Source organism: Denticeps clupeoides, chromosome 8, assembly GCF_900700375.1.
Source record: "Denticeps clupeoides chromosome 8, fDenClu1.1, whole genome shotgun sequence".
Taxonomy (NCBI): Eukaryota; Metazoa; Chordata; class Actinopteri; order Clupeiformes; family Denticipitidae; genus Denticeps; species Denticeps clupeoides.
Window position 1 is genome coordinate 7,317,450 of NC_041714.1, and position 285,868 is coordinate 7,603,317.

The following is a 285,868-nucleotide window of genomic DNA, read 5'->3' on the forward strand; positions in this document are numbered from 1 at the left end:
TATATTCATATATAATGTTCATCTAATTGTAATGTGATGTTATAACAATGCAGAATAACTATGCACTCACTTTCCACTACGGTCATGGTCAGTGGGCACAGAGAATAATTTCTTTCAAAGTTTTGTTGTTTTGCAACAAATCTGTTCATGAATGAACTTTTCTTTTACCAAAGCTGAACAAGAAACCTTATTTCATTTTCTTTATTCTTTTTCTTTTTTTTAGTGACCCTAGGTCTGCCCTCATCAGCTTCAGGTGAATAAGCTGAGAAACATAAAATGTCCCATGCCATCAAACCATGGCCATGTAGCTGATGAATCCTTCAGCTTTGACAAAGACCAGTTTCACTGTGACAAAGGGCTTAAAAATAGGATTCAGTTCAATGGAAATTAAAGATATGAGTCTACTGATATCGAGTCTGCAGTCTGTAATTGTTAATAATATTACTTATTGCTACTGACATATTCCAGCCTCTCCAAAGAACCAGGCAACAGAGATGCAGCCCTCAGAAGCAAAACATTTGGGGGCCCAATCCTCAGTCCCAGTCCTTGCTTTTTTGTAATGAAAGCATTGCAAATCCACATATAAGTGGCTTTTGATGCTAAAGTCTTAAATATCTGATTTGCTATTTCTGTGACAGGTCTGTCCAATATTATTTATGAAATAACTGCATATTGATATGCACCACAAATTGTTTAGGGGGGGTTCAACACAGAATCACAAATGTTCCTGCTTACAGCCATGTGCTTGGTGGCTGAAATAACCTGTACCCGAGTAAGGATTTTTTGGTTTCTTTTCTTTTTTTATTTTCTTTATGTTATTTATATAATTTCTGATACTGTTTTTTTGCTACCAAACACTTTTTGGGATTTGCCATCCTCTTTCTTTCTTTGTCCTCCAAAGGCCGTGACCCCAGATTTTTTTCTGGGTTTCACCCTACGTTTCATTGCATTCCATCCACATCCAAGACTATTGACACTCTATCCATTTCTACATTTGGTGGCAGCAGTGGGATCCAGTGACCTGCGGAGGTTGGCAGTTGAGGGCAAAAATGTCACGACAAGCCAGATATCAAGGCAGATCCGAGGGGAGCGGACAGAGATTTGGATGTTGTCCTCCTGGTGGATCAAGCACAGAGTGATGCTACGGACAGTCCGCAAACCACACACTCCAAGGATCGCATCTCCCGGCTGGAGTTGGCGATGACGTCCTTCCTGCTGGCCAAGCAGGCCAGAGATCATCGGTGGGAGCGAGAGGTGCAACAGCACGACCAGAGGTGGTGGGCCATGCAACATCAATTCCAAAAGCTACAGGCGTTGGTAGGTTGCCGGTTTGAATCCTGATCTGCCAAGGTGCCACGGAGGTGCCACCAAGCAAAGCACCGTCCCCACACACTGCACACCGTGTGCTGTGCTGTGTATCACAGTGACAATCACTTCACTTGTCTGGTCACCTAGTGCAGCAGAAGACCCTAGATAAGCTTGCCCAACGTTTTTACTGGCTGGGCATGTACTGGGAGCTAATGGCAAGATCTAGACAAGTCACCCACTATTCGCTTTAGGTTTTTTCCCATGTGGGAGTTTCCTGGGAGTTCATTACTGATCAGGGCACCAACTTCACCTCTAAATTTATGAAGCAGGTGTATTGACTGTTAGGTATTAGAGGTATTTGAACCACGCCCTACCACCTGCAGACTGATGGAATGGTTGAGCGCAATACGGAGGAAGTTTGTGAGTGATAAGGGACCGTTGGCTGCCTTACCTCCTTTTTGCCTACCGAGAGGTTCCCCAGTCCTTTACAGGCTTCTCTCCCTTTGAGCTGCTCAAAGGGGTCCCCATGATGTCCTTAGGGAGGCCTGGATGGGAGAAGGGGGGCCATCACCATCTAACATATAACATAAGTTATGTACTGAAGATGCGAGACAAGTTGGAGGAACTGAGCAGCCTAGCTTGGTTTTCATCTGGCTGCGCAGACATACTTGGCCAGTTTATGTGCAGTCGTCTCACATGCCTTTACAGCCAATCAATGCACACATACTACAGATCCCATAATGCAGTGCTTCAGTTACCTTGCTGAACGCAAATCATAAAAAAATTATGAAAAACTGAACAGCGGGCAAGGTTTCAAGATGGCAGCCGGATGTTTATAGTGGAAAGTACCCACAGGGGGGCGGTTTCCACTATATTCTGCTGCAAATATGAAGGTAAGAAGTTCTGTGACATTCTGTGGATTTTTTTTATTACATTTTTTGCCATAAAATGCCATTATGGCTGCTCACCAATAATGTCAGTCAGTCCACGACTTTTAATTAATGAAATACGGCTATATATTTAGCTGCCAAAAAATCGACCAAAGGGATTAAAGGCTTGAAGGTTTCTAACAGAAATGGAACAAGAATATTAAATCTGATGCTGTCACACACGCACAAGAAAACTTTACACTGGGCCAGGCACAAATTCACACATTACAAAAGAGCATTATGAATCATCAATCTAATTACAAGGTAAATAGCGCACAACTAGGCATGTTAGTGCTAATTTGTTAATGTACTGAAGGCAATTAAATGTGCTTCTGAATTTTGCTGATTGAGAGTCAAACCTCCAACACAGAGCAATGTGCCCAAAACAGCTCTGACTTGTTGAGTTGTGAGCTCCATTAGACCTTTGAAGGTGTGCTGTGGTATCTGGAGCCACTCCGTCAGTAGCAGTCCAGTAAATTGTGAATTGGTGCCTCAGTAGATCACCCTCACCTGCTAGATTAAACTGAGATATGGAGAATTGGGTGCCAAATTCAAACCTGTTTTCTTTAACCATTATTTCAGCGTGGAAGAGTGAATTATCCTTTAGAAGGATACAGCGGGAACAGCGTTTCTTGAAGGGGTGTACTCGGTGAGCAACAATGTTTAAGTCTCTGGCATGAATCAAAGTAACATTCACAGGAATTCCGGACCAAGCAGAACAGAAGTCTCACACTGCCTCTACCAGCTTGCTTTCTTCCCAAAATGCTACAGCTCATCAGTGCTACAGCTCATCAGTTGGATACCACAAAAAAGTGAAAAGCAAAGTGAAGTGATTGTAAAACTCTGCAACACAGCACACGGTGCACAGAATGAAATGTGTCCTCTGCATTTAACCATCACCCTTGGTGAGCAGTGTGGGGACCCAGTGGGACCTCAGTCGGGATTCAAACCCTCAACCTTCTGATTACAGGTCTGTTTTCTACCCGCTAGGCCACCACTGCCCACAAGGTGACATTCAGACTGCTGGGAGTGCATAAGCCACTTCATACTAAGCCAATCATTCAGATGCTCAGATCCGTTGTGGTTTAGATTTTGCATGTTTCAACAACAACATCAAAATTTATATTGGGTTAACTGCTAGTGAAGGTCTTTCTAATTGTATTTTTCAAGACTATATCTGAATAATCCTTTGATAAGCGTGTTGAACAGTTGCTCATAGTAGGTAGCCATAGCAACAGTGATTTGCTTTCTTTTGTCTCTTTTGTGGCCTTATAGTAGGTTCAGCACAAGGAATGCATCCAGAGCATATCATAACCATGGACCACTTAATATAATATTCAGGCAGTGCTGAATATCAATTTTAAACCATGTATACCTACAAATAATTGCTGGTTTGATATACTCACTCACTCTCTTTCCATAACTGCTGGTTCAATCAATTTTTATTTGTACAGTTGTAAATTGGCACAAAGAGCCTCACATTAGAATAGTGCTCAAGACCTCTCGTGGAAGAGGCTTGGAAACATTTCCTGAAAATAGAAGAAACCTTGAAAGGAACCAAGGCTCAGCAAGGAGAACCCATCCTCCGCTGGTCAGCACTAGATTACACTGGGTTGTTCATTTAAATAACAATTAATACCAATTTCACTCTTAATTGAGTTCACTGAGTGAATCTGGCGTAAATTCCTTTGGACAGCAGAGGAAACCTGCACCAAGAAGTAGAAATCACAATGAGAAAATTTTTCATCTAACTTTCCATCCATAGTGTATAATTTTGGTTTTCATTTGATGACAATTTCACTTTCTTTCACGAAGCATTCCCACTTCTACTAATATGACAGAAACCAGATAACGATCTGACTCAATCATTTGCTGTAAATAGGCTTGTTTAATGGCTTTCAAATTGGCAAATGAGTCATGAGTTTATTAGTTTATTTTAATCTTCCACCTTCTTTCTTCGTGAGAGACGTGATTAACCCCGGACACACACTTTTCACGTATGTGGGGCTGTTTTGAATTTTTAGAGATGGTAAAATATGATCACGCTGGCCTTCCTCTTCTCATCATGAGGCAGAAGAAGAGAATTCGTCATGGCCGTTCTACCAAGCCTCACAACGCTGACTCCTCACTGCAGACGGAAGAGTTTCCATAGGGCAGATATTTAACAGTGGGTATCCCACATTACGCATAGTGATTAACCAATTAAACATGTAAACAGCATTAAGCCGGATGTGGGTGTAAAGGAACAGATGGGTAGAACCAAAATGAAAAATATTACAGGACACATTAGATAAAAAGAAAAAAGGATGAAGTCCGTGAGCCACATTTAAAATGAATTTTGAAGTGACTCATCGCATGTCCATAGCTGTGATGTTACAAGTGCACCGCCACGTCAAACACACAAGAACAGTCACCGAGCCTGGCCAATTATGTAGAAGAGCTTTAAATGGATCAAGATAAAACATATTAAGATAAAAGGATCAGATTTAAAGTAGCAGATGTTAACTGCAGGTGATTTCACACGTCAACTTCGATTCCTTGCAGCGTGGGCTTCTATAACTGAATACTTTAACCTCAGCAATGGCTTGTCAAGGTGACTGAGCATCAAACTCTATAAGAAGACATCTTTTTTTATGCCGTACAGTTCTGAATCAAGGAACCCACCACCCAGAAGTGTGAAAGCGGTAGCGTCAAGTGGTACAAAGTTAATAACCGCATGCAGGGCAGGGCTATACATTTCCTTTATCACTGACCATGGCAGCATTGTACCTTTTTTTTTTTTTTTTTTTTTTACCTCAGATATAAATATGGAAGCTGTGTGTTGTCTATTGCCTCAATAGTCAATAAGAAAATGCCAATTTTCCATACTGCTCACATTTGATGAGAGACTAGTAACAGTGCACTTTCTGCACTGTTCGCATTTACAGCGATGTGTTTAATTATGACGAGCTCCTCTGCGTCAGTTTACTGAAGGGAAATTATAATTATAAAGGAAGCAGACACTATGGCTGTTCTAGTTCTGTGTTCCCTCTGATTCATCATTCCAGAAGGTTCGAATAATGATGCCCATGCAGCTACAGACGTCACCGTCAAGATGTTCACAAACACCTGTTCTAAGGTGAATTTTACAGACGTGATTGGAAAATGCTCGATCTTGTTATTGTATCCAAAACATGCATATAGAGAGTTGGAAAGTTGAGAAAACGGGAAGTGTGAGACCTGTGTTGTCAGCTGTTACCCTAGAAATGGATTTCACAGTAAACACTGTAGACTGAAACGTGACAGCCTGCCATGCAAAGTAACAGTAACCAATGAGAGGCAGCTCCAGATTCATTCTTTTGACTGTGTGATTGAATTTGCACATGTCAGAATGAAACTGATTACTATAAAACTACATTGAGCTTTGTGTTTTTCCCTTTTAGACCCAAAATTGTCTTCATTGCTAGAGGAGATTGCAAAGAACTAATAAAATCAAGTTTCTACTTGAACATATGCAGTATGAACAAAAATTGTGCATATTTTGCAGAGTAGTTTTAAGATTTACACATACTGTGCCAAAGAAAGTAAATGCCGAAGAAACTAGTACAGAATTAATTTAATGTTCAGTATTTTATGAAGTGAACTGGTTGGCCAATGGAGTGTAATTATTGTAGAAAAAAGATATGCATGTATTACAAATAAAATTGTGTGTATTCACAAAAGACGCATTTTGAGATTGACAGGAAAGTAATTACACACTCATTCAGCTGAGAGAGATGTTTAAACATGTAAGAGAGATGTAGACACATGTAAGCATTTTCAAATGATAAGATACCATAGTGCCTTCAAGCAAAACCATTGTTTTTAGACGCGATCGGGTCTGGGTGTCTTCCTCTTTGATAGTCCATGTTTTTAGAAACCAGAGAACATGTCATGTGAAGGGTGCCTTTGTGATGATGCCTGTAGCTGAGGATCAAAGTTGATCTTAATTACTGTGTGGGGTGCTTTGGGAGTCTTTGATGGCCTGTGCTCTGCTTTAAAGCTCTGGGATCCTGTAACCATATTAGATCATGGTTTGGCAACTGTCAGTGCGGTTTAGAATATAAGCCTTCACAGAGTATTAAAAAGTGAAATGTGTGATCGTTAGTATTGAATAATTACTTGACTCTGATCATCTAACGCAGGATATGTTTCTACAAATGTCAAATTTCATCAATATATGTGAAGTTCTTTAGAGAAATCACAGATCTTGTTCTGTTACACTGACTGCAAAGCCCCATGGAGAAAGCAGCCACAGCATTGTACATTTTTATTATTGGGTGATAGTCTGGCAAAATGACAAAGACAATGCCACTCCTTTATAAACAACCGGGTGCAAAAGAGAGTGTGATGCTGGTCACCAGGTGGCACAAATGGACTGCGGGTCCATTTGACCCACAGGTGCCCCTGTCTTAGTTGGGGTGATTATACCCACTATTTTAAGTTGTGTTTGGCCTCACTTCCCAGTCCTTCATTGAACCACTTTAAGCTGATTAGTTTCTGTTGTTTTTATGTTTGGCCATTGCGGCAGGTTATTTTTGTATTTACCATCACTATATTTCACATGTTCCATTATTGTGCCTCCTGTCTCACCCCATTTGGCATGGTAGACAGCAAAAGGGCACTTAAAAGGACGTGCAGTCATCTCAGCCCACATAAAGCATTCTTCCAGAGAACAGATCAAATACAATTCTCTGACCCAGATACGTCAGAACAATCTGATGTGGCAATCACGTTATCACACTGAAGAACCTGGAATGGAATGGAGGATGGAATGCCAGGTTCATTGGACAGTGAGGGGATTACTATTGGAGGACATGAGAGAGGGACAACGACTGTATGTAGCTGAGCTGAGAAAGATAGAGAGGAGCAAGGTGACAAGCAAAATCTGTTGGACTGGTAACCAATGCAGTTCTGGTATTGCACCTCGAACCGCTGAGTGAAGGGAGACACCGTATGCTCTCATCCCCGGTCTGATTTCTAGTTATAGTTGTGGTAATTGTCGTGGTCAGGGTCGGTATGACTCTGGGTCTTGTCTTGGTGTGTGTGTGTGTTCAAGATTTTGAGTGTTGTGTTGTTTTTGCAAGTGGTGTGAGTGTTTCTCCATTTCCACTTCCCCAGTCCCAAAGGAGAGCCCTATATATTTGTTTGTCCAGTTTAAAGAACAATAAACTGTATAAATGTCGGGCCTGGGTCCTCCCTATTCTAGTGTTACAAGAACCACAAACTGCAGACTGAAGGTCATTAACTACAAAACTACTAAAGTGCAATTGTGTTCTTGAAACAATTTACTGTGTACATTCAATTTTATGTTGGCTGATCAAGAGTGAAAGTGAAGTGAAAGTAACTTTCATAGAATGAAATTGTTGCTTTTTTATAATCAGCAGGAACAAGATATTAGACATTTTGTCATGTGCTGATGGCTATGCATTGTGGTGCTGTTCAGTAGGTGGCTGGAGCAATTTATTCATCAGCAGCACACTGCACTGTTCTTTTAACGGCATATGCCACAGTGATGAGGGACAGGCTTTACTAACCTATAATTTCTTTTGCATTTTTACAGCTGGACCAGCATACTTGCTATTATTTGTGCCTTGAAGTGAGTTTCACATCAATAGTGGTACAAATCCATGGTTAGTGACGTTTAATATATGAGGCTTTACAATGTTGTAGAGATTATTGATTTAGGAAACAATAGTGCTCAAATGCCATTCCGGAAATGGCAAACAATCCGTTCAAGGTCCAATAACTCATTTGCAGTATATCACTCCCATGTTAGTAGTGCCATTAGGGAAAGGAAAAGACTTCCTCAATATGGATGAAATCAGTCAGGTCCACTTTAAATACAGCAGACATTGTCAGGTTGACCTCAGATTCAGCTTTCTTAGCTCAGGAGGGTTGTGAACCTGTGAAAGTAGCTTAGAACCTATTTGCAAATCACATAAAATGTGACAAGCAAATGAAACACAGGGCTTCACAGTGAAAGATCATAACAGGGCAGGAGCTCTAACAGCATCACCATCTCGCTGCTGTCAGAGAGGCCAGCCTATCAACAGCTGCCTTTCACAAACTGGATGGCAAAAAAAAACATCAACAACCCTGGAAGAAGAATCATTCAGATAAATCTACTATGCTCAGCTGCATTTACATCCTCTTTTTAAATTTTACTTATTTTTTTATATATGTATAAACTGCACAATTTAAGAATGGGGTTCAGTCAAGTTGTAGGATTTCTGGCTACATCTGGCTACAAGATGCATTTTAACTAATGCTAAAGTGTATTTATAGAATCAGCATCATCTCATCAATCTGTTCATATTCTGTGACTCCAGAAATAAACATCTGCACCTGCACTTGTTTTTCTTTTTTCTGTCCATCGTTTCTGAGCAGAATGAAGATTCCACAGTAGTTTGTCAGGAAATGGTATGAAAATAGCAGTTCTTGTGGAACTTATCAGCAATCTAATAAAATACTGATTTACTCATTTAGTAAGTAAGAATTAAAGAATTTTAATTACAAAAAAAGCTTTTTATTTCTAAAAGAGCAGAAAAAAGAGCTGGGTCGTAGGGGTTTCAAAATTCCTTCCTTGCTACACTAAGATCCAGAAGGTATGAGACTGATTCTACTTCTAGTATATTTATTAGTGGATTTCCAAATTGTTGTCAAAGTAGCCAGCGGCCAGGTTTGAAATTGGTCCATAATTGTATAAAATGGGATTTATGAGGTCTGTCTTCATTCAAACACTATGGTTGTTCTATTTTCCCCAAAACTTTTTGAATGGCATCAACAAAAATTCTCTTGATGAGATGATAGTTTGAATTTTAACAAATACAAAATATGTCTGAAATTATCAGTCAATGCCTTTTTCCTGTAGACTATGAAAAGAAATAATTGTTTCCAAGCAATAAATTAGTTTATTGATGCTGAACAGGTTTATTTGCATGCAGAGCAGGTAACTGGCAACTTAGTAGTCACTTGAGACACACATGGACATACATTTGCTTGCCACGCCCGATTTGACTCTGGGGAAAAAACTTCAGGGATTTAATAACACGTGGTACATAGCACAAGACAGAAATAATGTGCAGACCAGAAACATACAAGGACATTTATAACATACTACATGTGACCGATAGTCAAGAGTCTACAAAAACAGCATTACACATGTGGGAGGGTGGAAAGACCCCCTAAACCGCTCAGTAGAGCTCAATAATCATCCAGTCAATAGAATGTATGCTGCTGTTATATATAATAATATATAATTATTATATATACAAAGGGTGGCAGTAGCCTAGTGGGTAACACACTTGCCTATGACCCAGAAGACCCAGGTTCAAATCCCGTTTACTACCATTGTGTCCCTGAACAAGACACCTAACCCTGAGTTGCTCCAGGGGGACTGTCCCTGTAACTACTGTAAGTTGCTCTGGATAAGGGCATCTCATAAATGCCATAAGTGTAATTATAAAATACAAATCTATGAAGCATTTGGCAGAAATTGTAATATAATTATAAATGCATCTGTGGCATAGTAGAGTAGATTTTAGGGTTGCATTGTATGTGGGAATGAATTTTCCACAACCCCAGTTAAGAATATCTCAGTGTGATTTAATATGACACAACACACATAAATCTGACTCGTGGCTCAAACCAATTTTTTTTGCAGCCCACTATTTTCTAGCTACTGCAACAGGGGAGAGTACGTTGTAAATGTTTGGCTGTGCCAACCCCATATTTCTGAGGCCAGAGAAAAAAATGATTCAGGGTGTTCCTGCTTTGTGTCAAAAGCTAAGCAGAGCCTCAGCAGAATAAACTACTATCTAAACTACTGAAGCAACACCTTTAAAATAATGGATAAATACTTATATAGTGGATGGGGCTCTTTGGGCTGAAGAAACAGTCGAAGTACCTCGGCTCATAAGACTGCTGGTAGTGAGAAAAACTGATTTATATTGTCAATTACTTCGAAAGTGAGAAATTGCTTCTAGTATAGGCACGATAGAGCAAGACCAACAGAGTAGATAGTTGTGGTCATACAATCAATATTTATCAATGCTGGTGATAATAGACACTTTAAAAACCTTGCTGAAAGCCTCAGATTTGTCCTCCATGCGAAAATATTTAATAATAACAATCTGCCTATTTAAGCCACATACATTTTTTTTGTGTGCAGCCTGTTCACAACACGCTCGTAGGGTTAAAAACAGGCTCACACACACGTTTAAAGGTCATGTTACTTTGCTTGCCTCTGCTTTTGTTGGCAGTTTGTATCCGAGCAGAATAATGCGCTTGAAACCTTATGAAATGTTGCGAGACCAACACACTTTCACTGACACGCACGGGCTGACCGATAATAAACTGCAGCGGACTGTACGGACAGCAGAAAGGATCACCGGTGGCCCCCTGCCCTCCATCCAGGACCTCTCCCTCTCCAGATCCAGGAAAAGGGCAGGGAAAAATCATCTCAGACCCCTCACACCCTGGTCACAGGCTCTTTGACCTGCTGCCCTCTGGCAGACGTTACAGAAGCCTGCAGACCAGGACCAGCCGACACAGGAACAGTTTCTTCCCCCTCGCCATCTCCCTCCTAAACAGCTGATACTGTAAATCACCTTCAACACGGCACACTGCACTTTATGTTCACTTTGTATATAGGATTTCGGGGTTTTTTGCCTATTTATTTCAGTAGATATAGTTATTTCTAAACAGCACAAACAAATTCCACAACAAATTGTACAATAACACTTACACACATCCTTGCCCACTGTTGTTGTTTGTTGTTGTTGTTTTTTCCTAAATTGTACTTGAGAGACACCATCTACCGGAATCAAATTCCTTGTATGTGCTTGCACTTACTTGGCCAATAAACACCATTCTGATTCTGAACATAGTCCAGGACATCACTGCGGTTTCCATACCAACCACAAACCCATGGTTGGGTTGTTTAATCCCTCCGCATTTAGTGAGGCATTTCTGCATTTCATTGACATCTAGATGAAAGAAGAAGAACAGAAACAAGATGTCTGTATAACACTCAGCCCACACACACACACACACACACTCATTAGCTCAATCCGCTGTTATATGCTTGTTTCAGTTCACCTCCGGTTATATTGATGTGATTATTCATGAGCACATTACAGTGATCTCCCTTTTAAATGTTTCTCCTTTTCTTTTCCTTTCTATGGCACTGAAAAATGTGGGGAGGAGGGGGGGCTTCAAAGTGTGACCCCTGGTCCACCCCTGTGTCTCTTGCCCATATCTCACGGTTAATTGGACCAGCTCTTCGCCGAGTCTTAAGATGTGGATCAAAACCACACAGTGCTTTCATGTCTGACAGTTCTTACAGCACATGGCTGTCTTGTAGTTTTGTCATCCTCATATTGTGAGATTATTAATATTATTATTGCTAAATATTAAAATTAGGACATTGTTTTGGCTCTTTTGGACTTTTCTTCAGCAGGAGGATGTGTGTCTACAGCTGCTAAAGACAATGATCAACAGATTGTGACTTTGCTGGTTGGTTGTCAATTTAGCATATTTAAATTATTACTAATAAAAATGTTTTCACGATGTTTCAAATGTTTAAACAGCCATGACATTCGCGCATGTGAAAGGTTTCACAATGATATGATTTCGCCTACAAAGTATTAAACTATGGATTTGCTGCCCCCTTCTGTTCTGCAGAACATAAGAATCAATCCATACAACACCATTTTGTCACAAATAGCATGTGGAGCAGCGTAGCGTTATTTTGTCACATCATAAACCAGTCATTTATTTATGCCTAATTACAACTGAAACTGTGTGTACTACACAATCCCAGTAGACAATTGCACAGCAGAGTATCAAACACGCTACTCAATGCCAGGGTTTATGATGTAAAAAATAAACCACAGTAAATCATTACAAACTTCATTACCTGCTTTTAATGTTATGCCATAACAGTTTGATTACTAGACTATTATTAATTTATTAAAGTAATACTGAATCCCAGACATAAATACAGGTCAGGGGTGACCTGACGAATGCCGTACACACTGTGACAGATTTGGAACGACTTTTCTGAAATTATTAATTTATTTACATAAAAAAAATGCTGTTTCAACAAGGATGTGTTCACTTTTATATCCAATGTAGAGTCAGAGTTCCATCATTCATCCCACTTCTGACACAACATTTGGGGCAGTGGTGGCCTAGCGGTTAAGGAAGCGGCCCCGTAATCAGAAGGTTGCCGGTTCGAATCCCGATCCGCCAAGGTACCACTGAGGTGCCACTGAGCAAAGCACCGTCCTCACACACTGCTCCCCGGGCGCCTGTCATGGCTGCCCACTGCTCACTCAGGGTGATGGGATAAATGCAGAGGACAAATTTCACTGTGTGCACTGTGTGCTGTGCTGCTGTGTAGCACATGTGACAATCACTTCACTTTAAACTTTAAACATTCAAAGTATGGGCGTGGCTGTATTTTCAGCTTTAGTACCTACATTTAACAATTTCTTCATTTAGCTAATATTAATTAGGTCCCTCTAGGCACTATTTACAGGGACAATCCATGTTTCCTGTAGCAGAGGGTTACAGGACTGGCACACAATGCTTGCTTGACAGGTATGTCAGCTTTCCACTATGCAACTTCACGCATTGACTGCACAGTCTTGACCCTGTCTTGAATAGCACCACTTCTTAACTAACTGTAATTGTGTTCGAATAGTAGAATGTCTTCTATTTTTCAAAAAATTATTTGTTAAGACGTGTTTATAGGTGTACATGTATGCCACATATAGGCAATATACAAAATTATTACCATTTGGAAATTACATTTTTTAAACAAAATACTTTATTTTTGTAACGTGCAGATGTCCAACCTGCTATGGAAACAATTCCAGAACATTTTGTCCATGTGACCACATGTGAACAGCTGGAACATGTCTACCTATCCCCATGGTCATAAGTTCAGTGTAAGAGTGTGCTGTACAGAATAAGTCCTGTTCATGGACAGGCCCTCAGAAGTGTGTTCATTTCTCAAGTCCACAGGAAGGCTTTGTCTTGTACCACTTTGGCTAATCTCTGGTTGAAAGGATGGTAAAAGTATTTGAGAAGATCCCTTGTTATGGGCAACATTGGCCCCAGGTTTCGGTCTGCTGGCCTTCTGGTGTTGGATGCCGGGCTTTTAGTGATCTCAGCCTCCTTCTCTACCGATAAGGCTCCTGTAGGTCAAATACAAACACACACACAAACACCACCAGAAATTATAAGTGGAGGTGGTATCATCACAGATGCTAAAACTAGTCAAAATACAGAAGATAAAGAATAACTCAGTCAAAAGGGTAACAAATGGTAATAAGATAAAGTAAGGAGCCAAAAATAAAGGGACTTAACTGACAGTATTACAGAAACAAAACATTCAGTGATCTGAAAGCTGATATGAAGGTGATACGAAGCTGATATGCCATCTAGAGTGTTACACTGCCCTGTTGAGCCTGTTCTGAGGAAGAATATGGGATACGTAAATCTGAGAAGTACGGAAGTATCTTCTGGTTTAATAGTTCCGGATAACAGGGCAAAAATCACTTAGGAGGAAGTAAATAAAAAGAGAAGCGCTTGCCTAATTTGAGAAAGTCGAAGACTTTGTGCATTGTGACCTTGCAGTTGGTGGCATGATCTTCCAGACGAAGCACTAAAATCTGCTCCTTGCTGAAGACAGTCAGCCAGTCCAGTATGTAAATGACGTAAAGGCCAACTTGTAGTCTGACCTGAACAAGAAAGATGGAAAGCATCGGGTGCTCTTAATTTATGCAAAAAAAACAAACACGGCCATTCTTACAAATCCTGCAAGGTATTGTGTATTCAGTCCATCTTACTGTAGTTATTATACATAAACTTTTTCTTTTAAGACATTGAATCTGCTTCACATAGTAATTGACAAATTCACTATCCAGAATTATTTCACTCACACACTCACATCACCTATGAACAATTCAGGGCCACCAGTTGACCTAGTGTACAGGCCTTTGGATGGCAAACTGCACACACAAGGTCCAAGCCAAGAGTCAAACTCCCCAACTTGGAGGTGTGAGGCAACATCACTAACTGCCACGCCACCATAAATATTTAAAAATAAACATAAAGACAATAAGATAAAGCACAGCTTTTTTCAATTTATTAACAGACTTTTTATTTGCAAGCAGAGTGACAGCATTTTTTTTTTTGCCTAACCGTGCTTATAATTACTTACAGTAAGTTGTTTGCATGAACCAAAATATTTCATGACCAAATTCCTCTTCTTGATAGTATTCTTTTTTTATTATTATTATTATTTCCATAGATGCAATTTCACGTTTGTTTGTTTTTTTAATGGAACACTTGCATTCTTTTGGTATGCACACAGGGCGGCGCCTTGCTATGATGGAAAGGTTTTTTTTTTTTTTTTTTTTTTAACAATGCACTTTTGTCCAGCAGATGGCGCCAAAAACACGTTTAGATGTTTGCATTTCTCACTGTATGTACGCATTTCTCAATATATGTTTTGTGACTGTACACTTGCATGTTTCCCCTTGTGTGTGAGGGCGAGCGTTGACACTTCTGGAACTCAGGCCTCAAGACAGCGCAAAAGTAATCTGGAGCCACTACAGAGCCACAGCTGTAAGCACTCCACCGAAAGGCTTTGGACACCGTGGTAATGTAACTCTGAAAATCCTGCTCATCTAATCTACAGCGCCTGGCTGGGCATCTGAAGTCAGCGATGGTTAAAGTAGGGAAAACAATGGAGCATAATTAGGCCTCGTAGTTCCAGATACAGAACAGCTAACATCTGGTCATTAGACGTCTCCTCCCCCATGAAATTCATTTGACATCATCCAGTGAGGCTTAGATAAACCCCCTGTAAGTTCCATTAAAGGACAACACTTTCCCACCGTTCACTGCTGTTTCTTTTTTTTTTTTTAATTAGGTGATATTAATGGACGCGTCACAGGCCGTGATTTCTTGGAAGCGGAGCAACGGTCTTCTGGTCACCGGCCTCAGCCATGTTATTCCGCCGTCCCATTACAGCACTCGCTTCCATTCCTTTAGCGCCGGAGCAGCTATCAGTTCCTCTTAATTGTTTTACATTTTTGTGCGTCTTGAGAGTTAGTGTTGCACTAACAGGAGACATTGTTTCTCCATGATGAAAGTGCGTCTGCTGGCTCTCGGGGCAATTGAAGAATTTGGCTTTAACGTAGCCAGACACAGATGTTGGTGAAGGGTGAAGCAGCTAGACTGTGGCACTCACAGGCATGGCCATGTTGAGCGTGGTGTTGTAGACGCAGGAGCGCATGGAGCTGGCGGACACGCAGGACTCAAACAACTGCAGAGACTCGGACACCCTTTGGTGGAAGTCCTCAGCTGACTTGTTGGCCAAGCCGAAGTACAGGTAGTCTGAGTAGAGTCTGGAGGGAAACAAAACCACAGGCTAGACATGAGCCAGTCTTTTCATATTGACCTTAATCTGGCTGCAGATGTCATTTGTATTTTTATGTCGCTCAGGTACACCATAAAAATAAAAAAAACTGAAAGTCTTTATTATTTGATCTTTTTTTAATCCACGAGAGACATGATTTCACCCAACAAGAACTGAGTGATTCAGACATCAAACTTCGTAGCGAGACGCTGATTCATAGTGAGCAGGAAAAGTCGCAGCCACACAGAGAAGCTGGGTCATTATTTTTGTCCGCATGCATGGGTTGCATGGGTTATTTTTTTTGTGCATGGTCATGTTTGCTGACTTGTTCGTTGTGGCTGTGCTCCTTTTCGTTGGTTTCTTGTGTAATTCTTTTTCTTTAGGAAAGCCTGTTAGGAGCAAGACTACCGAATACTTTTGCAGAGTATGGCGTATCAGAGCTGCACTATCAAATGATGAAAGTGGTAGAAGCAGAAGCAGCTGATGCATTTTGATGTCACTGATGTAACATCGAACAAAGGACAACTTTTTCTAGCATGGATAATAATAAAAAAATAAAGGTTTATCAGTAAGCAATGAATTAAAAGGGCATCAACTAAAAATCCATATATTGCTGTTTTATGATATCCCAACAAAAAAAACAACATCACCTACCTCTCCACAGGGTCTCTGAGCATTACGATAAATTTGGCATGTGGCTGGACAGCGTGGATGAAGTCCTGCACCAGGAAGGGTGGCTCCTCTTGTGTTCCATTGTCATAGAAATAAACCCAGGCATTGTTGTCCCACATGGTGGATGCGCTAGCTTCACCTGACCATAAAATACAAAGACTTCATATTATATATATTATCTAACATATGTGTTACTGTAACCGAATGTATGATCATTATACTTAAGACTTTAGAAGATGGACATTGCATCCATTTCATCATTTTTGAGCAAGCAATGCCCCTAGATAACCAATTAGATGCTCTTTTGATCTAGCCTGTCAAAAACCTACAACTGACCCCAACCTTATGTGTTCTAACATGGATTTTGAGACTGATTGAAGTTAAGGGTTTTTCACAAAGTAGAGCTAACGAACCAAAGTCATTGTTATTTTTTCACTCCAGACGCACATAACAAAACCACAACACAGAATGTAGGACATGCCCAAAGAGCCCATTTTATGTTGGGATTCACATTTTAACACTGCATTAAAAATGTGTGATTTAGCATATATACAAACTCTCTAGATAGGTTAATGGTTCAAAAGCATCAGTTTATTTAAATGACGGTTGTTTACCAATTACAATGTTCCGCTTGCTACGCCCTTTTGATCTGTTGCTGAGGGCGTGGTCCTGAATCTGATAAGCAGCCAGGTCAAGCAGGTCCAGATAATCCTTTACAGGGTAGCGAGCATGAAAGCCTTCACTTAGCCTGATTATACCTGGACCAGTGAGAGAGCATGTGTTAAGAGCACACAACTTTGCATACAGTCCACAATAACCCTCTACCTCATATATCCGCTACCCAATGACATATGAATTTATTGTTCATGTTGAACATTTCTTGCCTTTTTTTTTTTAACTTGCACTTCACTTCATTTTATGTGATTCAAGCAATTGGGCACAGTTAAAGTTGCACAGTGCAATATGAGCAGTTCAGATTACATTTCACTGCATGTTGTATAACTACAGTGGGTGCGGAACGTATTCAGACCCCTTTAAATTTGTCCCTTTTTGTTATATTGTAGCCATTTGCTAAAATTATTTCCCCCCCATGAACACCACCCCATATTGACAGAAAAACACAGAATTGTTGACCTTTTTGCTGATTTATTAACAAAGAAAAAAACTGAAATATCACATGGTCCTAAGAATTCAGACCCTTTGCTCAGTATTTAGTAGAAGCACCCCTTTTGATCTAATACAGCCATGAGTCTTTCACACTTGGATTTGGGGAGCCCCTCCAGTTTTATCAGGTTGGATGGTAAACGTTGGTGGACAGCCATTTTTAGGTCTCTCCAGAGATGTTCAATTGGTATTAAGTCAGGGCCCTGGCTGAGCCATTCAAGAACAGTGACAGAGTTGTTGTGAAGCCACTCCTTCGTTATTTTAGCAGTGTGTTAGGGTCATTGTCTTGTTGGAAGGTAAACCTTCAGCACAGTCTGAGCGTCACAGAAAGGGGTCTGAATATTTAGGACCATGTGATATTTCAGTTTTTCTTTGTTAATAAATCTGCAGAAATGTCAACAATTCTGCTTTTTTTCTGACAATATGGGGTGCTGTGTGTACATTAATAAGGAAAAAAACTACTTAAATGATTTTAGCAAATGGTTGCAACATAACAAAGAGTGAAAAATGTAAGGGGGTCTGAACACTTTCTGTACCCACTGTATGTATGTGAAAAATAAACTGAACTTGAATTTGAACTTGAACCTGCAGGAAATCACTTAAACTACATTCAAAACCAAAACCCAGGTTTAATGGCCTATAAAATGTAAAATTCAGTACAAAATTACAAAATAAATTTTTTACTTGACAGATGTTTGTTTTTCAGTTGAACTGTACAGATTGCATTGTGCTCCCACTTTCCTTTACATTACAACCTGGCATTTTAAAAGCTGTGTGTACGCTTTTAAGAGCCACTGTATGACATTTACATTTACGGCATTTGGCAGACGCCCTTATCCAGAGCGACTTACAACGTGAGAGCATGAGAGCATTTCTTGAATAAAAGTATGCGATTCAACATATTATCTATTCTGACAAGCAAGCACAGTGACGTTTTTCACTTCAGTGTACATCTAATGCAATTTGATGAGCGCCACACCAAACAAAAAGCAATTTGCTTCAATGTTGGAACACATAAAATGTCATTACCCCACTGTCACATTCCACTCATACCAAGTTCAAGAGCATAGCAACAAAGCAATTTTAGGGCAATTTATCCGCACTGAATCAAACTTTCCATGTGTGTCTGAAAAAAAAAAAATCTGAAGAACAGCGCGCCGAAAAGCATTTAGAATACTCTCTGGAATGTAAACAGACCTTGTGTGTTTGAGTGCAGCAGAAATATTAGCACCCCAATGAGGTTCTATTATATAACCGACGAGTTTAGAGCTGCTGGTGTCAATGACCATAAATAGGCGCGAGGTGTGGAGTGTCAGGCTGCACATGTCAATGTGCCTCTAATGGCACAGACCACCAGAAGCTTGCATGTCTATTCATACAGACAGAGAGAAGTGAAACAGCGTGCGTGCTGGAGTCAAGCCCCAAAGACGATTTATCTGATGATTGCATCAATAAGAGAGCACGTTCTATAAATACAAATGGTGTCTCTTATCAATTCAAACAGACAGAGACCTGAATGTGAACAAAAAAGATTCTGGGGCCCAGGCCAGCACAGCTGTGTGTGGACAAAGTCGTCCAGGCTCCCCGCTTAGAAACGTACAGACTTTATTCACAGAAGCCAAGCACAGTGCAGCGCAGCAGTGTTACGCTACTTCAAGTCCCGGGAGGCAACTACACCATCACAGATTTGATCACAGAGCAAAGAGCAAACAGACTATTTGTGCTATTCCTCCATATTTCCCAGAGAGTATGTAATGTGACATGCACGGAAGCGTCCGTGCCAGATAAAGTGACTCAGATCCCATCGCAGGTGGGCAGGAGGATATTAAAACAATGCCTGAGGATTATTACCAGAGGAAAACAATTTCTTCTTGGGTCTTAGGACAAATCAGTACCAAAAGAACTCAATTTGCTCACATGTCCAAGGATGTGTTTTCTTTTTTTTTTTTTTTTTTATAAATTGTTTCTTTTTATTAACAGACTCCTGGAATTCCCCTCAAACTCATTTTATATCATTGTTTTTGATTGTGAAAGATGATCCTTGCATTCTACAATGAACAGGACATATTAAAAAATACAGAGCAAATTAAACAAAATATAAATATGATCTTAATATGAACAATCAACATATTTAAGTCGTTTTTGCCACACATTTACACCAGAATATCAGCAACATGACCCTCACGCCTGAAGTAAATTACATCTTTGGTTCTCACACTGGTGGTACTCAGGCTCCCTCGTGTGGCACGCTAAATGCAAATGGTTAAATGCTGTGAAATTATTATTCTCATTATCCTCAAATACAGTTAATATCCTCTTTTGTCATGTGTGACAGTGGATGGACAGTCAATAGAGGCAAATATTACCAGAGGCGGTACTCATTATGAAAATTTCAGTCTAAATGATGCCAGTGCCATTTCTTACCAAACCTTTTCCTGGTCCACCAGTGAGGCTCCTTCATGGCAGTGAAGCGCACATCTGGATGGTGCCTCAGCCGATCATACAAGTCTGTAGTGCCACATTTTGGCTGGCCCATGATGTAGAAGTAGGGGAGACAGCGCAGCCGGTACCGTTTATCCCCCTGATTGTACAGATGTTCTTGAAAGGTTTTCCTTAGGTACGAATAGACGGCCTGAAAGCGGCGTGAGTACAGGGCATACACATTCGTCCCATACGGGTCAACTGTTGAATTTCCCGAGTGTTCTTCATACCAGCACGGGTTTTTGATGGTGCTGAGGAACTTCCGTGGAATTGCAGAAAAGATCTATAACACATAATTATCATTTTCATGGTTCAATTACAATTGTAAGAACCTTGATACAAAACTGCTTAACTTACATGTGGTTCGTTCCCGAGCAGATCTTTGATATCAGGCACTTTTCGATTATTGAACTCCACTTTGGCCACTATGTTTTTCACAACCTGTTTAAGAGTGGCAAGGTCCTTGGCAAAGGAGAGATTCAATCCAGTGGTCCTTTCACCCGATGGTATGAGCAGGAGGCGCTTCTTATCACCGCTCAGCACGTATGATGCCGTGATAAGGAAGGCAACGGTCAGTCCAAATAACACACCGTAGAGTTTGACCTTTTTGAGACCTCCAGGCCACCATTGTCCCTTCTTTACATCCAACACAGCCAGGCGGCTCATGGACCAGTCTACCAGACTCACCAGACTCTGCCTTCTTTTGTAGTCCTCTGCCTGCACAAAGAGGCTGAGACCATGTTTGTAGTCCATTGGACAAATGTCGGTGGTAGGAGTTATTTATACTTCATTAAGCTTCTTGTACACCCAGATAGCCCCATCGGGGAGAGGATATGAGAGCCCCTGCATCATGGATATTCCAGGTGCGGTCCTGGCAGGAACAAAATCCACGGCACCGGACGCTGTAGTTGCTGGTCCTGCACACTATTTCAGCTTCCTTTTTCCTGCAAAGCAATGACATGTGCAGTGTTGCAGTAAACAGAACCATAAATACAGAAGCAAGCCTTTTAAAGCTGCATTATCAATCAAAGTGGGCCAGAGGGTTCCTGTCAACAACAAGTAGCTTTGTGCGTGCCGCAACTCTGGCCACAATCAAGTGGATGCATTTGTGTTTGCTGAAGGACAGGAGGCTAGACAATAATTTTGCGTGGCCTCATGCAAACTGGACTGGATCAATAAAAGCACCAGAGGAAAGCTGAAAATAAAATGTTTTAAAAATGTTGACTGAGAGTAACTACGCAGAGGTTATTAATTACTGTGCCACAGCCTCAGGATGCGGCTAATTAAGAGCAGACTGCTAAGAACAGCTGCTAAGGCCCTGTTCAACCCCCCCCCCCCCTCTTTCTCTCTCTCTCTCTCTCTCTCTTCATACACACATGTCGCATAATCACTCACTCACCATCCATAACACCTTGCTCCTAAGAATGGTTGAGGCTGCCAGAGCCCATTCCGGGACAAGAATGGTGGGAACAGACTCAGGGCGGGGCACCAGCCCACCACAGGTGGCATAATTACATGGATTTTATTATAGAAAATAACAGAATGGACAGAGAAAACGTGGCTGAGGTTAATGGTCTTATTTTCAATAAGAACATATGTAGGGTTAGTCTGATTATGATATTAAAAATATCACTCAATTACACTCAATATCCGTAAGTGCTTATTCCTATACAGGCCATCACACACACACACACACACACACACACACACACACACACACACACACACAATGCCAGAGCTGGGATTCAAGTACTATTTGCTTTCTTTCAAATTTGGTGCTTTACCAACATTTATGGATAAAATTATAAGACCGTTTCTAGTCTTCCAGGTCCTTACAGCTAATTGTAGCTGCAGCAGAGTGGGTGGCTTGTCCTTCATTCGGTCCTGGTGGTGAGCCTGTGGGCAATTCTAAAACCTTGTACTGTATTACCACACAGTACTATTTCAAAATGTTGCTGGTAACCCACATATCAGGGTTGCTGGGTAGCTGAAACCAAAATGTCTAATCTTCATTTGCAAGTAAATGAAAAAAAAAAAACCTGGTCTGAAAGCAAGTCCTTTGCAGAATGAATACATTTGCTAACAGGTCTTTGGAATCAGAATCAGAAAACTTTATTAATCCTGAAGGAAATTACTTAATTGGAGATACGACATGCACACATCTCCATTTAAAAGGCATTCTTGTGCAAGACAGCAGCATTCGTAACTGCTTCACTCTGATTGAATCGTGCAAATATACTCCGACAGGGCTTCGTTAACATTATTTTAATGATCAATTTAGTCATTGCAGTAATCAGGTTGTTGCTAACAAGCTATTTGCCTGATTATTCACTATTTGCCTCTAGGTTTTTGGTGTTGGAAAGCTTTGCCATTACCCCTGTGTTTATTTCCCTCCATTAAAAGAATGAATGTGTATGACATTCATGTCTGGCTGGGTCAGTTTGAGATGTTGATAGACTTCGGTTTTAATCATTTTTGACCACTGTGTAATTTGGATCATTATCTTTTTGGAAGGCTCAAAGCCAAGATTTTCTGCAGACTTCCAACACGATCTTAATGTAGTCCTCTTTCTCATTTGCTGGCAAATTCCCCAATGCATTATACTCCCCTCAAAAATGCCTGGCTGTGCAGATGGTGTTCTCTGGGTTAAATTTTTGCCTCAATGTAATTGATGGCCCAAAACTTTCTAATTTGCAAAAAAGCAAAACTTTTGCATAAGCAATTGTGTGCCTGCCTGGGAGATACGGCGCTGTCTCCAAGGACATTCTTGTGCAATGTTCACTACAGAGATGTCCTGATCTCCCTGATACCAAAGCAGGGCACTTAAGATTAAGTATGGGAACATACAGAGGATGACCTCAGAAGACTACCAGTGCATTTTTTTCAGTTGAAGCGAAAGTGAAGTGATTGCCACTAGGCTACCACTGCCTCTAAATATTTATGAATATCCTTTTTTTTTTTTTTTAAGAAAACTATTGTTTTGTCCATTACGATAACATCAAATGAATCAGAAATCCTGCCCAGACATGGTAGCTCCAATGGAACGCTGTGACTGTGACAAATGCTGGTCTGTCACTTTAAAAGGTTCATTGATTAATCATGAAAAACTAGGACATTTCAAAATAACCTTTTGAAACTTTTGAACAGGAGTGTGTATTCACCGGATTCTGAGGCAGACACCAAAGATACAATGAGATATAATCTCACACTAGATTATTTCTCATTGCCGAAATGGAAATGCCTGTTCATGTCTCAGGACGCAGCAGAGTCTGTTGCTCGGGGAACGTTTAATTGACATTGTAGTTTTGCTTTTGAAGGCATTGGAGCCAAAGCGTGACAATCCATTCACCTGATTTTATCCATTCACATGATATGAGAGTTTCCCCCCAGAAAAAATAGTTATTATAAATGCAGCTGCTGGGTATCAGGTGACAACTCATCCTGCAATCACAAAATACGACATTGCTTTAGATTTCAAAGCAGATGAGGTCTCTAATCCCATAGTTTGTGCCAGCATTGCAGAATTCAAACCATCAAATGCCTGTTGGCCAGAATCATAATTTAGCTCAATAGATGGTTGCGCTCTTGGTACAGTTTGAGAAATTATTTCAAGACTTGTGCCTATTGAGAAACAGAACAGACCAAATTTGCTACGGCTACGCTACGCATCCGTATAAGGGAGAGGGGAGTATTTAGTCTACTAAAAGCACGTTACACTACGTGGACATCACGGCTTGTGCTCCTTCCACATCTGTGTGCTTTCAACACATCTTTGGTACATGTACACAGCATTCATTAACACACAGAATTTTAACCAAATACTGGCAATGTAAACTGAACTGATTTACATTTACATTTATATTTACGGCATTTATCAGACGCCCTTATCCAGACCGACTTACAATCAGTAGTTACAGGGACAGGGTTAAGTGTCTTGCTCAGGGACACAATGGTAGTAAGTGGGATTTGAACCTGGGTCTTCTGGTTCATAGGCGAGTGTGTTACCCACTAGGCTACTAACACCCCGAATTAAATTGAAATTAATTATCTGAGGCAAAAGAAGCAACTGTGAAAGTGACAGGCACAAGAATACGCCTTTTCCAGACTGAGAAATAAGAATTCTGTGATAAACATGCAAGCCTGCGTTATGATGAGAGCGAGACTTCTCGCTTCTTGTAATCATGGCAAAGAGAAAGAATAACAGAGATAAACCTTAAATGTCACCAGCACTTTGAGGCAACGCCTCTTCTGTTTCAACATGGGCGAATCCACTGCGGGTCTCCTACAGGAATTCCCCTCACTATGAGCTCGGCGAAGCATTCCTGTCACTCGTCACGCTGCAACCATCTTTTTATTTTTGAATTTACAGGAATTCCGAGCAATGACTCACATTAGGTTTGATTTTACACAAACTGAATGCAGGCGGGTACACTTTCTCCCTTCATCTCCCCAAATGTCTTCCTGGAAAGGAAAGCCATTTGTTATTAGAGGCTGATTGACCAAATTTCTGCCCGACCCAAAAAACAAAGAACAAAGGAATCATGTAGCTCTGTATTTGATTGCAAAAGAACATGATGTCCAAAATTATTTTATAGTGTAAAAGCCTTGCTAAAGTGTATCTTTACAACATATCATCTAACAAAATACTACTGTTGCTGTAGGGTAGCATGGTTTCCAATGTCCCAATGTCCCTGTGTCTCTACCCTGTGTCCCCATACCCTGCATCCAATGTACTGTGTTGGGCTGCAGCACCTGTGACCCTAGTGAGCATTATATAAGTTTTTATTGATTTTATAAGTGGTTATTGAAAGTGAGGGAGCCAGTGAGTGAGAGACTTCTATACAGAAACGGGTTCTTGTTGCATGGTTCTTAAAAGTACTGTGAGGACTATTTTTACATTAAGCATTAAACTGGAGTGGGTTGCACATTTGGACTGGTACTATGTACACTCCTGGTGTCTGGTTTAGGTTGGGGGTGGGGAAAAGGCCGGTGGAGCTGGTAGGGGTGGGGGTGGCGCTAGCTGGTCCAAATCTGTGTTAAGAGACTGACTGAGCACAAAACATGTCTCTGTTAGTCCTGAGCCGCACCATGACGAATGGATCAGTGGGCAGTGAAATGGAGATCAGCGGACGAGGATGCCAACAATCCAACAGAGAGGACTGGGCTGTTGCTCACTCCAGAACCCCAGTACCAATTCCGTAAATATGGAATGTATCCATGTTAAAAAAAGGAATACTGTCACAGAGAGGGGCAGGAGAACAAGACAGTGTGGGGGATGGATAGAGTCTTTACAATCATAGCCTATTCACATGAAGGAAAGGCTGTGTGTTTTTGTCTGTGCCATTCATGCATCACAGCATCGGGAGAAAAGCGGGAGAACGGAAAGCTCCACTCTTCTTAAGATACCTCCTATAATCTCAGTCTTGTCATTCAGAGACACTTTTGTTGTTTTCCTCCAAGCCATCAGCACTCCAGTGTTAGACGGCCCTTGATTCCAGCCATCACCGTCAGGCACCCAGTGCATGCAGAGCTGGCAGCCATTAAACGTTTCATCATATTTTAATGAGAAAATAGGAAATATTAATGTGTCTCATCACGATGCATGGGTTTGTTGCATTGGTTTGTAGGTCAAAATTTGCCACAGTACAATTTCTTCCGCTTTTTCTAAATCTGTTGTCCATGCATGCAAGTATGCATGCATAAAAAGGTTGCATGAGGCCGCAGAATCGGCCTAATTATGAAGGGTGATTCATTATTTAGAAACTCTGTACTTTTTTGCATTAACTCCCAATAATGTTCATGGCAGACAATGCATACTTAATGTAAAGCTGGTGAAATGTTGAACTCGATATCACTGTTTCCAGAAGTCTTGTCCAAGGAGAGGTGTTAGAATGTGACACCTGAGGACTGACCGTGATAAAAGACAAGTATTAGCTTTTCTCATATTCCATAACATGTATAACATGCCTTCCTACTAACAATAAGAAACATTGAAAGGGGTTTTAAATAATTTTTTAGAGTCTCCCACAATCTTACATTTCTTTCAAAGAATTACAAGCATCATTGCATATTACAGAAAGTTCTCGAAGGGTTAATTTCAGTCAAATTCTTCCAGTAAATAAAACGGCTTCTTCTAAGAAGTTCAAAGAAGTTAATTATAAGGCAAAACCACATAATGCAAAAACAGCAGACACATGAGAGAAAGCAATTTTTGTGTCAGTAGTCAAGTTTGGTCATCTCAACCACCCACACCCACCCAAGAATACCCAGGATGTCACCCAGGAACTGAATCTAATGCAGTTAGATGAGCAATCGGCTCATCATCTCATCCCTGCCTCTCTGAATTTATCATTCTTTCCATACCCGTTCATACCCGTTTCAGTGAATTTGTTTTTTTTTTTAAAAAGGAAATGTCATTGCAAATCCAGTCAGGAATGTGTATAACGTGATGAAATCGTGTCTAGTGTGGATAACCGTGTGACTTTTTTCTATCTTATTGTGCATTTTTAGTTCACTCCAGGACTTCACAACATCACAATTAACACAAACTCAACCAACATCTGTAAAATTCTGCAGCTAATATCATATGAAAGTATATTTTTGGATATGTTGCTGGCACAGTCAACCAACAAAAATATATACTATTTTCTTGTTTTACTGCAATTTCATGCTTGAAAAGTTGCAGTTAAAACAGGCATTTAAAGGCTGCAGCAATCATCAGAATATATGTTTATATTTTCAGGCCATCTTGTTTCACCGACTATGGTGGTGAATGGTGGGCAGTGGTGGCCTAGCGGGTAAGGAAGCAGACCCATAATCAGAAGGTTGCCGGTTCAAATCCTCGAATCCCCCACACACTGCTCCCCAGGCACCTGTCAAGGCTGCCCACTGCTCACCATGGGTGATTGTTAAAAGCAGAGGACACATTTCATTATGGTCTAAAAAAAAATTAAGTAATTAAGTCACACCTATTATTTTAGCATTGATGTAATGTAAATAATTTGCAGTGACTTTTACTGCATTGACACTGAATGTATTACCAGCCCAAACAATAAAATTCAAGTGGTAAGCCTAGCAACCAAGGAATGACCAGAATGTCCTGGGTTTAAATTCATCAGCCACCAAAGTGCCACTGACATACCCATAAGCAAGGTACAGGTTTCATAGCTGATCACTGCTCCTTGACATAATGGGCTAAAAGCAGAGGAAGCACTTCATTGTGCACATTATGTACTGTACTTGCATTCTCACTGTCAAAAATATGTATGGTGATTAATGAATAACAGTTATTATTATAATAACTGATACATTATTGTTTTTATTTCATGTAAAATTATATTTGCATATAATTGTATATTAGTTTTAAAAAATCTATATTTGGCAAAAAATATACATAAAATGTCTAAAAATTGAGTGAACAGAAACAATTTATTTAGTAGATTTAAAGCAAGAATTGTGTGAAACGTATGCATTCCAGGAAAAAGGAATCTCCTCCCATAGAAAAGCAATGAATAATGTTTTACTCCTCACCAATTAAGTCTCTGTAAGGTGAAACACACGCAAAAGCAGCCGTGTTATCAGCGCCTCCCTCCCTTTCCAAGCACCCCACTACAGACAAAACCAAGCTGGCTAGATCATTTTGCACATTATTTAAAAATCTGAGCCAGCAGCCCTGACTATTGTGCATGATGCGTCCAGCAGGGACGAGTCAAACCTTACTGACGGCTCCACAGTCCACTGTCCATCTGTTCGGGCCTCACCTCAGTTCATATACCACTAACACAGAATGAGATTAAAGCCTTTCCATGCTGCGGAGACAGGAAAAAGTAATTATAGGCAGGGAGGTCCAAAAAAAAATGGAAATGGACATTTAAGGTACGTGACATATTGTTACGAAGTTTGTCGTTGCAATATAGAAAAAAACAGAAAACTCATAGGCGCGTTTTTCAGGTCACACAGAGAGCAACGCTGAGAGATTTCCACGTCCTTGAGAACTACGGCATTATCTTGGGAGAGTGGGTCAGTGGCCTGCTGTGCTTCACACTCTGCCTCCTTTCTTGCGGAGGAGTACAGCGCTGTTTATGAGATCCGGAATGTTTAGAACTCCATCGCAGGCTGGTCTTTTCCTCAGCAGTTCTATTTGAAGTGTTTGCATGGTAGTGACAGAGCTAGAATTCAGTGATTGTCATGGCCTGACTGCACGATTTGGGCCAGAGTTTCGGCGCGTACATTATTAATCTGATTGCCTCTTTTATCACTTCCCCGTCGGGTCCTGTTCTGTCGTGTAATAATCTGAATGTGAACCCTTCATATAGGAGTTTATAGTCATCAAATTAGCTTAGACAGAAGTGCCTCTAAATAGATGTAAGGAAAAGACGTGTCGTTGTAAAAGGTAATAAATGAAGGCTAGTGGGTAACACACTCGACTATGGACCAGAAGACCCAGGTTCAAATCCCACCTACTACCATTGTGTCCCTCTGGATAAGGGCGTCTGATCAATGCTGTAAATGTACAGCCTGTCACATTCAGCAGAGTCACACAAGCCCTGCTCCGCACTTGCATATTCATTCACACCCTAACACTGGTTGATTGATTTAGGTTCACTCAAGAGCAGCTGTCTGACACAGGAGAACAAATAAGCACAAGCATATTTCTTTTGGAGACAAGTTTTTCTTTCTGTAACATGGCCAGTGTGACCGATCCAGCTATTTATTGCTTCCATTTTATATCAGCATGGCTTTCACATCACAACCAGCCATACGTCATGTCATGTAAAAAATGTAATTTATTACTTCATTACAAATTAGCTCCAGTGTGTGTGGGTGATTGTTGTTGAAATTCTGGGAGAAAAAATCACATCCACCACCCTTTTTTCCTAATATCCCAAAAGCAGAAAAGCAGCCATGTTATTTTTCAAGCATGTAAAAAAACCCACCTCTACTATAATCTCTGATCATTACTAGAAAGATTGGGTTAGAATTAATGGAGTGTTTGAGTTTATGTGTGCCCCGCCCTGGGTGAGTCTGTGCCCTGCGCCCCGTGTCCCATGACCCTGCACAGAGACTAATAGTTTCTCCTAAAAGAGGCTATTGTCTCATTGATTCTCTTCATCTCTCACAGATTCAGTTTGCATGTAACCCTTTGATAACCAGGGACACCCTGGTTTATTCACACTGGATAAGCTGTATCAGATCCTGGGGAAAAGGCAGCAGTTGAGGTTGGGGGGGTCCTGGCTTGTCTTGGACACAAGCAGGCGGGCTTCAGGGGAAAAGGTTGGGAAGCATTGACATGGAGGACCTTTTTTTCAGCAGAGGTTAACCAGTCTGTACGGGCAAAAATCTCAAGTGAGAATTTGAGGAGGTCAAGCTTGTAAGAGGGACATCACCAAGACAACGATCTAACCTGGAAGGGGAACAGTCAAAAGTTCCACAAAACTCCTGGATCAGAGAGAATAATAACCTAAAGAAGAAGTCTAATGGCCATTTTTATATTAGAACCCTAATGACATTGATTCATACATTCATATATATTTATCTTTTTTTACTTCCTAACACAAGTTCAGGTAGAAAAGTAAAGTTTGTGTTTATTTTAATTGAGATCAATTTATCAGTCATCAGAACAATGACAGAGACTAATCTGAGAAAGAGGCTCAGACGGGAAGTGACGGAGAGATGATCTCCAGTCTGAAATTCAATGTTTTTTTTTCTCAAAAATATTACATATAAAAAAAACACCCAATCTGACAACAATTATCAATCAAATGAATTTAAATGCGAATAAGTTTTTTTTACTGTACTTATTCCAAGTAGAACAGCCACTACTGTAATGTTATGGTGCAGGATCCAAATCTTAAATATGTAATTGTTGTTGACTACAATTTTCAATATTAATTTGTCCAAAATTTCTTCAGATTTTCAGAAAACTGCAGGAGTCTTCTGTAATTGTGCGTGTGTGTTTGGTTGCTCACAGTAGTAAAGAAGCCTCAGATTTAACAAGGATGTTCTTCAGTCACTTTAAAAGATCATTTGGGGAGCTGCTCTCCAGGACCATGTGTGAGTAGCCCAAGTGGTGTGCGTGTGTGTGCATGTGCATGTGTCTGTGTGTGTGTGTGTGTGTGTGTATGTGTTGAGTGTTGAGCCCAGCCTGGTCTCTGGACGAAGTGGTGTGTTGATTCAGCCTTGAGCTTGGTCCTGTGCAGCTGTTCGTGGAGGGACCCTGGCACCCGAGGCCATGCCACCCTCACCCTGCCCGCACCACTGGCCTGCACCTACTGACTCGTCACCATTAAATTCACACCTACACAACATCCACTTCAGGTCTGTGTCTTGTTGACTTGCACATTGCTGATAAACAGTCTCTCTCTCTCTCTCTCACACACACACACACTCACACACCACAACACCGGCAGGCATGAGCACTGTACATCCTACAGCATGGTCTAAAAAGTTCTCACCCAGAATCTCTATTTTCAGGAGCGCGTTAGCGATTGCTTAAAATAAAACTTCAGAATGTTAAGCTCAAAGAAACAGCTAAACTAACGCATATTCAAGGGAGGGAAACTAAAAGCTTTGGGATGTCATGCGTGTTAGAAAATAATAGTAACATAGCACAAGTTCATCCAAAACAGTATAACCCCGTTACCGGGTGAGAAGGAGGAGAACCTACCCAGCTCGCTTCACTGCTCTTCCAAAGTCTGTCGCGGCCCGGAGACATGCTGGACAAAACACGGGGGGGACACTCCTCCACTGCTCCACTCCTCCACTCATCCCCCGAATTGGTCGTGCGGAGGAAATGCACGCAGAAGTTCAGACCCTCTCTCTCTCTCTCTCGTTCTCTCTCTCCCATCTCTCTCACATTAACTCATTCTCTCCCTCTTTCTCTCATTATCTCCCTCTTCCTCTTTCCCTCTCCCTCTCTCTGTGTGTGTGTGTGTGTGTGTGTGTGTCTGCTGTCGCTCTCTCTCTCCCTCTGTGTGTGTGTCCCTCTGTCGCTCTCTCCCTCTCTGTGTGTGTCCCTGTCGCTCTCTCTCTCTGTCTCCCTCTCTGTGTGCGTGTCCCTGTCACCTCTCTCTCCCTCTCTTTGTGTGTGTCCCTCTGTCACTCTCTCCCTCTCTGTCTCTCTGTGTGTGTCCCTGTCGCTCTCTCTCTCTCTCTCTGTGTGTGTCCCTCTGTCACTCTCTCCCTCTCTGTGTGTGTCCCTGTCGCTCTCTCTCTCCCTCTGTGTGTGTGTCCCTCTGTCTCTCTCTCCCTCTCTGTGTGTGTCCCTGTCGCTCTCTCTCTCTCTCTCTCTCTCTCTCTTTGTGTGTGTCCCTCTGTGTCCCTCTCTCTCTCTGTGAACGCGGATGCACCAGTGCGATCGATTAATCTACTGCCGCGCTTCCGGTTGGTCTTTGTTCGAGTAATTATGCAATACGGCATAACGCACTCATACAGTATGAATGCAGTACAGGGTCATACTGCTACCAAATACTGACACTTTTTTACTTTATTAGTAGGATATCTATTATATTCATATAAAACATGAATGTATGGACAGCAAATATGAACACTAATCATAAACATCAGAGTAAATGGGGGGAAACCCAGTCATGGGTTAATAGTAACTTTCATATGAACTGACAAATGATGTTTTCATTCATGATTTGGGTCTGTGTGTGTGTGGGTGCGTCCCATCTGTTAACCCCACATTAATGCCTCCAGTGGAAGGCGGAAAGGCCTTTAGGAGCAGGGAGAGCCGCCCACTTTGACTAATTGCTCAGAATATAGAAATGAGGCAAAATAACGACTCGTTCCACAGAAGTGAGCAGATCATTCAGATCAGGGTTGAGGGTTTATCCACAGTCAGCTCTATTCAAATGGCATCTATTTGAATATATGAATATCAGTCTATAGACAAATAGCCATGGACTGAGAAAATATAAATGTAAAATCGTTTTTATTCAAAAAAATAGTCCAGAAATCCATAGCTTAAGAAAATATTGTGTTTTTTAAAAGCATGAGTACAGTTTATACTTTCAAGCTGATGTGCTGGTTCTCTGTTCCTAAAAAAAAATGTCTGGTGTGGTCCACCAAAAGAAAACTAATAAAACCCCATGCTGTGTGAAAGGAAGTCCAAATCCTTCCATATTAAGACAAATTGAATCAACCTGCTTTTTTTAGAGAAAAAGAAGATATGAATTCAAATTGCTGCGCAGCAGTTGTAATGCCTTCGGATTTCAATACACAGTGCAATGCCCCCAGGCGGGTTTCATTACCGCACAATAACAGCTGTGTGAACACACTGGGTCCTTAAGGATCAAAATGGCTTTTCGTCCAATCTCACTCAGGAGTCGAAGGTCGTGTACTGTTTGCAGTTGAAGGTTTTCATTGCAGTGGTTAAAGCTGCAACCAGTCACCATATGTGTATATAGCAGTCTAATGGTACATGCACATGAAAAGGAGAAAAAAAAGGTTTGTTTACCATATATCGAATAAATTGAGCCAACGTCAGGACACAACACTGTATACAGTTATATTTAAAATTATATTTTTTCATTGTATCTAATATACCATACATAACAATGTGATAGTGTGTGTGTGTGTGTGTGTGTATATATATATATATATACTATGAATGAAAACTATGAATGAACACATGTGGAGTTATGTGCATAACAAAAAAAAGGTGAAATAACTGAAAACATGTTTTATATTCTAGTTTCTTTGCTCTGATTACTGCTTTGCACACTCTTGGCATTCTCTCGATGAGCTTCAAGAGGTCGTCACCTGAAATGGTCTTGAAGGAGTTCCCAGAGGTGTTTAGCACTTGTTGGCCCCTTTGCCTTCACTCTGCGGTCCAGCTCACCCCAAACCATCTCTATTGGGTTCAGGTCCGGTGACTGTGGAGGTCAGGTCTCCACTCTTTGTTAAGTACATAACTCCACATGTGTTCATTCATAGTTTTGATGCCTTGAGTGAGAATCTACCAACGTAAATGGTCATGAAAATAAAGAAAACACATTGAATGAGAAGGTGTGTCCAAACGTTTGGCCTTTACTGTACACCAGCAATGACCAGAAGTATCCCATTGTTCCACTATGTGAGTCAGAGGGGAGGACAAGGGGTGCGACATATTGCGAAACGCAGGCCCTTGTTTTCAGATCAACTGTATCAAACTGATTGTGAAGCTCCATTCTGTAAGGATGCATGAGACACCACAACTCTGAACCACTCATGATGACCCTTCACTTTAGTTTTTGTCTCCTTTTGTTGGTTGTGTTTACATTTCCAGAAAAAAGGGTCACTTCAAGGTTATGGAAGGAAGCAGTGCTTTGGTGGCTTAGGTTTTGTTTTTAACATTCCTTTTCCCCCCACTGCTTATCTTGCAGGGCCTTTCAGTGAGATTATTCGAGCTCCAGGCTGTCACGCCTGACACTTTGGGTCTCGAGTCAAACACAGTCATTTTTTTCTGTCAGCTGGTGGTGTTGAAACTCATTTTCGTTTAAACACAACGTTTTTGAGTGTGGAGGAAGGGCCTCTGCACAGCTCTATTCCTATTGCCTTTCCTCAGTAAGGGGGACAACACTCTGTGTCCAAAATGATTTGCCAGGAATGACTAAAGTGTGTGACCTCAAAGTGACCAGTCCTCATCCTGTATCTTGAGCAATGAGCACCAATGAGAAGAGGAATACAAATGGTCCTTGTTTAAGATCGCTTTCAGGGAAATAAAAGAAACAAAGACACTGTGTCACCATAAGGAACACCTCTCCAAAAACTATTTCCTGAACATATTTCCTCATGACTGACAATGTTTCATGCCTGATGCCTAGGTAACAGATTTTTCTGTAATATCTGCAAAATCTCTGTAATTGCATGTACAGTGCACGCCTTGACACGGTCTTTGAATTGAGCTGTAGTTTATATTTATCCGTGATATGTTACTATGCTATGTATAAAAAAACTTGTGTGTTGCTCGTGAAGTTATATAACTGCACAGCGGTTTGGCAGGCATGGCATGGCTCGGGTCTCGGGGCACACACGCGGACATGACAGGATGGGACCGGACAGGAGAAGGCTGTGCACATGGCGGGAGAGGGGAGACTTCGGTTGCCGTGGTGAAGGCGTGACGTAATATGGCAGGCTTGCGAATTGTCAGTAGGCCTCGGCCATTCGTGAGGCGTCGGGTGCATCAGAGACAGAGGCAGTCAGATGGTCATGGGTGAAGGTTTGTCGTCATGCGAGTGGTCCAGATGCAGGCAGTCGTATCCAGGCCCGGTCAAAGTAAGGCGAGCAGCAGAGTGAAAGACTTCAACATCATACGGGCAATGTTCAATATGCGCGCCAGGGTTTTATACCATGCCCTCGGGTGTCCCTGCGCCCCCTGTGGGCCCGGCCGTAGCACAGCAGTCGTGTGGCTGGGTTTGTGCAGTTGGAAGGGGGGTATAGCGGTTTACCACAACATTGTGGTTCTTGAGCATGAAGAGCGCCAGGGTTCTAGTTACTGTGCAATCCAGTTGCATTAAGCGCCGTTGCTGAAGCCAAGTTCTGGGGCAAACAGGAACAAAAGCAGCGGAACAGTCCAAGTAGCACATCACCATACAGAGGACGTTGCTGTTTTTATCATTGTTTCTGCGTGCAGGTCCCGCGGGTTTTCTTCTGGAGGTCTCGTGGGAATCATGACAGTGGCATTTGTGACGCATATTTAGACCAACAAAAACACATTGCATTTTAATGTTAAAAAGTCACAATAATCTTCAAATTTATCTTAAACATTCCAACTACGACAAAAATCTACACCAGGAGTTGCCGACCACTGGTGTAGATGGTGACGTAGTCATCCTGGAAGACACCACATCCATCAGTATAGTAATGTTTCATCGAAGGACAAAACTTTTGTAATGATTGGCAAGTGGAGCAAAAAAAAAAACTTTCTCTCGTACTGTATGTATAAGTTGTCTTCCTGTTGATGCTACGCGAAAGCGTATAAAACATTCAGTCTCCAAATTCTCCTTTGTGCCTCGGCTGTACAGGAATAACGGAAGGGTGGGTGCATTGTCCTGAATTGTCATTTTCAGAAGAACATCTTGTTTGCATTCACCTAAAGAACCAAGGAAGCAGATTGTCCGGTTTTGTTTGAAGAAAGTTCACTGCCAGCACCAGGTTGAAACGAGGACAACCTTCCGTCCACCTCGTCCCCGCCCCTCGTATCTCAGCCTGCTTCAGATTAGATCGCGCTTGCTTCCCCCAGCGAGCGTAATGATCATGGATGTTTTTCTGGCGGTTGTGAGGGACACTGGGCCAAACCGGAATCTTAACCGCATCACATTTCCACTGCGTCTGAACTCTGCAGCACACACACCCTGGAACCTGTACACATCACCGTTTTCCCGTCCTCAAGTAGTTAAGTGTCCACAGTCATTGTCTGCAGGTTCACTCGTTCACTTTTTTAAACCTACAGCTGAGAGAATGTATTATACATTTAAATATATTGCCTTGGGGTGGAAATCTGAATATTCGTTTCTTTTGCCACTGCACCACTGCACCTTGGGGACGGCTGCAGGATGTCAGTAAACAGTATTGTGGATGAAAGCAGGTCTATATGCTGGCCCAGGAAAATTCCAACAAGGAGCAGTGGTGGCCCAAACGCTGCTCCCCGGGCGCCCGTCATGGCTGCCCACTGCTCACCAATGTGATGGTTTAAATACCGAAGACACATTTTGTTGTGTGCACTGGGCACCATGCTTAGTTAGTTGAAACACTCGTTTGTAATGACAGAACCGCTCAGTCACGCTTTCACCAGCTGGTGAAGCCTGTGCAGTGTGAACTCTATGCAGTCTTTGTTCAAAAAACCTTCATCTAGACTCTTCTCCGTCTTGGCCCCTCGGTGGTGGAATGAACTTCCCCTCGAGGTCAAAACAGCTCAGTCACTGAGCACCTTCAAACGACAGCTCAAGACCTTCCTCTTTAGAGAATATTTAGATTAAATTGTAACTTTCTTGTTGTCGAACTTTGTGTACAGAATCTACAACAGAGTGAATAAAAAGATGTATTCATAGTTGGGGTCCTAGTGAACCGGAATTGATCTCTTCATCGATGGTAACTTGAAAGCACGTTGTAAGTCGCTCTGGATAAGGGCGTCTGCCAAATGCCATAAATGTAAATGTAAATGTAAAAACCCAAACTACCACCAGGAAGGTCGCAGCTGGACATTGTCCAGCTCCCACACGTGCTGGATCCAATATGTCACTGAAATATTTGTCTTTAACTTTGTTAGACTCTAATCAGGTCACCATCATGACATGACTCACAGCTATTTCCCATCATCCTCTTGCCTTCAGCATAGCTGGTCTCAGAATCTCTCCCAGAAATTTTCCAGGAGCTTCTCCAGCTATCTTTTATTCTTTTTTTTTTTTTTGGAGAATCATATTAGTATAGGGCAATGGCTAAATATTTTGCATAGGTTGTAAAAAACCCACAAGGCGAGGTGCATCATGGTGTTATTTCCTCTGTCGTGTTTACTGCACTCTCAGCCATGAACTTGTTTTAGCTTTCTGGCTCAGAGATGCCTTTATAAAGGACTGAATAAAATGATGATGAATAAAGTTTTTTGCATGAGGGACTGAGATCAGGAAAGTCAAAAAGAGAGAGACACAAATTCAACTGTAACCTGAACCAGGAACAAGCAACAATGAACTGTTAATGACACCGAAGACAAAGACAATTTTGTTTCAGTAAAAGAAACAAGGTGAAAATGGGCCAAGTAAAGACAATCAACGAAGACAGTGAAGGAAAGAAGCTCCCAGATCTATATCTGATCCATTATCAGACACCATCTTACACTCGTTTTGCAATATTTTGGCATAAACATCAATGATATGCACACACAGGGATGCAAATATTCTGAGATGAAAATGACCTAGAGATGGGTTTGTAGCTGTACACAATAGTTTCTATAAAAAAATATATAAGAATTTCATGAAATGACAGAAGAACATCATGAGTCTAGACACAAAATCTGCCACCAGTAGAGAACACATGGTGGAGGTTATGTCATTTTTTACAAATGGCTCCCATGGGGGCTGGAGGCAACTTGTCAAAATAAATGTTTAGGGGCGGTGTGTACCCAAAACGACACAATGGGACTCACTGGCCACAGTCTGGAGACCAATGCATTCACTTCAGGGATGGAAATAGTCTCCGATGAACATAGCCACACGAGGGCATAAAGGTGTCAATTTGTAGCTTCCTTTTAAAATAAATTTTTAAAAGCATTCTAACGTTTATGCTTGTTGATACTGATGATCAGTGGTGGTTGTTCAAATTGTGTACGAATTAATTTACAAATAAACCCTAAACCGATAATATGCCAAATTAAAAATGGTTTACCTTAATTACAAGGTCATAATAAGGACTGTTTCTTTTGAGACTTTAGTACATCTGAATTCAAGCGCTGAAATTTCTAGTTTTACTAGTGTAGCGGTGTAATAAATCTACTTTGGATATAGACTTAAACCCAAATACTTGGTTCATGCGTGTTGTCCATGTTCAAGGCCCAGGCCCAGGAGGATGATGCCTATCACAGCAAGACCGGGAAATCACAGCACCACAACCTGCAGGTCTACAGGTTACAACCAAGCCTTACATATTGATGCAAGATGACATCACGTTATTACATAATTCAGCAGTACTCTGAATATGCACGTCATTCAAAAAACAAGGTCTACTTCATGTATTTTATAACTTCTGGTGGGACTGCCTGTTATGCTGCTGCCCCTCGCCTGACACTTTACTGACAGTTTTAAATGACAACTTAAAACCTAAGCAGAATATTTGGCTCTTAATTTATTCCTCACTTGCTTTCATGTTGTAGCAAAATTCTGGCGAAAATGTAAAATGAGTAATAAACATATTTTATTAAATTAACAACAAAAATAAGAATAAGAAAATAAGTGTATCTGTAGTTACAGTTATAAACAGAAATAAAAATATAATGTCCTGTAAATAACTCTGATGGATCGCCTGATGGATATGCAGCTCTTTATCACATTATATATATATATATATATATATATATATATATACACACACACACACACACACACACACACACACACACACACACACACACACACACACACACACACACACACACACACACACACATATACTTATTTATTTCAGGTTTATTCATCAGCTGCCGCTGTGAAATATAGGTGAGATGGGGGCTCGGCCACCTCTTCCAAAACAGGAAATATCTGCCTTCAAAACAGGAGGCAAACACGCACAGTGATACCGGACTCTAGTGACCTTATCCCAGAGAAGCCTGATGTTCTGTAAACACACTTATCCTCATTCACCCCCCCATTGCCTTTATTTTAGTGAACAGACAAATCTTTACAGTCGCCAATCTTTAAAAGGCAACCATGCTGTAATGGTAATTCATAAGACACATCATTATGAGAAGTAGGATCTAAAGGTAAATGCTTCATATGAATTACAATCATTATAGTTTACTGGTCTGCAACCAGCTTGACTCAGATAGATTCTATTGTTTATTGGCAGTGCTGCGCCATCTAGTGTTGAAAGTTGACATTTGTGCAGTTTTACAAGAAGATTTTTAAATTCTGATTTAAAATGATTCTTCTCAGATCAAGGTTGTACATGTTAATATGCAGCTGAGAGTAATTCTTTTCCTGAATGACTGTAATAAACTTTACAATTCTTATATGCCACAATGTGTCAGTGGAAAATGCCCCGTTCGTAAAGTTTTACAGAAAACAATACAGGGTCATATAATATCAACCCTGAGTTACAGCAATAACCTGTGACTGAAGGTTAAATAGACTGAAGGGAAAAGTAGAAACACAAGGACATGTCAATTAAAAGGAGTACAAGCATTTTCAGTATTGAACAATAAAACATTTTATTCAAACTGCTCTCCCTCAAGCCATTTTATAGTTCATTTAATTGTCAACGGCCTTACGCACAAATAGAAATTCCAATGAATTAGTTTGATTTACATAAAACAATAAAATACATTAAAAAAAACTCAACTTTTTCCTAACAGGATCATTGGCAACAAGGACATTGCAAATCACTATGACTTGTAACCTTGAAACGTGCTTAAATAATACAACAAAGCTAAAGAGGAAAGGTCAGGCTATCCTGTGGACAACAGTCAATATGTAAATAATGCAACAACCGTTGTCATGTAGACAAATGTGTTGGCAAAATCAAAAAAGAAAAAACACAGAACACACACCGAAGGGCCTGTTTCTACATCTGCACCAAAAAGGACGAAAGTGCAGTTCTCTCAGTTCTGATTACCTCGGCCTTTACAACAGGCACTCGGCATCGCCTTCATAACACTCAAAAATACAGGTCAGGTGATGAAGTACGTGAAACGAAAAGTGAACCTAAAACAATGCATCCTTGCATTGCTACTACTGTAAAAATACATAAAATAGTCACAAAAGAAAAGCGGAACATTCTGTTCTATGTTTTCAGTGGTACAGAATGCCCATAGCAAGACTGAAAGTGAACTTCTCATAACTGCCAGTGGCACCATGTGATGAATGGCTTCAAAGTGATGGAAGATAGCATTTTAATGAGCAGACCATTCCTGAAATACCATTTCTGAGGAAGCAGCAGCTGTCTGCAGAATATGCAGAATAACATAATACATCAAACAGTAAGTAAGAAACAGACAACGAAATGATGATTGTTCACAAGTGTGCATATACTCTATAGGCCAATAGTGTTCATATTTCACAGCAATAACCTGACCACAAAAAAAAAATTGGTCACATAACCTTAGTTCAAACAGGTTTGATCAAACATGTCGGACTGAACCGAATCCGACTCAAGCCTGGAAAATAAACCTCATTCAGAATGTCATTCAAGTTCGCTTGCGTAAAGCAATGCGCCGTGCTACAATTTTGGCTCTTTTCGGCCTGACTCCAACATTCCTTCAGGTAAGGTAGGGGCACGGAGGCTGGTGACATGGTGGGACATTCAACAGGACAGAGGAGTTGCTGTGTCAAGTCTCAGGGGGCAAACCAGGCCCTCCACTCTTTCTAGCAAAATCTGGGCGAGGTGGGTTGTACTTTTCCCCCAAACAGATGTCAAGACATTCCCAAGACAACAACAGTGCATTATGGGCCAAAATCCATTAAGCAGCCCATGAGTAAATTTGCCCAATTTTCTTTTGGGAAGTTTAAATGCTTCAAGAAGGCCATTGTTGTAATTATGACATTCGACATACATTTCATACAGCGAAACCTTTTTGGACAAAAACAGTTGCTTAGTTATGACCAAATCTAGTGCGATTAGGCACAGTCTCATTGAAGAGAGAGAGAGACGTCAACAACCATATTGATAAAAGGCACTGAAAGAACATGAAGACATCTAGATTTTCCAGCACTCAGCGCTCCATATGAAAAAATAACAACAAAAAATCCTATTTGGACATTCTTTTTTTCTTTGACTTTTTTGCAAAATAGACCAGTGAAATATTTTGAGGGGACAAAAATGTAGTCCATTGTGTTAAAAAAAAAAATGCACAAAATGTACAAAACTGAACATCTTCCACATCTAATTTAAATATATATATTTATATACACACACACACACACACCACATTTGTACCATTTGTATGCATTTATACTTTATATCTTACCTTTCAATGAAGATACACATTTTTTTTGCCTTGTTTGTGTAAAGATGGGTACAAACATATAGTAAGTTTTGCAGGGAGATTTAGTGTAGGCTGATTTTAATTCACACTATCAATAATATTTCAAATGTCGCAAACGTAGCAGATTTAAATGGGTCCTGCTTTAAAACGTATGCTTCTGCACAGAAAAAATAAAAAGATTTCACGTAATTTCAATACAAAAGGGGACAGAAGGAAAGATATATATATATATATATATATATATATATATATATATATATATATATATATATATATATATATATATATATATATATATATATATATGCAATATATTTTTATGTATATAAATCACAGTGCTAAGCCAGTTCGTAGGTATTGATAGGATGTGTAGTCTTCTTAATGGTTCACCATGGTCGCTCACAGAGTCCTGTCCCACCATGGAATCTGTGTCACTGAGTATCCAGTCTGCTGTACTTTACCCGACTCACTGGTAATACTCGCCACGACAATGGCAGCTGATAGTTCTTAGGGACGATGCCCTGGACATTGTGCTCAAAGTGCTGGAAGAGGCGGTACCACCAGACCCGAGAAAACAGGTTTCCATGGGAGCGTTCTTTCAGAGCCTAGAACAAACACACACACACACACACACACACACACACACACAAGTCATGAGTAACTGACAAGCATAGTCACATTTAGACGTCATGCATGGCAGTTCACTCCCAATTGCCCATTACTCTGGGTACCACGCCTAATGGAGCAGTTAGCATGGGAGGATTGTTCAGGCAAGTCTGGCAGAATATTGAATAAAATTCCACAATAAAGATCCAGCGCTGGTTCACCACTCGTGGAATGGTAATTATAAGGAATTGAATTTTAGTTATGCCAACCAAAGAAAACATGATACGAAAACGGAACGAAGTGGAAAGAAAACTGACCGTGGGTATGATACCCAAAATGTGGTAAGAAAAATACAAAGCTCTCCAAAACCCTGAACCCAAACTAAACTATGACCGAGCAGTGAAAAAGAAATCACAAGTGTCCTCCTCTCAATGTCGAAAATTAGTAATCTGTAATGAGTGATGGTATAAATAATATCCTCACTAGCTGTGTGTGTGACTATTTATTTATTTTTTTTTAACTAAGCCTGCTCTACTGCTTTTTAAAATGTTGGTCATAAATGGCAATACTGTGAAAAGTCAGTGACTCATTAATTCTCTGACATTAAAACATATTTAGCATTTATATGCGTTATACTTGGCAATTCTATACTTATGTGCTACAACATTTAATATAGAGGAATTGAGTGGGACTTCTGGGGTCACTAATCATGTTGCCCAAATGAGTAACTTCTCTAGGGTAATTTTGCCAAAACATATGGAAACATGTTTAAAAAATGACCCAAATGGTCTGCCTGGAGTTTTTTTCCACCGCCTACGAAAATGCCCTCCAGTAACATGACAAAGTCCGATTCAGCAAAGGTGAACTATTCCCGGAGTCCCATCGTTGTTTAAAGACAAAAGTGCACGTCACACATACAAGGACATCAAATGGACCATGTAGGGCATTTACACGTTTAGTTTATGGGATGAGGGGGTTACTATTTTTCATTATAAATAGCATAAACGATTGGATTATAATCATGAAATCATGCACTGCCTGGGAGTACAGTCTCACCTGCTGATTGGCCAGCGTATGGTACCACCAGAAGAGACGTGTTGTGATGTAGTAAGCCACCACGACGTCTACAGTGTAGTGGTCATGAGCCAGCAGAATGCAGAAAATCCCCACTGCACTCAGTGTCCAGCACAGCCAGTGGTATGGCCAAAACCTCTTTGGAGAATCTGTAAGGAACAATGTAAGGAATAAAACAAACTGAAGACATTACTGTAGGTGACGAAAAACCTTGGAATAGTTTCAATAGTGCCTAAAACATGAGGACAGTACTCTGTGTGTGTGTACTTACATTCTTTGATGAAGAGATAGGTTAGTGTTAGCATTACTGTGTGGCCACTGTACAGGTAGTCCCCGCACATACTGTGGGAACCAGTGATGGTCAAGCCTCCGCCAGCAAACATCTTCATCACTCTGCGCATCTGAGCTTCCCAGTGGCCAAAGAGCTGCAACACACACCATGGAGCAGGTTTATATTCATGCACTGATATTGTATTGTGGTTTCCAGTGTCTGAGATGATATTTAGCTACACAAACATTAGACTTGTACAGTAAAATCATTAAATGTGCAAGGTTGAGTTATGGGTCTGTCAGGTTCTCTGCTGACATCAATAACATGGTTAAATACCGATAATGTGCTCCAGGTTATGCATTATTTTATCTGATCTCCCCCACCTCTAAGTTGCACAATCCTAACGATCCACTGTGTCAATTTGCTTCAATGCAACTTCCTGTACAGACGGTTTTTATATAACTGGGATTGAACAGATCATTCATGTTTCAGTTTAACTACTTATTACAGGATTCCTTCTGCAGGCCATCGTGAATTAATCTTGACCAGTTCTCACAACGAGCATTAGCTTAATATCTGGTACACTAAATAATGTGATTAAAATGTACAATGCTTTTGAACCTTTAGGCAAGACGAGCACTTAAAAGTTCAGTTACCTTTGGTGAACACTTGAAATGCATCCCCGGCACAGGTAGGGTGGTAACATACATGGTGACACACCTGTACAGGTAAAGCGTGCCGACAATGAAGAAGAACCGCCGACCAACGATGGACCTAAAGTCGAGTTTTGGCAGAAAAACTAAGATTAAAACACACGCTAAACACTCACCAGTTGTTCTGACAGAAACATGTCGCCATTTGGTAGAGATTCTCCATGCAAAGCAAAATTAGCTTTAATAGAATTATCTAGAAAGGACTATTTCTGACTGCACAACGGCAATGGGTATTTATAGGTGACTGACCACGCTTCACTCAGCTATCACTGAAGGTTGTAAAAATGAATGTTAACCTCCAACCAACATCATAGTACCACTTCAGGGTCACTGATGTGTTGAGAATGTTCTCACACCTAAATACACTGTATAGAGTGTGGCGGACAAATTGTGTGGAGCAGTATAATTTTTTTTAATATGCAAAGGTTTAGGAGGGATGTTGAAAATGGTTCAAATGACAAGAAAAAAAATGAAGAAACAACATTAAAACACTGTTTAAATTTCTCTAGAATTCATATACTCAAAACTGATAATTTGCCTGTGCGCGACTTTGACATCAGTGCAAAACTGTGGCATTCATTTTCCAACAATAATTCATTAACAGTATTAATCAACTACCTTCGCTGTGTTACACCAAAAAATTGCAACAGAGAAATTTAGTAGCACCAGTGCAGCCAGTAGAAAAGTTAGTCTGGAACCCTGTGGTGCAGAACTTGTTAACCTAACATACAGTTTATTATTAAACCTGCGTACTTTCCGAGGCAGCTGGAGAAAGTCAACCTGCACTTCTACTCCTCAAATCACTGAGTTCATCCTGACCTCCTCCATCACTATCTGGTACGCCTGGATAGAGGCCAGATCATAGCCAAGCGCTGGAACCCTCAAGGGAGCTGAAACTGATTGCGGCTGATCTCTTAAACGTTGGTCACCAGCTCTTCTGGAAAGAAGGAAGACCTCACACTATAAAAACAGCTTCTTTCCCTCTTCAACTGGACGTGTGAATAAAACAGAGGACACGACTGCACTTTACTACACTGAATCATGAGTCCCAGTATTTAAAAAGGATTCTTGCCAATACACAGAGAGAGGCTTCAGAATTCTGGAACTGAATGAGTTTGCTGAATGAACACTTCATTTTTTAGATCCCTGCTGCACACCAATTAAATTAAGAAAAAAAAAATTCTAAAAAGATGTTCACATTGTGCAGAGATACAACTTACCTGTGTTTGAGTAATATCCACTGCACCAGCCACAGGGACACTAGCAACATGCCGTTGACCTCACAGATGGAGAAGGCCCACTCCACCCGGTCAAACAGGTCAAAGAATTTGTCGGGCAGCGGCGGAGCTTCCTCTTTGGGTGGCACACGTTCGTGGACTATAGAAATCACCATGGTCGTAATGAAGAAGCAGCAGATGGCATAGAGAAAGGCCAAGCCTGTTTTCCCCCATTCGGATGGGAAATTGGAGCGCTCCATCTCAGGAGGCTGAATGGGGATTTGGACATGGTCCGTACGCAATCCATTCATGGGATGTCCATTTAGGTGGGGTTTCGCTGTGCCATTTCTGAGACCCAAGTCTACGTGGCCATTGACATGATGAGCATTGCTAAAGCTCTTGTTGGATTCTATGTGGTTGGAGATCCTCAGCGCCTCAATGCGGTCCAGCAGCTGCCTCCCGTTGTCCCCGGAAACCAGCGAGTAAGGAAAACGGTGAAAATCTGATTCCGAAAGCTTCAACAGGGTGGGGCCATCCACCTGGCGGAAGACCTCACAGTACTCAGACATCCCTTCCTCCATCAGCCACTCAGAGACCTCCTCTGTCGACCACAGTCCCACCTCCTTCATGGTCATTGACCAAGGGAGGGGGGGCGGGGTCAGAGCAGGAAGTGGCTGTGTACAGCGCTTTGGGTGAGGCTGGCCGCTGGGGTGACAAGTGAAGCTAAAGTTAACAGTCTCTTCCCCAGATCAGGCACATGCTGTCTATGGGACATTGGAGAACAAACAACGGGAGGGGCGTGTGTCCTCTCTGTCCTTCCGAACAAGTCAGAGATGATCTACGACCGCTTTGCTTTTCCAGAGGTGTTTAGCTCTCCATTGAATACACGCTCTCTGCAAAAAGACACACACAAACAAAACACAATATATTAGCAAGAGCAAATGCCCCCCGGTCTTAAGACAATTATATGTAGTAACTTGAATAGCCATGTTGCCAGTCATATAAATGGTTATTGGTATTCTGACTAGACTACTGCAAAAAGTTAACCACTAATGACTAATGGTCTACAGATAAATGATGTTCAAAGTCCCGTGTCATCACAGCGCAACATTGCGTAACGTCCTTTAGACTTAATCACCTACACCAGGGTAGATATTGATTCAATTATTTTATTCCACAGATAACACAACATTTCAACTCTCTGTGATGTTGAGGACTGAGTAAATATTACATAACCTTGAAACAGTGACTAAGTATTGGATGACAAAGATTTTTAGCAAACATTAGCAGATGCAGATATGGCCACTGACAATTCAAAAGCGTCAGTGAGTTGCACATTATGGGGTTTTCAAACCATAAAACTATTCAGAAATGTAAAAGCACTTAGTTTAACTACTAAGACATAAACTATCGCTATATAATCACCTTCAAAATGACCTTAATGTAGCGAATAGAAGAGGGGTCTGAAAAAGAGAACTCTTACTACATTCAGGCCAACACAGTAATGCATTCACAAACCCGCAAATGTTATTTTATGTCTCTATATAACTGTAATATTACTGTTTTTGAAGTAACAAGTATCAAGATCTTCACACTACAATTAGTTTTTAAGAATCATGCACTTAAAAAACATTGTGAATTGTGAATCCCGGCATCTGCTGGCCCCTTTTCATCACTCATGCTGAGATAAATAAAATGAAAATATTTCACCTCAGCCTTAAGTGGTGCTTGTAAAAACAAGGCACCCAGCCGCCATTTATGAAATTCACGCTCATAAAAAAACCAGCACGGACCAAGAAACGGAAACCTTAGTAGCAGCCCAAAATAGATAAAGATGTGGGCAAAGCCACTGCTCTGAAAGCCACGCACACACATAACTGAACACTGAGGCACCGCCGTTGGCTGATGAATGATGCTGGTGCTGAAGTCTGAGACAGAAGGCTGAAGCCGCCCAGGCTGGTCAGGGATGGGTCAAGGCCCAGTTTCAATAAAAACAGACCAGCTGCAGGCCAAAGGGAACATCACAAATGCCAACAATATAACAATGCCAAAAAAACATGTAAAGAGCTGGGTGAAAGGTTCGGACTTTGAGTCAGCAGTGGAAAGCGGACCTTTGCACGTCACATGAGCTTATGAAGCAACGGTGCTGATAAAAAAAAAAAAAAAAAACACACAGTCCATCAGTGTCTGGAGCAAGTCAGCACACTTCAAACTGAGGGTGAGCGATTTAAGTGCAACACGTGGTATTGCTTCACACCCAGAAAAACCAAAAGTACAAATCCGTATGAGTGTGAAATGAGAGCAATAATGACTGTGAAGCATAATGCCTGCAAAAAAAAAAAGACTCATTAACCACCACCGCTGAAAGCCTGGGTGTTTTTGGAGTTCTTAATGCTCTACATTCGTTCGGCATTCGTTTCAGAGGAAAGGTTACTTTTGAATTAATGACGTGGAGACAACCCTCCAACTGAATGCAGGTGACAGAAATTCTCACCACCAAGCATGATCCTGCACGTTATGCAATTTTTCCCCCTTCATTCATCATCGGAAAGATCAGAAGAGTAAAAAGCATGTGCTTTTCAGGAAGGCGTTGTGGCTATAGACCAACAATTGAGCAATAAGAACAGCGTGTTATTTAAAATGTTAGATCTGGAAAGTTCATTTATGGATCATGGTAAGTGTGCTACAATAGTGGCAAGTGTAAGTTTAAGTTAGGAATTCTGACAGAAATCAATTAGAGCTCATGTTAAATGACAAACTGGGGAACTTCATATTGCATATTGGTTGTGGGGTATGTACAAGATCAAATTAGTCAAGATCTCAGTAATCCTTTGAGGCCACGGGGATTAAAAAAAAAACATTGAATTGGTCACTGGACTTTAAACATAGCAGCAAACTGGCAGCAAGACTATAAAAAGTGTGGAACTGAAACCGAGAAAGTGAAATGCGTAAGAAGAACAAACATTCACAATATTCTCTCGCTCATATTCACACCCCTACCTCTGAAGGGTCTTAACGTGGTCTTGAGTTCTGCCCCAAAGAAGAGAACAACGTTGTATATCTAACAGGGGAAAAAAAAAAAAAAAAAAAACTCTCATTCCCTCTTTCCCTCTTGCACTCTAACGTGACCACACCTTCTATTCAGGCCACATCCCTTTCACTTCCCCATAGTCTCAAACTACCAACTGAACGACTGTCTCAGCGACGTGTTTCTGGAAGACAAGCCTGTTCCTAGAGCGGCTTGACGACTGGATGGGATCTTCCGGGAGCAAGAATGAACTGAGCCCAAACCTGCTTGGACAGATTTCAGAGCGTGTGTGGAAACTGCAATCCATGTAATAAATGTGTGTGTGTGTGTAATTGTATTAAGCTTAAAAATGCACCCGCCACGCGGTTAATTAACAGCCCAACATATGCGCTACTGGCCGCGCTGTAAACAGGCCTTTGTTCGGGGTCTGTGCTCCTAGCAGTTTTTGTCAGGTTTGAACAATAGCTCCTCTGAAACGGCAGTTTCCTCTTACAGAGTAAACATCGCCGCCCAACCTCCTGGGTCACTTCACCGTCGGCGTTACCTGCCCAGGACACATTAAATATTTAAACAGGAGTAACACATAGACATTTACAGTATACGCAGCATACAGCCGCAGAAATGGCACCGGCAGACACCCCTAATTTGCTCGCTCTTGTTCATGCGGATAAAAAAAATACATCTAGGAAATTGCCTATTCGCAATTTGTACATTAGAGTACAGTAAAATAATGTGAAGCCTGGGATTTCTACATGCAAATGCTGAGGTCCAGGTCATCAGCTAATTGACTCAGGACTAAGTATTCTGATGAGTCTATGAATAAGGAGTCACCTCACTTTACAGTCATCGACATGACCAGAAGGCCATTAACCAGAGTAAAGAAAAAGCAGCAACAAGTGCTCAACATAGGAAGTCTTTCGTTTTGCTTCTTCATGAGGCTAGATGTAAAGAGGTGCATTGTGGGACAGCAGATGAATACAAAACCACTCCCCTATTCTTTGCTGCATAAAAAAAAAGAGCCTTCAAAGGGTTTTCAAAACCCTTTACAATTTATTAAGAAAGCCTTAACATGTAAAGACAATAGTACAATTGAGATGCTAAATACATCATTAATGTCTGTGAGGTTAGAGGTTAGCTATTACGCTGGAAAAGTAACAGATTAAGGTTTCATCTTTAAACCACGTATACAATCCACACATGCAGTAGGAAAAATTGGGTTGTGAGTTAAAATAAGTATGTGTGCGCCCGCAGTCAGTGTAGTTCAGAGCAGGTAAGTGCACAATCGGGGTATTCATAACGAATGCGCAAAGAGGAAATGTGGCATTGGACGATGTGCAACACACGGCCTCACCACAACTACACGCGGCAATGAGAACATGAAACATTCCCAATCGTGCCTTGTGCAGGACAAGACAAGACGGGGTTGAGCAGATGGACTCGTCATTGCATAACCTGGCAAATTTTCATTGGACCATCTTGTATAACGTGACATTTGATAAAATTACAGCTTGCCAGTCCATGTGAGAAAGACGTGTGTCTTGGTTGATTGTGCGCAGCTCAGCTGATTAAGAAGGTATAAGACGCTGTGAGACAAACCCAGTGGTTAAATCTAATCTGTGTCCACTCTACAGACATGCATCTGCTGAATGACCCCATTTATGCCATTTCAAATTGGCGGAAATTGCCTATCGGCCCCAATTAGGGGCCATCTAGTCCCGGCCCCTGCTTCTACGAATGTAGTGGGATACCTGCGCGAAACCCTGGCGATTTATCCGTCCCGCTGCCCTCAAAGAGCACAGTGATCCAAGCATAATGCCACAGGATCCTCGGCGCCTCATGTGATCCGCTCCTTCCTGCCCCGCTGGCACGGGGCGGAGGGGGAACGCTGACGTGTTCCCAGTCTTGTCAAGTCAGATATTAACTTACGTGTACAATCATCATCAGGTTTCACAATCCTTATCTGGGCTGTACACTCAGAAAGTAACAGCCGTCGTGCTCAGGTGCTTCTGTGCCTCAGTTTACAGTAAACCAGAGACGGCCACGATTTAAAATGTTTGCACTAGTAACAAAGCGGACATTAGCGGGGCTCTGTCATCGGGGATTACATCACATGGAAACCTAAGACAGAAAATGTATCTTTGGAAAGGAGTTGGGCAAGAGCACGTGACCGGGGACGTCACAAGCGGAGTCACTGCGGTCACTGGCGCAGCAACGGTGGAAATCTCGCGAAGACCGGGCGATTCGAGCGGAAACGAGGATCCTTACCTGGCACGCGGGCGAGCCCCAGTAACACAACACCGCGCGGCGGACAAAGAGATAAGCCTCGACACATTCTCCAGCAGCCCATTACCTCAGCAATCCGATTCGATCCCCCTGTACCTTAAACGGGGATTACGCTACGGCGCCGGTTCTCACGCTGCCGCATGCACCCTTTAGCGCTGGGGCTGGACCGATGGAGAGTTTTATAGTAGAAATACATCCTACTGTTGGGGCAGTATACATGCATCCTACTGTTGGGGCAGTTTACACCATCCTACTGTTGGGGCAGTATACAACATCCTACTGTTCGGGCAGTTTACGCCATCCTACTGTTCGGGCAGTATACATACATCCTACTGTTGGGGCAGTATACATACATCCTACTGTTGGGGCAGTATACATACATCCTACTGTTGGGGCAGTATACATACATCCTACTGTTCGGGCAGTATACATACATCCTACTGTTTGGGCAGTATACACCATCCTACTGTTGGGGCAGTTTACACCATCCTACTGTTGGGGCAGTATACATACATCCTACTGTTGGGGCAGTATACGCCATCCTACTGTTCGGGCAGTTTACGCCATCCTACTGTTCGGGCAGTTTACGCCATCCTACTGTTCGGGCAGTTTACGCCATCCTACTGTTCGGGCAGTATACATACATCCTACTGTTCGGGCAGTATACATACATCCTACTGTTCGGGCAGTATACATACATCCTACTGTTCGGGCAGTATACATACATCCTACTGTTTGGGCAGTATACATACATCCTACTGTTTGGGCAGTATACATACATCCTACTGTTTGGGCAGTATACACCATCCTACTGTTGGGGCAGTTTACACCATCCTACTGTTGGGGCAGTATACATACATCCTACTGTTGGGGCAGTATACGCCATCCTACTGTTCGGGCAGTTTACGCCATCCTACTGTTCGGGCAGTTTACGCCATCCTACTGTTCGGGCAGTTTACGCCATCCTACTGTTCGGGCAGTATACATACATCCTACTGTTCGGGCAGTATACATACATCCTACTGTTTGGGCAGTATACATACATCCTACTGTTTGGGCAGTATACACCATCCTACTGTTGGGGCAGTATACATACATCCTACTGTTGGGGCAGTTTACACCATCCTACTGTTGGGGCAGTTTACACCATCCTACCGTTCGGGCAGTTTACGCCATCCTACCGTTCGGGCAGTTTACGCCATCCTACCGTTCGGGCAGTTTACGCCATCCTACCGTTCGGGCAGTTTACGCCATCCTACCGTTCGGGCAGTATACGCCATCCTACCGTTCGGGCAGTATACGCCATCCTACCGTTCGGGCAGTTTACGCCATCCAACCGTTCGGGCAGTTTACACCATCCTACCGTTCGGGCAGTTTACGCCATCCTACCGTTCGGGCAGTTTACGCCATCCTACCGTTCGGGCAGTTTACGCCATCCTACCGTTCGGGCAGTTCGGGCAGTATACGCCATCCTACTGTTCGGGCAGTATACACCACCTTACTGACCCACACAAATATTTTTTTTTTTTTCCCCTGAAATGACTTTTTTTAAATTATCATTATTAGTTACATCATGTACTTCTTCAAGATAACGGCTCGGAGTAAATTGAAGGCTGGTTCGCAAGAGCGTGGGAGTCGCTAGCTGCATTTTCATTTTATTCAGACAGAGAGGAAGACGTGCAGTGAAATCGTCTGCCAATCTTAGCACCATCCAAACCCTAGAAATCACAACGCTTTTTTTGCACTGTTTTTGCTTCGCATGCAAATTTGACGTTACTGATGCTGCGTTCCACTTGCCTAACTGGTTGCTTTGGGAATGTCATTACTGCCACTGACCAAATTCCAGTCGAAAACGGTCAATAGGCATGGTGAAGAATAAAGGTTAATAGGTTGGAAAGTACTAGAATGATTTTGGCTAACATTTTGCGTGTGTGTACACAATAGCAGAATGTAGCTTTAGTTGGTGTTAGCAGAGTTACGGTGAATACCTGGAGGACCTGAAAAAAGATTTTAGACACACATAAAGAAAAGGAATCTTAAAACAAGTGTTAAAACGGGAGGCATGGAACTAAACGTAAATGCACACACACCACTGATGAAGGCTATACTTAGATAAGTGCTGAAGCACTTGGTGGGACATAGATAATAACGGCCCGAGACCACAAACTCACACAACATCTCATTTTAAGTCTTACCATTTTCTGGACACACAAGTGGAGCATGAGTTATCAAGGCTTGATCCCACAAAACACTTGTTCTGTTCTTCTGCTATTTAAAAAGTGCTGAAGCAGTGGACCCAGACGCGGCACAAAGTTGACTGTTCATGAAAGACTGTACCAACTGAGCACATGCAACAGAGAACTGGAGGTGGAGGAGATTACAACCCCATGTTAACGCTAACGCCACGCCGCTATGTCTTCAGAATAGTCTAAATCAAAACTGGCGGATCTGGTCAACACTGGTGGTGCTGGTCAAGGCTGAGGGGACACGCCCCTCCCTCCCAAAAAAGACATTATATGCATATGAGATAGCAAATGAAGCTGTGAACACGCCAATTATGGCAATTAGGATATATTAACATGGTTGATATATGACCATTTTACCGTTTAAAACACAGCAAATGTAATAAAAAGTCAGGGGCTTTTTGCATCATTACTTGCGCCGATGCTGGTGAGCAAGCTCATGTGTACAAAAGTGAATATCAACAGAGCATTTGAATGCATTATGAGACATTTAAAAACCTCCATACATAATTGAGCTCAGAAGAAAGTATACTTTTTACTAGGGGTGTGCATTGGCAAGGATCTCACAATACGATACGCATCATGATATCTTGTACATATTGCGATATTCTACAGTTCACTGAAATGAATTTTGGACTAAATTTGTATAGAAAAAAATAGTTTTTTGATGTCCCTATATCGACACAATATCACGATATATTTCTGTATCGATATTTCCGGACACCCCTACTTGTTACACGGCGTGCTATCCAGATGGCTTAAATGACAATACTTTACTTGTCCTGACAAAGAAGTAAAAAGTAATGCGCTGAACCCGTCTCATGTTATTCACTCAAGCCCAAAATGTCCCATTATTCGGCTTCCCCGCTGACTATCCGTGTTGATTCCCATCTCCCAGAGGGACAGGTCTATTTATCCCGTCTCGAGGAATTGGGTCGGTCCCTCCTGTGCGCTCCTGCTCGCATGGATGCATGGTACACCGAGTGCATGTTTCAGGGAACGACACGGGCCTTTGTGCTGCAGTGCAGTGATACCTAAAACACGGTTTCTTAAAAAACTGTACATTATATATATATAATTATCCTCCCCACGTGATGCCCAGAAGGGATGCGTGTGTGGTGTAACTTGTGAGGCTGAGCGTTGCACAATTTGGCGGCCCATTTACACCGTGTGATGCAACACATTTCAAACACTTCACGCACGCGTCTCGTCAGGCTTGGCATCTTCAGTAACGCGGTCCCACGGAGCTCGGAAACGTCCTCGGCAGGGACACGGCGGCGTGGGGAGAAGGAAGCGACTCGGTGCGCTCGCCATGTAAACAACTCGCTCCTGCCAAGGAGTCTTTCGCCGGTGACGTCACGGCGGCTAGTTCTCGATAGCAACGTTTAGTATGGATTACGGCGTAAAGGTTACCTGTTTACTACAAAAAAAACCACACACAAACACAAACACACACACACACACACACACACACACACACACAGCACCGACAACAGCGAGCGAACGACCGGAGGACGGCTCTCCTCGTTACTCACCGCGCAAAAACGACGACTTGTGGCTGGCAGGAATCTTCCACTGGAATGTAGCGTGGCGAGAAATTACAGTGTTTTTTTGTTTTTTGGTTCGTTTTGTTCACCTTCCGTTGCAAAAAAAAAAAAAAAGATAAAAAGAAAAATGGCTGCAGAGTCCGCGCGTCCCCGCTGCGCGGTTTCCGTGGCGTTTTTCTAACGCGCCACAGCCTCCTCTCGGGCGGCGGGGAAGTGTTTTCAGCGGCCGCGGATTAACGTGGCCCGTCCGACCCGCGTAAGGGAGGCGGAGGGCGGGTTGGGGGGTGGGGGGTTCCCTTCCTTACCCAGGATTCACCGCGCCAAAATTACGCAATCCGCGGACGAGTAAGGACCGCTACTCTGGTGGTTCACATGTGCGCAATGAACGTGTGCAAAGATGTGTTGGCGGAATTGTCTGCTGGGTACCAGTAAAAAACAAACCAAAAATATCAACCAGATTTCTGATCCGTTTTAGGCTTACGAAGAAAAAAGAAGTGCAACTAAAATTAGAGCAAAAAAAAAAAAAAGGAAAATAGAGGTGCAAATCGAAGTTGGAATTAAACATTAAACACACCAGAGAACACAGGGTGGACGCCAGTACTATACAAAACATCTGATTTATATAACAACTATTAATAGCCATTGGGTAATTAACAGTGGTGTGCTTTCTCTGAACCGGATGACCACAAAGTCACGGGTTCAAACGCCAATGTGTGATATGTGAAAGTGAAGTGATTGTGAAGTACAGCACACAACAAAATGTGTCCTCTCCTTTTAAGCCATCACCCGTGGTGAGCACCCTTCGCTTTGCTCGGTGGCACCTCAGCGGTTCAGGATTCAAACAGTTAACCTTCCTTGCCCCATAGGCCAAACCACGGCCCCACTGCTGTTTGTAAGTCGCTCCGGATGAAGATCTCACAACTGTGAATAGTTGTGAGATGTTACTCGGTGTTGATGGAGTTTGATGTTCTAACGGCATATGGGATGCAAGGTCCTCTGCTGATGAAGCGGGAGGTGAGCCATCTTCACTGCCTTCCACTGAGCTTTTCTCCTCATTTCTGGGATAGTTTCAGAACATCATCACATGACGCCTTCTGTCTGTAGCTTTTGCTCCAGTTTATCAGACATGCAGGCAATACTTCAGACAGCATCAGCATTATTGAAATTTGAGCATGAAAAATCCAGATCTAAGTGGCTTAGGGTGCTAGTAACCTAGCGAGTAACACACTGTAACACGCCTGTGAACCAGAAGAACCAGGTTCAAATCCCACTTACTACCATTGTGTCCCTGAGCAAGACACTTAACCCTAAATTGCTCCAGGGGGGACTGTCCCTGTAACTACTGATTGTAAATCGCTCTGGATAAGGGAGTCTGATAAATGCTGTAAATGTAAATTTGCACTCTCCTGGTTTTGCACTCTCCACCATGTGCCCTTATTTGTATATGGTGTTTTTAAGATTGTATATTGTGCCTTTTTTTTTTTTTTATTGTATTTATACTCTGTATTCAATGTTACTGTTACTGTTTTTGTATTTAATGTTACTTGTATGGGTCAGAGAGTAACGTAATTTCAATTCTCTGCATGTCCTGTACATGTGGCAGAATTGACAATAAAGCGGACTTGACTTGACTTGACCTAATGGCGGCGCGTATCGTCACCTAGTGGTCAAACGCCGCATTGCAGTAGTCCTAAACTTGAACACGAACTGGAATACTTACTATTCCGTATTATTTTTTAACAACTAACTAGTTACTAATTAATGACACAATACAACATATGTAACTTTCAGTCCTTTAAATGTTGAATTATTACACGCGTACAAGTTAAGAACAGAACACCCCGAATTTCGACACGTGTAAATATTTGTCCAGGCCGCGACTGTTTGCTGGTCCGAGTCCATTTCCGGCCGTTTTCAACATGTCTCCCCTCGGGCTGCTCGTCTCCTCGCTGTACCTGTTGTGCTGCGTGGCGTCCAGTTTCGGGGACGGGGTCCCCGCCATCGCCCCGTTCTTCGGAACCAAAGGCCGCTACGAAGAGGCGAGCCCGCGCCCGGCCACGGACGTCCCCGCCGCCGACGCGCCCTCGCCGGCCTGCCGCGCCCTCCACCTGACCGCCGTCGTCCGCCACGGGACCCGCTACCCGTCGGCCGCCAGCGCCAGGAAGATGAGGAGGGTCTACAGCTTGGCGCAGGCGGCCGGCGGGAACCGGGACGTGGTGTCTGGGGCGCTGGGGTACAGCGAGGACATGGACGGGCGGCTGGCGGAGAAGGGCCGCGGGGACCACGGGGACCTGGCCGTGCGCCTGGCCAGGTCCTTCCCGTCGCTGCTGACGGAGAGGAACCTGCGCGCCGGACGCGTGCGGTTCGTGAGCAGCTCCAAGCACAGGTGTGTGGACAGCACCGTGGCCTTCCGGCGGGGCCTGGAGCGGCTGTGGGGCGTGGGAGAAGGTACGAGATCCGCAGGCCGAGCAGAAAGAAGCGGGGCAGAACGTGGAAAAGTACATCAGCTACATCAGAACATCGAGTACATCAGTAATATTTATCACATATGGGCATGAAACCGAGATGGGTCCGCAATGTAAAAAAAAAAAAGGAAGAGGACATATTCATATAGTCAAGAAATAATGCAAAGATCCCATCATCCTTTCTTATTTGTATGTATGGTGTGGTATGCAGAACTGATATATGAAATGTGTCAGAAACACGGTTTTTATAGGTTTTAAAAGTGTGAATGTTAAAAGAAAAATCTGTTATATACAGTACAGGCCAAAAGTTTGGACACTTCTCATTCAACGTGTTTCTTTATTTTCATGACCATTTACATTGGTAGATTCTCACTGAAGGCATCAAAACTATAAATGAACACATGTGTAGTTATGTACTTAACAAAAAGTGGAGACCTGGACTCCACAGTCACCGGACCTGAACCCAATCCAGATGGTTTGGGGTGAGCTGGACCACAGAGTGAAGGCAAAGGGGCCAACAAGTGCTAAACACCTCTGGGAACTCCTTCAAGACTGTTGGAAAAGCATTTCAGGTGACGACCTCTTGAAGCTCATCGAGAGAATGTCAAGAGTGTGCAAAGCAGTAATCAGAGCAAAGAAACTAGAATATAAAACATGTTTTCGGTTATTTCACGTATTTTTTGTTAAGTACATAACTCCACATGTGTTCATTCATAGTTTTGATGCCTTCAGTGAGAATCTACCAACATAAATGGTCATGAAAATAAAGAAAACACATTGAATGAGAAGGTGTCCAAACTTTTGGCCTGTACTTTACATGTCATATGTCATAATCGTATCATAAAGAACTGTCCTTCAATATGTTGACTGTCAATGATTCAATGATATTCTGACAACAGATTGGTATCATTCTGCAATTCGGGATCATAGGGTGTAATGTCTGTCCGAAGAAACGTTCGCACATTGATAAAGTAGATGGCCGGAGAAAAGTGACTGTTCCTCCATCGGGTCTGTGATGGAACCGGCTCAGTGGCTCCTGTGGCAGATTTGGCTCTATGTTTTATTGTTGACAGAGTTGCGAGATTTGGTGGGTTGATTGGAAGGTTGCGAAATCTGCTCCGTGGGTAAAAGGGATTTCACTGGCACCCCAACACTGTTTATTTTCACTAGCAATGAACTACTAATGAACAGAGAACAGAGAAAATGAATCAGTCAGGCAAAATGAATTCTAAGAATGAATGATGAATGAACGTACCTGGCAACAAGATCTCTGTAAAGTCTACATTTTAATAACCTCCTTTTGTTTAATGCTATAGATTCCACTTTTTGGAAGGGACCAGTCCTACAGCATGTTTATCTAAATGCAATATTTTTAGGTTAATCTCAATTTACAGGTAGTGTTAGACGTGAGATGCGCATTAATAATTGACAACGTCTTTTTTTTCCCACTTTAAGATGAGAAGATTGGGTATGAAGTGAATGATGCTCTCATGCGCTTCTTTGACCACTGTCCGAGGTTTGTGGAGAGAGTTGAAAAGAATGCGAGCGCACTGCTGGAGGTGGAGCTTTTCAAGGCCGGTTTGGAAATGAACGCCACACGGACGAAACTGGCAGATCGATTGAAGGTGCCGTACGTGAACTTTACTGCAGGTGAAGACCACACTTCAGGGCTATAGAATATGTTCATCTGGCTTCAGTGAATACCCTCTTAACCTCGGGCCAGACCGCTGGCTGCTACTGGTGTCTTTTATGATCCAGGACCTTGCATGGTTGTCCATGTATGACTCAGTTTTTGGTCAAATCCATTAGATTTCTAAATTCACTCATGTTACTGAGAATCATGAAGCGCCATTTGATGATGACAATAGTGAATGAAGCTTATGACTGGTAGTGTATATCTGAATTTCTTATTTAAAAACAATTAATGATGTTTCTATTTTCTGTTTATTCTCATTCATTGTAGCACTTAAGCACAGTGTTGATGGAGCGTTGACAATATAATTGTGCCACTATTGTAGATATGGTGGAAGCTGCATTTTACCTTTGCTCATATGACTTCACCATACATGGACATATCTCACCGTGGTGTCATCTGTTTGATGAAGCAGATGCACAGGTATGGTCATTCAGATGCAAGTTTTTGCAGCGTTGAAATGTTTCAGTGTACTTAATTAAACTTGTTTTTTAATATCAGGTGATGGAATATGCTGGTGACTTGAAACAATACTGGAAGAGGGGCTACGGTCATGACATCAACAGACAATCAAGCTGCATCCTCTTTCATGACCTCTTCAGCCGCTTGGACCGGGCAGATAATGAGAGCAGGTCAGCCGTGAGCGGAGTGAGCATGAGCACAGGGTTAGAATGCGGCATGTTTGGTTGTTTGAATACATTTAACTAGATTCCTGCATAGGCTATGTAGACACTGGGTGTAAATAAAGAAACACAATCTTGTTATCTGACAGAGGGGATTCTTTAGGGCTAAAACAAAGCTTTCTACAGTAAAGAGGGGAGAACAAGGGAAGCATTACAATATAAGGAAATATTATTTCACAGCATAAAAAATTTGTTAAAAAAATACTGTTACTCAAATGATGCCTTATGTAATGTGCAGTGTTGCATAAATTTGTTATTTCATCTTTTCATGTGAGTTCTTACTCTGCAATCTTTTTCATCACGTTTTGTATCGTGATAGGGGATGATTATATGTTACATGACACTTGACAGCCCGTACAGACTGAGTACAACCTGTACTCTAAAGTTCCTTATTGTTGTTCTCCTACAGCTATGGTGAGGTGTCTGAAGCGGTGACGGTGCAGGTTGGCCATGCTGAGACGCTGCTTCCCCTGTTGACCCTGATGGGCCTGTTCAAGGATGATGAGGCTTTGGATTCTACAAACTTTGCCACTCAGGGAAACCGGACATTCCGCAGTGGACGTATGGTGCCCTATGCGGCCAACCTGGTGATGGTGCTATATGACTGCCCAGAGGGCCGAAGGCTCCAAGCTCACCTCAACGAAAAGCCTCTAACCTTACCCAGGTTTCAAGAGCTCTCACCACTGTATGAGGAGGTGAAGCGTACTTACAAGCATCTTCTACAGGGTTGTAATCCAGAGAGTGTCTGCCAGCTGCCAGCAAAGCAATAAACTTAAGCAGTGCTGAGTAAAGGAACAAATATGAGCAAAGAAGAATAAATGATCAGGATAGGCAGATATTACTACATCTAAACATTTACTATGCAAATCTATTAATTTGTGTGGTATACCAGAGATTTAACTGTTTTGTTCACGAAAGTCATATACCTCACAATTAGTATAATTCTGTGTTGCTGCATTCTTCCTGTGAATTGTTTGTTCTGTTCCATCACTGAATAAAGTAAAAGAACGCAAAGGAAATACAGGTTTATGTTTTTCATAACATGATTAAACTGTCCATGGTCGTATGTAACCTTATGCCATTCATTTTACTATCCAGTAATGCAACTTATTTTGCAGATTAAAAAGATCATACGTTTTGTCAGAAAAGAAGTGAAATGAGTAAGCCAGGCTTCCAAAATACATCTAATGTAGAAAATGTTCTAAAAAGGTCTGAAGAAATATATTATGATAGTGTTTGACATGTCAAACTTTTACTATCAACATGTGTTATGTTTCCAAAGTCACCAGGACCATTGGCAAAGTCATGCAAAGTAAAGAAATCTAGACCTTTTTCAGTTGTAGTGGTCAGGATTTTTGAATAGGCATGACTGATTTAGCTGTTTTCATAGGCTCATATTAATGTAAGTTTAAATGGAGTGTAATTTTAACATTTAAAAGTACAGTTCGTATGCGTAGCTGCTCTGTGTTTGCAGCATTGACAGTGCATAAAAGTGAGTCATAAATAATATTCATTTTAGGATTAAAATAGTTGTATGCCACTTTTTAATGTGGGATACAATGGCAGCATTTAATTTAGGTTTAACACCACCCGTGATCATGTCAAAAATGCTCATGGACGAGACACCACATAATTCCTTTGAAGTCATTAATATTTGTATCCTCCTCCATGAACATAGTTACCAAAAAGTACACAATTAGCATACTTGCATTGTTTCACATTGTCATTACTACAGAGAACTAACAGGCTGGGATGGATTACATCAAGACCTTATTCAACAAAGGGTATTTTATTTTATTTTTACATTTTATTTTCATGGGCAGCCAGTTTTGTCAGATGCAGAATAGACGAGCTCTAGTCAGTCCATATCTTTCATTCATAAAATGATCTTATTATACATAGCTTCAAGCTCTGTGTGTTATTACAAACTGCTGCACCTTTTGCCCTTAAAGGATAGACTAACCCCGCCCCCGCGCATCGAGCCCCGCCCACACGAGGCGAGCCCCGCCCACGTGTCTTTTCTCCGACCCCGCGGCGTCTCAACTCGCAGGCGGACAAACTACACCCTCCTTCTGCCTATCGGCTCCATCCCGACCTTTCTACAGTACAGCGTGTGTACAACACGCGTGAAAGGGGGGAAGGAGTTGGAGGAGGAGAAGGAGGAGAAGGAGGAGGAACTGCCACAGAGTTACTTTTTTTTTTTTTTTACATAAAAGCCGAATGTTCATCACTCTCATCAGAGCGCTACCTCATACAGGCAGATCACCGCGTCCAGAGTCCACGGTCCACGGGCACGACTGAAGACACGATGTCCGGAGAGCCCGGCCACCGCGCGGTAAGACCGAGCGACAAACTCTCACAACTTCCCCCAACATTCACAATTTCATCTATCAAAAAATCGTTTTTGTCTTTAAAAACTCTAAAGTCTCTAAACTTTGTGGGCGTCTCGAGTTGTTATGTAACCTTAATACAATATGAAGGAAACCGAATCCCAGGGCTGGAATGCATCAGATCAAGTCTGATTTCAAATCCATCCAGCAAGTCTGCATTCTCTGAATGAAGTCAAAGGTTACAGGGAGCAAGGGGAAGCCATAAAAAAAGGACACACACTATGAATTATGTAATTGTGAACGTTGGTTTCAGAAATAATCGAAATGTTAGAACCTCTGCCGCTGCATGGATTCCTGTAGCAGAGTGTGTTTGGGGAAATCTGCAGATAAACAAATGAGACCTCCAGCTCTCCAAAGGAAGTTCCTGAAGTTGGTTGTGACATCACAATTTTTTCTAGATTCATGGCATCTCTGTTTTTTTTTTTTCACCTGAACTATCCCGTAGCTCTGAATTTTAGACGAATTATCTGACATGGTTCTGTTAAAGGGAAAAGTGAAGTGTCCTTGTGCCAGGCGATTAAAATGACGCCCTTGGTGGGATATGGGTGTGTGCATGCTGGTACACACCTAGGTGGGTTTGGAGAGCCTGGGCATGGATTCTGCCACATCATCACAGCTCAGCTACAGCACACTGACCGCATTGTCGGCCTCGACCACGGGCTGGGACCGCCAGCCGGCGTCATCGTCCGCACACACCACAGAGTCTCCACTCACTTCCCCCTTCCAGGGATACAGCGTGATATTCTGAGATATCGTGGAAAGTGCAAGCAGAAGTGCAGAATATTAATATCCATTCAAACAGAACCTGTTTGGTTTCTTTCTTTTTTTTTTATTTTACCCATTTACATATTATTGGCTATTCACAGTTGCACATTTTAAAATATGTTTTTCATATTGGGTGGCAGGCACATGTAGTTAATGTTCACTGTCATTCAAGTGAACAAAAGATGTGTTATGATGATTTAAGCAGTGGTGGTTCTGTGGGCGGGGCCACAGGGGCATTGGCCCCAGCTGAAATCTGATTGGCCGCCTGTGGTGCCCCTGTCCTGTCACTCATCGCTCCTTTGTCCAGGAGCAATTAAATGGAGAATTTACTGTGTAAGCTTTTTAATTTTTAATTTTTTAAGTATTTCAACATGGTGTGACTATTGAAATGTTTAATCCTTACCAAAACCAGGGATTGTGTGCAAGGATGATGGACAAATAATTGGCCCCCCTGTGACTATTGTGGCCCCTTGATGGCCCCTTACCCAGAAAAATCCTAGATATACCACTGTACATAACGATATACCTTGTTAAGAATTCAAAGAACTTATCGGTAGCCTAGTGGCACAACAAAACAGAATACAGCAAATTTATAGATTCAAACACCACTTACTACCCTTGTGACACTTAACCCTGAGTGTCTTCAGGGGGACTGTAACTACTGTCACTCTCGATAAGTTTGTCTGATAAATGTCATAAAATGTAAATATTCTTGACATGGAACGGTCAAGGTGATTACAAAGGCAAGATGAACAGAACTGTTCTTATTCCGTTTTTGTATTTGTGCTTAGATGAAGAGGTCCACGAATGTTGTGTACCAGGCACACCACGTGAGCCGCAGTAAGAGAGGGTCGGTGGTTGGAATCAGAGGAGGGTTCAGAGGGTGTACGGTCTGGCTCACGGGTGCGTACAGAGGCTGTGCACGTGGCACGGTGGGGAAAGGCTTTTTTTGTGTGTTTAGGACAATGTCTAGGATGTACAATTCGATGAGTCGCGCTCTGCTGTTCTTCAGGTCTTTCTGGTGCTGGAAAGACAACAGTAGGCTTCGCGCTGGAGGAGTACCTCGTGTCCCACAGCATCCCGTGCTATTCCCTGGACGGGGACAACATTCGGCACGGGCTTAACAAAAACCTGGGCTTCAGCGCTGAAGATCGCGAGGAGAACGTCCGGCGCATTGCAGAGGTCGCCAGGTTGTTCGCCGACGCGGGGCTGGTCTGCATCACCAGCTTCATCTCACCTTTTACCAAGGTCAGTGTTCACGGCATGTACCTGGATTCAATGTACACAATTCCCAGCGCTTGCCACCTTTCCCTGCAGGACCGCGCAGAAGCTCGCTTGATCCATGAGAGAGCTGGCCTGCCGTTTTTTGAAGTGTTTGTCAACGCCCCCCTGGAGGTGTGTGAGAGTCGTGATGTCAAAGGGCTATACAAGAAGGCACGAGCCGGAGAGATCAAAGGTACAGTTTTGCATGTACTGCAAAGAATTTTGTGTTTTATAATGGCATGAAATGTAATTATTACCAACGGTAAAGTGAAGTGATTGTGAAACACTGCAGCACAGCAAATGGTGACACAAAGAAATGTGTCCTCTGCTTTTAACCCATCACCATTAGTGAGCAGTGGGCAGCCATGACAGGCGCCGAGGAGCAGTGTGTGGGGACGGTGCTTTGGCAGTGCAGGATTTGAACCTGCAATCTTCCGATTACTGGTCTGCTGGATTCCCTGGAATCGCTTACCAGATTACTTACCAAATGGAATCATTATAATAACAACAACATTTATTTATTATATAGCCCAAAATCACAGTATGTCTCAATGGGCTTTGACAGGCCCTAGAGTTGACACCCCCACATTTGAAAACTCCACACAAAAAATAATAATACCATTTAAAATTTCATGAATTATTAAGTCAATTGGTAAAGAATCTGAACTAAATTAAATTGATTAGTAGTGGGGCCTCTAGTACACACTATTAGTATTGACACACCCCCTCATCATTTATGGCACGTGTGGTGTACCTGTTAAAAGTTCTTCCCCTGACTTTGTTCATCATCTGGTCTTGCACCTCAGAGTAACAGACTCTGCAGCCATTTAGCTTAGGAGTGTTATGTCAAGTCATGTCTGAGTAGTCTTTACTCTGGTTTATATCTAGTGTTGTGTTTGTCTGATTCTTGCAGATTCTATATCGACTTGTCTCTGAGATATTTTTTTCTAATATATTTATTGATCATTATAGATAAATTATGGCATCAGCACAGCGAGAACTAACAGTCTAAATACAGTGTAACCCAACATAATATATATATTTTTTTAATGAAACAAGAGAAACATATATACAATTAAAAAATAACAAAGTAAAATAATAGTTAATATAGTAGTAATAACACTGATTGGGGGGCTCAGTCTGTGGACACAGAGGAAAGAGATTTTATGAAGGATTATGAAGGACTGCCACTTGTTTTTCACAGCGTTACTGCTCATCTAATATGTAACTTTCTGTAGCTTTAGAAAGGACACGGTGTCCTCCAGCCATCTAGTTATAGAAGCAGCTTTTTGTCCCTGATCCTTGTCAGGTTTGTGTTTCCCTGTCTGCCTGTGCTTGTTTTACCCTTCATTGCCCTTCAGGTCTTTCCACCCCTACACTCTTTTGTGATATTTGTGTGTGTCTCCTTCCCATTTCCAAGACTTTTCCTATGTTGTGAGTCCTTCCCTTTTACGTTGTTCTGGTCCCAGTGCCTCTTCCCTTGTTTGCATTTTTTTTATAATAAATCCTTATGGTCCCCCCATCGAGGCCTGGATTCCTCTCTCCTTGTCTGTGTCGTGATAACACCATGATATGAGTGTTCCTAGTGCTGATGTAATCTTTTTGGACATTTTGTACAAAGGGGTGAAGATGGGCTGTCACATTTTGGGCACAAAACAGCAGTTTTTTTTTTCTTTGAAATCTTTTTAAAAATTATAGACTAATTTTTAAATTCCTACTTCCAAAATTCCCAAGCTCCTTTTTATTTCCAGGTTTAACTCGCTTAATGTTAAATGTGATCTCATTTTGGATCCCACTGTAGACCACAAGCACAAACAAAACCTCTTTCTTGCATTTGGTCTAATTCAGGATTTACTGGGATTGACTCGGAGTATGAGAGTCCAGAGGATCCCGAACTGGTGCTGAAAACTGGGGAGCTCACAGTGAGCGACTGCATTCAGCATGTAGTGGAACTGCTCAAAGAGCAGGTACGGAATCCTTTTTTTCTGTATAACATGTGACATTATTAACTATACAATGTTAGCCTAAATATGTAAATATGAATGTCTTCATCCTCCATGAACAGAGGATCGTTCCCAGTGGGGCTGTTGAGGAAATCAACGAACTTTTTGTGCCAGAGAACATGCTGAAACTCGCTCTGGCTGACGCTAGTGCACTACCCACTATCAGCATCAGTGAGGTATGAAGTGTGTCTCCGCCGGCACCTGAGACACCATGAATAGTATGGCTGTGTTAAGCATTGTACCTGTCTACGTCCTGATCGATAATCATCAGTCAGTGTGTGATGGTTCCAGAGCTGTTCGCTAAATGTGCAGAGAGCAATCTAGTGGTTAAATCGATGGGGGCAGAATGCTTTCTAATAAACCTGTTGCCTTATCGCCTTTATGGGTGTGCTGACTGTATTATTTTATGTTGACATTGTTATGCAAGCATCACTGCCCTTTCAATGAATCTGGTCCATAGAGTAAAACCCATTCCCTCAATGTATTTGTATATTGCACTTGGCCTGATTTGCTCCTATAATAATATTAACTCTTAATATTATTAACTGTTGTCTGATATTTGCTTTAAATACAGTAGGTATTACACTTGTTATGACAGGTTTTATTGTATATTAATAAGAGCCTACATGAGCCTGTGGCCACTAATGGTGCCCTTCCTCCTCTGTAGCTAGACCTCCAATGGGTGCAGGTACTAGCAGAAGGCTGGGCGAGTCCCCTAAAGGGCTTCATGAGAGAGAGAGAGTATCTGCAGGTTCTCCACTTTAATAATCTCCTGGATGGTAAAAATACACAAACACACACATTCTTTATGGGGACACATGTGATAAATGTGCAAGGTATGTTTTATCAAATGTGTACCTACCTCAATGTATTAAAACTTTTAGCACTAAATTTAATCCTACACCTAATGATCAGAAATGTAACATTTTGACATGTGGTCTCCACTAAAATATAAATACTAGCAACGCAATGTAATTGAATAATCTGAATACATTTAGTTAAATATGGTATTGTACTATAACACCATAGTTTAGAAAGAGCTAAAATGCTTAATGACTGGCATTATCATACAATAATTATAGTACAGTATGGATTCCCCATACGCTTCATTTCATAAAATGCTGTGTGTTTGTAAGCTGGTAACCATTGATACCCTCTCCCTGGATGTCCTTTCCTCAGGTGGAGCTATCAATTTTTCCATTCCCATTGTATTGCCGGTTTCCACTGAGACAAAGGAGCACCTTAATGGCAGTGCAGCAGTTGCTCTGGAGTTCCGGGGCAACAGGGTCGCAATTCTGCAAAACCCAGAATTCTTTAAGCACCGCAAAGAAGAGCGTTGCGCTCGACAGTGGGGTACCACCTGTCCAAAACACCCATACATAAAGGTACCATAGGAGTAGCCATTTCTATAGCATGTACTTGCATTGGCACCTTAATGCTGTTTTGTGAAGGAATCCAGCTTGTTTGTGACCTTTCACCTCAGAACTCTCAGTGCTTGTACTATATGCACTTTGACAGATGGTAATGGCGAGTGGGGATTGGCTGGTCGGAGGCGACTTGGAAGTGCTACAGCGAATCCGGTGGAACGACGGGCTAGACCAATATCGCCTCACTCCTCGAGAGCTCAAGCAAAGGTTCAAGGATATGAGAGCAGGTGTGGCTCACTTTCATTAAACAGCCATTTGTCCACACGAGTTCACACATGCAGTGAATTACAATGAGTCTAGTGGCTTCTTTCTTCACAGACGCAGTCTTTGCATTCCAGTTGAGAAATCCTGTTCACAATGGACATGCACTGCTAATGCAAGACACGCGGCGTCAGCTGGAGCAGCGAGGCTATCTCAGGCCCGTGCTGCTGCTGCACCCACTCGGTGGCTGGACAAAAGATGACGATGTCCCCCTGGAGTGGAGGATGAAGCAGCATGTTGCAGTGCTGGAGGATGGTGTGCTCGATCCAGCCTCCACAATCGTTGCCATTTTCCCCTCTCCCATGCTGTACGCAGGTCCCACCGAGGTAGGAACCAGCACGATGGAAAATTGGCAAATTAACTGCTGTTTACCTGAACGCTTAGTCCTCTGTTCGCACATCAGGTGCAGTGGCACTGTCGTGCACGGATGGTGGCCGGGGCTAATTTTTACATTGTGGGTCGAGATCCCGCTGGCATGCCCCATCCGGAATCAAAGCAGGACCTGTATGAGCCCACCCATGGAGGAAAAGTGCTGTCCATGGCCCCAGGGTTAACATCAGTAGAGATCATCCCCTTCAGGGTGGCTGCTTACAGCAGGACCAAGAAAGCCATGGACTTCTATGACAAAGAAAGGTAAAACCTGGCACTAAACATATAATCTCGTCTACGTTACACTACACTAACTGTGTTGTGTTTCCCAGACATGCTGAGTTTGAGTTCATCTCTGGTACCCGGATGAGGAAGCTAGCAAGTGGTGGAGAGAATCCCCCAGATGGCTTCATGTCCCCCAAGGCCTGGAAGGTCTTAACTGAGTATTATAGCTCCTTGCCGAAGACCCTTAACTGAAGTTTGACTGCTGTGGCACCAACATAAATGGCACTTGAACCAACACTGTAGAACCACAGGTCAACTGGCAAAACAAATGGAAAATACATTAAGTTTAACCTAAACTCAGCTTTATTTTTATCTTTTACTTAATTGTACAATTTATTAATATATGTAAGCAGCCAATTGAAACAATGGCTTTGTCATTTTACAAATCATTTAATGTATGTATTTTGTATCTATTCAAAGCAATTCATATTGTCTATGCACCCAAAATCTATTTAAATGTTGCCTAAATCTAGACAGATTAAAAGAAAACCAATAAGTGATCTTATATGATATGCAGTTTTTTCTGCATTATTTCTGTGAAACTGTATGATTGTTCATAGTCTCCAATCCACAAAAACAGAGATACATTTGTTACAATAATTTACCTCATAGTACTGCACTAGAATGTCTATTATTTTTATATAGTGTAGTGATTATGTAGTGCATTTTAATCATCAGTATGTCTTTATATATGAATGACTGGTTAAAACTTATCTCATGTCTGAGAGTTTAGAAAAGGGAACAAACCCAGTTGTGTGCCTTTTCAATGTGCAATGAATTGTGAAAGCAACGTGAGAAAGGATTTTACCTCTTATATTTTATAGAAGAACCCATACCTGATTTGAAATATCATCTTAACAGGTGAACTTTTATAGGCTTCAGTACTCTAGGATTCTGAACCTCTTTACTGAAACCTTTTAGTAAATAAACTTTTTTTTGCATCTGAAAGGTTTTGTGTCCCTCTGTGAGCAGATCTCTCGTTACATAACAGCCGCTCTTTGCACTTTGTCCCATGTTTTTGTTAAAGCAGTTTCACAATCAGATGGGCGCATCGTGTGTGAACTGGAGTGATGTGATAACTCTGCTGCCCTCTTCTGGGCCACGTCAGTGTCAAACGTTCTCATTGCAGAGTACTTGTAGAACAGTGAAAAAGAAATGAAATATTCATGGATTTTAATTCATACATAGAATGCTACACCCAACTACTTCTTGCTCTCCTATCATAAAAAAAAAACAGCATCGTGAGCTGAACATGGAAGCAGGATTTTTAAGTGAGACCCAATACTGAAATGTGTTCCCAAAGAAGGCTCTCAGCCAAAATGGAATCCAATTTTATTCCACCAGTTGAGTACTAAATACTGCACAGGGCTTTCAACAAAACGCTGTGTTTTCTCTAGTGGCAGTGGTGGTATAGCGGGTAAGGAAGTGGGCCTGTTGGAAGATTGTGCTCAAATCCCAAACCGCCGAGGTGCCACCGAGCACGGCACCATCCCCACGCACTGCTCCCCTGGCTCCTGTCGTGGCTGCCCACTTCTCACCAAGGGTGATGGTTAAATGCGCAGTTGCAGTCTTTCACAAGGAAAATCACTTCACGTTCACTAAGTGATATTACCTTAACCCAGGGGCGCCCAATCCACATAATTAGGTTGTTAATGATCACATGATACTAATTAAGCAATGGCTCCGGAGCCACCAGCAGGGATTAGGCCATGGTAGAAAAGTCAATGTTTCCTATTAAAGACTGTGCATTCTAGGAAATGTCTAGGACGTTCCCACATTCCCCTGTGTAAATAGCCTGCTTGCTGGGCCATTGTAGCTGCCATATGCTATGAGACGCCAGTCATTCTACTGCAAATTCCGCCGCCGTGACCCATCCGGTTGAACAGGTTTTTTGATGGGCGGACGTCTGACTGCATTCCCCCCCTTTCCATTTTACAGTCTGACTCACTCCATGTGAATTTAAAGATGAAGGCTAAACCACAGAAGGATACCAGAATCAAACAATTAAAATGTGAATTAATTCGACTGACTATGCAACCTTTCAAGGCTGGCATCACATTTAATTCTTGAGAAAAAAAATTCAGTTAATGTACCCTAAATCAATGACATTAATTTGCCATGAAAGGAGCAATTAAGGGAATATCTGATCAAACATCCAGTCAAGATTCTACGCAGATAGCTTCGGAACAAGCGTCTTCTTATTTAAATGCATTGCCCATATTCCTGTGGAGTGGAGCAGCTGCTAAGCTGTATACGTTCTATACAATATATGTTCTAAGTATCGCGGGAGCATCTGCACGCTCGTTTTGCAACATGAAACAACGTCGCTAGAAGCATTGGAAACTTCCCCAATTACTAGAACACGTGACCACTTTGACAGGGCGGAGAGCGCTGCCGTAGAGGAGGTGTATTCCTCCGCGAGAAACAAAAGGGCTTAATGTGCAGAATATTAGGACGTCGCCCGCATATTTGTTCGGTGTATTTCGAAACGGTCAACATCTGTAATTAAACAATGAATTTCGTTTAAAAGGGATCGATTTGAAGCGCAGGCGGAGACTGGAGATCTACTTATTTGCGGCGGTAGGATATTTAGTAAGAAAAAAAACGACTTGGTCTACCTTCTTTTTTCCTCTGTTGGAAGCCATGATGGAAGTTTGAGAGTTCAGCTGGAAGAGAATCGCGAGAAGAAAATAAAAAAAGATGATGATTCCCCTGGATGAATCCGTCAGATATTACAACGCGGAGCAAGTCGCCTCTGTCCGCTCTGTCTGCGTTTGAGGTGGAGCCCACCGATCTTCGGAATTTCCAGTCAAATCTGACGACGACGATGATCCTTCGTTAGGAGGCTTTTTGGATAAGAAAGAGGCAGCTGGCTAGCCATTGTCGCTAGCTCGGAAATGCTAGCTAGCGCCGTCGCGGGCAGCCTGAGTCCGGGGTTTTCCGAATTTTCCGCGCTAGCCGCGATGGAGGGGCCGCTCTCCTCTCTGCGGACCTAATCACGGCGTCCGCGGTGGACTCACAGACTCTGGCCGTGTCTCGTGCGTTCCGGTTCGGCTGCTCGGCTGTCGGATATTCCGTTTCACTTGGCGGCTTGCGCGGCGAGCTGCGGGATTTTTCGGGGGAAGTCGAGGGCCTGCTGTGGTGGAGCCGGGCGAAGGGCCCGTCTTTATGATCCAGAGGCCACACTAATCCCGCTCGACCGCGACAAGCACCGCGCTGCCCCGCCAGCTCGGTCGGCGAGGCGGAGGAAGGAGCTGCAGAAACCCGAGAGGAGCGAGCGGGCGACCGGGGGACGCAGTTCAAGGCGAGGACCCCCCCCCTTAAGCCACTGTACAAATATATATAAATATACATATATAAAGAAGAATTAACAGACGGACTCCGCAATGGCTGCAATAATTAAGGAAATCGTGAGTCGAAATAAAAGACGCTATCAAGAGGATGGATTCGACTTGGACTTGACTTGTATCCTTAACGCTGTTCTTCGCGCACTGGGCTCCGCATCCCGGAGTCGGGTCTCCTCTTCACTTTTTACGTACACACATATATATTTTATATTGGAATATGAGTTGGCGTTTACTATATTCTCGTTTCGACAGGTCGGGCGAAACTCTCCTGGCGGCCTTCTGCCGACCTGCTCGTCGGGAGAGCGTTTTTTTTTTTTTTTTAATTTTTTTTTTTTTTTACTTTTGTTAGCGGCTAGTTGCGGCTAGCATTGATCCGAGCCGACCGCCGCGACACATGCAGCCGCGCTGCGACGCCAGCCTGGCGGGCTTCCTCCGAGCGTGTCCGCCGCCCTCGGGCTGTTGCACCGGAGCTGAGACGGTCGGCGTCCGTCGTGGCGTGTGATAACCGTGCACCGAACGAGGAAACGCAGTCGCCGCCTGATTTAGGTTCCGTTGACGCCAAACAATGGGCACTAACTTTACCGGCGGTTCCTAAAAGCAGAGGGCCGCGTTGGCTCGCTATATCTACGCGCCGCTTGTGTTTCTGGACTGAGGGTCGTTACAATATTTTTTTTTTCCCGTCATTACAGCGATAATTAATGAGGATGAGATGCATGCAATTGCGCTCCATTGTCCCGTTTTTATCTAATGCTGTATAAAACGTATATCTAGACCACCGTGGGGTCGTTTTACAAATCGGGTCACCTGCTAAAATGTGACCTATTATGGGGGTAAGATGCCCCAGTTGTTAAGTTCACCGAGATCATCAGCGCAGCTTTATTTCTCTCTTTTTTTTTATTTTTTTTTTATTATTATTAATATGAAACAAGCAGTAATGATGTATCAGTTGCGTGGTCTAGAAGAGACAGGCATCACGTAACCTTTTCACACTGCAGTCGTTATACCACAAATAAGCTCGCCATGGTATGAAACCGAGTGTTAACAGGTCTTCTGTTTCTCACATGCATCGGTGTCTCATAGAAAGTATACGTTTTTATGATCATGAGCAGAGTAGATGGATGCATGCATACAGCTTTTTTGTGTCCTACCTACCTTTGACGGTGAGAAATATTAATATTGTCATTTTACAGTCCCCTAAACATTTTTTGGATGGTTAAGTGCAATATTTATGCTGCAGTTCCTTCTGGTCTCTGTATAATTGATGCTTATAACGTTACATTTGCTCCATAATTTTTATTGAGACCATCTCATTTATTTTTCTGTTACAAGGTTTTGTAATTTTTCCATCCTCGTGCAGAATAATGTCAAAAGCCTCTGAAAAGTGTAATATAATTTTAGGTAGCATCTCCCAGACTTGCTGTACATGAGCATCAACCCCCTGCTGATGTCTAGCCTACCACAAAGAAACCACTGTCACTTCTTCCTGACACAGCAGTGGTAAATCTCTCCATCATCTGTAAGGTGAGCCGGCTGCTCTGCAAGGCAGGCTGGGGGAGGGTCAAAGGTCGCAAGAGCAGTTACTGCTAAAGATCTGAAATCAGTGGCATCATTGTGCTTATCTGTAGTGCACTTTCTGTTCTTGAATTCAGTTGTAGGCAGCTGCGGTGGCAGAGGTGTTGCTCTGGATTTGTAATCTGTCCCTTTAGCAGGACTTGTGCATCTTATTCTCGAGTGAAGACGCCGCTTTGTCCCTTCAGGGCGTGCAGTCCCTTCCCAGTCCCTTGTGCTGAGGCTTTTGTGACTGAACGTGGTGGTGCCTCAGTGGCCGATTGCATTTTTCTCCTTTCTGGCATGGTATCTAAAACAATATGGCCCTGTGCCCTTATGTAACGCAGTATCTGAGTTCTGGGAATGGGCCTTAAAATAGAGCACTGCTGAGCTGCTATCAGGAGGGAGGGGAGAAGAGAGGCCTGGGTCCACACACACACACACACACACACAGACAGACACTTCTGCATGGGTACTTGTAGAGGAGTGACTGCTGATTTAAAACGCAGCATCCAGCTTCAGCACAGGTAGATATGGGCTTGGCTGTTGGAAAAACGATATTTTTAGATATAACTAGACATACTGTACTTTGCTATACTAGCATTGTACAAATACACACCGGGTCACTCAAGCTGCTGTCATTGGTGAAGTAAAATAAATAACACACTGTTTAGTGAACATTAAAGTATTAAAAATGGATTACAGCAAATAGTATATATTGTTTGGTATAGGTCTGTTCCCTTTCTTTGAAATCATCTGTGTGACTGCGACGACTTTACTAATCGTTTTTCTTCGTTTTTTCCTTGCAAAGTGGAATTAGCACAGTTGTAGCTGACAGCGAGTCAAAGTCAGAGTGGCCCACTTAGCCTGTCTCAATTATCGTCAGATTTTGCTGCAGTCGTTCTTTAGTCCTGACCATCTTTGCACATACCACAGCTCCCACAATGTTTAGGAACTTTAGACAGTACGGGCTGGAGAGCGCCTTTCTTTTGCCCGGTGCAGTATGCAGTGAAGAACGTGTTCCACATCAATTAATTTCAGAACGTGTAGTTCGCAATGGCACTTTTCATGAAATAACAGAAGGAAACAAAGGCTGGCAGTCGGACAGGGCTGACCAGCTCTGAATTTGTGTATAGATATAAATCAGGGCTATAATTACCCAAAATAGAAGCAGAAAATGGAAATAAGGCCATGTGCCGGAGCACACCTCCCACGGTACATCATCTGTGCGCGAGTGTGGTTAGCTGTGAGTGGCACTTATGTGATTGTGTCATTTATTTATTCATTAAAATAAGTAATTTAACTCAAGCTGTTGGAAAATGCTCAAAATATGTGCAATAAAAACTGGATGAGCTCTGAAATGGCCACAGCTTTCTGATATTAGATTTTTTAGTAATTCCTGTAATTCCTTTTGCCTTGTTTTATATTTTATTTTAGCGCACAACTAAAAGCTGCTACATTTTGCTCCACTCTTGAGTGGACTGGTTTATGAAATGACATTTATTACAGTGTGGGCCTCAGAAGTTTCCCCTGCCTGCCCTTCAACAGGTCGTCATGCCACTTGTACAAGTGAAGGATGCTCAGCCCTATGGAAACCACATTGTGGTTTTGTCTAGACGAGTTAACAAGTGGGTGAGAGCAGAGTTGTTCTTTAGTGTTAGTATTAGTCTGTGATCTGGAGAGAGATATCCAATGGTTTTTATTGCTTTTGACTTAGTGTTTACCTGTTTTTTTTTTTTTTTTTTTTGTGTAGTGACATCTGTTCTGGCGTTTGTGACATCGAGGCTCATCTCAGCCACGCAAGTGTCCAAGCAGCCGTGATTGGTCCACTGCAGCCTTGCATTTCTTACAACAGATTTCTGGCTGTAGTTTAAAAGATAGGTATCTGTAAGTCTTGTGCTGTGGAGTATTAGTAGGATCAACTGCATCAACAAAAGACTGATTATTTGACTATAATGTAGGTGGTTGTCATGTGAGAAAATTTGTTAGGCTGCATGTCTTGTCTCTTCTATTCCTTAAATCTTGGTCTTTAGATATATATCCAAACATTATTGCGATGGGCTTTCCTGCAGAAAGGTTGGAAGGGGTCTACAGGAACAATATAGACGATGTAGTCAGGTGAGTCCACAACTGAGAGATTGCCATACCAAAGATATTGTCGATATATTGAATCTACAATAAATAGATTGAATTGCTGCTGTACCGACTATATGAATTTTAATTATTTTATTATGTTCTCTTTTAGGTTTTTGGATTCGAAACACAAAAATCATTACAAAATATATAATCTGTAAGTGTACGTCCAAATCACACTTCTATTTCTAAAATGAACTGGTACTAGACATTTGACTTGCTTATTTATTTGCCTTTCAGATGTGCAGAACGACACTATGATGCTGCCAAATTCAACTGCAGAGGTAAGAGATAAAAGTTCAACCATCTTCAACTCTTGCAACTACAAAAAAATATATATGTTGTGTTCAAGAAAAAACACTAGTATGGAAAGTCACAGTTCGAATTGTATCTAAAACAGAACTGAATTTGTGTTCTCCCAGTTGCACAATATCCATTTGAAGACCACAACCCCCCTCAGTTGGAGCTGATCAAGCCATTTTGCGAGGATCTTGACCAATGGCTGAGCGAGGATGACAATCATGTTGCTGCCATCCACTGCAAAGCAGGCAAAGGTCGCACAGGGGTCATGATTTGTGCCTACCTGTTGCATCGTAGGAAGTTCCTGGAGGCCCAAGACGCTCTGGACTTCTATGGAGAAGTCAGGACCAGGGATAAGAAGGTTGGAGATTATGTAACTGACATGTTTTTGACCGCATTCGTCTGTTAAATATAGAGTTAGTTTTTTATTAAATGAATAGAATTTAATAATCTACTGTAATCAGTTGGGATCATTATGAAACGATTGTGTAACACCTGGGTGGCCCTAAAGCTCACCTGCTTTCACTCTGATTGCTACTTAACTTTTATTCTAAATTACAATCACAGTTTCAACCAACACAATTAAATGGAACAATAAAGTTCAATTAGTTCAGTTCCAACCATTCCCATGTCTATTCAGCCGTTCGTTGAAGTGGGACTAATCAGTGTTCCTTCCTTTTCAAAGAAAAAAATACTTTACCCGTTTCTTCCAAAACTCACACCTTCACTGTGTGATTGAATGAAACAAAAAATGAAACATCCAACTTTATTACTCTAAAGTTTGGTCTTTCGATTTGGGAGGCTTGCCATCACTGGCCAAACAATTGAACTAATTGTAGGTTGCAGTCAACTCCAATGGTTCTCAGGTAAGCAGAGTTGGTCAACTGGAGTCTTTTCCCTGATAAATCGCTTCCAGTAAAGGATTTGATTTTTCAGATGCATTTGTTGCACTTCTTCTTTCAACAAATGGGGTAATCTGGGAACAAAAGTTCCCGCCGAGGGGAGAATCTTCCCGGTCTCAATCTCATTTCATCAATACAGGCATCGGCTAATTGGATATCTCTCACAGAGAGAACTCTTCGCTGTTCCTTTTGTATCTGCATTCCACACCTGACTGTTTCAATGTTGAACTTCCAGTGGAAGCAGAAGTATCACCATCGAGAGTTTGTTTGAAGAGTTTGCCCTCACATAACTCTTCTTCCCTGTGAACGGGATTCCCCGAGTTACTTTCTGCGAATTTCATCAATCATTCCAGTATTTGTCTTTGATACGGGGTCATTTAACAGTTCCCCATGTGGCCGACGTCACAACCAATCAGCATCATTTTTCAGATCTGTACTGAATGCTGAAGTTATGAGATGAAAGAGCAGCCACGTCTTGCTGTAGATAAGACATACTTAAGTGAGTTACTGTCAGTCAACACAGTGAATGAACTGCTGTAAAGATAGTCATGGACCTTTTTTCCAACACTCATTTAATGGCTTGACTTTCTGATAGAAAACTTGGATAAACTTACGTTAAATCCAAGAAAGGACTTTTAACTCTTAATCTTAGGAGCTGGACAAGTCTTGATGGGATACTGCTTCTACTCCAACAGATTTGACTTTTCCACTGCCAGTGAGGCATTCAGATAGTTGAGGCATAAAGCAGGTGGTTTGCACAAAAATTAAATTAGTGCCAAGGTCATGGCCCATCTATTGCTCTTTGATAGGTGTGGTGGTGGATTTTTCCTTGGCCTTTTTGTCAGCTTTGTTTTGGTACCTTGTCAGGTTTTGATCTTGCAGCAGGGTAGATGGTAAGACCAGCTAGTTTTCTTAGTCCGCTGAAAAGTGGCTGTTTTTAGCAGTTTAGTTTTTTTTTCCCCTCTTTCATTCAAACACTATGGGACCGTGCATGATTGAGAAGACCCTATCTTCTGTTTCATGTGTGCAGTTTGGTTTCCTAAACTCTCAGAACCATTAACAACTCTGTAACGGATCATAGGTTCTTCTTTCTCTGCTCGGGATACATCTTTGATCTTGGGGCTGCAACTAAACACCCTTGACAACTGCTTCAGAAATTGTTTGGTAGCATCAGCTGCAGGAATCTCATCCCATTTAACAGTTAAATGAAATAAGCAGTGGGTTTCTCAGCTTTTCTCTGTAAAGTGTTTGTGGTGAATAGCCATCTTCTATTGTAAAAGCTGAGTCAAGCAACTGAATACAGGTGAAGCCATTGGACTCAATGACTTGATGACTTCAGAAGCTGGGGGAAGAACGTCATCACAGGTTTTCTGTAAAAGGCAGCTCAACGGAGAAAGTTCAGCGCCTCGCTGTTTCAGTTCTGAGGTACTAGATCACTGTTTCGAACAATGTGCTCCACAGCTCTCTGAACCTCTGGAAGATTAAGGTCTCTGTGTAGACAATCGTATGTCACCAGTCATGGCATCGGGAGTTGAACTTATTTGCCATGTTCATTGGGGTTCACAAGAATCTGCTACATGAGGAGCAGGGATCAATACAGGTTGAGTGTCTTCGGAGTCTGCATCTGTGCTTGCTTGCTTTACATTCCGTAATGAGTGTCTTTGTTATTTCCCCATAATAAAGGGACAATATAGTAAGTTTCTCCTGTGTGTGTGTGTGTGTGGGGCAGTAGTGGTTGAAGACCCTGTCCAGCACTCTCATGTGTATTCCACTATTAGAGATTGACGTTTGAACTGTACTTTTTGGATTTAATATTATATCTTGGTTCAGTTAGACCACTAACAGTATTAGGGATTTTTACCCCCAGTTCTACTACAGCTTCCATTTTTGACTGGAATTTTAGAAGGAAATTCTGGCTGGCTTACAAAATGCGATTGCGATTTCATTTGGTGAAACATTTTCCATCTATAACTCATTCAGCCGTTCCAAATAATAATGAAGGATAAAAAAAAATATACATTGAAAATAATAAAACCAGTCCTACGAACCAATTTACACAAGTGTATTTCCGTGTTCATTTCTCAAGTGAGAATCTTAGATTCTGGCTTTCATAAGGTAAGTATTTCATTACTGAAATGCTGGTCTCTCTATCTTTTGCTCATCTGATTGATCTTAGCTCTGTTCTGGTTTCTTCTTTTCAGCCCATGTTTTTTCTCTCGCACTCCTACAGTTCTCCTTTTTTGTCCCACCTTATTATTACTTCAGGATTCTACATAAAGTTATTAAATCGGTCCCTGTTTACTCACGCTGTGCTAATTCACTGGTTCTTTGTTTACTTCGTAGGGGGTGACCATCCCAAGCCAACGGCGGTATGTGTATTACTACAGCTACCTGCTCAAACACCAACTTCAGTATAAGGCCATCGCCCTGCTCTTTCACAAGATGGTGTTCGAAACCCTGCCCATGTTCAGTGGAGGAACAAGCAGTAAGTAGCCTTCAAGTGATTTTTATTTGCGGCAAACTTAATAGTATGGACAAAGAGCAAGTTGATTAGTTGACTTACGCATTCTGTTGGTGAGAGAAGCATAAGCAATGACAATGACACTTTGTATTTGGGAAAGCATTTTCAACAGTTAATATGTTGCATGATCATGTTTGGTCGCTGGGTTGTTGAACCTTCGGATGCTAATCTGAGAGAAAAATCTTCATTTCCCACATTCATCCAAAGAGCTGTCCCTAACACCTACTTTTTAGTGTTCCTTCCCTCGTCTCTCTTGATCTTTCACTTCCTTTTCTTGTGTCTTTCTCAGTCTAGTACGAGGGCTCTATTCTGAATTGGACACTAGCATTCTACAAATACAAATCTTAGTTGTCATCCAGATCACTACTGAAATCCTTAGCTCTCCTTCTGGAGCATGTCATGCATTGAACTGTTTATTGATTTGAACAAGTAGTTTGAAAGTGTGTTGATGCTGAAATTTCAAGTATATCTTCAGACATGGGGATGCAGTGGTTCTTTTAAAGAATGTGTTTGGCTCACAGTAGCAGTACGTTTCAGAGAGGCCTATTGCTTGACTGTTCTTATTATGATCATGATCTCTTCTGGTTTGCTCCTAATGAACCATGTGGTTAGGATGTAGTAATAATAATGTGATTGTTTAATCATATATGAACATGCGTATAGCCTAGCCACAGGATGACGCTGGACTAAAACGACTATGCCACTATGCATCAGGTGACCATATCGGTTCCTTCGAATGTGCACACAGGATACTGTTGTGTGTTACTTAGAACATTATCATAATAAGTATTGAGTGTAATGTCTCAAATGGGACTCCACAAATTCTTTAGCACACAGTTTTGTGTGAATTAGGATGTCCGTAAAGCTTTAGCCAGTCTACCAGAACGTGTTGCACTTTGACACGCAATTATAGGCAAACATGTACTCTACGGTCACCCTGTATTTGTCCAAGTAGATCACTTGCGCATTTTCAATGCATGGGAAGAAAAGTAAGAAGTGCACTATGCGCAATTAAAATGACCAGCCCATAACACTTCCTCAAATGTTGTGGGTTTTCCTTCGCTTCCTCTAAATTCCTTTCTTCTCATAAAAAATTGATTTTACGAGAGCTTTACATGTACCCGTGTATCTCACATCCAAAATGTATATTTATGGCATTTATCAGACGCCATTATCCAGAGTGACTTATAATTAGTTACATGGACACTGACCCTGGAGACACTCAGGGTTAAGTGTCCTGCTCAGGAACACAATGGTAGTAAGTGAACCTGTGACATTGTGGTCTTCTGGTGTTGCAAAGTGTAACAAACTACGACCACCTACCTTCATTTTTATGGACTTCTTGCAAGGCAAGAAGGATCCTTCCCAAACATAGGGAAGAAACTAGTATTCAAAATGGCATTCAGTGGGGTGTAAACCAGCAGGAATTTAGGCCGGAGTTGGTGAGTGCAGGGCAGCATTGTGTATTGTGTAGCAGCAACCTGTTCACCCCGACTGAACATAAGCATGAAATTAGTCTGCAGCAGTCTTCTCCAGGAATGGTTTGAGTTAGCGGTGCATGGGATAAAATGTATTACTAAGCAGCTGCTGGTGTATGTTCTCATTTTTGTAGTTTTATAAATAATTAAGTAAAAATAAATTAAAAAAATTAAGGTCACGAAAGTGTTACATTGAGAGGTAGAAGCATGTCAGTTGGTCAAAGAATGTTTCCTACACCAGAGCTCATTTGGTTTGAATAGGAAACCAATTTAACTGTTGACTGAGCTTCATTATAGCAACATATATGTTCAGCATTCAGAATCTTCTTTTTTTTTTTTTTTATGCACAACAGCGCCATTTTTATGATTGGACATTCCAAGCTGTGGCCTTTTGGCTTTTTAGGAAATCGGGAGTTTAACAGATCGACTTTCATTTAAGAGAGTATGCAGTCTATTATTATAATTGGACATTGTAGGAGGAGGTGGTCCAAGGTGGGAAAAGTCACAACTGGAAAGCTGGGCAACACTGTGTGTAATTTGTGGCAAGACTATAGACATGTTTTAATTGTACGGATAGAGTAAATTCAGATTATATGAAGATGATCTTTTTCTGTATAAAAGATACATTTTCTCTCCTCTGCGATCTACATACTGTGAGCCAAAGGAAATGTGGCTTGAGTAAATAGACCACTGCATCCCATGTAAAGTCTTGTGGGGTTTGGGTTAGCGAGGCTCCCCGGGTTGGTGGCAGGGCATGTGTTAACTTCCTTCTCTCTTTCAAAGGGGACAGTACTGTAAAAAACAGGAGTGAACTCAACCCCCAGGGCTTCAAGAAAGGGAACTGGCACTGGGGTAAAGCAGCCTTAATTTATTCCATCATTTCCGAGAGCAAGCAAACGTTAGAGCGTGCAGTGCACATGCATCTTAAACTTTTTTATTTTTTTTTATTTTATATATACATATAACACACAGGATTTACATGAAACACATACCTCAGTGCTTCTCACACAAAAATATATATTATAGTCAATTGGGCATTATTTATTGTATCATGTGAATGTTATGTCTTTTCAAAGTTCGATTCTTATGCCAATGGGCTCAGTGGGCCCAGCGTGGGCCTCAGTGTTTGAACCAATGAGAAGTTGCTTTAATATCAGTGTTTTGCAACACATTTGCAAGGCAGTGTTGACAAATCTCGTGAGGTGAAAGAGGAAAAAAAAACACAATGGCGTAATACCAAAAAAGTCATACCAAAAAAAAAAAAAAAAAAAAGCGAATCACACTTTGATGTTGTCAAACAGATATATCGGAGACCTCAAAATCATTTTATGTATGGATCCCTGTGGGAAATCGATAAGCAATATTGACCTGCAAGTATGTTAGCAAACCAGCATGGAGCGATTTAACCTGCCGTCACACTCACTGCCGCCACTCCCTACCTACACTTAGACACGAAACCTAAAGTCACGGCCCGGTCCTCAAAGCTCTGCTTCCAACACTGGCTGTCCTCAGAATAGGGCCCAGTAGCGGCTCCCTGGTTCTTATTGTGGCTCCGTTTGTGTGTCTGGTGTTGGGCTGGTGTGTGATGGTGCTTTGGCCCTTTCTTCCTCCCCTGTCCTAACTCTGGTTTGATTGTTTTTTTTGTTTTTCTCTCACACAAAAGGAACTATCGTAGATGTGTAAATTTGTAAAAAAGAAATTATTATTGCTTCCCTTGTCTGGTTCACTCACTCGATCTCTTCTTGTGACCTCCCCTCTTCTCCGTTTTCACCTTCTCTCTGTCCTGTCTTGGCTCGCTTCCTCAGACCCACAGTTTGTTGTATACCAGCTGAAAGTCAAGATCCACACCTCCAACCCGGCTCATACCCGGCGGGATGAGAAGCACATGTACTTTGAGTTTCCTCAGCCGCTGCCCGTGTGCGGGGACATAAAAGTGGAGTTCTTCCACAAGCATAGCAAGATGATTAAAAAGGTCAGTGTGCATCGGCCGACCTCCACGTGCTGCTGTATCTTCATTTATGGACCACCATTCACTGGACCTGCCTTCACTGGTGTAACACGGTCTTTTCTTTAACCATTTCTCTCTTGGGGTGCCCCTGTTTTTTTTTTTTTTTTTTTTTTAGGATAAAATGTTCCACTTCTGGGTGAACACATTTTTTATCCCTGGCCCCGAAGAGAGCCCAGAACGTGTGGAGAACGGGTCTGTTGTGAACGACGTGTCCGAACACCAAACGCAGAGCTTGCAGCATGAGAGAGGAGGAGGGGGCGGCGGAGGCGGTAGTGGTGGAGGCAGCGGGGCAGCTGATGGAGACCGGGACTACCTAATTCTGTCCCTAACCAAGAACGACTTGGACAAAGCCAACAAAGATAAAGCCAACAGATACTTCTCACCTAACTTCAAGGTGAATTGTTTTCTTTGTATTTCCTATAGCAATTCTCAGATATATTTCTGTGAATAATTACTATGTGGCGCACTTGCCATGACTAAGTTTTATTTTCTCACCAACCGCAGGTGAAGCTGTATTTCACAAAGACTGTGGAGGAGCCCTCAAACTCAGAGGCCAGCACGTCGGCCTCTGTCACTCCAGACGTGAGCGACAACGAGCCGGATCACTACCGGTATTCTGACACCACTGACTCAGACCCGGAAAATGAGCCTTTCGATGAGGAGCAGCACTCGCAGATCACAAAAGTGTGAACTTTTTTAAACACGAGAAGCAAAACCCACCCCAGAGAAAAAAAAAAAAAGGAGAAAACTTGAAAATGAACTGAAGTACCTTCCCACCCCCACTAAAATGGCAATAGAACATTTGTGTCATTTCAAACGCCATCAGTTATATAAGAAGATGCTGACCAATATATTGTTTTATTATTATTATATTGTTGTTATTCATTCATGCAGATATTGACACAGTTGCCTGGGGGCAAAGGGTCCTGTAGCTATTCTGTGTATATAAATACGAAACCTTTTTTGTGTCAAAGATGAAATAAAATGAAAATCAAGGCAATCAGGAGAGGGGAGGAGAGGAGGGAAGCAAGCTAGACTTTTCCCCCTCTCTCTCTCCTGTCCACACCAAGGCCAGTGCTGCAATCACTCTTTATTTCTCGCTCTCTTTCTCTCTGCCCCCCCCCTCCCCCTTCCCCTTCCTTTCTCTCCAATCTCCTCCTCTCTCCTTCCTGCCCTCCTTACTGTGAAGCTTTTCTTGCTGTGGGCGGACTCTGAGCCTCTAGCTGCAGCGGAAGCTGCGTCGGGGGGGGCTCTTAGGGTCTGTGTTGCAGAGGCTGCGGTGTGTCGCCATCGCCATTCCTTTTTCCCCCCACTGTGTATAATGTTAAATTATGCAGAAAAGAAAAAAAGGCACCCCATGTAGTTGTCTACCTTTTTTCTTTTTCTTTTTTTTTTTTTTTTTTTTTTTAAATCCTAAGATAAAAAAATATAATACACAAAACAGCAGGGAAACAGTGTTTGCAATAATGTTAACACTCAACATTTAAAGGACAAACTGGTGTGCATGTTATTGGAATTAGTGTCCATGTTTAATAAAGGCTATACAATGTGTTTTTATTAAAAAACAAAATGAGGAAAGAAACAAGTTTCAGATGTCATTTAATGCTGCGGTCTGCATTGTGGAAGAAATCAGCATGTGTTCTGCTTTGTGTTCATGGCCTTCACTCCTCAGATGGTGCTAAACAAAAGTCAGTGGCATTTTCTTTTCCTTACCGGCCATTTTGGAAATAAGACACGCCCACAAAGATCCCTGAATCCTAGAATTAGCAGTGGCTATAGCACGTTTGTCTGTAGAGTCTGGAAATGGAAATTGTGCACCAAAAAGCATACATTGGTTTACAGACCGTTGCATCGGCTTGTCTGAAAATTCACCAAATGAAATCTTATGGGAACCCCGTCACCATGTCTAACATTGCATTTGGCCTGAAACCACAAATAGCCTGCAGCCATAAAGCCCTACGATGTGCATTGCTTGATGAAACCATACGATGTGTTTGGTGAGGTGCTCACAGATCTGCTAGAGAGACCTTGTCTACAACAGCCTGTGCTGCCTGGGCCATACACAGCAATGAGATTAGCAAGAGTGTCACGGTAAGGCATGTAATAACCAAATAATAAAGAGAGGAGGCGTGTGTGTGTATATATATATATACACACACACAGTACAGGCCAAAAGTCTGGACACACCTTCTCATTCAATGTGTTTTCTTTATTTTCATGGTAGATTCTCACTGAAGGCATCAAAACTATGAATGAACACATGTGGAGTTATGTACTTAACAAAAAAAGGTGAAATGACTGAAAGCATGTTTTATATTATAGTGTCTTCAAAATAGCCGCCCTTTGATCTGATTACTGCTTTGCACACGCTTGGCATTCTCTCGATGAGCTTCAAGAGGTCATCACCTGAAATGCTTTTCCAACAGTCTTGAAGGAGTTCCCAGAGGTGTTTAGCACTTGTTGGCCACTTTGCCTTCACTCTGCGGTCCAGCTCACCCCAAACCATCTGGATTGGGTTCAGGTCCGGTGACTGTGGAGGTCAGGTCTCCACTTTTTGTTAAGTCCATAACTCCACATGTGTTCATTCATAGTTTTGATAGAATGTACCAATGTAAATGGTCATGAAAATAAAGAAAACACATTGAAAGAGAAGGTGCGTCCAAACTTTTGGCCTGTACTGAATATACACGCATGCACGCCTCAATCGCTCATTTGATCCCTTTCTCGATTGCTCTTCCTGTGTTTTTTAATTTTTGACAGCTTGTCATTTTGTGTTTGTTTTTATGGAAGCTGTTTGGGTCCACTGTTTATTATTACGATATCTAATTATTTAGCTTTTATGTATTCTCCGTTTCTCATTCAGTTCAGACTTGTGGCTGCTTCTCTCAAGTTGATATAGACATCAAAGCCACGCTCGGTTGCTAACGAAAGAGATGGGAACTGTTATGCTGGTCCGTAATTGGTTTCCCGCTGGGAAGTCGTGTAGACGTTGGCTGAATAATCAAATATGGGAGCTTTAGGAAACATAGCAGTAGAAACCCAGCTATAGACCCAACCCGTCAACACAACCCCCTTTGGAGAGCACAGCTGTGCTGTATTTGGATTAGGCCCATAATTAAACAGGAAGTGGAAATTAAACAGAGCAAAAGGGAAGCACAGACACCAGCGCTTCATGAAACGTTTTTACTGCACCCGCACTCATCTTAAACATATATAGAATCAGGTTTGCGTGGTACATAAACATGCTGATAGGTAGAAAAAAAAACTTATTGATACACACCGAGACTCTGGTGTGACCATCAACATACTAGTGGCTGCCAGTTTGGTTGGAAATACACGGGACACGTTTATCTTACCATTTTGGAAGGAGAAGCAGATTAATTAAACAGATTGCAAATAATCACCTTCCCATGTACTGCCAGTAAAAGGCGTGGTCTTGGCTATTTTATGAACCAGTATGTCAGGGATGTACACTGTAAATACATATAAATCACGTATCCATGTATGGAAATGATGTGACATGCCCCCTGATCTGTGATCGCTTGGTCCTGTTCAGGGTGGTGGCTGCTGGAGCCCATCCTGGGACATTGGGTGCAGGGTGGGGTTGCCAACCCACTGTAGGCTGCACACATCACACACTCTCACCAATTGACAATTGAAGGCCTCCAATTCATCCAGAGTGCATGCCTTTGGACGGTGGGAGGCAACTGGAGAACCCGTTATGTTGCTAACAGCCACGCCCCAAACACTTCTTTACCAATTAGAACTTGGTGAATCATGGAAAATATGCCTGCGCCACCCGGAAAGAAATATCCATTCATCATAATGTATGTCCATTCAGAATATCCAGGTAGCTGATTTCATTTTATGGACACAGACCTGAACCCAGACCTGATCAACCAAGGCAACCCCAGGTCTCCACGGGCTTGTACTGTAGAAACTATGCATCACTTTATGTGCTTCTCTTCTTACCCTTACGCACCTAAAACAGGGTCACCTCATCCCATTGGCCTATGTTGTGGTCCTTAGCTTATTTTTTTTAAGTGTCTTATTTGCTCTCACAATTCTTCACTCTTACTGCACACAACATGCATGCAAACTTTTAACATTAACTGTCCGATTTATACTGATGTATGTATGGTAAAATGCAGTGACATTTTCCATGAAAATGTACCTATCAACCTATCAAAGACTCTTGATTATATTTGGTCATAGTGATCCTGGATGTTTGAATGGTTTAGATTTAATCTAAATTTTATAATAATTCACATTTAGAAGCTAGTTTTCACCATCCAAAGAGCACTGCTTGGTTGGCAGGTATGAAAATGATTCAAATCACGTGAATAATATGGCCTTCATTCATCAGATCTTAAGACCTAATGGAGATTTTATTTTATTTTTTTGGAGACTCCATCAGATGAAGGAACAACAGCATACATCCCTCCAGAGGAGGAACGGAGAGCGGCGAATCGATGAGGAGCCGCTCTGGCGGCTCAGCACCTTACTTCGACACTTGACGTAGATTTTCCCCTTTTTTTAACTTGACACTCTTCTGAGGGATGTGAGCTAAGCAGTAGGCTCAGTGCAACATCCCGGGGCTCAGCAGCAGCTACAAGTCAATTATCCCCAAGCTTCTCGGTGAGCGAGAGCACCAGCGCTGTCAAGTGTATGGGCGAGGGCAGACAAAGTTCAGGCGTGTGTGCATATGCTCCGTTAAAGGAAAAAAGTGTGCGGATCCTTACGCTGTGCTGATTGGAGGGGATCCCGTGGGGTGAAAAAGGATTAGGATTACAGAGCGCTTTCCCCCCTCGAGGAGGATCCGCCACACCAGCCTGTGATCCTGTCAGGAGGAAATGAATAGAGGAGCCATCTCAGATAACGCACTCCGCGCTCCCCCTGTCAGCCGCGTTGAGCATGTCCCCTCCATGAACCCGGCTTGCCGTGCAGCCGCACACACGCCAGCCAGCGCGGAAAGGGCTTCAAAATCCTTTTAATCTGAGCGGCGACAAAGCCGCCCCCAGATTACTCCTGCCTCCCAAACCTATTCTCAATCTGAGGGTTCGTCTGACCCACATTAACTCCATCTGACAAACAGAGCTTTAGCAACGCGATAAACATCAATACCACCGCTAAACCCGCACTGACGGGATCCCTGATGCGATGGATGCCAGTCGTATTAAGGACAGGGTTTGCACGGAGAAACTGAGAAGATGGACGGATGGGAACGGCCAAGTTTAGCACCAGGAAACGGCGGAGAAAGGCGCGGCGCGGACGCCGAAGGCTGGGCGGCCCGGCTTTCGAGCACTTATAATGTTCCCAAAAAGAATATTTATCACCGTTCACCGGCACAAAAGCGGCCTGGCATGACAGCGAAGCCCTCCCTCTCCCCCACCTCCCCTCCCCGGCCCACATGTCACTGTCAACATGTAGGAACATCTGCCACCGACACCGAGCGGGAGAGCGGGCCCTCTGCATTCAGCCTGAAGATGCCTGCTTGCGCCAGGCGGCCTGCCGGGTGTGTGTGTGTGTGTGTGTGTAAGACCTGTTTGTGATTGCTGGTCTCGGTTGCCCTAGTGAAGGCTCGGTGTGATTGTGTTATAGGCACAAAAGGAGTAATTGAAACGGTCAACTTCCTTCCTGTTCTGCACAAATAGCGGGGCGCGTGAGCTCCGAGCGACTGAGTGTACGCAGAGCGTTGCGTACGTGTGGAAGTGAGGGGTGTTTCAGACCAGTGATTATGAAAGCTGATGTGTGTGTGTGTGTGTGTGTGTGTACGCATTTAGCCTTCTTGGCAGTATCTCGTACATGTATATGTTGGTGTGTGTGAGAAGCACACTTTTATCTGGCCAACCTCTGGTGCCATCTGGCAGCAACGGTGCAGACATGCAAATCAGACCCATAATGCACAGCAGCAGCTCACCCAATCAGCACCACCAGAGAAACTAGGTCAGACAACTGAGCAGCTGTGTGTGTGTGTGTGTGTGTGTGAGGCTGCACGCTTGCATGGATCCTTTGTGTGGTGGCAGCATCACAACCAAGATAGTGTGTATGTGTGTGTGTTTCTGTGCAGATCAGTACATGACTGTGTGTATGTGTGTGAAGAAGCTTTTATTGTCTGCTGCCATTTTTAAGAATGATCTGAAGTGATAATGCTGGTGGGTCTTTGTCAGCCAGCCTCGGAGAAAGTAAGAGGCGGAGCCTAATGGCCAACAGTTCCACGGTACATAGCGTTGCAGTGTTGTCCCAGGGTGTGTACTGAGTGTATGTTCCGTGTGGACGTGCATCAGCAGAGTCGCGTCTGATGTAACACAGTGGTAATACTCAACGCAACACACTCTTTCACGTGGACGTGCTCCCCCTTTCTCGTGCTGCTCTGTATGCATTACACAAAATAATCACCATCTACATATGCCCATGTGCAGCAATAATATGATTCATATTTAAATAATTATAAATAATAACTAATGTATTTTTGTGGAACATTCGGCGTGTGAAATGTACGGTTTTAAATAAATGATCACAGTCTGACCTACTTGTTAATTGAAAGTCATTAGTTGTCCCATATTGCACATCACAGCAAACATGTCCTCTGCTTTAAACCATCACCCTTGGTGAGCAGTGGGCAGCCATGACAGGCGGGACAGGCCCGGGAGCAGTGTGTGGGGACGGTGCTTTACTCAGTGGCAACATTTGTGGTCCGGATTCGAACCAGCAACCTTCCGATTACAGGTCCGCTTCCTTAGCCACCAGGCCAACCACTGGCCCTGATTCTATAAAATGCATGAAATATAATCATTTTAAGTCACTGAGGCAGGGCAATTCAATTTCTACCCATGAGACTGTGAATATTAACAGAAATAAGTAAGAAAAAGAAAACTGAGCTCCAGGGATGGGTAGCAGCCAGCTTCAGTTGTTACTGTCTGGGCATCTTGGTTAAAAAAAAAAAGAAAAAAAAGAATGTCCTTGATTTTTTTATTCTGTAAAACAGCATAAAGCGAACTTTGTAATCACTTGCATGTAGTAGCCAGGATTTGGGCAATTTTGCGCATAGATGATTATATTTTTTTTGTGAGGGAACCGCTTTGAACTGTGTGGGGGACGTCAGTGAAATAATTCGCCACACTGAATTGATTTTGATTTCTCTGTACGTAAGACCCTACGGGACCCAGCCCACTGACAACAATGCAGGGGGAGACGCAAACTGTTTGATGGGCAGAATGAAATATGCGTGGTGAACAATTTTATTCTCCCCGCTTAAAAGTAGAGCTTCACTGGGAGCCATACAGTTCCTCAAATTAGCCAATTACTTATTTTGGTGACACTCGATCCTGATCCCAGTACTAATCCAATACTAGTATTATATTAACAAACTGTCTTCCTGTGGGGAGGAGACGTCAGAGCTCAACGTCAGACTGAAATACTTCACTTAAATACTTCTTTCGTTACTTGTAATATACTGTGTAATATCTATCTATGCACTGCTTTGAATTATCGAATTATCCTGTTCTCTGACATGATGATTCTGGAGGTGCTTTATTAATTTGGACGTGTTATACTTTGCAGTCCTGCTGCCACGCCTTGAAACATTGGCTCTAAAGGTATCGCAAGTTGTCATGGAACATGTTGTGTAGCAAGCGTGAAATTCCTCCAACCTGACAACATTTTATTGTTGCCATACATACATACATGCCTAGCAAAAAATGCTCTTTATTTCTGTGACTGTGTGCACATAATGTGTTTAAAAAACCTATTTAACTAAATAGATTTTTGGTTTTATGGATCGGCACACTTTTACTGATACCTGATCCAGTTATTTCAGTCATAATTTGACAGCTATTCGATACATGTATTGGACTGGTGCATCCTTAAACTTTGCCTAATCCATGATAGTGCCCTAAATGGTAGTGCATCCTAAGGGCACTTTATCAGACCAATAATTATGCACGGGAAGCATATAGGGCACATTACAATGGCACTATTTTCCATTTGAAGGGCATCCTAGGGGATCTTATAAAGCACCATATTATGTTTACTCTGTTATAAAAGTGCTCATTAAGGCAACATTGACAGCATTTGTTGTGTCTTTAACTCTGTTTAGTGCACTTTAGTCTTGCTATTCAGCTGTGTTACCCTCTGAATGTACACTTTGAGAGATGCCTTGGAGAAAAAAATCTCAAATAAATAACTGTAGTTGTTATTAAATTAGTAGTAATGCTATATAGACCTTGATCATTCAATTTTCAATGCACTTGGAAGTATATATGTATCTAAGATGTTAGGGGAACCAGAACAGGTTCCAGAGTGAATTTCTCTTTTCCACTTAATCGTGTGAACAGCAAAGTGGCTCTTTTGTGAAAATGCAGACGTATTAGCCAAAATTCCAACATGTCATGGCGGTTCTCTGCGTCTCCATGTGGATGATGACGTTTCAGAAAATGCTCCTTTTTTCATTTTTCATTGTTTTTCCTTTAGAAACCAACAACCTCTTTAACACCCTCTTATAAAACTGTTCACGTGTGAATGGAGCAGTGGTGGCCTAGCGGCCTAGTGGTGGCCTTTCTCAGTAAATATAATAATATTAGGGGAAATGTGCTGGAAAGTAAAAGGGAATTTTGTTCATATATTCTACATTTGTTACAGGTAAAAATAATGTTTCATGAATATTATGGCTGATAGCCCCTTAAAACCAGAATTCAGGTTTCTCAAATATATTACCAACTATTGGGTAGAAGGGCTATAGGACCAGAAGGTTTGCCCTTTTGAAATAAATTACTTGGTGGTTTTGTATTGTATCTGTGGTCTAGGCTTGTAAGTGAAATTTTACTGAGCTGTCAAGCTAGCACCCCAACACACTGCTCCCCGGCCTCCTTCATGGCTGCCAACTGCTCACTAGACAGTCTGTCATTCTCATTAAAATCACAAAATTCACCTTCACCTCGTAGGTTTTTAATAAATAATAAAATAATAATAAATAAAATAAAGAATAAGATTCAAGAGACAACATTCCTAACTAATGCTACAGATGAAGTTGCATTTAGGCATTGATTAAGCCTAAATTGGGATCTAAAGTGCCTTTCAATACAAAACATCTGGATTTGGAAGGCTGATTGGAAGTACCATAACTCGTCTGGTGCCCATACATCCATAATACTTTTTAACCAAAAAAACCCTGTTAATTAAAATATGTTGTATATATGTATGTATGTGAGTATGTGTTTATCCATTTATTTTACTTTAATAAAACGCAGCGATTTGGTCGTTTTCATATACTGACACCTGCTGAGCAAAATTTGCTACTGCATTATTTATTTATTTTTTTACACCCCCCCACATTTGAGTACCAGTTCTTTAAAAATGTTCATTATTGCTCTATTAGCATTTATTTATTTTTATTCTCCCCGTTGAGGTTTGAGTGAGGAAAATTAAAATAAATGACCACGACTCCAAAAAAAAAAAAGATGAAAGTGACGTCAGAGCGTGGTCGGTGGGCGTGGCCACCCAGCAGTACAGTAGAGAAGCCTGCCGCGATGGAGAAGCAACTTGTGTTCGTAGTTGTGAGTAGAGTTACTTTGCTACTAATGAAACGGTCCACTCTTAATTGTAAAGGTTGTTTTGTACGTGTGGTATGGGTGGTAGTAGCCTAGTGGTTAACACACTCGCCTATGAACCAGAAGACCAAGGTTCAAGTCCCGCTTACTACCATTGTGTCCCCGAGCAAGACACTTAATCCTAAATTGCTCCAGGGGGACTGTCCCTGTAACTACTGATTGTAAGTCGCTCTGGACAAGGGTTTCTGATAAATGCCGTAAATGTAAATGTAAAGCGCTTTTTAAACATTCGTTCAAGTTTCACTTTCGCTTCGTTGATTTGGGAAAGCCCGTCTCTCTTCAACTAAACTTGTTGTTTGTTCCCTTTTATTCTGCGCCTTCAAGATGTTTGTCGTGCTGCTCGCCGCCGACGTCGCCTCTGGGGCGCGAACCCGCGACGTCCTGTTGCGCAGCAGGAGACAGCAATCGTGCGAATTCGGCATGCATCGGTACCGGGAGTTAATGTGTTGTAACTGCGGCCCAGGTAAGCGTTCCAGTTTTATATCGGTTTTATTTTTAAAATTCGGATTCAACATGAAATCCTGACACCATGGAAATCTCAATGTAAAGACACATTTGAATTTCCGGTAGAGCAGACTGAAAAATACAATATGTCTGTGAAAGTGAAAGTGAAGTGATTGCCATACACTGCAGCACAGCACGCAACAAAACGTGTCCTCTGCTTTTAACCGTCACCCTTGGTGAGCAGTGGGCAGCCATGACAGGCGCCCGGGGAGCAGTGTGTGGGGACGGTGCTTTGCTCAGTGGCACCTCAGTGGTACCTTGGCGAATCAGGATTCGAACAGGCAACCTTCTGATTACGGGGCCGCTTCCTTAACCGCTAGGCCAACACTGGCCCATCTTGTGAGGACCCTGTGCCTGCCTGCTCGGGTGGTCTGAATGCCTTTTGATCTCATTGGGGCAGTGGTGGCCTAGCGGTTAAGTAAGCGGCCCCGTAATCAGAAGGTTGCCGGTTCGAATCCCGATCCGCCAAGGTACCACTGAGGTGCCACTGAGCAAAGCACCGTCCCCACACACTGCTCCCCGGGCACCTGTCATGGCTGCCCACTGCTCACTCAGGGTGATGGGTTAAATGCAGAGGACAAATTTCACTGTGTGCACCGTGTGCTGTGCTGCTGTGTATCACATGTGACAATCACTTCACTTTACTTTACTTTACTTTTACTTTGTAAAACGATGAGAGGTTGAGAAAAGTACAGAGCAATAAAAAGGTCCTCAGTTTCAATGGCAAGCAGCAATGTTTCGTAAAACTGTAATTGCCGTAGATCCGTATACTGATTGTATGCACTTTACATAAAGCATCTAGGTGGAGAATCTGTATATTCACAGGCCAGTCATTATGGCAAAGATAAAGTGGCACTCATGTGATCCAACATTTTCTTGTCCGTTAGCTCCTTAATGTTTTTTTTCCATGTGAAATGTTCTTTTCCAAGGTGAATTTTCAATCCCGTTCTCCAACAGAAAGGCATCAGGATCTTCAAAACATGAAATATCAAATTAATTACCCAGAATTCAACATGCTCGACATCAGCTTTACATCATTATATTAAGTTACTGTGATGAGTTGGGCCGGTTCTAAGAACGGCTGGTCACCAGAGATTGTACATAGTTAAAGTTGTGTAACAAAACTTTTTTTTTTTGTATGTACATACATATACACACCTCAGGTCAGCATCGAGAAGATTACTGCAGCAGTAGCTCGGGAACCAAATGTCTTCCATGTGTGAAGGGCACATATATGACCCATTCTAACTCAAAGGACTCCTGTGAAATTTGCAGTGTATGTGACAAATCCGGTAAGTACCACGATTCATTTCCCGATATGTCTCCACGATCATCACTATTGGTTGCTTGAGCTTCATAAAAATCATTTTCAGCACATGTCGCACACCGAGTCTGCTTTTTGAAATGAGAATAATATTGCTCACTGCCTGGTTGTTAATAGCTCTGTGCGACATGTTCTGTTTTTCAGCGAACCGTGAGATAAAGGAGGACTGCACCGTCACTTCGGATACTGTGTGTAAATGTCTTGAGGGATTTTATTGTGCAGAGGGAGACTGCATAGCATGTCATCCATGCAAAGAGTAAGTACATCTGTGCACAGCTGCAAAGCATTTTTAAGTTCTCTCAACTCAGAGCTTAAAAATGCTTCAACGCTGGTTGCCTTAAATTTAGCCTTAAAGCTTTCCCAACTTAAAAAAAAAAAAGTCCTGAAATTATTCAGTTTCTGGCAGACACTAGTATTACACACTAATTTTATTGATGCATTTTGATGATGTATGCATTTGAATTCACATTTCCACTTCCTTTACGTCTGTTTTAGATGCACGCATGGTACGAAGGAGCCTTGTACTGAAAAAAAGGACGCTGTCTGTAGCGGTAGGTGCTGTAAAGAATATAATAAAGCAATGCAACTGTAATCTCTTCATGATCTCCGTAACGTTTTTCTGTCGTTCCAATGCGCCACGGCCAGAGGTTACTTGGTTAGCAGGGGTTTTGCCACTAGTGCTTCTAGTGCTTCTAGTGCTACTGGCCTGTGTAGTATTTTACCTGAAGAAGAAAAAGAAGTTGTGCGTTGGTAAGTATTTTCTCCCCGACAGAAATTCAGTATCTAAGCATGATTTGCCATCAGTTTGTAAGCTTACTGTTTATATACTGTTCACTGACCTAGATAAGTTTACACATAATTATTATATAACAGTTCTTATATTTATATTTTATTTATTTCCAAAGGGCAAAAACCAGAAAATCCAGAAAGCCCACAGGAAGTGGTAAGCTCTTGTACATTTGTTGCGCTGACTGCCATCATATAAAAAATATTTCATGTGTGTAATATATTTTTAATTGTTTTGTTTATTAGAAAATGCCTTTGAGACCAGGTATGTTTTTGTCCCTAAACATTTATTATTTATTCATTAAAAATATTTGGTTTCTTGTTTCTCTGGAATATGAGTTAATGATTTTGCCATTTGAGGGAAAATTGAACAGATTATTACAATTTTAATGGATATTATAAGGTAGACAGCAACCAAGTAAATGCAATTGGTTATTGTACTTAGGATTTCTATTTGGGGACACAGTTAACTTTAACTCCACTACATTTCAACATCAAATATCCACTACAAATGTCGCAATTGTTTGATACTGTCTTGTCAAATTTAATGTGAGTCAAATTTCATGGTTCGTTTAAAAGAGTGATGTTAAGTTAATGATTAAGCGTGTTTAATAACTGTTCTCATGTTTCTGTTTAAAAGATGTAGACCTCATGCAATATGCAACAGACATTGCTGAAAAGCTGGGCTATAAAAATATGGAGAAGGTGGCTCTAAATACTGGCTTTACCCAGATCCAGTTGGATGGAATCAGAAGTGATTTCCCTTCAGATCATGCAGAGCGGACGCGTAGGCTGCTCATTATGTGGATTGAGCATCAGGACACAGCCAATCGGTGTGAACGTCTCTTAACAACACTCCGCAGACTGAACCTGAAGCACTCTGCTGATGAGATAGAGAAGATGATCAGAGATGGTGTAGCCTCATGAAAAAAAAAGCTTGGACTCATTATGGTATCTGTGAACACAGCTCTCATGAGGCCTTGGTGGTGTGCACTTTAGTTTACTGCTAACAGTGTTTGTGACTGGTCAAGTGCCATAGATGTTTCACAAATGAAAAATCGTTTACAAGCAACTTTGTAAGTAGGTACCATGGTGGCTGAATTGTCTAAGACAGTTTTGGGTGGTTAAAGACATCATATTACTACTACAAAGTTATAGGTTACAGATCAAGCTTTTTCTACAGCACTTTCCAGTCCTAATTGTTGTATAATGTATATAAATGTATGAACTGCTGTAACATTTAATACTGATTTGTTACACTATTTTATGCACAGAAATTCAATTGTTTAAAAGCCTGTGTAGGATTCCTTGTAAATCATAAATGTTTGCTCTTGCTTTACATATCCAACTTTGATGGTCGCACATGTATTACATTGCACTTAATCTTAACTTATTGGTAGATGGTGCTTCTGCATGACTGACTATGGACCCAACTTTGTAATATTTGGGATGTTAAGCATGCTGCAGTTGATACACTGTGCCCCTGTATTTCACAATTATATATATTGTATCCATATTGTAATAAAAAAAAAAGTATTCTAATATTTAATAATATATAATATTTTATAAATAATATTTTAACACACCTAATTTCTGTGGTGGAAAATGTTAAACACTATACATTACAATGTATACATTCCATATTTATATATACAGTATCTCACATAAGTGAGTACACCTGTAATGACATGGTGTGGGGAGAAGGTTGAGACACACTTGCTTGACATTAGTGCAAAAATATTGATTTTAATAAAGTAAAACGGCGTGATGGCCAAACCAAGCAGAAGTCAACTGAAACTAGGCATGTAGCAAACAAAACAAGGGTCATATTAATGCAGCACAACTTAGAAGTCTTGCAGGAGCATTTTCAACAGGACCTGTGAGGGATCAGGACCCGCACTCATGTGAAGCGGGTGCCACCTGGATGAGTCCAGCGTCACCAGGCGTCACAACACCCCTCCCATTTGTAAATTTGGTATTTCATCTTTCTTTGTGACAACACTGAAAATATTACAAGTTTTAATATTATACATGTAATGTAAAGTAGTGAGTGCACAGCTTAAATAAGCGTAATTTTACTGTCCCCTCAAAATAACTAAACACACAGATGTTAATGTCTAAACCACAAGCAACAGAAGTGAGAAAAACCCCAAATTGTGTCCAATTAGTCATATTCATTTCTTGGTGTCATGTGATTTGTTAGTGTTACAAGTCTTCTGGTTGTTGTCACTCTCACATTCTCTCATACTGGTCACTGAAAGTTCAACATGGTGCCTCTATGAAGATCTGAAAAAAGAATAGTTGCTCTACATCAGTGGTTCCCTGGGCTTGCTTGTGCTGTTCCAGTTTGCGAACCCCTGCACTACATAAAGATGGCCTAAGCTATAAGAAGATTGCCAACACCCTGAAACTCAGCATATACCGACTGTAGAGCAGTTTAACAGGACAGGTTCGTGTGGGAGCATGTGGGCGACCAGCTGAAGTTCACTGGACTGTGATGGTGGATGTGGAAAACTACCAGGAAACCAGGGTTTAATAATTTAATTATTACTAACTAAATTGTTAAAAACAAAATTCAATTGTTTAATTGTTAACATCTAAATATTTCATTAAGCGTTCTCAGTTTAAAGCATTTTTTCACACTTCCCAAAACTTTTGTACAGTACTATATACCCCCACCACCTTAAAAAAGCAGTCTCATAATCATATGGTTGTGGGTTCAAATCCCGAACCATTAAAGTGCCACTGAGGTTCCTTTGATCAAAGTACCTTCCCAACTCACTGCTCCCCGGGCGTCTTTAATGGCTGCCATCTGCTCACTAAGGGTGATGGTTAAGTGCAGAGCCATGTTGCAGTGTTTCACAATGACAATCAGTTAATTGTCACTTAATTTACTGCTCGGAGTGATTTTACTTTATTTTTTTTGTGCCACCCTGGTGTGTCCTATCATCAGTCTGACGGACCGACATCAGTGTGCAAGTTAGTACGGGTTTGTATGTACAGATTACTTTTGGTTTCATTACGGCCACTGTGGTGCATTTATTTGACTTCTATTTGAATAAACTATGTCAGAGTCAAGCCCTTCTGCTTTTTTAACAGGACCTAACAGGACCTTAACAGGGATTTTCCTGTGTGCACCGTGTGCTGTGCTGCTCTGTATTACAAGTGACACTTCACTTCAATTTTGCTCAACTGCATTGATTTTATAGGAATTTCTAAAATGTAAAAATAATTTCCCACAAGTTAACATGCAGTCGTATGAGCCAATCAGTGTGTTACTACAAGTTTCCAAAAGTAATGTTATAGTCATGTCCCAGCCATTCAACACCACGTGATTAAACAAAATCAATTAAACTATTGAGAAAAATCTCAAAAGTTACATAGTGCTTTTTATATATATTTGCATGCATCATATGCCTCAAAACATATATCATGTCAGTTAATACAATAATCTTAGAGACAACAGAATCCCGATCCAGACATTATTCTAAAAAATGAAAGTGAAATGAATGTCATTGTGAAACACTGCAGTGCAGCACAGCACATGATGACACAATGAAATGTGTCCTGTGACAGGCGCCCCGGGAGCAGTGTGTGGGGACGGTGCTTTGCTCAGTGGCATCTCAGTGGCACCTTGGCGGATCGGGATTCGAACTGGCAACATTCTGATTAAATTTAGCCTTAATTCTGATTAAATTCAACCCAGTAATAAAATTATTATCAGCTATAGTTCTTAGAGGTGCATTTCCTGAAAATGCTCATGATTCATTAAAATGATGAGTAAATGCTTTTATTTAAAGTATTTATTTGATACCTAGAAGCTGAAAGCTTAAATTTAATGGTCTGAGTCTAAAAACCTGAACAAAATTCAAATTCAGTATATAGTCTCTTACTTATTAAATTAACAGTAAAAGTGATTAAATAAAGTCAATTGCCTTCACAATACAGGCCTCCGGAGGCTACACCGCAGCGCTGCATCAGAACATGACTAAATGGGACACTGCGCTGGCCACACTGGAGCATCAGTCATACGTTCACAGAGAGGATAAGGCAGCTCAAATGCTGTCACCAGTTCCTCAGGGTTTAGAAGACATGAAAATGCCTTTCTTTCAACCTAAAAGGCCTCGAGCAGTAGAAGCTGAATCCTGAGCTCTCCGCACCACCGCGAGGCATTTCTCCCGTTTCAGCAGCTTGTTGTTCTCAAACACGCCCTCATTTCGTGGCATCCCATGGGTTCCATCCGGGAAGGTCATCAGTCCTAAACAAACAGGTAAGCATAAAGAAAAGGTTAAAATATCAAAGTCGGGTGCTTATATGCGTTATCCTTACTGTCTTTTAAGTTAAGAGTTTAAAATGTTTTAACCATTTATCTTAAGTAAGCTCTTAAAGGACTTATTAAGCACAAGAAAACATTTCTCTCTCAGAGCTGTTATTGGGCTCTGCACATTAAAAAAAACTAATTAAACATTGCGTTCAGGGTGACTGAAATAATTACACGTGAGAAAAAAAGAGTAGTTTACTTGTGTTTACTTATGAAGTCGACAATGCAATTAAGTTGCATTATTTTACTAAGTGATCAATATGCACAAATGCAAATTCAAACATTAATTACATTTACATTTACGATATTTATCAGACGCCCCTGATCCAGAGAGGCTTAAAATCAGGAGTAACGGGGACAATCGCCGCAAGACAAATCTGAAACATGCCTTAAATGACGGCCCAGTGTCACCATTTCTTTCACCCTGAAGACAAAATTTGAATAACCTTTTTTTAAAAATCCAAAACAAACGATGAGTTCATGTAAAATGTGTATTCTTTCTGTATGACAGCATTTCAGATGGTCATTACCGTATCCCTCCACCCGTCCATTTTTAAATTCCCCCTCGAACGTCATTCCATCCAATTGGGTAAAGACTCCTGCACCGTGGAACCTTCCCTGCACAAACTCTCCTGCGTACCTGCAAAATGTTTACAGTAAACTGTAAAATGGTGGCGGTGGAGACATTTCTGAATTATGGAACAAGCTCACCTGGATCTGTCAGAAAAGTCAAGAACCCCAGAACCATGAAACAAACCATTTTCAAACTGTCCCTTATAGCAGGTGCCATCAGCGAACTTCAACTGACCTAAACCATGGCGCCTTCCTGAGATTTGCAAGGAGAAATGGTGAGGTCAAACGTGAGAACCGTACCCAAACATTCTAACAAATGAATGATGGTCCCCCCCTAATATTAGTGACACGGTAGTAATAATCTTATGACACTGACACCCGTCATGTCCTCTTATGTTGAGGGCCCATGTGGACAACATCTACATGCCTACAAAACAGACCATTCCGGATAGGTAATTGTACATGTGGTGTGAGCTGCATCAGTGGCCTAGCGGACCCGTAATCGGAAAGCTGCCGGTTGGAATACTGAACTGCCAAGGTGCCGCTGAGCAAAGCACCGTCCCCACACACTGCTCCCCGGGCGCCTGTCATGGCTGCCCACTGCTCACCAAGGGTGATGGTTAAAAGCAGAGGACACATCTCGTTGTGTCACCGTGTGCTGTGCTTCAGTGTTTCACAATGACAATCACTTCACTCTCACTTTTTTTTCACTTTCATCATTTGGCCCAAACAGCTGCCTTTCCCACGTCCCATAATTCTTGTAACCTTTGCCCTAATGAAATTAATGCATTTTATGACCAAGCGACTTTAGAAACAAATGGATCTTTTACAAATACAACACCACTGCAAATGTCAAGAAATGATCCAATAATGACTTATAACAGAGAACCCAGTGTTTGTAGTGTATGTCAGTGATCATTTTAATGATGCAGGGCTGTTGTGCAGATAGTGACATCTTTTCTAATATTTTAGATGTTGCCATTTAACAGACTGTATCTCTAGAAGTCTAAACACACACACACACACACACACATATATATATATATATATACATACATAAACTATACGTAAATTAAGATGTGCAAGTTACAAGCATGACTAAGATTGTGTTAATGAGAGGTTACCACACGTGCCTATGAACCAGAAGATAGCAACGTAACAGGTTCAAGCCCCACTTACTACCATTGTGTCCCTGAGCAAGACACTTAACCCTGAGTGTCTCCAGGGGGGACTGTCCCTTACAACTACTACTGATTGTAAGTCGCTCTGGATAAGGGCATCTGATAAATGCTTAATTGAAGTGTAGAGAATGCTGTGTCCTGTAATTATTTAACAGGAGAATATTCTTGCATAAATTATCACCACGTGGAAAAAGAGGGTTTGCGTAAAATTACTGATTTCACACGATACAGAGATATGTATAAATGACTGCGATTCCCTATAACAGAGAAATACATGTAGAACCATGCCTTCTTTCCACTCCCCGTGGTACTCTTCTCCAGTGGAATAGGTAAAGGACCCCCTTGTCATGGTCATGCTAGCCACCCAGGTGACGCTGGAGCTTCTGAAGTGTAAAATATTTCACATTTACTTTTTTTATTGTAGTGAAAAAGAGGACAGCAGATTATGCAAAGCTGTTTCATAATTACTAGGATAACATTTGATCTTTATACAAAAGAAAGAAAGAAAGAAAGAAAGAAAGACAGAACGGGATAAAAAAGGATACTTTCATAAATTATGGATCCTTCTTCACTAAGCAAGCATGTCACGTGACCAAACATGCAGTTGAATGAATGGCTGACAAACTCATTCTTAGACTTCTGCGCCATCACCTGTGTCTGGGTGACGGGGTGGCAGCAGGACAGGGTCCCCTGTCGCACGTTTACCTGCTCGGGCCTCTGGTGGCTGTCGCGTCGGCGGCATCTCAGGCTCCCAGGTCGGAACCAGGCCGCCCGGAGCCCCGCCTCCTCTCTCCTGAAGGAAGCCCGGTTTTTATTGCGTCCCTGGCGCAGCGCTTCATTGATCCCGTCAGCTGATTGGCGGGCGGGTTTGTTACGTCCCGCTTTTCTTACGGCAAAGGATGGCGTTACCTGCGCGGATTATAACGCTTAATTCAGCCTTACGTAGTACGACAAGGGTTCAATCAATCGCATCTTTGTTTGAGTTCATAGTAGAATCAACTGGATTTTTTATATTTGTACATTATTACCCTTAACTCTAATACAATTGAGGGAACAATGATACGTGACATGTGACAATTACACAAAAACCTGATGCATACGAATTCAGCAGTCGTGCATGCATTATAATAAGATCATATACACGTGTGAAATTTAAAATACGTGATTACCCTTTGCACCATGCATAATTCTGCTATCTGGCACTGCTATAATGCAATGTGTTTTTGCAAAGAATAGAGTCGAAGAAAATAAGGTGCGTTTTCCATTTAAAGGGCTTGACAGAATGCTCTCAGATCTTGTTGCCACGTCCGCACATAATAATCGTTTCAGTCCTTAATTTCGCTCGTTACTGCTAGCAGTTGTTGATTTGCACTGTTTCTAAAAGTAGAGAAAGAAAGCCAATTTTATTTGTTCAATTATATACCTGGCATCCATTAATTAATCACTGTTTATGCTATACGGTTGTTATTTATGTATAGAAACAAATTACAGACCTAAATGATCACAAATTGTCTATTAAAATAACAAATAAATACATGAAATCAGATTGATGTTTTTTAGATCTTCTTTACCTTTTTTGTGCAATAGAGAGTTAGATCGTTTGTTTTTCCCGTTTTTGTTATCTGGCAACTAACCACAGTGCATAAGCTTCAGGAGACGCACGCGCCGCGTGTTGCCAAACTCGCTTAATATTCGCAACACATGTGCTTATTTGTGACGCTTCGCCTGTTATTGTGGAATTTTTTCAAATATATAGAACATTACGTTGGTGTGCCCCTGTTCAACATCCTATAATGAGACAAAGCATTATTGTTAATGTTCTGGATTGTACTAGTTTCTCTATAGCACACACATTCAGAATTACTGTGAAGACGGGACATATTTGAGCATTTGTGGTCGCTTAACAAAACAAACCAACCTATTAAAACCGACCACAAATACAGGCACGCGCAAAGAAAGGGACACCGACACAGCCAAATGGCCATTTCGTTCTGTCTTTTTTTTCTTTGCGACCGTGTGGAAAGTTCGTCTCCCCGGATCTGGCAGCCCTCGCCGCGAGCGCGCGCGCGCTCGTTAGGTGGTCGACCCGACAGAAAATGGCGAGTGTGTACGAGCGGCGACGGCGTACGACTGAGAGGCGCAGCGCTCCGCAGGACTTGGACTCGTGGCGGAATAAACTCATCCACCGCATAGGTGAGGGCGTCCCCACCCCCCGTTGCGCGGCTGCCCGACGGCCGCGCTCTTGCCGCCGCAGCGACAGTTCTGTGCGCTCGTTTTATCGCCTTTAAATCGCTACTTGGTTAGCTAAGCGGCTAAGCTACCCGCGGCTAGTTGTGTATTTGTCGGCGCTCGCTTTGCGCTGCAGCGCCCTGCTGCTTCCGGCCTGCGGCTTTTCGTTTTCCTGACAACTGTTCTCAGCAACGCGGTGCGCGCAGCTGAGCTCGGGGCGGCCGTGCTCCGGCGCTCGAACCGTTTCGCGTCTGGATTGTTGCAGAATATCCGAAGTTCTTGTAGAAGGAAGCGAGCCAGACAGACAAGTCGGAACCGAGCTGTGTTGCCAGATGTCGCGAGAAAACCCGGCGTTTTAAAACGCATTTCAATTCGGACCTTTCTACTTAACCGCGTTTAATTAGCATCCAGCCAGTTGTATATTGTGTACGCGCGTATGCGGAAAGAAGGAACCCGTGGGTTGTTGCGGTAGGGGGGGGGGTCTGGCTGTGCTCTCCACTGAAACTCGGCGTCAGATCGCCGTGGGTTTAGTTTGGAGCTGGACAAACTGGCTCCTCTCCGATCCGCTTTCGGCGACGAGGCGAGGTGCGCCTTGCCGGAGTAAACTTCTGTGTTCGACAGACATTCAGACAGAACCCCTCCACGTTCACGTTCGTGTGTGTGTGTGTGTGTGTGTGTGAACTTTTCAGGTGACGCAGACGCTAAAAATTGTGCAAAATGCGAAATAATACAGCCGCTGGTGTGTGTGTGTGTGGTTTTCCAAGACCTCCTTTTCCTTCTTAACTCATGTTCGTGTTCAAGCTTAAAGTTACTCATTTAATCCTCATGATAAAAATATACGAGAGTACGCAAATCTATATATTTATAGATCAGGCTGCAGCTAGTAAATACATTTTTGTGATTTGCAACTGCTCAGGTGGGGTGTGTTGTGTCCTATTCCCCCCTTCTCTCTTTCTTTTTAAGACTCTGAAGGCTTTTTTGACTGGCTGTGCGGATCAAGACTGGTGAAGGAAATTGTCTTATTTAAAGGTGAGTAATAACTTGTAACACACTAGTAATAACAGAAGAAATCTATTTGGTTCAACCTTTGTTGAGCCTGCTTCATATGGACTCGTTGGAGACACTCTGCTCGGTTTCTGTTCTCTACTGAGGGTGTCGTCTCCTGCACGATGAAGGAAGTTGTGTTGTTATTTGTGTATCTTTACAATTCTTCTGTCCATCCAGTAATTGTTGCTGCATTATTAAAAGCATATATATTTTTAATTATTGGCTTGCTTACGTTTATAGTTGAACTTTACTCAGACTTTTACTAGTACTACTAACTCCATATCATGTCCTTTGATGAACTACACATTTTTATATTTTCATATGTACAGTACAGGCCTGGACACACCTTCTCATTCAATGTGTTTTCTTTATTTTCATGGTAGATTCTCACTGAAGGCATCAAAACTATGAATGAACACATGTGGAGTTTTGTACTTACCAAAAAAAGGTGAAATAACTTAAAACGTTTTATATTCTAGTTTCTTCAGAACAGCCACCCTTTGCTCTGATTACTGCTTTGCACACTCTTGGCATTCTCTCGATGAGCTTCAAGAGGTCGTCACCTGAAATGGTTTTCCAACAGTCTTGAAGGAGTTCCCAGAGGTGTTTAGCACTTGTTGGCCCCTTTGCCTTCGCTCTGCGGTCCAGCTCACCCCAAACCATCTGGATTGGGTTCAGGTCTGGTGACTGTGGAGGCCAGGTCTCCACTCTTTGTTAAGTACATAACTACACACGAGTTCATTCATAGTTTTGATGCCTTCAGTGAGAATCTACCAACGTAAATGGTCATGAAGATAAAGAAAACACATTGAATGAGAAGGTGTGTCCAAACTTTTGGCCTGTACTGTGTATATATAAATTAATTAATATGAGAAATTCCAAAGTACTTGATGAAATGAACCTGACTTGATGACTGTTTAACTTAGTTAAATTTAGTTGAAATTGAAATAAATTAGTTAATAAAATGTTTAAAGTAAAATTACTTACGTCAGTTCAAGTTGAAGTGCAAAAGGTGAGCACGTTCACGTTATAAATAGGCCTGATTGTAAGAAATCCAAGATTAATGATATTGATTTGAATAATTAACTAAAGACAGATGGAGTTCACACCAATTTTAAAATGCCTTTAATGAAATTTTCCTATTTTGAAGTTTCCATAAAAAACAAAAACATTATAATGGAAATGTTAATGATCACGACTTAGACCGTTAACTATTTAGTGAACACATAAGCCGTATTTATAACAAACGTTTTATTTTTTTCTCTGCTCCCAACAACAAGGACCTATGCAAACAGGTTACATTTGAAATTCCTTTTTATAAGACTGCCAGAGAAAACATAATGCTTGTTATAGACAAATTAGAAGCAAACAAGCCTATAAATACTACACGGCTAAATTTACCCCCATTCACTGGGTGGTTCTAATATTACTTTGAAATAATTTCAGTCACTAATGTAATTTGACTTCAGTTGCATGTAGATATCTGATATTGGAGATGCTGCGACAAGTTGGAGGTTTTGGATCCTTTGGTTGTAACTTATATATTTTTTCCTGCACGCTCTTAAATGGGTGCCCTATCATCCTGGATTTCATCTTTTGAGTCTTTTGGGTATCCAAAATCTTCCCACACAGGAGACGTTACGTGTGTCCTAGGCTGATATAGAGCAGTCCCGTTGTTGGTTGTCTCTTGTTCTCCTTCTGCCGTGATCTGCTTGGGGTGTTTTGTGCTTCGCTTTGTATAGTTTTTGTTGATTTGGTTGATTATTTGTTTGGCAGTGTTGAAGTCTTAGATTTTATCTATAAGAAAAAAAAACCATCTCATGGATTTAAACTCTTAAACTCTTTTATTGAGATCTATACAACATTTTGATATTGCAGTTGTTGAACTTTGGAAATTATTCAGCAAATTTAAAGTGCTAAGAGATTTGTTAAAGTGATGTGTTTCGTTTTATTTTTATTTAATTGGTGAGACGTTTTGGCTTTAACGTCTCACATTGTGTCATCCATTGTGTGTACAGCTTTATTGCTGCAGTATTGTGTTTTCCTGCCCGCCATCATAATGGCAGCTGATATACAAAAACAGCTAGAATTAATTCAACATTTGACACATGGAAGATAATTTAGTGTTTGTGTGATATATATGAATAAGAATTGTTAAGAAAACAATACCTATCCAAATTACCATGTGACCAAATTTGGTCATCAAATGGGGTACGGTGCCTATTTGTATTGTTTTCAAATGTGTGCCTTTGTTTTGGATTTACAGATTGTCAGCCTGAAGGTGTGTCAGATTGGTCATTTCATGAAAATTGTGTTTTCTGCTGCTTAAGACGAGAAAAAGTAAAGGTAGTTTTATGTCTCTTCATGTTTTTTTATTTTTTATTTAATGATCACTCGTGTATTATCACCTTGTGAAATGTCTAAATCTATTTTTAATCATTTATGATCATTGTCTTTTCATTGTGTCTGAAATTGTCCATCTCAATCAGAGAGCAGAGTCACAAGGACAAACGAAAGTGCAGTCGAGACTCTTCCTACTGTTTGTTTCGTATGATGCTGCCTTGACGTTTGACTAGATGGGGTTCCTGAAGGCTTAAGAGGGAAATGGTTTCAATTTTTCATATTATTGCCTGTTTCTTTCTACAGGAACACCTACTTGGACTAAACAACCCAGTCTTGGAATTTGTGGGCCGAGCCTTTCCTGTCAATAAAGATCAATATAGAATCAACAGGCTTGAGAAGCAGGCTGAAGAGTTTCTCAATGCTGTCTTTAATAGGAAAGGTAGAGGGAGTATGATTTGACTGTCTATTTCTCTGCATATAATTAACGCATGAGCACAGTTGTGTTTGTGCATGTGTCATTTTAGTTTTTCTGTCTTTCCAGAAATACAAAGTTTCTCCAACCCACTCATCTCTTTAGTGGCTTGTGATATAATGCAGCGAATGATCTGTCAGTTTGCTGCTGAACATACCTCAAAGACCAGATCTTCTCAGGACTCCCATCAGCCCGTCTGCACCCAGGACCAAAGCCTGCGAAAAGCACGCACCCCTGCTGCTACTCCTCCTGTTGCCACTGTACAGAGGCCCATTCTCAACAAGCTTCCCATGGAAGAGCAGGACTCTCCTTTAGATCTTACGGTCAAGAAGCCTGATGTTGTAATCGGTGAACAAGGTAGGCTAGCGTCTGCAGTCAACATGCTCCAAAGTCTCTTAAATTGGCATAAACAATTAAATAGTACATGTTTTAAATTGGTTAATGTAATCGTAGAGGCCTTGGTATTGCCTGCTATCAAAGAAATGAATGAATGCGGTGGGTCAAGAGTGTTGTTACCATGATGGACAGTTTAGCTGGCTGAGATTGGTAGCTGCACTTTGCATGAGCTATGTGAGTTCTGTTTTAAAGGCTGATTTTAAATTGAATTAAAAACCTGTAAGAAATGTCTGTTGTTAGTGGGTAGCTGTCATCAGAATTTGAGATTTGTGCATGAAAAGATGCATACAGACTCTGTGGCATTGCATGACATGCAGCAGGAGGTTCCTCTAACCTTGTGTACAATTTCCCAGATGGAGTTCTTGATCTTTCAACCAAGAAAAATCATGGCAGAGGCAGTAACACTGTCAAGAGTCCACCCATGCCACAGACTGTAGACAAAGGGTACATTTAAAAAAAATTCTTTTTTTTTTTTACTTTTTCCTGAAAGTTTTTAAAATGTATTCCCAAATCACTTTGGATATTAAAATTGTGGAAACAATCATATTGAAAAATTGTAACATTTCATATTTGATATGAAAACAAGCAAGTTGATTTTGACATTTGACAGTCTTAATATTTTTTTCTCTAAATTTTTAAAAGTGGAATTTGTAACAATAAAATAAATATTACTAATTTTTAATCCAATTTATTCTGTTTTCCAGTGGTTTAGGCCTGGAGCCTGCAGGAATACAGTCTTCATCTGCTTTAGAACAGTTCATGGCAAAGCTTTGTTTGCATCACCAACGGCAGATTGTTGATGCCTTAGGCTTCTTGCAAACTGAAGTAGAGGCTTCATCCAGTGCTTCTGCTTCAAAAACAAACCTGAAATGTGAGGCGCGTATTGCATCTTACCAGGAAACTTCAGATATTCCTTCAGAGAGAACACTTGCACTTTCTTCAGCATTGCAGCACAGCAGTAAGAAGATCACATCTAATGCTGATTCACAGCCTGTATCGGTTGGTGTTCCTCCTCTAGACCTACGTAAAATAGATGTCAAGGATCCCTACTCTTCAGATGTGTCTAAAACTGATAGGCCTCAGACCACACCACTACGCAGTATCAGGAAATCTAACTTGAAGAACTGCTCTACCAAGGCAACAGGCAGTCAAAATAAATGCCCTGGTGTGGAAGAAAAGCAGCAGTGCAATTCTGAGAGTTTTCCTGGTACCAGAGAATCAGAGACTGACTTGATATCACATGGAAGGCAAGAATATTCAGATTCACCACAGCACCCCTGTCAGAGAGACTTTCCTGGATACACCAAAGACATTCAAAACAGGCCCACTGCTGTTCTTCAACCCTCTCATTCTGATTCGACGGTCTCCACGAGAACAGCTAGAAAGAGCAGGAGGGGTAATTATCGAACAATAGAGGGATCCGTTAATGACTCCGATAGCCATTATGACATTGTGTATGTGGGAAGGTCAATTACGGAGTGTCAGTATGAACACCTGCATCGTACGCCTTCACGACAGAATGCAAGGAAGAGTATTCGAGGTTACACAAACTGTGATAAGTTCTTTGAGCAAAAAACAGTTCGTACATTGGCTAAACCTAAACCTGTTCATGGTGGAAGTGGTAACTGTCCAACTCCAATGCCAGAGATCACTTTGGTCACACCAAAGCAGGCTCTTACCAAACCTGATGGTGTTCCTCCTTTGGACATGCCTTTTGCTGGAGGTTGTGGGGAATCGGAAGCACAGCAAACACCTCTGGAAAAAACATTGACAATGGAAATGCCTGGTGGTGATGTGGCAGCAGTGATTGTGGAAACTAGTCAATGCGAGGAGATGATACCCTGTTGTCCTCAGCTCCCAGCACAGTGTGATCCACCTAATAAAGTGTCAGAAGAACAAGCTCAAGATTCTGTGTCCGTTACAAAGGAACAGTTTCCTCAGAGTGCAGTAGCATTACCCAACCAGGTTGATCTAAACAAAACTACTGAAAGTCCTTCATTGCCAGCAAATGCTAAAGCCGATTCTCCAACTGAGCAGATCTGTAGTCCTCCAGACTCAAACAATGTTCACCAGAACATTCACCAGAACATTGATTCAAGTACTCTTCCAAGTTCTCCATTGCTGGATACTGTACAAGAGGACCATGATAATATGGAAGATGTGGAAGCAACATTAGCATTGGAAGAGCAGAATGTTACTGTAGTTTCAGAAGAACCAGAAACCACTGAAATGGAGACAGAGACAAACATAAGCACACCTAATAAAAATGAGTTGCTTGTCCCATGTGGCAATGGACCAGACACTGGACCTGTGTGTAACAATACAGAAACTGAAGAAGGAGGAATTTGTGAAAGTAGTCAGTCACTTGAACAGAAGTCTGAAGAAACAACTCTTGAAAAAGAGGAGGAGGTGAAGGAGACCCTGAGCTCCCCTGAGTCTGGAACTGTCAAAAGGAGAAGCAGTAGAACTCCTGTCAGTTCTGATAGATGCCTACGTAGCAGGACATTAGTAAGTTGCCCTGAGATTACCCCAGATTCTGGCACACAGATCTGTCCTGCAGGTCTTCATGTTTCAGATGTTGAGGATGAAAATGTTGTGAGATCTGAGGTGAAACGCTCCCTGCGATCTTCTAAACTGCCAGTGAGAGATGGGATCTCTTCTGAAGATCCGCATAAAACAGGACCAAATAGTGAGCACACTTGTGAAATGGAGAAGGGAGTGACTGTTGTTAAACCAGTTGAGAATGCAGGATCAGACTCCACAATCCAAACAAGACTAAAACAGAAGTCCATGTTGTCCAAACCATTAAACGAGGATGGTCAAGAAAAGCTTGGAATCAAGCAAGGATCAGACATGATTGAGGTAAAGACTGTACCAGCCAAAGAGAAGAAAGAGCCAAGCAGCATTCTGAAAGGAAAAGATGTGCCTTTGAAAAAGAAAGTAGATCTTCCAGCTCCTGCAACTGTGGATGGTTTGGAGACACCTGCCACTTCTTCTCCAGCCAGTCCTAGAATGTCTGGACACATGCCTCTGAGAAGTGGTAACAGTACAAGTGGTGCAAGTAAACAAGGAGATGCATGCAGGACACCAACAGGGAAACCTTTGGAAAACTCTGAACCCCTTCCAGTACCAAATGGTTCCGTGGTTCCTGATCTGCCTACGGAAACCCCAAGTTCATCTTCAAGAAATCTATCTGAAAGTACTAGACACATGCCTTTAAGGAGTCGAAATGCTGGTGTGGCTGGAGATAACCCCTCCGCTGTTAGTCAGACAGAAAATCTTGGACACATGCCATTGAGAAGTAATAGTCTTCTAACTGTGCAGCCCATGAGCCCAGTGTCTCCAGAGAAGAACAAGAAATCTCCTAGACCTCAGAGATCTAAAACAGCAGTTCTTTCCTCAGACACAGAACATGAACAAAACTGTTTGCCACCTAAAGCAAAACCTGAAAAAAGTTTCCAAGTCCACACTAAGAGCCCTACATTTTCTGACAATGTGATCATTCTTCCAAAAACAGAGCCCACACTGCCAAGCACCTCCAAGTTCTTGGAGGCCTTGAGGGGAGAGGAGAACCAACAGCTGATCATGAACCTAAATACCAGGTTTGATAAAATTCAGAAAGGCTGGGTACAGATGGACAAAGAAGGGCACCCAGCACCCAGGCCCAAGAACAAGGCAGACCGACTCAAAGAAATCTGGAAGAGTAAGCGCAGAATTCGAAAACCCAGACCTTTAGACCAACATAAATTCTCACCGGTCCAGATGCTCTTTATGAAGTCATTTGATTTGCCAAGTATCTGCCGATGGTTCCTACAGTCAACTGAAACCAAATCATTAGTTATTGTCAAGAAGGTGAACACAAGGTTGCCATCGGAAACGCAGCTATGCTTTCACAGTTCGTCGGGTGTATCAGGGTCGTCCAACGGGGTCTTTCCGAGTTTGCAGGCTGAGCGCTTGAAAAAGCACCTGAAAAAGTTTGCCATCGCATCACCGGTGAAAAGCAATGCCAAGAGTCGAAAGCTGATTGCTAAAGCCTTGGAACGGGGCATCTCCACCCTCAAGGCTAAAGAATGTAGACAGTTGGCTACCGCTACACGGATATCCACCAAGCCAAACAGCTTTAGTGCAGTCACAAAGCCGCCGCCCTCCGAAAGCCAGAAGGCTTTGGCAGGCGGGAAAAACCCAGCTAGTGCCAGGATTCTGAGGAAGTACTCCAATATACGTGAGAAAATGCAAGGTCAACAGAACTCAAGGAAAGTCAAGGAGAGCACAATAGACCACCGAAAAGGTGCTAATTTGAAACTTGGCATGGCTCAACAGAATAAGTCCAAACAGAAGGTAACATCAGTTCCTGGCCAGAAAAGGACTTTGGCAGGAAGAGGTGGTGGGAAGGTGACGCAGGTGGCAAAAAAAGACAAGGTTACTGTCTCCAGTCCCACTAGAGAAAGGCTCACCAAGAGCAGCAGTAGAGCATTAAGAGACCCAGTTGAAAAAGATGGTGCTTCATTAAAGAAGTCTCCTCAGACACAAATGGCTTCGAAGCCTCCAAGGACCACTACTGTCCATGGCTCCACCCCAAAGCCTAACGTGAACAAAAAAGAAGAGAAGAGCCCAGAGAAGAGTGGATGTGAAAAGTCTCATACTAAAGCCAGTGACGTGAAAGTGGATGTCAGGAAGTCACCTCACACAAAAGCACCCGATAGTTTAGTGTCCACGCCTCAAAATCCTGACCCTAAGCCTCAGGTCTCACAAGACCAGGTATTGACAAGGTCTCAGAGGAAGATGGAATCTACACTGCGACTAAATGAATCTCCGAAGTCTGCCACAAAGAGAGGCCAAGAGCCTGTAGAGACCCCAGTAAAACGTACAAGGACTTCTTTTAAACTGAATGGAAGCGTGCAGAATAGTGGACTGCAGTAGTCATGCAGATTGTTGGAATAGATATTATTTGGCTGTTTCTCAGACTGTGATATATTTTTTCCCCAGGAGGAGGAGAGCTTGAGTTTTAAAAAAAAAAAAAAGCAAAAAAAAAAAAAGCTTGACTTTGCTTTCGCTACGATTTGATATAATATTGAAAGAAAGATATTTAAATTTTGATGCTGAATGTTTTTGCTGTGTTTTTTCAAATGAGGGTCCCACAAAACCAGTGTGGTTGCTGCTGAGGAACGGATTTCCTCTAGTTTGTAAGCTGTACCGTTCTTTGCAAGTAGGGCTGCAAATATTGATTTATGCTTTGTTAGATATGGTGACGAAGGGTGTTGCTTATATCTCTTAATCTGTAAACTGGTTGATTTAAGCTTTAACTTTTACTACTTTATAAATAGTTTGCATCTTATTTTATCAAAGCTGCTTGTTTGTAAGAAAATCTTTTTTTATTTCAACAGTACATAAAGTTAGATCCATCCGCAATGTGCTGTAAATAAGCAATACTTCCTGCAGAGTGTTTGTGTAACACTGAAACCTGCATGTTGAAACCAGAAATCAGTAACAGCATTAACTGTAATTGTCAAATAAGCTTTTCTGATATCTGTAATCAATATTTACAGCCCTGTTAGCAATCAGTGGACAAGTGTGACTTAGATAAGGTGCCTTATTTATCGATGTTATAAAAAAAAAATTCTAAACCTCACTTCTCTACCTATTGCACAGGGAAATGTACTGTAGGGGGAAAGAGGTCATTTTCATGCACATGGTCCATGGACGTGTTCCTGTTTTTGTCTTCCTTTAAGCGACATGTCTTTCCGATCACTTCTCAGTGCTTAAGATGATAGTGAACGAATGAAATGTCTATTGCTGTCTTTTTAAAGTTATTTGAGTTTTATTTGCAGTGTTCTGTAGCCGCAGATTAATTCTGCTCTTTTGTGTTTTTGATTTGTTTGCTTTTATAATTGGCAATAAGTATCTGCAATAGCATCTCTGAGTGATCTATATGTTTGCCATGTTTTCCATTGTTTGGTCCAGGTTGTCAGTCTAGATTCAAATGGAAAGTGTTCCTCACACAGAATGAATTGAAACGAAAGCTGTCAATTGTATGTATCTGCGTGTACATATATTTATGGGTATATACACACACACACACACAGAGCACATGAACGTTACTGAAGTCATGGAGGGTTCGTAGATGTGGATGTTCATGCAGCAGGGAAAAAAGTATTGTAAACAAGTTTTGTTTACTAGTTTATCATTTGTATTGCATCTCTGGTGTAAAATGCTTTATTTAATTGATTGTTAGATTGAGTAAAATAATGTAACGGTTTCCTAACAGTTTTTCCTCCTGCGTCTTCATTTTTTACGACTGAACTACCGAGAATTTTAGGCAGTCGTACTCCATGAGCATGGTTGTATCACAAGGAAAGGTTCATATATAATCAGCTTTAAATTGACAAATTCTATGCATGCACAGTAACGTGCCACTGAAGGTTCATTGTAGAACGATCATCTTTTTAAGACATTGGTAATACATCAATCTTCCATGAGCAAAATTGGTGGTTTTGGACTTGGATTTGCATTAGGAAACCTGCAAAATGATTCCTCTTTATTTGTTTCCCTGCAATTTGCATCAGACTGACCAATTGTAGTTTATTTATTCAGGGGAATTTTTAATTATGAAAAATGTTCAATTTAATAAAATCTTAAACAAATGACTATTCTATTAATTCTAGACTGCTGCTGGCTCCTTATTTGAATTCCAGGATTTTCATGGAAATATTAAGCTTTTAATGTAGAAGTGTTTCATGTAGGTTTTGATAAAGACACTGAAACTGCATTAAATAATGTAACACTATATATTTGAAGATAAATTGGTAATATTTCTCCCTTAGGTCTGCATTGTACTCTCCCGACTATATAATTTGGTAATTAATTTGGACTGTCAGTTAGGGCACTGTTTTAAAAAGCCATTACACCGCTTTAAATTTTTCTGCGTTTTGTTTTTTTTGTTTGTCCATTCTCAATGGTGTCTCTATTTCATTTAGAGTTTAGTATTCATTATTAATCATAAATATGTACACATTGTTTTGCCTTTTGGTTTTAAAATATAAAAGCAAACGTATGAACCTACTTATAATTTATTGTTATTTAATAGAGTCAGTGGTAAATATGCATAGATACAAGTCCAAATACATCACTTGAACATTGTATGTTGTGGATATTTGCAGATTTTCGTGGATTTTTTTTGTGTTTTGTTCTAAAAAAATTTTTCTTAAATGTTTGCCAAGTTTCTGCTGGCTTGGATATAAAAGTGCTATTATGCATTGTGGTTGTGTGTTCTTCTCCATTGTCTAATTGGGCCGTTTTTTTTCTGCGTTGTCATTATGAGAACATTAAGGTCCAAATTTTGTTTGTCATATCTTTCTAATTTGCTATTCTGTACTCATCTTCATTCCTCTCAGAGAAGCACGTAAATGAATAAAATAGCCCTAGTACTAAACTCAACTAACAAACCAGTTAGACAGACTGTATATAAGTAGGGCTTCTAATTGTTGCCTCAGTTGTCTTCTCGCACAAATGATACATTTGTGACCATTTCTGTCCGAAAACAAATATCCAAACATGCGAAGTCAACAGACGAAGAAAACCCTTAAAAGCACAACATTTTAATGAATGAAAAGAGTGGAGTTTCAGTAAACATTTTGTCGGTGGCACTACATACATTCAGAATTACTGCAATTATTAATTATAACCATCAATCCTGGAGACTCACGAAAAGCAACAGAAGCACATCGGTAGGAAACAACGTTTTCTTGCACTGGTTCAATAGACACTGTATCTTTCACAATACATGTTAATGAGTATAGCTTAAAGTGGTTGAGGCTGTGCCACAGAATCGGCTGTTTCTTAGAGCACAACTGGAAGAATGACTGTAAGAGTCCTTTTTTTCTGAATGGAAGCGCCTCAGTAACATGCAACACGATGCATGGACACCACCGGTTCACCTCCATTTAAAAAAAAAAAAAAAAGATAAGGCTTCTATGAGGGCTACGGAACAGCAGCAGAACAAGGAGTAGTGATCACTCAACCCCACAGATTCAGAGCTGGCCTTTTCAAAATCTAATGTACTGTACATTGGAAACAAACAACAACAAAAAAAAAAGAACTCTGGTTCAGGAGTATTTGAATATTTCTTACACTATTGGCACCCAACGTCCTGTCTCCACACTTGATCGTAGCACTTTGCATTGGCACTGTTCTCTTCCGACGAGGACTTAACCATAACCAGTATCAGTTTGGACACAGCCTGGAAACAGTTTTGTCCAGGCTGTGTCACGCATGTTTTAAAATGACAGAAATTCATTTATATCCAAAGAAAAGAAAAAATCCAACAGAAAAAAGAAGAAGCATCATAATTATTTTTACCACAATGGACATTAAAGAGGAACATTTAATACAAAGGTACAATCCCTTCCATGTGTAACCTCCACGCCTTCTGCCTTCTGACCGTCTAGGTAAAGTAGATGGAATGTGTAAGCCAGGATAGATAAACACCATGGTTTCTGGTTTTCAAGTGATGCCATGAATATGGTGCAGCTTTTTCCCACCTAAACCTTTTTTTCTTCTTTTATCTTATTATTAACAGGAAACCAGCAACAAATATGCCTTATATATTCTACACCACGAAAAGCTTTTAGATAAAATAAATAAAAAAACAAAAAAAAAACATTCAAATGAATTAGATGTAATATTCACATGGAAGACAACATATACAATATTAAACATTTCTAAAATCAATACTGCCTCCTAAGGAACAAGGCCAAAGATTTGCTGCCTTTGATTTCGACCAATTATAAACTACCATATTGAGCAATGAAATAAAAAAAATATATAATACACAAATAAACCACAAAGGGAATCTACCAAATTGCCATTTGTCTTTTTTTCCTCAATAGAAGCTTCCAGAAAAAACAGATTTTACTCTTTAACATATAAAAATACTATACCAAAATGAAATACAAATATATATTAGAATCTGTTAGGCATTTCTGTATAAAGAGTGGGCTAAAAGAGTTAGGTTACATCAAGAAAGACAAATTAAAAATTAATAGACAGAACTCAATGCTGCACCTTTTTTTTCTTCCAAAACAACAATTATCATGATAACTTATGAAGAAAACAAAAAAAAGCTTAACATCTGAAAAAATTCTTAAATCTTCCAAACATGCAATTGTTTGCACAAGTAATACTGCAGCCTTAAAAGATCACACCACTTTAGCGCATTGTTTTGCTTAGTTTTTTAAGGGGGACCGGGGGATTTTTATCCCAGTGCTAAGGCAATGCATCCTGGGAAAAATGTTCACTTTTAGACATTACCAGTGAAAAGAGCAATAAAAAAGGCCCTACAAGGGTGAGGAGTGGGGAGACACTTCTAAAATAATCCAAGCCGGAGCAGAGTGTTTTGGTCAAGGTGGCTTTTTACGGGATGACCAGCACACACAGTATTACAATCGCTATGACATGAGGGACATCACATGGCATTGGGCATGCATCTTATGTCACACAGCATGAAACTAAACTAGGAAGAGACAATTTCGGTCAGTCCATCATCCGCTATTCACATGTGAAATTACATTCTGAAAGCTCCCCGTCTGAACAGAACCGCTTTAGTAAATTACAGGCCCGGGAGTGACAAACGTTTGTCACGATTAGTCCAACGTCCTGTCCAAGTGACGTTCCTTTCACCACAACGGTGTGGCACCGGGGACGGTCTGAATGCAAACAGGGAAATGAGTGCGTTTGTGACATCTGGAGCCCCGGCGCCGGGCCACATGCGAAGACCCCTCCCCACCAATTAAGACATCATGAGCAGCCCTCTGTGCTTCCCGTACAATATGTGCCTCTTCACACCCCCGCCTCCGCCGGCTCCCATCCTCGCTGTCGTGTTGAATGTTGAGTATGCGGCCATAGATGATCCACAGGTGATCCGTAATCCTGCAGTGGGGTCGGTCGCGGTGCCACCCCCCCCCCCCCCCCCCCCCCCCCCCCCCCCCCACTGTCCAGGTCTCTGCACCGGGGGGCGCCATGGGAGAAATCGAGGACGATTTCACGTGAGCGCAGGAAAGGAAGGAAACTTCAGGCCGTGCGTGTGACTTGTGGGAAAACTGTTCTGAATACGCCACTTCCGTGACCCCTTTTGAAGAATGGGTGTTAGATACAATGGTTTTTTCTTCTCTCTCTTATGCCACACACCCTTAGCAGGGATGAAATGTTCTTTTTTAAAAACGTTTGTTGTCCATAATATATAGATAGAGGTTTTATATATATTTCTGTATACTCTTTCTGGATCTCTCCCTCCAGTTCTCTCTTGCTCGCTCGCTCCCTCTCTTTCGCTCTGTGGAAGGACCCCTCCCGCGCACCATGCTACATACACCCCACGCATCCGCACTTCACGGTCTTCTCCACCTCCTCGCTGAAGGACGTGCCGTCGCTGCACTCGAAGGTGTATTTCCTGCGCTTCATCCGCTGGCTGGCGCAGCATGTGCCCGTGTCGCAGACCCCGCTGCACTCCACCCAGGACACCATGCGTGTGGTCTGGCAGATGGTGTAGCCGCGCTGCACCTGGTAGAAGTCCTTCACTGGCTCCCCCCGGCACTCTGACTCTGAAGATAATTAGTAAGATGGCAAAATGTTTTTAAATGTATTACAGTACACCATTAATACAACAAAATGAGAGACGACAAATGACCTCACTGTTAAAAATGACAAAATCTGACATTACTGTGATGTCTTTTATGAACATACACACAAGAGAAGATACTTGGCTGCAATGGGCATGTGCCTGTGGTTAGAGGAGAATGTTTTTTATCACTGGCAATTTCATACCACAGAGCTCTATATTCTATAATTTTACTTTAGACCTCTGGCTGTGATTTATATTGTCACAAATTCTAATGTTAATTAACATTTACATTTACGGCTTTTATCAGACGCCCTTATCCAGAGCTACTTACAATCAGTAGTTACAGGGACAGCCCCCCCCCCCTGGAGACACTCAGGGTTAAGAATCTTCCTCAGGGACACAATGGTAGTAAGTGGGGTTTGAACCTGGGTCTTCTGGTTCATAGGTGAGTGTGTTACCCACTAGGCTACTACCAGCCAATTTAATGAAATGACTCCCAACTCACACACTCCTGTTGATCACTAGTCTAAACCAGATAATATTACGTCTTAAGAAGCTGTGAGTGTAGACAGCCTATTTCTCAGGTGTTAGCTGCATTATACTTAATACGTAATACCTTTTCTCTGATTTGTGTCCATGTTGCTAAATCGAGTGGTTTTGAATTGTGCTTTGCGGGTAAAAAAATTCCTTTTCCATACCATTTTTTCAAAAATTTCCCATAACAGAAAAAAGTGACTGGTGACAAGTGAAAATCTCACTGCAGCCGACTGTAGGTGCAGTTGCAACCCTGCTTTCAAATTCAAGTATTATTTGTCACATACACAGTCATACACGGTATGATATGCAGTGAAATGCTTTTAGCGACTGCTGCAGACCACAGTATTGCAAATATTGCAAGTATACAATGAACTAATCTGCAAATATTGCAAGCATAACCAAATATGACTATGTCTTTAACCTAAAACATAAAATATGTGTAACAGGTATGGTGAAGGTGTGCAAATAGGTGGAGTCAAAGTATAAAAAAAAGAAAAAAAAGTGACAAAGTATAACAGGGAGGGGGGAAAAGGTAAATGTGCAAGGAAAAAGAGTTCAAAATTAAATAAAAAGTTTGTGCAAGGATTTCTAGGGGGTTGAGTCCAGAAGTGATTGAGAGTGAAAGTGAAAGTGCTGGAGTGTATTGGAGTTCTAGGTACTGTTGTTGTTGAGAGCTTGAATAGCCTGCGGGAAGAAGCTCCTCCTCATTCTCTCTGTGATGGAACAGTCCATTGTCCACTGCTTTGTAGGGACATTTGGGGCGACTCACTCACCTGTGTCACACAGTTCCCCGGTGTAGCCGCTCTCGCAGTGACAGTAGGCGTCGCCCGTGTCCGAGATCTGGCAGCGACCGTGTTTGCACTGAAGCCTCCTGCAGGGGTTGAAGAGCTCCCCCTGCTGATTGCACAGGGCACCACGGTAGCCCTCCTGGCATTCACATCGGTATGACTGTGTGTCCAGAGGGATGCATTTTCCATGGACACACCTGTGTAAAAAGACAAAAAAAGTTTTTCTTCTATACTAATACAATTCATTCATTGAGCAGAAACTGAATCAGCTGGAGGGAAAATTTATAGCAGAACTTAAAAAAAAAAAAGTAATTGTCACTTGTGATACAGAGCAGCACAGCACAAGGTGCACACAGTGAAATTTGTCCTCTGAATTTAACCCATCACCCTGAGTGAGCAGTGGGCAGCCATGACAGGTGCCCAAGGAACAGTGTGTGGGGACGGTGCTTTTGCTCCAATCAAAAAATTTATTTTGATTGTTTCAAACATTTTTAAATGACATTAATAATGAATATTCTGCCTTGACACTCACTTGCTGCCTTGGCAGGGGTTGGTGACGGGCTGGTCACAGTGAGGACCACTCCAGCCGGTCTGGCAGTGGCACACAGGGCCCATAGCAGCATCCGGCTGGCAGATGCCGTGTAGACAGTAGATTTTTCGACAAGGTTCACAGCCGGGCACCACGCCCGGTTTCATCTGTGTTTTGGTGAAGTCCTGCAGCTCGTTGTTTATGTAAAGGTTCTGGATGCAACCGTGGAAGCTGGAGCCATTTTGGATCTGCCAGAGGCGGAAGGCCGCTGAGTGGACGTCGACAGGCATGCCTGCAGGGACAGTGCAGATGAAATGATGAAGACGATGGGGAGTGAGGAGGAGTGGCACATCAACACAGCAAACAAGGGGCTGGCATGGGAGTGATGAAGACATGAGGAGGAGGAAGAGGAGGATAATTTCAAAGAGCTTTGTGCCCCACCTGATGGTTAAAAGGTCACGAACTGTTATGGAAAGGTTATGAGGTCATATATTCTAGTCTTATGCAGAAATAAAACCCAATCCATCTGGGGCAAAGCATCCTTAAAATTGGAAAAGAAAAGCAAGAAGGAACAATGTGCAAAACAGACAGACACTCCTGCAGATGCAAGAGCAACTGATATGACAGTAAATATAGTAAACATGCCACTGCACACTCACAGAACCATAAAACTACACAGCCGCTAACCGGCAACCATTACTGAAATCATGAAAACACTTCACACTCTACCATCACATGTATCTTGTAAACGAATCATTGATAAGTGTGATAAGTCATCATAAGTAGTAAGAGGAAAATAGATTTTGTTTATGGGGAACCTGATTATTGCCGCCTATTACTATGTTGATCATCAACGTCTCGATGGACCACCATCCACAAAGTTCTCATTCCATCTTACACTGCTTATAACCCTCGAAAAGAAAATACGCCTAATGCGAATAAGGTGATATTTCAGGCGAAAGGAAACATATTTTTCCACATTTACAGGTCACATGGACAATTTCATAATAATATGCGCACCTCTGCTACTGTATTCAATTAAATTGGGGTGAAACTTTTCGGGTAGGAGGTCCATAACTAGGAAACAATGCTCTAGCTGACTGAATAAACTGCTGGTTACAGAATAAGTGTGAATGTCAAGGTGTGAATAATCTGGCGCGATTACAGAAAGAACATCACTGGAAATACTGTCAGAATTTTTTGTTACCCCCTAAATCTCTAATAACGAGCCATAACATGATCTCAGGAATGACCTCACATAAACACCACCTCACCACAACATCACAACACCACAATCACCACAAACACAAAAAAACACCATCATGCACCGGTGTAGACTGTATCTGTTAGGTTGAGTAGGGAGCAGGCAGTCTGAAGCCTGATTGGTCCATGGCGGAATTACTCTAGCAAACACAGTCTGGGATGGGGCATGGTTTGGGAAGGGAGTGGTGGGAGTTGTGGAGTCACAACGTGAGGGGAAGGGGGTGATTAACAGTAGTGTAATTTAGAGTGCCTGCGGTGTTGGGAGGTATCTGCAGAGGGCCCCTACCCCCCACGTAAAGCGGAGCCTCTCCGTTTAGGGGCCGGACTTTCCCAAAACTGTCCATGGTGGTGGGGACCCCACCATCGATGGACAGGTTCACCATCTGATCAAAGGTCACCAGCTCCACAGTGTGGAACTGACCATCATTAATGGTCTCAGTACTGGAGAGACAAAAAGAAGAACAAAAAGTCACCTTTTGAAAGCCATTACACTATAAAATTACATTTTTATGCTATGTCCTACCACCAACCTGTAGATGGCGTGTCCAGGCTGGCTTCCAGGGTCATAGCTGACCTTCACGTGTCCTTGGTAGAGTTCCACAGCAATGTGATCATTGTCTCCATTATAGAGAAGGATACCATTGTCCTCTGCAGTGGACACCTGGGGGTGCAAAAAGTGTGAGGGCAGAGCTGGAAGCACAGCTGAAGCACAGCTGGTCGATGCGTAAAACTCTGTCCAAACACGTCTGGGTATTTCTGAGGTTGAGCAAAATACTTTGAATATTTAGTGAATGCTGAATGCTGAATAAATGGCCATGACCGTATTCAGTAATGTACTCTTGTACAGTACGTAAAAAGTAAGGCATTCAGACACTTTCCATGTGAAAATCACCTCTGCTGGGTCATTATTAATCATTTTTATTTTGCTATAACACTTCTACTTGGTAAATTTGTCAGTGAAGAAAAATATCAGCATGATAATATCTCTGAGCCTCAGAGCCACCACTACAGGCAACTTACAGTCGCCTGTAGTTTTTTTTTTTTTAAACCAATAATAAATTATCATTGTAATGATATTCTTTTATACTGCCGTATGTAATGTGGACTTGTTTTTTTTTTTTGTGGACTTGTGTGGACTTGTTTTTTTTAATACATCCCAATCTTGGGCATTTAAGACCTCTCTCAGGTCTACAGAGTGTTGCATGAAATGTTGGGTTATTATAATTTGATGATACCTGCAGTGTGATGTTAGCTTGAGGCCAGTTCTTCATGTCACTGAGGAGCAGATAGGAGTCTCTGTCCACGAAATTAACACCAACGAGTTTCTCGCAGCGGGAACCACCAAATCCTGGGAGACACTGGCAGAGGGCCCTGCCACCCCTCTCTATGCAGGGTGCATCGTTCTGGCAGTCAGCCAGGTCACAAGGAGACCGAGGCGTCGGTGGCACTTCACACAGCTGCCCGCTGAAGAGATGGGAGACCGACAGACCAGTCTTTAGCACGTGTACTGGTTAAGAAGCCACCAGTACGAACGTGCGTGAGCCTCACCTGTAGCCATCTCTGCAGGAGCAAGAGTAGCCGTTGACCTCGTCCACACACTGAGCGCCATTCTGGCAGCGGTGCTCCTTACAGTCGTCATAGTTCATGCTGCAGTCGTCACCAACGTAGCCAGGAGCACAAACACACCTGCATGGCAAAACAGATACAGTGAACTCACACAATTTGGCTACTAAACAACCATACAACCAAAATAATAATCACGATTATTTTTTATCAATATTGTAATCACAATTATTAATAAAGGTTATTTATTATTATAGGTATAGTTTTTTTCCACACAAACAGCAAGTGAACAAAGCTTTCAGATTTTTGCAGATGAAAAACAGCCGGTCAACATTTTCTGGCGTAAGAGATGACCGAAGGCAGGTCACTATTTAATATTAAAGATGAACATCCATTTACTTGCTTATTTGAAGAAAAAAAAAACATATGCATTGATTCCTCGTTCACTTGTTATTACAGCCGTACCCAGTGCAAAAGTCGCATGTGTGTGTGTGTGTGTGTGTGTGTATATGTATATGTATATGTATATGTATATATGGTGTATAGATATATTAGGGTTGCCAACTTTTCACTTTCTTGCAGGTGTGTGCGCAGCCACGCATGTCTCACTCTGTCACAATTTCAGGTTGCCACTCAGCCTATGCTTTCACCCCATGTGGTTGGTTATTTAAATGTAAATATTGCAGACAATCGTGGCAGCAAAAGTCATGATTGTGATTAAAATTAGATTAATCAGCCCTAATATGATGTACTGTGCTCAAAAGTGCCACGAATGGTTTGCAATATTGATATATTGCTGAGGGTTGAACTGATGGAAATTAAATGTCCCACAATTCAGTGCATAACTACAGAAATACTTCATAACATGAAATACTTCATATACCTGAATTCTCTACAATACACTGTTCTCTGTTCTCTATGTGGCATTTGCTCACAATAACACACACCATGATCAAACAACAAATATTTTCCCCGTAATTAGTAATAAAAATCATGGTCTCTTGTAAATTAACTTCTAATTCCACTGTACATAGAGCATGGGCTGTAACAACATTCCTGCGGTGTCAGAGTGACTTCCTGTCATATTGATTGTAAATTAGTAATTCATTCATTTTTATAGTAAATTCATATTTCATAGTAAATTCCTAAACTAGCAATTAGAAGTAAGAGTAATGAGTTAATATGCTGTGCAGTGTGAACAGTGTAGATTTGGAACAGAGCTGGCAGGGGACTCACTTGGGACCAGTAGCAGTGATGAGACAGGTGGACTGGTGTTGGCAAGGACTTCTTCCTGAGGCACAGACATCCTCCATCTCTTCACACATTTCACCTGCACACAAATTCACACAAGACCCAGTCAGGCACAAAAAAAACAACATACTGGGGCCCAGCGGGTGTGGCATGGACCATGGGTCATCTAACTTACCCGTGTAAAAGGGGGAACACAGGCAGGTGTAGTTGTTCACCCCATCCAAACAGGTGGCCCCGTTTTCACAGTCATTGTCCTCGCAGTCGTCGATGTTGATCTGACAGGTGGTGCCTTCAAAGCCAGTGGGACAGGCACAGCTGAAATGCAGAACAGGAGAAGCAGAGGCTTGTTACTCAGATGTTCTCCAGCCAGTGTTCCATGGTTTCTGGAGCCACCCACCCATGCAAACCCACCTGAAGGTCTCGTGTTCATCTCCACCAAGCTGGCATGTTCCTCCGTTAGCACATGGGTTGCTGACACAAGCGTTCAGTGGTGTCTCACAGTTCTTGCCCTGGTTTGAATTGGAGAAAAAGTGAATTATGTAATAAATGCAACAGCTCTTTGGGTGAAGGTTGAAGGCTGTTGTTGCTCACCTTGAAACCTTCAGCGCAGCTGCACTTATACACTTCCGCTGGATCGTTATGGCAGCTTCCCTTGTGCAGGCATGGACTTGACAGGCAGGGGTTGCATTTAGCTAAGACAACCGCATCAACCTCTCCTGAACACAAAGGAACACAGTTCAGTAAACACATGAGAATGGAAATAAGATATGTTTTACTCCCCCAAATTATTTCACTTGCATTTAATGTGCATTTAAATTTAGTTGCAATTAAATGTACATTGGTTTTTTAAATCATTGGTTTAATTGAATTTCCCAGTCTCTGCCAAATGTCCCACCAGGATTATGGCCATCTTTTATTACGTACTTATCATGCATTGCAAGATATATATGGCTCACAATAGTTGCATATCAAGTAACCTGCAGTGGATCTGCTTGTAACTACCAGTAACATACCTTGGCACTCAAATTTCTTGGCTGGTGTAGTGAGTAGTAATTTGCCTTCCATTTCGGGTGGTCCGGCACACCGGGCGATGCCAGGCTCTTTATAACCAGTCTTCACCCAGTCTGAGAGCCAGCGAAGGCGGCAGTCGCAGTATAGAGGATTGGCTCCGATGGCCCTGAAAACAGCATCAGCATTAAAACGAGCCCTGCTGCATACCCACTAACTAGAACAAAATCTGTGTTTTTTTTCTCATTCTCAGAATGTGTGGACCAGGTAAGCAGATTTCAACCATAATAAGACCTGAAAGAGAACATATAGTCCTCACTATTCCTCTAGTTAGTGCAAGATTAATTTCATGCACATTGTTCTGTGGGCATATATTTTATTCTATGTGGAAAGTGGAGTCTTGCTCCAAATGACAATGACAAGGCTGTAATGCTCCATGTAACCATCAGGGGACGCTAAAGATCTTTGAGGAGCAGAAAAACATGAACTTTTAGATAAATTTCACCACTTTTGGATTGTTTAAACAATCAAAATTAGACAGATGAAATTAAGTGTCACTCATCAAAGTGGGAAATTAAACTGAGAACAATACATTTGTGGAAATGCCATTATATATGAGCAGTCGTGGCGAGGCAGCGAATCCAGCGAATCAATTTTGTTCCATTACTTGAAAAACAAGCCCCAGCTTCAAATCCATCTGATACTTGACACATGCCGCACCAGGCTGTGGATCAATGTGTAAGAAGTCTCAGTCGTGTCAGATGTGCAAACTCAACTGATGCGCGCACAGATACAGAGAACGTGTAGACCCCCCTCGACGCACGGCGGTGTGGTGGTGCATCAGTTATTAGCGCTGCTGCTTGGCAACAAGTTTGTGTAGATTTCTTCTCCTTCAAAGGTAGAAATACGAGCAGATGGGTGGACTTAGTGATGCTGGTGTGTTTTGGCAACCTGCCCTGCCATGTCAAAGTGAAGTGATTGTCATGGTGAAACACTGCAGCTGAAATGAGTCCTCTGCATTTAACCATCACCCTTGGTGAGCAGTGGGCAGCCATGACAGGCCAGGGAGCAGTGTGTGGGGACAGTGCTTTGCTCAGTGGCACCTCAGGGGCACCTTGGCGTCTCGAGATTCGAACCTGCAACCTTCTGATTACAGGGCCCTAGCTAGGCCACCACTGCACTGCCGGTGCGTATTTGTAAGCTGGTAAGGATATTACAAACAGCAGCTGACAAGGCCCACTTTCCCATAAGGACATTGGTCCAAAACCCATGGAAATTGACCCGACGTAACACTGACGTCTTGGGGCACAACTTGAACCTCAGCTCACACACCCACACACCCGCACTGAGCCTGGCCACAGGAGCAGCAACTGTGCAATCTGGGTGTGTTTGGGAGATGGTTTCCTGAAACCAGACTCTGGCTGCCGTTGTGCAGTCAAACCACAGGCGTCTGGCGGACTAAAGGGCGAAGGGAGACCGTGTGAAGCCTCTCGGAGGGCACTGACAGTCGAGCCACTGTACCGAAGCCACCCTGGCACGAGCACCAGCAGCCATGCTGAACCCTTGTGCCTTCTTGGCCACTCTAGACATAACAAACTGGGTGGTAGGAGTGTGCTGGGAACGGAGCGCCGGAGGCCTGGGTTTTATGAGAGCGCTGCTGCAGATGTGGCGAACTTACAGGTGTGACAGCGACGCAACGTCACCGAAGATCCCGTCGGGAAGCTCCGAGATGTCATTTCCATGCAGTGACCTGAGGGACAGAGACAGAAAATAATTAAAACGTGTGGCACTGTCATCGTGTTCGTTTGGGACTAGCACACGGGCCCTAAGGAACGTACTGTGACAGAAACCGAAGAATAAGTGGAACCCTGTAGTTTTCAATTGATTCATCGATTGAACTGTTCCAGCTTTTTTACAGCCACAGGTTAGACATTTTTGAGGGCATTTTGATAAATTATTTTACGTACCAAGTACAGATTCCATTTGAGTTTCATTTTGTCGAGTCACTTCTGTCAAAAAACTGTAATACGTCACTCGAACCTAGAACTCTTTGATCCCAACAAGATCAACTTGAGCTAGACAGATAAAAGGCTTCTTGCCCCAAAAAACGTGATTGTATTTACTTAAAAAATTATTTTCGCTTATATCAACTAAAACATCAAACCAATTTTTTGTTTCTCTCATGATAAATACATTTAAAATAAGATATTAGTTGGTTTTCACTTTTTATAAAGTGTCATTGCGATACGCAGCAAGCACATCACAAAGTGCACAAAAAATGTGTCCTCTGCATTTAACCGTCACCCTTGGTGAGCAGTGGGCAGCCATGACAGGAACCCGGGGAGCAGTGTGTGGGGACGGTGTGTGGGGACGGTGGCACCTTGGCAGTTCGGGATTTGAACCATTTAGGACACCCACTAGGACACCACTGCCCCATAAAACAGGGACGCTGTACAAAACACCTTATACAACTGTTCCAGCCCAACAGGTCGGAGTGGTTAAGTAGGTGTTACTACAACATAAACTATTAGGGAACCTGAGTAATTGGAGACTGACGCTGCTGTTACTGCTGGGCGCTGTTGTTGTAAAGTTGTTGATGTGGTTGTGGTGGGTGTGAAGGTTTAGTCTCTGAAATGCTCGGACTAGTCAGGCTGAGTCACATGCGGGGTGCAAATCCCCTCTGTTTACTTGAAGCCGTCTTTGCACAACCCAGGACATTTGTTCTGTCATCAGTTCGTCTGGAAACACTTCAGCAGGGTTGGAGTGGCCCTGTCTCATTCCTTTATCTCCTGCTTCCATTTTTCCTCAGTACCTTTTCTGCGCCTCTGCCTGGTAGGACTCAGCTGTAGCTTTGTGGGCTGTGCAGGGCTGTCTGAAGGAATTTGGCGCTCTGGAAGAAGGAGCTGTCATTGTCTCTCACGCCACAGCTGCTTCCTTCCATGTCTCTCACCGGGGTTATTAGGTGACAAGACACGGCGGATTAACGTTTGTAAAACAATACAGGGGACTGAACTTGTCAAGTCGTTACCACGCACTGGACTGGGCTACTGACTGGAGACCAGAGGCGAAACTCCAGTCGTACCCGCAGTGGGCCGGCGGGCAGCAGATCACAAACGTCGCAACACAGGAGTTAATGAGTCTGGCGGGTGAAATGCGAACTTTGCCCAGACGGGGCAGTACCCTGCCCCTCCCCCTTCGGCATTCCTTCTTTTTCGTTCACATCTTCCATCCCTTTTCACTTTCAACACCCCCGAACCCCCCTTCCCGGTCCCTCCATGATCAAATACATCTCACTAACCGTGGCAGGCCCTGCTCCTGCCTCCGGAGTAGCAGCTTAAAAAGCACCTCACACTCGACCCAGCAGGCCAATTAGCAGAGTATTAATACCAAATCAAAACCACATCCATTCCAGACACAAGCACCAGACCTGTTTGATGCCGCCTGGCTTCATTTTTTTCTCTCTCTCATTTTTTATGATTCTCGTAAAACGCAAGCCAAAGGTGATGCTTTATTATGGATTTTGCACCTAAGTGTGGTTTTGTGTGAAGGGGCGCTTAAATCTTTTCATCGTTTCAAACCTGGTGGCTTTGAACTTAGACCTCTTTAAGTCGAAAAGTTGACTATTAAACGTGCTTTTTTTTGTGTAAGGCGTCACACATTAGCCACCTCTCTTTTCGAACCTTTCAGAAATGTGGCACCAATTGACATTTTATAGAACGACTTTGATGGATCAGACCAGTAGTAAAGAGATCAAAGTGCATTTTTTGTGTGTGTATAAGTGTCTGCTCTTGTTACTGCTAAATGGCAGCGGAGACAATCGGGTGGTCCAGACGCACCGGAGATCTGCTCTGTAGCACAGGGATATGTTAGAAATCAGCCAGACGTATACAGCCGCGTCGCTGAGCAAGGCCAGAGCGAGACACGCCGCGCTCGCATCGTCGTTCATTAACATCAAAGTCGCGGAGGGTGGGGTGCGGGGGCTTGAAATAATTGTGTGCGCTAGTGATTGTCGGATTTCGCGTAATTCTGACATAAAACGGAAAATTGGATGAACGCTTGGCTGCAGAATATTAAAATGCGCGTCTGGTGGCCAGCGTTGCACGTCTGCAGCGCTTCCTTGGCCGCAGACATGCAGCCGTGAGATAACATCGACCAAACACAAGATGTCCCATCTGTCCTGAGGACTCCCCGTCCAGCTAGGCTTGGTGACAGATGGCTTTTCTCTTCGCCACCCTGTCAGAGGAGGCGCTCGGTGTCACCAGAACACAAGTAGCCGACCCTTCCCCCCCATTTCCTCATCACTAATAACGAAGTGTGTGTGATTTACACACAGCAAGCCACTGCCGGTGGATCCCTGGTGTTTCCTCGTCTCCATAGGCGCTATAAGTGGGACACGGCGTTTCTGCAACGGGGAGGAAAGGGACCGCCAGTCCGGCACGGCGCCCCGCTCTGTCATGTATGTTTCAGGAGCATGCAGTCAACGCTCAGGCTACTCTCCCATTCCAAGCATCTGTCACTCGGCACAGGGAGAGAAAACCGGCGTAGTGCGTGTTGCAGCACGGGGGTCTTACAGCAGTCGCAGTGAGCGCAGGCCACTGAAGGCCATGCCGGGGATGCAGCGCAGGGCGTTGTAGCTCAGGATCCTGAGGGGACAAAAGTGAAGGAGATGAGCGGTAGCGTCTTCAAGAGCTCCGGCGTGAGTCGAGCCGGCGTCAGTACGTACAGTGTGGTGAGCTGGCTCATGTTGGCGAAAGATGAGTTGGTCAGAGAGTTGATCTTGTTGTTGCTCAGGTCCCTGAAATGAACCATAAATTCAGCAACAGTTAAAAAGCCCAAAATGTTAAGCAACAGGATCTACACGGTATCAGCATCGCAAGAAAAGATTAGCAATTCATTTTGTTTTTCAGATTGGGCCACTTTTGGTCCTCAGGTTAGATTTAAAATCTGATAGTTGGTGCCTGAGTTTGTATTTTTCACTGTTGGCTGATGTCTTGCCATTTGGACCATATTTACCTAATGGATGAGACTCACAGACTCATTTATGGTCTTCCACATTGCAGAACAAAACTGAGGAATCAAAACTATGAAATAATCATGTGAGGATATGAAGTCAACAAGGGAAAGTGTTTCATCTTTGAGGCCCTTCAAACCAGTGAACTTCTGCTGTGATGATTGCATTTGACCCTCTTGGCTTCCCTCTACCACTCAACCAAGGAATCCTGAAGGACTCAATGCTGAGAACATGGATGATTTTCCTTCACTCATGTTAATTTCATGAATCTGAATATAATGATGGCAATATAATTACCATTATTCTTTATTTAAAAATTTCTAAGTGAAGTGATTGTCACATGTGATACACAGCAGCACAGCACACGGTGCACACAGTGAAATTTGTCCTCTGCATTTAACCCATCACCCTGAGTGAGCAGTGGGCAGCCATGACAGGCGCCCGGGGAGCAGTGTGTGGGGACGGTGCTTTGCTCAGTGGCACCTCAGTGGCACATTGGCAGATCGGGAATCGAACCGGCGACCTTCTGATTACGGGGCCGCTTCCTTAACCGCTAGGCCACCACTGCCCCTGGCATAGTCTGTATAGATGTGTCTCAACATTTGACTGGTAGAGTGTGAGATTCCTTATATCTTCTTACCAAAGGATCTCATGTCAGATATGCCTTATTCATTAAAGTGAACCTTGATTTCATTTAAAATGCAAAGGTTGGAAAATAAAACTAGACAAGTGAATCACTTTTCTAGTTTATAATGAGAAACTCACACAAGCTGAAGGTTTTTGAAGGTGGACAGCTCTTTGGGCACAACACTGAACTGGTTTCCATCCAGGTACCTGCAGAGAAACATTGCAACGTTAAGAGCCGCTCTGATGTCTTAATTCAGAAGGCCAGATTTCACACCCCTCCCAACACACACACCAACCCTGCTGACCCTCACACCCCGTACAAAAGGCAGCGCTGTCCAACTCCTCCCACTGCCGGGTGGAGGCGGACGGGGGTGGGGCACTGATTCAGCGCTCGCTCCAGACGCGAGGCAGGAGTCGGTGTCTCACAAAAGCCCCGGGGGTCATTTTTTGTGTGCCCTTGACAACCCCCAGTGAAATATCTAGAGAGATCCTCATTCACACTCAGGGGAGCACGGGGTGCATGCGAATGTGTGTTCGGGGGGAACACTGTGTCACTCGGCTGTCTGTTAAGGATCTTTTGGATTACCGTGAGGTCATCCCCTCTCAGCGGGGAGTCGTCAGGAGCTCAAACAAAAATAGATGTTTGATGCGTTTAACAGGACTTACTCCCTCCGTCCCTGGTTTCAGCATTGTTCTGTGTGCTGGCCCTGCTCGCATGCGTTTGTGTGTGTGTGTGTGTGTGTGTGTGTGTGTGTGTGTGTGTGTCTGTGCAGATGTAATGACAGTGAAGCAGTTGCTCCGGATGCTCAGATGAAAGCCCGGGACACACCTGAGGAGAGCAGGGTCACCTGCTGGGGGAATGACAGAGCAGGCAGCAGCACAGCCAGACCAGATCCCAGAACAGAGCCTGGGATCAATGTGTGTGTGTGTGTGTGTGTGTGTGTGTGTGTGTGTGGATAACCCCATGTAATGTTGGCGAACAGAGAGTTCCAGGCCATATGATTAACAGCCACTCATTTAGAGTTTGCTACTGCATGAATCCCATAATTAATTCCAGACTTTTACTGCACAATCCTGGAGTTGCCAGAAACGATTTTAAGAATCAATTCTTAAATACCTTTTTACTAATTTCTTTTAATCAAAAGTATTTGGGGTATTTTGAGTATATGTTAAGTTAAAAAAAAAAAGTGACTTACAGCTCGGTGACATTGCGGGGGACACCCTTGGGCAGGGTGTGCAGATGCTTGTTGCTGCAGCGCACCACTGTCTCTATGCAGGTACACTCACTGGGGCACTGAGGGCGTGGCACACAGCTGGGTTCCTCTGGTCCTGCCCCAGGGACACGGAGGGTGAAAAACAGAGAGAAAGGTGAGGAAAAAACAAAGGCAAAGACACAGAGACAAAGATGTCAGAATGTCTGATGCGCTATTGGTCTAGGGAAGATAATACAAGTCTGCAAGTCTCTGTCCACATCCTGTCCACCCAGTAAATAGATCTATACTACAGATGATCAGAAAGGTAAGCAGCTCTCACCCTCCTCGCAGCGGAAATCTGGGAGAGCCACATCCTGGAGAGGGATCTCCTTCAGGAAGGCGGGGCGCTGGCAGCGAGGGTTGCCCGTGACGATCTTGCGGCTCCGCAGCCAATCGCCCAGCCACGCCAGCCGGCAGTCGCAGTTGAACGCGTTGGCCAGCAGGTTCCTGACATGGAAAAGGAATTAGGAAGCGGCACCGGTGGAGAAGAGATTTCTCATCAGCCTCTCATTAAATCCACAATCATTTCTCTCACATTCAGCGGATTTGAAATAATTGAAATATTTATGTCATCTGAGCCAAGTGTCATTTTTGATCTGTACATCAGTCAGACGTCTCTAATCACCTGCCTCTTCTGACTGGCCCAATAAACACTGACCTACAAATACTCTTAAAAACACAGAAAGAAAGGGAATGGGGAGGGGGAGGTCATCGTACAGGGTGGAGAGGGTCTGCAGGGTGTCGAAGGCACCCGGTGAGATGGTGGTCAGCTGGTTGTCGAAGAGGGACAGCAGGCGCACGTTGTGCAGGCCAGTGAAGCTGTTGTTGTGCACACAGCTGATGCGGTTGTTCCGGAGCATTCTGGATAAAATGAAGGCGCAAGAAAAACACGGGTACATAAAAGAGTCGATACTTTTACAATTTTACAATTTGCGTCATGCATACATGGTACTTTTAATACCAGAACAAGGTTTTCTACATGTTACAGGTTTCCAGTGGCAAGAGTTTTTTGGATTAAAAAAAAGTTTTTGGGGCAAACACTGTGCTGGTTTGAGATCAGTTGAACATTTAAAAAAATACATAGCTGCACGATACAAAGGTAATATGACCCTATAAAGAATAATGACAAGCCCAGAGCCATCTCTATCGGACAGCCCTGGTCCAACCAGCAATAAATCCACAATGAAAGAGAGCCATTCTCTTAAGTGAGGGAAGAGAAAATTTGTCATTTGGCTGTTGTAAAATGACAAGTGACAGTTAATATAAGTTGCCACTAGCCTAGTTGTGAAGTACCCTGTCCGTAGAACGAAGCACACTTTATCTGTAAATAATGTATTTGAATGGCTTTGTGTTGGTTGGGTGTTGCTGCTTGTTGTATCTACAATATTTCTTGGCTGCATTCGTGTTTCAGTGCTTTTTAAACATTCATTGGGCTTGAATGCCACAACTCTATATGGCATCACTGGAGCTGGCTTGAGTCAAATGAAATAATTGTGATGAAGACTCACAGCATACGGAGACCTTCCAGGCCTTTGAACATCCCACTCCGCACAGAGTCCAGCTGATTGGCTGTCAGGTGAAGCTCATTCACAGATGAAGCACCCTCAAACACACCGTCCTCGATCTCTGAGATCTTGTTGTTGCTGAAGTTTCTGTGGAAGATCCAGTACATGTGTTGTTATATACACACTTTCTATTTGTTTTCATGCTTCCCTATTTCTGTTGTGTGACTATTGTCAATGGTCACGTGGTACAATTTTAGCATGTTATTTTTTTCAAAAACGTTCCATGTTCAGAACACATGGAAATGTACCGAAAATCAAGTTCATTTGCTTTCCATAAACCTTTTTTATATCGCATCTTACTACATTGACATTCTTTCTCTTGCAACTTACAACAAAATGTTGTTGTATAATATTAATACACATAATCTGAAACTTCAATGAACTCATGCATCCAGTTGATCATTATCATAAGACGAAAATAGGAAGTTACTGTTAGTTACTGTTAATTACTGCCATCATTAAAGAATTGTTAAGAACGATGAATGACACTCCTACATTTTTTTCAGCTGGTTCAAGGTCTTGAACGTCCCCATGGCCTCAAGGGTGGTGATTTCATTGTTGTTGAGGCGCCTTTTGGCAAAGAAAGAACACAAGTTCAGAGTGGATGAAAAGCATCCTGTCCTACAGTAAACACACCTGAGTTTCACCTTCCTGAGGATAAAATGATTCAAATGAAATCAAAGATGCCTCGGTGTCATTGCTGAAAGCTGATACTTTTCCGCTTTTTTCCCCTCCCCTGTGATGCTCCTGCGGTCGCTGAATGAAGTATAAGGATACCCTACATTCCTGTTATCCAGGGTTGCAGCAATGTCACAAAATAACACGAGCAAATAGGGATAAATTTACTGCCAAATGAAGGCCCCTGGGGTGAGAATAAATTAAAGATGCTCCGTGGGAAGGCTTACAGTTCGACGGTGGACGCTGGTATGTGCTCTGGGATCTTGGTGAGGCGCAGGTTTGAGCAGTCCACCACGTTGGACTCGCAGCGGCACTTGGCCGGGCAGACGGGGTCGTTGTTGCACTCGTTGTTGAGTCGGGAGTCCTCTGTGCCTGTGGCATAACAATGAAGTCCTGTCAAGGGTAGGAAAGAAGCGAACCATTGCAATTTGTTCTGGTCTGTTTTTATGGCCCTGGGGGGGTAAAGAAGGTCATTTAGTGAGCTGACCTGCTCGCTAACCTTCCAAAAAAAAATGAAGTTCCACCCTTGATTGTAATGTTTCTGCTGCTGCCGTGAGTCAGGGGGAATGGGATCTTCATTAAGTACCTCGCTCGTGGTGGTGGATTTCAGACGGGAAACCGAGTGGCGTGAAAAGACTTAAGCAGGTTGCTGAGGAAACTGCCTGTCTGATAAATGTGGGCTTTGGACTCAGAAAACCAGAGAAGGCGGCTTCACAGACCTCAGAGAAGAATAGCAACGCCGCACGTAGGCCAAACGCTGTCCTCATACGCTAAGAATACATATTGAGCACCGAAGGGCGGTTTTATAATATTTGAAGAGTGTACTTGAAGCCACTTGGACAACGTGGGCCAGATTCTCACAGTGCTATAACAGATGCAGAGCATGGGGAGTGTTCTTTACAAAAGACAGACAGCCAGCCCTTTTTGTTTGTGTCTCACTGTCATATTGGTACTATATGACCCTGAATATTAGATGACCCACCCTTTAAACACTTCTGTTTGGACCACGAATGTAAGATAACACCATCGCTTCGGATGTATTTAGAAAATACAAAAACACCCTGACCCTTATATATGGGCCAGTATGGTATTGAACAATATGGTATCACAAACATTCATGATAGTCTTTATACAGTTTAAAATTGGAGGAGCCCATTATGATTGACTTCATTCTGGATGATTTAAATGTCCTTTGAAAATGTACAGTTCCAGACTCCTCCCTTCCTCCTTCACTCGTGTGTTTTCTTTAATTGTAATACACCCTGTCCACGTCACCCTCAGCAAACCTCTAATACATATCCTCTACAGCCAAGACAAACTCTGATGGGGCAGTGGTGGCCTAGCACTTAAGGAAGTGGCCCTGTAATCAGAAGTTTGCTGGTTCGAGTCCCGATCCACTGAGGTGCCACCGAGCAAAGCTCCGTCCCCACACACTGCTCCCCGGGCGCCTGTCATGGCTGCCCACTGCTCACCAAGGGTGATGGTTTAAATGCAGAGGACACATTTCACTCTGTGCACCATGTGCTGTGCTGCTGTGTATCACAATGACTTCACATTAATGTTTAAACTTTAATGCTGATAGACTATACCGGATACTTATTACAGCTGTGAACACTCCCAACGCGCTATTTCTGATATTTTGCCTGTGTACGTGTCGCTGGGTAGTTTATTCAGAGACACACGTCCAGTTCGGCCACTGCCCTGAAGGTAGGATGATGCCACTGTTTCCTGGACACGGTGAGCCGGATGGTGTGTATAAGCCGCTAAGTGGGTTTCTCATTCTTGTGGCATTTCCCATGTGTCGATGAGGATCCCAGTGACGACTGGGTCGGAGGGGGACTTGTTTCCTGGAATCGAGTTTGACACACTTTGTTTTCCTTCCTCGGCGCAGACGTCAGACAGAGACACCGCTCAGATTGGGGAACTTCAAACGGACTAATGATCCTCATTACCGCCTGTTTTGGATGTGACATAGGAAATGGCATTTCCTGGTGTTAAAACGAGGAGTTGCAAAAAAAAAAAAAAAAAAGCAAAGAGGAAACAATAAAGTGGAGGGGCTCTTTGATTTAAAGATGGATGGGAGCAGGTCATTCCTTCACAACATTTCTCATTTGCAGCAGAAAGCCTCGTCTGAGATGCCGCTCCTTCCTTTTAGGCATGAAAGTATCGACTTCAAGCCGGCAGATGCTCTCAGATATGAGCCACATATCTGTACCGCAGGACATTTGGACTGTCCCGAGGCTGTTTATCTTTCAGGATGAGAGGAAAGGGAGGGAAGGAAGAGGGAGAGTGAAAAAACAAGGATTACGTGATTACCGTCTTACCGTGAAAAGGTCTCCAAACAGTCAGTTGTCAAAAGAATGGCAGTCACTCAAAGAATAAAACATCATCTTCTCGTATGCACCTACGGGGGCTTTAGGTTTTCATCATTTCTTCAAGAGGACAGATTACTCATTAATCAAGCTTCTCTCTCATCCTGCCAGAGCTTCGTTTTGTGCACTCGAGCGCTATTTTCTCGGAAGTGCTCTTGCCAAGGGATCTGGAAACATCTCCAGATATAAACTTTCTCCTCTGAGTTGCATTTTTTTTTCACTTCTTCTACCTCAGGACAGAACGGGCCCAAACTCTCCAGGTCTGTCGCCTTAACTGGAAGCTGAGAAGCTGCCCTCAGACATTCTTAAATCCTCAGCGTTTACCTCAAGTAATGTACCGCGATGAAGTGGTTTAAGACGATGAGGGGAACAAAGCTCAGAGCGGAAGCAAAGGAGGAACGTTAAAAAAAGAAGGGAGCTTCTGAAAAGCGACTCACCTGGGATGACGTACTGCTCTTTGGCTGTGATGGAGGGAAAAATACAAGCAATGGCATCAGTTAGGGCAGTCAACAGTCGGCAACATTAGACCCCGACGCCAGTCGGGGGATAATCAGGTTTTTTTTCACTCCAATTTGAAGTGATGAAGAGGAAAGACTCTGTCGAACTGCCATCCCTGAAGACGGTGAAGGATGGGGTGGGAGAGGGACGGGGAGAGACGGATCTCCGTGTCCGGGCAGGATTAGCCCAGTGGCGGTTGTAAACAAGTGGTGGTGAATGCAGCCACAAGCGGTGAGAATGCCAGGCAGCTAAGCTCCGAGCGACAAAGGCGGCGAGGTCCGAGAAACCCGACCTCTGGGCACGGATGCCCACGTCGGCCCAGAACCAGACAGACAAATGTGCTAATGTCCTAATAAAACCTGGGCAGGGGAAGACTGAAATAATGCTAATAATAAAAAAAAAACACCATCTGACAGCCTCTGGCAAACAGCAGCGCTGAAAGCCTACGGCTGTGCCAATCCAATGTTGCCCCTTTGCCAGTGAGACAGTGGGCATCTTGGCTTTCGTGCCTCCGGCTCGAAACAATCCGGAACCGTGGGACGGACGTGCAGAGAGAGGCGAGCAGAGCGTGAAGGAGAAAGAGGAAGAAGAGGGTCTGGCGGGGGGGCGGAGCCCGGGCTCACCGGAGCAGCGGAACTTCTTGCTCTTGATCTGGCCGATGCGCTTGTTGGCGAGGCGGCGGGGGCTGGCGCAGCGCGCTCCGCTCGTCTCGATGGGGTTGGAGCGCAGGTAGTCGGCCAGCCACTTCAGGTTGCAGTCACAGATGAACGGGTTCTGGGCAAGATGTCTGGGACGGAGGGAGGGAAAGTGTCAGAGTTATGAGCTGTGAAAAGCTGCAACTCTGCACGATGGTCTGCAGTCACAGTCAAAGTCAAAGTGAACGTTATTGTTATTCAAACCAAAAAAAAGAAAAAAACGAACGAGTACCTATTCTTCCTACTTTAAAACCACAATTTGACATCTACAGGTTTTGGGACAGCGAGTCCTGATCAAGCACACAACAATAATATCTGGACCATTCAACTTGGCCGATAAAGAGATGCGTTAAACTTCCATCATATTTGAAGTGAAGTGATTGTCACTTGTGATACACAGCAGCACAGCACATGGTACGCACAGTGAAATTTGTCCTCTGCATTTAACCCATCACCCTGAGTGGCGGATCGAGATTCGAACCAGCAACCTTCTGATTATGGGGCCGCTTCCTTAACTGCTAGGCCACCACTGCCTTCTATCAATATTTAGAAGAATATTGTTGTACAGCTACACTGTGAGATATAGGACTGCTGCGTTTTGCCTAGTGCCAAATATGTATGTATGGATAAACATGGGATTATGACCTTAAATAATATAATGAGGTGTACTGTTAATTAAAGAGACTTGTCTGTGAAAAACCCAGGATTCTTCTCAGTCTAAACCCCCAGAACAGATCTGACTGTAGCTACTATGGTGCCATCTTAGCTCAAGGGCCCTACACGGCAGCACCGGATAATTATCAGGCCTTGGATGAGCTCACGTTGGCATGGCTGCAACTCGAAAATAATATTAACCTGTGGAAGGATTTTGCACTCTGGACCTGCACCACATTTGAAGGTGGGGTGGTGGGGTGGTATCTGGGTGTGGCATGTGAGCTATGCTCCAGCACATTGCTACGAGGCTAAGCCGAGCACCCGCTGGTCCCCCGCTGCCAAGTCGCCTCTATATTTACTCTTTTCCCCAGAATTCTGGAAAAAAAACCCTACAATGGCCGGTTGTGCCATCGCCCCTGCCAGCCCGCCCTCCTCTGAGTGCCGGTGCCAGGTGAACTAGGGGACAGCGGAGTCAGCCAGCGGTGACAGGCATCGCGCGCGCGAGCGCATGCAAACCGGATAAAGCACACGTGTCCGCGCGCATCCTCTCTCCGTCGGGGCGGGGGGCCGCGCCCCTCCCTCCGCAGGAGAGCGGCTAATGTAACGCGCGCCGTAACACGAGAGCGATAAAAAGCCGAAGGCTGCGGCTTAAAAATAAAACCGAGTGTGTGGGCTATTTTCACTGCATTGTTTCTCGGGTTACAAGGCCGACGGGGGCCAGCGTTTACTGTTGGAGGAGGGGTGGGGTGCCGGGGCGCGGCACCATTGTTCGCTCTGCCTCCGGGCAGAAATGACTTCACTGGACGATTTATGCCGCCTTACATCTTGATACCATTTGCGATATTTATTAAAGGCAGAGGGACAGGTGTAAACAGCGGGGTGGGGCCCGTTCCGGGTACCGGCTACTCACAGGGTCTGGATGGCCCGCAGCGAGGTGAAGGTGCCCTTCGCCAGGGTCTGGATCTTGTTGTCGTACAGAGACAGCAGAGACAGGTTCTGCAGGTCCTGGAAGGCGTTGGCACGGACGCAGTGGATCTTGTTGGCGTTCAGGAGCCTGCAGATGCAAACCAGGGGACGTAAAGTCGTCAGGGAGACGGGGAAAAAGGCGATCCGGTGGTATTAGGAGATCTCAGTTTAGTATTTATGCCCTTTCTGGCTGGAAGCGGTTCCCTTCCAAAAAACTTACAGCAGCTGCAGGCCGTACAGGCCATCAAACACTCCCTTCGGAAGCTCGGTGATTTTGTTCCCATACAAGACCCTGCGAAAGAAAGAGGCACAAATATTTATAAACCGCATACTTGATCGCAGACAAATACGACAAGTCTGCTTGACGCTTCGCATGTCGGCTCCCTCTGTGTTTATTCTCAGGGACAGACCTGCACCAGAACAATAAAGTGGATCCGTTCCCTGACACTGGCAGGAACAGGAGTCACACTCCGATGTACGTGACCTTTCCCTCTAGTATACAGCCAATGAATCACGGCCCGACAATCCAACCACACGCGCACAAACAGAGAGGCGTTCAAACACACACACACACACACACACACTCGTCTCACAAACACACGCCTCTGACGGGTGGCAGAGACTCACAGGGAGTTGAGCGAGCGCAGGCCCTGGAAGGCGTCTGGGGCGATCTCTGAGATCTGGTTGTTGCTCAGGTCTCTGTGGAGAAAGACAGAAATGACTATTTGCATATAATTATGCAATTATTTACTAATCAATTTGTATGTCAAAGTGATTATCTGTGTTTACAGAATATTTTATATTTCACATATACATGATAATTATGTAAGACATGGATAACCGTAAAGATCGTCATCACCAACTCACATTCAGGTTGTACTGTTGTTGCCAGATGAGTTGACGCTAAATATAACACGTGCGATGTCTCCCTCTTTAAAATGTCTCTAAATTTTCTCTAAATATTTTCTATCCCTCATCACCCTTTTACAGGAATGACCTCTTCATCAAACTGATTAAGGAGGAGAGAATGAACCAAAACAAAATGCTGCGCATCAGAGCACTTTGCTGTGTTGCAATCGGTTGTTTTCGGCCTGGTTCTCCAGTGGAGATCCACAGAGCGCTCTATTCTGCTCATTCGGCTGTTTTTGTTCCCAGGATTCCCTGTGCTTTGGGCATGGCGACCTCGGTGTGGACTCCACCGCCGCAGACAGCAGAACGATGTGGGGCATCGACCTCAAGCGCCTCCCACCAGACACAGGGGGACAGGACAGGATGCTCTCAGCACATTCTCAGCCTGACATCCCATCCGCCTTCGTCCGAAAGGGAGGAGAGGGCCCCCAGTCGGACTGGCACTTCCGACCCCGCCCTCCCGTCTCCAATGGCTGCCCACGCGGTGCCTGGACGGGACATATGGAAAGAGTTTCTTTGCCCTGACGCCTAGGGTCCGGCCCGAAGCCGCTGTGGTGGGGGGCACTGATGCTCCATGTAATAAGATCGGCAGGCCTTCAGGCCAGAGACGGACCCGCCGCACGCTGCGGGCTCACCGAGGCAGCGGCCGGTGTCTGCCGTTCTACCAGGAGGCTCCGGCAAAACGCCGCTTGTCTTCTTTCTGTGGTAAAGTCTGACATGTTGTTTTTAAAAGGAGAAGAAATCAGTGCGGAGCGGCACACAGGGCACAGCCGTCTCACACACCCCTGGCTGTCAGGCACGTGGTTCACCCAGAGGTCCCTCGGAAGCAGTGCTGCTGGAAACCATGGACATCACGCGGGGTCAAGACCACAAGTTACACGCATGGGACGAACAGGTCACCGGTCAGCTATTTATAACGAGCAGAATTGAAAGGGATTTTGGCCTGTGAGGCTGCTGGATGGTAACCGGATGGTAACTGGATGCAGGATGGTAACTGTGACTGAAGATGGGCAGCTGAACAGGGCTGATATTTATGTCTGCAGGTTAAACGGTGTCACCGAGTCGCGGAGCTCGCCTCTGCATCGCCAGGGGCCTAGGGAGGGGTAACCGAAACGCGGACACCTTCTTCCCAGGACCGCTGGGCGCGCGAAGGCTGTGAGCTGTGGTGAAAGGCCGCTTCGTGACTGCGGGTGCCGGGCCGAACGCTGACTCGGGGCCAAGACTGCAGGGCGGAGCCTCTCCGCTGGACCGTAATCATCGTTCCCACAATTTACAGCGTGCTAAATAACCTGCTCATGGGGCTCGGATCACGAGCCGTCAAAAAACCCAGCTATGAATACCACGTTCGAAAAGCGAAAAAAAACAAAAAAACAAACAACCAGCAACACTTGTCCGAGGATCGACGGGAAAACTGGGATTTCAAACCGAAACTGCGACCTTGCAAATGACACCAGTTAATAAAAATGCATCTGGCAGGCCAGCCAGGGCGCACTCACATTCTGCGGAGCTTCTTGTACGGAGAGAACGCTCCAGGGGGGACCGATTTGATGCCGTTCTGTTCCAGGCGGCTGTGGATAGAGAGCAAAAAAAAAAAAAAAAAAAAAAGAGGACAGACAGAGAGACAGAAGTGTAGTTAGGCAACCAGACAACAAAGAGTGCCATGGCAACAAGGCTCATTAATCCCTGATCTCTATGGCTACTCGATTGTGTAATTGGTCAGGTGCTGCTCATTTCCTACACGTTTGGAGCTCATCTGTGCTGCATTAGCACCAGCGACAAGCAGTTATTTATTCTACATGAGCGGCTGTGGAAATCGTGAGCATTCTGCCTTATGCTGCTGGACCATTGTGTCCCGTCCCCTTGTTGTAGATGAACATCTAATTGTTGTCCATTTAAATGACGGGTTGTTATTCAGTTTAACCCCCCCTCCCCTTGCAACCTTCGGGAAAACAGCAATCCAAGCTCAAAAAGGGACACGCAACGGTCTGGGTGAGTAGTATGGAGTGGAGAGCAGTGGGGTGATGCTGGGAGGAACAGATCTGTCAAGCTACTGTCAGCACGGCAGAAGTAGCACCCTGCTAAACTTAGAAAATTTTATCCAGAGCCGCAGCAAAGACAGATCAGCACCAGTCACACACTAAGAATTGTAGGGACCCATAAATCAACCCAATTCATCTGTGGCTCAACACAACAGACCTTCAAACAGACACGCTACACACACTGAGAACATTAAAAACCACAAGTGGTTGAGGGACCACTTTTTATATTGTGTAGGCTGCCATTACGAGGGTTGACATCTGATCCAGAGCCCCCCACCTGAAGCTGTTTTTTACACCTGTCTGCCCCAGAGTCTGTGTCCATCATGTCTGCAAACGTGTACATGTACATAATTGTGTGTGTGTGTCTGAGTGTCTGGCCATGGTCAGGAAATCCAGCCGGACCCCACGGCCGGACATCACAGATCAGCCTTATGAATCACATGTGTGGCTTTGGCGGCCGAAGGACATTCATGCACAGCAGAACCTTCAGGAATCATGACCTCTAATCAGCATCAGATGTGCTGGAAAAATCTCGGGATGCAATAAAGGTTTATTTTTTCGAGCTCTGAAAATCCCATTAGCGGCCGTGTGGGGCTGGCGGGATTTTAAGGGCCTGCGGTTAATGGGCTGCCTCGCCTCGCAGGCAGCTGCCTCTGAGGCTCACGCTCAATCCCCCCTAAGCCTTATTAAAGCAGGAATTTTAAAAGCTGTGAACTGACCTATAAATAAACAGCATTTTGCCTGGGCACGCCGAGGCCGGACAAGCGGCTAATGCTGAGGTAAGCGCAGCGGGCGTGGCGCTTGGCATGTGTGGCGCTTTCAATTCTGCCTACTTGCAGGTGTATTGGAGAGATGCTCGACTGTAAACTGTAAAAATTTGGACAGGGGTCAGGGGAAGCAAGGAGGAAGCATCACTGGCCACCGTCCTCCCCCCTGCTTGAATGACTGAATATGAATTTGAGCACAAAAACCAGCATCAAGAACACTACAGTCTGCAACAACTCACTAAATCATCTAAATCAATTTTGAACATTTCACTGGGGCGTTGAGGAAATATCTCAAGCATTTAATCGCATTTTAAAATAAGTCAATTAAGATTCCAATTGGATAAATGAACGGAGAATTTTATTTTATGAGACTTTTCTGGAAGCAAACAGTTGGTGGCGATGAGGCTTGACTTATGGCATTTTCTATTAAGAACCTCCTACTTCAAAGAAAGAGCATGCATTTATGTAAAAATATAGCAACGCAATTTAAATTCCTAGGATTGCAGCCATTCCAGACCACAGGATATATCTACAAAATTCCTGTGGTGGCCATGTTCTGCAGTGGTCCATCTCAACCATTATTTATAAGCACCATGTCTCACTGAATTTACTGCAGTGACACAGGGACTGTGGCTTCATGTCTTCACCATGCATCGTGATCTGCCAAGTGGCTTTATCTCCTCCTTTCATGAAGCGTCTGGTCTGAGCAGATCCCCGAATGCACGTCTGAAGAGCTGTCTGGAGCACAGCCACACGGTGTGTGCATGTGTGTGTGTGTGTGTGAGAGACACAGTAGCACTCAAGACGAACAAGAAAAAAAAAAAAATCAATACACACAGTGGCTGTGAGCTTCGTCACGACCTAGGATCAGGTGATGAATAAGGACGCTTAGAGGCGGCAGATTGAAATCGATTGGGCTCGGGACAAAAGCCCCCTGAAAAAGCCGAGCTCTGGAGATTGATCCCTCAGTCCGCAGACGAGCGACAGCCAGCTCCAATCAAAACCCTAAAGAAACAATCTCCTAAAGTAGCCCCCGGGTGGATAATCAATGCGCCCCGTCCCATCAATCTGCTGTAAGCACGGGTTTCATTAAACAGGAGCACATAATGCCATTAGCTATTCAAGCACAGCCAGCGATGCGGGAGCTCGCAGTAATCAAAGCTGGAGATGCAGCCACGGCGCTCAGACATAATGACAGGGACGCAGGCACAAAAACGCCACTGTACGGCAAAATAGGAGCTGTCTAAATCTGCAAGACTTCTAAAGACCAAATAAGAACAGCCAAATGAGGAACATTTTAAAAATAAGCTTGACACCCTCACATTTTCAGTTGCCACACACACACACACACACACACAAGAAAATAATAACAAGAAAACAATGGGGGAAAAAGTTCACAAGTCTCTGTGGCTCATTAAGACGGCCGGAGCTGCCGCTGAGTCTCCATGTCGGTGAAACTGGACCCGGTTTGCTAATGAAGTGGAGCCCAGGAAGCAGGACGAGTGATAAAACTTCAAACAAAGCAAATGTAGAGGAGGACGCATGTCTGCGCTTCACTTACCCACGGCACTTAAATCTTTAAATCAAGGTTCCACATGTAAATTTCACCAGTAAAATATACACGCACAAACACATGAAACTTGAATATATGGAATGAATGTCTGAATAAATTGAATGAAATCTGACGTTACCAAGCCACCGGCACCATTTTGTGTTTTTTTGCGAATGTTAGTTCACTAAACAAGTGAATTGTGCTTCACCACGAGTGAGCAATTTTAAGCAATGATGACACTGGCTAATGCTTGCAGTAACGGTGATAATATTTGTACCAACATTCAGCATAGGACCACTGACGAAGAGATTTATCCGATGTTTCACCGTGGAAGACCTAGTGCAGCGACAGCCGCTGCTTATCCGTCAAGCATCCACACTGACCGAAACAGGCCATTCCTACGTACATCCTCCGTCCATCAATACGACGCGGCAAAGGGAAACGGAGGTAAGTAAACAGGGAGAAATTACAGCGGCAAACTAACAAGCAACACCCGGAAAGACATGTCCAACAAGTGTCCGCAGTACAAATGAACTGTGCAATATATGTGACTTGGTTTTTTTTAGCATTTCAAATCGGATATACCAGCGCTGCCCGATCCCAGCGCGCCATGGAATGTTTAGATTCAGGCTGCACACACAAAGATAATTCTATTCTATTTTACACATTCACGTAATCTGCAGAATGTTAGCAGAACATCTCTCCGGTGCCGTTTTGATGCCCAGTAAATTAAGCTCACACTAAACTCTGCTGTAAATTAAATAAAAGCATTTAATTTAAAAATCATATTTTGAAAAGTTATTTCGTAATGTCTATCAAGTTCAATTTTAAAGTGGTATTCGACATCAGACAAATTAGTTGAAATAGAGCAAAGTTTTTTTAATTGGTATACTAATTTGCAACCTTATAAATGAAACTAAATCATATGGACTCAAAGATGGACAGAAAAACCATATGATTCACATGATTGACCCAAAAAAATATCTTCCACTGAAAGTGAACAAGATCTGTGAAACGTGCACACCTACAGTAGGTCTAAAGACATGGAGGGGAGATGCAGCCTTCACTACAGCGTGAAGCTCTAAAGCCCAGACACCCAGAACTCTGCATAAAAGAGTTCTGCGGATCTCCGAGCTCAGGAGGGCTGTCTGAAGCGTCTTTACTGCCTCAGTCCTGAGAGGATCGACTGAAGACGGAGGGCTAGCGGAGCAGATCAAACATGTCCCTGCCGAGACTCCCATGCCACTCTCACTGCTCACCCGCCCGAGTGTCTCACCAAAGCTCTGAAAATAGGTCAGGGTTATTAAGGAACACCCATGCTGTGAGAAGATTTTAAAAGGGCTCTTTTTTTTTCAGAAATTAGTTCAGAATCTGCATTCAACTCTGCATTGATGGAGTCTTTTTTTTTTTTTTTAAGTTCAGAGGTAAGTTTCAAATATCCCTTGAGGATTTGGGTGGCCCATTGTGTATCGCTCAACAATGACATTAACACGTTTACCTTGTATGCCTCAATTACTCAGTATTATGTAGAAATGTCATCCAAGTGTCGTTATTAAAGAAAGAAAAAAAAAAGCAGGTTTAAGTGTCAGGCCTTTGACGCACGACCAGAATGATATTATGCATGGTACCGTAGTTTCAGTTGTCAGCGCAGATACCATCTCACAGCAGGAAAAATGAGACCCATCCTGCACGGTGGCTTCCTTTATAACGGTCCAAGTGTGGAAGGACACATGAGCTTTTAATACGACCACCCAGCCACTCAGTCTGGCTATGCGAGGACAGTGATGAGTGAGTCCTCAGCTCCGCTGTGCTCACGAGCCGAGCAGCTAATGGGGCCGGGCTGCTGCTTTGATAAATTAATCTAGCGTTACATAAAGCCGTCCTCCAGTCTTTAGCTCTGAAACTGATGACGAAGCTGGGAAGAGCGGCTTCTGAGGTGTACTGGTTAATGATAAACTGCACTGGGCTATTGTAAACTTGATTCCCAACGTCAACCGCTTATGAATCAGGGGTTGGAAAAGTTAATACTCAGACAGATGTCTGATAAGTAGAGAGCTTGATGTACATTAAGCACTCACATGTGTTCACAGTTTGGTGAGGGATGAGCTTTATGAAGCTGTACCATCTGTGGGTTAGAGCCATGCAATAAAACGGCATACCATACAAGCTTGTTAAAAGGGAAAAAATACAAAATAAAATAACTCAGCGCCCCCAGGAGGAAAGATCTGCCACGCTACACTTAAGGGAGAAAAATGCAGATGTGGAGAACTCAAGTTGCTTTCAAACATCACATCATGCATCTACTGACAGGTTATAGGAGGCTGGGGGATTAGGACTTATTTCTTGCATGTTGTTCTCTTTTCCAGCTTTGTGAACTCCCACCCCTCCTCTGATTTTGCTCAAAGCCACCTGAGGCCGGGGAAGCGTACTCACATCTCGGCCATGCTGTCGGGCAGGTTGGCGGGGATGGCTGTCAGCCCTTTGCCCCTGCAGTCCACGATGTTGTTGCTGCACGTGCACATGGCAGGGCAGGAGCCCGCGGCGAGGCTACAGGACTGGGGACCAGCATTCTCCGTCTGACCTGGGAACAGCAGAAAAAGAACAAAAGAATATATATACATATATATGGAATATATATGGAATAAAAGTCTGAATATATACGTAGATTTATGTAATAAGTCTTGTGTACAACTTTTATGTTGTTTCTTGGGTTTTTAGTTTAAGAGATTTTACTCTGATACAGAAAAAAACATGAATTTGCATAGTGTGGACTGTAAAAACATTTCTTTCTCGAGGCATCTGAGCTTCAGTGAACAGGTCAAAATGGGTAATTTAAGGCCACAGAACAATGTGAACAATGTCTAATGCGTTACATAATTATTAATCCTCTACATTAATCAGTACCCATATCATTACTCTGCCAAAAGGATGACATTTAGCAGCAGATCAAGGGTTTATAAATTAAAAAGTGCATCCAGGGCATTACTATTCCACAGTGTGGGCATATCAAGGACATGTTAATACAAATGCATTGATCTCTTTATGCAGCAGCAGGCTGCAAATCTGGCAGGAATACTTCCAAATGTGCAAGTTCAGCTGTTTGGTTCTTTTGCTCACGCTTGTTCTTGAAACCGAAGACACCTTCATTAGCATACGGGATACGCATCCCTTGACGTTCTCCCCAGTTACCTTTTTTCAAAAATGACTTAACCCCCAGTCAAAAGTAGCTCATGCGCTATGCAGTATTCACAGTCTAACCCAGAAAGGGAATAAAAGAGATTTTTAAATGTGCTAATTTGCCGCTGCTTTATAAATCTGAAAAAAAAAAAACATGAATATTTGATTGCCACTCCGAGTTCTGGTTTAGCTGGATGCACCAGGGGGGCTGCCTGCGTGGTTATTTATACACGGGGAGAAATTCATCCAGGTCCAGTGGACTGGGAGATGGAGCAGTGGCCTGTGGCCTGAAAGTTGAGAGAGAGAGTGAAAGAGAGAGAGCGAGAGAGAGAGGCTGCTGTTGCATTTTTCTTTTTTTTTTTTTTGCAGGAAGGGGAGGGTGGTGAAGACAGCCGAGTCTGGCGAACTTTTCTCTGGTGGGATTAGGAACTCAAACCATGGGAGCATGAAACTGAATTTCCCGACATGTACCGGAGATTAACCCGGGGGATTAATCGGACGCAAACAAGTGTGCAGTGTTGCTGCGACAATTCCATTTGTAAACAGGGATAAGTCCTGCTGTGCTGCAGCCATTGTCCCCGGTGCCAAACGTGTCTTACAGGCAACTGTTAACATCCTGGCACCAACTCACGGCACACTGACATAATTGTGGCGGGTTATGATTATTGTTGTTGCGCTGGCTGACTCTGTTGAGATAAGAACCCTTGTGATGAAATATAATGGGGGCTGTTGGTTCGAGAAGGGGCGTTAGAGCTCGAGCTACTGTTACGTTCCACATCGGCAACAGCTGTCCAGCTTCTCAGCACATCCCTCTTCCCCTCAGTCCCTCGGAGCGGAAACGAGTCGCGGGCCGAGGGACCAGCGGGCAGCCAGCCGTGAAGTCCAGCACCACGTGTCCCCATCAAGCTCGCCTTCCCAACACACCCAAATCCCAGGCAGGTGTCCCGCCACGGATACGCAATACACCCCTCCTATGTCGAAAGCAGAGAACTAGCGCTTGTGTGCCAGCGAGCCACTCTCTAATGATCCCTTCTGTGAGAGTTCAAGCGCTGGTCACGGTTGCAGCGGCGCTCTGTGTGTCTGCGCTCACATTTAGGGACCAATAAGTACAACACTTTGTGCTTAAGGGTAAACTTGCTTTCATCAGTCACATTATCTGGGGCCAAATTATACATAAACCCGTCCAACTTGCTTTCACAAGTTTATGCTGTGTAGCAGAATCTTGAGGGTTACACCCTCAAAGGTGTGACATAGGTCAGCTCTGGCACTAATGGACAGTATCATACGGCTCAGATTAAAGGACCTCCTCTTCAGACCTTCAGATTTCATAGCTAGACCTGCAGAGTACTTATAAAAAAAAAAACCAAAAACCAGTAGCATATTATATAATACTTTATGTCCAGTTGGGCAATATGAGAGAAGCATCTGTGGTATGTGGTATGGTATGTCTTTAGGAGTGACTCTCAATGGAAGCCTCACAGGAAGAACCAGCTGGGTTTAGATCCTGATACTGTGGGAAACCTTTGCCCCAACAGGCTGTTCACCAGAGCTGAGTCCCATGGAACTGTGCCCAACACAGAGTTCCCAATCCAGCAGGAATGTTTCAGGGCTCAGCTATCAGCCGTAGACATATGGCAGACTCAACCCTCTGCTCCCTGGTTGTGATGCACCCAGGGCATCATGGTCCCACAGCCCGGTCCCTCTGCACCTGCTGTTATGGGGCGATGACCTTGACAGCCAGGGCAGTTTTTCATGTAGCGATAATCCAAACAGGTACGGCACCAGGGTCTCAGAGGAGAAAAGATAGCACACCATCTGGCCCTCCTACTGAATTACGCCAAAAAGAATGGCTGTAAGTCAAACGTTTTCGCTTTTATGTGATCCGCCAGGGATAAAAGCTGCATTCCTGCCAGCTGAGCACAGGACAGGCAAGGAGGGCCGTCAGTGTGGATACATCAGTTTGGGCAGAGCGCTTGATCCGGACCTCACCGGTGCAGCCAACCTCCAATGTCAGGTGTGATTATCTACTGAGGTACTGATGGGACCTTTACAGAGATCGAGTGTGTGTTAGTGTGTGCGGGGTGGATTCGGCTGCATTACCTGAACAGGTGAACTCGTGCTTCTGGATCTCAGCCACGTTGAGGCCACGGAGCGGGAGCGGGGCAGTGCACTGGGTGAAGAGGCCGATGGAGGGCCGCTGGCGTAGCCACTGGGACAGCCAGGCCAGGTGGCAGTCGCAGTTCAGGTTGTTGGAGTGCAGTCGACTGGAGGTAGTATGAAAATACAGTTTCATTTAAATTGTATAACATGCAGACAATTAACAGAATACACTGGATTAAAATTGTGCTTTAATAATGCTTGTAATTATTATGGAATCCCACTGTGCAACTTAATTATGTTCAAAGATTCAGGCGCTATTGCTACTGTATTATTTTTAAAAAATTAAAAATAAAAAAATAAGGGCAAGATCTACAGTGCTTTGTGTGACATGACAACAGCGTCGACAATTTTTTTATTTAAATTTTTTTAAATGTCAAATTCCAAATTATTTACTGCAAAAACACAAAATGTTTTTTTCCCAAACTTCATACGGTCCTAAATAATATTTTTTTGCAAGGACATCCATCTTCATAACCATTACTGCTGAGTAAGAGTAGATGAAATCTGACATGTTTTGTCATTGTCATTCGAGTCCCTTCCAATTTTTAATGAAACTGTTGCAAAAATCTGGATGTAATTTTCACAACAGCACTGCCTATTCTTCCTCAACACCATTATCTGTCCACATCTTTGACAAAACCGTGAAGGTTCATCACAGAAAATAATTTTGGAAACTGCTGCTATTACCCACACATAATTCTTGCACAGGGACAAGAGAGCCTGCAGACCGCGACAAGCTCGAAACCAAGACAAGAATGAAGCTGTGGTGAGCTTTGAGACTCGCAGCCAACATAATTGTTTTAATTCGTACATGCTTGCACATTTTGTAAATACATTTAGACAATAGGCCTGTGGGGGTATTTATTTCTGGGACGGTTCCTCAGTGTGCTCCTCAGATTGACTGAGGAAATGGTTTCTGGCATGGCTACAAACCCAACTGTGGCCTATGGCTGCCCACCAAGACTGCCTGGAATGGCACTCTGTGTGTCTAGTTGGATATAACCAGTGTGTGGACCTCTGCGGTCTCTACTGCTACTCTGCTGCCTGCTGAGTGCACTAAAAAGATGGAGGTCACCGAATATAGAAAATTAAGGGCACTGGAGAAAAGATGTGGTCCGGGTCTTCAGTGGCAGGCCTGCATGTTTTTAATCCCAAAATATTGGTGGTTTTTTTTTTTTTTTTTGCACTGTCTGGAAAACCCCAGTTTTTTCTCGTGCTGGTAAGATGGGTACTCTCATCCAAAATTACACTTCTGCTGTTTATAACTGGTCACAGTTTACAGCTCCCAGTGAGGCTTGGTGCTAAAACGAAGACGAGGTGCACTATGTCGCGAGTGGTGAGAATGTCGATGGGGGTCGTTTCGTGTTACTCACAAGGTCCGTAGCTTGGGCATGTGGTTGAAACTCGAGACGGGAATGCTGCTGATGTTGTTGTTGTTCAGGGTTCTGTAAGGCATTAGGAGGAACAGAGCAATTAAAAGTATGAATCACCCCTCCTAAGGCTGAATCTTCTGCCTTGCAACGTGAGATGTTCCCTCTTGAAACTTCCTGCGGTTGTGTCTCCGCCCGCCACCCACCCTGCACCTCTGTGGCACCTCTTCCTGCCTCTCTGTCACCTGGCAGGAGAAAGTAACGCCTCTTCACACTCACATGCAAACGCTGAGAGCGGAAGAGGAAGTCCCCCCCCGCCACGTAATAAAGCCACTAATGAAGTAAGTCTTCTCCTCAAATTGCCTAGAAGCTTGTCACATGTGACTGAAAAAAAAGGCCATCAGTGGTCGGCTGGTCTGCATTTAGGGAGACCGCCGGGGGAGGACGGGTGGTAGTAGCCTAGTGGGTAACACACTCGCCTATGAACCAGAAGACCCAGTTTCAAACCCCGCTTACTACCATTGTGTCCCTGAGCAAGACACTTAACCCTAAGTTGCTCCAGGGGGGGACTGTCCCTGTAAATACTGATTGTAAGTTGCTCTGGATAAGGGCGTCTGATAAATGCTGCAAATGTAAATGTAAATGTAAGGACGCTCCGGGCCGGTGGTCCTTCAGCTCCCGCACAAGACACTCTGCTTCATACCATCGCAAAGCATCACAGTCACAGTGGGTCTGATACTCACAAAACCTCCAGACCCCTGAGGGCGCGGAAAGCTCCGTCCTCGATGCAGCTGATGTGGTTCTTGTCAAGCTGACTGCAAAGATCGTAAAGAAGACAGATTGTGTTACTCAGAAGGAGCAGGAATCAATAAACATCATCCATTCCAATATACAGGACGAGCTATGGCTGTGGTCTAGATGAATCTGTTTTCTTTTGCATGGCTGTGATTACGGTTGGATGATAATCATTTTACAGAAGCACGGCGTGATTATCGACTGACATGATGTAGTCTTAAAAAAATCAATAAGGATATACAGTGGTCGTTTTTGAACGTATAGCATGGGGAGATGAGTTCATGATAATGAACGACCCCGGTGAGATGGGGTGAAATCTGACGCAGGTTATCCTGTGACAACTGTGTGGCCCTGCATTAAGTCAAAAGAAACGGGTGATGTGTGTTTTGTACCCCGTATTCCCAGAACAGGCTAATCAAAAGTGTCCATCCAATCAGTGTCCATCATTGACTGTTGCGGGAATGGCTGTATTTGATTGGTCTTTTTATATAGAGGCAGTACTCACAGGTTCTTGATGTCTGTGGCACCGCGGAAGGCCTTCCTGGGTATGGCCTGGACGAAGTTTTCACTCAAGTCCCTGTGAACAATGTTTTGCTGCATTAGTGATGAATTTATATATATATATTTTTTAAATTTAGGATGCTTCATGATTGAAGAAAAAGCAACAGCCATTCATACACAATATTGGTGTAAAGAGAAGAGATGGGTGAAGTGCACATTTTGAATACTGATATACATAATAAAGTTTTCTTTAAAAACGGACCCTTGCTATTCTACCAGAAATGCCTACTAATGGAAAAAAGCACCACAATGGCAAAACCAGTATAAAAATACAGTAGGGAGCTTCCATTTTAGACACACGTGGCAGGTAGAAAAAACAAGATTGGGAAATGTGGTCTATGTGGTTCTTTTCTGCAGAGTGCCAGTGATGGCAGTACTATAACGATGGCTGGACATGGCGAGGAAGAAGGACACAGATGCACGACATCACAAAACAGGTTTAATACATGGTGAACAGGACAGGGGAGACATCAAGTAACAATGACCCAACAGACACAAACTGGGCAGCTATATACAATCACACACAGGCGAAAACAACCAGGAAACATATCATGAAAATATGAAACTCCGGTCCGAACTCCGGACCTGGAGTAGCCCCTTCCGTTCCGGATCCTGACAGCATCAGATTTATTAATGCTCAGCAGAATTAAAACCCTGGTGCCAAAATGACTGCATTGTGCAATCTATAAAGTGACTTGGATGGGCCTTGCCTTCATGGTAGAATAGCAATTAAATCGCTGCAGCACGGGCTCCTGCGAACATCCTGTGTGCATGCTGCAATTAAAAGCAACATTTGTGCATCTGGTGTTTGTTTGATTCTGCATCACAGTTCCCTTCCATGCCAACCAATTCACCTGACAAACATGACTTCCAAACGTCTGTTTCAACATGCACGGCACTGATGGACTACCAGAAAGCCACCGTGTCTCCATGTTGTGCTAGTAAACTAGGCAACTTGTTGCATCTTGCTCCATTCTTTTGGCATGATCACCGGGGAAGAAAAGCGTGACTTGGCTTACATGCGGGCAAATGATAACATTGAAGGCAGTCTCCTTAGATAAACTACCGGTGGAGACGTTCAATTATCCTGCCGCGTACTTCCCGTATGGACATCAGAAATAAACAACCCTACACCGTGACATATTAATGAAATTCTTTCTGTGCTGAACCAAAGCTGCTTTTCCACCGCACGTCTGCCGCTTTTTGTTGCTTGTTACTTCAGTACAATGGAAATTATTATTATTTTTTCTATAAGAGGGCCAAGCCAGTGGTCCTGTTTATAATACTGCATTGCGACCAAGAGGCCAGACCGGGGGTCTTAATTGCAAGGAGGCTTTCAGAAGAACCAGGGCCGCTGTCATGCACAGAACCCTAATTAGCATCTGGTAAGCAACAAAACATTTCCCCTGCATCTATCATTTTTTTCCCCTTTTATGACTACGCAACGCACATTTTGTATTTCCATTTTGCCGCTAATTAAATCTGTGGTATTTTCTAGTCTGCTGGAGGTCTCGCTTTTTGGATTGTTGTTAGCTGCCTCCCCACACACCAGCCAGCGAACCCAGAGGACGCGGATGCAAATCGGCACGAAACACTGGCATCTCTGATCCGTGATATGTACTTCTCCTCGCGGCGACTGTGTCAGACAATAGCAAGTCGCACAGATTAAGCAGGAGGGGGAGGAAGAGATATTCATTATTCTAACGGGGACCTGCTGTGTCAAGTTCTTGTCATGTTTAGAAGATGTGATAGGCTTTTCTGCAAGCTGCCTGGCTTGAAGCTCGTCACAGATGATTTTATTGTGAAGCCTCAGACCTACAGAGTAGACGATTGTGTTTGCAGATGCTTGTAGACACGTGCATGGGCAAAATATTTGAAGGAGAAAAAAAGAAGAAAACTGAAACTGAGAAGTCAGGCGGTTCCAGTCGAAGTGCAGTGTCTGCCTAAGTGACAGAAATGGGTGAAATTGGCATCCTAAATCCCTTTAGCACACTCTAAAGCGATTGGCTGGAGCTTTCAAAAGGTTTAAGCATGTTAGTTTGAGTGGATTAAACTCTGGTGTCACTGGGGGGTTAATTGCGTGTCCTGAAAAGGGGCTAATGAGAAGGCTGAGATTTTTGTAAATGATGTGGCATCTTCTTCATCCAGCCTCTGTTTCCCTCTCACACATAACACAATGATTACTGTGGTTTGGGCTTTCGCGTCGTGTTTATGATTTACTCAAAGGGCAAAAAACAGACATTTCTGTGGCATATCGAGATGGGCCGGTCTTTACTCATCACCGAGCGATGCCGTGTGATGCACTGAAGATGAATTCCTGTACACGGAATTTTTGGTGGGAAAAATGGAACTGACAGAAAGAGGCAAACAAACACAGACCTGCAGGAATGTCCACTACAGAGGAAGCTTCTGTGTCTATCTGGTCAAAAAAACACTGCATATCGCTGCCTAATATCTCAACTATCCTTGCACAGTCTAGTCTATTGTTTGCAGTTTATCATTTATCAAATTTCCGGTGTACATGTTCACTGTAATTCTCAGATAATATACTTTAGGGGAGCTGTAAAAACCATCCACTTTTGTCTCATAGGTGATTTTTTATTAAGACTGGGGTTACTGAAAAAAAAAAAAAAACATTTGTCAATGATCAGTTTTTGTTAGATTCCATTTTCCGAACATTTGTCTACAGTATCACGAGAAAAATTCCGTTATTTTTGTTTAATTCTGGTTAGACGACTTCTTGTAATTGTGCCAATTTGAAATGTTATTGATGGTATTAACTGCACACCATGAAACTGTATACTTGTATATGAGACATGGGAAGCCTCCCCTGAAAACCACTATATTAAAACCACTTTTATTGAACAGCAAGTTAACCTCACTCGCCACCTCTGTCTATGCAGTCTGGAAGATCCTGACACCTCCAACACACACATCACACAGACCCACAAACACACACATCTCCCCTGACACCCCCTGTTTAAACAGTTCAGGTTTTATTGCACACTGGTAATAGGACTATAATAGGCTATTATGTGGCATATATAAATATATGTTTATAACACATAACTTTTGATGACTGGCAAAAAAACTTGAATATAGCTTACTTGCTTAGGTAACTTCTAGTTATTTGTTTAACCTGAGAGTTAATCCTCTCATTTCTGGGTGACTGGAGCAAAGCGTGGTAAAGCGTGCGGCGTGATTATGATGAACAGGCCGGTGCCTGTGCTCTAACGCCACATTCCAGCCTGCAGACTCCACGGTCTTCTGCACAAATAAGTGGCCCGTGACCGCTCCCCAAATGACAGAGCCTAAATCGGACAGAACTAATTGGTGCTAGAAGGAGTTTTAGAGCGGCGGGCCCCTGCAGGCTCCGACAAGGCATGGGACCAAAGGTTATCAGATCTCCGTTCTGGAGAGCAGCAGTAGACAGCGATAAGTTATACCAACAACATAAGTGCTGTTGTAGTCACCCTGGTCTTGTAAACGCTTGTTATTTCCACACAGAATGTATTTATGTATTTATTTTAGATAAGTGAAAGGTGAAAACAGGACATATTAATCTTTCTCTTGCTGAAGTTTTCCAATTACTTCACCTCTCCACCATGCACTCACAGTTGGGTCGGAGATCCAGTCAATCCAGCCAAACCCATAATGAGCACTCAGCCACTGACCCTCAACCCACAGGCCTACTCCGTTTCAAGGCACATACCTAATGCCAGGTAATGGGGGCACTAATGGTTATCACAAGTGGTGACAAAAGCTATGATTAAAAACGCTTTCGGCCTTTTGTTTTCACATAAGCCCCCAGCTGCCTGTTTTTCTGCAGACGTGTTTTAGAAAAAGCAAAAGTCAAAACCTGTTCTCCATTTAACACAAACGAAAACAGGGGCATCACACTCCATGATTTACAAAACTGGTTGCGTTGTACGGCTCCAGTTTGGCAATAACCGCCTCTTTCATGCAGCTCACAGCTCATTCCTCCAACGGAGTCAGGGTGAAGTCAACACGGGCTTTTTCGAGGGAGTCATTAGACCTGATCATTACCAATTCAGTGTGGACATTAGCGCACACCCGAAAGGAACTCACTCTGCTTAATCTTGTTCAGGAAATGCTCTCCACAGCTCCACGGTCGGAAATTAGCGTACTGAGACAGGCTAGGCGCTCAGTAACTTTTGTTCACAAACTCACATCAACATAATTGCAAAGCGTCGCGTCTTGAGAGCATTGCTCGAAACCCCCATTAGGAGGTTATAACAGTGTTTATAATAAAGGCTGCTGGGTTATCCAGATCATTAAACTCTAATTGTATCTTATCGCAAACCTTCGGAATATCTCAACATCTCCCTCTTACTGACTCAGACGCCCGGGGCTCCAGTGAGATCAGCTCTTGGTAAGGAGTTTTTACGAATATTCCAGATGGGCTCTGGCAGCCTTCCAGGCCGTACAGTAACCACAGAGCCTGATGGCAGGCATGCACAACACAATAGAGGCCATTTACGTCTTAAGCATTTCACAACGCTCTTCAAACACTGGCGGTCCTGCTTGGGTCGTAAATTTAATAAATTAAAGCGAATGTGCTGATATGTTGGTTAAATTAAATACGTGGGAGTCAAACAGTGAGTTGTTTTTGGTTTATCAGCATAAAAAGTCTGAGCACAAATCAAGAAAAGTTATGGCAGTGGTTCTCGACTTGTCAAGAGGGAAAGGGAAAAGAATGTATTGAGAAAAGGGATCTTCATGCATTGAGAACTTGGGGCTCTGGGAGTTCATGAGGGGAAATGGCATTAACTGTTAGCCTTTTAGAGCCCTGAATTTAAAGTATTTCAAAGCACAATGTGTAGCGCTTGGAATTCGGTGAGATTCACAGAAAACAAGAGATACCAGTACCCTTTCTCCAAGCATTTTACCCCAAACATCACGTTCAAAATGGCCCAATCTGGCGACACTGAGCATACAGTCCTCCCTCTTCCTATGCTTTTACACAATGGCATGATCACAAATGTGGTAGACATCTGTAGACATATCTGGACCACCTCCACTGCAATTTGTGAATTTGCGAACGTCCCCACAATCAAACTGTTTATCCATGTTGATGTTCGTGCATCTCCTGACAGGAACACACGAAAAAGACTCAGCAGCTGGAATACAATTGCCTATTTGGTCAATACATTTGAAACCAAGTCAAACAAGCAAATATATGGCCATGTTGATCTCATTATGGGAACTTTTATTGGACTCCCTTGTCAACATCATGCACATTTATACGTATATGACCTTAGATACATTTCAATAATAGACAGAAAGCTGGTGATTCCAGCAGAAGATTGTGATTGTGATGCACATTCACAATTATAAGACCAACCACACATAATCAGCACCATGTTGTATGTGTACTCAAAATAAGGATTTTTGGTTTCATAGATTTGATATTTTGGAGATTTTCAGAGATGCTGAAAGGTACAGATGTATTTTTTACTATTATTTTTAATACTATTAACCAAGGAGTAGCATGGCATTCCAAGTTACGATGGACCTGGACGCTCCCATGCATTCTTCTTTAAAATTCAACAAACAAACTGCCCCCCTCATTTCACAAGTCTGTCAGCACGTGCCATTAGTTCTGAATAAGAATCCATGAACACCCCCCTTTCAGTTGTTCCTCATCACGCTTGCACACGTTTACTGTTTCGCTTTTCTTCACCCCTCTTCTCTGTGGCACACCTGGCTAGACAGAGTCAGACAAAATAACACAATTATCTGTGGAAAGGCATCAGATTAGCCCTGTTTCAACTGCTTTTCCCTGGTGCTGTCTGCCGTGCATTAAAATGATTGCTTTCACGGCCCCCTCTTATCTCTGATCTTTCATCATTCCGGCATTGAGCAAGACTATAAGGCCATTTGGTGCTTTGGCCATACTGGATGCAACCATGCAGTAGAACATCACATTCTACGGTGTCTGGTAGAACATGAACGATCACATGATTTAATGATTTAATGGTATGAAATCAAGCATCCTGATGATGTGATAATCAGGCCAATCTGATTGGAGTCAGCGGGGCCCTGAGTAGAAGTAGGTCCTGGAAAGGATGGATCTCCACATCTGCTGTAACCATCGGTTTTATATGGTGGCTTGTAATTAGACCATTAGTTACTCATTAAGGGACTCAATGAGGTGTGGAAAGCTGTTCCACCAAGACACCGCAATCACTCGGGTTCCCTCCTTCTGAACAAAAACGGAAACGGACATGGGGCTTCCACCCCTGTCGCACAACAACTAATTCTGCAGAACGTTGGAATTGATGCAGTCATACACCAACCACTCTCTCTCCAAGCATGGATCCGGGTAACATAAGGTAAGGGTGGGGGTGTTGCCCGGGGAGTCTGAAGTAAGATCTGTCTGTCAGGGCTCTCATCAGACACTTCTGTCATGCCCGCAAGGCTGCCAAAGCATTTGGCCACATGGGCCAAGCTGCGCAAGCTGGAACCATCGCTGCACCGAGGTGTTCTGTTGCCCTTGGCCTTCCATCCATTCCCAACAGTTGAGGCATAAGCAGTGATGAAGAGGAGCCTCAATGTGCATGATTGCTCATGCATTCTGGCTCAATAAAGAGTCTTGCTGTTACCATGTGCAGGGCACAATAATCACCTTTTGCCCCCAAAGTCTGCAAACTGTACTAGCAAATCAAAATGGAAAAATATTCCTAATGGAAATCATTTTTTTTTTATTTTGAAATTCCATTTTATGACAAAATTCTTTAATGTTTGTCACTTCCTGGGGCAGTGGTGGCCTAGCAGTTAAGGAAGTGGCCCCGTAATCAGAAGGTTGCCGGTTCGAATCCCAATGCGTCAAGGTGCCACTGAGCAAAACACCGTCCACCACACTGCTCCCCGGGCGCCTGTCATGGCTGCTCATTTCTCACCAAGGGTGATGGTTAAAAGCAGAGTACACATTTCGTTGTGTCACTGTGTGCCGTGCTGTGTATCACAATGACAATCAGTTCACTTTATCACTTAAGATGCTGTGACGCTGAGGCACTCAGATCTGAAATAAGAACTGCAAGAGAGGCTGAAGAGAAACGCTCTTTCCGAGATCAGTAAATACCTGCACTCTGACAGTTCCCCTTCAAACACTTAATAACAGCCGAGTAACTAGTCTGGAAAAGAAGATATAATTCATGTCCCCGATACTCCACCAGTCACTGTCAGATGTCCACCACAAAACGTCACTGGGAAAAACACTAAAGCCAGACAAATGTACACCCCCCCCGCCTGCCGTGAAGTGAGGGGCAGGGATCAGCGAAGTGCTGAAAAGGAGGCTGGGTAGTGACAGAGGAAGATGACAGTCCATTGGAGGCACGGAGAGATAAAAAATGAGCAAGAAGGACTTAAAAAAGTGGAGGAGCCGGGGTTGGATGGGTAAACGAAAGTGTGGATTCCGGCTGCCGGGGCTCCTGGGCGTTTGGGCCTCGGCCAAGAACTCAGTGGGATTTTAGCATAGCGTCTGTTCGCATGCAGTCTGAACACGGTTCTGGTCCGCTCACCTCTGACAAGCGCCCCCCGTCCAGGGGTCTCTGTGCCCAGAGGCTCCTTTGGTTGCCAGACTCCTCCATCAAAGGTGAGACGGGCGCAAGCCAGCCCAGCGCTTTCATTACAGGATCACCGCGGAGTAAACTCCCTCTCGCCGCTACACAATAAATCACAGCCACCCCAGATGGTTCTCGTTGTGTCTTCACACGAGTCGTTGCTGCAGCTCAGCACACAGGAAGTCGGGAGAAGGCTCCGGAATGAGGGCCCTTTGATGAACAGGACATATGAAAGTCAAGCCGGCCGGCGCTCCGAGCGGAGGCCTTTTTTCAGCGCACATCTCTTGATGCTAACCACCTTTTTCACTTGCGTTCCGCGCGACTCAAGAGACTCTCCTTCATTCCCGGAGGCTTAAGTGACTGATAGAGAGTTGTGCCGTCAAATGTGCGGTTTTGGAAAAGGCGCGGCTCTCCTCAAGAGGGATTTTTAGTTTCAGCTACTATTCAAAAAGGTTAGAGTAACACTTTAATAAATGTCCGACTGCTACATGAAGTTCTCACTATGAATAAGGAAAGAGTATTAATAAGGCCTAAATATTATAATAAGAGTTTCTATATTATTATGTAATATCATTAAAACAGTAAATCAGTGATCGTCTTCAGAACCTCGCGAAACAGGGCACTCTGTTATAAAAACCAGTAAGCTGTCAGAGTTGTTCCACACACGACTCTATTAAGCTGCAAGGTCGTTATGTCAAGGCGCCCGGAACGTTAATGATTAAATGTAATTTCTCTGGCTTTTTCATTTCCGCCGAGACGGAGTCTGTTTTGGTATTTATTTAAATATAAGGCCGGTCAGCAGGAAAGAACACATTAAGATGAATTATCTCATTTTCAAACAATCCCCAAGGGATCGATTGTACAAGCTGCACAACGTGGCCCTGAGAGCAAACTCTGGTTTCACTAACTTCCAGGAACACACACACACATACACACACACACACACACACACAAACACATGCAAAACGATACTAAGGGGTTGAGTAATCGTCTACAAATGCTAGTGAAATGTTAGGATCAATAATTCAATGAAAAAAAAAAAGCCTTAAACATATGCATGTATTTATATCCTTTAAACTAAGTCATATACAATACACCTTCGTCTATAAATCAAGCAGGTCACTTGATCCACAACGGCACCCTCATTTAAAACAGGCGCACTGGCAGACGGTTAAAGGCTAATTGATCTGCGCTGGTTGGTGTGTGTGCGCGTGTGAACATCTTATCTGTCTATCACCTCATTGTCTCTGTTGTTCGTGGCCAACAGGATAGTGGGGGGGGTTGGCTCGAAGAGGAGAGGTGTAACTCAGCGGCCGAGACAAATGATCCATTAGGCCACTTTAGCGCTTTGGTGTGTCGGCTTCTATTTGCGGCCGCATTGTGAAGCACAAGGGCACATTCACTCGGAGCAGAAATAAGTCCACTACCTGGCTATTCAGAGCCCGGGCGGAAAAAAAAAAAAATTGCGAGAGCATTTGACAGCCCCTGAAAGAAGCCTGGATGGAATTGATTGCTATAAAAAGGGAAAGAGCAAATCCATCCGTGTACACATTGTACTGGAGTGACAATGGCTTCAACAAATAAACCCAACGCTAGGCCCAGCGCGAAAACACTGGTAATGTTACTGTTATGACATAAGGCCATATTCAACCAACAATACAACTGAATGCTGTCATGCTCTGGTGACATCTCTGGGAGGAATTTACAAAAAAAAGCGGTGTAATGTTCACATGTGTTTCATGTCCATGATATATCGAATCAGAAAACATTATTAATCCCGAAGGAAACTGTTTCAATATACAAGCCATGCACAACCAGAAAGTAACATGGTCTAAAAGAAAAAAAAAGGGACGTCATGAGGGGTGGGAGGAGTACAATAAGGAAATATCAGGATCCCAATGTGTTCTGCCATTGCTGTTTTGTACCAGTTGTGTTTTTTTGACATGTTCTGACATGGTCAGCGCTGGCACCAGTGCAGCGGAAAATAGGTATTTGTTTCTCTAGAAACTTTCTTTATAAGTGACTTTAGCTCTTGTTTCACTTCCTTTTTTGTCAGGAGTTGGTATAATAAAAATAACGGATGCACCATTAGGGAAAACTATTTGCATTGGCACATTTCAGAGCTGACAAGAACAATAATTCATGAGCAACTTGATTCTTTAACAGGACCCTCTCGTTCTTTTTCTCATTTGTACTGTGGAGTACTGCACTCAAGCAACTGCCCCACTTCTGCAGGAAGAGGGATGGTCTGCCGTCAGGTAAGAAATAGTTATGATCCATTAAGCAAATGCCGAGGGAGCTGGGGAAAAAAAGGCGGGAACGGTGGAAACCCAGCACCGCCGCGGGGAAGGTGACTACTACACTGGTTAGGACACTGTTAAATCATCTCCATGGCCCACGCGCCCCACCCTCCCACAGGAATAAAGACACACTACTGAGAACGCCCTCCCACCTCCCCCCCATGAGGAGAGTTTATGTTGCGGGGAAGAAGCGGGGGGATCATGACTATGGCGACGTGGACTTTAAAGAGTGACGGAGGTTGTGAAGTTTAACAGGAGGCAGCGAAGGACAAAGCCTCACATCCAGAGACGCAATAAAGCCGATGTGGTGAGAGCTCAGGTCTGGAGAAAGGTCCTCTCTCATAATTCCAGCATTTGAATGGTTATCTAGTGCTGATCTTGGCTGCTTTATGGTCTGCACTAATCAATACCTGCCCTGAAGGCAGGCCTTGACAGGACAACAAAGGAAGGGAGCATAACAGGATTCACCCCTCAAGGCTCCTCCGCCCCCAACACTTCCTCAATGCAGTGCTCGTCTTATTCTGTCTCATAGAAATGAGTAAAGCACTGGTTCACAATCTCGTTTTTTAATCACCACAACAATTTGTGTCTTTTCTATGCACTGTCTTAGAAACACCTTCTTCTTTAGTGCTATAAGTGCTTTTTCACTTATTATGTCTATAAAAAAAAATACTGTGGGAAATACAAGAGTGCAATTCAAAGTTATGTAGACTCGAAAGCATGCGGGCCAGTTTGACCCATAATATCACCTTTGTATGTCCACTTTCAGAGAGTCCAGACTCAAAATATCATGAAAAATCTAATTTGTTATTCTTATTTAATTAAGAAGGCTAAGCCGTTTTTTTTATTACGACTGATATCTTATGATAAATAATATGTTATGATGTGGGTGGTAATAGTCTAGTTTGTAACACACTCGCCTATGAACCAGAAGACCCAGGTTAAAATTCCACTTACTACCATTGTGTCCCTGAGCAAGACACTTAACCCTGAGTGTCTCCTGGGGGGGACTGTCCCTGTAACTCCTGATTATAAGGCCGTCTGTTAAATGCTGTTAATGTAAATGATATGTCTCTACCACCAACCAAAAAAGCATTCCTGATACAACTTCTGAAAAGTATCTTCATGAAAATAGTCAATAATTGGTTCAAGGAAGTAATATTTACCGTTTTTAATGACATTCTGGAAACCTATGACCTATATCATCATATTCTGTTATTTTACATGTACTATATGTGAACAACCTGATTCAAACCAGAGGATTTAAACATATCCAAACAACTCTCAACATCCTCATAATCACTCAAAAGCTGATGACACCATTTTAATTAAGGAAATTATTTCCTTCTACTGCAGGCTATTTGGCTTAATGAATTCTGTTGGGTTGCAGACCTGCTGTCTGCTGAAACCATAATTTCCTTTAAACCCAAATTACCTTCAGATGGTTTACAAGGGAGCAGTTTGTAAAGATGTCACCGTTGGCACATTTATCTCTATAGTCTCTTTTTGTGCTTCAGTTCTCAGTTCTCCCTCTGCACTCCTTCTCTCACCATCTTCTGCAGTCACCTTCTACTCACTCCGTAGGTATAAATAACTAGGGTGTCACAAGGCCAGGCTGCAGTAGGCTTGAATAGCAGTGAGTGGGAGGCTATGTCACCCCCCGGCACCCATAGGGGAGCATAAAGCAAGGTACAGGGACATAAATAAAAGCCTAAAAAATAAAGATATCAGCCTTGAGGGCCCAAATGCTTCACGCTGCTATTGGCCCAGCAGGTCCCCTCATTCAACCCCCCCAATGCAGGGGCAGAGGGCTGCTACCCCCCCATTAATCAACTCCTCCTCCCCCGTATCAGCCCGGGGGCTCCTATCTCCGCAGCACATGCATAACATCAACTCTGCAACACCCCAGTGCTCCGGTGTCACCTCGGTGAGTGACGACAGACAGAGGTGCCCTGCCATCAGAGCAGCGGCCATTCATCTACCCCCATGGCCCATCCGGCTCCTTATCGCCACTGACCGCTGAATAGGAACACTGTTGGTGTTCAGCCAGGTCATGGGGCACGTGTTCACCTATCCCCGCTAAAAAAATCGGTCCTTTGTGTGGCGTGTGACGAAAAAAAGGGTGGGAGGACGCGAGGAAGGGACACACAGTGAAAGTTTAATGGTGCGTCGTTGCTCTGGGGCTAACAACAGGGGCCTGACGTCAGCAGAGTCGAGTCAGTGGCACTAGCATCACGAGGAAGTTACATAAACAGCTACAGCAAAGCCCCCGACACCTGTAGTGACAAACAGAGGAACCCCGGAAGCGTGGTCACGTGAAGACTAGGAGCTATAAAAGACATGTAGGTGGGGTGCTCGCATGGACCAGTGCCAGTAAACTGGCTGCATGTGTTCACAGAGACGATGCGGGCGTGTCGCATGCGAGCGCCTCTGCACTCCATGTCGCCCGGCCCGCATGCATGCCGGAGGTCAGCCACGCTGTGTACCTGCATGAATAATTAATCGTGTCTTTCAGAGAGAATGTAAATCCTGCATGAATGATGCATGAGGAGTCTAACGGCCGCCCATCGGTGCTGGTGAGGTCCTGTGACCCGACACCGGCGTCTCTTCACTGCCTGGAGCTCCGGCCCTGCGGTCAGTCCTGCCTGGCTTCCTCTTGAAAGGTGCAGATAGTAACTGTTTGTTTCAGATTGGTTTCTGATGGACTTAGCTGTGTGATATTTTAAACAGCAAAAAATGCAAAAGCAAAAAGTAACAAGCAAAAGAGAAATTTTTATAGCTGTCATGTTCAACAACAACAAAGAAAACAGATAAATGATAAAATGAATAGAGCATTTCCGCACTTCATTTCTAACATAACAGAAACGTCTGGGCTGGGAGGGGAGGGTTGAGTCAATAAAGGCTCAACACCAGAAGTGGATCAACAGAAATTGCTGAGGTGGTGGTGGTTGCTAGGATACAAAAGGTACCCAGCTGGAACTGTGACTAAGGCTTGAGGGAGGGCCGTGAACAATGGGTTCGGTCCCAGCTGTGTTTGGGGGGGTCGGCGCAACGTCCAGGGACAAGGGCAACAATGGGCCTGCTGCTAATATTTACTTTGTCTTCCAGAGCTCATAGGTTCCCCTTTCCAATGGGTGATTTTTGGGCTTCAGTGCTCAGCATCCATCCATCCATTTTCAGCTTTATTTATTCTTTCTTTCTTTCTTTCTTTTTTGCAACAGTAGAGGCAGGAGGGCGAGAAAAGCAAACTTCCCCTCCAGACAAACAAAACCCATTTTCATTTTTCCCCTCCCCTCTGCTGAGTTAACAGTAGCCCAGCAGGGCTTATTGTGTTTTTCAAAATCGAGGGAAAATGGCATAAGGTCAGCCTCCACGGTTTCGCTTGCACTTCAGAAGAGTGTTTAGGTTGCGCGGCAGATATAAAAAGCATACCCTGCAGCTTCAAAAACACACATACCGGCTGCGGATATGAAGGAAATCACAGGGTTTTTTTTTTTTTTTTTTTTGAGTCGCATGCATCAGCCTGCCACAGACAGTCAGGCTGAATTAGGCCGTCGGTGGCCAACACCAAACCGCTCTCTCTCTCCGACTCAACCACACACAGCCCCCTGCTCATGTCCAGCGCTCCCAAACCACAGCATCATGGTCACTCTGCAAACAGCATCCAATCCAAGTGTCAGCTTGGCCCAACGGTTCTCTGGAACTGGCTCGTAATCCTGACACAATACCACCGGGGCTAAATAAGTGGGATCCCACAGCCCACATCAGTAGCTCCGACTCACTCTTGGCTTCCAGGCCAGCTACAAATCCACAGCCACAGGCCCACCTAAAAAGAGTGGCTCTGCCAGTGGAAGCCGGATCAGCTTTGAAGCCAGAGCAGTCAGGAGCTTGCCTGAAGCTCTCCTCAACCACTCCCCGAACCCTGGCCTGGGCTGCAATAACGAGAGCATCCTCACCTTCTGGCACATTCCTCAGTCGAAGCAATCTAAAAAAAAAGGGGGCCGATGAAAGCTCGGCGTGGGACTCACTTTCATGCACAATACCAGAATATCAGAGTGCAGCCAAGGTATCACTAATGAGTGCCACAGAGCGCCTTTTTATGTGTGAGGTCTTCTCATGGCCATTTTCTGCTGCCTGGGGGTGAGAGCTAACTGCTTCTGCAGAGGGATGTGATGGCTGCTGTGACAGACTATATTTTACAGAGCGAGAGAAAGCAGAAAGTCGCCTCTGGAAGGTGCAAATATCCATTTATTCCTTCCATTATTTCTTAATTGACTGCTTGACATTTAAAATGACTACCCTCCACTATAATATGGCTATTATATGCGCATTTTGGTATGAGCTGGAAGGCACCAGGGTTTGTCACGGCTAATGAACCCCTGGAGTAGTCCAGCCAGGGGCGATGATTACAGCCCAGCAGCTCCGGGCCCCAGGGCACCTCTCTCACCACTGGGGTCACCCTCACAAAAACACCCCACGTCTGGTCTTCAAAAAGCCACCAGCCTTCCCCAGAAAGCAATGGGAGCCCGAATGTCCCAACAATGTCCCACCATGCTGCACGGTGCATTAAAACACACAAAGTGTCTCAATGCGATCGCTTCATCCATGAGATTAAAACAGTTAGGGCATTACAAAAGGCTGCAAAAAGGTATTAAACAGAAAACTAATGCAATTACGTGTAGGCCAACCCAAACTGGGTAAAGTTGCGGCTCTTCAACACATCCCTAAAGATCTAAAAGATCCATTTAGCAAAAATGTGAATTAATATATAATCTAGATGATAAGATTTTGCGTTAAAGCTTTTTTGTTCCCAGCTTCCCAGATATGTGTATTGAAATAACTAAGTAATCTGCAACAGCGCCTCTGTTTGATGTACGCTCGATGAGTGGGGATCGTGATTGATGTCTTCTGAAGTCCCAACCTCCTGCAACGCCTCCCACATCTTGCTCTGAGATGTTCAAGCCTCACTGCACTTTCCCAAAGCTCCCTCCCTTAATGTCCATTTCGCACATGATGCATTTTCACTGTGTTACACTCTCTCTGACAAAATACAACCGAAAAAAGTACTGCTTTCAAATCAAGTAAAAATAACAAGGAAGCCCCTTTCATATCCTAAAATGCATTTTTACACAAACACAAATCATTTCAGCCGTGTGTACATGCATAGTACAGCACTAAAGTTGCTAAATGTGCAGTTTTGACAGCTTATTTAGAAGACGAAAAAAAATGACATGGGGTAAATACATCAATCACCACTCAGATCCATCAGCATAATGAGCTATTGTTCCACTGCAAAAGCGGTTTCGGGGTATGAATAGTTATCTGAATAGAGCCTGTTGTATGTGTTTTCTCTAATTAAAGCATTCTGACAAATCCAAAACCACAGCGGCACTCGGGCCGCTTATGCACAGATCATCAAGAATGCAAAATTACTGAGGAGCATTCTAAGCTGCTGATTTACGGGGCAACAACGCTTTTTATGTCGAATGCTACGCGTACACCCACTAAATTTAAACTGGAGGAACAATAGCCTCGGGCTGGGTGTTAAACTCTTGTGGCACCAACTGAAATGCTCCTATTTTTTTTTTTTACTAATGATTTAATCTTGCAGTTCGCTCACAATGCACATTTTAAAGTCACTTGTGATTGGCTGTGTCATAGACTGGACATCATCCCACAGAGGCTGTTAGAGAAATGCTCCAGACTCAAGTTAAAAATTCATCTGATAATTAAACTGTTTTAGTTGGTCTCTGGTTGCTGGTTAAAAACATAATTGATTGAGAAACTGGTGTTCTACTGGTGTTGGTATTGAACACGTTTGCCCCACTATAATAATTGCCCAATGGCTGATAATTGCGTTTAACCTGAGCACAGTGAGTTCAGTCTCTAGTAAGTGAAGCTCCACCTCTGATGCCTGCTGTTCATGCTCATCACAGGTCCTTGCTGGGACGCCCCCTTGTTTAGCTCCTCGTCTAGAATATTTAGCTGTAAACAGACCAATCTGCCACAGTGTGTGTGTGTGTGTGTGTGTGTGTGTGTGTGTGTGTGTTTCAGATGGTGCATGAGCGTGTGCGCCACGTCTTGTCTTTGTCTGATACTGCCCTGTCGGGGCAGAGTGGAGGTAAAGCAGCTCATTTTACGCCCGGACGCCCTAATTGGATGCCGACGCAAAGCAACGCGCGCGGCACAGAGCCCTGGGGAGTCGTGTGTCACCGCGCCAGCCTGGCACTCGCCGGAGGACCAACTGCCAGAGCAGGGGGCATGAAATTAAAAGCCCAGCACAGAGGGAGAGTGCCACAGTCACAGAGACAATGACTAATATAGATTCAGGTCACGCTGATGAACACATACTGAAAGACAGACAGACGGGGGGAGGATGGGGTGATGGAGACGCAGAATCGAGTGAAACGTGTTGTTCAGACACGGCGCGTTTGGTGCTGGCTTTTACCACAGTGCAATGTAAATTTACACAACAACAGCCGATGGAGCCATAACTCTATGCTTTATTAAATCATCTAACCTGGAATTGACCCTGATGAACATCAGAGGATGAGCAACAGTGGATGAACATTTGAGATTTGTTTTCTTTACGAAGAAACGTTCAGAGACGTTAATATTTACTAGGACGTCTGTAAATCTTTTACAAGAACAGGTGACTCCGCATGTCCTGCTCATGTCGGCGTGAACTGACCTCTGTTTAAACCTGGAGACACGGGAGAGGTGATAGATCTCCCAGACCCAGAGGACGAAGTAGGAGTCCCTCACTGGGGAGGAGGAAGTCGGCATAAAGGGCAGCCGGAAAAGGTTAGGGGCCGAAAGTCGGAAAAAGTCTGTAATACCAGAAATACCAGACTGATAATAAAGTTGAAACTAATTGAACATCCTTGAGTTTGGGGCTTTTGGGGTTGGGGGGTACGGGACATTTATTTTCCTTTTGCACTTTTATAGCCTCTGGCCCTACTGAGCAAATGTGTTCCTGTCTGAAAGCTCCATGTTGATGTGCGGATGGGAGTGTTTACAGAGAAAATATCAATCCCTCCCAGACACCGAGGGCCGTGAATTACCGGTGGACATCCTTTCTCCCCCCTCCCTCCCTCCTTCACACAGCCTCTGACCCCACAACCCCTGCCTTCTTCATGCAAACAGACGTCCAGCGGTCCCACTGTGACCAATCCATCTGGGATCAGTGACATGGATGAGAATGACATTTAAACCCAGTGCATTCATAACTTTAGAACGGAGGTCAACACCCATCAGTCCTGGTATCTGGAGACCCATTCCTCTCAGGGAATAGCATCATTTCCACAGGAAGAGTTGTCCTCAATGTTGTAAAACAGTCCATGGCTGAACCTGATGCTGATGGATCAGCCCACTTACGACTGCAGGCTGAAGATCCACACCTCTATGGGAGCTATGGGTGGGCATGTACGCAAGGACTTGATATGCAATGATATAAAAAAAAAATGACAAAAATAGGTTTGAGATGGTACGACAATGACAAAAGAATGGCAGCAAAGGTAGTGAATGGAGGCGTACAAGGCAGAAGGAGGGTGTTAGTGAGAGTGACAAGGCCGTCTGGAATTCCTTTGTGTCGCTGGGCTAATATTTGCACACGGATTTTGCTTCTTCCCCTTTTGCATTCACTGTTTGCAAAGAGGAATGAAAAGACAGATAGCCGATGGGTTACCTAGCAGCATAGGGCCGGAGGGGCTCAGGGGGTGGGGTACTGGGGGTTTCGGGAATCTATTTGTTCCTTGCAGGCCAGGACCATCATTTCTTTTTCCAGCACAAAGTATCTCGGGATGCATTCAGCACACTGGGTGCCTTCAAAAGAACCGCCCATCTCGAGGCTACTGACACCCTGACAGAATTGTGGCAACGCTGATGGCAACTTAGCCTTGAACCAAAGAGCTGTCTCTGCTGTAGCGCAACTTCAGACAATTAGCAGAAACTGTAATCCCAGGCGCAAATAATGCAAAATGATATGGGGTGGTCTCTAATTCGCCATAATTAATTTTTTTTTTTTGCTTAAGGCTTTACCACACCACATTTCCTCTCTCTAAAATTCCTATCAGGAGAGGAAGTCATTTCCTTTTGCTTTTTGGCCAAGTACTTCACGAAAAAAGAAAAGAAAACGTTTTTCTCATGCTATGTAGGTGCTCTTTCCGGAGGCAAATACAATATGTTCACAAGGGGGCTGAATAATTGCAAATACAGCTGATCCTGACATCATTTCTGATTTGTGTTATTGGAGTCCTTTCTCTGGGGCTGGTTTCCTTCTGGCTCACTTCAGACAAAGGGAGCAACAGCCTGGCTGGATCTACAGTACACGGCAGGGTGGAAGCAATAGATTTAAGACATTTATACTATGGGCCCTATTTTCATTGCACATTAAAAGTCAAAGTGCATTGTTGCATGCTCGCTAAAGTCACATCAATTCTATCATCAGGATATACAGAAATAAACAGATACAAATTAGAAAGGACTACTGGCCAGTAATAAGCATCTTGTTGGTGTGTAATTGTTTCTGACAGCCAGAAGATCAACTTTAATGATGTTTTTAAGAACAAAGTTTAAAATAAAAGAGGAGCTAATGAAGCTGACTGACATCTCTGGTCTGGAGTACTGGACAATATAAACCGTGTCATGTCAATATGTCACACTCGCAAGTGTGGTCTCTGTTACTGTCGTCTCGGGACCACAGCTGGTACCAAACTAAAGTAAAGTGAAGTGACTGTCACATGTGATACACTGCAGAACACGGTGCACACAGTGAAATTTGTCCTCTGCATTTAACCCATCACCCTGAGTGAGCAGTCGGCAGCCATGACAGGCGCCCGGGGAGCAGTGTGTGGGGACGGTGCTTTGCTCAGTGGCACCTTGGCAGATCGGGATTCGAACCGGCAACCTTTTCTGTGCTTTATTATCTGTGCTTTATTTCAGACATTGCGTTTGGTGAACTAGTGAATGTAGTGCAAAAAATATGCCCTACATGTCTTGCAGGCCAGTTTACTTCAGAATGGGCATCGGGGAACAAGAGAGCAGAGAACTCTACCCAGCTGCCCTCCATCTGCACCAAATGAAGTAAATGTAAATACTTCCACTTCACACCTAAACCAGAAACGCCAGTGAAGCGAATAATTGCAATAAAGGTTATGAGCCACACGTGTGACTTAATAATCCAGTTAACGTGGGCCCTGCGCCGTACCACCACCGCATTCGGGGCCTGCCAGAATAACCCGATCTCACGTGACTTCACCCCAGACTTTGTCTTTTGTCTGAGGAGGCGGCGGTTCCCTATCTGCCTCTCTTTTCCACTCCTTCAACCTGGGCCCAGACACCGAGTGCCAGCTTGGCCAAGGCCGGCCGGAGCGCACAGCAGACTCTCTGTCTCGCAGGGGTCTGTCTTCAGACGCGGCCACGGGGGCTTCCACTGCCAGCGTAACGTAATACACGAGATTGGCTTTCTCCTGCGCTGCTCTCTGGCTTAATTCCACAGCCCCATTACTCCAAAAATACGGCCAATCTCATTTCTAAGTATTTAAAGAGACTATTCCTCTGTCTGTAATTAAAAGCACTGCAGCCATACCAGCGTCCTTTTGAGCTCCCTTCCCAAGGCTAATACTACAAAGTGTTTGGAAAATGTGAATTCGAGGAACAAAAGGCTGTCGGAAACTCTCCCTCTAGTCCTTGCCCTCTGTTTGACACTAAGGAAGGAAAAGGAAAGGGAAAAAGGAGAACAACCCTTACCCAACACATTTCTAAAGGTGACGGCACATTGTTAAATGCTCCGAGCAAACAGCTAGCTGGGCAGTTTTTTGACTAAACTTTTCCCCATGTTGGGGCATGCAGAGGGGCAGGGGCAAATCCTTGCGCTCTCCTTGGTTTCCTCTCGGATAAAAAGCTTGTCCTTATTGCAGTGTTCACTTTGCTGAGCCCCCCGTCTCCACTGTGGCTGGAACGATGGAACAGAAGTAACGCTCTTTGAGCCATGAGCAATCGGTTATCAATCAGGAACGCACGCAAACACTAACCCAGCATCACTTCTCCAGACCCCAGGACTCTCCCGCAGATAGTCACTTGTCACAAGCTGCTGGGGTCTGTGGAGACCTGCTCTGATTTCAATCATCATTAATTCATCTGCTCAGCTTTCCTGCTCCAGAGGTAGAAGCCTTCAAAGTGACAGTCCGTGCGTCTGTGGTCTACCCAACTCCAAGCCCTTCTCCTTTATATCAAAGATCACATTTTGAGGTCTGCGGGACCTCGAATGTGCCTTGTCACCCGACAAACTTGGTAAAGTGACAGAATGCTGATCAGGTTTATGCCAAGCGAACAAGAGAGAACAATTGATTCCTGGTTGCCATTCCTTTGCTCCCCGCAGCATCAGCAGCATTCATTTATTGTAACACAATGAATATTTTTTTATTAATGTCAGCTATTAAGGTGTCTGTTTTCGACAGGCCTAATAATTAACTTTATCTCTTACAGAGCATTTGTTTTTGTTTTTCGGATGCTAAAATGTTATTGGATAACAGGGAAGACTCAAAAGTGGAAAAAAAATCATTTTCATTATGTGAGAAAAACTACAATGAATAAATAACTAGTCACGATCTCATTAGCTTACCAGGGATTTCTTATTTCCTTATAATAAAGGATGCACATCATTTTAAGATCAAAGCTAAAGCTTTGCGGCGTGAGTCATGACGTGACTCAGACATTGGAGCCCAGATCCTAGCGAGTGGGTGAAGGACAGGTATTTTCGATCCAACACCGGCTGCATTGAAGTAAACACTTTATCTGCATAATGCATAAAGCACAGGGACTTTGCACAGGCATGCTGTCGAGCGGCATCCAAAATTAACTACAGCCGCGATGAATGTTTAACATTCCATCGCTCTCCATATCTCATTACGAGAAAGCATCCAGCAATAGTTTATGAGCTAATTTACCTTCGCCGCGAAGATTATTACTGAACGAGCAAACAGTTTTGCCATAGAATGGCTGGTGGTTGCAGAAGATTCTCAGGCTAAATTCCGCCACTGGGCCGCAGGGATGGCATCAGGACAGGGGCTTGAGAAAACAGTGTGGGGAAGACAGCGCGGTCTCTGACTCACCGGCACCTGAGTTCTGTTTGCCGTCTGAGTAATTAAGCCATTGCCACATCCTAATTACGTTCAAGACACAAACTGCAGATGGAGGCTGTGGACTCAAGATGAACCGCCGTGTTTAATCAAATAACGCAAATGCAGGAAATGAGCGAGAGCACCATGTGCTTTGTGTTCTGGATGAAAATCCCACAAGTGCTTTTCCACCCTCGCCTGTAGCACAGAATCACTTCTGCCTGTTGGCAATGCTAGATGACTCTTAATCCGCCCACACATAATCCTATTATGATATTTAATATTCAATGAACGTAAATGACAAGAGCAAATCAGTGCAGTTACAATTGTGCAAGAGAGAAAAGGAAGGAGAGAAAAATAACTCAAGAGTGGAAATAAGCCACATAATTACAGCCTGGTGCGTTTTAAAGGGTATATATAATCAGACACACTTAATAACAGCAAGAACAGTGCAATAATTAACTCAAAGCCTGAAGCTCTCCCCTTCACATACCTACAATTATCAGATAAAGCAGCGTTAAGTTTGCCGGCTCTGCAGCGTAGTCTCTGGAGTGGGGACGAGAGAGCTCTGCACTGAAGCATTTTTCACTTCTGCCAGCGGCGTAATGGGTCGGAGGCAAAGCTTTCAGTGGCGGCATCACACAGTTGGTTTACTGTGCAGCTCGTCTCAATGAGAGCTCGTTGGAGTTTTTCTTTCCCCCCCCCCTCCTCTCCTACTTTCTCCATTTTCACATCTCATTTCAGCACTTGGTCGTCCCCTGAGTGCTTGCGGAGCAACAACAATGACCAGATTTTGAAAACCACTCCAGGACTCTTGAAGTGAAGCTCGGTGGGCCTTACGAATGCGGATTGGAATTCGGCCATGTTCACAAAGAGGCTTTGCCTTCTTGCACTGAACGCAATAAGCTCGCTGCAAGGGGTAGCACAATCTGCGTTGGCTTCCCATGAGCCTCTGATGCATGTTACGGGACACTGTCCAGCTCTGTCCAAGTCAGAGGGCAGGACAGAATACATAAAAGTAAGTTGAGGTATGCGCTGGTGTAGGAGATGATCTCCTATTTCGTCCACCTTGTTTGAGATTGACAGGCCATTACCAGCCTCCTCTGTGGGGTTCCTAAAAGCGGACAAGTGGACCCAGAATAGCCTAATAAATGACAGAGGAGGTTCTGGACACGCCCATTACCATTGTGCCATCTTTATCACGCCTGACCCAAAACGAAATACCCAGGCCCCCCATCTCCTTGGTGACTGAGCGAGGCCCCGCTGTCGCCTAGCGACAGAGAACAATGGGTCCCTGGGAAAGCGCATGCCTTGTGCAAAGGGCAGCCCTTTCACTGCGGCGGAGTGGGAGAGGTGCACAGGCATGGCACTGAGAGAGAGGGGGTTGATGGGAAGGTTATTAGGACATCTTTCGTGGTGCCACAAAGGTCCCAGAAAAACATGCCCCCTGATTTCACTTCTAAGGTCATCTGTCTCTTTAGGGTCAGTCAGCTTCAACTTGGACCAAATACCGCCAGAGCCCCAAACTCAAAACAGATGTGTGAGTCTAAACTTCAAGAATATATGCACATATCATTCAATTACTTAAGACAATAGAACAGAATCATCAAAAGAACAGTCATGATTTCTGATCTCATTATGAGTAAAATTGCATATTTGCTGTTGGCTCCAAAAGAGTTTTGATTATTGCTATAAATATTTTCTACACAGTAAAATCATTATCATTATAAATTTAATGAATAAACTCCTTCAAAAAGTCAAAATCAATCGTGATATTAAGTAATAGATTTTTTCCCCTTTTCACTGTTAATAATTCATAATTTTTTTGCCAAGTCTGCAGCTGATCCATCTAGACATGTTAAATAAAGAGAAATCAGCATGAAGCAGATGAAGGCCAAAACCACAATCCTGCAAGCAGAATTCTGACAAACTGTATTGTCCATAGTTTCCATAGCAACCAGCAGATAAAGACGGGAGGGAAATTTTAAAACACAGAGGCTAAATGTTCATAAGTCAATAATGGCACAACTTGTAACTTGAGAAAGTAAAGTAAAGGAATAAAGTAAATAACATAACCACTGAATAAGTCTATGGGAGTAAGTAAGTACTCCTAATTGCCACTGGTTAAAAATGAACACAAGCAGTCTAAGTGGCTCAGAAGAACTGAGGTGTCTTAGTAAGCAGACACAGACTGTTAGCATTTTCATGTGAAAAGTCTTTATTTGGCTTGAATGGCCGCTTTTCTTTCACAACGACTTTATTGAGTGTAACTGGCTCATATCCCTTGCCCAGAAACCACATCCACCACGCAGTCAGACAGTGAGAAAGCACAGGTCCTGGCGGGACCGGGCCAGGGATTCCACCCCTTACAAGGGATGGAATCGGCCAAGGTGGAGATGTTAGAGCTCGCTGCATATCTCTCTCACATCCTTCGCTGTCTGAAGAGCCTCCTCTGGTTATTCATTACCGGTTGTCCCACACCATGCTTCCGAACAGACACATTGTAAAGTCATCTGTTCAGCCGCTTAGGCCAAACAGGATTCATGCCGGGATACTGGCTGTATTTGCAATACTTGAGGAAGGATCTTATGAAATTTTGCTTAAAAAGCTTCAATTGAAACCGACAGGAGTTAGTTGACACCCAGTTGGAGAGCCCGTCATGGGCATTCACCAAAGCACATTTGCTTTATTAACGGCCTCCACTTTTGGACTAGAATTCCCATGCTGGAAAATGCTCACTGCCATGGCTGTGCACCGGCAGACCTGGCTTGTTAACTCAAGTCAGGCCAAATCTATGCAGTAATCCCTTTCCAACAAGGGTGATTAAGGTATCAAATGGCAGGTTGTGTAATTGTGTATCGCCCGGGGTTAATGGATTAAAAAGCACGCAAATTGGGGTGTAAGGGTTGGGGGGGTTGTAAGCTCGGTAAGCTTCTAATCAAAAAGTCTCTAAGCTCTGCTCGGTTCCATCTTTTGACCTTTGACAGCTTCTTTCATTATGCGACATTATGCTAATGTGCTTCCAAATTTGAGTTTCTCGTGGTTTTCTCAATATTTTGAGTGAATTTCTAAATTCTACTCCAAAGCAATCTCTTGCTTTTAGAAAGCTGTCTCCATGTGACTCCCTGTTCCCTCTTTTTTCCATCTCACACTGCGACCCAGCTCTGAATGCCAGTCGGCCTTGTCTCCTGTTCCGCCCTGGGACTTAGTCAGAGTAACGGCCAGTGCCGTTTGTTTAGGGAGCAGCTTTACGGTTTGTTGACACACTCAGCAAATGGTGGCGAAAGCTAATGACATGTGCGCCGTGGCCTGTGGAACCCTCACACATAATGTTCTGGCCAAGTCGTTTAACTTTCCCTCAACCTTCGGCGCTGGCCCGTTATTCTTATACAACCAAATGGTTATATATGGCACGAGAGAAAGAAGAATAAAATTAAACACATGCATCAAACTCTATGCAAGTCACCACAGGACTGATAAGGAATGACAGGTTTTTGAAATGCTGCAGATGGTCTCGAGCTATCTCTGTGTGCAGGTCTCCTCTGGGGTTAGGATCGATGGTCCCTCCATTTCCACATTAAAGGGAGCCTTAGACATGAGAGATCCAACTTCAATGACCCCTTTAGAGCCCAATTAAAAGCAGGCCGGTTCTGGGCCCTGGCCTCTCGCTAGGTAAGCTAGCAGTGGGGAAGAGGAGTTAAAGGGGGGTGGGGGTGGGCGCAGCCCTTATCATGTCTTCTCTGTTTCATCCTCGCAGGGCCCCCACGTCACACAGGCATCCCACGGACCCGAGCCTTTGAAGTGGAAATCCAGATGCCCCTGTGCTGGCAGATGAAAATGTGCCAATTTCAAAGCCCAGAGACAAGGATCCCTTCTCTATATCTCCTCTCCCTCTCTCTCTCTCGTCCTCCCTCCCTCTCCTCCACCTGCTCAGACTGTCCCTCATGAGAACTGAATCTGCAATGGCGCACTCTCTCACTAAACTCATTCTATCCTACTTTCGAAACTCATTCAATCGAAACTCCCTCTTTCAATCCTTTCCCCCCATGACTCTATTCCATCTTTCTTTAGGCCTTTCTGGAAGCATCAGACTGGTGTCGCCAGGGGACCGATGGCCTCCGTTTATAGTCCGAAGATGCGGTATTGACACATTTCACCAGTCATCAGACAGAGGATCTCGCCTGGACAGGTCACACTTTTTCTGGAAGTGGTATTTATTGACTGCTGCCACACTGGGCAGCATGATGAAAGTTCCTTTTCAGAAGATCGGAATGGCTCACACCACTCTGCCCATGGCGCTCTGGGTAGAGTTTGGTTTTTCCAGTTTCTTTAAATGCTACGACCATGTCCCTGAGGGTGACAAGGTGAAAACTTTACTCTGGATCGTATCCAGGGCTGCATGAACAGGGCGGTGTGAGCCTCACCCCAAACTCCAAACTAAGTTCAGACTGCAGGATTTTAAAAGTTGCCAGATTGCTGTATAGTTCACATTACACAACTTTCCCACTCGTGATTGAGTTATAAAAGATTCCTACTACATGACTGACCCTTTGGTGAAACAGGTTGATTAAAATCTTAGAATTTAGTAATATGAGCCAGACTTGAGGGAGACTTCTCAGTTCCAAGATCACCAGGATTTCAGAGAGTGATACTATTAATTACAGGCAGAGGTTTGCACTGTTTTGTGTGTGTGTGTGTGTGTGTGTGTGTGTCACATTGCCCCCTATAGCTCCCAACACTGGCAAAGCAAACAGCAGGGGAGAGGAAAATCGATTCCTTCCTCCCCATGTTCCTCTCTGTTCTACTCAACAGGGATGAGCGAGAAAAATGCCGCCCGTGTCGCTTGTTGGTGGAACCTGGCCCGTAGCTCTCTCCTGCCTCCTACGGAGAGGATAATGAGATCAGAGCTCCACGCTGCAGCCCTGCAGGTGGGACAGAGCCTGTCAGGTCCAATGCTTTGAGCTGATAAGCTTAGCTAAGAGGGTGAACATGGACCTACGGTTGTCCCAGCGCATCTGTGGCTACAGCTTTGTGAAAGCGTGAGGACAACAGCTTGATGATTTTAGGCATGGCCCAGCAACAGTGCACAGTGGTCACCAAAAAAGACCTAACGCTATCGTAATGTGGGGCTCTGGATCTGTCAGGCTTGGCCGAATTCATTCAAGGAGGGTGGATAGGCTGTTTTCGGCCTCTGTCATACACTGACCATGATGCATTAGGATAAACTGCAGCAAACTGATGTAGTGAGTACCTACTGCTGGATTTCTGTAGAACAACAACAAAATATCTGAGGGGCATAAGCCAGAAAAGCTCCAATGCCAAGCACAAGGACCCCAAATATTAAATACCCTCAAGAGCCTGACTGTCTGCAAAAGAACAAACACATAACTGGGCCAATAAGAAAAAGGCATCACAGTCTTACCGATTCTAACCAGAACAAGGAGGCAGTGATTCAAATGCGGCTGGAAAAAGTCCAGCCTTCACCTGCCCTCAGTGGCAGCCTCCCACATTGCCAGTGAAAAGAGGTCTCTCAGAGGAAATGGGTGGGGGGTGGAACTGCTGTAGACTGGACTCCGCCCGAGCCAGGACCAGAGCCTCGGCAAACATTTCCAGAGGATTTCCCCACTTATCCCTAATACACATCACACAAAAGAGACCAGAAATCTCTCCGTGCCGGGCCACCTTGGAGGTGGACAATGTTGGGTAGCCTTGCCCCCAGATGACAAGCGGGGTGGGCCTGACAAGGAAGTGAGCTCGTTGAGGCAATCCTTACTGCTCCGGCACAGGTAGAGTTCAATCGACGCCTCAGGCGACGGGTAGAGCCGCGCTCTTCCGTATGAACAAAAAGGAGGGACTTTAGGTGTTCAAAGAAGCAACCTGGAACAACACACAACAAAAGGCAAAAGCTTGGAGACAAAACAGCAGCCGGGGGGCAGGAGGGAAGAATGCGGAGAGATTCTTCTCTGCAGGAAGCTACGGCTCTGACTGCAAGACCCCTAATTACAGCAGGAGATTACAGACACGATGGCATCAGCCAGTCACCACCCTACCAACCGCAGGCTTTCCCTCCTGAACTCTCACTACACCTCTGGCACCCAGCCTGCCTTTCTTCAGGAAGGGTGCTGTATTTGTAGACCTGATTTGCACTGTGGTACACAGTCGGAGATGAAATCGCAGCTTATGGGCTGAGCTTTGCTTCCTTGTGCTCAACGATTTGATAGCAAAAGCTCCAGCTTCTATACAACCCTGACCTGTGGACTGAAAGCATGGATGGATGAGTGTCGATTGGGCAGATTTCCCAGGATTTCTCACCTCACTTCTTACCTTCGCCCAGGCTCTGCTGAGGCTCATCCAGCAAGACAAAGACCAGACTCCTGTTCAAGGTCTGTTGTTTGCTTTTACCCCCAAAATATGTTCGAGTATGATGAATGTGCTGAGTCGTCCGTTCTGAAAGGGGCCGTAAGGTGCTCTGTTTGAAGCCTGAGTAACCTTAACACATACATCGCACACAGAGGAAGAAACGCCAGGGGGTTGGGGATGACAGGCTCTTGGTCCTGCAGCCCCGTCTTACATTCTTCAGACAGGCCTGGCACTATGGGGGCTGTTATTACTGGCCGGTTACCCAGCATTCCATCCAAACCCCAGCATCTACAGAGTGAAAGCTCAGGGATCGGCTCTGTCTCCTGCGTGTCACGTCCAATCAGGCGCTGCCGCTGCCCATCAGCGCCCAACCTGCTGCTGCAATCAGGACCGACAAATTCCTCCGCTTGTTTACCCTCGCCAAAGGAAACAGACCCCGGCGTTATAACTAATTCATGCCCTATCAATTCATAATTATGAGCCTAATCCCCAACACACACAAGCACAATAAAGCAGTCATTACATGCGGGAGAGAAAGCTGCTCCATAAAATATATCCCACTGTATGCCGAGTGTAGAACTAATCCAGCATGTGTGAAGTCCTCTGGGATCCGGCGCTTTACGGATTCCTTCATTATGGCCTGAGGAACGCGTTCCTGACACTGGCTGATTGGAAGGCTCGGTGCCGAGGCGCCTTATCGTGAATATTTAACAGCCCGATCCATTCATAAATTATTGACGATGAGCAACGCAGGGATGCTGGTACATACAAACATGGAAAGTCTCTCCTCCGCTGTGTTTGTCTCTCTCTCTCTCTCTCTCTCTCTCTCTGCCTTTGCCCTTTCTTTCCTTTCTCCTTGTGAATATTTCAAATGGAAGAGTGGTTTTTAAATTACCTCCTTTTGGCTTCCGCTTCCTTGAGATTGTTTTATAGCATTTCTGTGTCTGTCACACGCGGCACAGCTCATAAAAAGCCGCGACAACTCGTAAAATCTACTTTTACCACCTGAGAAGGGCAAAGCCAAGGTTAGTGGCAGGAACGATGCTTTACAGGATGAACCACCGCTGACCATGGTGTGTGTCATTCTGTGACTTTATCGCAAAAAACCCTCAACAAATCACAACACACAACATCACCATCTCTGAACTGGGCACCTGGCTAAAGCAACAGAGGCAGAAAGTCAGTTTGCAGCTTCTTCCCCCGCTGATCTCACTCCCACAAGAAGCAAACCAAGCCCAACGGTTGCTGGAGTAACTCCAGCCATCTCCGCGCAGCCTGTCCTTGGCACAGTTTTAGTAGGCATTCATCTAGGTGGACAAAAAGGAGGAAACAACAGGCCCGTCCTGGCCCATTAACAGTCTGCCAGGGATACAGAGTGAGACAGGACAGGGGAACAGGGGCCAGGAGGAGGGAACACAGAAGCCGGGTTTCTCACAATACCGGCACTTACAAAACACCCACCTCAACAAAAGGAGGTGATGTGCACCCTGTTATTATAGGATTTGAACAATGACATCCCTTCTGCTGGAGGTGCTTGTGGAACATCCTGTTGGGAATCACCACTGGAAATGCAAGACATTGTGATAATTGAGCACTTGTGATTAAATGGAAAACTTTAGCTAACCACATCTGACATGTAGACACCTGCAACTGCAGTGCTCAGATGGTCAGAATCGCCAAGGAATGTGATTTGCACAGGGACAAATAAAAAGGGCATGAAGTACTCTGTACATTGCAACCACATTAGTCTATTAGATATAATATTACAGAAAAAAACTGAGGACCTTGAGCTTAATATCAGTTGATGTCATTTTTGATCCTGACCACATTAATTTTACTACGCTTTCATACAAATGTAATCTTTGGCAAGCAAAAGTCTGCAAATATAACATTTACAGTATTTACCAGACGCCCTTATCCAGAGAGACTTATAATCAGTAGTTAGAGGGACAGTCCCCCCTGGAGACACCCAGGGTTAAGTGTCTTGCCCAGGGACACAATGGTAGTAAGTGGGATTTGAACCTGGGTCTTCTGGTTCATAGGAGAGTGTGTTACCCACTAGGCTACTACCACCCTACCACCCTATATAATTTAAAATACAGGCCAGGAGTTTGGTCTCACTACTGATAACTCACTATTCACTACCAGTAATTACAAGAAAGCATTAGGAATTATTAAAATTTTATAGTATAGTAAGTATAGTAAGTATAAGTATTATCTATCCACAAAGGCGGTACTGTATTCTGCTTCTCTAGTACATGCCGGAATGCAGTGTAGATTTTGATACTGTGTCAGCACTTAAAAGAACTGGCTGCATTGAAATCAGTTATTGAGACAGCGATGAAGAGACCATGCTCTGTGCTAATGACGGGCTCACTGTAGAAGTGAAAGTGACTGTCACTGTGATGCAATGCAGCACAGCGCACGGTGACACAACGAAAAGTGTCCTCTGCATTCATGAGCAGCAGGCAGCCACGAAGGGTGCTCGGGGAGCAGTGTGTGGGGACTGTGCTTTGCCCAGTGGCACCTCGGGATTTGAACCGGCAACCTTATGATTACGGTTACATTTACTCACCTGCTAGGACAACCATGGCAGCGGTGCAGTAGGTGATTGTGTGAAGATCCGGACTCAGGGAGCAATGAGAGAGCGAGTGATAATGACAACCACTTCCAAGTCAACTCTCACTCTTACTCTCGCTGCCTCTCAGGTATTTCCCGCCATGGCGCCGCGGTGAAATGCGGTTATAATCAAGTCTTTGAAAGACGCCGCAGCATGATTTTACACCTACGTGTTTAAATCCAGTGTAAGGCCATGTCAACCTAAGTGAACATCAAGTGATCAATCAAAACGCTCCTTTTGTTTCTACAAATCCTTTTTTTTTTTTTTTTTTACAGCATGATCCCTCATGCACTCGACAGAAACATGTAATTACTGTCTTATTCTCTGTATACTCAGCCCTCCCCCTGTTAGTGTTTGTGTATGTGGATCGCTCTGTTGTTAAGCAGCAGCACGGAAGCCGCCTGCCCCTCCCTCCCTCTCTCTCTCGGCCCCCCGCCCCCCAGGGGCGAGCGAGGCTGCCTCGGGTCAGCGCGTTCCTGGCTAAACCCCGCCCGCTCCGAGTACCTGATCTCGCCGTTTGCCTGGATGCGAGAGCAGTGCCCCGGGAGACAGTGATTGACAGAGAGCGCTCCGCCGATCCAGATGCCATTCCCCAGAGGCGGCCATCAAGAGGGACCCGTTCGCAAAAACTCGCAGTGTGAACCGAGCGCTGGCCCTCTAATTACGCATGCCGGAGAACAGATTACAGGGCCGCGCCGCAGAGAGAGAGAGGGGAGACGGAGGAAGAGGCAGTGAGAGAAACAACAGGTCATTAACGATGATGGATGCCACCCCGTACCCGCCGTCACCGTTCCAGCGGGCCGCACACCTCCGCCTTGTTTCCCAAGCTTGCTCGACGCGGGGAGCCCCCCCCCCCCGAATCCATCATCTCCCTCTAATGATCTCTAATCAGCACCGCTCTTCGCGCGGCAGCGTTTTACTACGTTTTCTCTTCCCTCGCTACCCCCCCCCCCACCCCCCAACCAACCACCAGTGCAGAAAGTTACACAAACAGCCCCCCCCCATCCTCCTCCTTCACCCCCACCCGCAGGGTGACCCCTTCTACTCGAGCCAGGGCAGCGCTCCCTTCAAACAGCAGCCATTAATTCCATGCCTTCTGCCACCTCTTTGTATTAAAAGGCAGCTCATTAACGAGTTGGCATAACGACTCCAAGTCGTAGCGTTAATGGGATCCACACAACAGTCATTTGCTCATTTCTGCACAAGCCTTTTTATTAAGTAGACTCTATCTCTGTTTATTAAGTAGACTCTATCTCTGTGGTTTATAGCCGCACGGCACGGAGGTGGCAGAAGGTGAGAGAGGCAGACCTTGCCTGCAGAACTCTCTACCTGCCCACCCGCTTATTATCTCGGGAGGAAGAGGGGGGGGGGGGGGGTACAGGCTGGACCATCCTCACACCAAGAGGTCTGGGAATCGCATGGGCTCCTTTATGACACAGGGCCAGCTTTCATTCCGCAAAAAGAAAGAGAAGCCAATTAATCCCCCGTACTAGAGGAAACATCTGGGTTAGCATCCCACCTAAGGGCAGCAGGCTTTCACATTAGCGTCTCTTGTTAGGGCCTTTAAAGAAAGACCTTATCAAGCCCCAGTGTGCACTTAGGAGCAAGTGCACAAGCTAGGCTTCCGGTGGGGATAAGAACCTTTCAAATGCATTAAGAACTTCAAAAAATATATAAGAAATCTAAAAACAAAAGTGTCTATGTCTTCATCATTACAGACCATTATAAAATACATGACCAACATCTGACAAACACCGACGCTTTGGAGATGAATTCAAGAAGCACCAGAGTCAGGTCTGACCGTGTAGCTTTGTTGGTGAACACGTGAACGACTCCGGGCTTTTCAGCACAAAGATTGTTTTAACAGCTGCTCTTATTGCCAAGTAGCTCCTGGCTTTCCAGACAACTCCCCCCAAAACACACTCTGCAGCTTGGTAAGCACAGTGCGGGTTTGGCCTTGAGGGGGTCTGACCAAGGGACAGCAGCCCAGCGCTATGAAGGGCCTGGGGGAGACGGAATGGCTTTTACGTGTCCCAGCGTTACATTATTCCCACATGCAACCTGAGCCCGAAATGGGGGACAAAAGTCTGTACCAATTATCTGCCTGGAATACCATTCATCTTCTGGGATGGAGTTACACAAATGACTAAGAGTCCGGTCTCGTGTGGGCTGGTGGCGCAGCAGGACGTGGAATTTCAAACATGACTTCCTTCCTTCTTAATACAAAAAAAAAAGGATATCAACGAGTGGCCCTACTGCATTAATAACCTCCCAAGCATATGCGACTCCTCAAACAAAAGCATCGTTCTGCTGGAGATCAAATGCTTTCCGATCTCATAGTGTAACCTGTTCCAGAGAAGTTACTTTAGACTCCCAGAGCACAGGGCTCACACTCACACAAGCGGGCAGAACCAAAAAAAAAAAAGAGCAGGAACACACACATGTACCAATTCCAAAATCTTTTGAGTTTTTTTTCTAGATGCCATAGAAAATCCTACAACTTCAGCAATTTAGATGAACTCAAATACCTGTCTCGAGTTTCTTATAGTTGACATAGTCACAAAGCAGCTTTGCACTCTTAGCATGCCGGAAACCCCCCAAAGGGCAAGCCCAGGACCACCGGATGTCGACAGGATCATAAAGCACACTCAGTAAAGCCAGGAAAATAAGTTTGGAACATGAGAGAGACAGAAAAGTGTGTGTGAGAGAGAGGGAGGGGAGATGGATACTCACAGTCGAGTCAGAGCAGCGTTCTTCTGGAACAGCAGCTCTGGCAGCTGGTGAAGCTGGTTCCTGTTTAGACGTCTACGAGTGGAAAGGCACCGATTCAGAGCAAATATGAATCAACCTTCACATGCTAAAAACCTATCAAGATGCTCTGGGGACTGACAATAAATCATAAAGTGCATGATGAGTGCATGATGAGTTATTTAAAAATACATGAACAGTGCAAAGTGCCAAACCAACGATAAGTTATTCTCAAAATCAGCCCTGTAACTGGCATGGGGTCATTATCACCAGATAATCACCAAAAAAGACATGCTTTAATGTGGTCAGGAAGATGATATGCTGTGCCTAATTGTTACAAGAATCTCTGCATGGCAAACAACTGGCTATAGATTAAAAAGTGAGATCTAGATCTGCGAGATGACAGGCTTTTCAAATTCGTTGTGCGGAATCCATGCCATGTTGCACATTAAAGGCAACAGCTGTATTCCCCGGTCTGTTCCCCATCTTCAGCTCGTACCGCACTACGTGTGATAATCAGTGAGACGCCTCTGATGTGGGATGTTCAGTGGCTGCAGCGCGACCTCACGCCGACCCCTCAGTCTAGAGCTGCTATATCAGCCAGCTTGTGCAAGTGTGTCCAAGCGCGCTGCCGTGTGTTTTAAACAGGTTTTTTTTTTTTTAACGTGGTGAACACAGGATGACGGTAAATCCCACTTTTATTTGGGCTAGAATAAGCTAAAATATGACAAGAGTGCATGTCAGCCTCCACTCACAGCCTCTCCAGCTCCTTCATGTCGTCAAAAGCGCCACGCTCGATGTTTCCAATCTGATTTTCCATTAGTTGTCTGCAGGGTGAAGAAAAAGAGAAACGTGAGACACTGTGGCATTAAAAAAATGGCATTACACCCACAGGAAACACTGTAAAAATGTACATACATGAAAATTGATGGAACCTTTCATTTATCTAACCTCTTAAAAATAGCAACTTGATTTCCAACTACAGGTAATAGGGTTTGTGAAGTGGTGACTTCACAAAAGAAGAGGCTACATACAAAGTGGTGATCAGGAACCATGAAGTAGTCACTGGAAATGGAAAGTGGGCAGGTACTGGTATAATTGAGGCAACACCCCTGCCTGAGGCAACCAATGAGGGTGTGGAATACAGTTACCACCAGCTATCAATTTGGACCCTGTGAAGATGGACGTTGATTGAGATTAGCAGTTAACAGGTTGATAGATAACTGCCATCCATGGACCCATCATCTTTGTCAGACCTATATGGTGATGAATATTGTTTTGGATGGCTATACCATAGCCTAAAATGTCAGCTCTGGTGGCCTTCGGCAGGTGGGCCAAGCCACCGGCCCTCTCAGGGTGCTCTTTAGCATTAGGTTCACATGCCCTGACTGATTCTGTGGTCTGAGGGAGGTGCTTCAGGAATCTTAGCTTAGGGGAACTTCCAAGGGAGAAAAGCCAGAAAAGCGCTGGGTTCAGAATGAATCACTGTGCTTTCAGCGAAGGACTGGTGTGGTCCCGGGGTCACAGAGGACAGGGTCAGGGAGACAGAGACACAGCACTCGGAGGCACCGGGACCTGTTATGAATGGAGTGGTGCACACAGGGGGACTCTGTGGAAAGGTCCTCCAGTTTGGGCCTCATGGCTCCCTGAGTTGGCGGTTAGAGCTGCAGGCCTCAAATGGTGATTCACCACCAAACACAAACAAATCTGTCACAAGGTTTGCCAAGGCCAACGCACGGAAATATGTCTAAAAGGAAAAGACCATAGGCGGTTTTGGAAGTGTTGCAGATGCTCTCCTCTAGGGACAAACATCCAGGCTCTGAACACACAACAGGACGCCTTCATTAAGAATGCAAATTTAGAATGAAAAAATGATCCTTATGAAATCTCAGGTACGTCTGAGGGAATTTTCGAAGCAAACATGAACGTTAATAACAGATTGTGCAATAAATATTTATTTTCATTTGTTCCAGTGAATATTGATGGAGCAAAAATACAAACATGACCAAAGCCAGACTGTCTAGCGCAAAAAAGTTTTTTGTACAAACACAATATGCCTCTCAGATGCCAACGTTTTCGCAGAGCACGAGTGGAGTTGTTGGAAACTCAGACTGTTTCAAAACCGACTAAGAATAATCATAACTGGACTGGCAGAAGGCAGCAGGAGTTGTCCTGCTTTATTCGTTTATTGCTGTAGAAAAAGCCAGAAGGTGAGAGTTCAGGGCGCAGCTTGTAGAAAAACAGCTGAGTCACGGCAGTCTGGAATGGCAGGTTGACCTGCACAGCCCTGCTCTTACCTCAGTGTTAATCATGTTAACAGTCTGACCATAACCTTCGTGGCCAGGGGGGAACCTCGGCGCTCCTCTGGGAATCTGAGGAGGTGGGGTGGGGTTTACAGCCAGGCTGGAAAACCTTGAGTCCCTTCTTTAGTGCCCCTTGTAAGGAGCTGTTTCCGCCTTGCCAGTGACAAGTTGGTGACATAAAGGCATTTGCCTTCCCGAAAAGGCCGAGGGGGAAGGGTGAGGTAGACAAGCTTAACATACGCTGTAGAATGTGGCAGCCACCTGGCTTACGAGATACGGGAGGCTGTTCAGTTACTTTGAGCTAAAGCAACAAATTATGCAGCATTTATTGTACTTAAAGACAAAAATGCATGCTATTCAAATGCAAATCAAATAAAATGAGAAAATTAGGCTGTTCAATGGCTATGTTAGAGATCACAAGTATCACTCTGTACAGAGGCAGAAATATTACTGCACTCCATGAGCCAGTTAAGTGCTTTCATAATAGCCATAATGGTGCTTCAGCTTCACTTTACCAGAACTAATCTGTATGAAAAAAAGTCAACAGTCATAAGACTACAATAACTTTGATGCTTATTTGGAGGTCACTTACAGAACTCTGAGGTACTTCAGGCCAGAGAAGTCATTCTTGGTGATGCGTGTGAAGTTATTCCCATTCAGCTCCCTGTAAGACAGACATGAAATATTAATCAGCCTTCTCCCGCTGGGACTGTTTCTTTGGAACGCATACACTGATATCTGCACTTGTGCAACACTGAAGTATTGGTATATGTTTGGGAGGGGGGCCGCACCAGTACACAAAGGGCTTTTTTCTGTGTAAGGATTAATACATGAAGTGCTAGAACCACTTTTAGTATTGTTTTTCGATACTGCAGAAGAGGCTGAGTCGTGACAATTTCAAATAAATCAGTGCAAAAAAATCTTAATTTAATAAAACCATTAAATAAAAGTCTCGCTACAGAACTTCATGCAAGGTTAGGTTGGAGGAAAGTGGAAAAATAGATTTATACAACTCTTACAATATACTTGGTGTGACAAGTTCCCTCGGGTGCTTACATTAGTTGCAATGATTTTCTAATAATGTTTTCTCTCACATCACACCGTTTCACTATGTCACATTCACAGTGACTTCACAATGTAAATAACATAATGTTCAGTCCTTGCTTAATATGCCTTGTCTGCTAGTGTCAATAGTATGTTGCCAACAGGCTCCATTTACAGACAGACAGAGAGGCTCTGCACTGAAGGGCAAGACCCACACGACACAGGTTTTGACTCGAACAGAAATGTTTCGGATTGTGAGCAAGCCAACATCTCACCACGTCACCATTGTCAAAGCTGAAAGATAATATTGGTTCAGGCTTAAACGTCCAGCGTCCTTCCAGGTATTCAACTCAACACATTAGCTTTTAAAAAGTAGTTCCTAGGTTGTATGTATACCAGAAGATTATTTCAAGGGTATTGTGTTCACTTTGCGAATAATTGTTTCAGATCTTCTAGGAACTTCCTTTAGCCTTTAGAAGATTAATGCCATGCCCAGAACACAATGTTAGGAGCTGAGCTGCTTTAGTTCTCTCTAAGCAAACAGTGACTTTTAATTTTGGGTGTTTGGGTGAGAAGCCACCCAGAAAAATTCAAGTGAAAGGGACTCCAATCTCCCAGTCTGATGCCTCACATGCACACAGGCATTACAGCGTCTGTTAGGGATTTGGGATGAGAGACAGAGGAAAGGGTGAGAAAGCCAGAAGTTGAGTGTGGAGTTAATAATCTGAAAAGCCCTCCTGCTGTGAGCAACCCCCGGTCTCAGAGGGATTCCAAGACAGCTTATGATCGGCCATGTTTGCATCAAGCACATTAGTCTTCAATATCCAAACCGGACTGAACAAAAAAGCTGTTTAAATAAGCGGGGGTGGAGCTAATACACAGCGGACTGAATAGTGTGTCTGCTGAAGGGCCGCAAGTTGGGACTTAAGATATAATAAAGAACAAAAGGGCCAGGCAAGGGTACATCAACAGAGCAATGGAGGACAGAAACGGCATGCCATTATGCCATTCAAAATCAAACCAGGGGTGAGCTGCACAATTCCTTCTTCACCAAACGCTCCCCCTTCAAAAAAGAGGAGAAAAACCTCCCTTTGGATCTAACCGTTTTCCTCGGTGCAGTTCAGACTGGAGTCTAATGACCACTCCTGGGACCACGCGAGAGTGCGGCCATTAAAGACAGATGGTCTGTATACACAGGTGCATCTACTGCGGGAAATAAATAATAGAATGGGATTCATTAGCTGGGCCCTGATATGCACATGTGCTGTTTATTACAGGTGCTTAATCCAGGCATCTCGTGGATTCCCAAGGACAGATCTTCCGGGTGGCCTCGTCTGATCGTGCCCAGAGGTATGTATCGGGACATGGGGAGAGTTCTCGAGTATTGGTGGGGGGATTGGCACTAGGATGAAAAACAAGCAATTGTCGGGAAGCCTTCTGCTTTTAATTAGGCAGGCATCTTCAGGGCAGTCTACTCAGAAACTGTTAAAAAAGCCTTCAGGTCTAATGAAGAAAAAAACCAATAAGTCAGTAACACTATTCATTATGCAGGTTTGTAAAAATGCTAAATATGTTTGGATTAAGTATTTGGCAAAGCGAGAGCAACGGACCTAGGGGAGTAGGTTGCTCCTAATCAGCCATGCCTGGGCGAGCAGTTCGGGAAGGAAGCACTGAGCCATTTGGAAGTTAGAATGCTTAGATTCCAGCTGTGTGGGGTCCAGGACCTCAGGGACTGACATTAGACGTCTCCCATTGGTACGGGACTTTTGGCGTTTGGGCTAGAGAAGACCAGGAACAAGCATTAAAATACAAATCACCCACCTGGACACAATTCCTTCTTCTACGTAGGGCAAGATCTGTTCTCTGAAGCCAATAGAAAGAAAGAAAGAAAGAACGACAGAGGTAATGTTCACTAATGGGACCCCAGCTAATAAGGAGTACTGCTCCCAAACGTAAGGCGCTCTCGGCACGGTGGTCTGTTTGTGTGTTGTAGACAGACTGAGACAGTTTCCTTTATATCCCAGGGGGGACTACGCAGGGGACCAACGTGTCAGGTGTTTCCAATAATCTCTGGTCTCAAGAACTCAAAAGAACATTGTAAAAGACGGAACAGCGCTGTTTATTCCTGCCATCTGTTGGGAGTCCCAGTGCAGGAGACATACTGGCTCTGATGAGGCAAAGTAACACACCCATTCACGCATGGGCTCAAAAGCATACATGAGAAGGCTTCGTTGGTTTGGGAACATGGTGACTCCAGAGCCATTTGTTGGGAACAGCTTTAGGCTGGCAGGGGCAGAGGAAGCAGGATACTTTCAGGTCAGTGAAACTGTGTGCACGGTGCACCTTGCTGGGGGAACAAGCTGCTGGGTGACACACGCTGCGAATTACATCACAGCAAAATGAACAGCGAATCAACGAGGGGCGCACTGGCCAGAAATGTCTGGAAGGTCCGAAAACAGCGTCATTAATTCAATTAACCATTTTGAAGGGACCAGGATCTCCAACCGAGCATGCTGATTCAAATTAAAGTCAAATTAAGCAAACGTGAACAAAGACTCAGAGTGCCAAGCCATGTCAACCGTCACCCGCTGAAAACTACGCCAGTTGCTTGTGTTCAATGACGTCAGAGAACAAAGGGATCCGAAGAAATGAACCCATTTCATCGCAAATTGGTTGTGCAACAGTGTGCTCACGTTCGGGCTCACAAGTCGTCATTAGTCAGCCCTTACAGCAGATGGAGGTGACAGCCTTGATATGTCACAGGCCAAAAGGGACCGTCTGGGCCTGGGAAGAGAGAGGCAGAAGAGCCGTCGAGGCAAGATGGCAAACGCTCGAGAGCGGGGCGAGGTCCCGCCGAGTCTGGGGAGCACCAGCAGAGCCAGAGCGCAGGGCTGGGGAGCTGGTGACCTACATAGCGGTGCGGCCTTCAGCCACACGCCTGCCTTCTGAGAGAGTAAAACGGGAGCAGCGGGACAAAAATAACACAAGCAGACCCATTTGGAACCTTTCAGCGTCGCATCTTATCATCCTAAATGTTCCTCGGCTTGAAAGTTGCCACATTTGAGATTTCAATTTTTTGGGGGGGACTTTTCACCACCATTCTCTGAGATTACATTCAAGTGGACGCTGGCAAGCGAAGGTGAGGAGAGGAAACACAGGAACATTCTGCTCACTCACGGACTATCCGACCCTGCTAAAATAAACCGCACACCAGATTCCAACAGTCGGACCAACACCTGTAATAACATCTCGCAGTATCTTCCCCGAACAGACGCACCATGAGATCACCGCCTCAGACACCCACGAATAAACGCAAGCAAATGAATGGGCACCTCTTCAGATGAACCAGAACTTAAGTCTCACATGTGAGACGGAGGTCAGCTACAAATAGCGAGATAATCCGGACTCGCTGCAGTTTAAATGTAGAACCTCAGCTGAATGGCAGTGAAGAGTTCAATAAGCATTAAAGCAACATCATCCTTGACCATCCCTGAGGAACGCCAGTAAATGTGTTGCAAGGTAATCAGTCCTGTCAGCATTGACCTGCAAATGGTTGCCTCAAATTACCCAAGGTGTAGTGGGAGTGCAAACTCAATTTCTGTCCAGACGGAAAGGAGGGAATGAGACAGTCGTCAGGAAGGTCCAGCCCTCAGACAGGCCAGTGCTCGAACCGGCCAAGGTTGCAGGGAGATGCGTCCATGTGTGAAATGAGGCTGAAGTTGTGGGCGCAGCACATCTGTGATCTGGCCCATTAGAGGAGACCCTGGGATCGAGGTGGGGGGCGGGTTGGGACACACTGACTTGATGGCGACTGGAAGGACAATAAGCTTATGGTGTGATTCTGGTCAGAAATTCGTTAGAGTTTGTGGCGTCTCGGCGGAACAATTAAAGAGGAGCGCGATGTGGAACTTAACAAGTTAACAAATTGATCGCGGCTCCGCCAGCCAGGTGTTCTATCATTTCATCCTACTTATCGAAACGTCCTACCAAAGGCAATTGCGCATGCGCACGCCCATAAACGCCTGCTGCCATCGCACAGTTTTCGAAGTTTAGTTGGGAATATTTAATGGAAAAGACGGTAAGTATAGCACCAAATACTCGTGTTTCTGGGCTATCAGAACATACCTGTGCATTTTTGGACCATAAAGTGTCATAATTAATATTCAAACAGCTAAAACACTGGTGCTAGGACAATCTGGTGGGTGTTTCTGAGCTATTAAAATACTACTTGTGGTTTATGGACAGTATAATAGTAGAATTATTATATAAACAACGTGCACATCGCATTTGTACAGCTAGCAGGATGTGTTGCAAGGGTGGTAGTAGCCTAGTGGGTAACACACTTGCCTGTGAACCAGAAGAACCAGAAGACTACCATTGTGTCCCTGAGCAAGACACTTAACCCCAAGTTGCTCCAGGGGGGGACTGTCCCTGTAACTACTGACTGTAAGTCGCTCTGGATAAGGGCGTCTGATAAATGCAGTAAATATAAATGTAGCAGGAACAGTCGCTATGAAAATATGCTGCGGTAGGAAATTCTGATAAGGTAGGACAATCCGACGGAACACCGGACCAGACGGTGACGCGCCGCTGTTCGCGCGCCGTCTGGCTACGCCGGCCAGACGGAGCCCGCGCGCGGTGACGCGCCGCTGTGCGCGCGCTGTCTGGCTCGCGCGTGGCATTGTGTGCGTGGAGTCCCTCGCATCGTGTCTTACCCGTCCTGTCGTTCATATTCAGTTCCCTCCTGGCCAGAGGGAGGACAATTCGAGCACCGCGTCAGCCGTAATAACGTGTCTCAGCTCATATTAACCTTGGATAGCATTCTTATCATTCTTATTGCCACAACTGCGTGTTTCTTCATTCTTTAGGAACGCGGGATTATTTGATATTACGATGGTAAATCGGATGGTACAGCTAACACTATGTCTCAAATTGCAGCCATGGTAGTATTTTAAAGTTTACTATGTGAAAGTTGAAATTTATTTACATTTCCAGCATTTATCAGACGTCCTTATCCAGAGCGACTTACAATCAGTAGTTACAGGGACAGTCCCCCCCTGGAGCAACTTAGGGTTAAGTGTCTTGCTCAGGGACACAATGGTAGTAAGTGGGATTTGAACCTGGGTCTTCTGGTTCATAGGCGAGTGTGTTACCCACTAGGCTACTATCAACCCATTGCTAATTAAATGACCGTTCAAAAGGAAAGTACAGGATGAATATAAAAATGCTATTTGAGATAAGACATTTCAGTGCAGAGACAGTGCACTGGGATCGGGCGAATGGAAGTGGCCGTAGTCTATAGTCAAAAGTTTGTCGGTTAGTTGTGGGATTTGTCCATGTTCAGGCACCCAGGACAAGGGGCGGCACATGAATCGGTGATGAATCTGAACAGCATTTTAATCTAGGCATGAGCAGTAATTACTCACCCCAGGACACACGGAATTGGACCTGGGCAAGACAGTTTTCACAAATGAGTTTTGCATTTATTCGGACTGCGCTACTGTGCAGGGATACCATTACGATTTTTAAGTGGAGAGATGGAAAACCAATGCAGGCCTCTTTAGAGACAGCGCAGCATGATCGGGGTCTCCAGCGTGGAGAGGTTCATCATCCACAGTCTTTGGTAATTAATATGCACTCGCTGCATGGACTCTTTTAGTGTGTGAATGTCCCAAAGCGAAGGGGGGAAAAAAAGCCAGAACTGTGGGCCCGTGACATGCCTGTTAACATTAAACCACAAAACTGAAGCCATAGGGCAGATCAAAAACCCTGTAATTTACACTGTCCTCAGAGGGGTAAACATTCCTGGGATTATTATCATTCCAAAGATTACAACCTCCATTAAAAAAAAGGAGATTCACATATTATGGAGGTGAAGCCAACACAATCTCAGCGGAGGGAGACGTCACGTCCCCCAACATAACATTTATTCACTCGTTTCCTCGTGACTGCTTTTGTCCAGAAGGGTTAATCCCTTCGTAGCTGATTAGCACCTCTGCCGACTGCCGGGAGTCCCTGTCAGCATCTCATTTCTTTCATTTTGTCGGACTCCCCCACCCACCCCCCTTCCCGGTGGTGTGGGATTTGTCCGGTCCTGTCTGGATTAAATGATGGATCAGGTACATGAAGGCCTGTCAGTTACCCCAACAAAAGGATGCTGCCAAAAGTGCCAGAGGCGTAGCCTCTCACCATCTTGGCCATCAAAGCACTCGGAATCCTCTTGTTTCTGAAGCCCGAGTCTTCCGAGTTTATTTATTAATTCATCAATTCATTCTATAATTTATTTACTCATTGAATGGGTTATGTGCATATGGCATCCAGCCCTCGCTTGGCCTTTCTGAACGGCTTCCAGGCTCCACGCAGCTCACATATCAAGCAACACACCCGTTTGTGTATCTGTGTATGTGTGTGTGTGTGTGAGGGGGGTTTATGCGGCATCCACACATATGTGCAGAGTCAGATTCTGTGAGCCAGGGACACCGGCCATAACAGTGCCTGGACAGCAGGGTTCCAGTCCACGCTGTGGTTTGTTCGGGTTCCTAAAAAACACAATTTGCTGGACAGGCCTGTGGCGTCCAGACACAGAGCGCACCGCTGCATAAAAATGCCCCCATTTAAACAGACCCGATGCAAGCGGGGACTAATGCAGCGCTGTGCCGGCATGACTTTTTAACATTTGAAAAGCAAAACTTTAGCTAAAATGAGCATGACGGCACCGACGCTGCACATAAGAAAGCCCCCCCCCCATCGGCCCCACTCACACGTGACGCAAACCAGATTCAGTTTTATCTCAGTGCTGAGTACCCTTACCACATATAAATAGGTGCATTGACACAGATAAGACGGGAGCACCGCGGGAGGGGAGATCTGGCTGTAGACGTGCGGATATGGAGCCCAGTGCTGTGGCGTAGAAATCACACAGGCCTTCAGAGTCGATGGATGGGATTTAAAGAACCCTGTGGGGCACTCGAGATTCCGAGTGATCGGACAGCAGGGTAATGGGGAGACCTTGGTTTTGGGGAGGGGTGCTTGGGGGTGGGAGATGGAGCTGAAGGTAATTTTTTTTGGGGTGGGGGGCACAGTGCCGGGCACACAGTCATTACAGAATCAGTCCAAGGTGTGGAAAGGTCAGGCCTGATCGAAACACACTTTGACAAGTGCAAATGGGATTCTGCTGTCCCTCGTTGCCATGCTCCACCCAGGCCCGCCCCCAAACCCCCTTCCTCCTTACGTTCGCGAAACCTTGTCTGTTCGGATAAGGATTTTTTTCTTCTTTTTTGTGTGGCTGCCTGTGGAGGGGCCGGGACCGCCCAGCGAATCTCATTCCGGCTGTCTGAAACAATCCCGGGCCGGCGGATCCCCGCTGTCCCGCCTGCTTAAGCCTGAGGGAGTGGACGCCACTCAGCTGCGAGGTGACACAGCTGGGTCTGCGCCCTCAGCCCTCGCTGATCTATCGACACGATTGTGAGCTCTGCTCCACGCGCATCTGACGAAATAATTCCAATTTAAATTTGTAATAAAGGAACACAATGCTCACCAAACAAAGAAATGGAATACTGTAAAAAAAAAAAAAAAATAGGGCGGCCACTTTTATTACTGATCATGTAATGTAGGCTTGGAAAGAAGATACAACTTGTGAGTGCACTGAAAATCACCCATCTGTGAAGTGTTCAGGTTCTCTGACCAAGGTGTTCTTAGAAATAAACAGAAGTGCTGGAGAAATGCAGAAGCTCCCCGCACGGGGAGACGGTTCCGTCACGGCCACCTTCCCTCGGCCCTCAGAGCATTTATAATTCATCCGAAGCATTCTCAACCTGAAATAGAACAATCTGTTTCCTTTTGCGAGCACCCCCGTACCGATTGCTGGATGAATATTTCAAGAAGTGGACAAGCCAGGAGGATAAACTCTGTACTTTCGTCCCCACGCCTCACAAACCACATGCATCTGTTTCCATCGCTTAAGATTCCATTTAACAATTAATGTCAAGAGAGTCTTGATTTTTTAAATTCTAAAAAAAAAAAAAAGGTGACTCCTGAAACTACATCTACATAGTTCAATTTTCTGTAGAAACAGATCTATTGGTATTAGGTGACCCAAGCAATGATAATAATTTTTTGAAGTACTACAAAAGACCAATCGTAGACAAAAAAAAAAAAAAGTCACTGAGATTCAGTGATTGTGAAATCAGGACTGATAAAACGCTCCAGTGATCTATTTAATAGAGCATCATGCACGCACGCACACACACAGAGCTGTGCGCATCATGCACATTACACACAGAGCACATCTTGCTGCACCTCGGACCGCTTCATGCCGGGCAGGAATGGCCACGCCGTGTATTTTGTCTTGTAGGACGGAAGCAGGGCTATTGTTCTCCAGACAGAAATCATGTGCAGGCAGAAAAGAAAGTGTGTGTGTGTGTGTGTGTGTGTGCGCGTGTGTACTCACAGCCGCTCGGTGTTCCTGGGTATATTCCTGGGCATGGTTTTGAGCCCCAGTCCATGGCAGTCCACGGTGGTGCCGCTGCAGGTGCAGAGGGCAGGGCAGGCGCTGGCGGGGCGCGCCAGCAGGGCGACCCCGAGCAGCACGTACAGCCCGGCACCGGCCAGCCTCGTCACAGGCAGGCTCATCGTGACCGATCGCGGCTCCTGCTCAGCCTGCTCTCTCTGAAGAGCCACCGCACAAAGACTCCCCCACCACTGAGGTGAACGTGCAACGGCGGAATTTCAATCTGAATAACAAATCTCTTCTGTTTTAAATATGTGAATAATTACTTATCCACAGGTGAAAAACAGATTCTTCTACTAAAGTGTGTTGAGCGAAGAGCTGGCTCTTTACTTCCTACGAAAAGTCTCCTTCTTCCCCTCTGTCTGTATGAAGTTGCTGTCCGTCTTGCAGTGCGTGGTGCCTACGTCTTTCTCCGCTGCGCTCCAGGCTTCAACTGCTTGTCTGTAGGAGAGGGAACAGGGGAACAGCGAAAAGGAGGAAGAAAAAAAAAAACAGCCGTCTCTCCCTCTTACACACACACACACACACACACACATACACACACAGCAGTCATCCATCACAAGGATCTACAAATAGCAGCTCTCGGACTCCTCCCCCCTCAAACGTGTACCCCCCCTACACACACACACACACCCCCACTCCCCTCCCAGAAACCCTGCCTGAACTCACTCTCATTCTCTCCAGCTCGCTGCAGCCCCCACAGACCAGGAAGTAGCAACCTGCATGTCACCGTGCAGCCATGTCCCCAGGCCCTCCAGCATCACAAAAGAAGCTGATGGGTGTGTGAGTCTCTGCCTCTCGGTGTGTGTGTGTGTGTGTGCGCCTTGTGGGGTTTAATGGGGGTGGCTGGGTGCCTGGGGAGGGGGTCCATTGGGAATGTGCGTCTCTCTTTCAACCTCCCAGGGGTACAGAGTGGCTGTCAGGAAATGATCTTTTCAAAATTTTTAAGGTGGCCATGGAGACACACCATTGCCGGTACAGCAGGTATGATCCGCAACGTCCAAATGTAACGGCGTCATGTGAGGCAGTACTGAGCACTGTTACGGTAAAAGGCAGGCGACCTGCTGCAGTAGTATGGCTGTAAACTACCATGTTTCCTGGGGGGAATCAAACTGAATGCCATGTTTTTTTTTATATTTTGTCTGAATGTTATTATAGTAAGTTATTATAGGCATGTATAAGAATGACAAACTTCTGAAAAAATTAAATGAGTGTATGTGAGCTATCTCCACCAGGCAGGGATGTACGAGTGGCACTAGCCACTGTATAGCGTGGTAGTAGCCTAGTGGGTAACACACTGAACCAGAAGACCCAGGTTCAAATCCCGCTTACTACCATTGTGTCCCTGAGCGAGACACTTAACCCTAAGTTGCTCCAGGGGGGGACTGTCCCTGTAACTACTGATTGTAAGTCGCTCTGGATAAGGGCGTCTGATAAATGCTGGAAATGTAAATGGTCGAGTGAAGGCCTGACACCACAGAATTTGTTCTATTCACAGGGTAAAGATGACAGCGAGGTTCAGAAGTTTAACATGGTAATAACAGTTTTATGAATTTAGCCCTGCGACCGCTTTCAGGCTCCAAACGTAGTGAAATAAACACCTTGCTTTTACACTTGACTCTGGGTTAGCCACGCTTCCTCATGCAGGGCACTCTTGTGTCCGATTGTGAAACTGATTCCCCCTCCTTCTGAAATAAAACTCCAATATAAACACTCTTTAGCAGCAGAGAGGCCGAGCGCTGGCTGAAAATGAGCACTGCGGCGCTCAAAGGCAGCGGAGGAGGAGAGAAAAAAAAAAACGGAAACAGGAGCGAAAGCTCGACTCCTTCCCCTCTGACAGAGAGACATACTCCACACAAAGAGCTCCATCTGGCCCAGTAAAACTGTCACAAACGCATAGATCTTCTCAGAATGAAAGTTTAATTAAAGAGGGGACCACAACATTTCATGGTAATGGGGGTGTCATCCCTGTTCCCTCCAAGAGCGCTGTAAAACGAGAACATAGAATATAGCGCCCATTCATTTTTTAAACATGGGTGGTAGGAAGCAATGAACTGTCAGTTTGTACTACTTAAAACATTAAAAAATATGTACTTTGATGATGAAACAGATAGGGGTGCTGCTTACCCAGTACAAGTCTAAAAACATTTGGTCAGTTGACCTTAGGGTTAATCCCCGTATTGAATTTTAATATGCAGAGAGAAAATGAAAGGTTGCCTGTCAAGCATGAAAAAATGTGCAGAGGTCATTAAAAAATGTAAAGTAATCTGGAAACATGTGCTTTTAAATATAGGACATACAATGGGATCTGGCTGACACCAGTCCTTATTTAGATGATATGAGAAAACACCAGGCATTGCTTGGGTGTCCATAAGTGAGGCACATAAAACATATATTTACAGAACCAAACATGAAAATGGCATAATGATACGCTCAAACATTCCTTCGCTTGTGGTGTTCTGTCACACATGCAGGCAGCTACCAGATCTGCCACTAAATAAACTCTTTCCAAAGAATTCAGTTCGCATCGGTTCTTTTGTACCTCAAGTCAAAAGGGCATACGTTCCTTTACATAACACAGAATAAAACATTGTTGAAAAGAACAAGACATTCTAAAATGTAAGAACGTGTCTTACACTTGAACTCCGAATTCAGAATGGACAGTCCGTTTTCTTTTCTTACTGCTTCCCCTTGTGGATAAATATCAAACTGCATACAGTCCAGCAGTCCCAAACATATTTTATATATTATATTATTGATTTGTTATCCTTCTGATAAAGCACACAACAATCATCGGCATTTTTAAATCACAATAAAATGGCATGGAGGAAGAAAACACAAAGACCACTGAGATGTAAGTGTTGTATTTGGTATGGTAGTAGTCAAGTTTCATTAAAAATAATAGTTTTCTAAAATGAAGAAAGATATTCACTCAAGAAATACTAAAAAAAAAAAAAAATCCCCTCAGATAGTGGTTTTACTGATATATGCAGCATCTGTCACAGTACAGGAAAAGGATGCCCATCATAACATACTGCATATAAACAGAAGACAAAGATTGCATAGTAAGAGAGGAGGGAAGAATAAGTCAAACAAACAATCTTAAAACAGAGATGAATCATGTATATCTGTAACAGACAGCAACCTGCATTAAGAAATAAATAAATGGAAAAAAAAAAATGTTCCTCCAAAAAAAATTCACATAAATCACTGGACTAATGAGACACAAGCAGCACTAGCATTACAATTTCCTCTTTAAGTACATACACCAAGTAAGCTTTAAAACGTGCTTAATGCTGTTAGCCCAAACCCTCAAAACTTACAGATGTAAATTAACCAAAAAATCATTTTAAATTTGCTAACATTTCAGTTTGTGTGCATTAAAACCACCAATAGGCTCCTCTGCTGAAGAAAACATTCTTTGTAAATGCACTATGTACGTCTCAGAAAAAAAAAACAAAAAATCTGCCTATACTAAATATTTTGTTCAGTCCAATTAAATTCCTCATCATTTGTTTCCCATTAAAGTATTACAATAAAAGCATAAAATCTTCTTAAAAGAAATAAATAAATAAAAACAACATATGGAGCATGAGTAGAACTCAACGTAATAATTATAGCTTAAGGACACTTAAGAACTTCATGAAATGTGCAAGAGAGATCACTGCCCATTTTACCTAAAGGCTGATTTGTTTAAATGGAGGAAATTTTGATGTTAATATTGCAGTTTGGTCACAGCAGAGCACTGGGTTGGCGAGAAGCGTTTCCTTGTGAAAGATGAGGAGCTTGTATGTCCGTTCTGGTAAAACCAACATACAGTATTAACAAATAATCAACTTAAGAAATCAACTTAATACCACTGATACTATTTGCTAATAATTAAAAGCAAAAAAAAAACACTTCATACATTTAAAAATAGTTTGGTTGCCCAATTTCTATTTTGACTTTACTTTTTTTGTACTTACCCTCTCCTGTAACATGTGTTTCGCATGGTCCACAACTCCAGGTGATTCAAGAGACATTTGTCTTCTGCTCTTGTCTATTGCAAGTTGGTTACCAGATATTTTCCTCTGCTCCCCCGCAAAAAAAAAAAAAAGGGGCACATATAAAAAGTATTCAAATGTACACACATATCCAGTCACAGAAGATCTTTACAGCATACAGTTTTTGTTTGATGACATGTCCCAGCTGTATTATGAGCAGAAAAATGGAGCAAATGGAGTGTCTTGCTCAGGGACACAATGGTAGTAAGTGGGATTTTAACCTGTGATTTTGAGAGTGTTACTAACTGAGCTACTACACCCCCCCAATTGCTCCCCATTGCCCTATTTTTTTTAAACAGCATAAGCATGAAGATGTGCCAGAAAATCATACACTGGAACCCGTAATGACAAATGCTGAACAAACCTTTATAAAGCCACTAAACGATCGTGAGCGCCGATGCTTCTGGTCTGAAGGTGTTCTACAGTCAGGCAGTGAAGATCCAGGAGGCCCTTGCTTATTCAACTGCAAACCACAAATATCTCTCAGTCTCTCATATCTCTCTCAAAAAAAAAAAAAAAACAGTTTCCACTGTACCTGTCGTATGAAACGCTTTTTTTGGGCAGACTCGGGCATGTTACTGACGTGGTCAAAGAGCTCTTTGAGAGCTTCCTCAGTGTGCTGCCCTCTGCTGCTGGAGCTCCCGTTCTCACAGCCCACGCTCGAAGAAGACAAGCACCTGGCATCTTGTCTAAAATCCACTTCATCCTGCAAGATGGCAAAACGAAAGTCACAGATACTGTCCCCACACACTGCTCCCCGGGCGCATGTCATGGCTGCTCACTGATCTCTAAGGGTGATGGTTAAATGCCGAGGAGACAAGTGCTGTGCTTGCTGTGTATCACAATGACACAATAAATAAATAAATAATCACTTTCACAGAGACAACAATACAGGCACCTGTGTCTGAGAAATCTTTGATGATGAGAAGTGCATCCTTGCGTGTTCTCTGATGTACACCGGTGCCTTCAGAAAGAAAAAAAAAAAACAACAACCAAGATATCAAGTATATTCATCTGGGCTTTTAAATGTAGCTCGTTTTCATGCATTATTGATTCCAGTAAAAACCCTCAGTTAGGGTTAAAAATTATAGAAATAAAATTATTGAGGGGCGAAATGAAAGCCAATTCTACAATGCCTAGTACAATTTGGAGCAAACATGAAATCTCATGTTACCCTGCTGTTTGGGGTGTAATAATGCGGTCCTCTGAACACACAGTACTGGGCTCCATTCATATGCAAATCCAGACAATACTATTTGCACAGTGTAACCATGGAAACAAGCAACCAAACAAATAAAAACATGTAATATCTAATAAATGAAAAATAAATCAGAGAGCACCCTGGGTATCTGAATATAAATTACTAGTCTGGTTCTTAATGTGCCAAATTAGCTCAGCCAGTGATATTTAAAGGGCACAAGCACTAAATGTCTGGCTTCATTAGAGTTGTTTGTGAGGTGGATCTCATTAACATATGATCTTATCAAACAGGAAATTCACAACAAAGAGACAGGCAATGGACATTTATGTTCCAATCTAAATTTAAAAAAAAAATCTAATGACTAACACACACACTCTCAATAAATATGCTTTATATTCCATTTATAAAGTTCATTCTTACCTTGAACAGCTTCTGAGAGTGCTTGATCAGGAAAGCAACGCTGTCGTTCAGCTTACAAATGTTCTCTTGCAGATTGCTTGCGTTAACCTGTTATAGTCAATACAATTAGAATACAGGAGCTGCAGAACTATGGCAGTATTGCTGATTAAAAAAACAGAATTAGAACAAGGTTTTAAACATGATTCATACTGCTCAGTCCTGGCGTTACGTAAGGGTAAAGAATGAAACCTACTTTTTTAGGCCATATTATATGCGGGGCGAACATGAGGGCCAGATTTAGTGCGGACATTTTGTTCTTGTCCTGGTGCTTGGCGGTCCGGTAGAGCAGGTCCAGCAGCAGTTTCAGTAGACTTCGGTTAGGAGGCGGGAGCAGCATTAGAAGAAGTTGGAGAGACTGGATCTGTCGCTCCTTGTCCGGCACAGTCGTCTTATTACCCTCCTCATCAAAACGTGTGAGATCTGCATACAAATCAGGCGATTACAGTTCGATTCATTCACTTCGCACAGTGAGAAATGTCTGTGCCTCAGCTCGCCAGGGCAGCATACCAGCTATTTTGAGATGGGCGTGAAAGTGGCGGTGAGTCAGCAACGGCTCGGGCAGCTCCCCCAGGAACGCCTTCAGCACCGTGGCCACGTCGTTGGGGTGGTAGTCTCCCGTCTCCAGGTCGATGTCGGCGCCGCTGTTGAGCATCTCTCGCAGGGCCTGCTGCCGGATGCTGTTCCCCGGCACTCTGAACAGGCCCTCCACGTGCAGGCCTGGGGAAGGGGGCAGAGCAAAGTGCTTCGCTTTCAATTATTCACCAACTCTTCATCCGCCGCCCACGTTCTAGCAGATGACATCACTTCAGAGGGCAAAGGCAGCCAAAAATAGAGCTGATCAGAATGTGAAATACTCACTTTTAGCGAGGTACTCAATAAGCTGGTATACTTGTGCAATACCTTCTTCAGTGAGCGGGGCTCCGAAAATGACCCCCTTATCTAAAGAAAATTAATTTGAAGCACATTAAGGGAGGACGTCTGCCTTCACACGGCATGCATGACAAATCAAAATCAGAATCATGTTTATTGGCCAAGTATGCACATACAAGGAATTCGATTCCGGTAGATGGTGTTTCTCAAGTACAGAGTAGAAGAAAACAACAACAATGTGTAAGGATGTGTGTGTGTAAGTGTTATTTGTGCAAGTTGTATAATATGTTTTTACTGTTTATGAATATATATACTGAATATAAATGTATGTATGAATGTACATAGGTGTGTATAAATGAACAATGAAAAGGTACAACAAACTGAAGTAATAAGCACCTTTGCGCTTGAGGAAGTTGAAGGACCTGAGGAAGCCCGACGAGGGGGGCACCTCCGGCTCCACCGCCCCCTGCAGCTGGGCGAACTCGGACCCTGGCAGGTCGATGAGCCGTGAGATGTGGCTCAGCACCAGCTCGGCGAACACCTCCGGCTGCTCGTGCCGCAGCTTCTCCACGAAGAAGTCCGGGTTGAAAATGACGGTCTGCTCCTTCGCGGTCGGCTCGCTGCTCGCCACGACACGGCGAGCCGCGCCCTCTCTAGCAGTGATGAAAAAATACGATATAAATACGGACTTCGCTGTTGTAGCAGGTTAGCATCGGAGGCTAATCTTCCAGACAACGTAAAACATTTCTTATATCCGACTCAACGTCGTTGTAGCAAGTTAGCATCGGAGGCTAAACTTCCGGAAAACGTAAACTACGCAACGGATATAAAAAAAAAAAACTACATTTCTTATATCCGACTCGACGTCGCGCGTGTCCGTGTAATACGTCACATTCACACGGCTGTAAAACACGACAGCTTTCGCCAACGCCTGTACCTGCCGCCGCGTTCGTTTTCTCCGCCTGTCGCCATGTTCAGTTCGAACCTCCCGCCGCTGTGCTTTGGCCCCGCCCACCTGCGACGCTATTGGCGGATCTTTTTTATAAGTTGTGGCAAAAAATATATAAACTGCTCGTGCAGACAGGCTGGCCGAGGATTTGACATTTTAAAAAAAAAATACCAGAATTAAATGGTTATGCTCGGTGGGAAATTGTTAGTTGGAACAGAATGAGCAAGCTGCCGGGTTCAACAGGAGCGAAACATGCGAGTTGCCGCGTGGGGGCGCCACAGTTCCAACCAAAATCAAGCCGAAGTGTCCAGTTGTTTTCAGATGTTTATTAGTTTTATTTTGGAGAACAGAATATTACAGTTGTTTTAAAACAGCACACTGCAGATTTTGTTTCATATGACTCTAGAGCCACGGATTCAAACACAACAAAACAAACTGTTGCCAGATACATTATGAATCTGATGAAATCTCTGAGGTTATGGACAATATTCTTTATCACAGTGCAAATGAAAATTGAGATTCAATTATAATTAGTGACCAGGTAATAATTAAATGTTAAAAATGGGAAAATAAATTGGAAAAAGAATAACAACATTTTTACTTGTATCTCTTTTTGGGGTTTACATTTGCATGATGACCCATCCTCCACCCTATTAAATTTGAAATGGTGCAGCTATTTTGCCTTCACTGCATGTTAACACCACGTTGCACATCACAGCTTCATACTGATGCATCAGCTCGGGACCACGGGAGACATTAGACACACAGCATCCAGGAACTGGACACTGTCCTCTACTGCTAACTAAAAAGCATTATGAAAATGCAACATTACCCCACTAATATTTTCTCATTAAAACTGGCAGACATATAAGAAATATAACACCACCACAGAATAATCAGCTTTTTTTTCGTTATTTGTGCCATTATTAAGTTGAGTAACAAATAAGCCAGGGTGAAGTTGATGAAGTCTAATGATCCCGACTCTGAAGACCTATAGTCTGAGGGTCTCCGTCGTTCAGCCGGAGCCTCAGGCACTCGCTGGCCTCTCTCCCCGATAAACTGCCCACTCCAGAGGAGTTCCGGCTCAGCTCCCGGCCCACAGACGGCTGCCCATTCCTTCGGCCCGCCCAGGGGCAAGGAGGCTGAAGGGACCTCATGGTCGTCCAGCAGGCTCGGCGGAAGGTGCTGGAGGAGATGCAGAAAAGCACGGGGTCCAGGGCACTGTTAACGTACCACAGTGGCAGGGAGAGGTACGTCTTGAGCACCGTGTACACTGCGAGTGTTTGTGCAGACCAGACGTCGTGGTAGACTTGCATCAGTGACGAGGCAATGTCAGGGAAATTGCAGAGGAAAAATGCCACCACCACCGCACCTGTAAAAGCACCAATAAAGAATAGCATCAAGATATTGATGGCGTCGAAAGTTTGTATAACGTAACTGTGCGATTCCTCTCACATGCCTTACCCATGAGCCGTAATGCTCTTTTCTCTTGAAGGAGCATTTTTCCACTCTGGTGGCACTGCACGCTGCTACCTGAAGCCACCGAGCGAGTGAGACCCATGGCCCTTCGCTGATGGCTGTTCCTCCGGAGGTGAAAGAGGATGAGGACGTAGAGGGTGAAGATGGACATCAGGGGCACCAGGAAACAGAGGACGGCTTTTAGCAGGATGGCCACCTTGTAGAGCACGTAGGGTTTCGCCTCGGTCATTTCACACATGGTGGAGGCCTGAAAGAGTTTGTCTGGAGATTGGGCGCCATAATCCAAGATGCAAGCACGGTCATGACTGTACACAAGACCAAAGGGTACGGCGGACATCACGGAAAACAACCAAACGAAAGCCAGCAGGCAAGGTAGGCGTGTCTTCTGAAGGCTTGACAGCGACCACAAGGGGTGGCAGATGGCCATGTAGCGCTCCATGGTGAATCCCAGGATGACCCAGCTGGTGGTGGCGCAGTATATCTGGCGCACCATGAAGTAGGCCTTACACAGTGGCCCTCCGAGCCTCCACGGGTAGATCTCCCAGTAGTACCTGTAAAGTGTGACGGGTATGGTGAGGAGCTGGATGACGTCGGTGAGGACTAGGTGGAGGAGATACAACTGGATGGCGCTGGCCTTCATACGTGCGTCGATGAGCAGCGTCAGGATGCTCATGCCGTTGAAGAGGACCCCGAACACGAACAGCAAACCGTAGAACACAGTCATGGGGATGGCAATGTGGTAGGGCTCGCTCTTCATGGCACCAACGAAGACGGGCGGTTCCGAGCCTTGGGTGTAGTTGCAGTAGAACTGGATGATGGTCTCTGTGTCATTCATTTTTAATTTAAGGTCGGAGGTGGCGATGGTGCACCGAACGCTTTGAAAACTGATCAAATTAGTCCTTCAATGATCTAAACAGCAGGCTGAAGGTCCAGAAATACATCCACCTACGGAGCTGATGGAAATAGTGGAATAGAAGACCAAGAAGACCACACACTGAATGTTATTCTTCAGCAAGTGCATTTCAGCTGCACTAGGAAGTATTTTTTTAATATTTTTCCCTCTAAATACTAACAGGAACAACAGGGTTGAGGAAATGCACTCAATATTTTCATTGTAGAGCTCTTTAAGCAGAGCTCTTACAAACACTTGCAAATGGCACAGAATAACGACAGACCAGGCATAATGTGAGGCAACCCTTTGTCTTGCAAAGTTCATACTGTTTTGCTGAATATTTTGTATTGCTATGCAGGTAGCAATATTGATGGGTTAAATTTTTTTTCATGAATGGTAAAGCTACTAACTTATGCAAGTTAAAAAAGGTAACAAAGAATGGGGAATATCCAATTATACCTAATTATAGCTAATGTATTATCAAAATGTATTGATTTTATTAATTATTCTTGGCCACATTACATAAACATATTACATCTCACATTGTATTATTTAATACACATATATGCAGGAAATAGTTTAGAAACACAAAATAAATACTTACAGCATATGTGTGATGGAGAATGTTATCCAGTATCACTGAAATGTGCACCAAGGTTTGATTCCAGCCATAAAATGAATTGTTCACCGAGCTCCTCTATCTACCTACCATCTCTCTCTCTCTCTCTCTCTCTCTCTCTCACACTCTCTCTCCCCCACTCACATTGTGTATCTCCCCACTCTGTCCACGTATATATCATTAAATCATATACTACCAGTTATTTTCTCCAGTATATCCAGTATGTTTTGCTTACATGCATTAAGCTATTCATTCATACACTAATCATTTAATCCATTCATTTACTCATTCTTTCATACAAGCATGCATTCACAGTGTTGTCCTTGCATACGGTCCCTACTTTATTTAATTAAATGCAGCAAATCAATGCAGGAAAGATATTTGTGCTTCTGTGGACACAGAACATATAGAAAATCTACAATACTAGTGACAAAATGCTAGATGCTTCCACAATGCCTTTGTGCATTAATGCTGATGAAATTTGATATAAAATGCATTTAAACATTAATTGATGCTGCCGTGAAAAGGAATCTGAAATTGCTTCATACAACACATATCTAAAACATTAGTTTGTTGGTCTATTGCTTTGTACACAGATGAGATGCTTCTCCTTTTGCCTACATCAGATTTTAAAACCACCACCTTTAAACATCTTTATAAGCGAGGTCTTAGCTTTGTGATATTTGATTTAATAATTATTATGGAAAAGTACATATAGTTTAAAACACAGACAATTACATTTTTATGTTCTTACTTAAATGCATCTAGTCAGGGTCCTGTAGCTGGACAGAAATACAGCGGCTCATCAGATGACTAAAACAGTGCAACGGATATTTGCAAGAAAGTCAGAAAAAGGCGACTGCACAGAGACACTCTTGCCAGATGGTCCTTGACAGAAAGCTTTTAGACATGATGAGAAGATTTGAGTACATGCACCAATGCAGGATCAAAGCTTTATTATGCCGCATGGATGCCGGACCGTCTGCCTGATTTAAGACATGGTGAAGAGGGGAACATTCAAGTAGGCGAAACAAAATAGTCAGTGTTTTTTTTTTTTTTTTGTAATATAAAATTTTAATTTCCTAAAAATAAAACAGGTACCAAATTCATGTATGTAGACCAGTTTTAGTACTTGGCTCTGTTAATTTGTAGCGTTATTGTACAGAACAGTACCAGTCAAGAGTTTTGACAGGCCTTCTCATCCAGTGGTGTTTTATTCTTTTTTTTATTTTCGAGATTGTGTCGTAATCAAACCAGAATGTGCTTTATATTTTAGATTCTTCAAAGTAGCCACCTTTTGGTTTGATGACAGCTTTGCACACTTCTGGCATTCTCTCAGTCAGCTTCGTGAGGTCACCTGGCATGATTTACTAACAGTCTTGAAGTGCCTTCAATTTGTAGTCCAACTCATCCAAACCCATCTCAATTGGGTTTAGCTGAGCTGAGCACGTTCCTAGACAGCAACAAGATTCATGAAGTATATCAATCAGGATTTAGACCTCATCATAGCACTGAGACAGCGCTGGTTTAAGTGGTTAATAGCCCGCTGTTGAGACCTCGTTTAGCAGTTGTCAGGAACCAGGATTTATTTTCTGGAGTCTTCACTGGAGTCTGCCGGTAGTCTGTGCGCTTGATTCCGTGTCTCGGAGAAAACAAACAGAAGCAGCGGCAGACAGTGGCACTGTACGACCGATACTGAAATATGTGGTGATAGTGGTATATTGGTGCTACAGTGGGCCGGTACCCTAACTAGGACAGTCTAACTAGGGTGAATTTAACACTGTCTGTGTCTAACAGGGGGACTGTGTGATAAAGGACTTTATAATTGGCACTGTGTCAAAGTGAAGCAAAATGAGTGTCTGGGCCTTTAACAGAAGACCCGAGAAAACAGAAAACAGTTTGGAGACCCGGACACTGACTGGCAAGCCGTTCCACAACTGCGGAGCTCTATATGAGAAGGATCTGCTCCCAGCTGTGACCTTCTGTACTTTCAGTACCAGTAGTGCGTGGTGCGTGGCGGGTCGTAAAGAACTAAAAGTTCACTCAGGTATTGTGGGGCGAGACAATTTAGAGCTTAGGTCAAAGGTAGGATTTTGTAGTACTAGCTGGAGTTTACTCATGCACCTACTAGAGCATCCAGACAGTAATGCACTGCAGTTATCTAACCTTGATGTAATAAATGCATGGACCAACTTTTCTGCATCGTGCATTGAAATTATATTTTTTATTTTTGAAATATTTCTAAGGTGAAAGAATGCATCCTAGTGACATTATCTACATGTGAATTGAATGAGAGACCTGCATCAATGATGACACCTTCATCTTTGTGTATAAAACCAAGTTAAAACATCTGCTGAGATCACCATCTCTTTACAATATAAAAGTCAGACGCACCAACACTCACAGTTTAAAAACCCACAAACTGTAGTAAATATCATTTAAAAAAGCTGAGATGAAAACATTATCTGACAACGCACCTTTACTTCAATACTTGGTGAAATAGAAAGGCTATCCAGGGTTATGATGCAGTCAGTCAGCTTATGCTTGGCTGCTTGAGACCTTATTACAAGAGCTTCCGTCTCAGGGTTTAACAGAAGAAACAAACCAGGTCACCACATCCACCACCACCGTAACAACTAAAGCTTCATGGATTTTCAAATGGACCAGTAGCATCATAATGGACATAATTGACTACACTTTGGACTTCTCCACCTCTACAACTGTAGGACTTTTTCTCTTATTGGACAAATAATCACCAACCCTGCACTGACACAATTTACAGGCTCACTCTACCCTAGAAGGGGGTCCCTCTCTGTATAACTGCCCAACAGTGGCAGTGGTGGCCTAGCGGTTAAGGAAGCGGCCCTGTTATCAGAAGGTTGCTGGCTTGAATTCCGATCTGCCGTGGTGCCACTGAGGTGCCACTGAGCAAAATGAAGTGAAGTGATGGTCATTGTGATACACAGCAGCACATTCCACACACTGCTCCCCGGGCGCCTGTCCCAGTGCTCACCAAGGGTGATGGGTTAAAAGCAGAGGACACATTTCGTTGTGTGCACCGTGTGCTGTACTGCAGTGTTTCACAATCACTTCACTTTCAGGTTTCTTCCTTTCTTTTTTCTCTCTCCTAGAGTTTTTTTGTGTGGAGTTTTTCCTTATGTGCAGAAGGGTCAAGTGTGGGGGTGTCAACTGCAGGGCCTGTCAAAGCCCATTGAGACATACTGTATGTGATTTGGGGCTATATAAGAAATAACTGTTGTTGATGTTGAGGCCTGGTCATCCAATGCAGCACTCAATCACTCTGTTTCTGGGTCAACTAGCCTTTACATACCTGAAGGTGTGTTATGGCTCATAAATGATGGCTTTGCTGATTAAAATATTTAAATAAATCGCCAACAGTGTCACCAGCAAAGCACCCCCATACCATCATACCTCCTCCTCCTCCTTTTCAATGTCTCGCATGGACCCACAAATCTTGACTGATTTCCATCGGTCTAACTAATTCCTTGTGTTTCTTGATGCAATCAGCACTGTTCTTCTTCTTGTTTTTCACAGAAGTGGCTCCTGATTCATGCAATCTACTTGAAACAGTAAATGTTGAGACATGCCTGCTACTCGAACTCTGTGATGTATTTATGTGGACTCTAATGTGAGGTGCAGTTTCTGAGGTTGACAAACTCTGATGAATTTATCGTCCACAGCATTAATTGTCTTGGTCTTCCTTTCCTGGGGAGGTCCTCATGAGAAGCAGTTTCATCATAGCGTTTGATGGTCTTTGCAACTGCACTTAAATTCATCAGTTTTGATGCTGACTGACTTTATGAAGACAAACACTTTCATTAAATTATTAATGCAGGATTTAAAAAAGGTAAAACAATAATTTCTCATATACAGTGCAACACAATTTACATGATCATGCAAATTGCATTAATTTCATTTCATATTGTTTTAGACTGAAGGAACAACAACAGTACAAAACATTAAAAAAAGAGCATACCATATCAAATCAATAATCTTTACCTCAAAAACAGAGTTAAGTGACACTTAAATAAATGACAAACAAATAAGTCTTGGATACTTCAAATACAAACAATGCTTCTTCAAGTTCATTCACAACTGCTGGATGCTCGCAACATTCAGAGCACAGTAGAATCTACTGAAACGATCCCAGCATCTTTTGCCATTGAGTAGAAATGCCCCTGTTTCTCGAACAGAGCACTAGGTGTGTCAAACTCCACTATCCGGCCTGCATCCAACACCATTATCCTGGATGGAAAGACAGAAAAGACATTGGCGGCCACTATTGCCTCTGCATTGTTCTCACATGATGTCACTTTGCAGTTAAGTCTGCAACCTGCACAGCCATTCATAAATGGAAATACGTGTGTGTGTGTGTGTGTGTGTGTGTGTGTGCCTGATTTACAAACCATCACAACTAGAATGTGTGAAATATACGCACATTCAGATGATAATGACTGCCATTAATAGGGCAAAAATAAAGAGTGAATAGACACTCCGTAAGTGGCATCCATCAGGCATAGAAGCGTGGCATTTTGCAAGGCACCTGTTCCATTAGTAACCCGTTTTTTTTACAAGAGTGGGCTAAATTCACCCCATTGATTTTTCACTCTTGTCAAAAATGTCAGAATAGTTTCTTTTTGCTTACTTACCGTGAGCTGTCCAATATGGTGTTCAGTCGGTGGGCGATGGTGAGCACTGTGCAGTGTGAGAATTCTTGGCGGATGGTTTTCTGGATCAGGTCGTCTGTCTCCAGGTCCACGGCAGCTGTGGCCTCGTCCAGGATGAGGATGCGGGACTTCCGCAGCAGAGCCCTGGCCAGACAGAGGAGTTGCCTCTGTCCAACACTGCAGGTGAGGACGCACACCAGGGAGAAAAAAGGACGTCCATTGATGTTACCATAGCAAACCGAAAGCACAGATTGGATTGCAGATTGGTGTGCAGATTGGATTGCACTCAGCAAAACTGGATACAATTTGATTCTCACATTACCTTATGGAAAAAAAAACATCTTGTAACATCATAAAATCAAAATTAACAAAAAGGAACACACCTGTAACAGACAAAATAATGGGTACGATGTCTATGCCTTTGGAAGGAGTGACATTTTATGAGGCATCAATCATTCAGGGTATGTGTCTCATTATAAAAGAATGACCTTAATGAGGGAGGCAGTACCAAAGTCACAGACCAGAAAACAAATCTGGGATGCCAATAAGGGGTTTCTGGGGTAGATTTGATGTTGCTGGCCACTGGCCACTGCAAAAGCACCTAAAAAGCACCTTTAGTCCGCTAAAGATCCATTTGTCGATTCAACTTGAGAAAGCAGGGGATGCAAATATCCATTCATCATACCAGGGGATGCTGCAATAGCAGCAGTGTTGTGTAGCTATTAATCAAACCTGGCTGTGGATATGCAAACACCAGCATGCTTTCTACAAAATACAGTTCATCAATATTATCTAGTAAACTTATCAAGGGTGTTAAATGTGGATACCTAAACAATACTGTAGATTTTTTGTAAGTAAATGTGGCCACATGAGCTTTCTACCCACCTGAGGTTTTCTCCACCTTCAGACACCTCGTGCTGAAGCCCATCAGAGAGGCTTGAAGCAAACTCCTTCAGATGGGAGAGCTCTAGCGCTCTCCAGATGTCCTCATCACTGAACTTTTCAAAAGGGTCCAGATTCATCCGCAAAGTCCCAGAGAAAAGCACAGGGTCCTGCAGAGCCAGACGCACATCAACATTATTACAAATGGTTTTCTTTTTAAAATGTTGTTTTTAATTCTCTTATGATGGGAAAAATATAAATGAGCCAGGAACCTGAGGGATGATTGTCAGTCTGCTCCTGAGGTCATGGAGACCAATGGTTGCGATGTCAACCCCGTCTACAAAGATGCCTCCCTCTGCTGCCTCAATGATGCGGAAGAGACAGTTTGTAAGACTTGACTTTCCTGCCCCTGTGCGTCCCACAATGCCAATCTGGTGAGATAAAACCACCGGCAAACTCAGAAGAGGAACAAGTTTGTCATCTTGGGTGGATAAAAACCATTTCCCATGTTTAGCTTAGCTCAGCACTTGCAGCACTAGATCCTTGAATATCCTGTGAAGAATTTACAACATACTAGGATTGGACAATGTGATGAGGTTTGTGAATGTGGATGCTTGCCTTCTCTGCGCTCTCAATGTCACAGGTGATCCCGTGCAGAACCAAATCCAGCTCGGGCCGGTACCGGACTTTGTACTGATCAAAACGGAGCCTACCGGCATCAGGCCACCCCTGCGGAGGGCGCTTCTCCATGACCCACGGTGCCTAATGAAACAACCAGGGAGAGGCACACACTGCATTTCTTCACTGTTGCTAGGATACGCTGCCACTATCACAAGACAAACACTTGAGGAAAAAAGACAGAGCGACTAAAGAAGAGAGTGGAGGAAACATGAAAACATTACGATCAAATTATTCTCTGGCTCTAATTTTTAAATGATAATGACCGGAATCTAATTAATAACAATGTGATCAAGGACTAAAAGAAAAAAAGAAATTACCTCATTTTCTATCTCACAGTACTCGCTCACTCTTTCCACCGCCACAATGTTGGTTTCCAGCTCTGAGGTCATTCTCACCAGCCAGTTCAAGGTTTGGGTCACCTAATGATTTATAAGATGATATTCATGCCTGGCAATAATTACCCCCCCAAAATACGAGGGGGTTAGAAACTAATGACTGATATGACTGTTAAGTGAATAAAAAAAAGACATCAATAGTTGATATTTCCAGAAAATCAAAGGCTAAGGAGGCTTACGTTCAAAGCGTAGGAGATGGACAGTCCCACCAAGCCACTGTCCAAAGATCCTCGTGACAGCACAGCAAACAGCGCTGAGAAAAATACCACGAAATTCCCCAGGGACTCTAGACGAATGGCCAGCCACCTACAGAGCAGTGCAAAGGAAAAGGACGCAGCGATGAATAAGGCATGAGGGGGTCAGAACTTCACAGAAAGGTTCTTGCGGAGTGAATGGCAGACCTGTTAGAGACAATCCATGGGTAAACGGTTTTCAGATTCTCATCTATGGTGACTTCGTTGTGCTTGAGGAAGCGCTCCTGGTGCCCATATGCCCTGATGACAGACAGGCCCGAAACAGTTTCCCCGAAATGGGAGTAGATGGGCGACCGGGACACGGAATCCAGTCGACGGAGCTGCCTAGACGTCGCCACATAGAACCTCTGCAGAGCACAGAGGAGAGACAAAATACGTTGAGGCTTTAAAACAGGAATCTGAAAACATCTTTAAACGTTACAATTTGCACTGTTTGCCACCTGAAGACAAGGACACAACATGCTGAGGAGTGAAAGTGGCGTGATGGAAACACTGTAGTCATCCAGACTGCAGGTCTGTCATTTGTGCAGATCTGTGAATGTCCCTGACGGTGGTGACAGGTGGTGACAGGCTGAGCAGGCGGCCTGTTTCTCTTACCTGCACAAAGTAGTAGACCACAGCAAGAGGAACGACCAGGGCGGTGAAGAGCGGCGTGGCGAGGCAGATGACAAACAACGTGCCCAGCACTCCCAACAGGCAAAGAATCCAGGAGCGGAATGACATGGGGATCATCTCGTCCACAGTGAACATGTCCTGTTTGTGGTAAAAAACTGCGTTCAACAACCAATTAAGCCATATAATCATCTAAATACACAGAATTCAGCAAAAAAGCCATCGTTGTCAGAAACTCCAGACCACTACTGTATTTCTCACTTTCTAATTAAATTGCTATGTTGATAAAGTATGAGAGAAAATAATATCATTAATTATTAGGCAATTATTAGGCTATTGAATGTGATAGCTTTTAATTTTTGTCATTCTAAGTGTCCCTGGTCCTGAATAATTTACTGTCATTGATTATGGATGTACTTCTGCTACCAATGACCCCCCCCAGCACAGGCCTACCTTGGCAAACCGGTTGACCACCCTGCCTGATGGCGTGGTGTCAAAGAAGAGCATTGGCGCACGCAAGACATTAGACAGCAGGCTTGAGTGCAGGATCCGCGATGCCGACACAGCGCCTTCTGCCAGCACCATGGCCCCGAGGAAAATGAACACGCCTGGCACACACAAGATCACGGCACACGCGTAGCCTCAGAAACCGGACTTCCAACACTATCCTACCAAAGGACTACGATCTGTTTACATGCCCAGCATAAAAGCCTGAACAGCAAGAGGCTGTCAAACAGACAAACCTCAACAAGAGACAGAACATCCCATCGCCATGAACAGACAGGAAATGGTTGGTATCGCAACACTACACAGGTTCTTTACCTTGTGCCACTCCAAGTGCTCCAAAAACCCCAACCCTTGTGTCCCTAACACTGACAGGGTAGGTTGTGTTGAAATACGTCTCTGCATCATTGGTCCATTCACTCAGCCACAGGTTTGACCCAATGAATGCTAAATTTTGAATGAAGTACATCAAGAAGGCCAGGAAGGAGAGGCACCATCCCATTGACCTCAGATACTGCAGATACACCGAGAACTTCACCTGTTGGAAGAACGTCAGATGTTGCTTTTTTTGCTCAGCAATAACATGAGAGACATTAAATGTAATAAAATAAGAACGCACATTCCCAGTTTCCATTGTTTCTTTCTCGATCAACCTCTGGCCTTTCTTCGTCTCCTCAGAGGCTTTTATAGTCCTGATAGAACTCTTCTTGCTTATTCTAGAAGAAAGAAACAGAATTCCACTACCCTCATTTATATTACTATGTTGTCATGTTGACTGTGGTGATCAAATTTATTTATTGATCATACATTATTTTGACGCCCTGTACAAGAATTTTGAGCTAATGCTAAACAACAGGGCTTGAAAGTGAATAAGAAATAAAACATCACACAGTTTTAACCCATCTGCAGGAGAAGTACCTGCTGCTCTGCCTGTTGTATCGCTGGCTGTGATGCAGGCTGTTCTGTCTCTTTAAAGTGACAGTCACCACGTCCTCCGGTGGACAGTCTGCCTGGGGATCATGAACCTCTGGGATCAGAGTGATGTCCTCCGTGTCTGATGCCTCATCTGCTTCCAAAACACACTGACTTAGTTAGAGTTTGAAAAGGGAAGTTTTTGTTCTTAAAATATGAAAACGTGGAGTCTTGGTCTAGACCAAAAAATTAGACGGCACTAAATAAGCTATTTTACAAATGAATGCAAGTGAAGTGATTGTCATTGTGAAACACTGCAGCACAGCACACGGTGACACAACCAAATGTGTCCTTTGCTTTGCCATCACCTTTCGATTACAATATCCACTAGGCCATCCACATTCTGATTTGAAATAATTTAATTCACGTCAGTGGTTGGTTTCTGAACAAATGACCACTTCTGATTTGAAATAATTTAATTCACGTCAGTGGTTGGTTTCCGAACAAATGACCACTTCTGTATTGAAATTATTTAATTGTGGTGCCAGAAGGGTGACAGTCGGATGCTGGCAATATATTTGAGAGAGATTTTTGAGATTATGGAGTCTGAATGAATCCTTCTGTTTAAATGGGCTGGAGATTGGAACTACCGTCTAATGTCTTCTTAGCCTCTTCTTTTGCATATGTAGAAAGGAACTCTGCAAAGGCACCGCCACTTGCTCGCAATTTGTTATAAGACCCCACTTCCGACACGACTCCATCCACCAGGACAACAATTTCATCAACATGAGGCAGAAATCCAATGCCATGCGTCACCAGGATACGGGTCTGCAGGAGAACAGAGAAAATTCTCTCTCACTGATGCACCGCATTTCAAGAGCACTCAGGAAAAAGCAGCAGGAGCAAATGCATCCCCATTTTTAGATACAAGTTAGAACTTTTATCAAAAACCATTAAGCACAGACAGCATCAGTTTTTCAGAACTGAATAAGTCTATGCATCATTACATGTAAACTCACAAAACATTTCACACAACTGAGAAGATATATGAGCCTTCAGCTTGGAAGCATTTCTACTGACCCTATCTTTGAGCAGGCCCTTCGGACCGATGACATGTTCAAACAGGTGCTTCCCCACATGGGAGTCCACAGCAGACAGGGGGTCATCAAACAGATATGTATCTGCTGAGCTGTAGGCTGCCCTGGCCAGGCTCACCCTCTGCTTCTGCCCTCCACTCAGATTAATGCCCTGTGAGCCAGGAGGAGAAATCAGAAAACATTCAGAAAACACATTTTCCTCCATCTAACCCTAGCTGTTCTTAAATTGTACCAATAATGACCTTATTTTCATGAACATTCATATTCGGGCAAATACAGCAATTTGAAAGCTGTGTCTTATTTACTGTAATGTCTCTGTATGGACATGTACGGAAATCTGAGAACCCAAAGGAAACATGAGGAGAGCATGTAAACCCTGCACAACAAGGACGAAGTCCGGATTTGAACTCATGACCACATTCCTGCTTCAGGAATGAACACACCTTCTCCCCGATCTCGGTCTCATCTCCCCCTGCTAACAGCTCCAGGTCGGGTCGCAGAGCGCAGGCATCCAGCACATTCTGATACCGCGTCTCTTCCAGCTGAGAGCCGAACAGAATATTTGCCTTCAGAGTTGCATTCTGGATCCACGCTTGCTGAGGAACGTAGGCCACTGAGCCCTGAGAGGAAGAAGATTAAAATCAACAGCAAATATGAGTGAACGGAATATCTTTTCAAAACTTCCCACCTCAATTACCCTGAAAGAATCAGCAGAACATCTAAAATATAATATTAATGAAATAATATTTACCTTCACATTGATGTGGCCTTTGATGTTGTGCATTTCTCCAAGTAGGACTGAGAGCAGCGATGACTTTCCTGATCCTACAGCTCCAACCACTGCCACCAGCTGACCAGGCTTAACTTCCAAAGACACGCTGACATACAGATTAGACCAAAATACTGTAAACAGAAGTCACTTTAGCCATTCATCTTCTAAAAACTACACACATCAGTTTGAAACAGTGTAAACAGTCCTTGTACTGTTGAAGAAAAACATGCCCAAACCACAATTTTCCCTCAGGTCTTCTCATCTATGTGTATATATTTTATGATGTCTCATGTTCAGTGCAATATAACATAATATGGTGGATTTTTTTTAACCTCAAAGGAACCAGCCTACATAGTCTATAGTCATAATTGTCATGCTGCCCGGGTGAAGGATTGAGGAGGTGCTGAAGCTCGACATTTTTAAAGGAAATGTTATTTATTTAACAGACAATGGCCAAACGATCTGAAATCAAACGTAAAGAACAGGCAACATGTGACTTGCCATCAGGCTACACATTAACATTGTGACACGTCAATGCAGGAATAACTAGTGTCTCCTGCATATACATAAAGTGCCCTGATTGGTTGAGCAGTAATCAAAATCAATAAATACAGTATCATATACTGCAGACCTTCCAAACATTTCAGTGCCTTCAACATTTGTACACTTGAAAAGAGTGTATGTAGAAATGACACTGTTGTTTCTAACTTGCATGAAATGAAATGGACAACTACTAGACCCAGACTTTATAAATGAAAGGAAATAGACTTACTTTTTAAGAACAGGGTCCGCATCCTTCCCCCAAGAAAAACTGCCTTCTGAGATGCTCACGGCAGAGCCTGGTAGATAAAACCAGCAAACACTGTAATACATTGAAAAAAGTGGGGTCCTATATAACCTGTCACAACTGGCTCCTCAGTAAAGGAATTCTATCAATAAATATGTATTCAAATATATATATATTATATATATTTGACTTTATGTAATACATTTTGATAAGTATATAGATAGACCTGGCTGAGTGCATGCTCAAGGAAGTGAAAGGCAGAACGGAACCTACTGAAACTGGAGTCACGGTGCACTGCACTATCATCCAGGTCCTCTCCACCCAGAAATTTTTCCAACCTTTTTTTAGAGACAGTGGTCTAAAATATACATATAAAATATAAGTAAAGTGGCAGACAACAATTACCACAGACTAGTGAGTCAACTAGCTGTTGACTCAAAAATTTCTTCAAGTGCATTACCTGCACCATAGATGCAATGAGCATGGGAAGCATTGCCAGTGGGAAACGAAGGATGTTGAAGAGGGATATGGAGGTGAAGGCTTTCTGTGCATCCAGAACGTTGTCAGGACTCACTGACACATACACGGCAAAGGATGCCAAAGACACCTTCAAAATGTCAAATAAAAATACAGAAATTAGCCATTTGTGCAGAGTAGGTGAACAATGAGTGTTATCAAATGCTGCAAGCATATAATGCTCATTTCCAGGAACTGTGATAACAATAAAGGTCAACAGATAATATGGTATATTAATAAATTAGCTTTGCTATAAATTGCATATGCTGCCATGAACTTATTATTTCTTTAGCTGGTTACATGTGTAACCTTTTCTATTAAAAAAATGAACAACTTATAATGCACCATCCTCCTGACAAATTTGCTGTACAGGTCTTGCACACTTTGTGGGAAACCACAGCCATTATGATTAAATTGCAGCAGTCAAATTAATGATTTCATACTGAGACAATTCTATACCCATGTCCTGTCTCACATTGAGAAAAGAAATTTGACTGTGGACAATGGTTTAAAAATTATAATGCCATTTGATTAAAAGAGTTACGACTTAATTTAAAGCTCACTAATTTAGTTAAGTTAATTTTAAATATTTGTCTACTACACATTTTTTTTATAAATTATTAATATGCCTATTGATCCTGTCATCAGACAATAAAAAAAAATAAGTTATTCTCTATTAACTTAAGTCTGGAAATTTGTCCCACGGACCCAGTGTTAAAGAAAAACTTGTGCAAAACTTGGCATTCTTAGATTTTTGGTTCCTGAATGCCTTATTTCATCACTTTATACTTACAAGAGCCGGAGCACAGGAGAATATAAATGTGGAGACAGAGGACAAGTATGCAAACTTTCTCATCACTTTCAGTTCCTCTTCCCGAATTTCCTGGATTTGAGATTTGAATGAAGGCTCCCAGGCAAACAGCTTGAGGATCTGAAGTGCAGGGGGATAATAAATCGCAAACGATAGGGCTCAGAGTGCAAGGCATGAATAAATACATTTCCTGTCGACTCCAAACAGGTCAATAGAAGCCCTGCAGAGCAAATATTAAGAGCCGATACATAATATTATCAATATATAATATTATGTATATATTAAGACAACGTGTTACTGAAATGAAGAAGAGTATAGGCATTTAATAGACAGTGCAAATGTGGCACTTAGTCAAAAAATAAGTCTCTTTAGAGGATAGAAGTTATTATACGATTAATCAAATTACAAGGTTATTTAAGACATTTACACAATTTATGGACACTGCTAATTGCACTGCAATACATTTGTTGACAAAGGACAATAAAGTGCTTTAATTCCAGATTTCTAAATTGGTAAACTAGTGTATCTGGCATTCATGAACTCTTTCCACATGCTAAATTAGATATCATGTATACCCCCAATTTATCCCAGGAGAGGTACTTTAAGTAATGGTATGTAACTTTTTTACCTTTATCCCACTCAGAATTTCATTCATGATTTTGAGGCGCTTGTCTTTGAACTTCATGTTTTGCATCTGAAAGAGATAGAAGAGATAAAGCATGGATGGAAATGATTGAATAGCAGCTCATAGTGCTAAAATATATCCTGCAGTTACATAAGAACCTGTGTCAGTCCAGACAGCAGAACAAAATAAGGCTATATCAGTTGTTAAAGAGACCTGCAATAAGGAAGTACCTGGAAATCTCGGGACTTAGTAGCCAAGAGCCCATTAATGGGGACCATGAGCACCATGACACCCAAACCAGCCAGAACAGATGGCCCTAATTCATTCCACAGGAACACAATAGACAGAACAATCTGGACTGGACAGGACCACAGCAAATGGATAAAATTGGTGACATCATTAAAACGCTGGGCATCAGCAGACATCAGATTGACCGTTTCTCCAACTGTGGACTGCTGGCGAGCATCGTTTGACATAACCAGGGCCTGTAAAAGAGGGAACATTTCAAAAGAAGAAGCACATGTTGTATTATGTTTATTAATGCTTATAAACTGAATAGCTAAACTATGCAAGAATACAGAAAACATAATGCTTGTTAAAACACTGTTAAAGGTCCTATTATGAAATAGTTTTTATATTGTCCCTTAATACTGTATCTGAAGTCTCTTTCTGGAATTCAGCTGTGGTGCAAAATTACAGCCATTTTTAGCAAGTCACACATCAAGATATCTTCAGGACGCGTCATTTCGGTGTGTGTCGCTTTAAATGCTAATGAGGAGGAGAACGGGCAGTAAAGTGACGTCATCAAACCAACAACTCACCCAATCATCAAAGCCCTCTTTATACACATAGACCATAAACAGGCTAGCGGAACTCATATTAAGTTTAAATAACCTCACAAAGTGAAAATTCATAATAGGCGATCTTCAAATGATCAAATGACCAAAAGACCAAAAAGGGTACCTTCTTATAAACAGCAGCCATGATGGCTATGCGAACTTTCACGCCCAGGACAAAGCACAGCTGGAAGTACTGCTGGAGAAATATAGACTGCAAGAATGCTACCAGCATCAGCAGCACTGCATACATGTAGCCCTTCCATAAGAAAATGGTAGAGTCCTGTGTGAAGGAGATCATGAGCCTGGCCAAAGAAAAACATGCAGTCTGTAAATGACAAATGCCTTTAAGTAAACACTTGCATGTTCCTACAGAATGACTAACTTGCATGCATAACTAACTTGAGGGGAGGGAGGTTCACTTAAATTAAGTCATGTACACACAAATCAAGCTAAATAAATGATCTTCTTAAGATTTCATTGCACATTAGTGTCATTTCTCAGTAGGATATTACTGTCATGCCCAATGTTAAGGAACTGCTGTTAAGTGAAAGTGAAGCGATTGTGCACAGCAAGCACATGATGCACACAGTGAAATGCATTCTCTGCTTTTAGTATGTGGGGACAATGCTTTGTTCAGTGGCACCTCACTGGCACCTTGGCGGTTCTGGATTCGAACCGGCAACCTGCCAATTACAGGTCCACTTCCTTAGCCGCTGGGCCACCACTGGCCCTCTGTTAACGTCTTGGTGCATAATACCATTAATAATATAATATAATACCATTCAGAAACTTGTGAATGACTAATTCAATGACAGCCATCATTCTTCATTAAAGGGTTTCAAGAAGCTGCTCCAATGTTCGCATGTAATAACTGAGACTCCAAGTGTTATTAGACCTCATTTGTACTCATGTGTCAGTCGTTAACAAGTCTATTACTAGTTATGCTCAACACCTAGAGCCTTGAAAATATAGCCTGTGAAGTTTACACAGACAATTGACACAGGAATTATCCAGTAACCAATGCAGCTCAATCATTTACCCGCAGATGGTAAACAGGCCACTCATAAAAACTCGACTCACTTAAGAAGCTGAGGACTGATGAAGGACAGCACATCCTGAAGAAGCTTTAGGAACGCCGACTCTATCAGGATCCATTTGCAAGATTTTAATATGGTAGGTATAAGCCATGACTTGGGATATTCAGTTTTGTCTTTCTTTTCCTTTTCCTTTTTCTTCTTCTTTTTCTTCTCACCAGTTTCCTCCTGATATTCCAAAGGGAAATAAAACAATGTTTCTCCGTACCTGGAAAAGCCTACGACTGCAAAAGATTTTCTGATGCATAATTTTACACTCATATTATAATTATAATTCTGATGAGAATTCACACATCATGGGCATTCTTTTGAACTGTCAAATTAATGGTCTGTTCAGAATTGAAGCCAAATTACCATCACTAGCACATCATGGCTAACACCCTTTGACAGTCCATTCAGGTGTGGATCGGACTTTTGTTTTGCTTTCTTCCTGCTCTGCTTCATCTGCAGCCTGCGTCGAGCCTTCCCCAGCTCTGTGTTCATTATGCTCTCAAATTTCTGACAAATGTGGCGAGTGGAGTCCTCTTCATTCAACTCCCACATGTCGTCTTGCACCAGGGGTCTTTTATATCCATGGAAAACCATGCTGGGCGAAAACAAAAGGTGGCAAATGAGCATCAATTCGCTTGTCCAAATACAAAAGCTCTATGACTATTATTTCTCAAAAGTAATTCCTCAGTGCATAAAAATTATAACTTTAATGAATGAATCATACAAATACAAGATCTACTGTAAAAACTCGTCATTTATTCAATACTTTTATATGAGTTATAACAATAATAAATTAGTATTGGTGTCCCTTAACCAGAAGGGTTCTTTCCTGTCCTGAGTGCTGTATCATCCTTAGCGTATTTGTTGTATGACCAACACAGAATGTAATGTTTTCCACTTGCACCTGCATTCCATAGACTGTGGTATTATTACTGTGTTCCAGTCTAGAGTTTGGTGTTGACCGAGTGTGTTCCTCATTTCCAGATTGTGTTCGCCTGTGTTGCTCTGTATAGATTTACCCTGTTAATTATTGTTGTTAGCCTAATTGCCCTTATGTCTGGTCTCTGCCTTTTACCCTGGCCTGTATGCTATGTGTCCTGTCAAGGGATAAATCCCCTGCCTGTGTAAGTCATGCAATTGAATACTCTGTTGCCTGCCAGCAGGGATCCATGACAATATTACAATGAATACAATTCAACCTGTCAGTGAAATAAAATAATTTAGAAAAAGAATACCTGTTGAACCAGTTAAAAGTGATTCTACTTAGAAAAGACGCTCCAATTTCAGGATTCTGGAAAATTATAAATATGGTTAGTAACTGATTGATAATTCTACAAAGAAAGAAAATGATATTTAAATTATATTAAAGGCATCATGTCAAATTTCCTCTAATTTTACCTTCTTCACCCTCTCTTTCACATCAAGAGGTACATCTGCAAAGGCAGACAGAATGAGTCCAATAACCTGCAGCCCAAAAGCTATGTAGAACAAGCAGAAACGTGGAAGATCTGGAATTTCTTCCTGTGTATAAGCAAAATGTAATTCTTTATCAATTCAGACATTTTCTGGCAATTTATTTGCATGCCAAGCAAACAATTACTCAAAAAAATATCTAAAATGTAAGATAAACTATACTGTTTGGAGGAAACCCAAAACTGAAAGTAAGACCATGATATAATTAATAGCTGTATTTTGGCAGTAAAAGTAACCTGACAAATAAGCCTTTATTAAACCTTATCAGCTCTGAGAGCAATAACTGGTCATTATTACCAGACGCAAGGCCTCCCGCAGAAGAGTCTGGAAAGGAAAGACTCCACAAAGCACCAGTAGGAGCCAGAACATGAAGAGACTTCCAGAGTCGAATGTCTTTTCTTTACGTCTCACACTCTCCTGGCACAGCATCACAAGGAGCTGGGAACAGAAAACAAGACCTTTAACCCTTGACCTCAATGTGACGGAGACTGTGGAGTTGCAATTTAAAACCATCAGGTAAATGCCTTGGGGCAGAGTGAGGGTCACTCTGAGTGAATTTGATGCCATCAAGGCTAACTTACCCATGAGACTGCAAACAGCACAGGATTGGTATATAAGACTGGTGGGTTTTTAAAGCTGGTGGCACTCTGAGGTCCGTAATCTTCTCCAAGGGTTAAGGCGAGGCCAGCTATTGATGTAAGGAAGAGAAGGCCCACAACAATCTAAAGAGACAATAAAGAGCAGGTACAACCTTCAAACACATTGTCAAGCCAATTTAAAACATCTCAAACACATGCGGGCCAATTTAATGGAAACTATTGGATATACACTCCCTTTCATTTAGAAATGTCCTTTTTTTCCATGGAAAAGAAAATCACAATAGTAATTGACAAAGTTTAAGATAATGCACTAGGTACTGTACTAATGTGAAGAAGGCTTGTTTTATTGCTTCTTGCACCTATACTAGTATAATTGAAAAGGGTTTGCTAATAATCAATAAAGCTTTTAAAGTGAAACGCTTGTGTTAACGAACACAACATTCCACAGGAACCTATAATGGGACTCTCTACATGTATGCCGAGATCGTTAAAAGCTATTTCCAGTTTTCACCAATTGCACAAAGTTTACATACTTTCAAGTATACTCTTAAAGGCTGATATAGCCCAATTTACCACTCATTCATCAATGGTAGGTTTCTACTGATGAGGTATTAGATGTGGAGTCATTCTCATGTACCAGAAGGGGTTCTGGGCTGCTAGATGATGTTTTGGCAAAAGCGATGGTCAATGATGGTAATTAAAAAAAAAAATCCTACCCTTCTACCATCAAGCTACCATGGGATAAGAAAGTGACTACTGATAAAGTGACTGAATAGTAATAAAACACACGCAGAATTGTGAACCTATATGGTTTGGTGAGCTCTCACTGTAACAGATTTTAAATGAGCTTGATGGACACTGGCTCCACGTGTTACCTGTTTGCACATATACAGTTTTGAGATCTTTCGTCTCTGTGCTTTCTTCCTGAAGAGCATGGCCAGATGCCAAGGAGCACATAGCCACAGGAATCCCAGAGGTAGCCACACCAGCACCGTCTGCTCCACACACAGAGGCAGGTCTGGGTCTGGTCTCTCCACGTACGAGTCATTCTGAGATGCACACAAACAGGGCCGCCGTTTCAGAACAAGTGTTCCAGACAGACTGAGCCCCCGAGCCTGAGCCCTGCGGAGCCTTTAATTACAATATTAATCTTACATGATTCAGAGGTGATTAAAAAAGGAAAATGATGGAAACATACCTGGAGTGCTGTGCACTTAAATGAGCACAGGAATGACTAAAATGGTCCAAAAAATAATTCGCTTAGCTTCATTTTAAAATTGTACTATAAATAACGTACCAGAGGGGACATGATGATACTAGTCGTTTCTTTAGTGAATAAATAGCAGGAACTACTTTTAATCAGTTAAGCCAGTTAAATTTAAATTACATGCAGTTTCTGTCATTTTCTGTGCAATATATGTTGATGTTGAACATTTGTCCTTTAATAATTGTACGGCAATTGTACCTCCAATGTCAAGCAAAGTGCATTCATAAAGATAGATGCAAACCAAAACCCGATGTATAACTATAAAATGTGATGTTACAGTTCACATAATAATCCATAACACACCAAAGCAAAGGTGAAAGCACAGCCATGTGGTACCAACATTCATGCTGGACTTCAGAACAAAGGTAGTGGAAGGTATCAAGTCAAATTTCAAATAAAGTAAAAAGGAATAATCAAACATGGGGATTTAATAAAACTAAGTGAACGCAACACAATGGTTTTTAGAGCATTAATTCATAAACAATTTTTGAAGTTGACATTTTGCAAATGAAACTGAAGTAATAAACTTAGGAGTCTTTTGAAAAAGCACATAATGTAGTATTCTTGATTTGTGTGTATTTTTACCTGTTCATTATACAGTGCATAATTTAGCAGCTAATCATTAAGCTTAATTTTTATTAATAAATTTGAACAGGCTTTAATCTACACTACAAAGCACCCCAATTTTGTGAGCTCTGCCTCGGGGGAGCAGAGAAATAAGCCTGATATTGAAGAATGCTATAAGAGGAAGTGAAAGTCAGATGAAACGTATGTTCAATTCAGGGGCTGAATCTTTGTGTACAAATGTATGATCCAGAGTCGCATGACCTTTTCAATTTGTGTTTTCATTTTAAATTTTTTTTCAGTATGTTAATAATGGTCTACCTCGGCTGGATGCTTTTTTTTTCTCTTTTTAAAACTCTTTCTCAGCATCAAAGTACAATAGCAGGCCGTTTGCAGCTATAACAGCTTCCGTCCTTCATGGAAAGCTTTTCCACAAGATTTCGGAGTATTTCTGTGTCATTCTGCCCACTCATTCTGTAGAGCCTTGATGAGGTCGGGCACTGATGTTGGGCAAAAAGTCCTGCGTCTGCTGCATGGATACCAATCTGACAAAACATCCTTCACCGTCCTGCATCGCACCACACTTGAGGTAGGTCTGTATTTAACAACAAAGATGTGCAGGCTAATTTGTCTTAAATTGTATCTTGTAGGACTAAGGGCATTACTTTTTACCATGTCAATACAGGGAGCGACCCCTTAGTATATTGTGGCGAGGTTGATTTTACACTATGGCCAGTTGAGTTACCTTTTCGTATGTACTATATACTGAAATAGGATTATGTGTGGCATTGTCTACATGAGTCATAAGAATTCAACATTTTTTGCCTGTTTGGGCTAAGAAAAATAACCACAATTTTACCACTGCTGCTTTCTTAAGAAAGCAGGAAAAGTGCACTTTCTGTAATTACAAAAAAAAAAGGAAAGAAGGACAAAGCAAGAGCAAGAGTAAGAACTGTGGGCCCTTCAAATGCTACTAATAGAAACTGAATCATTTAACATTTAGCAGAATAATTAGGTCTTCAGTTTGAACAAAAACATCTCACGAATTAAATGCGCAGAGTGGGTAAATAAGGCCAGCAAAAGCTGCTATTATTTTCCACTACCGGTACACCATAATGCCCAAGTACACTTCTGTCAGGAGAGAAAAAATACGTTTATAAAGCACTGATGGCCGAAGGAATAAAAAAAAAAAAAAAAACGGACACATGGACATACAGCCAACATTCATCAACGTGCATCTCCTAGGTAATATAACAGATAAAAAGTAATAAGAATGGTTTCGTGAAAGCATTAATAGTTACATGGGTGCCATATACACTCATATGTAGGAAAACAACAGAAATATTTTATATCATGTGCTATTTAAACTAAAAATGGGGTTTCCTGAATTATTTTAAAAATACACAGGCGCTTGACAAAAATTGTGTTTTCATCTCTGTATTATTTTAATCAACTCACCCAGAACGTTGAGCCACAGAACTCGTCCAGCGTGGCCGACATGTTCCCTCGAGTTCACCTTCAAAGAGGAGAGACGGTGTCCAATGTTCGTAATCCTCAGCTAGCAGTAAACAAACGCGGTCCGTGTGGAGTTCAAGGCAGGCTGTGATTCAGCAACTTCCCAAGCCATAAACGCTCGGTAGAAGGAGAACTTTTCGGCCTTTTTTTCTTGTTTCTGTCGGGTCTCTGTTAATGCTTAACCCCTCATCTGTTTTAACAGTTTTTTACTTGAAACGTCTGTCTTTTCGCAAAACCATGTAACAAATGTTGCCAGGAGGCAACCACGTAATTCCATGCAAATTCTAACCTACTTTTGGCCCAGCAGTCTGATGAAGAGCTCGTCTTTGTCCTGGTCATGAGGGGGGAACAGACGTCCAAGCTCGTTCTGTGCCCCACTCAGTTCTGACTTCCCATCTGTTGCTCCTCACTTTTTATAACACGGCAGTTGAAAGTCCAAGCGGCGATGAATACAACCAAAGCGGAAAAGAAACAGTCCCCGGCCAAATCCGAGAGTTCCCACTCCCTTCCTGTGGCTGTGGGGAGAATGGGGGATAGGGGGTGCGGTGGCAGGGGACTGACTAATTATGCAACAATATGCAAACAATAACACCCTCAAAACTGCTTTCTACACCGCGGAGGAACATCCTTTTTGAACCCCTGATATTTTTTGGGATTCCTTGAGGTCATGTTCAAAAATCATCAATAGAGAGAGAGAGAGAGAGAGAGAGAGAGAGAGAGGGGAAGGGAGAGAGAAACATGACTTTTTCCCCACTGGGTCCACAACTATGTTGTGAGGTCGGCAGTGTCAGCTTCCACAAACCCAAATTTCCGTTCTCAATATGTTCTGTTGCTGTGTATTTATTATAATAAACAATAACAGGATATAAATTGACTGTGTGTGTGTGTGTGTGTGCGCACCCTGCGGTGGGTGACTCCCACCCTGCGTCCCGTGTCCCGGTATCAGCTCCGGCAGCTGTGACCCTGAGTAACAGGACTAATCTGTTAAGGACGGGGAGTGAGTGAGGGAGGATCAATCAATCAACCAATTATCAAATCAGCAGGAATAATATTTCATTACATATAATGACAGGACCTTCAAAGGGCCGTGCTAATTAGGATAAAAGCAGTGGTGTTGTTATGAAGATTTATGAAGAAATTATCTAATCAGATGCTGCTAATGGAGTTCAAACAACCCTCAGTGTTCAGAAGGATAACGCAGAGACAATGATTTTGCTAGAAAATATTTTACTGTAGGTTGTGTATCTTGTACAAAAATACATTGCATCACAGCAGATGAAAGCAGGTGATGTCCTGAAATTTCTCCCATTAGATAACCTTCTGCCTACTCGCAGTGTTTGAGGTTAATGATTAAATCGTCCTCGATAAATGCACATGGTCTACAGTGACTCAGTACGCAGGATTCAAGGCCGCGGAGGCGCGCGATGAGGCTCCGAGGTGTCCTCGTGCGCCACCGTACAGTTCCTTTTTCAGTTTTAAATCGCCTCCTGGTAAACCAAGCAAAGCTTAAACACATCATAATAAAAATCTTTTACAGGATGCTGACTCCAGATATGACAGGTCTTTACGACCAGAGGGCCCGGCTGACAGACGTGTGCCATACCGGGAGGGAGTGGTTACCGCAGCGTGTGTGTGCAGAGGTAATTAATGTAATCGGCCGGCTCTTCCCACCTACACACACCAGTTCAAGGGTCTGTAGCCCGATAGGAAGCCACGTGTTAATATCAGAACAAAGCCATCCAAATGGAACAGACACCCCGGAGCAAGTGGCACTTTCAGCGCACAGCAGAGGTTGCGACGCGGCGTTGACCTTTGACCACACGCGTGCTGCGTAACTGTGACTCAGCAACTGGACAGGTCTCCGATGTCACTGAAGCAGAAGAGGGCCTGAGAACCTGGCAGTGGTAATAACGTCGGCAGAATCGCACACTGCTAACGGTGAGCAGCCCGTGATTATTAAGCCCCAAAATCCATGCAAAAATCGGTCACGTTAATTTACAATGGCGCAGGTCATTTAAATAAAATAAACATTTCAGTGAAAACTACAGAGTGATAATCACCTTGGAGAATAGACGGCTCGCCTGTAAACATGGTGATTACATTTTTCATCCCGACCTGCATTACTATGGCTCATTCAAGTTTCAGAGCAGTGACATTTTCCTCCTTTACCATCACTGCACCCAGAGGGGCCCGAGGGACCGGCCCTCAGCACTCTACACAATGTTCTTAGCAATGGCGTTGAGGGTCCGCACTTTGGTCACGTCAGCCACCTTCTGGGAATACTCCGAGGCAGAGAGAGAAGCGCCCATGTTGACGCTGGAGTTCCTGTTTAAGGAAGAGTGTTTAAAAATCACAGATACCAACGTACACCCGGTGCTGCTCAACTTTAATGTTCAAACACACTGATAGTGTTCAAGAAAAGCTCAAATAAAAACTGCTTAAATGTTCACCATTTCACAGTAATGCTGGAACATCAAACTACAAATGGTACAAAGCGTCGCAGGCATTTTAAGGGGCGTAGTGAGAGTGCAAAAATATCACAGCAGAACTTCTTCAGCTATTCAAGTCACAGAACAGTGGGACACCTGGTCACCCTGTTAAGTTGTTCTTTATTCCACATCCGGCTCACTGAGATAATGCCCGACATTTTCACTGTCTTTTTTTCCCCCACAGCACTTTGTCCTGCCGTCAAATGAACTGCCTAAAAAAAATCTCAAGCTGTGCTGCCAACCAGTAGCTGAGCAGCAGAGCAAAAGCAGTGACGGCCTCTGTGATGACGTCAAACACTATGCACAAAACTTTTTTTTTAAAAGGGAAAGGCACTGGCTAAAGTCAGCTAATTAAGCCTATGAGCACTCAACGGAGCAGTCTGTTCAGACAGCATCTGTGCACGCCACTTTAATCAGGTTGGTGTGACAAATGGGTGGAAAATTCATGTATTGTGTCTATTTCATGTTTCATAGTTGATCTTGTAAGTTGTGTAAGAAACTTGTCGTAATTGTGTCTGTTAATTATTCAAGTTTGACTGATGGGAGATACGTGAGAGTAATCAACAGAAGACAAAGCTACTGGAGTGAAGTGGGGCGTGGCAATGTTGTAGTTGCACCATACAAGATTTGTGTGCATCAGATCTACTAATAACAGGTACCAACACTCCCATTCAACAGAGCAACAGGACCTCACTTCCGACCTGGAACCTAAAACATCAGACATAGTAGTTGTCTGTTGAGTCTTATATGCTCATTATCGGTGAACTCAGGATGTAAAATTCTTCTTGTAAAACCTTCAGACTCAGCCATCTTTTGTAACTGTCGAGTTAAAATGTAAAGGTGACCGAGCACGGGACTGGAGTTGTGAAAATGTTATTCACCTGAACTTCATGGCTGAGTCCTTGGTGGAGCGGGCAGAGCAATGGAACTCCTGCACACTAGACCCTTCCAGAATCCGCTGCAAGTTCCGCTCACTGATGCCACCTCCTGTAGCAGAAAAAGAAATCCCATTAAGGTTTCCATGGCAATTATATATTTAAATAACATCCGTTCCAGAATAATGCGCAGCACGTGAGTGAAATGAACCATACTCACCGGGCATAATGACGATTCTTCCTTTGGCCTGGTAATGCAAAACACATGGACATGTAACCCTGAATGTGACTTTACAAAACAATGTTTTGATGAATGTGTTTGTCATTTTATTTTTTATGTTAAATCTCAGAATAGAAATGGCTCAATTTATGTTTCGTCGACAGTATGAGCTTTCTATGGGTCAGTTGAATTAACGTATGAGTTCAAATGAACTAGATATACATTCATTATTTTGTGATTTTGTTGGAATTGGACGAGCGTCTGAACCCAGCAGATGGCTCTCACCTGCTCCACCAGACGTTTGATGAGAGGAAGACCCTCCAGAGCAGATGAGTCCAGGCCACTGGTCAATACCCTTTCAAAGCCAAGAGAGATCAGCATCTCCAAGGCAACAGCAGGATCGTGGACCATATCAAATGCTGTGATTGGGTGGAGGGAAAAAAATGTACATCAGGAATGAATCCAGTTGGCTTGATCAAAATAGGAATGATCAAAATGATTACAACTATGGGTTCCCTCAGTGGTGATAAACAAATGACCAAGCAAGATTTAAAATTGCACTGTGCACAATAAACTGTGTATGAAGTTCTGCTGCCACCAGTCATGGTTGAGGACAATGCATGACTTTACTTCATAAAAAAAGTTCCAGAAAAGCAGCTTCATTTACAGTGTGACACACATTGCTCAATTTCCTTCGTTTGTATGAAAATGAACTCCATCCAGGACTCTAAACTTCATCTTATTTCTTCCTTCCAAAAAGCCTGTATGTTTATGAAATGCCAAAACTAGGATGATGGTTCAGTACTGTGTATTCACACACCTGTTACGTCCCTAGTAGTAGTGCTTTGTATTATTTGTCATGAGTATGTATGTGAGGCTTTCTGAAGCCTCCTCCCGGCAGACAGCAGCCTAGTGCTCGAAGAAGAGGAGAGAGTGGAGACTGTTGCTGTTGTGGAGATATAGAGAAGCTTCTGTTAGAACTTTTGTTCAGTCGTGTGTCAGCTGTGGCTCGTTCCTCTCCCACCTTGTGTGGTGTGTGTGTGTGTGTTTTCCTCCTGTCGGTGTGGCTTTTGCTGTACTTAGCAACATATGGGATTGGTTGTTGACTGACCTTCCTACGCTGCAAGTAAACGTACTATTATTGCATTTGGGTTTGTTTTGTGTGAATCCATCCACCTATTCCCTTTCATTTGTTGTCCACATTCTCAACCCCTAGAAAGGAACGTGACACACCATAATCTAAAAATGTCCTTAATGATACAAAGAGGTGTCCAAATCAAATAAAGCAAAACGACTAATTAAGCTTTTGCAATTATGCACAATTAAGTAAATAGACATGCTGTGTAGTAAAATTAGCAATTCAAATCCAAATCACAGACTCTACACAAAATATGAAACGCAACGTATTCCTGTCAAGTGTTCAAACTATTCATTTGTAAATTTAAAATGCGACTGGATGAACTTGGCTTCTCATTACCTCTATGAAATGTGACAGGCAGGGGCCGGCAAGCAGCTGTTAGAGAAAGAATAAAATATATATAGAATTATATATATTTTCTATTTTTAAGTAAGTCTTACAACCATCAGTACTGATGTTTGAGAACTTTACCCAGCAGCTCCATGCAGAGCTCAGCATCCACCCTTCCATCCTCCGTCAGGGCCCCCAGCACCAGCCCGTCTGCCCCGTGGGCCTTCATCAGCTCAATATCCTTCCTCATCACCTCCACCTCACGATCAGTGTACAGGAAATCTCCACCCCGGGGCCGGATCATCACATATACAGGGATGCGGACGTACTGCTTCACCACCTGCAACAGCCCTAGAATAGACATCAAAATATGAATAGTTTTCTGGAGAGACTATATATGTAGTAAAAAAAAAAAAAAAAGAATGCTTTCAAAATCAAATAGCACTACTAGCACTACTACCCTTCGCCCTCAAACCGCCATCCTTTCTTATGGGTAAACTTGCTTTTTTCCATTTAAAATTGAAGGGGTTTTCAGCGCCATCAGCTGTGACCCAGATACACCAATCTGCTGTTCAGAGATCTGGCCAGAGGTGGTGTTCATGGAAGAGCCGCAGCCAGAAAGCAAACATGGAAACAAAGCAAAGCGACTCAGCTATGTACGAAAACAGGAAAAACGGCAGCGCGTGCTCTGGACTGAGGAGTCCAAATTTGAATTGTTTGGCCAAACTTCTGCAAAGCGAAGGACGGTGAAGGTTCCTTGCAAGTTTTGGGATGCATTTCTGCAAATGGTGTTGGAGATCTGGTCAGGATTAATGCTAAATGGGGCAGTGGTGGCCTAGTGGTTAAGGAAGTGGCCACTGAGGTGCCACTGAGCAAAGCACCATCCTCACACACTGCTCCCCGGGCGCCTGTCATGGCTGCCCACTGCTCACTCAGGGTGATGGGTTAAATGCAGAGGACAAATTTCACTGTGTGCATCGTGTGCTGTGCTGCTGTGTATCAAATGTGACAATCACTCCACTTAAAATAAAAAATACAAGCCAATACTTATCCATGATGCGATACCATGAGTAGGCTTGCAAACACTTTCTTGCAGGAAAATCCCACGGTGCCACAGAACATGCACATTTTTTAAGATTTTACAAACACATTTAATTTTAATACGAGTTAATATTTTGAATCTTACTTGGAATCGAAATCGTATTGGATCCTATCGGATCGAAAAGGAAATCAGTGGTATAGCACATCGCCTGATACCCCTGAAACAGTCTATAACCCATATCAACGTTTGCATGTGTTCGGCAATGCTTACAGTAGTCTATTATTGGCCGACAAAGCTGTAATTGGAATACGGGACAGGAGCTGGCGAATCTAAGCACCCATATTTCGGGACGTCTTGGGCAATATGGGACGGTTGGCAACCCGAACCATGAGGCAGGCGTATGACTGTCTACACCCCAACAGCCATATTCATTAAAAAATGTGTGCAATCGTACCTAGAAGAATTGATGTTTTGAAGGCAAAGTATTTTGATTTCTGCTTTTTGTGAATTAATGCTTTTGAAGATTTTACATATACACACACACACATATATATATATATAAATAAAAAGAAACTTCACATGGAAAGTTCATTTTTTAGTATGTTTCATGGACATACAGTACAGGCCAAAAGTTTGGACACACCTTCTCATTCAATGTGTTTTCTTTATTTTCATGACCATTTACGTTGGTAGATTCTCACTGAAGGCATCAAAACTATAAATGAACACATGTGTAGTTATGTACTTAACAAAAAGTGGAGACCTGACCTCCACAGTCACCGGACCTGAACCCAATCCAGATGGTTTGGGGAGCTGGACCGCAGAGTGAAGGCAAAGGGGCCAACAAGTGCTAAACACCTCTGGGAACTCCTTCAAGACTGTTGGAAAACCATTTCAGGTGACGACCTCTTGAAGCTCATCGAGAGAATGCCAAGAGTGTGCAAAGCAGTAATCAGAGCAAATAAACTAGAATATAAAACATGTTTTCAGTTATTTCACCTTTTTTTGGTAAGTACATAACTCCACATGTGTTCATTCATAGTTGTGATGCCTTCAGTGAGAATCTACCAACGTGAATGGTCATGAAAATAAAGAAAACACATTGAAGGAGAAGGTGTGTCCAAACTATTGGCCTGTACTGTATATTTTAGAAACTTCACATGGAAAGTTCATTTTTTTTGTATGTTTGATGGACATATGTTCGAAATGACAACCAGAACCTCAACTCACCGACGCTCGGCGTAATTCCTCCCTCGAGCAGGCTGGAGCACAGCTCGATGCGACCTGCGCCTGGGTTCCACACCACGCAACAAAAATCAAGTCAGCGCCGCTTCTGCCGCCGCCACGCGTGTCGCATGTGGATGTGTGGTGACGTGCATTATACCCCCTCTATCCGCGGCGATGGCCGACTCGACCGAATCCACGCACACTTCCATCAAGAAGCCTTCCGACATCCTGGCGGGAGCAGCAGCAAGTTGTAAAACGCGCGGACTCTGATGGCAGAGGGAACGGAGTCATGCTGCTGCAACCGGGACTATTCTGTTCTTATCGAGGCTCGAGTCCCCATTTCTACAGAAAAAGAGCCTCGTTCGACATGAACATGTTACTACACGAGTTTACACCAGCAGCGCGACTGTATTTACCTGTCAGTTTCGGACAACAAGCCTGAGCACCACGCGACCTTTGACCCCACAGATGCTTGCACTTGATTGGCTGTCAAACAGAAGGGCGTTTTTGAAGGGGGGGGGGGCTTAATGTTTTTATCCCAAATAATTTTTATATAAAAAAAAAAACAAATCTACGTTTCACGATAATATAAAAAATGTAAATAAAAATGGCTATAAAACCATTTATAGGTCATACGTGAACTTAAATAACGTGAAAAAACGCCGCGAGATTCGTGCTTATATATTAAACGTTTGATATATTTTACGTTTCTGAATTACAGCCCAGTACACTGAAAAATGTTGTCATTTTACACAACTATTAAAACTCCTGAAAAAAATGGAAATTCCTCAAATGTTTATATATTGCCTTGCATAAACCGTGACGTCATAGGTGAAGGGTGAGCGCTTGGAGAAGGAAACATGGCGGCGCCTTGTCATGTCGCCTGAGCGAGAGGTCGCATGGTTTTAAACCCCAGAGAAACAGAGGCGCGTAAAAGCCAGCGGGCATGCTGCTTCCGTCCTTGACACGCGTCGCGTCCTGCGGCTGCGGGAGGAGCGTCGGGGGAGCTTTGCGACTCAGACGAGTAAGAAGCGGCTTCTCTTTCACCACACGCAGCATGAAACGTGCACGTTTTTACACACGGCCTGCCTCAAATTACAATGAATGAAAAAAAGCAATTTATCCAGCGTTTAACAGACTGACTGACTGACTGATTAACAGATCCAACAATATTCAGATTCTAAGATGAAAACGAAGAGCTCAAATGCGACTGTTTTTATATAGCAGACAGGTCTATTTGTTCCCTGTCACGTGATACGACGTGATACGACCCAGCGTTTATCAGACGCCCTCATCCAGAGCGATTTATGATCAGTAGTGACAGGGACAGTCCCCCTGGAGACACTCAAGGACGAAATGGTAGTAAGTGGGATTTGAACCTGTGACTTTGTGGGGGCGGTGGTGGCCTAGTGTTTAAGGAAGCTGCCCCGTAATCTGAAAGTTGCCGGTTCAATTCCTGATCTGCCAAGGTGCCACTGAGCAATCACCGTCTCCACACACTGCTCCCCGGGTGCCTGTCATGGCTGCCCACTGCTCACCAAGGGTGATGGTTAAAAGCAGAGGACACATTTTTGTGTCGCCGTGTGCTGTGCTGCAGGGTATCACAATGACATTCACTTCACCTTCACTTTCTGGTTCATAGGCGTGTGTGTTTCCCACTAGGCTACTTCCACTCCAGCATCACTCATCATCTCTCTTGTTTGTTGCTGTGAACTGCAGGCTGCTGTACGGCTGTGGGTGCCCACATGTGGACGGGGTACGGGTGCCGTGGCCGTAGAAGTCGGAGGTGCCGGGGCCGCAGCTGCGACCGTCCCCAATGCAGCGAGCAACCGCGCGGTGGGACGCTGGCTGGTGGGCTGCAGTGGGCTTGTACTGGGCGCGGTGGTTTTAGGAGGAGTCACAAGGTGATTCTGCACCTTCTTGAAAGAGATTGTACTGTAAGTTACAGGCCAGACGTTTGTGACCAGAATAAATTGATGATTCTATGAAACCTGAAAAATACTTGAAATGCTAAAGACAAACGTAAGTGACTGTTTGTGTAAGAGCTTGTGCTCATTCAGTGAATGTCACAGTTTGTGTACGAGTTTTGTCGAAGCAAGCAGCCCTTTCACTTATAACAACAACACAGATTCACTGCAGCCTTTTCAGTCTTTTTTTATTTTTTTTTATTGTACCCCCCTGCCCGCTCCCAGCACATTTTCAAGCATGCAGAGTGGAGGTCTTTCTGCATAAATATGCTAGTACAGACTGTTTTCTTTTGAGAACGTTTTTAATATCATTCCTTGCCTGTAATGTTTACATAATGAATGAATAAATACGTTTATTTTATAATAATATTAACAGGCTGATCGGTTTTAAATAAAATTGATTCATTCAGGAAGAGTGATCTCCTGGTGAACAGCTAAACATCTTTCTTCGGTCTTCCTCACACTGCAGACTGACTGAATCCGGACTCTCGATGGTGGACTGGCATTTGGTGAAAGAGATGAAGCCGCCACAAACACGGGCAGAGTGGGAGGCGGAGTTTTCAAAGTACCAGAAGTTTCCAGAGTTTAAAATGTGAGAATCCACCATCTCTTTTATATAAAGATCTGTTCTAAAAATCGCAATTCTTGCGATTACAAACTTTCTTTTATAAAGTTATGTCATTATTTGCCGACATTGTGTTGTGTTATTTATTTGTTTATTAACAGAATGAACCGTGACATGACACTCACTGAGTTTAAGTTCATCTTCTACATGGAGTGGGGCCACCGTATGTGGGGCAGGTTAGTGGGTTTGGCATACATCCTCCCCACAATCTACTTCTGGAGGAAGGGCTATTTTAACCGCTCCATGAAGGGCCGTGTGCTGGGACTCTGTGGGTTCGTCTTTTTCCAGGTAATGAAAACAGTCCTTTACCGTTTCCATTTATTTAGGCCGCTTCGTGTGAAATGGTGTGTTTGGTTGGTTGTCGCCAGGGCCTCCTGGGATGGTACATGGTGAAGAGTGGTCTGGAGGAGAAGCCGGAGTCTCACGACGTTCCCCGCGTGAGTCAGTACCGTCTTGCGTCTCACCTGGGCTCCGCCCTGCTTCTCTACTGCGCCAGTCTGTGGACTGGACTCACACTGATGCTCCCCCCAAACACGGTAAGATGCGGTTCTCTCAGGAGGGGGGTGTCTTATTATAAGGCCAGTGTCTTTGAAATGCTTTGGAGGGAAAAGTGTTGCAGAATTTAAAACCAGGCGTACCCTTTGTCCTGCAGTTAAACGAGACGCGGCGTCTTGTACAGCTTCGGCGATTTGCAAAAGGAACGGGCGGCCTGGTCTTCCTCACTGCTTTGTCAGGTATCTATTTTATTGCTTTGATTCATTAAATGAATCAGTTGACCCAGTAGTTTGGTAATAAGTAGCATATAGAGTGGAGGAGATGCCTCCCCACCCAGCCCTTTTTTTTTGTTTCATTTAATTTAATATTAGCCTTAATGATGTTTTAACCATCTCGGATATCACACATTCTGTGTGAATTTAAATGTACGCCCTCGCACGTGTGCTAATTTAAGGACCACGCCAACCACTAAATCCAACTTGCTGTTTATCAGCTCATTTCTTCATTCATTCAGTTTGTATTAATATACCCGAGTAAAATATATGCCACATCTGTTGTATTTATGCCTTAATTTACTAACGACACAGAATAATTATTTCATAATCACATTTTGTTAATAGTGAAATAAATCATTAGTTTTGCTGCATTGTTAATGTGACCAGGAGGCTGGGAAGTTTTGTCTTCTGGAATTGTAATGGTGCAATTCCAAAGTCCATAGTCTAGTGTCAGACTTCACATATTGACACAGCCCTAGTAAAGGTGTAATAGTACGTTACTAATTTAGCCAAGTTGCCTCAATTAGGGTGTCATTATTCAGTGCAGTTCAGCACATTGTAATGGTTTTCATCCAATGATGTTCCCCCTGTCTGGGCATAGATGAACCATTCATTAACTGGTCAGGACGTTCTTGGTTTAGAAACATAACGATCTGGAGGTCCGGGGTGTATTATGTACAGTAGTTAATTGCTAGGGAACACCAAGTTCTGTGGCTTCAATCATGATCTTTCTCCATATTTTATTCATTAAAAACATTGTTTTCCAAACAAAAAAATTTTTGGAAGCCAAAAACAATGAAAACTAGTCTTTAGAAATGGGGTTAAAATTTTGAATTATGAATTATCTTCAAAGGAGCATTTGTTGCTGGACTGGATGCTGGGCTGGTGTACAACTCATTCCCCAAGATGGGGGAGCGATGGATTCCTGATGACCTGTTGGCCTTCTCTCCAGCCCTAAAGAACGTCTTTGAGAATCCTACTACTGTTCAGTTTGACCACCGTATACTGGTAATTTGTCATGCTGGAATTGGTTGGACACTTTATGAGCTTTGTGATTATTTTAATTCCATTCTTTATAATAGGGCATAGGCTCTCTGGCTGCTATTACTGGACTTTATCTCTTCTCAAGAAGGATGCATTTACCCAAGAGAGCAAGGATTGCTATTGGATGCCTCACAGCCATGGCTTATACACAGGTACATACATGTATATGTATATTAATGACTTTATGTGTGTATAATAACATATAAACAGAGATATGTAGATTAAACATGTGATGCTAGTTTTGTGTCCATGTGGTTTAGTTTTAGGTTAAAATTTGCACAACAAACTTTCAAATAACTTTCATGGATTTTATTACGTATTTAAGAACTGTTATTATTCCATTAATAAAAGACAGCAAAAATAAAAAAAATAATGTTTTTTTTGTTTTTCTTCCCCAGGTTGCTCTAGGCATCAGTACTCTGCTGCTTTATGTGCCGACACCCTTAGCTGCCACCCATCAGTCAGGGTCTGTGGCACTGCTTACATTTGCTATCTGGGTCCTTGCAGAGCTACGGAAGGTTGCCAAGTAGAAGACCAACACCTTCTACAGACAGGACTGATCTTGTTCTATAAAGACATTAAAGGCCAGCCCTGCCTCTGGACCACTCTGCCAGTTCTATTGTCTCTTTCTGTCTACAAATGTTTTAAAAAAGGACTTTTTATATTAATTTATCAACACTTAAATTTAATAAACTCACTGGTTTCTGTTGAAGATTTTCTTTTTCAGTGAATTCTCAAAGATTATTTCCACATTAGTCCTGGGTTTGTTATTGGGTTTGTCCTTCTTTCACTTAAAATCTGTTCAGAATGTTACAATGTACGTATGAGGGATGTAATAACATGCTGACCGGAGTTCTGGAGAGCAGGAACCAGACTGAATAATGGGGCAGTGGTGGCCTAGCGGGTAAGGAAACAGGTAATCAGAACATTTAAAGCATTTATCAGACGCCCTAATCCAGAGCGATTTACAATCAGTAGTTACAGGAACAGTTCCCCCTCTGGAGACACTCAGGGTTAAGTGTCTTGCTCAGGGACACAATGGTAGTAAGTGGGATTTGAACCTGGGTCTTCTGGTTCATAGGCCGAGTGTGTTACCTGCTAGGCTACTACCACCCAGTGTATATTTGGAGGCACCACTGGGATGTTTGCGGGTACTTTACTTTGTTGCTTTATATTCTGTCCTACAATACCAAACTACCAAACTACGGCAGATCACATGTTAGAAAATATCACTCCAAAAAGGTTTTACATTTTTAATATGTAATAATGTTAAGGGAAAAAAACAACACAAGGCGTCAAAGTACGATGCCATAAGCAACTCTGTTCCTCTGTTAGATCCCCATTTTGCAAAAAATTGAGACTGAGGGGTTGATTTAAGATGTTGCTTAAAAATCATCCATAGGTTTTTGTCTGTGTATAAATCTGTTGACGGAAGGTGGGACAACATGTATGCCATTAGGGGACATCAGGAGGAAGCAGGAATCATGGATCTGTTTTGCCACCACTTATTTTGATATGGAAATGCCAACAGGATAGAAATTATTCCTCATTGAATTTAAGTCATCACTCACAGCCACTGTTATTGGTTTGCAATGATTCTTGCCGTGATATGTTGAAATTTCCCCATGTATTAATATAATTAATCTTATATATATATATATATATATATATATATATATATATATATATATATAAAAACTACGTGTAATTTTAGTTCAATATTGATGAAAGCATAGAATGTGAAAACTTCTCATTTATTGATGGGATTCATGCAGGTTTTAATAAATCCAAAATTAGTACACTATTTTTGAAAATCTGCCTAGATGAACAAGTGTTCACGTCAACCCGTCAGTGCATAGCAGTTGTGATTTTATTGTCTCTATACAAAATATACATTTAATAATAAATGTAACGCAACCAGCTGAGGCTAGTCAACTAGACACAGTTAGTACAACAGGTTACACATTTTCTTTGCTCTAGAAACAGTACATGCGAGTTCGGAGGGGTAACTACTGGCGGGCAGGAATGGAAACCTGCTACCAGCAGTCAAGGCCAGATTCTCATCCACTACAACCCAATAATGCATGTTTTAAATAAAAATACAGGAAAAAGCACAGTTCTCCTTATTCACTCCTTATTGTCCTTGAACTAAAAAGACCATGTGCCTAGGGCCATGCTAAAAGTGGGAAATACATCACTCTTTTATTATTCAAGAGTCCACCCGGGCCGGATTACTAGGTACATCTGCTAGTTGCACTGGGACAGTAAAAGGATACCTGAATGCATAAGTTAAAAAAATGAAGTATTACTCATGTTGGATTCATTTCCTAGGCATGAAATAAATTATGAATATGTCTTTTAATGGGCCACTGGAAGAGGTGGGACTTTTCATTGATCTTGCTCATTTTTAAGCATAAATCCAAACAGTGCTCTGTTCAGTTCTAAAAGCTCTGACAGTTCAGGCAGGGCCATAATTGCATTGGTACTAAAGTAATTTATTATTATTTATTAGATATTTGTTAGATTAGATTATTATTTAATAGATTTTGATGGTTGTTCTCTGTTTTGCATGGTACCATTTTCATGTTAACTTCATAATAAAATCATAACCATAATAAATGGCACCATTCTGTAGTTGAAATCCATGTACTTAAATACTTTTGATGTATTCTGAAAGGGTATAAACCAACTTCTATACTGCTTTTAAGTGAATATGTCATACATTATCCTCTATTCAATAAGTTCACCATGGTACGTCTTCATTTCCCGGTACAGTATGTCTGCCTCTCTTTATACACAAAATGTCATTGTTTATAAATAAAAAGATAGATTTTCCCCCCACTGGTTTGTATTGGTGCCTAAGACTTTTGCACAGTACCATATACATAAGTGTAATTATCATTAAATTATATATGAAATTAAAAACAATGACATATTGCATTTTATGGCCATCCACTACAAACCTCATTTATTCAAATCTCATTTTACTTGACAGTAACATGGCACTGACCTGTTATTCCAATTTGTTCATCCCAGATCTGTTCTTATAGGTAAAATAATAATAATGATTATTATCCAACATGTTCATAATAGATGAGTGGCCATATGCTTGGTATGCTCATGACACTATGAGAAATGGGCTGTAAATGGAAGTCAATGTATAGCGTAATCTAATTCATTCAAGGCCAAAGTGTTCATTTTATCTTCTCTAATGAGGAAGACCCCTCTGGAATGTACAGGCATACGTTTCACTATTAGCTGCTGAACACTGGTCGTGTACTGGGGGTGGGAGGTGGGTGCGTATAGGTAGCCCGGGGGTTTCCGAGTGATGGCAGCACAGCCGTACACAGCAACAACACACACTATCAGAGCGAGGCACCCGTGGACGGACAAGGACAACAGACAAGCTTTGGAGTATTGGGTTAACTAGGTTACTGGAGATTACTTGTGACATCATGCGTTAATAAAACCAGTTTGTTATTGGAAAGGCCGTGACGCCGTCGAGCCAGATAACCGTTTGCTTCGACTCCCATCTTCCATCCAGCTGTCCTGTGTTGCTGAGATCACCGGGTCCAGTAAAACAGCATTTTCAGAACAGAACAAGTTAATGTAAACTAAAAATGGAGCGCGCCTTTCAGTCGAGTCCCATTGGCTTTTTAATCCATGTCTCTGGGATACAGAATAAAATCAAATGAACAGGAGTTCCTGTGTTGGAGACAGGACGAGTCTATGAAAGCGCACTGAGTTCAGGCTGTGTGGCCACATCCTCGCATCTCAAGCAGTGCCCTCCTAAATAACGTTGTCAAATAGCTGCATCGACTGCATGATGTTTTCATCCTGACGTGTTGGGAAGATTCAGAAGAAACAGTAAAAGTTAGAAAAAGTTGTGTAGAAAATAAAATGTCATTATTTATTCCCACTTAATATCAAATGCCATTATTCAGTTCTTACAACACACTTAAAAGTTCCTAATCCTAACATGTCCAGAACCCCATCCACCACCTAAATTTGCAAAATATTGTTTAGAATTTAATGACATTTTATGTTTATGGAGCTAAAAACACTAAAAAGAACAGTGTATCGCTCTAAAGACTCTGGCCCATACTCCAGCAAGGTGTGGCGTAGTTGGATGACTGCCATGAGCCAGTGAATAAGTGGCAAAAATGCGACATAAACAAATCATATTGGGTCTACCAATGATTGACCTACAGTTGACAGACAATGTGCTATGGGTTTAACATAGAAAGTTTTGCTTTGTCTTGTTTTGTTTTATTATGGAAGAAATAAGGTTCATGTAAGTAAGCACGTGTACCTTTTGGCAAGACTCAATGAATTCATCGATAGTTACCACACCATCATTGTTACGGTCCATTTTCTGATGGAGAAAACAGAATCAGAGTTAAATATATATCTAAAAACATCCTCTGCAGAATATGAAACATAATTACAGTGATTACAGAGCTCATCATCTTTTGCCCCAGGACAAATTTCATATCACATGAAATGTAAGACATATATAAATATATCTTTTTTCAAAATAACCTGAAAGAAGCTCTCCACGTGTTCCCTGGGAGCATCTTCCTGCATGCAGGGGTAGGTGTACTTCCCCATCATGTCATAAATCGACTTCATAATGTCCATCATCTCCTACAGGCACCAAACACAGTCACAATTCACACAGTCTTTCCTTTTAAAACCTCTGTCACGGCTGTAAGATTGCCTGTGCTTCGAAGGAAAATGCTGAACTACTGAGTGCTGAAGGGTAGCTGTACCTCTTTGGTTATGCAACCGTCCTTGTTGAGATCGTAGAGGTTGAAGGCCCAATTTAGCCGATCATTTATGGATCCCCTGAGGATGATGGACAGGCCTGTGACAAAGTCCTGTCAGCAAACAGTAAGATGGGACCCAATTAAATGTGAGAACCAGTTTTTATTTAGGAAGGTGAACTGAGTTAACCTTTTCCATTTGAATGTCCAGAGCTATAACCTTAATTGTATCCTGTATATTTCACTCTTTGGACATAGTCATCCTATCAGCAAATGGTCCACGTTGTTGAGAATGACAGAAGAATTGTAAGATCCAGTATGGTTTAAGAATGTTCCAAGTATAAAACACACAACATACATGATCAGAATAATTCCCACACATGGTCCTTACCTCAAAACTAACTGATCCATTCTTATTAGTGTCAAAAGCTTCAAACAGGAAGTGTGCATATGTACTTGAGTCTAAGAACACAACAAAAAAAGTGCAGAAGGTTTAGAATGTGAATTCACAACTAATTAAACATGGTGAATGGTAAATTGAAACAAATATGGGAGCTTGGGAGAAAGACCACAAAGTGAAATTGTCATTGTGAAACACTGCAGCACAGCACATGGTGACACAACGATTTGAGTCCTCTGTTTTTAACCATCACCCTTGGTGAGCAGTGCGTAGCCATTAAAATCACCAAATCACTGAGATCACTGAAACTGCTGAAGTATTGATCAGGACCAGCCCTCATTTCACTTGTTCTGACCTCCCTTCGTTGGCTGCCTAATAGCTTCAGAATAGATGTTTATTGATTTTTAAAGTCCCTCAACGGACGAGCGCCTCAATACATGTCAGACATGCTTGTAGAGTTTACATCATCTAGGTCACTCAGCCCCACCTCTAGACACTGGCCTCCTAATTATTTAATGTCCATGATCTCCCCACCGCGCCTGCCAGAGGATCTGTGAAGCAGCTTTAAGGGAACTTCCTTATCGTAATTACTTCAGTTTACTTAAATCCACTTGTAATTCATTTCATCGTTTCATCTTTACACTCTAAATAAAGTCTGATTGATTGATTGAGAGTGTTGGACTGGAGTAAGAGAGCAACTGACCTCCCTGTGGGAAGAACTGAGAGTAGATGAGCTTAAATGTGTCCTCGTTGACAACCCCACTTGGACACTCCTAAAAACAAACACCACATAAGGTGTTACAGTTAGAAAAGACATACACTTTTATACAGATTTCAATTAGAACATGGAGGAGAATTAAATGGTGAATATGGAAAATAACCACAAATAAAAAATGTCCTTGTGTCCTACTTTTATTTGTCCTTGTCCAGAACAAATAAAAGTAGGAGGTGCTTACATTTTTGAAGCCCCTGTAAAGAACCTTCAGCTCCTTCTTGGTGAACTTGGTTTGCTCTTGCAGCTTGTCCAGACCCTCAGGTCGATGGCACACAGTGGACAGCTCAAAGTCGTCCTCGATGCTGTCTGTTAAGGGCACAAGGCAAAATGAAGGTGAGCAAATTAATTTTTACATCTTGATTCTATGACACAACCTTATACAAAAAAGTTAGTGGTCAATCCAGTAAACACTGATCATTTTTTATCATTAGAATATAATGCAACAATTAATGCAGCATTTTAAAACCAAGGTGCACATAACAGGAGGATGTCTAAAACAAACATCATACACCAATCAGCAGCCGGAAAGTACAAATGAGTACAGATTAGTCAAATGGCCCCGTCATAATCAACAATGTGACCCAATGCAGGAGTAAAAAGAATGTGTCCAGTGGTGAAGCATCACAGCACCCCACGTTCACCCATTAAACATAATAAGCATGGAGCCTCAGACCCGCAAGAGAGAAGATTATGACCACCGCCTTCATGTTCATTTGTACTCTTTACTCTGGGGACACTTCAGTTGGTTTGTGACTGCATACTGAGGTGTGTGTGTGTGTGTGTGTGTGTGTGTGTGTGCGCGCATTGATAAGTGATGAGCTGGAGATTCACTTGCTTTGACTGACTGAGGGAGCTGCGCTTGGCTGGCAGCAGGACAGCAGTTTGAGGAATCTCTGTTTTATGGTTTTTTTGCTTTGGCTGGAGGGGCCATTACCTGCAATTCACCAACCACAGCATAGAGGTTAGACACAGAGCATGCACAGCGACTTGGGTGCCCACAAAATCTTTAATACACAGACACCCACTCACATGTCAGGCTAATTACACGTGGTCCTCTGTCCCATGTGCTCAACAGTCAGGGGCTTAGAATGGGGCTTGATTGCTAATATACTGTAAGGCCCAAGAAGTCTTCAGGATTTACATAAATAAATAAAACATCGCAATCATCCAGAATGAGGAAGTAGCGAGCTGTCAATCACCACTGACAGCAATAATTACACACCAACTTAAAGTTTAGTTGGTTTCTCTTCAAGATACAAATGACTCCCACCTCTTCTTGTAAATCCTGAGAAAGCTTTTGACCCCACACTAGAAAGCAAGCCCCACACTTATTGCATAGTGCTGCGCTTGTGAGTCCCTCCAGGATTTCAGAATGTTGTGAAAATTCAGCCGACCCCTATGAAATCTGCCTCACTTTAATGTTGTCCAATCCCTGACACCTTTCCACAGATTTATCTCTTGTGAGTTTCTCCAGTCACCAAGCCCACTTCCTTCTTACGCAGGCAACAAATACCGTTTTACGAAAAGTGCTATTACACATGAGGACACATGTACAGAGAGGATGGGAGGAAGGAGTATTTAATTTTTCACTCCCGTCAGCAAAATGGCAATAAATAAAAATTTGATTGATAGTTAAGCATCATGTTCCATCACACAGCACCATACACTGTATGCATGCAGACGATTATAGATATTGGGCAGGATTTATTCTCATGGGAACGACCTTCAATATTTAATAAATGATCCCGAAAAAGAAAGAGAAATCCTGGAGGAACTGAAAAAACAATAATGTTTCTTTCACAGACAGACCCAACAAAGATCCCACATTCATATAGACACAGAAAACTAAAAGCAACATGCAGAACACTGCTGCTAAAAAACATTTGCTGACCTGGCTTTATTCATGTCTTTAACAGTTGCACAGCGCCATTCTTGCACCACCTTTATAACTGGATTATCCGTTTGTCAAATTGTGCATTTTGATTGAATTGTATGATGTTTGTAGTTTGAAACCATTTTCAAGGTGGCTATTGTTTTTATTCTCCTTCGACAAACTGAATTACACGCTATGTAGTGGAATCGCACCACCGTCTCACACCGTACGTGTCTTGCAGAATTCCTAACCTCGGAGCATGGGCAGAGCATCAAAACAACATTCCACAGGAGCCCAGAAGGACCCGTAATTTTTACAACTGATAAGTAACTTACTATATTAGAAAGGACTCAGTATTGCTCCATTTACAGTAACAATAATATCATTGTAAAATAAAACAGTAATGACTGTTTATGGTATTATTGGTGGTGGTACTTGATGTAATGTTAAATTAAATGCATGAAGTACTGTGCTTTAGTTTATGGTAACAGGAAACTGTACATTAATTAATAAAGAGTAAATAGTTAATTTGCAGATCCTTTATTATACAATTAACATCACTATTATTTATTATATTATGTTACCATATGTATCGATATATAACAATAATTTATAATTCTGCAAGGACTAGTAAGCAATTATAAGTTGACTAATAAAATTACAACATGACAAAAAACCATATGCTTCTCAGTGCTGAGAATAAATCTCAGACTTTACAGCCAGTACATTTTCCAAAATCAATATAAACCACAGTCCTTGAGAGGATTAGACTATGTGCCTTCAGCGTCCACAATCTGTTCTCCGTTCACTGAAACGTAAACACTTACTCTTTCCTCTGCGCTTGTGCGGCAGCAGAACCTTCATGGTCCTCAGCAGGGCTCCTGCTGTCTGGGGGATGAAGGCCATGATGGAAATCAAATCTTTTTTTTACTGCTGTGATCCTTTTTGTCTACGTTCCATCACACTCCTTCATTTTCTCCTGCCCAAACCTGTAGTGTCCCTCTCTGGACTGTTTTTATCTGGGTCCCACCTCAGCCATGTCACTCTGAGCCTGACTAGATGTGTCACAGGGTGTTGAGCATCAAATTAGAGTCCCAGCTTGTGACCTAAGGGTGTATGTGTGTGTACATCTGCACATTATGGGTGTCCATGTCTTCATTACTGCATTAATAACAAGCAGAGCTGGCAACATTAATGTTGTTAACACTTGTGATGTATTATTTTTAACAAAATTTAATAATAAATGCTGATCCCAATATCCTAACATGTAAAAATACTTCCTCAGATAATCCTGTAATTTCTCTAAAATTGTCTGCCCTTGGTCTGCTTAACAACAACTGAGGGAATTGGGAGTTTTATGTTTAAATCAATTTATATTTTCAATGGAATGACAGTAACACTAAGCACTGATGCTGAATAATGATAAGCTTCTGGAGGGCTGAGCACATACAGGCAAAGAACACAGTGCATTCAATTCATGCTGTCAGGCATCACAATAATCCCCTCCAAAAAAATGGAGAATTTTTTTCTATGTAAACGCGGAACTGTGAGCTCACCATTCAACATCAAAGCATGACACATGAGCAGAAGCCTCTCTACTTCAACTTTTACTGTGATTTAATGGCCAATTATTTACATTCACCCACACGAAAGCAGCGCCTGTTGCCTACGACCACCTGCACTGCGGCGAGGGCCCGTCTCAGAGTTCAATCCGCTCATTCAGAGCCAGTGAAAGGGCCACAGATGCTCACCTCTGCTCTGAATTAGCCCTATCTCACTTATCAATGGCGGCATGGAAGGAGGCAGCTGTTTCCCCCAGGAGCCGAGGGCCACGACACAAGCAGGCAGCCGCTCACAGCACGTAAGAGCCCTGCTCTGTCCACTTCAGCGGGGTCATTCTCCTGCTCCCATGTTCTCCCAATCAGTACAGAGAAGAGGTAATAACACTAATATGGTTCTGGCAGCAACGTGCTCTGACTGACCTGAGATCAGACAAGCCACAACGTGTTTCTAGTAAACATTGCCGCATCCGTTGTGGATCTACACCTGAACACATCACAGGATTCTCCACGGCAACCTCGCCTTTACATACTTTTACATTTTCCCACATGTTCCCACGGAGCTCACATTAGTAAGTGTAGTATGCAATTTTTGGACCACAAGATGATCCAAATAAAAAGATATGCTTGCAAGCCCTATGAGAGCAAGTCAGATGGAATCGGAAAAATAAATGCAAATTCAATCCCCATGATTTCTATGCAACCCTTCACTCAGCTACTTCTGCAAAACCTAAAAATGTTTCAAAATGCTTTGCAATTCTGATGATGCATGTTCTGATGACTGCAGTTTGTAACTGATCTTGTCTTGTCAAAGGTACACAGACACCTTCTGATACCTACATTTAGAGAATGTAATTTCCTTGTGCATATGTGAGAGAATCTATCATTGTCATGCATCACAACAGAATCAGGTATTGCTTAATTAACTACAGAAATGAATTCCGCCTCAAGTTCATCAAGAGCTTTCACAGCACATGCACCTGCAGTTTGGGGAATCGGAAAATGGTAAAATGGTGAATAGTAAAAATATCTCAGCATGAAGTAAGGAAGAAAGGTCATTTTCGTAAGTGCCAGACAAACTGAAGTGATTTGTTGTACCCCAAGTGATTACAGGCGTATTTATGTATTTTCATGCTCATCATCAGCCTTTGATAAACAAATTCAACATATGTAGACATGCGTTTCTACATGCAGAGTAGCTATCTACGGCATTGTGCATCTCGTACCAAATCACAATGAAAAAGCATTTTCAGCACTAAAGTTATTAGTATAATGGCAACTGTACAGAGCTTTCTAGCACTCTACGATTTGAAAGTGCAAATGCATTGTCTTTTAATATTTCTCAAAGATAACGGGACAGAGCGTCTCTCTCGCCTGCAGTGTAATAAAGCAAGTTTTACCGTATAGACAAAGACAGCAGCAATCTCCACAACTTTTTACGAATGAAGCTGCCGCCACTTTGTTGTTAATAGCGGTGGCACTTGAACATTGTCATCATCTCAGAGCTCATGGTTTGCAATATCTGAGGCACTGAAGTGTCTGTGTGATTTTCTTGTATTAATCCTTGCATCAGCACAAAGGACTGCAGTAATATTCCAGTAAGAAATTGGTCTTTTCTCATATTCTTCTTTTCTTCTTCCAAAAATCAATATATTTGGCGAATCATATAACACATTAACCCACACATAACATGGTTAATATATTGTATTAATGAGCAGTACTTTGATTTTCAAAGTACCCTCTCTAACACCCTTTTCAGCCTTATTTTTAACAAGCTTTGCTCTTTTAATCTCTTAATTTCTACACATACTTTCTTTCTAAAGTTGTTTGAATGGCTGCAGTGTATGAAAGGTGCTACATGAATAAAGAAAAGTTGTAAATTATTTCCTATTTTATGCACTTGACTGAAACAGTGGTCTGAAATTCAGAATCTTTATTCTTCTTTAATCTTACACTTCTGTCTTGTAAGTATATTAAGTTGTGTCCCTGTCTTCTGTCTCCATCACCTACCTTCACTGGAAATGTCAATCAGTCCCAGGAAGTGAAGGAGTTTGAAGGAGCTGCAGATGAGCAGAAGAATGCCCACGGTCTGCAGTCCCTCCATCTCCCACTCCTCTCTGAAGAACAGCAGCATGCTGCCTATGTCCTCTGTCCCTAGTGTCCCGCTAGGCCAAATATCTCCAGAGCTACTGACACTTTTCCCAAAGCCATCAGGAGAAAAGAAGTCCTGCTTTCCAGTACAGAATGTATTCACTGCATTGAACTCAGTCTTCTCGTAATGAAGGTCCCTTCTCTCTCCCACAGGTCACTGCAAATCCACAGCGCTCAACAAGTATAGAAACAGAGGCATCCTGTCCCTCTTCCATCTCTTCTTCCCCTTCCCCTGTGTGACTTCTACTCACAACCCCTTGCATAATTCCCCCCACCCTTACTGCGCCTATCTGGGTCAGATGAATGTTTCCTGTGTGCTGTTGGGGTGCCAAGAGGAGGAGGAGGAGTGGGATGAGGAGGAGAGAGGGGGGCAGACGGGTCCACAGATGAGACCAGGCTAACAGATGTGACAACCTCCTCTGTGAGAAACCCCTGTATAGTGCCTGATGCAACCTAACGGTCGACCTGACGCCACCGTTAAAGCCACAGCCACGTCACAAAGTGCAGTTCTTCATAAAATCAGCTGGTGCACACTTTCTATCCTCACAAAACCTGAAGGCCATCTGGGAGTGAGTGTTTACCACAACCAATACTAAAATAAGAAATGTAGTGTCAGTCAGTACATAAACTGTGGCATCTTAAATTAACATTATTAACATGACCTGGAAAAGTCCATCAGACGCACCACATTTCAGTATATTCCAGTACTAAATGACCAGAAACAAGCGTATATGATCACAATAGTGCTTTAGACACAACATCACCAGACAAATGAGTCAGCAGCAGGCTGAAATGTGTTTATCATTAAAAATACACAATAACTGTAATATATGACCTTGGAGAATTTGCTCAGTGGCACCTTAGCGGCTCAGGATTCAAACTGGCAACCTTCTGATTACGGGTCCACTGCCTTACCCGCTGCCACACCACTGCCACATTAAAAGCAGTGAACAGTGAAGTGAATCTGTGCATGTGAAAAACCAATCTGTTGCAGTAGCCAATCAGGCAAGATTTGGTACGTTGGCTGAAGCGAGTTTTTCAGTTTGAGTCCTCCTGTCCCCTAACATGTGCATGTATGCATCACATTTAACACGGTTTTCTTTTCTTTTTAAAAAATATTTAGGCTGGGCTATCCCCATATGTTCGTTCTTCAATTCAATATTGGACTGATTTATTGTCTGTCTATCGCTTCAGCCTTTGTCCACGTTGTGAAGCGAATGCAGGGGAATCAGCGTTCACCCTGTCAGCATAAACACAGCGCCGGCTCACGAGCACTGTGTGCAAAGTTAATTAGCCCCACGCCGTGTATTATTCATAATGATAAAAATGTTTCCTCCGGGCTTAGGCACAGTCATTTAACCGTTGCCAAATTTAGGCGTCGACCTGCATGATGACTGCGCTCAGACTTGATTAAAATGTGTGAGAGTGAGAAACAGAAAAGCTTTTGACAAATGGTGCTCATCCTTCCCGACCTGAGCAACATGTCACTGCAATTAAATTTTAGGGGAAAATTAATTTCCATAGAACATTAAAGGGTATTTTTAAAGTCTTGGAGGATCTAGGACAAAATACTTTTGTTCCCTTGGTGTCAAAAAAAAAAAAATATTACAGCCGTATTAAACTAAAAGTAATTTGGACTGAAAGGCCACTTTAACGATAAATCACAACTGGGACACAGGTTGTAGTGGTTTAAAGATGTGTGGTTTTGGGGTGACCTTTAGAGAGCTTTTAGGCGTCAGAGTGGCTCACAGTCGAGAGATGAGCGGAATGGCTTCGGAGACACCTGGGCAAGGAGCTAAACTATTCCAGCATGGAAGCAAAAGCTGAACTTTCTCAGTTAGGTTTTTAAAGAACAAATGTTAAAGATTACCTGTGGTATAACCGTAACAGTAAAAAATCGTGCTATACCGTGGTGTGAATGGTACTGGACAGTGGCTGAACAAGAATTAACCCGAAGATCAAAAATGTCCAGAAACTTAAGGTGCCTTCAAATTTAAATCCTACTTTTTACTTTTACAATATTTTTTACATTGTAGATCAAAACGACAGTCTCAGTTTTATGAACTCATAACTATGATATATAGTGAGCACAACAAACTGTAAACAATGCAAAGTAATGAATGTTTTAGGCCAATACAAGCAGCAAACTTCTCTCGATGAATTTGAGGTAGACAATAGGCCTTCCACCAATCCGGAAACAGTTCCTATGTTGAACACATGTTGCTGTTTTTCTGTCACTCGCATTAATGGTGATCTCACAAAGCTGCTTAAGATGAAGACAATAGTGGCAAGAATCTGATTTGTGAAACATTGTGTTTGTCTCCTGTTTTAGACTCTTTAAATATTTTTCGAAAGAGTAGTGTTCTTTACAGAGCGGACATCTGACACATGTGAAAGAGAATAATGACCACGAGTTAAACACAAAACATGAATAACACTTAAATCAATCCTTCATAGTTTGTAAAGCACCTGATGTTAGAAAACAAGGTCTAAGTGACACCTTTTGAAGTCCGTTGTTGATGGCCAGTTCATTCCTACGTCCTGCAGAGGGCAGTGCAGGTTAGGAAGTGTGCCAAAGACCAACTGTCACAATTAACAATTAATTGGAGCTGTTCCAACTACTCAGAGTCTTCTTATTGTTCATTAAAATTGTATTTAAACAGCCACATTGTGATTACACACCAAAAAAAAAATCCAGAAATGCAGGTCCCTTGACAGGCCTTTATCATAAATGTCTGAAGATTTGTTTATGCCGGAGATCAATATCTGTGTGATTAATAAGACCCTATGGGCCCCTGAGCAAAACACAGAGCTGATATAATTAAGCGAAGTGGAAGTGAAGTGATTGTCATTGTGAAGGACAGCAAGCACAGCACATGGTGACACAACGAAATGTGTCCTCTGCATTTAACCATCACCTTGGTAAGCAGTGGGCAGCCATGACCTTCTGATTACGGGTCCGTTTCCTTACCCGCTAGGCACCTAGTGGCAGTGTTTAGCGTCAGCCGAATGCCACCTTCAACCGGCATGCCTCAGTTCACCTCTCTGCTTCATCCTTAAGCCGGTGTAGAGTCATCTCCCTGTTCTATCGATTCCCCCTCCAACACCGGCCTCCCCCCCTGCAGGTCTCATAGATCTTTATCAGAGCAACGGGCCGCTGCTGCCAGCCGAGTCTGCGTCCCCTTCAGGACGACTGCAGCATGGAAACCATGGAGCACGGCCTCACGTCACATCAACAGCAGCAGAGAAGCCAGTGACACAACAGTGCAAAACCCTTCAGGTTTTGAAACCTACAGGCTTAGGCTGACCCTGGGATAAACTTTCTGGCCACCTGCAAAATGTGAGGAGGAACTCATATCTGGGTGTACCACAGGGACAAAGAGGTATGTGAGGTAAATTATTCATTCCACTTTGCACAATGAAAATTAACCTCCACCTCTGATATGACTATTCATATTCTAAATGTCTGCTTTGTTGGGGAATAGCAAAGTACGAAAAAAGTCAAAATATTGGTCATATCGGACTCAATGCCATAGCGCCACCATCTCCTGTACCTGAAACAGTGTTCACTGGTCTGATAACAGGAACAGCAATCACGCATGAAAATGTCATATTTCTGTGATGAGATTGACAGTGCCATATAGGAATATTTAAATAAACTATAAATTATGCACACTAAATTGTTTTATGCACAGCAGGTAGAAACTGAACTGCACTGTATTTATATTATTAATATAGCATATAATAGCATATTAATATGGTCATATAGCATATATATTGCCACACATTTGAAGAATAAGTGAGTCGTTCAGCCACAGTGCTGACAGTGTTAATGAGTTTCATACAAACACTCAAATTCTTCAGGCAGAACTCTACACAATTTCACAACACATAAATAGATACACATGCACACACTTCACTATGAGATGGTTTCATTTGACAAATCAAGGAATTATGAATGGAACGGTTCAAAGTCACAGTTGGCACACAGTTCCTTGGCACAGTCTGCACCACATCACTGAGAGAGAGAGAGAGAGAGAGAGAGAGAGAGAGAGAGAGAGAGAAACAGGGATCGTTTGTACATCACAGGGTCGATAAAGAGACCGCAATTCCACGTTCCCAGCCATCATATATTCCAGTTTCCACATCGAACCCCTGCGTGGGGGTCTTCCTCAGGTGTGGCCTTTTCAAACACAAAGAAGCTAATAGACAGCAAACATTCTTCCAGAAGAAGAAGAAGATAAAGTTCTTCTTTATCTGCACAACTGTATTCTATACCAAAAATGTATAGAATTATGTGTGTGACTATGTAGATGTGTTCCAAATAATACTCACACACTCACATGCACCTACATTCATTCTGCTAAAACTGTGCGCTTAATGCCTATGCTGAGGATCTACAAGAAAGAGTGTCTGAAAAAGATGACTGATGGCAAATGATAACTTTTTTCCTCATTTGAATTTAGTTTGAACTTAGCTAAACCTGCTAAACTTCTTCCTAGGGTAACCTGCTTGTGGTAATATGATTTTGAAGTACCTTCTCCAATTGTCATGAATTACAAATAGAATAAGGATGTCTGAAGTCTTAATGTACTGTATAAACATGCTGCAGCTCTGATAAGTGATTCAGCAAAAACACACTAAAAGCCATACCGCAGTGATCAAGTTCCCTTTGCATTTGTAGAACAGTGACCAGACTCCAGGTATGTGCAATACATAAATCTCAGCAAGATAAATAAATAAAAAGGCTCAGGTACTACAGGTTGCAAAAGCCCCACATAGTCTATGAAAAATACATTTTCCTCTTAAAATACAGCCAACTTTTGGTTTCTAGGAAGTTACTATTCCTTTAAAGGAAGATACCTGTTTCTCTACCAACCTTGCCCCCAACCCTCCAATATTTGAATGTAATTGTGCAGACAGTCGTAACAATTTTGTCATTTGGGATAAAGGCACAAGAATTCCACATTAATTATGAAGTGCTTTCAACCAGTCACCCCTGAATATGGAATTTCGCCCAAAGTTTCTATCTGGGCTCAGTTTTCAGACTGGTGTGGTGTTTTCATAAATATATAAGACAAGAAAGAAGCACTTGGTAGTTTTGTTTATCTTAAAGAAATGAATTATTTCTGTTACCCAGAACACAATCTACAAATGATAATTTTTATAAAATGGGAGGGGACTGATGAGCTCTCACTCATGCTACTTTCTCATTTAGGATTATTTAACTCCACATCCTTCAAAGCATCAAAAATCATTAAAGTTCTGTTTCTTTCTGTTTTAGATATTTAGGAATGACACTAGTGAACAAGGCCCACAAAAAGCAAACAAGGCAAAAAGTTTGTGTCTTTCCAAAGCAGGGAGCTTTTTTTGAATGAAGTTATTTTCTTTGTGAAGCACAGCAAGCACAGCACAGCATGCAGAAATGAGTCCGCTGCATTTAACTATCACCCTTGGTGAGCAGTGGGCGGCCATGAAATGCACGTGGGGAGAGGTGTGTGGGGACGGTGCTTTGCTCAGTGGCACCTTGGTGGTTCTGGATTTGAACCTGCAACCTTCTGATTGCAGGTCCGCTTCCTTACCACTAGGCCACCACTGCCCCTTTTGCTGAGAATTTTGCAGAATTTTACTTAAGTTAGACAACGGGGACGGTTTCCAACAGTCCTGAAGGTTTATACTGAACACTTTCTTATCATTCACTCATATTAATGAGCATCTCATCAAGTGGCTTTTGATGATGACATTAGTGAACAAAGCAGCATGAAGGTAAAAAGAGGAGACAATGAAAAACAGATTCATCAAAATTACTTAATCAAACACGGTTCACTTTCTCCTGCTGTAAAAAAATTGTGATGGATTCTTCAAAATTGTTCCATCTTAGTCTTCAACCTTTTGACTTGTAACGTACGTAGCAAATATGATGCTTTGTAGAAGCCCTGACAGACAGCAATAATATATTACTATATGTAGGGTTGAGGCAAGACCCATTACAGTAGAGGTATTTTCACAGTTTCACAGTTCATGATCAAGAGAGTGTTCCACTGCCGAACAGCATTTTGTTAATTACCACATAGCTCCTCAGCATTTGCCAGGAGCTGTCAGCGGATGTCAGCTGAATAAAAGGCAGCGTGTAAAAAGCCAGTAAAACACAACGGTATCGAGCGGGTCGAGTAGCAGCCACTGGCTTCCAATTCTCACTCAAGGCAGAGACAACACACGCCATTAACAAACAACCGCACCGGCAGAGTGCCCACCGGCTCCTTACCGACCAGAGGCGCGCTGTGTCATGGTGCCGTGCCCAGTGCCAGATAAAAATGCAGAGAGAAAGAAAGTTGTGGTTGGAGAGCTCTGACTAATGAATTAAGAGAAGCGAAATTGAAGGTCGGCGTGAGGCTTTGTCTGCCCAGAGTGGTGGAGAGATCTAGGGCCTGCCGTGTCGTTATTGTGTTCTCGTTGTCTCAGACAGCCGTGCCTTATCATTTCCCTCCAGGACCTGACAGCGGACTCAATAGCCCCGGCACAGCAGCACATCAGTGCCGCCACTCATTTATTTACTGTGGGAAAATACTGCATTAAGAGCAGCTCGTACATTGCTGACACAGAGGCTATCACTCTCATGCGTCGGCCAAAAAAGAAACACTGCGGGCTATTTTTAATGCTTCCATTATAAAGTGTGGCTCTTAGAGCAATTGGAATAGACCATGTGCTCAAACAATAACTTACATTAGAACACAAATCTAACAAGCGTATATGATCACAGTAATGCTTTAGACACAACATCACCAGACAAATGAGTCAGCAGCACGATGTAATAACACCACTCACTATGCCGAAATGTGTTTATCATTAAAAATACGAAAGAACTGTTGTGCCTACAGCTAATATATGACCTGCGAGATCATTCTATTTCTGGCAAATGTGCAACTCAACCAGTGGCTCATGGGGATTATCTTCAACCAAGGTGACACAACAAGTGGCACCTTGCATCGGGATTTGGACCGGCACCTTCTGATTACGGGGCAACTTTCTTAACCGCTAGTCCACCACTGGCCCAACACCAGTATCAACCTACCACTGTATGTCTGTGAATATTCTCAGTCATCCAGGTGAACTTGTCTGAAAGTTGAGTCATGGCAACTGGACTTTCTTTTTTTAATGTAGAGACGTTTCATTCTGCAATTGACAAATTTCACAATTGTCAATTGACAAAGTTCTGTGGATGCAGAATGAAACATCTCTACATTAAAGAAAGAAAGTCCAGTTGCCATGACTCAACTTTCAGACTACCACTGTATGTTGGTATAGTTTGATGCACCTTGATGACCTTGATGCACTTTGATAAAAAAAAAAACTTACTGTTACTACACTGAAAAGGTTCACTGTACAAAGTGAACACAGGCAAAACTAAACCAAAAAAATTAAGTAATGTCACACTTAATATTTTGCCTTGACAGAATGTAAATTAACTAACCTGCTGTAAACTGGCACCCCTTAGAACAGAAATGCATCGTCTTTGTGAGCTCAAAACAACTTTTTAAAATGTATTTATAGAGACCGGATTTCTTTTCTCATTTATTCAACCACCTGCTTCTTTTCTCATTTATTCAGATAATTTATTCACCACACCATAGTGGGAAAATAACATCTGGTTATAGATTCTGGCTAAATTGTTAAAAATGCAAATACAAAAAAAAAATGTAAATTTGTATTTATGATTTAAAGTTAGTTAACCAGGTAAAAGACATGAAATAGCACAGGAGAGAGGGAGAGAGAGAGTTCTCTTGATCTTGTCACTGCCCCTGAACTAATGTCAGAGGGTTGGCTGCACATCAAAAACAGAATGGGATTTTTCACAATGCAGGCAAGGACATTGATGGAGCGCATTTTCTTTTTGTGCTCAGAGAATCAGGCAAGCAGTACTAGACCCACATGCTGACAGAACCCAATCCCCAAATATGTTCTCTGAGGTATTCAGCTGCACCACACCTTACCAAAGTCACCCTGACTGTGGAATTTAAAGACATGAATAATGGCCGCAGTTAAATTGCTGAGAAATGCCCCCTGACATTGAAAACCTCCCTCTTAACTCTCAGCAGAGACAATAGTTTAACTCAGCAAAGTGCTTTCATTAAACAGGCCTGTTGCTGAAGAGGCATTACAGTGATGGAGATGGACATCTGCATGTGCAAATGGACCATCCAGACCATAAAGCAATTTGTCTTTTATAACCTCTCCATTCTACAAGTCTACCTCAGGGCCTAGTGGAGCCACTTTTTAAAAAAACTGAAATCCAATGGATTGCTTTCCTTCCTTTTATCCAGGTTTATAATTCATGGCTGGGTTCCAAATGCACATTGATATATTATATTTAGTGGAGATGTGATTATGTAATATGGTTATATATATATAGCGTATGCATTTTTTTATCGCTTTTTGTACTCAAGAAGATGAACAAGAAGAAGAAGAATGCCATTACAGACAAATTTCTTCAGATCTTAGCGATTAGTCTATTCAACCATGATTCTTTATTATTCATGAGTGACTATGTGACAGCATGTATATCTGCTGTAGATAATAACAGGCTGTGGTGAACAGCACCATAGAGAAGTCCTATATGCTATGTTATAGGTGGTGTAAGGTTGAAGCACTTCAAATCCTAATAAATACTGCTGGGATGTTGACTCAATTATTAAAAGAGGGAAAATATACAGTACAGGCCAAAAGTTTGGACACACCTCCTCATTCAATGTGTTTTCTTTATTTTCATGACCATTTACATTGGTAGATTCTCACTGAATCAAAACTATGAATGAACACATGTGGAGTTATGTACTTAACAGAAAATAGAGACCTGGCCTCCACAGTCACCAGACCTGAACCCAATCGAGATGGTTTGGGGTGAGCTGGACCTCAGAGTGAAGGCAAAGGGGCCAACAAGTGCTAAACACCTCTAGGAACTCCTTCAAGACTGTTGGAAAACCATTTCAGGTGACAATTTGAATTCAGATTAAAATTGTATTTGTCACATACACAGTCATACACGGTATGATATGCAGTGAAATGCTTTTAGCGACTGCTACAGACCACAGTATTGCAAATGTTGCAAGTATACAATGACAACCAATATGCAAATATTGCAAACATAACCAAATATTAAACTTTAATGTCTTTAACATAAAATATGTGTAACATATTTAGGTAGGGTGAAGATTTGTGCAAAGAGTCAAAAGAGCAGAGATTTTGTGCAAAGAGTTCAGAGTGGTTGAGAGTGAAAGTGCTGGAGTGTATTGGAGTTCTAGGTACTGTTGTTGTTGAGAGCTTGGACAGCCTGCGGGAAGAAGCTCCTCCTCATTCTCTCTGTGTTGGACTTCAGTGAGTGGAAGTACTTCCCTGATCGCAGCAGAGAGAACAGTCCATTGTTGGGGTGGCTGAGGTCCTTCACTATCTTCCTGGCCCTGGTCCAGCACCGTTTGAAGGTCAGGGAGCTTGGTACAGATGATGCGTTCGGCTGATCGAACCATCCTCTGTAGGGCTCGCCTGTCCTTCATGGTGCTGTTCCCAAACCAGGTTGAGATATTTTCCATCAGGATGCTCCCTATGGTGCAGGAGTAGAAGTTCCTGAGCACCTTGGAAGGCAGTCTGAAGTCTCTCAGGCGTCTGAGGTGGTAGAGATGCTGCCGGGTCTTTTTCACCACGGTGTCGATGTGACAGGACCATGACAGGTCCTGCGTGATGTTAACACCGAGGTAACGGAAGCTGTCCACTCTCTCCACTGGGCTCCTGTTGATGACAGGGGTCTGGTAGTACCTGCTTGGTACTGAAGTCCACTATTAACTCCTTTGTCTTGCTGACGTTCATATGGAGATTGTTCCTCTAGCATCTGTTCCAGATTTCCAACCTCCTCCAGGTAGGGCGTCTCGTCGTTGTCGGAGATCAGACCCACCACAACAGTGTCGTCAGCAAACTTGATGATGGTGGTGGAGTTAGTAGTGTCTGTACAGTCGTATGTGTACAGGGAGTACAGCAGGGGGCTCAAAACAGGTGCTCCAGCTTGGGGGTGAGTGTGGAAGGGATTATTGTGTTAAAGTATTTTTACATAATTTCCCTTCCGAGTGTCACCCAAGTGGGTGAGTGATGGCATCGTCTGTGGATCGGTTGGGACGGTAAGCAAACTGTAGTATGTTGAGTGTTTCCGGTAATAAAGAAATGATGAAGTCTCTGACCAGCCGTTCAAAGATCTTCATCACTACTGAGGTGAGGGCTACAGGGCGGTAGTCGTTCAGGGAGGCAGGATGGGGGTTCTTTGGGAATGCCAAGCGTGTGCAAAGCAGTAATCAGAGCAAAGGGCGGCTATTTTGAAGAAACTAGAATATAAAACGTGTTTTCAGTCATTTCACCTTTTTTTGTTAAGTACATAACTCCACATGTGTTCATTCATAGTTCTGATGCCTTTAGTGAGAATCTACCAATGTAAATGGTCATGAAAATAAAGAAAACACATTGAATGAGAAGGTGTGTCCAAACTTTTGGCCTGTACTGTAGACAAACAGCCTAACAGAAATTCCTTTAACTCATATACATATAACAAAGTAAGAAAGCGAGATTGAAGTGACAAAGATGAATAGGATTAGGACTAAGTGCATTAATGGGACAGATTGGGTTGGATGTTTTGGTAACAAAGTCAAGATTGAGTTGGTGTGGACACGTTCAGAAGAGAGATGCTGGGTGTGTGCCAGACAAGAGGAAAAGAGGTAGGCCTTGTAGAATGTGGTGAGAGAAGACATGAAGGTGTTTGTTGTGAAAGAAAGATGCAGAGGACAGGGGGACATGGAGATGGCTCATCAGAAGAAGAAACAAACACTTTTATACATTGGCGGCAAATCTGTAGAAAACAGGCTAAACCTGTGGTCTACATTTGTAATTGTAATACAGACATGTCCTCAACCAGATGGGTTGTGTGCAATACGTGATACTGACATCTCCTGCTTCACATCTATCTAAAATATTATTAAAGTTGCTCTGTTTTGGCAGTGGTTTCATCAGCAACAGTCAAAGTCCATTCCAAACCGTCAAAATAAACCTTCCTGAGGTTTGCACTGTATGGTGTGGTTTACAGCGAGCATCCTGTTTTTACGTACACCTTAGTAGGAGTAGAATACTTGAAAGGCATTTGAACTGGCATTTGTCATCATATCTGGATTCACTACAGTTTATCAGCTTTTCTGTCGAGATAAAAGCACATTCCACTGCGTCAGACAGCAGCGAAGCAATTCCTTCACTGAACGAACGTCCTGGACAATCAGGGCTTCTGCAGTCGCACCCACTGATTTAGCGCTTCACTTTGAGCAGCCGCATCACTGCAGGGATCTCTTCAGGGTAATTTTTTGCTTCATAAACCTCGCTTTTAGTTTCATTATGTTAACATTTCAGCAAAGGAAATGTCCCCAGGATGCTGGGATGAGAGTCAGGGGAGGGGTTTGCATGAAATCAGGCACTGGTGGAACAGCATCTACAGGTCTATACGTCAATCGATTTAAAAATGTGAACAACTTAATTGCAAATTTGTCAATTAATGAACTGTGATTAATTTTAATCTGTGGCATTATTTTTAAAAAAGAATGTATGATTTGGCCCTAAAACCTAAGAAAGACACTGAAGGAGATTAATTACTGAAGCTAACCAACCCCAGCGTTCAATGTCTACCTCCCTGAAACATGGGCACGTGATTACAGTATAAATTTCATTCATTTAAATCAGGGACAATGTGACATCACAATGCAACAGTGAGCATTGAACACTGCCTGAGACGACTGATCTGCAGTCAAAATCTTATAATAAGATTTAAGATCATATAAGATCATATAATAAGATGAGACGGAATTTTCAGTGCATAACGGCCTACTGAACACTCTCTTCCTGCTCTGATATGTTATGGTCTATGATATGGTCTGCTGGGGCAGTGGTGGGCATAGCGGGTAAGGTAGCTGACCCGTAACCTGAAGGTTGCCAGTTCAAATCCAAAACCGCTAAAGTGCCACTGAGGTGCAAATGAGAAAAGCACCGTCCCCACACACTGCTCCCCGGGTACCTCCCCGGGCACCTGACAATCACTTTCACTAATACAATACATGCTGTCCATCAACTGGCAGATTTCAACCTAATTGAAAAACAGTGGGGAATTTCAGCTGCTTGAGACATGTTTCCAACTTTTCTGTTAATTCATTGTGGCCCACAAACGAAATTAAGAATCTGTGCTGCAGCCAGAGAAAAACATGCAATGCAGAACCTGTGCTACCAATGCTGTTTAGAGGAAAAGACAAAGGCTAATGAGCTGCGGGTTCATCCTTTGGTGCCTGACAGGATTCCTCTAATACATACGAGGCAGAGCAGCGGCGGCGAGGCTCAAAATTACATAGGCCATTTATGTTGAATTGGGCTCGGCTGAAATGAAATTCCACTAATGGGACATGAGCTACAATGGGCAAGATAAAAGAGACGGGGGGACAAACTAATTCCAGAGTGCTTGTGAATCACAGTCAGAACAAAACCAAATTAACCAGTGAGTCGGGTAGACAGCTCAGGAGAATATTAAGCAGAACAGGGGCACTGAAATACATTTCTTTATATTACACCGCACAAGAATACCATGACTTATGACCCTAAGTAAATAATGGGGGTGACAGCGTCTTTTGAAATGCAGCGATAAAGTAGTGATAATTAAGGTAGTTGGTGTTTTGTCATTTGTACCGTACATTCTAGGCTTACTGTAATATAGCGAGCAAGAGGTGAACACAGATAATTAGCCCAGAGTGGATGGTTGTGCAGATTTACAGCACTATTCAACAGACAGTATTTAATATTCAACGCTATTTCATGACCTCACTCGTTCCATTCAGAGCAGAGTTTGGTAAAAACTCTGAGAATCCATTTAAAGTAATAAATCCAGTAGGCACTGTGACTATTAATGCATTGAGCTGCATAATAAATTGTGATGGCTTAACGATCACAGGACATGGGTATGCAAATGCAATACATCGGTGTACTTCTGTAAGACGCATTTACAAAGTGCTCTCTGTCTGCGCAAAAGCCAATAGCTGGCAACTCACCAAGCAGGTGAATTGTCCAATGAACTTTGCTTTTTTAATTCAGATATGTAAAAAAAAGAAGGTTTGGCACACCTTGAGCACTGGGAAGACTCCAAGAGACACGTCAGTGTTTAGGGAGGGCATGTTAAGGCACGTGCCACGCCTGCCTCCATTATGCATAAAAGGATGAAAGCACTACGGCTTTCCAGAGAAATTAGGCACATTAAAAAAACACTCCAATTAACCCGATGAAATTAAGATTGATGAGTATAATAAACATGGAAATAAATAAAAAAAAAATCCTTAGAATGAATTTGAAACAAGCCTTTCCAAAATTGTCAGTGTACATATGACCAGATAAGCCATCACAGGAGAGCACCAGTAGGAGTTGGAGAGGGATGAAGATTTCTAGGGAAGAGCCCGATCCGATATTGGGATCGAGCCCGATAATGATATAATTTACGTATCGGGTATCTGACAGTCAGGGCCGATCCAGTTTCCAAACCTTTTTCAACCCAGAGCCCATCACAAAAGCGGATTCAAACCAAGCACCATGTTTTATTGTGTACTTTGTTAACCTGTGCAGATGTTGTGACTGTTTAAGTGTCAGCCTCTTGTATCGCCCCCGTTTGTGAAGCCGTGCAAATGTGTCCTTTCCTGCACCGATTTTAAATGGCGCAGCAAGCAGTGCACAAAAGTGGTGAACTGCTAGCTTATGCTCACACAGTTTATGAATTTAGTTGAACTTTGACCTCTGCATGCTGAGAAGTATTGTCGGGCAACCTATAGAGACAGGGCGTCAAAGTCAGCTCTAAAACCAAGATGGGGGAAAGGTTGATAATAGCAGTGGATGCATTCGAGATGGGCTTGGTTCTGTCTGCAGTTGATGCACGAGATCTGCTGGCCCGACTGACTGCCATCAAGTCGCACAACTTTTTGCACAAGGACTGACTGCAATGCAGAGCTTTCGGCATTGGTTGTAAAAATTTATGAATATAAGGATGAATATATTTCTGGTGCCTAATGGGACCAGACGGACAAAGAAAAAGAAGAATCATCTGGACACGTCTCCATTATAATAATAATAATATTAAAAAGCAAAAAAGCTCACTTGTATTGGAGTGTTAATCGGTTTATGCAACAATGTATTGGAATCAAAAATGACAAATGACAATGACAAAAAAAACACACTACGATTTTCACCTAGAAACAGGAGCCAAAACACCGAGACGTTTTTGTGGTGTTATTGATTAAACTGTAAATGCGCACAGTGGTGAGGCACAGGACGACAGAGACCAAGACTCAATCGGCTAAAGTTACAGAGCCAACAGTTGCGTCAGTAATCCAACCCCTCAGCCCACGCTGTTGTAGGCCCCTCAGGACAGGGCACTGCGGCGGTGAGGAATTTCCCTCCCTCCCGCAACAATTCAAATGCTTCTCAATTCAACTGTGAACCCAACAAACAGTCAGTGTTAGTCAGCTTGACCTACACAACCCAACCCTTTCCACAATTTCCATGATTTACCTTCTCCTCCTACTGGCTCAAAGAGTCCAAACTGCTCCAGCACTTTGATGAAAAGTCCCATGACCACCAGGACCGCTATCATCTCAAGGCCATCCAAGTTCATCATCGTGGTCCGCACTCATTGCACAGCCCAAAGCTGGCCAGGGCGTCCCAAAGTCAGCAGATAGAGCAGAAGGTTTCAAGTCGAAGGATCTCCTCATCAGCCCCCTGCCGGGTGGCAGGGTCTGGCTGGCGTTACAGGCAGGACATTTCCAGAGCGGCAGCCTGATGAAAGTCTCCACCGGGGACGTAGTGAGTGTGGACCCTCCGGGGGGGGGAAGCCGCTGGCCACCAACTCCAACTGGGGCAGAGGGACTGCTGAGAGTGAGACACTCGCTACTCCTGGGGCTGTGATTGTCAGCATGTGTGTGTGAGTGAGAGAGTGAGAGAGTGAGCGAGCGAGGGAGGGAGGGTGTCTGGGACAGAGGGAGGGAGGAAAGACGAGAGAGACAGAACACGAGGGAGGGCAAAAAGAAACAAAGACAGAGCAGACTGAGAGGGGATGAGAGGGGAAGCACCTTCCTTCAATAACAGCACATCTTCACTAAACCACCCGACTGCGTTCATGTGCTTCCCGTTCGCCAATTTTGGTATGTTCATGTGTTGCAATGTGAAAACCACAATGACGAGGTTTGTGTGCTCTGGAGTCGCTTGTATTGCGTCACCTGACCTGTTATCAGCTTTATTCTAAAATGCAAGACATGAATGTGGCCCCTTAATTAAGAAACGCATGATGTCAACAACTCATTTGCAGCCGTATGATTTCAGCATACACGCTTGTGTAACCATACGAATGGTGAGCGTTATCTGCTCCATTTATTAAGGGTTTTGTGGAGCGGAACCGATGTAACGGAGAGCGTTGTTATGGGGAGGGGTTGGTGGAGAAGAGGGTGTGCGAGAGAGACGAGCGTGCAGAAGTGCGTGGCTGTCGAGTTCCCCACTCTGTTATTAAAGTTCCGGAAAAGTGAGCGGAGGACTGAAGTGTTTTATTCACCACCCGCCAGCCGGAGAACCCGCCTTCGGGCCAGACCCACACACACGTTTTGAACATTACACTTGTACATGAGGAGGTGCTACAACGTCCTGAACGTGGTGGCCTAGCGGTTAAGGAAGCGGCCCCCTAATCCGAAGGTTGCCGGTTCGAATCCCGAGCCACTGAGGTGCCACTGACCAAGGCACCGTCCCCACACGCTGCTCCCCGGGCGCCTGTCATGGCTGCCCACTGCCCACCAAGGATAATGCACATTTCGTTGCGTCACCATGTGCTGTGCTGCGGTGTTTCACAATGACCTTCACTTTCACTTAATTCTCCAAAAAGTAGAGTGTCAATCATCACTATGGGTGTCTCCTATTTTAAAATCTTTCTCACACACAAACTTAATAAACCCAAGACTCTAATAATGCCTCCAGACAATCTTCTTAAACGCTTGTTTACTGCAGGGCTGTTTAATGCATGCTTGTTTAATGCCGCCTTCCTGTGCAGCGGTCGGGCAGATCCCTTCCCGCCCAGACAGCTAGTCACTGCGTACATATGGATCTACAGGCAACAGACATCTAGCATTTTATTTGCATCCACTGCAGGAGCAAGTGCCTTTAAATTTGTCATGAAAATGAATAAATAAACAAATAGCAGAATCTATTCTGGGAGAGCTGAACAGGTTCACACCCGTTTTGACGGCAGACAGTAGATAAAAAGCATTTCTTTTTCATCACAATATCTTGGAGGGTGACTTGTGAATCTATTCTCCAGAATAAACCATGACAGTGTAACTGTGTTTCCAGCTTAATTTGTTTACTTGTGTCAAACCTTTTTTTCTGTATGAAGGGAAAGTCTGTGACTTTGATGACGAAAATAAGCACTTGGTTGGAATTAAGAGACGTGAGTTGCCGTATGAGTAAATAGCAAGTGAAAGTCGAGGGTGGTGGTGGGCAAGAGGAGCTCAGAAGTTAACTCTTAAAAGTGAAAGTCCGTGCTGCTTTTTTTCTCATTTCAGTTGCATTTGCTTTGTGTAGGAGTGCAAAATCAGCATTTTCCTGGTTTGATTGGATTCAATCCAAGACAATTTCATCCGTCCATACATTTGCTACCAGACTGTTACAATCAATTTATAATCAAATTTACATCGTTTACAAAGCACTCAATTTATTATTTATTATTTTGCATCATATTTATTATTTTGCATAGATAACGTAGCCCTGTAACTATTATATGTAATAACAATTACGCCCATAGACGCCCATACTACTAATAACAATTACATATAATAATATGTAATACTGGCCCAATATGTAATACTGGCCCAATGGGTGGTAGTAGCCTAGTGGGTAACACACTCGCCTATGAACCAGAAGACCCGGGTTCGAATCCCACTTACTACCATTGTGTCCCTGAGCAAGACACTTAACCCTATATTGCTCCAGGGAGACTGTCCCTGTAACTGCTGATTGTAAGTCGCTCTGGATAAGGGCGTCTGATAAATGCTGTAAATGTAAATGTAAATGCAATAATAATATTGGGGCAGTGGTCAGAAGGTTGCCGGTTCGAATCCCGATCTGCCAAGGGGCCACTGAGGTGCCACTGAACACAGCACCGTCCCCACACACTGCTCCCCGGGCAGTTAAGGATGGCTGCCCACTGCTCACTAAAGGTGATGGGTTAAATGGAGAGGACACATTTCACTGTGTGCACCGTGAGCTGTGCTGCTGTGTATCACAATGACAATCACTCATTCACAATCACTTCACATTCACATTTACAAGTTTGGCTGGACAAAGAAATATCCATAAACATCATCCACAGAAATTCATGTTCAGGCTGCACTGCTGTCTCCAGACTCAACGATACAAGATGAAAACAAGATACAAGAAAACATCTCATACTACTTTTAGTATGCTACAGTAGTATGCGCAAGCAGTTGCAAAAATGTCAGTGTATTATCTCAGTGTAGTTTTCGAGCACACACACACACACACACACACACACACACACACATAAATGTAGAGATACACATGCATCACATCACAATGACAATGACTTCACTTTCAGGTTGAGTATCACAATAACAAAAATCTACACAACAAAATCTACTATCCAGCCACTCTAAAGGACTGTGGTTTAAAAAACTTCCATCAATGCAGTGGGATATCATAACTACATATGCATTAAGGTAATGTATCTGAGAAGCTCTTACAGAGTATGCATCCCTCACCAGCAGGTAAATGTGATCCTTTCCTCACATTGCTGCTATGTAAAGTGTGCACAAGGTGATATGTCTGGTTATGAGACACCTATTGGCAGATGTCTGGTTATGAGAACAACACATTTCTACCATGTAAAGTGTAAAAGTGTGTGCATACGATGATGTCACACTAAGCTTAACGACAATAAAAAAAACCTGATACACACTGATCCCACTGCAGATATAAAAACAATCCACATGGAACAATTACAGAACACTGAAACCAACCACAGGCCCTATTCAAATCAGACCGGAAATAGCATACCCCTGGCTGTCTCGTAGGATGAGGTATGTGATATCTTCCAGATTCTATGTGTCTGAGGTAAGTGTAAACAAAGCATAGGCAGGTTTTGGGGATCTTGAAGTGGTGCTGTCTGTTACAGGACCATCAAAGTGATGAGCAGACGTGTGTATGCCTCACTCGACACCCTTGTTGTTTTATAACTAATGTATAAGATCTATAGTACCCAGCACTTATTTATAGTACAACTGTGAAACATGTTTTCTCTCTCTCTCTCTCTCTCTCTCTCTCTCACACACACACACACACACACACACACACACACACACACACACACACCAGGTTGAGCTGGGTAATCATGCAGAATTGTTAATGCACAGCCACTTTGTTCGATTATTGGCCAATTTGGGAAGTCAGATTCTATAAAGATTGCCTCGGTCTCTTTGTCTCTGCATCATCATGGCTCTAAATGATCTTTAATTGTCTGATTGAGAAGCTCGACTGTTTAAATATAAAATGCCGAAAGTGTCCAGGTCCAACGGAACGTGGAACTACTATGGTTGCTAATGGATTTGGTATTTTTTGTATTTACTTTTGCCTCCAAATTTATAAAGGAAAGTGCACTAATGGCCAATATGATTCAGAGCTGTGTGCATAATAATTCAAATGCATAATATCCTCAAAGCTGTACAGTTAATATAATTTGCTATATATGTCAGGACTTTGGCACCACCAGGCCCGCAGGGGATGCACGAACACCCCATGGGACACCGACCCAGAAATAAGATTCAGTGATTGTCTTGTTTCTTGCCCGCTCTTTGTTTGACTTGTTCACATCAACGTAGAAACCCTGATGGACCAAGCCTCAAGCCAAGCAGACCGAATCACAACTTTTCGGAATCTCTCTTTTGGATTAACCATGCCTGTACTGTTTATGAACCGATCATTGCCGAATGCCTCCTTTGCCCCTGATTACACTACTGTCTTCTGCTTTGAAAGCCCTGCCGCCGTTGCCCTGAACCCACACAGCCCAACCAAGACCCAGCCAGCTGCCTTACATGTGCTGCATTAACAGGTCAAAATAGATTTAGGTTTATTTATTTCTTCTATTTCTAGCTAGTTTTATTTCTTTAATAAAAATCGTTAAATAGCTCCACAATAGTGTTTTTTGATGCTCTTCAAAATGGTGGTACCATGCTTATTTTCACTGCAGATGAAAATCAATTTGAAGACAAAGTCAAATGTGTACCATGCAATTTAAAGTAACGGTAGAAAACCGGAATGGAAAGCATCTCATTCTTTATTAAAACCTAATGTTCTCCACAGACTCCCGTATTGATGATCTGCCAAATGCTATGTTGATGTGATATGAAAAAAGTAGTGAAAAAAAAAGAATTAAAAAGCTCTAACAATTTAAAATGAGGGATAGAGATGGGAAAAAATAACTTTCATTATTTCCAAGCACTGCATTTCCCACAGCCAATTTTTCGCCTCATTCCAACTGTCCTGCGGGTAAATTGGCAGCCCAGATGTGGCCTGTGTCCTGCATTAACACAGCCCCACCCTCTACATCACTCCCATGCAACAGGCCACATCCTCCTCCTCTTTAATCATGATAAATGCTGTCTCTCTCAAAGAACTGACACAAGGGGTCACATTTCTGGGCTCTACACACTCTGTCAAATCTCTCCTACTTATATTTCATGATGAGCTTGCTGGTGCTGCATTTAAAGGGCTTCTATTCCACAGGGGAGTCCAGGACATGCTTCTGAGGCACTTTAATCCTATGTGAGCTAATGTCAGAGGTCCTGAATGTAAGCCATGTATTCTGCCATTAAATTCCATTAAAAAGGTAATGAGGCTGTGGAATTTGCACAACATTAGAGGGTGAAAACCAAACCAAAATAGTGTACTGGCCCGGATATAAAACAGGCTTTTTCAGCAAATGTCATCTTACATTTGGGGTCAACACAAAAAAATGGAAATGCCGGCAGATGATGCCAAATACAATATTTTGTAACAAGCAAGTGTAAACCAGTGCTTCTCAATAATTTTCTGTTACACAACCAAAAGCATGTTCCCCGGAGTCACACGCACCAAGCCACCCCAACCCCCTTAGATTTTCCCCCACTATTTGAGAAGCTCTGGAGTAAACTGATAATTTGCCATTCTTTTTGCATTTTTTATTACTTCATTTAACTGTAACAAATGAATGAAACTGATTAATTTAAAACAACACTTACATTTAAGGCATTTGGCAGACGCCCTTATCCAGAGTGACTTACAACATGATTCCAATGTTACAATAAATGAAGTGACCAATTCTGGTTCACTAGGACCTCCAACTATGAGTACAATCTTTTTATTCATTCTGTTGTACTTTCTATGCATAAAATAGACAATAAGAAGGTTACAAGTTAATCTAAATATTCGAGGGGAAGTTAATTCCACCACCGAGGGGCCAAGACAGAGAAGAGTCTAGATGAGTGTCAGAGATGGAGGGACCAGGCGAGCAGTACTGGAGGCTCGGAGTATACGAGGTGCAGTGCGAGGTGTAATAAGGGCTGTGAGGTAGGATGGTGCTACTCCATGTTTGGTTTTGTAGGCCGGCATCAGTATTTTGAACCTGATGCTACTGGGAGCCAGTGGAGGGAACGTAGCAGAGGGGTGGTGTGGGAGAATTTGGGAAGGTTAAAGATCAGTCGTGCTGCTACGTTTTGTATGAGTTGTAGAGGTCGGATGGTACATAGAGGTAGACCAGCTATAAGGGAGTTACAGTAATCCAGTCTTGAGATTACTAAGGACTGAACCAGTAGCTGTGTGGCCTGGGTTGACAGATAAGGGCAGAGAAGGAATCTATATGAGGGGGAAAGATTGCTGATGTGAGTGGAGAAGGAGGGTTAGTTGTCTATAGTTACTCCAAGGTTGTGTGCTGTTGTAGAAGGACGGTAGAAGAAGGTAGTGGGTTACAGAAAAAAAAAAATCTGTATACTGTATAAACTGTAAAAAAAAAATTCACCCACATTAGAAGCAGTAAAAATATGGTCTGTCTTAAATTTGGAGTGAAACGAAAAATATCCATTCAGTAATTCACTTTTCTCAAAAAATCTTTTGATTTGGGTCATGGTAGTTTAGTCAGAATATAAACTGGAATAAAAATATTTTGTAATTTTTTTCAAATTGCTCTTTAAAAACATTTAATTAGCTGCTTCGGTTAGACGTTTTGTCCCTTTTGAAGGGAACTGTAACACACAGGTTGAGACTACAAAAATGTGTGCAATATGGAGGCAATTATCATGAGTGCTGTTGCATCCAAGAAGCAGCGTCAGCAACACCGGGAGTGCGAGTTTCCTAATGAGGTCCATCCTCTTCTTTTTATTCACTTACAGTACACAAGATCAGGTCTTTCCGGTAAACCTCTCTCTCCTCTCACCATTCCAGGGCGTCAGTCTGATGCACGTTCGCATCGATTTTCCCATGTTTGCTTTTTCAGTGAGAGGCAAATTCTATGTTACCCTTCCCATCACCTGGCTTTTTCAATTGAAGCCTTTGTGGTATCGAATCACATTCTGAGTGTTGCCAATGGAGCACAACAACCACAATATTCAGGTGGACATGCGAAACTATGAAGTTGTGGGGGTTTCGTTATAGAAAAACCAAGTAAATGATTCACTGTGATGACAGACAGAGATCTCACAGGTCAGCACCAGTGCAGATAAAATGCTTGGCATCACAGTTCTTGGGCTTACTGAGAGCACCAAATGCAGTTTATGGATGAGGAGAAAAGGAAGAAAATAGCAGAAGCATTTTGTGGCGATTTAATTCACTGTGGGCCATATATAACAATACATTACATCCTGGCCTGAGTGGAGAGCACACTCATTAACTGGAAAGTGTGATTTAAAGTGTGTAAGGCACAATTTATTCACACTGTTGAAGTAATGCTCTAGTCATAATTCTGCAAAAAGTATAATGACAAAAGCCACTGGGGTGGCTATTGTGACTAATTTGTCATTTTCAGACATGACAGTTGCCTTATTCTGCCACTCAGACAATCAAAGGACGGGCCAGCCTGTCACCACCAGACATTCAACAGTTCTTTCCAGAAACAAACTGCCAGTAACGAGACAACTACAGTACTCACAAATACTCACAATACTCACTTCTATGATGGACATTTTAAAGCACCCATGTAAGTCTCTCTGGATAAGAGTGTCTGATAAATGCTGTAAATGTAAGATGTAAATGTAAACAACAATGACTAGTAGCCAAAAGTCATCTTCAAGACTTGGGACTGAGGCAATTACTTCAGATCAATTCAAGATTATAATGTTTTTCTGTTGTCTTTTCTATTTTATTCATTTATTTATTTTATTCTATAGACTGAAATAATACTTTTGGAGACCAATGTTTAGCCAGCTAATTGGCTTGTATATTAAATGTCTTAGAGTCCTTTGCTGGCCTTTTTAACTACTTGTGGTAACGCTAGCTGCAATTTGAGGTCCTGGGAGAATGTGCTTTCCAGGAATTTATGATCCAGCAGTGGTGAAATAGTAGCTCTCTAATAGCCCAGTAACATGATTGCAGCAGCTCAGTTGCAGTTCAGTCATGGCTGTATCTTCTGCCCCGAGGAGCACTTCTTCTGGTCAGTGATTCTGAAGTGTGTTTGCCCGTACTCTCTGTTTGTGAGGACGTTGCTGATCCGCATCAGGGACAGACAGCTGGGAATGTAGTCTTGAAGTAGCTCTATAAAGCTTTATTAAATACAGACCTAAATCAGTCCACATGAAAAGGATTACAGTGTTTACTACATCGACCTGTTGGCTCTGTAGGCTTAGACAGTAGAAATTCGGCTTGAGGAAAGAACAGATATTAAAGATCCTGTTACAGGATCCTGTTACAGGATCTATTAAGCGAGGAGACAGTGACACAGTGTGTCTGAAACAGCATTTCTGATAGGAGGACCCAGGCACAGGTGGGATACAAGAATAAAAAAAAAAATTATGCAAAATTTAGGTTGCTTGAGGATTCCTGGAGGCGGGAACACACACTTGGATAAAACACGATCACATCTGTAAATTCAAGACACCACATCTGGTAACACCAAGTAGTAAATGTGACCGTGAGTCATCCCGACTCAGGCCTTGACTCATGATGGAGATCGCACCGGCACCTCCCTGTGGCCACATGACAGGAATTCACAGGGAATTACACGGCTGCAGCAACACCCAGACAAGACAGTCACACTGACATGTGCCACTACTCACAACCGAGACACACATACACCTGCTCTCGGGGATGAGCTTCGTTACACAATATAGACATGAAGTGACTTCAGCTAGATAAAATGATAACAAAAATATAATTTTTACTTCATTACAAGGGCATCATTACTTGAATTCTTAAATAAGAAAAATCTTCTGCTGATTGTGTCATAGTGAGATTTAATGCATATAGAAATATATAGACGATAGTTCTCTCAAAACTCTTTTGAATATTTTTTAAAATATTTTCGATGATTGAGGAACTTGTTTATGTCTGTAACTCAGCTACTCGTATTAGATAAAACACCTAACCTAAACCTAATTTAGTTACTTTACACAAAATAGATAAATAATAAAAGTTGATTTAATACATAATATTATTACGCATTATAAGTAGCCAATGTTTCATACTAATCTAAAATAAATATTTGGCTCAGTCATTATAAACTTTCTTTGAATCAAACTAAAGCAGCCAGATGAGATATGATTTAGCACCGACATAAGGTAAAATGTACTTACTCTTTCCAAAAAGCCATAAGTACAAGGGCAGGAAAGCAAAGACAGCGATAAGATAAAATCCTCCTGGGCTTTCCCGTGCAGCCAACATATCCATCGGTTCAGAAGCCATCATACAAGCCTGAATGTTTAGACTGTTATGTTTAGCAACTTTATACGACTATTTCTAGTATTAGTAGTTAGTAAATTATCTTATGCATTTTAAGAATATGCACTCCACCCACAGGCTGACAGTTTTCCAGTTTGAGCTTGACAAAATGTGATGAAGCTTTATCTACAACAGTCAAATGGAAAAGACGACATGCCACACAATGTGTTATTTTTAAACTATTTTTTGTACACCTGTTTGGTGTACATTCGTCACACTGTGTGATATCACACAACACAGCACTGATGGTAAATATGCCCTGTGGTCTTAGAACAGGTGTGTTCTGTTCAATGGTGTATTGTCCATACAGCTCCAAGCAAAATGTGGAGGGGTTTTCCTCTCAGCTGCAGTTCCACTCTTGAGATGCTTACATTATGGGTTATATGCCCACTGACACTCCCATTTACGTTAAGTTATACACGGCTATATATATGTTTCAGTTGCCCTAGGCTATAGACATGTGGATATATATATATATATATATATCTCTCTCAAATTCAAATTTTATTTGTCACATACATAGTCATACATGGTATGATATGCAGTGAAATGCTTTGGTGACTGCTACAGACCACAGTTTTGCAAATATTGCAAGTATACAAAGAACCAATATGCAAATATTGCAAACATAACCAAATATTACACTTTTATGTCTTTAACATAAAACATAAAATATGTGTAACAAGTAGGGTGTAGGTTTGCAAATGAGTGGAGTCAAAGTATAAAGTGAAAAAGTGAAAAAACATTCATTCATGCCTACTCTATGTCCTATATGTTTCTTGTTTTTACCTGTAACTGGAGCCTCGTAACTCCTCTTTCTGTACTCTGGACTGTATATGATGACCATAAAGTTTACTTTGACTTTGAAATACATGTTCTGAATATCCTTTGATTTGGAATTTAGAATGAAAATAAGAATAAAATAGAATGCTAGGTACAGAGTAGGGTGAGTTGAGTCCAAAAGATAAAAGCAGAGAGAACAGAGAGCTCATCCATTAGTAATGTCCCTCAAGTCACTTGTTCACAACAGTAAAAGTTTCCACCTAAGAAGACCAGCATCTACACTTCACAAAAAGCAAGTGCAGGGGAAAGAAGCTGTCAATCGTAAATTCCCATTAATACCAGCAATACAACACCTGCCCCAGAGTCTTGATCTCTCTCTTTCTATAAGAGATGGGGACTTGTGAATAATTATGCACTCAAAAATGTTTGTCATAAATTTTAACTCCTCATTATCATATGTTATTATATATGGGCAGTGGTGGCATAGCGGATAAGGAAATGGCCCTGTAATCAGAAGGTTGAATCCCGATCTGCCAAGGTGCCACTGAGGTGCCACTGAGCAAAGCACCGTCCCCACACACTGCTCCCCGGGCACCTGTCATGGCTGCCCACTGCTCACTAAGGGTGACGGTTAAATACAGAGGACACATTTCGTTGTGTGCACTGTGTGCTGTGCTGCAGTGTTTCAAAATGACAATAACTTCACTTTCATATAGAGCTATACAGGGCCACAGATTAAAAAACACTATAGCATACAAACAACTACAAAAGCTGAGCTCCAGGATTTTTTTAAAACTTCTGTCAGACCCTCTAGATCACAATGAACTTTTGTCATCATTTGATGAGGTCTGCTGTCCAAAACCACCATTCAACACTGCAGGCATCCAATCCACAATCTGTGTCTCCCCTTTTCCCTGTAGTATTATTATTATAATTATTATATAATTCCATGTAATCAAAATGCTGCAGAGGATGTGAAGTGCAGAACTTCTGATTGCACTGGATGCCTTTGGCAAATACATTTTTATAATTACCAGACAGGAAGTCTGTATGTTCCACCTATGGTGAATGAACGAGGCGCCTTCACATTATTTATATGAAAACTAATGGGTACTGTTAAATGATTCCCACTATTGCAGTACACCTCATGAAGTCCAAACATCCAGCAGACATGCTGAGCTTCCCAGAGAAATGGAACATCAAAGTGGGAGCAAGTGGGGCAGTGGTGGCCTAGCGGTTAAGGAAGTGGCCCGTAATCAGAAGGTTGCCGGTTCGATTCCCGATCCACCCAGGGTCCACTGAGGTGCCACTGAGCAAAGCACCGTCCCCACACACTGCTCCCTGGGCGCCTGTCATGGCTGCCCACTGCTCACACAGGGTGATGGGTTAAATGCAGAGGACAAATTTCACTGTGTGCTGTGCTGCTGTGTATCACAAGTGACAATCACTTCACTTTCACTTTCACTTCAATAAGGGGAATTCCTGGAATTCCCTTTCTTTCTGTCATTCTTTAATGTGCTGCTGCTCTCTTTCTTCCTGCAGGACACTTATCATTCCGATAATAGGAATTTCGAGTGTATCATTCCACTTAAAAAACACAGAAACATTGTCATGCATTTCAGACAAAAGACTTTGTCCTAGATCTGAATGAAGGAACACTGCCCTCCCTAGCTGACTAATGCATTTCAGATTCACTTTGAGATACAATAGCTACTATGACTTTTCTTCCCAACACAATTGATTCACACCTTCATCTTCCTTAAGTGAATGTCCTTATGCGACTTTTAAAACAATAGCTCCCAAGGCTGAGTAATCACATTATGTTTGACCTTCTTTACTTCTTTCTGTCTCCAGTTTCTCCCCTGTAGCCATTCTTTACTGTGTGCCAGTTTTGTACATCACATGATGCTCTAATTATTTATTTAATCTAGTTTATTTTATTTTATGGTATAATTTTTTCCTTGAGTGCACAAAGGGTCAAAGTGTGGGGGGTGTCACCTGCAGGGCCTGTCAAAGCCCACTGAAACATACTGTATGTGATTTTGGGCTATATAAGAAATAGATGTTGTTGGTATAATGTATGATTCCAGATACAAAATGTAATTGTACTATAAACATATCGTGTGAGAGACCTGGTTATTCAGAACAAAAGTACAAAATGTTTGAAACAAAAGATATCTTAATGGCACGAAAATGCTGTGATGTTGCCATAACAAAGCCAAAGGAAATATAAAAATGTATTTGTTATGTGTACTGTTCCCTTGTTCCCCTTCCTTCCCTAGTCCAGAACAGTAAGCTCACTTCATCCATTTAGTTGTTCTTAAAATGCAGAACATCTTGGTGCTGTCATCCATCTTTTCATTGTTAATTTGGTTAGTCCCTGGTTTCCACAAACAGTGCTGCAAGGTTACAGTGCCCCAGCTTCTCACACGAAAACAAACCTGTGGTTCCCAATGGTTTACACTAGGGGACAGTGCAGCACTCACCATGCACACACATTTCTTTCACTCCTGGTTTCAGAACATGAATTAATGGCAAATGTTACACATCACCTTTCAACATTTCAACCACAAATGTGACCACGAATGCTGAATATTAGACCTTGCTGTAAAAAGAAGACATATGCGTGAACATCACACCACAAACATGAGTATTTTAGATAATTAGTGATAAAGCGCTAATACGTAACTGTGAATAAAAAATAGTGAAAGAAGATGACTGCACACAGTGAGTTGCACTTGGACTCTCTGAAGCTGATTGGTACAATTTTGGTACAATATCACCTGTTTGAATGGAACTTACTACTTAACTTTGCAGACAATTACAGTGGAGGGAGAAAAAATAGAAACACTGACGTATTCACTCAGATTGTGCGTCATTACAGAAACGAATTAAAAGTGCTGTGGACTCCAATGTTGTTGAGACCATTTTTTTGTGGTCTCAGTCTCGTCTTGGTCTTGACTCCTTTTGGTCTCGGTCTTGTCGGGATCTCGGACATAACTGTCTCAATAGGACGGGAGAAAAAAAATAGAAAACGGTGCATTCTCACAGAACAGTATCATTATTTATTATGCGACTAAATTCAAATGCAACCAAATGCGAGGTGCACCCACTGCTTGCCACAGAGAGGAGAGACGGCAGGTTGAGCTGAGCATCTCACAGAGGGTGGGGGGCACAGTTGGGATACCATCTACATTCACCAGGCATCTGGAGAGAAAGCACCATGAAAAGTAAGATAACTACAAGATCAATGACTAGCTCTGCTTTATTTGTCATCAAACTATGAGGAAAAACTCCTATGCATATGCACACAAAGTACAGTTGTTTGTTCATGGGAGATATATATTTTTTTCAAGCAACTAGATCACTACTACAGAGCCGTGAATGGCCAAAAAACAAATCATGTGAGCACAAGTTCCTGTATCACAGTCTGTGGGCACAAGTTTAGTTATTTAATATTTTTAAAGCTTCTGTAAAATAGACCCCAATAACTCTCAGGTCACTGCTCGTTTTGTAAGAGTCCAGACAAATGATTTTTCATAAGAAGCCATCGATAGACCTATTAATACACACACCAAAAGGTTTTGACTTGTCATATGAATCAATGTGCCAAATATAATTGGGTCCCTTTGAGAAGTACTGTCTCCTGTGAAATGTCTCTTGTAATTGTTCTTGGATGAAGTCAATAACACGACCTAAGTCTGTGTGGTCCCTCTGCCGGCTTTCAGTATGAGCAGAAAATGAGTCCGGCTGATTACAATCCCATGTCTATGTGCAAGAGCAGCAATCAGTGAATTCAAAAATGAAAATAAAGCTTGATTACCTGAGTCCTCTCCATCATGGAGTGTGTATTGTCAGTTTTTAGAGATAAACCCGTTTAGAGTAAATTATTACTTGACTATAACATTAGTGGACTCTCTTGGGGAGGAATGGAGAGCAGTCAGATTAACCCCATTCACATGTCTCAAGGGGAGAGGAAGACCTGATGTGTGAAGATGCATACCGAACAATGCTGAGCAAAGTTCTGCCTGCACATTTAATTAGCCATGGCCCATGGAGATTAAGCGAGTGATACTCTTGTTCACTACTCACACTCCATTATGAAATTAAGCAGCCTTGTAATGCTGCAGATTAAAATGTCCCTGTTTCTCAATTAGCTGAATGTTGTAAAAGCTTGGTTGCAGGGTTATGAAGTGGAAGTGCTTGGTGGTCAACAGACTCAAATAATTAACCCAAGGAGGCACAAGTTCAGACCCCACTTCAATACATGCAGCAACTAGCATGGTGTCGGAGGGCAACGCTTAATCCTGTAATTAAACTGATCCTGTAATTCAATTGAACTGGGTACTTTTAAAGCTTTAGAGAAGCCCATCTACTTAACTTTAAAATGCTATTAAACTACTCTACTGTCTGAGATAAGAAATGGTGGTCTTTTTGAGATGCTAGCAGTGTGTTCAGGTAGGTAAAATTGGTTATAGACCTGCTAAACAGCATTTGTACAGCTCACACTGACAAAAACTGAGGCCCTTATTTACTGTGACAGCAGAGGACCATTATGCAGAAGCAAAAAAGGTTGCAATTGGCACATCATGATATAGATACAAACTTATTTAATAAGATTGTATTGCATTCTGGTTCAATGTCTGACATTATCATCGCATTTTGCAGTACAGTACAACAGCGTATCTTACAGGCAGTCTCTGGTGCCTGTTTCATGCCTGCTTGGTGTCTAGGTTCTTCATTACCTGGTTTCCTTTAGACTATAGACTTGAAGGCCTTGCTTCCATGGTCCCTGATTATGACCATATATGAATCAATAAGTTTTCCTTAATTTCTTGATGTTTTTCTGTTTGTGATGACCCAGTTGTATTGGTTTCCCTGTTCTGATTTTAAGTATCTTAACTGGATTAAATACATTTTTCTGTCTGTTTTCTGTCTCCCAGCTGTAAAGCTGATTTAGTCCTGCTGTCTCTGGCATTCATTTCAAAGAAAGGTGCATAGCATCATCTAAAAAATAACTATATTGAGCTTATTACATTACCACACTGGTAATGAGCAAAGCTTCTCTCTTTATCTATCTGGAAAAATGTACACACACTATGATCACACCTACGTCCATTAGTCCATGTCTCTTCTCCATATGGTGTAGCTGCTCACACACATCTCTCCAGAGCGAGATGCAGAAAAGAAAAGAGAGTGTCAGGGGTCATTAGACCATGGTGAGGTCACGGCCTTTCCTCTCATGTGGAGAGATTCGGGATTGGACCGTAAAAGGTCATACTGCTTTTCTGTCATCATAACAGCAGCGGACATCAGGGAACAGAGCAAACCCAGCGAACGAGGGATGAGATGGGAGAGAGAGACTGAGAGCCATTCAGCTCCACACACCAGACAGACTCGTTACCATGGGCACCGTATAAGTGAGCCTGGCCACGTGGCTGTGCAGTAACTGTAAATGACTGGGTGGAGTTACATGTAGCTTATCCCCACCAACGCATACAGACACACACACACACACACACACACACACACACACACACACACACACACACACACACACACACAAACACACACACACTTTAAAGAAAACAAAATAGTTGGTTCAGTGTATTAGTTATCATTACCATGATTAAAATCCTGAAAATAATAAGGATAATTGGAATTAACATTGAGTATTTTGTTCTCTTTTATTGGTCAAACTGAATGAATTGTTTACACATTAAATTGTAAATTTGTTCCACTGCTTGAAAGATTTATGCAACGGTGTATTCGAGTCACCAGTGTGGATACGATCTGTGTAATTGGCTGAGACTCTAATAGTCACCATGACAGCCAGCATGTGTTTGACCACGGCTTTGAGTTGTTTAGAATTCAGTGTGGGGGTTTGCGGCATGCTGGCTATAAAATGGCCATCATTTGTGTTGTTTACCCTTCCCCAGCACCATCTGAGTTCTCCTCAAGCAGCGGGATGATGCATCGTTACACACTAGTAGTGCCTGTCACTCTTGTGCTAATGAATTGGTCTTCTCTCATTACTTGCCATCACTTCCCTAATTGACCATGATTGTATGAGATTTTAAGTACAGTCCATGTCCATTGGTTTAGGCAATTGCATTTGTTGTTTGTGCCATATTTTTTGGTCAGTATATGTGTATGAACTAATGCTGCTCATAGTTGAAATAAAAATGTTAAACGTTTAACATTTATAAATTAAATTGCAAAAATCGTGACCTTTTTCAGAACAGGCCAACAGTTTGGACACACCTTCTCATTTAATGTGTTTTCTTTATTTTCATGTCCATTTACATTGGTAGATTCTCATTGAAGGCATCAAAACTATGAATGAACAAATGTGGAGTTATGGACTTAACAAAAAGTGGAGACCTGGCCTCCACAGTCACTGGTCCTGAACCCAATCCAGATGGTTTGGGGTGAGCTGGACCGCAGAGTGAAGGCAAAGGGGCCAACAAGTGCTAAACACCTCTGGGAACTCCTTCAAGACTGTTGGAAAAGCATTTCAGGTGACGACCTCTTGAAGCTCATCGAGAGAATGCCAAGAGTGTGCAAAGCAGTAATCTGAGCAAAGGGCGGCTATTTTGAAGAAACTAGAATATAAAACACGTTTTAAGTCATTTCACCTTTTTTTGTTAAGTACATAACTCCACATGTGTGCCTTCAGTGAGAATCTACCAATGTAAATGGTCATGAAAATAAAGAAAACACATTGAATGAGAAGGTGTGTCCAAACTTTTGGCCTGTACTGTATATATATGTGTGTGTGTGTGTGTGTGTGTGTCTGAACAAAGCAAACATTGTGAACATGGTGTAGTTTCAGTAATGTTGCATCGCCTGTCCTCTGGACAGAACCTCCACAAGGTTTAATTAGCAGTAAAACACATCACAGCACAGCAGTATCTAAATCTGACTTTAGAGCCTTCACCTTCAGCTCGTCTTACACAAAACGACTTCCATTCATTTCTAGTGAAAAGCTTCCCTCTCCTCTCTTGTTTGCATTCCTCAGTTCAGGAAACTGCTCTCTCTCTTGCTCCAGAATTCCCTCACATTTGTTTCCTTGTCAAGTCCCATATTGTCACAAGCCTAAAATGAGATTAAAGGGACATCTTATCGGTGCCTCCGAATTCACTTGACAGCTTTTATTTAGGCGACAGAACAGGTAATCCTGCGCTTTTATCATTAAGAGACAAATGACTTTTAATGATTTAAGGTGTTTACTGCAGAAGCGAGATATCCAGCCTGCCCGATGTAGCTGTTCGTCAGGCCTGTCGACACAATCGATAGCAAAAGACAAACTGCCACAACCGGTGACGGCCACGGAAAGCCGCTAGAATTACCTCTCCAGCATCAGTGCTCCCACAGGGATCTTATCAACCAAGCAGCCGATTCCAAGTGTCGGGCAGCTAAAAATAGCCTCCCCAGAATCAGGTTATGAGTGGGGGACACTGAGACCGCACCATTGTGCTGCTCGCAGATATCAGAAATCAAAGGAGCGCCTGCCAGCCAGCTATCTGCACTGTTAAAAATAACCATAACGTTGTCCATCTGACATAATGATGATGTCATGTTACAAAAGGGACGCTTGTCAGAAACGAACAGTGAGAGACGTTCTTCTTCCCATACAAAAGCAATGACAGTCTGATGGCCTCTACATGAATTGTATTTCTAATATGAGAAAAAGACCAAAAGGACAGATCTGCTTCATATGTCCATCAAAATATCATTGCAGTGTCCACTGTTTTGTGCAGGAAACAGTCACATGACAAGTGGTACAGACCTTATTTCTCAAGGTTATTTTGGGCAGACACGAATTTGGAATAAATATGTGTAATGACCTATTTAAGAAAGGTGCTAAAGTACATGCATGCATACTGATATTTGGCTAAATTGTCAATCACAATTTACCCAGAAACTTTTTTTTAATACAAAGTAATCACATCCCATAATGTAAGGCAAAAGACATGGTGTGATGTTAGCGTATGCCAGGGGTCACCTACCCGGCAGGGCTTAAATCATGTTCCACCTCACCTGATTCAAAGAGGGTGAACCCAAAATTGTGCAGGATCAGCATCCTCCAGGACTAGGGCGGGTGTATGCTGTTGGTTTGGGCAGAATTAATGATATGTATGTTGATGATAATGAGATACATACCACCTCATTGTCTTTAGAGCTTTTGATTGTTTTTGTCCTCTGTCCTGTTATGTACGGTCCAAATGTGCCCTTGAATCCCTTGTCTTACAGAATTCTTTGTCACTTCCTTTGCATGCACATCATGACCTGAAGTAGCCTAGAAATCTGTCTGTTCTCCTCTAGCATGGTCTCATGCCTATTTCAAGTGCCGTCTCTGTTTCTCTGGTTACACTGTTTCCTTTCAATAATGTATACACATCAAATTCCTACATGGTCAAGGACACAAGAAATGACACACTAATACAATGTGTTGCCCCGGGTGCGCTCACCTTGGATTGCGTTATAAAATATGTATATATCTACAACCTTGAGTGACCTCGATCTCCACTTGGAGGTCTGCATGCACATGGTACATATACGTCCTGCAGTTATTTCTACAGTTGAGCCATTGTTGGTCACTGTTATTATTTAAGCAAAAAAAAAATGGATGCAATGCTGCAATGCTTTTCAGGAGTGGAAACATTAAATGGGATTAAGCCCTGAGAGACCTCACTTAGAAGATGAGCATGACAACTGTCTGCTGCATGACAGATCTGTCAGTGTCACCCTCTGGAGAGAGATGAGGGACGGGAGGAGGTTGCTCGGCCACAGCGTGCTGCCCAGTGTGCGTTCCAACAGCTCTGATCGATGGGCCTGGTCTTTCTCAGGAGCTGCAGGTCTGCTGAGAGTGATGGTGACCCCAATCTTTCTCTTCGCACTTCATCCAACGTCTAATCAGAATATCAACAAAAGTTCAAGCCAGAAAGTAAGCTTGAGAAAGCAAAGCATGACGGGACTAGGACACTGTTTGTCCATGAACATGACACAAAACATCACAACAAATCCTCCCCCTGCATGTCGCACAGATAACTACAGAAGTGCACGTTTGGGGAGAATCAGATGTACCGTGACTACGCCACAGCGGGCTGAAACCGGACCGGAGAAATGACAGCGTGCTGTCAACTGCGCACACAAAAAACTGCACATGGCGGCAGACAAGTCTTCATCTCCCGGAAAACTGACACATTCAAAACAATGGCGGAGCAGAGATACTCCACCAAACAGACTGCGAGTTCTTCAGACGCCATCTTTGTTCGGAATTGATTAGTGTGAAAAGCCAAGCAGAAATCACGACAACCGTGCTGTCAGTGGACACAGTGTCGAGACACAGACATATAACAGTGACTGAGTGACTCACTCCGCCCACTCGCGGCAGAGGTCACCTGGAGAGCTTTTCGAGGTCACCGTTTTCGTGGCGTGTCCTCTTCACACTCGACTGACTAATTGGAAGTGACAGGCCTCTCCCGAGGGTAATGGGGAAGACTTTTAGTAGTTTTGACCAGAGTCTCCCCTGGGTGCACAGCTGTTGTGCATTTTATGTATGTGTGGGTGTGTGTGTGTGTGTGTGTGTATGTGTATGTGTGTGTGAAGGTCAGCTTTACATTGCTGAAATTTAAACATTTGAAGCTTGGCAGATGCTCAAGTGCTTTGCGGGTAGCCACAGGGATAAAAAAAAAATTACACAGAATCCTGTACCTGATTTCTTGGGGAAAATGTCGACTGCAGACCTCAGTTTGCATGGGTAATGTAAGCCCCCAGGGCCCTATGTTTATGATGCTAAAACTGCTTATGTAATTACTAAATGTTACATGTCTTAGGCAGTTGGAGAAATAAACAGATACGAATGAGAAAAGACTGGAAAGGAGGAACTAACTTCACTACCAACAACTTTTTGTTCTCTGGCGGATATCAAATGCCATACTTCCTCGTTCTGGACTATTCAAATTCCATGTATGTGTACACCCATGTATTTCAATCCCATGGATTTCAAACCGATTGTTCATGGTATGTGTTAGATATATGGGATCAAAAGAATCTACAGCCAACACCTTGGTGCTAGATACCTGGTCCAGGTCCATGTCTACATAAAAAAAATACAAATGAATGAGACAGCGTAGTGCAGAGAGTCATGTTAGAGCCTGACAAAGTACGAGATGGTTTCAGGCATTTAATAGCTATAGTTAGACAAGATTTATTCACTTACCTCATCAGCTTGTCACAGTATATATACCACACTGCAGAGGTAGTTAGTGCTTCATGAAAAAGAAAGGGGTTAAAAAAA

At 43.0% G+C, this 285,868-nt stretch overlaps 15 protein-coding genes and 1 long non-coding RNA gene across 39 annotated transcripts in view; 7 read left to right on the plus strand and 9 right to left on the minus strand.

The window, feature by feature from the left end:
• Window positions 1-12,614: 12,614 nt before the first annotated feature.
• Window positions 12,615-30,911, minus strand: LOC114796193 (carbohydrate sulfotransferase 15-like). 2 transcript variants are annotated; one of them, XM_028990172.1, is made up of 8 exons: window positions 30,677-30,909; window positions 20,368-20,954; window positions 19,954-20,293; window positions 16,980-17,123; window positions 16,348-16,504; window positions 15,526-15,682; window positions 13,861-14,008; window positions 12,616-13,462 (listed from the first exon to the last, which is right to left on the minus strand). In XM_028990172.1, exons 2-8 carry the CDS (start codon window positions 20,761-20,763, stop codon window positions 13,278-13,280), a joined length of 1,527 nt encoding a protein of 508 aa, XP_028846005.1. In that variant the 5' UTR covers window positions 20,764-20,954; window positions 30,677-30,909; the 3' UTR covers window positions 12,616-13,277. The 2 variants fall into 2 exon arrangements, with proteins under 2 accessions (XP_028846006.1, XP_028846005.1); XM_028990173.1 differs by lacking the exon at window positions 16,980-17,123 and having other exon boundaries at window positions 12,615-13,462; window positions 30,677-30,911.
• A 7,974-nt stretch (window positions 30,912-38,885) lies between these two features.
• sgms1a (sphingomyelin synthase 1a) lies at window positions 38,886-53,938 on the minus strand. 3 transcript variants are annotated; one of them, XR_003750614.1, is made up of 7 exons: window positions 53,655-53,938; window positions 44,569-45,458; window positions 43,292-43,409; window positions 42,636-42,789; window positions 42,347-42,513; window positions 41,000-41,289; window positions 38,886-40,910 (listed from the first exon to the last, which is right to left on the minus strand). XR_003750614.1 is itself a non-coding variant. In XM_028990126.1 (6 exons), the coding sequence occupies exons 2-6, from the start codon at window positions 45,198-45,200 to the stop codon at window positions 41,116-41,118; spliced, it is 1,245 nt and encodes a 414-aa protein (XP_028845959.1). In that variant the 5' UTR covers window positions 45,201-45,458; window positions 53,655-53,938; the 3' UTR covers window positions 40,993-41,115. The 3 variants fall into 3 exon arrangements, 2 of the variants coding, with proteins under 2 accessions (XP_028845959.1, XP_028845961.1); XM_028990126.1 differs by lacking the exon at window positions 38,886-40,910 and having other exon boundaries at window positions 40,993-41,289; XM_028990128.1 differs by lacking the exons at window positions 38,886-40,910; window positions 53,655-53,938 and adding an exon at window positions 47,566-47,638 and having other exon boundaries at window positions 40,993-41,289.
• A 1,609-nt stretch (window positions 53,939-55,547) lies between these two features.
• Window positions 55,548-59,526, plus strand: LOC114796043 (multiple inositol polyphosphate phosphatase 1-like). The gene is made up of 5 exons (XM_028989878.1): window positions 55,548-56,114; window positions 57,587-57,781; window positions 58,150-58,247; window positions 58,326-58,456; window positions 58,917-59,526. The coding sequence occupies exons 1-5, from the start codon at window positions 55,586-55,588 to the stop codon at window positions 59,275-59,277; spliced, it is 1,314 nt and encodes a 437-aa protein (XP_028845711.1). The 5' UTR covers window positions 55,548-55,585; the 3' UTR covers window positions 59,278-59,526.
• A 1,021-nt stretch (window positions 59,527-60,547) lies between these two features.
• On the plus strand, window positions 60,548-68,218 carry papss2a (3'-phosphoadenosine 5'-phosphosulfate synthase 2a). The gene is made up of 12 exons (XM_028989877.1): window positions 60,548-60,842; window positions 62,454-62,565; window positions 62,675-62,910; window positions 62,980-63,118; window positions 64,774-64,892; window positions 64,991-65,104; window positions 65,596-65,707; window positions 66,108-66,313; window positions 66,447-66,582; window positions 66,674-66,942; window positions 67,020-67,249; window positions 67,318-68,218. Exons 1-12 carry the CDS (start codon window positions 60,816-60,818, stop codon window positions 67,460-67,462), a joined length of 1,845 nt encoding a protein of 614 aa, XP_028845710.1. The 5' UTR covers window positions 60,548-60,815; the 3' UTR covers window positions 67,463-68,218.
• Window positions 68,219-69,909: 1,691 nt separating this feature from the next.
• On the plus strand, window positions 69,910-82,577 carry ptena (phosphatase and tensin homolog A). Of its 2 annotated transcripts, XM_028989562.1 has the most exons (10): window positions 69,910-70,735; window positions 74,199-74,283; window positions 74,411-74,455; window positions 74,539-74,582; window positions 74,721-74,959; window positions 77,844-77,985; window positions 80,283-80,351; window positions 81,305-81,471; window positions 81,623-81,901; window positions 82,012-82,577. In XM_028989562.1, exons 1-10 carry the CDS (start codon window positions 70,657-70,659, stop codon window positions 82,195-82,197), a joined length of 1,335 nt encoding a protein of 444 aa, XP_028845395.1. In that variant the 5' UTR covers window positions 69,910-70,656; the 3' UTR covers window positions 82,198-82,577. The 2 variants fall into 2 exon arrangements, with proteins under 2 accessions (XP_028845395.1, XP_028845396.1); XM_028989563.1 differs by lacking the exon at window positions 80,283-80,351.
• LOC114795868 (uncharacterized) lies at window positions 70,993-74,177 on the plus strand. Of its 2 annotated transcripts, none has more exons than XR_003750562.1 (3): window positions 70,993-72,138; window positions 73,675-73,793; window positions 73,919-74,177. It is a non-coding gene; the product is annotated as an uncharacterized LOC114795868 (long non-coding RNA). The 2 variants fall into 2 exon arrangements; XR_003750563.1 differs by having other exon boundaries at window positions 73,714-73,793.
• Window positions 82,578-91,003: 8,426 nt separating the features above from the next.
• fas (Fas cell surface death receptor) lies at window positions 91,004-95,278 on the plus strand. Its single transcript, XM_028989782.1, has 9 exons — window positions 91,004-91,061; window positions 91,440-91,578; window positions 92,783-92,911; window positions 93,088-93,199; window positions 93,439-93,494; window positions 93,589-93,693; window positions 93,849-93,886; window positions 93,976-93,994; window positions 94,370-95,278. The coding sequence occupies exons 1-9, from the start codon at window positions 91,035-91,037 to the stop codon at window positions 94,654-94,656; spliced, it is 912 nt and encodes a 303-aa protein (XP_028845615.1). The 5' UTR covers window positions 91,004-91,034; the 3' UTR covers window positions 94,657-95,278.
• A 2,005-nt stretch (window positions 95,279-97,283) lies between these two features.
• LOC114795896 (MORN repeat-containing protein 4-like) lies at window positions 97,284-102,461 on the minus strand. Of its 6 annotated transcripts, none has more exons than XM_028989614.1 (7): window positions 102,425-102,458; window positions 100,974-101,592; window positions 100,510-100,713; window positions 100,093-100,187; window positions 98,762-98,876; window positions 98,581-98,690; window positions 97,284-97,987 (listed from the first exon to the last, which is right to left on the minus strand). In XM_028989614.1, the coding sequence occupies exons 4-7, from the start codon at window positions 100,157-100,159 to the stop codon at window positions 97,839-97,841; spliced, it is 441 nt and encodes a 146-aa protein (XP_028845447.1). In that variant the 5' UTR covers window positions 100,160-100,187; window positions 100,510-100,713; window positions 100,974-101,592; window positions 102,425-102,458; the 3' UTR covers window positions 97,284-97,838. The 6 variants fall into 6 exon arrangements, with proteins under 6 accessions (XP_028845447.1, XP_028845446.1, XP_028845449.1 ...); XM_028989613.1 differs by lacking the exon at window positions 102,425-102,458 and having other exon boundaries at window positions 100,974-101,181; window positions 101,376-102,393; XM_028989616.1 differs by lacking the exon at window positions 100,974-101,592 and having other exon boundaries at window positions 102,412-102,461.
• LOC114795895 (uncharacterized) lies at window positions 101,891-112,553 on the plus strand. Of its 2 annotated transcripts, XM_028989609.1 has the most exons (7): window positions 101,891-101,997; window positions 102,997-103,062; window positions 105,347-105,426; window positions 105,727-105,862; window positions 105,965-106,252; window positions 106,645-106,735; window positions 106,996-112,553. In XM_028989609.1, the coding sequence occupies exons 1-7, from the start codon at window positions 101,901-101,903 to the stop codon at window positions 111,209-111,211; spliced, it is 4,974 nt and encodes a 1,657-aa protein (XP_028845442.1). In that variant the 5' UTR covers window positions 101,891-101,900; the 3' UTR covers window positions 111,212-112,553. The 2 variants fall into 2 exon arrangements, with proteins under 2 accessions (XP_028845442.1, XP_028845443.1); XM_028989610.1 differs by lacking the exon at window positions 105,347-105,426 and having other exon boundaries at window positions 101,923-101,997.
• A 3,714-nt stretch (window positions 112,554-116,267) lies between these two features.
• slit1a (slit homolog 1a (Drosophila)) lies at window positions 116,268-196,608 on the minus strand. Of its 4 annotated transcripts, none has more exons than XM_028988963.1 (37): window positions 196,022-196,608; window positions 187,121-187,192; window positions 184,981-185,052; window positions 184,211-184,282; window positions 151,436-151,507; window positions 150,879-150,950; window positions 150,139-150,210; window positions 148,706-148,869; window positions 145,862-146,009; window positions 140,567-140,638; window positions 138,789-138,860; window positions 138,382-138,453; window positions 138,106-138,249; window positions 136,470-136,633; window positions 135,786-135,809; window positions 133,204-133,348; window positions 132,794-132,868; window positions 132,242-132,385; window positions 131,451-131,594; window positions 131,014-131,180; window positions 130,677-130,809; window positions 129,619-129,687; window positions 128,566-128,637; window positions 128,414-128,485; window positions 125,521-125,592; window positions 123,848-124,011; window positions 123,426-123,550; window positions 123,246-123,343; window positions 123,010-123,149; window positions 122,820-122,913; window positions 121,569-121,706; window positions 121,256-121,484; window positions 120,551-120,681; window positions 120,307-120,461; window positions 118,761-119,049; window positions 118,214-118,425; window positions 116,268-116,883 (listed from the first exon to the last, which is right to left on the minus strand). In XM_028988963.1, exons 1-37 carry the CDS (start codon window positions 196,201-196,203, stop codon window positions 116,645-116,647), a joined length of 4,581 nt encoding a protein of 1,526 aa, XP_028844796.1. In that variant the 5' UTR covers window positions 196,204-196,608; the 3' UTR covers window positions 116,268-116,644. The 4 variants fall into 4 exon arrangements, with proteins under 4 accessions (XP_028844796.1, XP_028844794.1, XP_028844797.1 ...); XM_028988961.1 differs by having other exon boundaries at window positions 120,271-120,461; window positions 196,022-196,607; XM_028988964.1 differs by lacking the exon at window positions 135,786-135,809 and having other exon boundaries at window positions 196,022-196,607.
• A 2,440-nt stretch (window positions 196,609-199,048) lies between these two features.
• On the minus strand, window positions 199,049-203,637 carry LOC114795901 (rho GTPase-activating protein 19-like). The gene is made up of 11 exons (XM_028989618.1): window positions 203,592-203,637; window positions 203,051-203,307; window positions 202,643-202,723; window positions 202,292-202,501; window positions 201,978-202,204; window positions 201,746-201,832; window positions 201,023-201,088; window positions 200,660-200,830; window positions 200,489-200,587; window positions 200,047-200,151; window positions 199,049-199,880 (listed from the first exon to the last, which is right to left on the minus strand). The coding sequence occupies exons 1-11, from the start codon at window positions 203,624-203,626 to the stop codon at window positions 199,797-199,799; spliced, it is 1,422 nt and encodes a 473-aa protein (XP_028845451.1). The 5' UTR covers window positions 203,627-203,637; the 3' UTR covers window positions 199,049-199,796.
• Window positions 203,638-204,252: 615 nt separating this feature from the next.
• Window positions 204,253-206,687, minus strand: LOC114796147 (neurotensin receptor type 1-like). Its single transcript, XM_028990079.1, has 3 exons — window positions 206,579-206,687; window positions 205,068-206,035; window positions 204,253-204,975 (listed from the first exon to the last, which is right to left on the minus strand). Exons 2-3 carry the CDS (start codon window positions 205,915-205,917, stop codon window positions 204,572-204,574), a joined length of 1,254 nt encoding a protein of 417 aa, XP_028845912.1. The 5' UTR covers window positions 205,918-206,035; window positions 206,579-206,687; the 3' UTR covers window positions 204,253-204,571.
• Window positions 206,688-210,594: 3,907 nt separating this feature from the next.
• On the minus strand, window positions 210,595-228,057 carry abcc2 (ATP binding cassette subfamily C member 2). 2 transcript variants are annotated; one of them, XM_028988667.1, is made up of 33 exons: window positions 227,765-228,057; window positions 227,415-227,472; window positions 225,001-225,174; window positions 224,108-224,248; window positions 223,824-223,964; window positions 223,452-223,574; window positions 223,289-223,344; window positions 222,417-222,648; window positions 222,049-222,230; window positions 221,093-221,270; window positions 220,360-220,614; window positions 220,133-220,198; window positions 219,487-219,624; window positions 218,638-218,784; window positions 218,451-218,535; window positions 218,163-218,229; window positions 217,370-217,496; window positions 217,062-217,238; window positions 216,602-216,769; window positions 216,172-216,349; window positions 215,528-215,675; window positions 215,229-215,325; window positions 214,928-215,147; window positions 214,559-214,713; window positions 214,091-214,246; window positions 213,641-213,840; window positions 213,419-213,545; window positions 213,162-213,263; window positions 212,782-212,925; window positions 212,436-212,594; window positions 212,167-212,333; window positions 211,264-211,458; window positions 210,595-210,859 (listed from the first exon to the last, which is right to left on the minus strand). In XM_028988667.1, exons 2-33 carry the CDS (start codon window positions 227,454-227,456, stop codon window positions 210,730-210,732), a joined length of 4,677 nt encoding a protein of 1,558 aa, XP_028844500.1. In that variant the 5' UTR covers window positions 227,457-227,472; window positions 227,765-228,057; the 3' UTR covers window positions 210,595-210,729. The 2 variants fall into 2 exon arrangements, with proteins under 2 accessions (XP_028844500.1, XP_028844499.1); XM_028988666.1 differs by having other exon boundaries at window positions 227,415-228,056.
• A 624-nt stretch (window positions 228,058-228,681) lies between these two features.
• Window positions 228,682-235,270, minus strand: cutc (cutC copper transporter homolog (E. coli)). 2 transcript variants are annotated; one of them, XM_028989164.1, is made up of 9 exons: window positions 235,209-235,270; window positions 234,950-235,058; window positions 234,796-234,855; window positions 232,665-232,874; window positions 232,533-232,568; window positions 231,341-231,474; window positions 231,056-231,083; window positions 230,842-230,947; window positions 228,682-229,796 (listed from the first exon to the last, which is right to left on the minus strand). In XM_028989164.1, the coding sequence occupies exons 2-9, from the start codon at window positions 235,017-235,019 to the stop codon at window positions 229,685-229,687; spliced, it is 756 nt and encodes a 251-aa protein (XP_028844997.1). In that variant the 5' UTR covers window positions 235,020-235,058; window positions 235,209-235,270; the 3' UTR covers window positions 228,682-229,684. The 2 variants fall into 2 exon arrangements, with proteins under 2 accessions (XP_028844997.1, XP_028844996.1); XM_028989163.1 differs by having other exon boundaries at window positions 234,950-235,243.
• Window positions 235,271-235,634: 364 nt separating this feature from the next.
• cox15 (cytochrome c oxidase assembly homolog 15 (yeast)) lies at window positions 235,635-239,910 on the plus strand. Of its 2 annotated transcripts, XM_028988620.1 has the most exons (9): window positions 235,635-235,816; window positions 236,512-236,696; window positions 237,229-237,351; window positions 237,486-237,672; window positions 237,753-237,920; window positions 238,037-238,118; window positions 239,008-239,162; window positions 239,237-239,350; window positions 239,597-239,910. In XM_028988620.1, the coding sequence occupies exons 1-9, from the start codon at window positions 235,739-235,741 to the stop codon at window positions 239,726-239,728; spliced, it is 1,224 nt and encodes a 407-aa protein (XP_028844453.1). In that variant the 5' UTR covers window positions 235,635-235,738; the 3' UTR covers window positions 239,729-239,910. The 2 variants fall into 2 exon arrangements, with proteins under 2 accessions (XP_028844453.1, XP_028844454.1); XM_028988621.1 differs by lacking the exon at window positions 235,635-235,816 and having other exon boundaries at window positions 236,597-236,729.
• A 1,136-nt stretch (window positions 239,911-241,046) lies between these two features.
• LOC114795404 (Kv channel-interacting protein 2) overlaps window positions 241,047-285,868 on the minus strand; it is a 107,958-nt gene continuing 63,136 nt past the window's right edge. For 2 of the 7 annotated variants that reach the window (XM_028988627.1, XM_028988625.1), the window contains 7 exons: window positions 245,321-245,445; window positions 245,068-245,137; window positions 244,356-244,426; window positions 243,971-244,078; window positions 243,741-243,845; window positions 243,511-243,573; window positions 242,959-243,035 (listed from right to left, as the gene is read on the minus strand). In XM_028988627.1, coding sequence (XP_028844460.1) covers window positions 242,988-243,035; window positions 243,511-243,573; window positions 243,741-243,845; window positions 243,971-244,078; window positions 244,356-244,426; window positions 245,068-245,137; window positions 245,321-245,445 — 590 coding nt within the window. In that variant the 3' untranslated portion in view covers window positions 242,959-242,987. Of the gene's footprint in view, window positions 243,036-243,510; window positions 243,574-243,740; window positions 243,846-243,970; window positions 244,079-244,355; window positions 244,427-245,067; window positions 245,138-245,320; window positions 245,446-245,974; window positions 246,074-247,839; window positions 249,879-250,581; window positions 251,356-265,332; window positions 265,705-285,868 lie in introns of those variants that run through there. The other 5 variants (XM_028988628.1, XM_028988622.1, XM_028988624.1 and 2 more) reach the window with 5 other exon arrangements.

Excerpts from the sequence above, each read along its gene's own strand:
- LOC114795895 (XM_028989609.1), top strand. The coding sequence starts at position 101,901 with ATGGCGAGTGTGTACGAGCGGCGACGGCGTACGACTGAGAGGCGCAGC. Across the intron at positions 105,427-105,726 it reads TAAGACGAGAAAAAGTAAAG|GAACACCTACTTGGACTAAA; the intron begins GTAGTTTTATGT and ends TTCTTTCTACAG. Across the intron at positions 106,736-106,995 it reads CCACAGACTGTAGACAAAGG|TGGTTTAGGCCTGGAGCCTG; the intron begins GTACATTTAAAA and ends TCTGTTTTCCAG.
- fas (XM_028989782.1), top strand. The coding sequence starts at position 91,035 with ATGGAGAAGCAACTTGTGTTCGTAGTT. Across the intron at positions 91,579-92,782 it reads GTGTTGTAACTGCGGCCCAG|GTCAGCATCGAGAAGATTAC; the intron begins GTAAGCGTTCCA and ends TACACACCTCAG. Across the intron at positions 93,200-93,438 it reads GCATGTCATCCATGCAAAGA|ATGCACGCATGGTACGAAGG; the intron begins GTAAGTACATCT and ends CGTCTGTTTTAG.
- LOC114796193 (XM_028990172.1), bottom strand. The coding sequence starts at position 20,763 with ATGGACTACAAACATGGTCTCAGCCTCTTTGTGCAGGCAGAGGACTAC. Across the intron at positions 20,294-20,367 it reads TGCTCGGGAACGAACCACAT|ATCTTTTCTGCAATTCCACG; the intron begins GTAAGTTAAGCA and ends TATGTGTTATAG. Across the intron at positions 16,505-16,979 it reads CAAGCGGAACATTGTAATTG|GTGAAGCTAGCGCATCCACC; the intron begins GTAAACAACCGT and ends TTTTATGGTCAG.
- cutc (XM_028989164.1), bottom strand. The coding sequence starts at position 235,019 with ATGTCGGAAGGCTTCTTGATGGAAGTGTGCGTGGATTCGGTCGAGTCG. Across the intron at positions 232,569-232,664 it reads GCTCTGCATGGAGCTGCTGG|CTGCTTGCCGGCCCCTGCCT; the intron begins GTAAAGTTCTCA and ends TTTCTCTAACAG. Across the intron at positions 231,475-232,532 it reads GCCTGTCACATTTCATAGAG|CATTTGATATGGTCCACGAT; the intron begins GTAATGAGAAGC and ends ACCCAATCACAG.
- LOC114796147 (XM_028990079.1), bottom strand. The coding sequence starts at position 205,917 with ATGAATGACACAGAGACCATCATCCAGTTCTACTGCAACTACACCCAA. Across the intron at positions 204,976-205,067 it reads AAGAGCATTACGGCTCATGG|GTGCGGTGGTGGTGGCATTT; the intron begins GTAAGGCATGTG and ends GTGCTTTTACAG.
- slit1a (XM_028988961.1), bottom strand. The coding sequence starts at position 196,203 with ATGAGCCTGCCTGTGACGAGGCTGGCCGGTGCCGGGCTGTACGTGCTG. Across the intron at positions 146,010-148,705 it reads GCACGAGTTCACCTGTTCAG|GTCAGACGGAGAATGCTGGT; the intron begins GTAATGCAGCCG and ends TGCTGTTCCCAG. Across the intron at positions 123,150-123,245 it reads GATGAACACGAGACCTTCAG|CTGTGCCTGTCCCACTGGCT; the intron begins GTGGGTTTGCAT and ends TCTGCATTTCAG.
- LOC114795896 (XM_028989616.1), bottom strand. The coding sequence starts at position 100,159 with ATGACCATGACAAGGGGGTCCTTTACCTATTCCACTGGAGAAGAGTAC. Across the intron at positions 98,877-100,092 it reads CCACGGGGAGTGGAAAGAAG|GAAGGCGCCATGGTTTAGGT; the intron begins GCATGGTTCTAC and ends TGCAAATCTCAG. Across the intron at positions 98,691-98,761 it reads GACTTTTCTGACAGATCCAG|GTACGCAGGAGAGTTTGTGC; the intron begins GTGAGCTTGTTC and ends AACATTTTGCAG.
- ptena (XM_028989562.1), top strand. The coding sequence starts at position 70,657 with ATGGCTGCAATAATTAAGGAAATCGTGAGTCGAAATAAAAGACGCTAT. Across the intron at positions 77,986-80,282 it reads GTTCAGTGGAGGAACAAGCA|GGGACAGTACTGTAAAAAAC; the intron begins GTAAGTAGCCTT and ends TCTCTTTCAAAG. Across the intron at positions 81,472-81,622 it reads ATAGCAAGATGATTAAAAAG|GATAAAATGTTCCACTTCTG; the intron begins GTCAGTGTGCAT and ends TTTTTTTTTTAG.
- abcc2 (XM_028988667.1), bottom strand. The coding sequence starts at position 227,456 with ATGTCGGCCACGCTGGACGAGTTCTGTGGCTCAACGTTCTGG. Across the intron at positions 223,575-223,823 it reads TGCGGGAGGCCTTGCGTCTG|GAAGAAATTCCAGATCTTCC; the intron begins GTAATAATGACC and ends GCTTATACACAG. Across the intron at positions 218,536-218,637 it reads TCATTGCATCTATGGTGCAG|ACCACTGTCTCTAAAAAAAG; the intron begins GTAATGCACTTG and ends TGTATATTTTAG.
- papss2a (XM_028989877.1), top strand. The coding sequence starts at position 60,816 with ATGTCCGGAGAGCCCGGCCACCGCGCG. Across the intron at positions 66,943-67,019 it reads TGTACGCAGGTCCCACCGAG|GTGCAGTGGCACTGTCGTGC; the intron begins GTAGGAACCAGC and ends TTCGCACATCAG. Across the intron at positions 67,250-67,317 it reads GACTTCTATGACAAAGAAAG|ACATGCTGAGTTTGAGTTCA; the intron begins GTAAAACCTGGC and ends TGTGTTTCCCAG.
- LOC114796043 (XM_028989878.1), top strand. The coding sequence starts at position 55,586 with ATGTCTCCCCTCGGGCTGCTCGTCTCCTCGCTGTACCTGTTGTGCTGC. Across the intron at positions 56,115-57,586 it reads GCTGTGGGGCGTGGGAGAAG|ATGAGAAGATTGGGTATGAA; the intron begins GTACGAGATCCG and ends TCCCACTTTAAG. Across the intron at positions 58,457-58,916 it reads CGGGCAGATAATGAGAGCAG|CTATGGTGAGGTGTCTGAAG; the intron begins GTCAGCCGTGAG and ends GTTCTCCTACAG.
- sgms1a (XM_028990126.1), bottom strand. The coding sequence starts at position 45,200 with ATGACCATGAAGGAGGTGGGACTGTGGTCGACAGAGGAGGTCTCTGAG. Across the intron at positions 42,514-42,635 it reads CTATCTCTTCATCAAAGAAT|ATTCTCCAAAGAGGTTTTGG; the intron begins GTAAGTACACAC and ends TGTTCCTTACAG. Across the intron at positions 41,290-42,346 it reads ATACGCTGGCCAATCAGCAG|GCTCTGAAAGAACGCTCCCA; the intron begins GTGAGACTGTAC and ends TGTTTGTTCTAG.
- cox15 (XM_028988620.1), top strand. The coding sequence starts at position 235,739 with ATGCTGCTTCCGTCCTTGACACGCGTCGCGTCCTGCGGCTGCGGGAGG. Across the intron at positions 235,817-236,511 it reads GAGCTTTGCGACTCAGACGA|GCTGCTGTACGGCTGTGGGT; the intron begins GTAAGAAGCGGC and ends TGTGAACTGCAG. Across the intron at positions 239,163-239,236 it reads AGTTTGACCACCGTATACTG|GGCATAGGCTCTCTGGCTGC; the intron begins GTAATTTGTCAT and ends TCTTTATAATAG.
- LOC114795901 (XM_028989618.1), bottom strand. The coding sequence starts at position 203,626 with ATGGCGACAGGCGGAGAAAACGAACGCGGCGGCAG. Across the intron at positions 201,833-201,977 it reads ATATAATATGGCCTAAAAAA|GTTAACGCAAGCAATCTGCA; the intron begins GTAGGTTTCATT and ends TGACTATAACAG. Across the intron at positions 200,831-201,022 it reads CAAAGATTTCTCAGACACAG|GATGAAGTGGATTTTAGACA; the intron begins GTGCCTGTATTG and ends GCCATCTTGCAG.